General features: G+C 38.5%; 10 protein-coding genes and 1 long non-coding RNA gene across 16 annotated transcripts; 6 read left to right on the top strand and 5 right to left on the bottom strand.

Annotated features, from left to right (window-relative positions):
- Window positions 1-10,248: 10,248 nt before the first annotated feature.
- Window positions 10,249-16,153, bottom strand: nt5m (5',3'-nucleotidase, mitochondrial). The gene is made up of 5 exons (XM_086064745.1): window positions 15,424-16,153; window positions 14,978-15,078; window positions 14,446-14,506; window positions 14,245-14,359; window positions 10,249-11,760 (listed from the first exon to the last, which is right to left on the bottom strand). The coding sequence occupies exons 1-5, from the start codon at window positions 15,694-15,696 to the stop codon at window positions 11,621-11,623; spliced, it is 690 nt and encodes a 229-aa protein (XP_085920871.1). The 5' UTR covers window positions 15,697-16,153; the 3' UTR covers window positions 10,249-11,620.
- A 561-nt stretch (window positions 16,154-16,714) lies between these two features.
- Window positions 16,715-24,193, top strand: cops3 (COP9 signalosome subunit 3). The gene is made up of 12 exons (XM_086064744.1): window positions 16,715-16,912; window positions 17,987-18,116; window positions 18,475-18,587; window positions 19,129-19,178; window positions 19,686-19,778; window positions 19,943-20,122; window positions 20,513-20,653; window positions 20,788-20,961; window positions 22,256-22,342; window positions 22,463-22,576; window positions 22,644-22,724; window positions 23,448-24,193. Exons 1-12 carry the CDS (start codon window positions 16,858-16,860, stop codon window positions 23,499-23,501), a joined length of 1,272 nt encoding a protein of 423 aa, XP_085920870.1. The 5' UTR covers window positions 16,715-16,857; the 3' UTR covers window positions 23,502-24,193.
- Window positions 24,194-24,437: 244 nt separating this feature from the next.
- On the top strand, window positions 24,438-42,656 carry usp22 (ubiquitin specific peptidase 22). Its single transcript, XM_086065091.1, has 13 exons — window positions 24,438-24,924; window positions 28,166-28,298; window positions 32,058-32,171; window positions 33,084-33,185; window positions 35,421-35,587; window positions 35,675-35,822; window positions 36,462-36,564; window positions 37,841-37,999; window positions 39,070-39,196; window positions 39,260-39,351; window positions 39,500-39,562; window positions 40,041-40,190; window positions 40,765-42,656. The coding sequence occupies exons 1-13, from the start codon at window positions 24,805-24,807 to the stop codon at window positions 40,805-40,807; spliced, it is 1,521 nt and encodes a 506-aa protein (XP_085921217.1). The 5' UTR covers window positions 24,438-24,804; the 3' UTR covers window positions 40,808-42,656.
- Window positions 42,657-43,681: 1,025 nt separating this feature from the next.
- Window positions 43,682-45,542, bottom strand: tnfrsf13b (TNF receptor superfamily member 13B). The gene is made up of 4 exons (XM_086065054.1): window positions 45,428-45,542; window positions 45,180-45,296; window positions 44,197-44,454; window positions 43,682-44,123 (listed from the first exon to the last, which is right to left on the bottom strand). The coding sequence occupies exons 1-4, from the start codon at window positions 45,540-45,542 to the stop codon at window positions 43,882-43,884; spliced, it is 732 nt and encodes a 243-aa protein (XP_085921180.1). The 3' UTR covers window positions 43,682-43,881.
- A 7,432-nt stretch (window positions 45,543-52,974) lies between these two features.
- Window positions 52,975-66,848, bottom strand: LOC147157077 (somatostatin receptor type 2-like). Its single transcript, XM_086064017.1, has 4 exons — window positions 66,551-66,848; window positions 64,317-64,802; window positions 62,013-62,338; window positions 52,975-60,327 (listed from the first exon to the last, which is right to left on the bottom strand). The coding sequence occupies exons 2-4, from the start codon at window positions 64,705-64,707 to the stop codon at window positions 59,896-59,898; spliced, it is 1,149 nt and encodes a 382-aa protein (XP_085920143.1). The 5' UTR covers window positions 64,708-64,802; window positions 66,551-66,848; the 3' UTR covers window positions 52,975-59,895.
- Window positions 66,849-81,977: 15,129 nt separating this feature from the next.
- Window positions 81,978-84,239, bottom strand: LOC147157078 (somatostatin receptor type 5). Its single transcript, XM_086065053.1, has one exon. It carries the CDS (start codon window positions 83,977-83,979, stop codon window positions 82,981-82,983), a length of 999 nt encoding a protein of 332 aa, XP_085921179.1. The 5' UTR covers window positions 83,980-84,239; the 3' UTR covers window positions 81,978-82,980.
- A 6,411-nt stretch (window positions 84,240-90,650) lies between these two features.
- On the top strand, window positions 90,651-163,467 carry slc39a11 (solute carrier family 39, member 11). Of its 2 annotated transcripts, none has more exons than XM_086064562.1 (10): window positions 90,651-90,709; window positions 91,787-91,904; window positions 95,465-95,503; window positions 107,989-108,147; window positions 129,545-129,680; window positions 148,344-148,502; window positions 158,939-159,008; window positions 161,228-161,326; window positions 161,417-161,575; window positions 161,706-163,467. In XM_086064562.1, the coding sequence occupies exons 2-10, from the start codon at window positions 91,797-91,799 to the stop codon at window positions 161,782-161,784; spliced, it is 1,008 nt and encodes a 335-aa protein (XP_085920688.1). In that variant the 5' UTR covers window positions 90,651-90,709; window positions 91,787-91,796; the 3' UTR covers window positions 161,785-163,467. The 2 variants fall into 2 exon arrangements, with proteins under 2 accessions (XP_085920688.1, XP_085920689.1); XM_086064563.1 differs by having other exon boundaries at window positions 129,545-129,659.
- Window positions 163,468-164,432: 965 nt separating this feature from the next.
- On the bottom strand, window positions 164,433-166,292 carry LOC147157080 (ankyrin repeat and SOCS box protein 12-like). Of its 3 annotated transcripts, XM_086064566.1 has the most exons (4): window positions 166,244-166,259; window positions 166,098-166,162; window positions 164,883-165,647; window positions 164,433-164,709 (listed from the first exon to the last, which is right to left on the bottom strand). In XM_086064566.1, the coding sequence occupies exons 3-4, from the start codon at window positions 165,637-165,639 to the stop codon at window positions 164,558-164,560; spliced, it is 909 nt and encodes a 302-aa protein (XP_085920692.1). In that variant the 5' UTR covers window positions 165,640-165,647; window positions 166,098-166,162; window positions 166,244-166,259; the 3' UTR covers window positions 164,433-164,557. The 3 variants fall into 3 exon arrangements, with proteins under 3 accessions (XP_085920692.1, XP_085920690.1, XP_085920691.1); XM_086064564.1 differs by lacking the exon at window positions 166,098-166,162 and having other exon boundaries at window positions 166,245-166,292; XM_086064565.1 differs by having other exon boundaries at window positions 166,098-166,245.
- An 896-nt stretch (window positions 166,293-167,188) lies between these two features.
- On the top strand, window positions 167,189-193,571 carry pkd1b (polycystic kidney disease 1b). The gene is made up of 41 exons (XM_086065185.1): window positions 167,189-167,261; window positions 167,396-167,576; window positions 168,730-168,935; window positions 168,998-169,116; window positions 169,216-169,363; window positions 169,426-169,691; window positions 170,201-170,926; window positions 171,008-171,139; window positions 171,737-171,882; window positions 172,050-172,180; window positions 172,267-175,907; window positions 177,283-177,396; window positions 177,477-177,759; window positions 177,845-177,941; window positions 178,203-178,331; window positions 178,399-178,540; window positions 179,089-179,226; window positions 179,334-179,484; window positions 180,338-181,027; window positions 181,180-181,315; window positions 181,482-181,647; window positions 181,730-181,925; window positions 182,203-182,370; window positions 182,499-182,639; window positions 182,718-182,928; window positions 183,012-183,135; window positions 184,309-184,452; window positions 184,539-184,917; window positions 184,976-185,090; window positions 185,173-185,387; window positions 187,504-187,706; window positions 187,774-187,971; window positions 188,336-188,490; window positions 188,585-188,782; window positions 188,870-189,038; window positions 189,123-189,305; window positions 190,804-190,921; window positions 191,001-191,135; window positions 191,224-191,410; window positions 192,167-192,278; window positions 192,397-193,571. The coding sequence occupies exons 1-41, from the start codon at window positions 167,189-167,191 to the stop codon at window positions 193,282-193,284; spliced, it is 12,054 nt and encodes a 4,017-aa protein (XP_085921311.1). The 3' UTR covers window positions 193,285-193,571.
- Window positions 193,572-194,993: 1,422 nt separating this feature from the next.
- Window positions 194,994-228,796, top strand: spata20 (spermatogenesis associated 20). Of its 3 annotated transcripts, none has more exons than XM_086064576.1 (16): window positions 194,994-195,283; window positions 195,938-196,066; window positions 196,150-196,214; window positions 196,323-196,477; window positions 196,558-196,701; window positions 196,767-196,968; window positions 197,048-197,178; window positions 197,248-197,352; window positions 199,765-199,839; window positions 201,349-201,561; window positions 201,724-201,916; window positions 204,607-204,775; window positions 209,849-210,057; window positions 212,126-212,325; window positions 214,326-214,406; window positions 227,735-228,796. In XM_086064576.1, exons 1-16 carry the CDS (start codon window positions 195,099-195,101, stop codon window positions 227,927-227,929), a joined length of 2,451 nt encoding a protein of 816 aa, XP_085920702.1. In that variant the 5' UTR covers window positions 194,994-195,098; the 3' UTR covers window positions 227,930-228,796. The 3 variants fall into 3 exon arrangements, with proteins under 3 accessions (XP_085920702.1, XP_085920703.1, XP_085920704.1); XM_086064577.1 differs by having other exon boundaries at window positions 204,607-204,764; window positions 209,919-210,057; XM_086064578.1 differs by having other exon boundaries at window positions 204,607-204,764; window positions 209,931-210,057.
- A 4,241-nt stretch (window positions 228,797-233,037) lies between these two features.
- LOC147157083 (uncharacterized) lies at window positions 233,038-242,940 on the top strand. Its single transcript, XR_015091506.1, has 3 exons — window positions 233,038-233,219; window positions 235,583-235,662; window positions 242,353-242,940. It is a non-coding gene; the product is annotated as an uncharacterized LOC147157083 (long non-coding RNA).
- Window positions 242,941-243,793: the final 853 nt, after the last annotated feature.

Consider the following 243,793-nt stretch of genomic DNA (forward strand, 5'->3'; position numbering starts at 1 on the left):
TCCTAAGATCCGCCACGTTTTCTTGTAATTTAATACTAACGGGAGCCCATTGAAAAGAGATACAATGCTGCAATCTGCTGGCCATAGTTAGTGGCTGTTTTGTGATTTTTACACCCATTCACAAAAGGAGTGCTGCACAAGACGTCGCACTGCCCATTGAGAAAAAAAACAAACGTAGTTGACGTCAATTGACGCTATTGGCGGTATAAAGTGGGCATGTCCTTAACGTCAATTGACGTTTTTGGCAGTAAAAGAGTTCATTTTTGTTGAATTGGGTTTTTTGTATCCTGCTAGCTAATATATTTGCACCTTACTGTAAGGCGCAAATGCTAAGCATACACTCAACCACTGCTACCCATATAATAGAAAGAGGAAACTATAATGTGGTTGAAAGTCATTTTTTCTGCTATCTGAGTGGAGAAATATGAATGAATGGATCACATTTAGTGATCCCTAGTGCCATCTAATGCTAAAAAAATAGCATTAGAAGCACGCGGGAGCACACACACTACGGCAGCTCAGAGAGACCACATTTTGCAAGCCTACCACAAATTCTCATTTTGCGTGAGCAAACAAGCATTTCGGCGAGCGACGGCAACTTGGCAGCGTGCGACACCGAAAGACCCAGCGAGCCGGAATTAGCCGGAGCAGCTAACAAGAGTGTCTTGCGGGAGTTAGTCGGAGCCAAAGGCTGGAGTGGCTAACAAGAGCGGCAAGTGGGAGGAGCTAGTAAAAAAAAAGCTAGTGAAAGCTTGCGAGAGCAAAGCAGAAAGTGACAAGCGACGGGCCCGAATCACGGGAGGTAGTGACAACCATCTGCAGGCCCCAAGTAAGCTGCGGTCGACCCATTGGGTCCGACACTCGATGCAATGCCGCCCGGGCTAACTACATTTGCAAAATTATCCTTTGGGCATCCGTAGCAGGAAGATGGTAGCAAAATATGGCAGCTCTCGTAAGGTGAGCCTACAGCCATGTCATATAATTAGTGATTACTAGTCCTATGATTATATATATATTTTTAAATAATGTTTATGCGATTTTTTTTTTTGCATGCTATTGACATAAACATGTTTAGAATGAGGTTGTAGTTTACAGTGGTGAAGAACTGGACCGCATTATACCAAAGAACTGCGTCTTTGGTGTTTTTTTGTTGTTGTTTTATTCAATCTGTCTTTATAATACCAGCCTAGTCAGTAGTTGAAAGTGCACAGAGCCGTTTAAAATGTTCCCAATCTGAAGATAAGCACTTAAAATGAATATCTCATTTATAGGAAGTGGGGCATGATTTCTTAGCGGTTATTGCCAAACGTTGACATAAATGAATCCAATCAGCGTGTAATCACCATCAGTCAACAAAAAGATTGGTTGTGTGCAGTCCTCAAATCTCCTCAGGTTTCTCCTTATGTGATGGAAAGCTTGATTACATGATGTTTATTCTGAAGAGGGCCGCATTTACTATCATGTGATTCATGACTACAAAGGCTATCCAAAAACAAACACAACAAGAAATCCGGTGAGAATCCATTTTTTTACAGTATTTACTTCCAGAAGGCAGAGCATCTATGTACTGTATTTGTTAAAAGCAGAGCCACATAACCAATCATTATTTATTCACACTGTCAGTTGAGTTGCCTTTTCACACTGCACTTGGCCTCAGTTACCATTAAAGACGTCATTTTCCTTTTTGGCCCCAGGTGGCTCTTTTGTGATATCCAATATGGCCGCTATGTCTACTTGGCGACCGGCCACGGACTTACATACGAATGGACCGTCAATGCACCTTCTCGGGTGACACCAGAGGGCAGCCATCTTACGTTGCCACTCTTACTGACAACTTCAATGCGGTTTTCATTGAAAACACTTTTATCATCAGTGTGGGATTTACGCTATGACTATAAAACTGTATTACGTCTTCCTATTCTCTTTTGAACATGAAAACAGTGCTGAGTGATGACCATTTATTCTTCCGAAAGAAAACATGATTACATGTTTGAAAACATGATTGGAACAGTAAGACCACTCCATGCAGCAATCAACTTGAATTGTTAAATTGATTTGATCATTCTGTGTGAGCACCTGCAGCTAATCTTAGCATTTGAGTGTCCGCTTTACCATCCTTACGACATAATTAAAATCTCGGAGTGCTTTTTAGCGAGGCCTCCATCCCTCACGTCATCTTAACTCATTCACTGCTATTGACAGCTATAGACTTTAAAAATGTCATTTTAACTATTTCTATTAGTTTAAAAAAAAACTTTTTTTGTTAACAAGAATATGAAAACCTAGAATTGTTTTTGTACATTTAGAAGAGATATAAAATTTGTGATTAATCATCAGTTAACTGGTGAAGTCATGCGATTAATTACAATTACAAATTGTAATCGCCTGATGCCCCTAATTTTTAATAATATATTTTTTTAATTTTTTGTTTCTTTTTTTGGTTTAACTTTGAATAATCTTTTTTTTTCTTTTTTCTTTTTAGAGAAGATTATTAAAAATTAGGGGCGCCAGGCGATTACAATTTTTAATCGTAATTAATCGCATGACTTCACGAGTTAACTCACGATTAATCACAAATTTGATATCTGTTCTAATACAATTTTTTAAAAATCTAGGTTTTCATACTCTTGTTAACAAAAGTGGGGAAACAATTTTAACTAATAGAAATAGTTAAAATACATTTTTTACGTCTATAGCCGTCAATGGCAGTGAATGAGATAATTATCCTTAGGGATTTTGTTAAGAAAGAATACAAACATATCTCCTCTCGCTAGCTTTTAATTAGTTGTGTTGTTTGTTTATTGTATTTTTTTCCCTTCTTTTTATGCTGAAGCACATTTGAGATTTTACCTGCCATATGAAATGTGCTATACAAATACAATTGACTCCCTTAGATAATCACATCAAGTGTACCATAAAGAAGAAAATGACACATTCAACTCAGTGAAAGTGAAGTCCCATTCAAAATATTTCAAGAGGAGAACATGGAGCCTGGATAGCAGGTATGACAGATCCACATGTAGTATCGATTTGTAAAACAACAAAAGAGGAACTGAAATCAAATTTGGCCTTAGAAAGTTTTGACCCGACGGTGACGCAATAGCAACTGATGAGAATACAGCAGAGAATAACACGAGTGACGCTTTTCATTACAAAGACGTGAATATTAAAGTGATCAAAATGGTAAATTACATTAAATGTTGATTTAAATTCTTAACAATTACAGCATTGGGATGATTAATTTGTTGGATAACAATTCTCCAGAAGGATTTTAATGACTTTATCTAACCCAGGAAATGAAGAAATTGATAAAATTCACAGTTTTCAGTTGATGATGGACATTAATATTCAAAATCTTTGGTGATAAATATTATTCACTAGACAGTGGCAAGGGGAGCATATTTAAAACGGTTATATAACGATTAACCAGTGAGAGTGACGGCATTATTTTTAACCCGTTATTGTTGTTAAATGAAAAACAATGTAAAACTACAACATGACCGATGCTGATTCCGATATTTGGCAGAATTCTGGTAACCAATTAATCAACTAATTTAATTTATTTTATTGGGCAGATCATTTAACACTTACAACAATAAAGATATGAATTACAAAGAGAACCTGTAACTGTTTTACAATACTTAATCCAGTATACATTAATTTGAGTATTTCTTTAACTATACCTTTTTGCTAATTCTTTTCAGGGGTAATGTTTGAATGTCATTATTTTGTAATGTGTTAGTGTCTTAGAAAAATCAACTGATTTTCAAATTAGATCCTATCGACGGATTGAAACAGCTGGCCGATTAATCAGTCGAGCCCGAACAACAACCACAATAAGTTAGATGATAAATGAATCCTTATTATTACTTGTTTTGGAACAAACATTGTCAAGTACTAGGGACACATTTGAGCTCTGTCTGTTCTTATTTAGTTGTCAAAGATGCTTAAGAAGAAGGACAAACAGCACAACATGTCCAGAAATGCTGCACAGCGCAGCCTACGTTTGTAAACAAGCCAGAAACCCTGAGAAAAATAAAGGACATTGCAAGGACAATGGAAAAAGGAATCTTGGAGGGTATGTTACGTTATTATATATGAAGGTATGACTGTGTAGTGAGATCTACAAACTACATCCAACCCATATGTTGACATTTTTTTTACTAGCAACCAAATACAATCTAATGAGTTCCAATGTAAGAGTGGTTTTAAAAAAACATACTTGTACAGAAAAACTTCATATATATATATATATATATATATATATATATATATATATATATATATATATATTGCTCTCCCGATTGCCGCTGTCACAAAAGTATGTCATTTAGTTAGAGATGAAAGATACTGCAATTAAATTTATTTCCGACATAGGGCCATGGGGAATTTTTTTTTACTGACAGCCTTCTTTTCTTCAATTTCTTGAAGACTAACAGACTACAATCACTATTATTGGCAGTACAATGACATAGCGACTGATGTAAAAACTTCCAGTAGCCATTTTGGTTATGACTGAGAAAACGGCTAAACATCGGCTCCTAAATTAAACCCTTATGAGCTATTTTTGCCCTCATCAATCAGAATATTTGTCCAAAAAGATTTTTTTTAAAGACTTTTTAATTTTATTTGAAATTACATTTACGACCATCTTCAAAATATTCCCAATATCCCATGTTGTCCAAAGTTGTTTCATACCATAAATGACGTACAACCGCTCTTAAGAGTCTTGACTAAAACCACATCAATGGTTTGTTGGTTCAGTAGCTAACTTGTGCCATGTTACCACGCGAGTCATTTGGAAAAATATTTCTTCAGGAATGCCAGGAGCTTCGGAGGAATCAGAGTAGCTTGCCACTATGCTAACGGCTAACAACTGGCAATAGCGTACTTGTTGTATGTAAAGTAGTTGTTTAACTACAACTGTTCTTAAGAGCCAACTCTGAGTTTAGTTAATAAACTTAGTCAGCTAGTTAGGAAGATTTAGCAAAGTAGCCTATTACACAAACAACAGGCCTAACTAAGAAGATGACTAAAAGTGTGCGACATTGGCTAACAAAGGACTGTTAGCCATTGTCGCGCACTTTTACGCAATATCACCACAACTTGTGTTCGATGGAACGCAAGATAAGTGAGATGCGTATAACAACATTTATTAATCTATCCTGCATGAACCAACTGAGGCTAGTAAAGAGCATAAACGTAGATAAACAGAAGAATATTGATTGTTATGCCACGTTGACAAGACTGAATGATGATAATAGCCTATTGCTTAATTATTAGGCATGATCCTGAAAATGAAACAGTAGAAGGAAAGCCCGTTATGGAAGATATTCAGGGGAAAGCAAGCCAAGACTATTAAGTCTGTTTACATTATTGACATGCTGTTACAGACTTTTTAATAAGAGCAGAGAATCTTATCACAGCTTTAAGAGGTACTGGTGAAACAATGAGTGATGAACTAACCATTTTTTTTGCTTCCGCATTTTGTTTGTGAAGCCTTAAAAAAAAAAAAGATGCTATATAAATAAAACCCTACCTAACCTACTTATTAGAAGGGCAGGCAAAGTATGTCAGGATTTTGTGTCATACTCTTATCACTTAGAAGATGAGCGCTACACACTCTCAACTTGTGAAACTGAATACATTGCCTTAATATCAGCTGGATAAGAATGTTCTGTTTGTATTTAGCACAGCTACTTAAGGAGATGGACAAGTACCAATGGGCACAAAGTCAAGTGTACAAAAACAATCAAGGTACTGTAGCACTTGCTGATGTACACACATTGATATCAAGCAGCCTCTATACGTACGCTTCTGAGCAAGTATAGTCAATCATATTTAATACTAATTAATATATTTTTTATAATGTTGTTAATTGCAGTTGTTAAACTTAGTTATGTAAAAAAAAAAAAAGGTGACTAGATTTAATAAAGTTGTACTTAAAATAATATTTACTATTATTTACGCTCATAAAAGGAGAGGAATACTTAGAAACGTGATGCTGGTGGGGGGCAGCAATGCACACGCCGTGCTTAGTCTGACGGAAAATAAAGAAGAAGAAGACAAACGTGATGCTCCTCCGCCGCCATTCGTTCCTTAAAGTATGAAATGCATCTTGGGATATTTTCCTAGTCAAGCCTTCACCAAGCAACAACCTTGTTTTAAGATAGCAAAAAAGAACAAAGAAAGACCATTTTGATTAGTAGTGACTTCCTCCAGTGCTTTGTTTGACTTTTCCGTTTTTGTGTTTTTTACGTGATGAAGTACTTGAGACCCTTGCACTTCCTACTCACTTCCCTCTCACCACAAAAGCCTTCTATCTAAACATGTAAATTTTATCAGTTTAGAGTAAAATGAACTCATTTGTTTAATTCTACAGACAACTGACAAAACAACTTATAATTTAAAAAAAAAAATCATTCAGACCTTTATTTGCAGAACATTAAATAATTGCTTGTTAACTCATTCACTCCCATTGACGGCTATAACTATTTCTATTAGTTTAACATTTTTCCCCACTTTTGTTAACAAGAGTATGAAAACCTAAAAAAAAATGATTCTACATTTAGAACAGAGAAAACATTTGTGATTAATTGTGAGTTAACTAGTGAAGTCATGCGATTGATTACGATTAAAAAAATTAATCGCCTGACGCACCTAATTTTTAATAATCTTTTTTTTTGATTGCGTCAGGCGATAATTTTTTTTAAATTGTAATTAAACGTATGACTTCACTAGTTAACTCACGGTTAATCACCAACGTAATATCTGTTCTAAATGTACAATACACATTTTTTCTAGGTTTTCATACTTTTGTTAACAAAAGTCGAAAAAAAATTAAACTAATAGAAATAGTTCAAATGAATTTTTGACGCCTATAGTCGTCAATGGCAGTGAATGAGTTAATTACTATTGTATGGGAAGTACAAAAAAAAATCTCTTAACAATAATATGGTCTAGTCACTAGTCTAAAAACATCTTTCTGATTACTATTGCGTATGTGAAATATAAATAAAGAAGCAAAATCTACCTGTGTTTATCCATCTCAGGAGGCGGCCATTTTGGTACTTGCTGACAAGTGAAAATGACATCACAGGTGCTCAGGGCTCAGGTAACCACTAATCACGGCTAAGCTTGCAAACGTCACATGACCGGTGCGTCGTGATTGGTCGTTGAGCCGGGATTGGTTGTTACCTGAGCCCTAAGCAACTGTGATGTCATTGTCATTTTCAGTTGTCAGCAAGTGGTAAAATGGTCGCCTCCTGAAATGGATAAAAACGTGGATTTTGCTGCTTAATTCATATTCCACAAATGCAAAAGTCATCAGAATGCCGTGTTTAGACGAGTGAATCCGCATAGAACATACTTTATTATTGTCAAGAATATTTTTTGGGTTGACGTCCCCTTAAATGGAAAACCATTATAGTCATTACTAAACTCAACCTCAAACATACTGCAAATGCACACAGGCTGCATCCATTCAATATTAACAGACTTTTCAAATTACACTTGAGAGCCTCAAATGGAGGGGCACACCAGGTGTTATGTATATACACGGCCTATTGCTTTACCTGCAACGTACTCGGGTCCTCGAATGACCGCAGACTATCAGGCTGATTAAAACATCATCCGTTGTCATGTGGTGGTTTAATTAAGGACAGCTGCTGGTTGTCTTTAAGTGGTTACCAGCTGAGATGGTACAATCGAATGCAGAGATTCTCAAATAAGTGTGGTATGCATACCACTCCTGGTACATGGGTTTCCTCTAGTGGTATGCAAACGAAATACTACATAGGTTTTGTACTGTTGTATTTCAATTTTATGTACATTTTCCCCTGTTTTTGGTACATTTACATTTTAATGGAATCATATCAGTACAAACTGCATAATGTTAGAGTGGCTTACAATAATAGTAAATATATATATATATATTTTTTTATAAATGCTTAGGCCCACTACAGTTAGCTACAGCTATAAATTACTGTTCAGGGCGTCATATGAGACACTCATTGACCAAAAAATGTGACACGCGTGGGGAGCTTGGCTAAGAGTTAACTCAGCTCCCTTGTGTCAACAAAACGGCCATCAGGAAGGCGCTCAGTTGGAACGACGCGCTTCCGAGGTCTTCCTTCCAGAACTGACCTGGTTGGTCAGCTCTTTAAACAAAGAGCTCAAAAGACATGGAAGCCAATATACTTTAGTTTTAGAAAGAATAATGATGCTGTTAGGAATTTGTAGCTGCCATGTTTAACTATTCAAATTATTTATTTTTTTAAACTCATTCACTGCCATTGATGGCTATAAACATCACAAATTCATTTGGACTATTTCTATTAGTTTAACATTTTTTCCCCCCCACTTTTGTTAACAAGAGTATGAAAACCTTATTTTTTATTATTGTACATTTAGAACAGATATACAATTTGTGATTAATCGTGAGTTAACTAATTAATAAAAATAAAAAAAACTATATTATTATTAGTGCTATACTGTAAATGAGAAATAATTCATGTTGTAAAAACATTTAGAAAAAAAAAAAATCCACTGATTGCTTCATCTGCTGACTCGTCAAGAGCTGTGCTGTGTAGAGTTTGCATGCTTTAAAGATCATCTGGGATAGGCTTCAGCTCACCTTTGGTCCTAATGAATGAATGGAATGTATATTAAAGCATTATGAAGAGGATGTTTGCTACTACTTAAGTGAGAAATGCATTGTACATTTCTAGAATGTTGTTACCATGAAGCAAAGTTGTTATGGTTACGATGACTAACCCATTTCTGAAAAATGTTTTCTGAAATACATTAATATATAAGACTCAATGTACAAATCCAAACATGTATAATGACACCTTATGCCTTCCAATAAATGGAACTTCTGAGGTAAGCCACATTCTTACGTGATAATCAATCAATATAATTGCATAAAATAAGCTAAACGGAAATAATATCAGTGACATATTGTGGAAAAGAAATCAAGCCAAGGGAATACAAAGTAAAGCGATGTAACTGGCCTCATCAAAAATGATGGTCCCCTTAACTTAATATTTTGTTGCACACTCTTTTTGAGGAAATCGCCACATTTACGTAACGCTGTTGGCGGACGACCGCAGGTAAGGTCAAGTGCTCTCACTGCAAAGCACATTTTGCTCTAGAATGCCTTGATAGTCTTGAGATTTCATTGTGTGCTGCACGGATCGAAGACACCCTGTACCTGATCCTGACGCATTAAAGCAGCACTAGACCATGAGCAAACCTCCCATGGGTCACAGTAGCTCGTTTTTTTTGTTTTGCTTTTTACATTTCCTTTCTTAGTTACATACAATGGCTTTTAAAATTCTACACACCCCTGTTTAAACACCAGGTTTTAAGAATGAGACAAAAAGACTAGGATGACTTCTACACCCCCCCCAACATTAATGTCACCTGTAGCATGGTCAACTAAAACGAATGTAATTGTGTTTGCATAAATATGCACACCCTCAAATAAAACTTTGTTGCGGGCCCCTTTGGCTTTTACTACAGCAGTCAGGGTCAAATCCACAAAGAATGAACTGTGGACGCTGATAACACCTCTAATTGCATTTCATTTGCACCCGCATTTTGCTGCGTCTTAAAATCCTTTTTTTTTCTTTTTTTTAGATTACCAGAATATAATGTAATTGCACATCCACTACAGTAGATGGCAGTGGTTCTCTCATTAATTTCAGGCAAAATGATGCACAACAATTATTTTGTTAGACAAAAAAAAGTTATTCTTTGTGGTAAATTGATTATTTTTACGCACGATTAATGTCTGCCCCTTACTTGGAAAGCATGTACTGGCAAAATTCCAGTCGTAATGCAGCACACACGTCCACGTCAAAATTTTGCAGTAACAAATTTAGTAATAATGCATATATTTGTGGAGACTGGGGTCAAGTTGTATTTTACAATTTTAAAAATGTGCAGAATGTCACAAATTACTTCATGGTAAAGATTAGATAGCTCTTAATATGAAAAGAAAAAAGCACTGAGCTGTCACCGAAATGCAATTATGCCATCTAGTGGCAGAAAAATGACCTAGTCACAAAACAATATCACACACTTTTTTGCAGTACAGTACATCTTAATTTTAACTGAATTATTATGAAATGATTGTATCTAAAATATGACTTTTAGATAAGATGGCTAAACGATGCAGCCATATGTCAATTAGTTTAACATTTATGAAAACTTATAATTTTTTATTGTCTATTTTATTGTACATTTAGAACAAATATCAAATTTGTGATTAATCGTGAGTTAACTATCGAAGTCATGCGATTAATTAGGATTAACATTTTTAATCGCCTGCCACCCCTGCTTTATACATATCATAAAAACATTGACATTTCAACAGGGGTGTGTAGACTTTTGATTTCAACTATAAATCAAATTATTGACAAAAAATGTTTATCTTAAAGGATCGGATGTAACATAGCAATGAAAAGAGGAAGCACTGCCATTTATTATCAGCTGTTCAAGCAAACTAAACCCAGAGGTAGAAAACTGCAACACAGACATAAAATTAGGATTTATTGTAGACAATCTTTTATGTTAGTGGAGGTATTATACCACTCAATGGTAAATCGTTTTTTTTTTTTAACAGAACCTAATTTGGCTCTTGTAAATGATGTCATGTTACAGTACTGTGATTTTTTTTTTTTAAGTAAAACTCTCAAGAACAGGACATTTCAGAATGTACTGCAAATGTAAAGCATGCTAATTAAAAAAAATAAGAAAAAAAAACACTTCTTAATATTTAGTTGTCAAACTTTTAAAACTAATCAGTCCTATTTTACTTCCTCTTATTCTAAACTAACAGTAGGTTAACGCATGCATTACTGTATGCAAATCTAAAAAAATTATGCCTCCTTTCCTGTTCAGCTGTTCCTTGACTGTGAGGCAAAATAACAATCAACAAAATTCTAACTTGTTAATTAAATGCATAGATGTTTAAAATAAAAGTAAAGAAGCACCAAAAAGAAAGAAAATAATCAAATGAACAAGAAAAAAACAGGCATGTGTGTTTTTCTCTTGTTTGTGTATTGCACGTACTTATTGGCAGGCTGACTAGTGGTGTGTCGCGGAGTGTTTGTTGTATGTCCAGTGGTTCCTTGATGCACCTCTGCAAACATCTGTTAACTTTGAAAGCATTGTCTTACACAAACACATACATTTGAACATTTAGCTGCTAAAAGGAAGTTCAGTCAGGTCCATAAGGCAGGTGTAAAAAAAATAATAATTGAATATTGAGTAAAGCCTATTTATGTTCATAATTTTTTGAAAAAAAGTTTGATGTTATATTACTTCACCATACGCCAAGTGAAATATTGAATGACTGATTGAAATAAATGGACTTTCCTCGATATTCACATTTGTTTGCACCCACCTGTTTATCTCTCACAGTATATGTTTGACTGGATTAAAACATGCTTCAGTCTTATAGCGCCCACTTGTGGTCAACTAAGGTAGACCTGCTCGGTTCTTGGCTCAGTGTCCACTTTTGCCTCAGTGGGCCTTGGCACCCATAGATATAAGGCAACACTGCTGGTGATTTTCAGGCCCTTGAGCTTGTATTTAAAGACGTCACGTCACGTCACTGCCTTTTGCTGTCCAGGATGGCTCGCCAGTCGTCGGACCAGGACAGCAAGCGTCTCTGTGAGGGGTTGGCGGGAAGGTGCTTGTTGTGGCAAGCGGTGAACAAAACCTGCTCCCAGGTGGGTTTGGGCTCCACGCCTACACACGGGATGTGGTCAGTTATTAAATGACATAAGAACGCACAAGCTGTTTTTATATTATGCGATGTCTACACACTGGTTGCCTGACAAGACACCAAGATGATGAAGCAGCTGTCTTTAAAAGGTGCTGGTGAATCACTTGAAACACCCACATAGCATTACACAAGCAGCATTACGAAATCAGTCTTTTGTTTGGTTTTCTTTCCCTTATAGCGCACACCGGAATTCCTTTCATGTTTGAGATGTCTTACAGTGGGTATAAGAAGTGTACACACCCCTGCTCAAATGTCAAGTTTTTGTGATATAAAAAATGAGACCAAGATAAAGCCTATAACCAGGAGAAATCAATTAAATTATTGTTTTCATTATCTTTTTGAGATTTGAAGTAAAAATGGAAACAATTGCTCCATTTGGGGAGAAAAAAATACAATACAAATCCCAAATCAAGTCCCAATACATGATGCTACCCCGCTAACCTGCTTCGTGGTGCTCTTTTGGTGATTTGCAGTGTTGCGTTTAAGCCAAACATACTTTTTGGAATTATGGCCAAAATGTTTAAGCAGGAAATAAAAGAAATGTTATACTGTATATTAAAAAAAAAAGTGCGCATAAAATATTCTAATTACGTTATAATGCAACAAGTTACATTTTGTAGGCTGTTACAGTGTTTTGATAACATTTTTGACTTAACTTAATAAACTTATTTAAAAGTCAATATATTTTGAGGTTTTTTTTAATGGTCTGCAGAATTTTTAATTAGGGTACCTAATGAAGTGTCCGTTGAGTTTGTTGTTTTACGTCAAATGTGTTTATTAACCTGACATGTTTATGAAACAGACTGATTCATTGCATTGTGACCCCAGGGAATTCGGTTTTTTGCCATAATAAAGTGTAATTGCACATCCAATACAGTAGGTGGCAGTGGCGCTCTCAATGTCAGATAGGGCGCAAGGGGTATTACAGGGATGTCAAACATACGGCCCTCAGGTGGTCCAATCTGGCCCGTAAAGACAACACAAACTTCAGTTTTTTGCTAAAATGAACTGTGGTTGCCAATTTTGTCCACTGGAGGGCATACAGTCAACCACTTAAATGACATTCTGAAATATGCCTGTGACTCAGCATTTGATCCCCCCTAAAAATTACGCACATTATTTTTTGAAAGAAATGTCAGATTACTATGCGGAGGTGGACTAAATGTCTATCTCCTGGGGTTAGGGTGTGCCCAAAGCATTGCATAGCATTGACGCTAATGCTAACACAACAAAAGGCTAACTGGCTGGTCCTGCGATTCGTACATTTGCTAAAGTAGCAAATTTGCTAATGAACGTAGAATATTTAATTTCGAATCGCTACTGCTACGTGCTGACAAAAAATGAAATGCACATACCCTTCTTCACATACACATCGTGCACATTATGTCACATCTGCAGATGGCGCGGGAAATTCGAACCCGAATCCAGTTTGAAAACTATCGGCCAGGGGCTTGCTGGAGTACCCATTGTGAACAGCTAAAGTGTTAATCTACTAATTAGAAGATGTTTCCGTCATAAATGGTCAAATAAAAAGGCTATTGTAAAGATATTTTTGGGGAAAAAAAGGTTCCATATTGCAGCTTTAAGTTCACTATATATCACGGAATATTAATAAAAGCCAAATGTACCAGCAACTGTCATGCTAATATTATTAGCAACAATTACATATTGTGTAGTTTTACCAGTGGGTATAGTTATTTAAATGTTATAGTTATTTATTTGAAAAACAGAGCAAAACAATTCAAAGATTCAAGCTTTTGTTTGAGTATGTTGTTGGACATTTAATAAATACATATTGCTTCTTACATATTTATTTTTTCAATATTTAGCCTATTTAACTCATTCACTGCCATTGACGGCTATAGATGTCAAAAATGTATTTGAACTATTTCTATTAGTTTAACATTTTTTTCCACTTTTGTTAACAAGAGTATGAAAACCTAAAAAAAGTTGTTATTGTTCATTTAGAACAGATATGAAATGTGTGATTAATCGTGAGTTAACTATTGAAGTCATGCGATTAATTATAATTAAATATTTGAATCGCCTGACACGACGTTAAGATAATTAAAAAAAAAACTCATCGTAATTAATCGCATGACTTCACTAGTTAACTCACAATTAATCACACATTTTATATCTGTTCTAAATGTACAATAAAAAATACTTTTGTTAACAAAAGTAGAAAAAAAGTTAAACTAATAGAAATAGTTCAAATGAATTTTTGACGTCTATAGCCGTCCATGGCAGTGAATAAGTTAATTTGGTGTGCCTGGGACCTGTCAATCAGTGTTTTAATACTGCACATACGGTACATGGAAAACTCATTCATAACTGTGGCCAAAGTGCTTGTGAATATGGGGAACTGGGAATTCCCACTGCCCAAAATAAATAAATAATTGGTACTGTGTGGTTCTACATGATTGTAATCAAATTAAAAGTTGTACCTAAAATGTCAGGCTTGTCGTCGATAAGGATGTCGCCGCTGACCACCGTCTTGTCTCTGGTCAGGATGACCTGCTCCAGAAACTCGTGCCCCAGATGCTTTTCTACCCACGCATACTGGAAGAGAACACACACACGCAACTGAGGGAATGCCATGCCGTAACAGTTGCTTAAGGGAAAAATTGGTAAGCAAGAGAACGTACCTTTTCATAAGGGCAGTGCTTGAAATGCTTGATGGGGCTGGTGCAAATAAAGACATCTGTGCTGGGGAAGGGAAGGGTGAAAAAAATGACACAAAATAACAGTATTTTTATTTATCATTTCAATTTTTTTAGTATCGGTTAAGATGCTGACGCGCACATAGTAGAAGTAATGTTGCGTGCGGATACGCTAAGAACCACAGAAGGCTCATTTAGAAAATTCCGTTTCATAACTTCAATGACACAAAAAATGCAGACATACAGGAAACAAAACCACATTGAGAATTGTTTGGAATGCTGAGACTTAGTAAGCAAATAAATGACAATTGAATGTAAATTCAGATTCACTTTGTGTGTCAGTTATAAATGAATGTCAATATTTTTAGCTTGAAATACCACAAGATGGCAGCAGATACGCATAGAAAGTCACAATGCTCAAGCCCCTTGCACAGCCTTGTCAAGCTTTTCCCCACATGTTAAGGCATTTACATGATACTGGCTTAAAATCCTTCACACTTTGTTGTCGTTAACCTACTTGTCCATTTTGGTCATCTGCTTGACTGCCTCGACTCCACCAGGAAGGGGCTCCAGATCTCTGAAAAAGTCCTTGGACTCCCAGATGCTTATGGCTTTCTCCTGGAGATAAGGAACACGTGCTTGGTGTTTATTATCAGGAGATAAAAAAAAAACATTTGTGCACACAGCATGACTTAGATCATACATTCACGTGATTGTTATGCATAATTAGTACTGTGCAAAACACATGGCTATCTTTTTATATGGTCATACAATGTACAGTCGCTATATCATGCTATATCCAAAAAGTTTCCCTAATAAGCATAATTTGGTGAGTCTGATTGTCACCCAAATCCATCGTAAACATTCAATTAATGACATTTAATTTACAAGGCGTTTCAGATGATGAGGGTGTTTTGATTGAAAATCATTAAGCAAAGAACAGTTGCATGTCACTTTACTTACAGAAAGATCACTCCGGAGTCTCCCGTACTGTTTGGACACCCAAAAGCCTCTCCTGTCCTCCAGGGTGATATAGGGTTCGTCCGGGTACCTGGCCCGGTACTTCTTCAAGAACCCCCCTTCAAAATCGGCCAGGACGCCGTCCATGTCGACCAGTACCCGCAGTCTCTTAACAGAACCGGAGTTAAGCTTCATATTAACGCAGCTCCCTTTAAATTTGTTTAGGAGCGACGCTTTCCCTCTTCCCGGTAGACGGCTTGTGGTCGACAATAACATGATAGTGGACTTGGGCGGTACCAGTTAACTCTTGCAGTAGAGCTCGTGGGAAAAGTCCGCATGGAAAGACAGTTTTGTCATGCACGCTGCATGGATTGCATTCGTCTTCTGTTGACGTTTTTTGTCCGCATAATGTTTAATCGTCTCTGCGTTTTATCTGCACAGCTCGGATGCTATCTTGACGTTAGCTTTGAAGCGAAGTCCACAGCGGCGGACAGGTCAAACGTGACAGGCCTGTGCTAGGGTCTGATTGAATCGCTTGTTAACGTGTTGTCACTTGTCAAATGTCCCGCAGCTCCCCAAAACCTATCAAGTTGAAAGCCTGGGAGAAAATTGCTGTTTTGGAGTGCCCGAAGAAAGGAACACAGAATATTGTAACACTATGGTTTCATAGGTAAACAACACCGTATTTGTGCTGAACTAGGAACAAACTGTACTGACAAGAACAAAGATAATCTGTCGAAACAAGATAGTACTACGTCGACTTTGCGCTTTCCAATCAGCAAGCGTAACTAAGTGGCCCAATTATTATTATTATTATTATCATTATTATTATTATTATTAGGTGGTTGCTGTTGCTTTAGAAGTAGCGGAAATATCAGTTTAAAAAAAACCATGTACAGTATCTGAAATGCAGTAACAGCGACAACACGCACAATTGTGCATTATTTATAAAATGCCTGAGTCAAAACATTGTATTTCTCAGGATCGCGTATGTACGAAAACGTATTTTCTTCAAAATCAGCACAGTTGTTTGAATTCGTTTCCGCTCTCACTCTCTTATATGATCTTTGTACAAACCCGCAGATGTGACGTCAATTCATGTACAGTATTTCTTATTTCTTAGCCAACATTAATTTAGCCGAAATAGTGTATGTTCCCTCAGACAATACGTATAATTGAGTAAGTGAATATTTTACGGATTTAACGATGGTGTCACCGCTCCACAAAGTAGTATTTTGCGTGACTCGTATATTGGTGTCAGGCCCTTTAAAAAAATTCCCTTACTTCAAAAATCTCGTTGCAGTCCGTTAACTTCATAGGGTATCGCGAGAATACCCAGTGGCGGCTGTGTGGCCCCTGTCTCAGTACGGACGGAGTTGTTTCTGACGTTTGAATGAAAACCCGTGAAAATTACCTCCACATTGGACACATGATATAATGGCTTCAGCCTTGGAGCAGTTTGTGAACAATGTGCGGCAGCTTTCCGCTCAAGGTAGGCTTTGCTTAACTCGTTCGCATGGGAAGTACTAGCTAGTTAGCCTGTATATGCTACCCTATGCTTTGCCGATAGCCAGATTCACTTCTTTTTGCCTCATCATGTAAACACATTGCTAAAGAGTCTTTCGCTGCCAATAAGAATATGCGAAATATAACCACAGTATGTGTTAGTACACGTGATGAAAGTGGATGTGTGTGGACGCGGTAGATATTCAAACAAAATAGTAAAAATGATACTTTCTCGTTCTGATCTGGAAAATATTTTCTGGGCACTGGCTAACGGAAGTCCCACCCTTGTCTCCCGTGATTGGCTTACCAACGAAATCGACTAATTCGATTGGTTATGGTGCCCTGTCAATCACTGTGCTTTTGCGAAGGCCTTGACAGGACTGTTGACCGACTGGCTTCAAATTATATCTACAGTTAATCACAACTCAAGCTTTGTATCTCAAACAAATGGGCTTCTGGTTTGTTGTTTAGTGAGAACTTAAATGGTGTTGATTATTCAATGGCATTTACACAGGGTTTCCTACTTTTTCATCTAAAGAGATTCCTGATATTAGATTCTGGCGGTATGATATCCGTGAGCAAAAAATACTGCGGTATTAAAATTACAGCTCTAAATAGTTATTTTCTGAAATATTTGAGAAAAAAAAATACATTTCAATTGAACATACTATTTTATTTTTAAACAAACTATAAAATATTTGTTACATTATGAAATGTGTACCATGTTAAGTTTAAATGAATAATAAATAAGTAAATGTTAACATTCTTCTGTTTTAAATCATAGCAAGTCATATTGGTGAGCTACAGTATGTTATGTTAAACCTTTAGTCATAATCAAGAAAAGTTTATTTTTGAGCAACATTTGTTAATTAAAAAAAAAACATCACAATTGCTAGCATGAATTCAAGTGTTGGTACAGCAAGTTCACTCATGTAAGTCGCAATCACAATTGTGTATTCCTCGAGAAACTTATTTTCAAAATGCTGAATATTATATATAAATGTCCAGTGAATTTTCTCTGTTATTGTACTCTCTTTCACCATCATTTCTTCCTCTGTAGGCCAGATGACTCAGCTATGCGAGTTGATCAACAAGAGCGGGGAGTTGCTGGCCAAAAACCTGTCGCATCTGGACACAGTGCTGGGGGCTTTGGATATTCAGGAGCACTCCCTCGGTGTGCTGGCTGTGCTGTAAGTCCTCTCTGTGCAAGTCATGACTCATTTACACTCCCCAGAGAGGTCTGCTGCTGTTTTATTGCACCAGTACAGTATTATGCCCAAATACCGTGCCTCCACTTTGCATTTTGCCTTTGCGCCTTTTCTTTATTGTGTAGTTTTTGTACATGTTTTGTATTTGTACATTGTATTCTGAGTCAGGATTTATTACTGGACAACAATGTAACTGTTGTGAAAAATTATAGTTCACTGTATAACAAAACATTAGTGTAACACTGTTGTACGACTCTAAAACAAAATGATCATGAAGGCTCCGTGTGTGTGCGTGTGTGTGTGCGTGTGTTTTCTAATCTGTGACTGTACTGCGTTCCAGATTTGTAAAGTTCTCCATGCCAAACATCCCTGATTTTGAGACACTCTTTTCCCAAGTCCAGCTCTTCATCAGTACTTGCAATGGCGAGCACATTAGATATGCAACAGACACTTGTAAGTCCTATCGACCAAACTTTTTACATTATCTTAGCACAGTAACTATCTTAGCAACTTTGTATGTAATGTATTTGTATATTTATACTAGGGAAGTAGGGATAGATCGATTACCAGCCAGGCCGACTATTGGCAATGAAATTTGGCATTTCGGCACATATCAGCATCAGCCATTTAAAAAAATCTATTTAGCTTTTATTTATATGTTCAAATAATTTTCTAAGAGATGTTGCTGATCCTGGGAATTCGCTGCACTTTTTGTTGGAATTTGAAAACAAATCTATTGTCTAAGGTAAAAGGAAAAAAATACCAAGCTTTGCAAATCTGAAAAGATGTTTAATAAACATGCTTAATGGCATCCAAACAACGTTAAGGGCGTTTGTATTCCAGTTTTCCTTTTTAATGCAAACGAATATCGGTGCCAAATATCATCGGCCTCCTTGACCACTAATCAGAGAAAAACATATTTGTCTATCTGTAATTTATATGTTTATCTGCTATAATCTTGATGTTCATGACCACTCCTTTCGTGTCCTCATAGTTGCTGGTCTCTGCCACCAGTTGACAAATGCCCTTGTAGAGCGGAAACAGGTAAGGCTACAGATTTACATTAAGGTACAGCACAGGTTCATAACTGAATTCATAAAATTACGGCAAATGTAATTATTCAGCGATACCAATTAGAAATAAAAATGTCTTAAAGCCTTAACAATTCAACAAATATACGAAAAATAAATAAAGGACTGAAACCAATGAAGCTGACAGGTAAATTAATCATATATTTTTTTTTGCTACACTATTTGCTGTTTCATAATAGAGGACTTTTTACTTGTGCATATTAATATGTACAAGCACTGATGTACCAGGTCTTAGCATGTCTATTGTTATCTTTTGGCATAGGTTAGCAATGATGTCTCTGTAGCTTCTTTCATATGCATTTTATTTATCCTTGTGCTCTAACTTCAGTCATTGAGTCATTACATAAACAGAATCACCCTCCCCCCTACTAAATATTTTAACACATTTTAAAGTGTGGTCCTCATTTTCTCAGGGTTTGCATTTTTAAGTAGCATTTCTTTCCTTTTCCCTCTGTGGCAGCCATTGAGGGGCGTCGTCATCCTGAAACAGGCAATAGACAAAATGCAGATGAACACAAACCAACTTACCTCAGTTCATGCAGACCTGTGTCAGGTCAGTCACTGCGCCTTCTGTATCTGTCACACAACAGTGTCCACAATGACATCGTGTGGTTTAAATCACACGTTCCAAATTTTGTCATTGATTTAATTTCATTGTTATATTATGACTTTTCTATAACAAATTCCGTTTTCCCTGTATATGAATTTCCTCAACAGTTGTGCTTGTTAGCAAAGTGCTTCAAGCCAGCCCTGCCCTTCCTGGAGCTTGACATGATGGACATCTGTAAGGAGAACGGGGCTTACGACGCAAAGCACTTTTTATGTTACTACTACTATGGTGGCATGATCTACATGGGCCTGAAAAACTTCGATAGAGCACTGTATTTTTATGAACAGGTACGTCCTCTGCTGTATTTCATCCAAAGCGCTGTTCCAGATGTTTTTATTTTCATTTCTTTGTACGGGCATTTGTTTGAATAAACATTCTTACCTTACATGTTTGGTAAAAAAATGAAGCCATGTTGTAGAAGGTAACCACGACAAACAATGTGCCTTAACTTTTGATACCCAAGGTCAAACTGTCCCTCCAGTCATCATAAAACCTTTAACTTGAGTCATATTTGAGGAAGTGAACACTGAAGTCATACAAGTATAAAAAATAACTAATAAGATATATAAAGATAATAAAACACTCAGTCTTGACTTGGCAAAGGTGTAGTGCAGATGAATGAAATCCTCATCACCTGTCATTTATTTATTTATTTTTAATGTTTTTACACCTTCAAGGCAATAACCACTCCAGCCATGGCAGTGAGCCACATCATGTTGGAATCCTACAAGAAATACATCCTGGTCTCACTCATTCTCCACGGCAAAGTGCAGCAACTGCCTAAATACACCTCACAAATCGTGGGGAGGTTTATCAAGGTAAGAGTGGCCTATCAAGGTTGATGTAATAAAATCTCCATTTACGAGTAGTGTTTAGTATTCAAAGTAAGCGAGCATCCACATGGAGCTCATACACTTTAATTATTAACTTCTTTCATGTTGCTTTTCCTCAGCCCTTGAGCAACGCCTACCATGAACTAGCTCAGGTTTACACCACCAACAACCCCACTGAATTGCGCAGTGTAGTCAACAAACACAGCGAGACGTTCACGCGAGACAACAACACGGGCCTGGTCAAGCAGTGTCTCTCCTCCCTCTACAAAAAGAACATCCAGAGGCTAACAAAGGTGTGTGTGCGTGGCAGCCCTGATGTGGTGATGGGCAATAGACAGTATTTGATTCAATTAGTAAAATTGACCTTAGGACACCTGTCATTAAAAAAAAGTCTAACCTATAAGCGTAACAAGAGTTTCATATGGCTTAACAGAGGTGTAAAGCCCCCCTAAACAAAATTAAATGGAAAATAATAATTAAAAACAAGTCAACCTCTACTTCGCATAAATTCACTTATTTGGGGGGGCTTGAAAAGTGAGGGAAAACTATATTTTATTTGGTCATAATGGGGATTACAAATGGTTCTCTAACAAAAGAATGAGGTGGTTTCTTGTTCTGTCTATTTCCGGTTTATTTTATCCTACCATTCATTGGGTCAACAATTTTATAAAAGGTACACATTGGATCATTCAGAAAATCATCAGGGAACTCCTGGAGACAGTTGGCTGCACTGAGCGAAAAGGGGTTTAATAATTTTGCATGCCCTACTTTTCAGTTATTTGTGTAAAACAACAACAAAAACAAGTTTGAAATATACATTTCGTTCCACTTCACATTTGTGTCCCACTTGGCGCTGATTCTTCACCAAAATAAAAATAATCAAATTTTATGTCTTTATGTTCGAAGCCTGAAATCTGGCAAAAGGTCAAAAAGTTTGAAAGGAGATAAAATCTTCACATGACACTGCAGATAAAAAAGACGCAGCTCTAGTGCCTTGAAACATGTCAATGTAGGACTGTGCAATTAATTGAAATTCAATTATTTTACTCCACAATTACAAAATTTGCACAATTGTAAAAAATATAAATGCTATTTTTGAGTTGTTTAAATTTATACATTTGCACCTTTTTTATTTTATTTTAAAATAACTAATTTAATAAATTTTGTGTGGTCCAAAAATAACTTGATTATCGTGTTATAGTGTATTTTTTGTCTTTTTTTTTTGCATTTCAACATTCTTATTTTGTACCAAAAAAAAAGAAAGATCATCCTAATCGTGATGAATATTTTCTTCGCAGACACACCATGTTTACCCACCATGTTAGAGGTCTTCAATTGTCTCAGTAACATGGCTAAGGCTGCAACCTCTAGTTCCATATTTAACTGTCAAGAAGTCTGAAACCTGTCAGTATGATGCGATGATAGCAGGGGGTAATGCTGATAAAATGACTAAATAAATAAGGGTGTTTTCTCTGGACGTGATATTCGATTTTTTTGTGTGCAATGAAGTCATCCCAGTATGCGGTACTCGGATGAAAATGTTATGCGATGTTTTTCTGACATGGTCTTTTTGCCATCTCCCTGCAGACTTTCCTGACACTGTCTTTGCAAGACATGGCAAGTCGGGTGCAGCTTTCAGGGCCTCAGGAGGCGGAGAAATACGTCTTACACATGGTGAGGTGGTCCACAATAACAACACTAATATATGCAGAAGTATCACTTCCAACATTTGTATTTTATTCACCTTTGAATTATTTAGTCCTTGTTTTAATATCGTCGTGGGTTTCTGAGCAGATTGAAGATGGTGAGATCTACGCTAGCATTAACCAAAAGGACGGCATGGTGTGCTTCCATGACAACCCAGAAAAATACAATAATCCAGCAATGCTACACAAAATTGACCAAGAGGTGAGAAAGTGTAACCTTCAAAAATTATTGAAGCCCCTCATAAAACTCATTGTGCTTTATCTTTCAGATGTTGAAATGTATAGAATTGGATGAGAAACTAAAATCTATGGATCAAGAAATCACAGTAAACCCACAGTTTGTGCAGAAGGTAAGACCAAATTCACAATTTTGTTTTCTTTATACATTTACACTAGTATACATTGTGTGCCAACATTTAGCTTTTTTAATTTTAGTCATTTTTACATGCTAAAAACACACGTCATAGACAAATGAGCATTTAAAAGGAAAGTCAACCCAAACATTTTCTTTATGCTGCCCCACTAGTCTAAACACGGTATTGTGACTAATATTGCGTTTGTGGAGTAATATGAATTAAGCAGCAAAATCCACTCATTTTTATCTAAGGGGGGCTGCTATTTCACCACTTGCTACTGACTGAAAATGACATCACAGTGCCTAAGGTAACAACCAATCACGGCTCACCTGTTTTCTGAAGCTGTGCCGTGATTGGTCGTTACTTGAGCCATAAGCACCTGTGACATTTATTTTCAGTTGACAATAAATGGCTAAATGGCCGCCCCCTGTATTACTGTGTTTGCGTTAGACTGCTAGGAACGGAACTCTGTCGTAAACAGAGGACTAAATGATTTAGCCTGCAATAAAATGAGTTGATTTCTGCTAGTCTTTGTTATTTAACCCAAATGGGGCAAGATTACCGTACCATCCACCAGTTGTAGAATATTGACCCTTTCAAAAGAAAGTTCTGTTGATCTTTGAAGCATTTATATAATTTGAAGAATCATCACAATCTGTCTCTGTAAAATGAACTTTGCCAGACATTTCTGACATGTGACTTTTATTTTCATTTTAGAGTATGGGAACGCAGGAGGATGATGTTGGCAGCAAAACATCAAGTTACTCCTGAGGGGCCTCAGACTGCCAGAAAATGCTGCATCCCCCAATACATTCTTCCATGGATGCGTTGGATGTTTTTTTTTTTTTAAGAGGAAAAACAAATATTCTATTGCATAAGGACATTGGTTGAGAAGATCTAAACGTGTGGAATGGTGGTGAATTTGGTTGTTGTTTTTTCAGTTTGTGAAGGATCGCAAAATGATCTTTACAGGAATTGAAAAAGAAGGATTTTGCCAGTGTTTTATTTATCAATGTTGAGTTTGGAGTGACACTGCTATGTTATCACAGGACACAATAATAAAAACAGGACTTGTTTGTTCCAAGCATATTTGTGAATAAGCTCACCATTCTGCTGCATGATGATAACTTTGGCTGGCAAGGAATAAATCTAATTATAATCTACATTTGTTACGACTACAATGATAGTGTCCCTCTTGCATTTGTTTAGAATGTAGAGTCTACACACGCAAACATGTCTTTGAACAAACAGTGCAAAGATCATAGATATGGCAAAGAGTGCCAATTTGGCGCACTGTTTTTGTTTTCCTCTATTTTTTCATAGGTTGGATCCACTAGAGGTCGCTACAGCACTGTACAGAAAATCTTTTTGACAGCTTGTTATTACAAGAGGCCAAGTCAACGGATATAACCAAACAGTCATGTTGCAGTTGTGGATCTGTAATAAATTGTTCAAGAATTGGCTTCATGCTTCTGTTAAATGTGTACAGTAAAACGAATGTTCAATTTGACGCTGGAGAAATTGTTTATCATTACAACGAAGGTGATTTACGATCTAAACCAATGAGTTCCTTCACACAGGCGGATGTCGCCTCTGGGAAAATTGGACCAATTGAGGAGCAGTATCCGCTTCGAAGAGGCGGGACTTAACCGCTGGAACAGTTGGCATACGCCAATCCTGAGTAGTAGTCGCCCCTGATTGGTCCGCCGTTATGAACGGGGTAGGTCCACACTCACCGTGTAAGCTACTGTTGGAAATTCCTACGCTAACCAACTTTAGCCAGCTTGCTAACATGTAATTAAACGAATGTGGTTAAGCTGCATTCATGGCATCGCAATGGGTTCGAATTGACAGGTAATATGTTTGTTCCGAAACTGGAACACAGGAATTATCGGCAGTGTTCTGTACGTGTCGCCGTAACTACAACCAGAACATGTCCAGTTAGCTATAACGCGGCGATTGGTGGATAACGAACCTGGCAAGCTAGCCAGTCAGTCCGGGCTTTGGACTGGCGTGAGGCTTTTGAACAGGTTTCCTCGCCCAGTGGAGAGCCGAGCCTGATGCTGTGATTATCATGAGTCCCGCGGGCTGCCCCCATGTCAACTGCTTCAAAGTGGACAACTGGAAGCAGAACCTGAGGGCTATTTATCAGTGTTTCGTATGGAGCGGTTCGGCCGAGACCAGGAAACGCAAGGTAACAAGAAACTGGGAAACGTAGCGGGCTCACCTAACGGAAGAGATGTGTGATTGAGTGTGTGTATGCGTGAGAGAGAATGTGAAAGGTCGCGCGCGTGTGCGTCTGTGGGCAGTAACCCCTTCCAAGAAGAAGAAAAAAAAACACGTTCGGTACACCAATGGCAGAATGTCAACAGGACCTCCCTAAAACATTACAATCAAATGGTACTACGTGTCCGACAACATCCCTGCCTCAGCACTGCATCTTCAAGCCATCTGTTCTCCGCAACAGCATATACAGATGGGTCTTCCCTCGCTTTTATGGCCATTTATAGGTTTTAAATAAACCATAATGAATCACCCACCTCCTACAGTCTAAATCGTGACCACATCTACTGATTGCAGTCATCAATCATCCTTTTGTTGACCCATTTTTGCGCATGTGACTCACACATGTAGATTTGTGCACATTCAATTCTTGTATCCAATCTATGTGTCTGTTTGCATGCTTCCCACATCCAATGTGCTGGAGAGCAAACAGCATCCCTGGCTGCTTATCTGGATGGGATCAGAAAGAAAATAGGACAAAGGCATGCATACTAAATAAGCAGAGTAAATATTTTTCAAGGTCTCTTTCGTCTCATAATTGCCCATTTCTTTACTTGTGCCGCCACCCCACCCACGAAGCAGACTAGCTTGGCACTCCAAGTGTTGCTTGAGTCTCTTGAAGACAGGAGGGCCAGCAGACATAATTTACTGATTACTGAAACCCGCCAATTACCAATGCACATTCACTGAAACCTTCTTCATTGAAAAATAAAATATGTTATGTTAAGTATATGGTTTACTGGTGAACAAAATAAACAGGGCAGGGCGAACAGCCTTTTCATTGAATCTGGCTCTCTTCACCTTGAATTCTAGTCCCCATCTCCATGCATTTTAAGAAGAAGAGTTCCAACAGTTTTACTATATTGTGAGGTCTGTTGCCGCCACCCCACCCACGAAGCAGACTAGCTTGGCACTCCAAGTGTTGCTTGAGTCTCTTGAAGACAGGAGGGCCAGCAGACATAATTTACTGATTACTGAAACCCGCCAATTACCAATGCACATTCACTGAAACCTTCTTCATTGAAAAATAAAATATGTTATGTTAAGTATATGGTTTACTGGTGAACAAAATAAACAGGGCAGGGCGAACAGCCTTTTCATTGAATCTGGCTCTCTTCACCTTGAATTCTAGTCCCCATCTCCATGCATTTTAAGAAGAAGAGTTCCAACAGTTTTACTAGATTGTGAGGTCTGTTGCACTAGAATTGCTCAACTTGGTGTTGCAAATCATGCAGGTGTCCATCACTCAACTAAAACAACCACCGCTGTTTTCTTAAGATGGAACCCAAGGGCAGCACCGCAGGCACAATGAAAACAGCCTAGGCCCCAGAATTGAGCCCTGTGGAACACCATACGTTCTTGTGAATTCATATTGCACATATTCGTCTGACCATTTTCTCTTTTTGCTTAACATAGTTAGTATGAAGGGATTAAAATAGTGGAGAAATCAAATCACACGACGTACCATTCATTACAAGAGTCGCAAGTCGACTACTGACCGCACCAAATTCCCTGCAGCACAGATAGGCCAAGCAATGTAATGTGATCACCTGCAGCCAATGATGGCCAAGCGGGCGTAAAGTCACAAATCATTTGAAAATCTAGCATCCATGTATTTTCAAAGGCAATTTGTAAACAACAACAAAAGCTTCATTGTTCGTAACTTCTATAAAATGGGTGTTTTTAATCAGATTAATTTAAAAAGTAATCAACTATTGAATTATTAAAATAATCATTAGCAGATTTAATTAAATCGTTATCATTATACCAATGAAATCAATTAAAATAATTAAAACAAACTTTTAATTTTTGACAAAACCCGCAGTGAGTTACTGGTTATCACATCTAATTTCTAATATCGACTCCAGCCTTCCAGTGGGAAGTTTGCATGTTTTTTGCCCATACCTGCCTCGGCTTTCGACAGGTGCGCCATCTTCCTCCCACTTTCCAAAAAAATATGCTTGTTAAGTTAATTGAAGACTCCAAATTGAAGAGTGTAAATGATTGTTTGTCTATATGTGGCCTGTGATTGTCTGACGACCAGTCCAGGATGTACTCTACCTTTCTCTTGTGGCCCTCATGAAGACAAGCGCTTTATATTGTATTACAGCTTCCATCACTCAGTAGCTGACCACCAGTAAGACTAATGAATTTGACCTTAAATTCAACATTGAAACATGGACACACTGTTCTGTTTTTTCCCCCCTTGCCCTTGTCTTTCCGTCTCATCTGTATGCTTCGAACACTCTCCATCCACTGGCATGCCCATCACGTGTCGTCTACAACCTACCTGCAGCATTACATCAGTCCGCGCAATAATTAATTGTTCATACAGTATAGCAAAGTCCCGAATGACAATGATTACACGAATGGTACAAGGCTGCAGCTGCCACATTTTCTTCCATTCTGTTCATTCAGTCGTTGACTCATTTGTCTCACGTAAAACACACAGGAAAAGGTTACTGTACAAAAATGGGCTTGAAATGACACTTATTTAGATTTTTTTTTTTTAAAGGACCGTGTTTGTCTCAGCAAAGGCATACGGGCTACAAATGCGTAATATGTAGTTTGTCTATCAAACTCAGAATCACCAATACAGTACAAGCTCTTTTCCCCCAGAGTTTTAAACAGGTTTGTGAATAATGATGAAACTTAGCTTTATTCTAATGCTAATTGCTGCAAAATGGAAACAGATAGAAATATACTTTTTCTTTCTAATGAGAGAAGAGACTCTAATCTTTCTTTTGGTAGGTGTCCATAATATTCTGTGGGCCTTGCAAAATCAGTCAAAGTCCATCCAAATTCCCGGGAGCGAAGGGGGTTGCTTCAGTGAAAATGGCTGGAAGTGAATGAGTTAATTTGTTTCATTAATATATATATATTTTTTTAAACTATGTGAAACATTTTAAGTAGTTCAATGGAAGCATAATAGTCTTAATTGTGGCCAACAAAAGGGATGCTATCTGAAGGTGAGGAGAACTGCACTTTAGTCCTAAACAAGTCCGAATTTGTGTTTCCTTTACAATTACAGTAGACAAGCCAGCACATTAGTTTTAATCAAGCTGCCTCTTCAAGAGCATGTTTTTAAACAGCATTTAACTAATCACACTGCCTATCTGTTGTTTTTACCCCTGACTCCGCCCCCTTTTCAGGCCAAGTCATGCATCTGCCACATGTGCGGCGCTCACCTCAGCAGACTCCACTCCTGCCTTTACTGCGTCTTCTTCGCCTGCTTTGCCAAAAAACACATCCATGAGCATGCCAAGAGCAAACGACATAACCTAGGTATGGTGCACACACACTCAGATGTGGCAGCTGTGTTGACACAGTGTGAATCTCAGCACGGAATTAGCCTCTCAGTGTATGTGTCCATGTATGTGGTACATGTAGTGAACCCCCCCCCCCCCCCCCCCATTATGACGTGAACAACTCCATGTAACACGTATGTGCCTATTCACGGAAGCTACCACTTGATAATGCTGTTAGCTGATGCGAATACGTGCTTCCAACACTACAGCGCTGCTTAGCTTTTTGGCTTTGACATGTGGTTGAAGCCAATTTTGACTTCAAAAGATACATCAGAGGAGCTCAGTTCATCAGAGGATGTGTAATCCAGCGTCTCAGTGATAAGCCGCGGCCTCTACAAGTGAAAATGCAACCAACGCTGGTTATATGGGAGCTTCTGCGTGCTGCGCAGTTCACACTCACTTTAGCCACTCCCTAAATTTGCATGAGATGGGAATACCCTTGGAGTATTTTGACGAAAGCATGTCACAGGAAAATGTGTCTCATTACGCCTTCTTCATTTGCCCTTCAATTTAAAATTGAATTCCCGCCCTCCTCCTGTTTTCTTATTTGTCATCTAAGAAACTCGGGCCGCTACTTAGTGAACCTCCAGGCTTCCCTCTCTTGGTCATTGTTATATAATTGTTATGTTCCTCGGACAGGTTGCGACTGTGAAGACAAATTCTTTGTTTTTGTTTTTTTACATACTGTACTTGACCAATAAATCTGATTCAGATTCTCGTCTTGCTCTTACGTCATAACATGAATCTATTGTTGCACTTTGTTATTGTTCCAGAATGCAATTTCATTCTTTGGGCGTTAGATATGCCACTGCTGTAGATAAACATGCAGAGAAATGTAGAAGATGAAACAAATGGCGCTCTGGGCATATTTTTTAAGATGTAAAAATGTTATCACGTGCAGTAGCGCGCACAAAATGTCTGAATGTTGTATTCTCAGCTCTTTTGTTTTCACGACCAGCATAACGGAATTAGGCTTTTGCAGCTGTACGTTAAGAACATCATACTGCAGTGTTAGGGGAGTGGGGGTTGTCCGGGTGCCGCAGCAGAGACACCTCGGGTGTGCATGACAAAGCACACTTCGGCAGATGTTCTGAATCATTTGGTAGCTTCTTTTTCTTTTTGGCTCAGGAAAACACCCCTTCTGGTGTGTTTGTGTGTTCCCCACGCGTGTAATTGCGGAGGTGTAATTGTGTGCCTAATTAGGTTAGCTGCCGCAAAAAAAAGAAGAAGTATAACAGAGAAAATGGGAGGAGGGCAGATCTCCGTAGACTGTTGAGGAAGTAATTAAGTCGTCTTTAACAAACCCTGTGGAATTAGCCTTCGTTTAGCGAAGCTCCTCCACCTCCCCCTTCCTACTGCTAGCTTTCCTTCTTTTTTTTTTGGGGGGGGGGGTGCTTTTTTGACTCTTTTAATGTACTGCATGGCCACAATACATTATCAACTGTTTTGGTTGTCTTTCAAAACATTTTCCTGTTGAGATATTAAATTATACTTAGAACATTTTGTTCCAGGCAGCACATTGCCTAATAGTTAGCACCTCTGCCTCACTGTTCTCATGTTCTCCATGTTTTCCTGTTTTCTGCCGATTCTCAAGCTTCCACCCCACATCCCAAAGACCTGGCAGACAAGGCATTCAACTTGAATTGTTAGGTTAATTGAAGACTTTAAATTGTCCTTAGTTGTTGTGAATGCGAGTCTGCAGTTGTCTTTTGTGCCCTGTGATTGGCTGACGTTAGTCCAAGGTGTCCATTTTCTCGCCATAGTCCATGGAAATAGGCTTCAGCTCACCTGTGATTATAACAAAAATGGATGAATAATATGTCACCGTCATAAAACCTTTGTTTACTGCACAGGTAATGTTATGACCCATTCACTGCCATTGACGGCTATAGACGTCCATCCATTTTTTTGCTGGGCTGACAGTGAACAATAATTTAAGCCCGTATCCCACCGAGGGGTGAACATTTGCAACGCTAGCGAATGTTGATTTCACGTCAGAGTTCGTTCACGGTCGCAACATTTGCATTTTAGCATTATTAAGGGACAGTAAGTGTATGTGGGTCATTGACGGATAAGGATTTCACCAGGCCTAGCGCAGTTAATTTCTTATAAAAACAAATCAAGTATTATTATTTATTATTATTTACTACAATTATCTATAATTTAGGACATACAGTACACCTATCATTAAAAAGCTTTCTACAATAGTCTCACCAGATGATGGTTGGTCGCCTCACTTAATATTTAGTTATGATGCTAACAATTAGCCATTCAAACAAAACAAGCTAGCTAGCCACACACAAGTAAAATTCTAAAGAAAATATCAATTTTGTGGTAACAATTAATAATAACTATAATTAGTTAGATAAAAGTCCCAAATTGTCAGTTTCTTTTTGGTCGCACCCCATGATAATTCATAAAATGGGCGTCATCGGACAAACCCATGTGCAAATATAACATCAATGTGCATGCTTATAAACAAATGTACTTACTAGCACATTACTTTACCAAGTTCACACTTCATTCACAAGTTATTGGGGTGTCAATGTTGCATAATTAGTCCATGCATAATAAAAAAAAAATTGTACCAGCAAAATTGATCTCTCCCAGCTGACTTAGGGACGACAGGCGAGTTACAACCTGGACTAGTTGCCAGCCTATTGCAGAAAATTAGATTTAAAGTTTTGTATTCTTATACGTCGACAAAGGTTATTTGAATGTTGTGGCCATGCATATTAATTAACATTACAGAGTTATTATTTTGGGAGCTCCGCGTGAACAAAAGTCGATTTGACAGTGTTGTCATCTGTACATTAAACAGAATAATAATAACCGTTTTTGTACGAGGCCTTCCACCTATTCCCTCAGCTCCATGCATCAGAGCAGTGTTTCACATCAGCTGACTACTTTGGAGAGGTAGCGGCTGCGGAGGGGTTGGGGGAATCTGTCCTACTTTGCGCTAGGGTGGGAAACACTTTTTGCAAGATGGCTTTGATTTTCAGAATCATAAAGGGCTTTCATATATCTTCACATTTTGTACTACAAGCATTATCATGATCACTTTCCACTTCCTTTAAGTGCTATTCATCAACAATATGTGTACTACTGCGGTTGCAGAATGCAGTCGTGTAAAATGACATCATGCATCATACCGAGAGCTGTTTCTGTATCATATTTAGGTATGAAAGGGACAAAATATTAGAAACACTCTCAGTATGATTCAGCGATACCTGCAGAGAATTACAGCATCAGGCAAAGGAAGCTGAAGGCCAGGTTGTCATGGTGACGGCAAACAGGTAGCTGTCGGGCAATGATTGGAAGCACAGGTTCAATTCGGCATTAGAGGAGGAGGGGAAGGGGAGAGAGAGAGAGTAAAAGAGAGAGAGAGGGGACACCTCCTTTAGCACTCTCACCTTTTGACTCCTTTTTGCTCTCGCCACCTCCGCCACTACTGGATGGTGTTAACAGATAGCAGATATGTCAGCCGATAAGCCCATTGTACTTGGCATCGCAACGCCATAGCAACATTGCCTGAATAGGATAAGACAAGAGATGAATCATCTCGCAGCTCATACAGCTCACACTGACTCACAGCCCGCCATTACCCTCTGACAAACAAAATAGATAAACTGTGAGAGCAACCCAGCATTTCAATAAAAAAAAAAAAAACTCTCCCTTGTGCATTTTTTTCTTTTGGGCTTCTTTTTCTCACCCTCTCCTTGTCTTGACTTTGCAGCTATTGACTTGCTGTATGGGGGGATTTACTGCTTCATGTGCCAAGACTACATTTACGACAAAGACATGGAACAGATTGCCAAAGAGGAACAAAGGAAAGCCTGGAAAATGCAAGGTCTGAAAGCATTTTAACTCACATTTTAACCCAGATCTGAGGGAAAAGATCACTCACAGGAAATGCTCCCATTTTGCTCAGAATGGTTCATTAGCTTCTAAACTGTGTTGCAAATTGTCATGCATAGATTCAACATTATTAAGCAAGTCTAAAGAATTGCCAAAAATACCATTGAAGCTTTAGCTGTACTGCTATGTGTATTAAAGGGAGAAAAACCCATGGTGTGACAGAGTTTTTTTTGTTTTGTTAAAAAGGCAAAATAATAGTTGAAAGAAATGTTATTCACTGTATATCACATTGGCTGCTTGAAAAAATTAACATAACTAGTAGGGGTGGGAATCTCACGACTAGATTCTCTGCGATTCGATTCAGAATTGATTTTTGATTCAGAATTAATTTTTGATTCAGAATGATTTGATTGACAATGATTTCTGCCTGACTCGTTAATGCTAATTAGAACACTACTCGCAGTACTTTTAATGGCTAAAAAAATCTTAACAATACTCACCAGCATATGCTCTTCCTACGCTGCAAAAAAACTAAACAAAAACAAAAAACATATTTATTGTAATAACTTGATCGTGACATTTTCCTTCTCTTTAATGTGGCTACAACTTAACGATGTATCAGAACGCGTTGAACCACACTGCCCCTAAGAGGCCAAATCGTGTACAACATGAAGAGCGCTCCCAATACAGGCACACACAAACAAGGGCAAGACAGTATAAAATAATTTAAATAAATTTGACTTGGGGACATTTAAAATCGAGTCGTACTAAATAAGAATCGCAATTCTTATGAGAATCAAATTTTTTGACATGCATGCATGGCTAAAAAAAATTGGGGCACTGTGATTGATGTTGATGTATGACCTTGGAAATGAAGTTTTGTATGCTGCTGTGGTGGTTGCAGGCATAGGTGAGAAGTACTTGTCATGGGAGCCCACCAAGAGGGAGCTGGAGCTTCTCCGCCACAATCCCAAGAGGAGGAGAATCACTTCCAACTGTACTATTGGTTAGCGACCCTCTCAAAATGTACATGCAAAGTGCTTACGCTATGACCCACTTTCTCACTTGTTTTTATTTTTACCTCACAGATGAAATGCTAATTATGCCGCATTCAGCAAATCAGTTTTTGCACTAATGTTATCTTGCATGCGCAAAAAAAAAAAAAAATCCTTAAAATTCTAACTCAATTAGAGGAGACTGTCCCAATTAAAATTGGACCTTTTATTTTCATAAAGACAGACCATGGCCAGAATCACCTTAAAATCATAGAATGTACTTATCCATTCCAATAAGATTGTAACTAAGGAGCCAATTTTATGGTACTATACCTGGGCATTGCTGTGGGATGCCCAAACACCGGTAACATGATTTAAATTCAGATTTTTAAATACTGTAACTCAAATTATTCAGCATAATCTACACAAGTATATTCGTTATAAATTTATAATATCTTTTTCAAGCAAAATTTAAAAAAATGTTATCATTACAAGAAGGATAAATACTATCAATGTTCTGTTTTTTTTTTAATGAATACATTTTCAATTACTAGCAGTAGAAAATAAATACTGGAAATCCTCGTGTCTTAAACAAGACTGAATCGAACAGCAGGCAGCAGCCAGAAATAGTAGCCCGAGGCTAACAAGCGCCGAATCCACTGTGTCTCCGGCAAATTAGCAAATCCAACAAGCCCTGTAACCCCCCTTGAGCAAACGTCTTTGGATGAGGGTACCCGAGAGCTTCAGTCAAGAATTGAGAAGTAGGTACTATTGAGCAGTTAGACAGTTCTGTCAAGCTACTGCTGTTTAGTTTGTCTACTTTCCAGTTATAGGGCTCTTGTTTAGTTTGGCGTTCTAAGTAGGTGAGTATGAGTCAGCTGAGACTGTGCCATTACAAACCAAATGTATTCCTTTAAGACAAAAACGCTGTACATGCATGAACCACTGCAAACCAAAATGCCACTAAGCCAGATACACAAAAACTGATTTCTAACATCTTAACTCACTTTTGTGGAGCAGCTAATGACTAGTATCTTTTTTTCCCCACAATTAATTTTTATTTTTTTTGTGGTGCAGTGTATTTCTTGGGGAAAAGCCTCACTTAGTTTTTACTTCCTGGTAGGCTGCTATTTCAGCACTTCCAAATATGGGCACACAGTGTGTGTTAGGGCTCGTTCGAACGTGGCCATGACATTCGTCAATCAAGGTGCCAACTATGAGCATATCGCGCATTCTCAAATGACTCGGAGGAAATAACCCTTGAGTAGTGTTGGTCTACCAAATTCTCCAAATGGGAGGGAAAAAAATCCAAAACTAAATTATGGAGATGAACACAGGACATTTTAAAGGGGAAGTCAACACCTCTTTTTTGTTGTTGACAATAATATGTTCTAGCAGCCCCACTGGTCTAAATATGGTATTCTGGTTAATATTGTGTTAGTAGTAAGCAGCACAATCCAGCCGTTTTTATCCATCTCAGGGTGCGGCCATTTTGCCACTTGCTGTCGATTGAAGATGACATCACAGTTGCTCACGTCTCAGGTAACAACCAATCACAGCTCAGGTCCAGAAAACAGGTGAGCTGTGATTGGTCGTTGCCTGAACCTTGAGCAACATTGATGTCATCTTCAATTGACAGCATGTGGCAAAATGGCCGCCCCCGAGATGGATAAAAACGGCTGGATTTTGCTTCATAACTCATATTCCACAAATGTAATATTAATCAGAATCTCATGTTTAGAATTATTGCCAAAAATAATTTACGGTTGACTTCCAAGCCATTTTGCCTTTTATGTTATGCATCATTAGAGCAATGCAAGGCTTCAAATCTTCAGCGGCACTTGAGTTCACTCCATGCAAACATCAACCAGGAATTTCCGAAGGCGACTTCGCAAGTACAAGTTGTTCACTTTGAAAGGTCAGGCAGAAAAGTAAAAACCGTTGTTAACAAAATTTATGAAGTACTCGCATGAATATGCTTGGAACATTTTCACAGGCTAAAAGAGCATAAAATAAAGGGGAGTTTGTCAAAATATCCAAAAGAGCAAAGGGAGTGAGGGGAGTGGACGGGACGGGGGTAATTTATGTCCGCATGTGTACGATGTGGCTTTTAGCCTCTCACTGCTTGGCCACCCCTGCTCTAGATGATAATTGCAAATGACAGTGAATAATTACATTTCAATCATTTAAAGCACTTCATCTGTTTGTGGCAGTCCCTCATTCTGTATTCGCTCTTCTGTTCCCAGGTCTACGCGGTCTGATCAACCTCGGCAACACGTGTTTTATGAACTGCATCGTCCAGGCGCTAACACACACGCCGCTGCTGCGGGACTTCTTCCTGTCGGACCGACACAAATGTGAAATGCAGAGCAACTCCTGCTTGGTGTGTGAGATGTCGCAACTCTTCCAAGAGGTATGTTTTTAAATTGATCTCAGCTAAGAAATGATTTGGAGATTGGCATATCACTGATTCCTAATACTGTACATGGTATCTCACAAGTTCTACTCAGGCCATCGTTCACCGCACATCCCGTTTCGTCTGCTCCACCTGGTGTGGACTCACGCCCGTCACCTGGCTGGCTACGAGCAGCAGGACGCACACGAGTTCCTCATCGCTGCACTTGACGTCCTACACAGACACTGCAAAGGTCAGGCAAAGTTATTTTGTAAATCCTGTTCTCCCCCTACCCCAAACTCTCTGCCTCGGCTATATACGTATCATTTGTCTATAAAATTGCAATAGGTACGCCTCTGCAAGAGAGCTGAAGCTTCTTTGTGGACTCTTTGACAATGAGGGTGCCACTGCCCCCTACTGTAGTGGATGTGCAATTACATTTTTTTGGGGGGAGCTCAGTATTGTTCATTCGGCAATTGGCAGACTTACCGAGTCAACATGTCATCATTGCTTTCTTTTTTTCTTTTTTTTTATAAATATTTAAAAAAATATATATATATAAAATAATACTGCAGAAAATGCGAAATCATCAACTAGGATTCGCTCCCGCTGTCTGCAGCACTTCAAATCAAATCAAATGTTCTTATAAGCATAAAGGATGATAAACTTCAGGGGGGGAAAAATCACAATGACAGTTGTTACAAAGAAGCATATGGGGGGGGTAGCAGATGCAGGAAAAACATGAGAGAGAAAATAGAGGACAAGCTGGGAATGTAAAACCGATGGAGAATCTGTGTGACAGTTCTTAAGCCTCATATACCTTGCTGTGTGTGTTTGTGTGTGTCCAGTTTCTAAGCCGCCTGTCGGTTTGTGTTTGTGTGTGTTCATACAGATGACAACGGGAAAAAAGCCAACAACCCAAACCATTGTAACTGCATCATTGACCAAATCTTCACAGGAGGCCTGCAGTCTGATGTCACCTGCCAAGTCTGCCAGTAAGTGTGTAGCTCTTCCTCAATTTCATAATGCACATCATCGCAATACACAATCTACTGCAGCAGCAAGAGACGGGAAATGCTGTAAAATTTATCTGTAGCACCACCTGGTGTTAAGAAACAATACAGGCTCTTCATGCAGATAGTGTAGGTTTTTGCTTTCAGATGCCGATTGAAACATTATACATATACACTACAGTATTCTTCATTTCTACCAAGCGTTTGGTACGGTGGTTCAAATAAATCAATTAATAAATAAAACAAAATAAATGAAAAAATAAATAACATTTAAAACAAAACATCCATTATCCAATTATCTGTTAGGCTTACCCCCCCCCCCCCCCCAAATTATTATTTTTTTCACTAATGTTAAACTGCAACTATAAGCTTCACAAACCTGTACAGAAGTATTTAGTTTTATCAGCGTACTGGAGAAAATCATTCCCAATGTTGCCAAAATGTTTTCATCACTCATCTCCATTAATTGTACATCAAATCAAAGATGCCAACTTGGACTTCAAACGCGATCACTCGCTTATTGTCTTTAAAATGCATGGCGTAAAACACACTAAATAAGTCATCAAAAGACTTTTTAAAGCAGGCTGTGTAATAATTTATTATGATACTGAGCCACTAGGAAAAGCTTCATTTGCAGTGCACTGTTTGCTCTTTTATGGCATCAAAAAGTACCCACACTGTTTCAGAAGGAACTCTTTGAATTGATTTGAGTTTCAATAGTAGTATTCAGTACAGGATTTTAGTTCTAGGGTTGTGATGGGAAAATACATCTTCATGAAGCGTCATGAAGCGTCATGAAGCATTTGCAATATTTTTTTTTACTCCTTTAGATGGTGCTCTTGGTTTAAATATAAAGGCTGGTGCAATGGAAAGTGATTACGTTTCCACTGCATCATTAAACCAATATTGCCATCTAGAGGAGTCAAAAAATAGTGTTTGATGAAGCTTTCATGAAGCTTCATTTGTCCATCACTATTGCATGGTATGGTTTGCCATTTCGATGCATTTGAAATTATATGTAGGCAAAGTAAAAGTATGTATCTGCAAATCAAAATGTTGGCATATGCTTGTTATTTTTTAAATTAAAACAAGTAAAAGTTAGTTTTCCATAATCCGCATTGTGGAATATCTTCCCACACAGGTATTGTTTCACCTCTGTGCACCTCATAAGATCGAAAAATGTCATTCAGACAAAACAGCAATGCTTGAGAGTGTATATACTGTAGAAGACCTACATGTGTCTTTATCCTCCTTGCAGCGGTGTCTCAACAACCATCGACCCGTTCTGGGACATCAGCCTGGACCTGCCGGGCTCCTCTACTCCCTTCTGGCCGCTGAGCCCCGGCGGAGATGGCTCAACGCTAAACGGAGAGAGTCACGCCACTGGAGCCACTACACTGACAGACTGCCTACGAAGGTAGCCTGAGTTTGGTTTGGTTTTGTTTTTCTTTGATGGCATTTGCGCTCTCTGATACTGTAGTCATTTGTTTGTGTCAAACCATTTTTATTTTAGATTATTTTTCCACAGTAATCAGAAGTTGCTCGGGATTTTCTCCAGTGTTAATTTCGTCAACGAAAACAAAACAAAAATAATTTCGTCAACACAATTTTTTATCGGACTGAAACTAGACTAGACAAGACTCTCATTAATAAACAACTGGGACTAAATCAGTATGCATTTTCGTCGACTAATGACTCGAGGACTCCCTGTATTTGGAAAGTTTTAAGTGTCCCAAATATTTATACATTCATACACAACAATGTTTTTGTTTTTATGCTAGAGCATACAGAAGGCTTTGATGCAGCCTCTGAACTGCAGACAACGGGTGAAGCAATGGTAGTAATTGCAAAAGCGGCCAGCAGATAGCAGCAGAGTATAAGAGATCAACCAGTGCCATGTTACAAAAAGCTCTTTTCCCCACAGCTTTAAACAGATTTGTGAATAATGATGAAACTTAGCTATTATTATTATTATTCTAATGCTAATTACTGCAAAACGGAAACAGATACAAATGTACTTTTTTTTCCTAATGAAAGAAGATACTATAATCTTAGCACACAATATTCTTTGGGCCTTGCAAAATCAGTCAAAATCCAGTAAAACAGCAGGGAGCGAAGGTGGTTGCTTCAGTGAAAATGGCTGGTAGTGAATGAGTTAATACACAATTTGAATAATTTAAGACAAAGCACAGACTGATTACATTTTACATTGTTAAATTGCACATAATATTTTTCTATCATCTCTATAAATTGCAATAACATTTTAGATGGGAAAATACCAGTTTTGAAGGCTTTGAAGGACAAGTTACAAATATATGTGAAAAGTTGCTCTACTTATTGTATAATACTTTTTATTAATGCCGTATCAATGCTAGAACGGTCAGTGGACTTTTTAGTTCACATTCTTCAGAGAGTAGCATTTTCATCATCATCCAGTGAACACACACATACCAACAAGCCTTCCATTTCACCCTTTCCCCCGTTTAGGTTCACCAGACCAGAACACCTTGGCAGCAGCGCAAAGATCAAGTGCAGCGGTTGCCACAGTTACCAGGAGTCCACCAAACAGCTGACCATGAAGAAGTTGCCCATCGTGGCCTGCTTTCACCTCAAAGTAAGAGTTTTCAACATGGCCTTCAACTGCTTGGCTTCCTATTTATTTTGCGTGCGCTTGCAGCGGTTTGAGCATTCTGCCAAACTACGAAGGAAGATCACAACCTACGTCTCTTTCCCTTTGGAGCTGGACATGACTCCATTTATGGCCTCCAGGTGAGAACTGATCAATACGATTCACTTGAAAAGGTTATAATGACATGTTATGAACATCCAATTGTACATCTTCACAGATTACTGCCTCCTTATGCATTCAGATTCACTAAGAACACGCTGAATAATAATGTTGCGTTGTGCCTTTCAGTAAAGAGAGCAGGATGAACGGCCAGTACCAGCAGACCGTGGAGCCCTTCAACAACGACAACAAGTAGGCTCATCAGTGGTTCAGTCTTCAAATGTCCTAAATCTTAGCACCTTCATTAACATCTATTGTCACAAAAGCGTGGCTCATTAAGATCATGCCTGTCAGTAATCGGATTGAGACCCTATCGACCGGCCCTCTCATTAAATCCTTATCATGTGAATGCCAATGGTTGTTTTTATGTCCTGTATGTGCCCTGCCTGCCATCCGCTCACCAAAAATTAGCTGGGATAATAATGCAGTGGTACCATGATTTATGAGTTTCAATTATTCTGTGACATAGTGTAACAGTACATCAACACGATCTTCCCATTGAAATGAATTGAAATACCATTCATCTCTTCTATAAATATTTCATTTTATTTTTCCACTTTCGATAATGTGTTGTCGGAAATTTTCTGGTCACAGATTCCCCAAGTGCTTCTCAAGTATAGATTTTCAAGCTGCTGATGTGGCAATTCTCCCTTTTCCCTGTCTCAATCAGATATAGCCTTTTTGCTGTGGTTAACCACCAGGGAACACTAGAGAGCGGCCACTACACCACCTTTATCAGGCAGCACAAGGACCAGTGGTTCAAATGTGACGACGCCATCATCACCAAGGCCAGCATTGAGGCCGTGCTGGATAGTGAAGGGTGAGCCATCACCGAACATTCCATCAACACTTCCATCACATTTTATTTGAATACAGTCAACCGCTGCTTTTTTTCTGGTTTGGAAATTCATAAATTGGTCGAGTTGTCTCACATATTTTCTCACATAGGTGTAATACTGCATTTAAAACTTGGGACAGTACAAACCTAAAGAGGGTGAGGTAGAGGCCATCACCAATTTTCTCGAGTTCTTTAATAAGTGAAATGGCATGACTTGTTGTTTTTGTTTCCTTTTATATTTATTTATTGGTATTTAATTTTTTATATCTGTTTTTATTTTCACTTTTAGTCATTTATTTATTTTCAATTTTGGCAGTTTTGGTTATCCATACAGTGCAAATACTAAATGTATTCTAACTGCAAAAAATATTGTTCACATTAACGTCTGTAATATTAAAATGTCCTTTGTCTGTATGGTTGTAAACCGATGACCCCCCTACAAATTTTTACTATCTGTCCACAAATTGGCACCACAATCCACTTTTGGGTTCCAATCTACCGTTTGGGAGTCACTGTAATACATGTCATTAATTGTTTTGTTTTGTTTTTCCTCTAGGTACCTTTTATTTTACCATAAACAGTTCCTGGAGTACGAATAGCGCAGCCCTCATCACAACGCATACGAGCCCTGACGCACTACTGCAACTCTTAAAACATTTCCACTGGAACGCACACAACAACAATCCGCTAGTGTTAAATCTGCTAAGCCAGTCTGCACGTGGAGGTCGGAAGTGACTGGTAACCATCATCACATTAGCCTCCTCCCTGGCTTTCTTATTTTCAGACAGACGCAAGCGAAGAGAAGGTATTGTTTTTAAACCCCATATTTCTGCGGGGGATTTGTTGACTTGATCATGAATGCTGTTCTTTACCAACGTCCTTCTTAAGCAGGGGTGGGGAACCTGTTGGCTGTTGGCTCTGGGCTGCTATGCAATTGTAAAAACTCATAAGACCTCGGAGGAACAATTTATCTCAGAACTCGTAACAAAATATACAAGTGTTATAGTATAGCCCCAACCGACTTTAAAGGGACATATCATTTCTTCAATCAGAATAAATGAAGGGTTTAAAAAAAAATTACCACGCTAGTTCTAGCACTCCAGAGGCTCAACTATTTGTGCACAAGTCGGTTTTCCATAGAACGAGTATGTCCGCTTTAAAAGTTGAAAAAGCATCCCCACCCCAGTGCTAATTGCTTGTAAATGTCGAAACCGCTACAAGCTGCTTCTATCTGAAGACACGGCTCTTTTTTTTCCAATTACTTTTTAAACAAAGTAATTAATTTGAAATCACAAGCACATCATGTGTCACATAGTAGCCTATATGCACACACATACACACGCCGTCTCAAAATGACCAAATATTGTAAGTCTTTTTATGCATTTTTCACTGCACTGCAGAAGAAGAAAATCAAGAAGCAAACATCTCCTTACAAGTTGTATGATAAACATTATACAGTTGTTTATTTACAGTGTATGTCGCTTGTGAGTTTGTCGGTCAACGACATCGGAAGCTTCGGTTGCGCTCTCCCCCGAGTGTGCCGGATGTTTCCGCCTCTATTGCTGCTTCCAACTGTCGCAGGGGCGGACGTTACTCAGTAAATATTATATTTTTATAAATACTGTAATTCTAAAAGGATTTGTTTACAGTTTTTTGCATTCACTCTCATGTCGTCCGTCCGTGTTATATTGTGCTGTGTTGTTTTATATACGCAAAAAGAGCTAACTACACCCACCTGAAAATGCTGCTATGACAGCTTAGTGTTTAGTTAGATTAGCTGTTTTTTTTGTTTTGTTTTTTTTAGGGTTTTGTGTGAAGTTTTATTTTTAAGTACATAAGTCTCGGGCAGTTTAGAAGCATACTGTATATTCATGTTCAAGGTATGTGCTTGTGGTTAAATGCAAAAATAAGAACCAATATGGGATGTATCAGAATAGTACAGTATGTGCAAAGGATCACAAGCTGATTCTGCAGTGTATTATTGTTGGCTGCATGTTTGTGTGTGTGCGTGTGTTTGTCACAAGAAAAAGACAGTGTGGGGAAAATAACTGGTTGTAAAAAAAAAAAGAAAAAAAAAGTGGTCTCGTATGTGTGTGTTAGGGTTTGTATGCACGTGTGGTGCGCGTGCGTATGTTGTGTGTGTTTGTGTACTGAATCAGTACTTGAGTTCAGCATGCCGCCCAAGCTGAATATTTTTTTTCTTTTTTCTTTTTTTTTCACATGTTGAAGATGTATGTAAAGTATATAAATGTACAGTTTGTACGTAAGAGACAATGGTGAAACATTCATCTTTGATTTTTGTTCTTCTATAACGCTGGTTTCAGCCACAGGAGCCGAAAGATTGTCTTGACCTTTGAAGTCATTCCTCGAATACAAAATGACTGCAAAGACTGGACACACAGCGATGGCAAGACACTCAAATAAAGAACAACAAATATATATCTGTAATTTACTTTGTCTTTTTCATTTTGTATATTTGTCAAGTCCAATTATTTCCATCCATTTCGTCTCACACTCGTCCTCCTGACCGTCGTGGTGAGCTAGCAGGAGCCTCGGCTAGCTGACTTTGGGTAAGAGGCCACATTTAGCCAACTGCTCACATTCACAACAAGTTTATGGCTTTGATTGACCTGACGTGCAAGTTTGTGGAATGTGGGTGGGAAAGTCGGAGTAAATCCATACAAGCACAGGGAGGCCAGAGTCAAGATTAGGCAAACGTGGTGCTAACTGCTAGGCCATCGTGCTGCTATACACTGTTAGCGAAACATGCTATATTGTGTACTTTATTGATGAGATATTATGTTGTAAATTTGTATGTTTTTTTAAGCAATTTGAGGATCTCTTACTGCTTGGAACTCTTATTTCCATAACTATATAGCTTAACTTTTGAACACATCTTGTTATTCAGGCTGCTAGTCTAGTTAAAACTTAATTAAATGGAGCAAGTGTCAAAATGGCCGCCCCCTGAGATGGATAAAAACAGCTGGATTTTGCTTCATAACTCATATTCCACAAATGTAATATTAATCAGAATGTCATGTTAAGTCACATATATAACATTATTGTCAAGAAATTAAAGGTTGAACTCTAAATTTCTCCGCTGCTTCAAGACAATCACAAATCGATTCTTGCATTCGACAAAAGTCATTATTCATAATTGATTATTTACATAGTTGGAGGCCAACAATGATAGACACCAACATATTTAATGAAAAGCAGTATTGTCAGAAGTGATTTCTCTCCATTGGCTTTAGTCAGTTGAAGATATTGAGGTAGCATCTTTTGTAGATTTACATATTGTAATGAACATGACAGATAAATACTCTAATTGCCTTGCTGTTGTTTTGTCTTTTTTTTAATTTATTATTAGTCTCTCCTCTCTTTGTGGCAGGTACTGTACTAACAGCCTCGATGTCAAGTTTATTTACCTCCAGAAGGTTCGACTTGGATGCTGAATTTTTATTCCTTGGTACGTCATTAAAAAAAAGGGAACCCCCTCTTTTTTCTTTTAGTTTTTCAGCAAATAACGTAGGATTTTGAACCATCCCAAAATCATAATTTTTTTATTCTTAACAATATAACAATAAGCACAGCCGTATTGTAATTACATATTATGTCCCAGCGTGTTTCCATTGTTGCAGCTTGTAAATTCCCTGAAGTTATCTAGTCTCGGTCATCCCACCATTGACTCGTCATACTCTTCCAATGTAGAGGTGTGAGATGCATTCTGTGCCCAGAGGGGACATTGATTTAGCATCAGGGCATGGTGCAGTACAGCTTGTTGGTCGTAAGTCCCTGGTGCTCTGGAAGGCGCCTTATTGTTGCCGCCCACCGTTGCGGGATCAGGATAGCAGTGGACACACACGCAGGTCTCAGTGGGGCTGGACTTATCTGATGGCTCAGTAGCCATGAAATCTGTCCATATCGGATCATGTATAAATTATACACCCAAAAGGAATGTCATTGGTACCATCACCTCCACACTAACCTTTGGAGTTTGAACCCAGCTGGCCTCCTCGCTGAGCATCTCCCTGGCCCTGCCTGACGGTCGCTTGATTAGGGTTCGTTTGGGCTCTTCTTCTTCTCCTCAGGAAGACAACCAAAGCGAGTAGCAGGCTAGACAGCACCAGAAGCATACACAAGGCCAGGAGGGCGTAGAGGAAGAAGGTTGTCTGTTCAGAGAGCCCACTAGCGTAAAGGTGGTGCGAGGTAACTTGAACAAGGAGCTTTTTAGTGGTCACTGGAGCTGACAGAGAAGAAGATAAGAACTTAAAAGTTTTTTTAAAAGTTTTGGACAGCCTATAACTCAATTTTGTGCTGCCTCATGTTTAATTTAGATGCTATTCTTCTGTAGACCACTAGATGGCGACATACTTTAGTTTGACAAGCTGGAAATTGGACAGAGGAAGAACAAAAACAGAAAGTACTCGAAGGTAAGCCAAGTTTTTGCTGACCGTCACATCCTCTTTAATCCTGCATTTTATTACAGTTTTACATTTTATAAGGTAGATCTTTGGGCATGATTGCTGATGTATATTGTCTGATGATAAGTTTGTTGGTTGAAAAAATATGTATATATTTGTTTACCCTGAAGACTGAAGTTAAATACAGTGATTTCCATTGCTCTTGCTTGCTCTCTATGTTAGTTTAAATGCGTGTAAAGGTATTTTAAAAAATGCCGGAAATGCTGTTAAAAAGAAAAACATACACAGGGTGTATTTGAATAGGCTATTTCAATACAGTAGTTTTACTATAACTTAATGCGTAGGTGGTCTGGCGGAGTGTTGCTGTATATCAAATCAGTTTATATGAAATTTATATATTCCAGTCCCCCAAAAAATAGTAAATATAAAATGAAATTAAACCAAAATTCAAACACAAGCACACACACAAATGCACAATATGTCTCATTTAAAGTAGCCGTCACAAAATGACTTGCTTTGTGAAGTAAAAGATAAACTCAGTACTCACTGTTGCAGTGCTGGAAGCACTCTGCTGGATGTCTTCCACAAATATCAGCACACTTCACACATTTCCTCAGAAGCCCATCATAGTAGTGGCCAGGCAGTGTTTTACAATTCGCTAACACTAGCAGAAGCAATGCACAAAGTAAATAATTTTTTTTAAATGATACACTTGCTAGATTTGCTAATGGCATTTAAAAAAAAATCTAACTTCAATTTCCCTACTGGCCCTTACTGTGCATGTTATTTACTTACCACAGTATTTGGTGCACTTGGTGATGACGAGTGGTTGTTGACACATCACGTTGCATTGCAGACATTTTTTAATCAAACTGTCCCAGTATTGACCTGCTGGACACTTGGCATTCATTGGTGCTGATTCTTTAATAGTGACAAGCACATACAATTATACTCAACATACAGATTATTGAATATTTTCTAGAAAAGCAAAAATCAGTGAGCAGTTGATGCCCCCCCAAAAAGCGCTATTTGATTTAATTCTAAATGAATATCCATCAGAAATATGTCATAATATTCTCTTCGCTCTAGTAAGCAGAGTCAGCCAGCTGTGAAAGACCCAAGCCTGATTTGCGCTTGTGCATATTAGTCACAACCTGAGAGAAAAAACCCCACACACAACTGATTTTCTAAAACCCTGTTGAATAATAGACAATGTCGTTATTCCATGGTTATTCAAAAGCCTGATTGTTCAGGCAAAACTGTGTAACTGGTTGACAAGGATGAATGAATCCAAAGAGTTGTAGCTTTGGATGCTGTGCTGATGTTTAAATTGAATTTAGTAATATTGATTCATCGACTACAAAGTGGCAAGAATGTTATCAACAGTTATGTGCTGTATTATGTTCGTTGTACTATTCTGACATGCAGAACACAAAATAATGTTGCTAAGCAATCACATCATGTTGGTCTTACCTTGCGAGATGAATTTGCTTGCGAATCTTTTTTTGAAAATGCGGGTGAGACTACTAGTCTGTATCTTACCCTCAAAGCTCATTTGGGTATGGTCTCTCGGTGTAGGCTGGTACTTCCCCTCTGTACAGCACGTGGGAATTCAGTCGCAACAGTGGGGCTATAGAACGCCTGCTTCAGAGTCCAGAGGTTTCGGGTTCGAATCTCACTTCTGAGTCTCCTAGGTCTAGTTCCCCTCATGCATGTTTGGTACATTAAAGATGTGAATTTGGAAAATCCACAGTTAGTCAGTCAATCTGGGGGCCAGAACCATAATGCCGCCAAAAGGTGGCTTTCGTTTTCCGTTTTGAGATTCCTTTCCCCACTCACAATTTTTGACTATCGCTGAGAGCAAAAATAGGTGACATATAGAACAAAAAGACTGTTTTCCTGCGTGTGAGAGGGATTTTTTGGGGTGAATAAGGAAACTTTTTGAATGTGTGAGAGAGTTGTTTGGTGGTGTTTTAAAGGAGGTTTTTGGTGTGTGAGATTTAGTTGTTGTTGCATGTACGAGATGTTTTGGTGACTGTGAGAGATTTTTGGTGAATGTTTTTATGAATGGTTTTCTGTTGTGAGAAAGAAGATGAGTGTCAGGTAAAGGTGAGTGCGAGGCGTTAGCGTTGGGAGTGAGAGTTTTTTGTGACACATGGAAGTTTTTCGGTAGGGTGAGTGAGATATGTTTTTTTTGTGGGGCGTCAATGTGAGCGTTTTTTGGGGACGTGTGTGATTTTTTATTTTTTAGTGTGCTAAGAGTTTATTTGGTGTATGGGAGCTGGGACGTTTATTTTTTTTATGAGAAGTTTTCTAGTATGAGTGTGTATTGAGTGTGAATTTTTAGGTGTATGTGTGAGATTTTTGCATGAGTGAGAACTTATAGGCGTACTCTATAAGGTTTTTTGGTGAATGTAAGAGTTTGTGAGTGTGAGAGTTTTTGTTTTTATGTGAGAGTTTTTTGAGCTGGACTAGAGACTTTTTTTTGTGAGAGACTTTCATACTATCCATGAAACTGAGAGATTTATTTGTGCTTTTAAGTTTTGTGTGTGTGCTTGTGAGGGATTTTTTGTTGTGTGTAAATAAGAGTTGTATTGCGGATGTGAGGGTTTTTGGGTGTGAGAGGGAGTTTTTTAATGTGAGATTTTTTTTTTGCGTGATTGTGAAGAGTTTTGCTGCCTGTGGCAGTGAGATATTTGTACATGCACCTGAAAATTTTATTTTTATGAGAGATTTGCTGGTGTAAGTGAATGTTTTTTTCATGTACAACAGAGATTTCATGTGTAATGAGAGATTTGCAAGAGGTTTTTGGGTAATAGGTAAAAGTTATCGTTTGGCCTATATAGCCTTCATACCAGGAAGTTATTTCACTTTCTCACACTATTAGAACCCCAAACATTGCAAATGTGTTAACCCTAACAGTGGATCTAACGTGTTGATAACAACAATTGTGTTCAAATTTTGGGGGAAATTCTACAATTTGTTTCTTTGCCCCTTAGAGGACACTGAGCATGAGTCTAAGTTATTTTTTAATCACTTACTGTATATGGTGACGACAAGTTCACTGACTCATTATTGGTTTAGTCATCAAAATGGTTCTAAATAATGCAACACGTCCAGGAAGACAAAATGAAATGAATTCAAAATGAACTTGAAATGGTGACTAATATAGGGAGACGTGCAAATATGGGGTTCCTGTATCGACCGATTTTCACATACTGGAGCCCAGCTGTTGAGACCAGACCGGAAAGTGTGCGGTGACAAGTTGGTCAAAGTTTAGTTTTGGTTTTTACAGCAAACTGCTAACTGGAAACTGTGTGCGTTGTCATTGAATTAATTAATAAATATGAATGCATCCCCTTTGGCTTTGAGACAAAGACAATCATATTTGCCCGGCGTTAATGGATAAGTTGCTCCATTGTTCCATATATGGCAGCAAAACATCCTTTCAAAATGGAATTAGCGTTTGTCAAAAGGCTTTTTTTCTCCTTTTTTTTTTTTAATCTCCTCTAAAAAGGAAGAGTGGTCAGTATGGGAAAAAATGCACATACAAAAACCCCACAAGCAAATATATTTGCCAATGTATAAATATGCACAAATACATGACTGTTACCAGCAGATGGAGACATCTTGCAGTGTTTGAGAACTCATTGATATGTTTAGTTTTCAATAGTTCAGCAATTATGAATCTAAATCTCATTGTGGTAGCAGACTTGTTTACCTTTTAATTTTGAACGTCATATATTGTAACTAAAGGCATCTAGTGAGCACTTTAGCGGCGATGCAGATTAGCAGAAACTTCAGATTGATGTTTTGGTGTTTTTAAACTACCACAATGAAATGCAACCAACATGGCCAAGTAATGTCATAGGTGTTACCCCCGAATATCTATGCAGCAGGTGATACCACAAAGTAGGTTGTAAATAGAGCGTTTGCCGATGTGAGATGTCTCAGAAGTCCTGGCATCAAGCATGTACATGCGATATCAAAGCACGCAAAACCACACGCTGAGCATCTACTTTTGATCACACGGCAAACCCCCCCCCCCCCCCCCCCCCCCCCAGGACCATCTGATGGATCAAAAAGACTGTTGTGTGCTCCCTCATTCATATTTGGACAACAGCACTACAACGCCTTTGGAATAATCAAATTTGGTTCTGTTTTCCATCAAGCAGGCAAACGTAAACTTGTTTATTTGGTCTTCTTATCCTGCTTGCCGCAATCTGTTTGTTTCTCTTTATCTTATTTACATTAGTGTGCAGAGACACTGACATGAGGCAATATGTTAAGTCTGTGAGTGTGTCCATGACAACCGGGATGTAACGAGAACTACCTTTTCTCGTCTGAAGTGAGACAATGTGGGCAACATAATTAAGTGTTCATGGTCAGTGCAGTTTTTATTTTTATACTATGTGATGAGTATTACTGGCACGAAGGCAAATGTTGTACAACTTCTGTAAAGCTATGGTGACATTTGCTTCAAGTAAATGTATTAAGCGTAGAGTGGGCTACTTGAGAAGTAGTGACAGTCAGATAATTATTCATTTTTTTTGGCCAGGCAAAGCAATTCCGCGTAATTAAGAGCAAAGAAGAAGAGGCAGAGAAGGTGTTTCACGTTAGCTGTTAGCATTAAGCTAGCAACATTTTGTTAGACAAAATGAAAGGATTTAGTTGAACATTTTGTATTTTCAATATAGCGTGCAATGTTTAATTCTCTTATGTTATGTTTCAGTTTTATTGTAAACTCCAACTGGGAGCGACAAACAGCTTGAAGTGAGTGAGAACAAGGCAACATTTATACTATATGCAGCGCATTTCCCATGAAATGCCATGCACCGTGGGATTTTGACCATTTTCCCCCTTGGTGTTCTATCTATCTCCGCTTATTCATGTTCTATCACAGTATCCATGATTGGTTGTGAGAGAGAAGGGATAACTGAGTCCCAGAAGCTCAAAGGTTCACTTCTGTTTGCCACTGATGTCAGTACGTTGGCTCTCAGCCAATCACGTTCGGGACGGGGTCCCTCACATTTCACAAGTTCTGTCAATGCTTGATGAAATGTGGACGGTGGGCCGATTTGGAGCATTTTTGTGGACTTGAATACAGCTCTGATATGCCTGGCTGAGTGTTCCATTTTATTGTAAATGTTGAAGAATTTTGTCAAAGTGAAAACTGTGTAAATTTAGGATGTATATTTTGTTTGATTGCCTGTCATATGTTATTAATAAGAGTGTTGCCCAGTGGCAGCTTTTCATTGCCATAACAGCATGAGCTAAAAACTAGCATTAACATTAGCTAGCCTGTTAGCATGCTAGTACCTGTATACGTACACCCTCTGAATCACTTAGAAAATGGGCCTTGTTTCCTTACAAAACATTTGAATGTACTTTAAAGGGGGAGTCGTGTGCAGACCGTACAAGTACAAAAGAGGGCAAGAGCATAATGCAGAAACACCTGTGACACCGAGGGTGCAAGAACTGGAAGAGGCAGGTAAGAAAAGGGCATTGATTATTTTAGAGGCATTTTTTCAATATTTTTTTCTGGAGAAGGTAGGTCAGCTTTTGTCATATGTGAGGTATGCTCCCTCGTGACGTGGGTTCGATCCCCCATAATTTTAGGCTCATTCTCCACCAGGTTCACCTAAATTGGAAATCACATCCATAACATTCAGTCCGTAATAACGACTATACTTATAATCTCATGATCATCTCTTCTTTGCAATAATACACGTTGTATACATCTTGCTTGTGAGATGTGATGGTGATCATTTCACACTGACACACAAAAGCTTTCCCTTTTCCTAATTGCTCATATATATGAGAAGTTCACTTTCATCTTTGAGCATGTCATCTCATCTCCATCCACTCACCTGCAACAATGGAACAGCACAGCCACAAGCACGGTATTCATCACCGTGTAACATTCGCTCGCTTTCCCGGCAGCAGAAAGAGCTGTGAGTCATAGTCGTAGGGGCGACTCAGCACGAGAGAAAAAGAAAAGGGGTTCACTCGTGCATGTTAAGCATAAAACTGGCTCACCTTCATGTGTATGGCTGAGAATATTTTAAGTATGGATGCGTCATTCAAATCATTTGATATTATTGCTTCATCCATCTCACTTTCCTCATAGTGGCCAGTGGCATCAGGTATTTTTTTATTTGCACAAATAAATGTTCTACCATAATATTAAATGAAATAAATTGTGCATGGCTTATACTAAATACATGTGCATCTCTATGGTTTATTTATTTCAGAAGTTCAACTGAAAAAGTGATGCTTGTTAAATCTTTTTTGTGGCTCTCTGCCTGAAATTTGAATATTGTAACATTTACTGCATTTAAGGAATTAGCATTCAATTTGAAAAAAGTACCTAACATCATCTAATAATGCTAATATGCAGTATAATTAGGTGTTTTTAGATGTTTGTTTTTGAACATATTAAAAATGTCTTGGCCCCAAGAAATACGGTTTGCATCCTTGCAACTGTTTGCGAACTTGAACGAACCCTGATGAAAAACAAAACAAAACATTCACTACGTTTGCAAACATACGCAAGCCTTCGATGCTCAGTGAGATATGGGCTATAGCGAACGGGTTAGTGGTGACATTTGTGTAGCTAACTAGTTTGTTTGTTTAATCATCGTGACATGCAGTCACAAATGATACAGTGAAATAGTGTTCATTTTACCCGCCATTTTTATATTTAGTCTCAGTTTTAGTCCAATTTCAATCACACTTGTTTTTATCAGGCAACCTCATCCTGTTGTTATTTAGTCCATTTTTAGTCGACTATAAATCTAGCATTTTAAGTTTTTATTTTATTCCAAGAAAACATTTCAGATCTAAAACTATTTCACATAATATTTTCTCTCATCTTTTTGATGAAAAACAACTTCACACACAATTACAGTATATCAACAAGTGGCTACTATGGCTCCATGCTATGAGCTAGTAAGCATTAGTTAGCGATCAGTTTAACATTATTGTTGGAACGTTATAGCCGTTGGATTAATGTTACGTTATAGCTATAATTTACTTATTTTTCTTTAACCTTTAACCATGAATCCACCTCCTGTCTATGGAGGACCCAAAGTGCCCAAATTAAATAATTGAATACACCAATAATTAAATACATGTGTCATTAATTAATTAAATTACCTATGATTATATATATATATATATATATATATATATATATATATATATATATATATATATATATATATATATATATATATTATAATCATTAATTAATTAATAAATGACGCATTTAATTATTTTAGGACACATTTATTTAATTATTTAATGGTGTATTCATTTATTTAATTTTGGCACTTTTGGTCCTCCATACCTGACTGTACCATGTGTTCGAGCATTTTGCACTTGCTAGCTGCAGATTTGAAAGGTCGTGTGTCACTGTGTGTCACAAGACAGTGTCACAGTGACAGATTAGCAGAGACAAGATTTTACAAAATCATATAATTTTCATCTCGTTTTTGTTCATAAACTAAAATGTCCGCATCGATTTTTTTTTCATGCAGTTTTTATTATTATTATTATTATTATTATTATTTATTATTTATTATTATTTTCCTCTCGTCTTCATTTGTCGACGAAAACGCATGCTGTTTTAGTTCCAGTTATTGTTTATTAATGACAGTTTTAGTCTAGTCTAGTGTAGTTTTAGTTAATTAATACTACAGTGAAACACGGTGAGAAAACTTTCAGTTAACTTACTTGAAATCCATCCGCTCAGCCGACGCTGGCTGTTTTGAGTTCCACATAGATTCCTTCTTGTCAACCATTCCAAGTTGACTTGTGGAAGGGTTCTGTGATCATTTAAGTGGAGGCCGAAATTGATGAAAGGCAGGATTTTGCATCCTTACACACGGATTTATTTTCAGTTTCCCCTAATGACACCATATGTTCAGTGAAATACAGTCAGAAAGTCTTAAAATGTTTAAATAAGTGAACGTGTTAATCTTTCGTCATCTTAAGTAACAACAACAACAACAACAAAAACACTCCATTAATCAAACATAGAAGAAAACAGGTGTGTGTTGAGTAGATCAAATTAAAAGCACTGTTGCTACTTCTTTGCTGATGAGCAGAAATTTAAGGTCTTCTTCAGGGGAATCTTAAGCGTTTTTTTGCCCCTTAAGAGTAATTTATTTATTTATTCATAGCCTCTGACATGAATAAATGATGATAGAATGCACTTAAAAGAATCTTCACAATGAAAGGACATGTTCAAAAGACAACCACATTCATATTATTGCCAGCCTCATTCATATTATATCCAGCTCAGTTAGTCCTTAAGTAAATAAAATACACCATGAGAGTCGCAAGTGGCTTTTGTTTTAATCACAGAAAAGGACATTCAATTGTCCTATACGTACAATCAATAATTTTCTAATATTCTACGCCACAAATTCTTACATTAAATCACAAACATAAGCAATTTAATTTGGGGGGAAATGACATGTACGGCTACGTCATCATGTTAATAGTACAAAGGAAACACTGTGTTGCTTTGTATACACTGATGTTATACGTCATGATGAGTTACAAGGCACATTGAGTTAATAAATACACTGCATGGAAAATTACAGCGGAACCTTTAAAGTTGAACTTGATTTATTCTGTGATGCTCGTTGACTTATAATTTGTAAAAAAAAAAAAAAAAAAAAAAAAAAAAAAAAAATGCCACAAGAACTCATTGAAGGAGAAGTAATTGTACTAATTGTATGAAATAAAGTAAAACTACCTTTGCGGATTGTTCACTGATGATGATCGTAATGAATCACCATGAATACTTTTCCAACAAGTGGCTCCCCACCTTACTTAGTAAGAAGTCTTGTGGCATGATAGTGGTTTGATCATCATTTTTTTGTTATTTTTAGAATGATGTTGTTGAACTTCAAATTGCACAGCTTTTGCAGCGTTCAACCTTGGAGATTCCACTGTCTTGAATAGGTAGAATGAAAATTGACATCAAGCTACATAGATGTGTATGTGGCATCCAGAATTTGTGTAAGTGAGATGTGTGTGGTGAAACTTAGTGCTCTATTTTCGTGACTTGAGTAAACCATGTGTGGCGTGTGACATATCTTTGTAAAGGCGGGTTAGACCCAATGTTGGTAATTTGGCAGGGCAATATTCAGAGAAAAAAAACTCCCAAATTTGTGACTTTATAGTCGCAAACTTGCGAGAAAAAAACTCCCAAATTTATTCCAAATACACATAGCGCACTTATAGTCTAATGTGAGGATTCGCTGGTGATTAATGCGACACTGTTTATAAAATAAAATTGTAACTTTACTCGTCGTACACGGCAGCTAGAGCGACAACTTTTACCGATCCCCTATCAGGAGACTAACACTAACCAATCAGAAGCTAGCATACTTTACTAGGTAAATGCAAGTGAACGACAGAGAGCAGCAGATTCTGTACATCAACTTAGCTACCTGTACAAAAAAATAACAAAATGAATGAATGTGTAAATAATGATTCTGGAAACGGAAAGTACAAGTAAATACGTATACATTTTAACAAATGAACTTAAATGTTTGATCCTCAGGGTGCGAACCTTCGCAAAGCGAGGCGTCTTAGTCACTGGCCGTACCCAACGCTTCAGAATGCTTAACATCATATGGTTAATCTCTGCTAAAGCAATTACTATCTCCATTTGAAAACCCCACCGAAAAGTATTGCACAAACATCCGAGTAGTACGCTACTTGTTTTTTTTCTCGCAAATCTGCCACTTTATAAAGTCGCAATTTGGCCACTTTATAAACATGCAAATTTGAATAAAAATAGGTGGATGGAAACTAGTTATGGGCAAACTCTTGGTTTAAAGATGGAGTGGAAATGTAATAAATGTTCATTGTACTAACCGTTATATTTAAACCAAGAGCACCATCTAGAGAGAAAAAAATCGCAATTGCTTCATGAAGCTTCATGACGCTTCATGTTTCCATCACTAATGGAAACCCACCTACTTCTGTGAAGGTGGCACTGAGAAACCAATTGATTGTTTGTGTACCCACCCCCATAGCTATACCACCCAATGGAATGATATAAAGAAATATAATACAATGGCTTAGAGGGTCTGACACCCACTGTTTACATATTTATGACAAAAATACACTGTTTTGGACCAGTTTTCTACCCTGAGCCGGTATTAGATGTGGTCTAAGAAGGCGGGAGGTTTAGGTTTTGGCATCGAGTTGTCACTCCCTTGGGGGAATCTTGAAGACAATCGCTTGAAGGACACCGTTTTGCCAAATTGCCAAATTGCCAAATTTGCACTTATACGAAAATGCGGATCCACCAGCATTTGCGCCGCAACGCAGCTGCTCCGCCTATGCAATTAGAGCCCATAGGGTGAGATGTGCAACCCCTTTCCCATAAAAGATGAAGTCATATTTTTCACAAATACAATACAGACAATATTCAACAGTGCATCCTCTATGCACATCGTAGCCCTTCACAAATAAGCTTTATTAAAAAACAAAACAAAACACAAGAGAAGGTGAGAAGGGTCTTTGCTCCTCCCTCAGATTTTTACACTACAGTATACATTGATAGCCAGACATCTAGACAGATGCCCTTTCCACATATGGTGTTGAAGTGTGCAACAGTGAGCAACAGAGTTACATGACCTCATTCCAAGAGACATTTAGGTCTTCTTTACACATCAAAAAAAGCTCTCGTTGTCGACATGCAACATATCAATGCGCTACATTCACATTCGTTTTGGTTCAAAACGCCTTGTCAAAGTGAATTAAAGCATCACAACGGCCCATTTAGTACATTACATCCGAACAGCCAACGGCACGGAAAGTCTTGATGTGCTTCTTTTCAGTATGTTTTACTCAAATGCCTCAACACAACGTTTTATCAGTTATTATGTGCATGCAAAGCAAATGACGGGGTGGACGTACAGAGGGGATAATAAGTAACTACAAGAATTCCGTTTGTATACACAAAGGCATTCGACCGAAAAATTGTTTCACTCATACGCAGCCCTTTGGCCAATTAAAATCATGTCGTGGAGCATTTCAACATAAATGCCCCCCAGTCCTTTTATATTGTTGAACGCTACAGGGACAAGGGTGCAGGGAGATTAAATCTATGTGATGCATTGATGGGAGTCGGTCATTTCATCGTCATCTGCAGACATTATTGTGCAAACATGCAAGCCTGTGGTCCATTGTGTAAAACCACTTACTATTCAGACCAAGCTGATTGAGTCCAAATGTAACCCCCCCCCGGTGTGTGAACAACAGAAAAATGTGCTGAGTTCCAAGCATACCTGTGATATCAAACTCATTCATAATTCAGATTCCTTGTATTTATAGCTTTAGGGCCCCAAAACATGCATACAAAGAATACTTTTCAGGGGTGTGCTTTGAAATATTACCTGGCTGGCACAATAATCTGTCACATTTGTCATCATTGGGCGTAAGAAAACAGTTCAGTGTCTGTCTGGTACGGTGTATGAAATAAATTGAGCTTATCCACCCGTGTCTTTTTCACTGATTGACTGAAGCAGCAATTTGCGACAAAAGTCAATCTGACACGGCAGAATGACCCTGTTTTTCAGCAGACCCTGAGAAAACATCCTCATTGACATGAAAGAAGAGGTCACGCTACACACAGATTGAGTTAGCTAAGAGAGCAATCATATTTCATTGAGTGGCTTTTTTCCTCCAAAATGAACGATGATCGTTTGGGCAAAGGTTCCACAACATTCGCTGGAGGACTCAAAATAGTTTTACCAGTGTAAAATAAATTCTGCAGTGCTTGGTGAAAGTGAAAATCCGGCTGTGTTAAAATATTATAGCTATAGAAATGTCACCCTAAGGATATCTTTATAGTGGTGCTTGAAGAAAGATGATGATTAGGAGAGCATTTTAGAAGAGGTCAAGTGCTTATACAGTGATACAGATGAATAGGTTTTCTGTGGAATATCTAAAACTCACTGATTCATGGTTCTGTTAATCGAGTCGATTTGCGGAGGAAGTGAAACGTGTCCACTTCATCTGGCGATTTGCGTGGGTCTTAAACATAGGCGGCCAAAACGTGCCTAATTAAAATTAAACTGCACTAATAAACTAACCACCAGAGGGTGCTGGAACTGCGCAAATGGGAAACAACCTTTTAACAGATGTGCTTTTAAGGATAATGTAAAATTGCTTTGAAATCATTTAACATATTTTGGCATCTTAGTTTGGGATACGCATATGTATGGTTTTACACCAGTGGTGTCCAAACTATGGCATATGGGCTATTTGTGGCCCGCCGTCCATCTTTAAGCGACCCGCGGCATATACTAAAAATAGCATCAGCTGTTTACAATTAAATAATCACTATGGCGAATAACAATAATGAATTTTTGTAAGCAAAAATGGTTTCTTCCAATTTGTGCTCTGTGTCAAGGCTCAAATTGTGAAAATATTACAAGAATGATTCCCAAGCAACTGGTTTAAAAATGATCAGTTTACGATAGATTCCTCCTGTTTTGGTTCTGAATGTAGAGATGAGATTCGGTTGCTGTTCTGTTTCTTGTGGGTTGCAGGGTCTTGAGCACCCCAAAATCTTTTAAAATTCTAACCTGTTCAGGTTGCAGTTTAAAAAAAAAAAGCGCTCTAATATATATATTTAAAAAATGCAATTACTTGATTGACTAATTTGGTGTGCTTAGTAAATTAACAACAACAACAAAAATATATTAAAGTTTTCTGTATGTGTGCCTAGGAGGAAAAAGTTAGGACACCCTTGGTTCACACTATTAATAAAGGCAGTTATAAACATTTTGACGAAGAAAGTCAATTGCTAGTTTTTCACCATTTAAAGCAGGGCTTGCTCCCTATACACCATGAATAGTGGCCATTGTATTATCTTCAAACTCAACTATGTTTGTTGCAATATGAGCATTAGGTAGGAATCCCTGCAATGACGCATGTTAAAATAACTCCTTCAACAAAACACTCTAAACATTCCTCAATGAATACACTATATTTTGCCATAAAACACTGCAGTTCACAGCTTTTTAAAGGTGCTACCAAGGAATACCACTGGTATATCATTTACTGTACACGTTTTCCTTTGAGTTAGTTCTACATCTTAGATAAATATTTCATTGAGAGTAATTTAAATATTATAGAAATTGACAAAGGTAATTAAGAAAACATATTTTCTTCTAGAAAGAGCTGTTGTAGAAGGCTCTTTCAAAGGGCAGTCTTCAAAAAAAGAATGAATATCTAAGCAGAAATGCAAGTACAGGTTTAGGTTTTCAATCATTTGGACATTTGAGCCCTAGACCCTCTGCTAGAAATGTGATATTATTAACCCTACGTTTTTTTCTCGAGAACAGCAGTAATCTTCCTGGATCAATTTGACCCATGGCCTGTTTCGGGTCTGATATATCCCAATAACTATTTTATTTACATTACAAAGCAGTTTTTTTTTTACAATTTTTTTTTTTTTTTTTTTTAATGTTAAGGTTTTTCTTTAATGTATTCCTCTGACATTCAAATAATTGCAACATAATTGACTGGCTAATTGGGCACAACATTAAATTCAGTACTGTACATATATGGCCCAATGAAACTGTTTTAATTGAGCATACAGATTGAAAGTCAATTTGCCAGAAGTGGGCATTACTGACAGACTGTCAGTCCGTCACTGACGGACGCACGTTTTGCTGACTAATGACGAGAAACTTTAAATAAAACGGAACTGGGCTTTCGTCTGTCAGTGTAATTGTCACTAACCAGGTCAAGTACGGGCGGATTTCTCAGTCCGTCACTGTTGGATGCCCGTTTTGTTGACAACTGAAGAATGACGGACAGACGGAATGCCCATCTCGATGTGTCGGCTCTAAAATAGTGGTGACGAAGTGATGATAGAACCGTGGTTAAAATAAAATGACGGACTGATGATGACAGTTTGGTTCGGCTTGAAAAAAACAACTGACGATGACAGAAGGGTACCCGGAGCGCTGACGAATTTGATCAATTCTCCACCTCTGCACGTTGGTAATGGTACATCTAGTATGATGTTTATGAGATCCTGCAGTTAGGAAATTATATATACAATCTGCTCAGTTCACAATGCAAATTTGTTGGAGATAATTAGGGAATTTCACGAATAAAAGACGGGTTCTCAGGGATCCAAATACTAAAACGTCCATATACAGACAGTATCATGTTTTACTCATTGGCACATGCTCACTTCGATCTGAATTTCTAAAGGCAAAACCAATTGAGAGGCTCATAGTGGTGATCACCGTAAAGGGGACCCTTTACATTGTCATGGCAATATTTCAAAAGTGAGCGCTGCATGACAAATGTGAAAAGTGCACACTGACAGTAAGAAGCCGAGTTCAGTAAAATGTCAAGTACGTAGTGAAAGCTTCCACAGACATGCCACAACTGGAAAATATTTTACTGACCTTTTCGACTGGCCCACCCATGTTTGCACATGCGCCTGGCTGGCAAAAATCATGCTGGTATTTACAAGTACAAGCTGTTTTGAATCAAGGGAGGTTGCCAGTTTCTTTCACCATCCCACCATTGAAGAGTTTACGGATCAGTGTGACGTTCCTCGGCATGCTGCCAGCGTCCTTCATCATTGGGAAATTGCGGTGTTGTGAAGTGTTTGCCATTTGTTTCTCAGATAATCTTCTGAAGACCGGGCTGGTGTAACAGGTCATTACCATATACCATTACGTCGTATTTATTTTTTGAGCGTTTGAGTTCTATCTTTTGAGGGTTGCTAGGCCGTCTTCACTAAAATGTTTGGCTTCCTCAGCATGTCTTCCCCGTAATGAAAACAGTACCTAATGACATCGCGTTTCCAAACATCCCCTGCAAAAAGGGTGTCTCTTCCTCACACACCATTAAGCAGTAAAGTAGCCCTTCTTTCATCAATTCGCCAACACGAGCCCAACAGCGTCTTGTTTCCAAGTTAGTGATGGTCCAACTTGTGTTTGATGTCCGTCAAGAGGCTTGCTGTGTTATTCAGTGTTCAGGGTCAATGAGATCAGGTTGCCTCATCCACTCAAACAGTTGTAAGCTCGGGTCAATGTACCTTCTCTGGCCTCTGTTGTGAAATTGTTTAGATTTCACTTCATGTGTCAGAGTCCATAGAACGGTCGGCTATTACATCAATCCTCTGTATACTCGGAGTAGTAAACAATCATTATGAGCAGACCCTTAGTCTTTCAGGCTGTTGCTCTACTGTTCCCCTGCCCTCAAATGCTGGTCTGCAGCTCTCCATTGAGCAAGGCTGCGTTGTGCGCCTCCAAATTGGCGTTGATGATCAGCGCGTTATTGACCATCCTGCTCCTGTCCACCCTGCTGTCACTGCGATCGATTTCGTCCAGGCCCGTCACCTTCTTGAGACAAAGCACCTTCTGGAAACTTTTCTTGAAGTTGTCCGACAGGAAGGCATAGAGAATGGGGTTGGCGCAGCTGTTGGCGTAGCCCAGCACCACCACAAAATCAAAGGTGCTCTTGACGGCAGACGTCGGGTTGATGGAGCTGGTGACTGACGTGACGTTGAAGACGTAGAAGGGCAACCAGCAGAGGACGAACACGGCGACCACGATGGAGACCATCCGCGTCACCTTGCGTTCGGAACGTTTGCGCTTGGTTGAACCGACTCGCATGCTTGACGATTTCACCTGGGAAAGAGCAAACTGTCAGTTCCGCAAAGTCTTCATGTAGTTCATGCTACTGTATAAGAACCATAAAATAACTTTTATCCATTCATTCATTCATCCATTCGTCTGTCCATTTATCTGTAATCTATATTTCTCTATAGTGTTTGGGATGATTGGTTGCGGGTTTCACCCTGGACTGGTTAACAGCCAGTCGTAGGGCCAATCACAGGGCATAGATAAAAACCCTTTTACATTCACACCTATGGATAATCTAGTCTTCAATTAACAAGTATGTTTTTTAGGGCTGATTATAATCCTTCGAACATCTGCCAAAATCATTGGCCAAGTGACGGATTATTTGTACCATTATGTACTCTAACCCACTGGTTCTCAACCCCGGTACTCAAGTACCTCTATCCAGCATGTTTTCCATGCCTCCTTCAGCCAACACAGCTGAGGATTGTTATCAGTTGTCATACAGGGCTGGCTGATTGTTTGAAACACCTGTGCTGGCTGTGGGAGACATGGAAAACAGGCTGGATAGGGGTACTCCAGGACCGCGGTTGAGAACCACTGCTCTAACATTTACTGACACTATACCAATGGTAGGGAACCCTGGTCCTCGAGGGCCACTGTCCTGCCTGTTTTCCACGTGTCTCTCCACCAACACACCTGATTCATGAAGAAGATCGTTATCAGGCTTCTGCAGAGCTTGCTGATTAGCTGATCATTTGAGTCAGCTGTGTTGGCAGGACAGTGGCTCTCGAGCCGCTACTACTCCATGTGGAGCCGGTTGAGGTGGCTCGGGCATCTGGTTCGGATGCCTCTTGGACACCTCCCTGGAGAGGTGTTCCGGGCATATCCCACCGGCATGAGGCCCCTGGGCCGACTTAGGACACGCTGGAGAAACTATGTCTCTCGGCTGGCCTGGGGTCGAAGTGGCTGGGGATAGGGAAGTCTGGGTTTTCGTCCTAAAGCTGCTGCCCCCCACGACCCAACCCTGGATAAGCGGTAGTAAATGGATGGATGGATTGATGGGAGGGATGAATACCGATACCAGCCTTATTTAAGGTATCGGTACTCGTGACGGTGGCTGATACCAATATCAAGAACGAGCTTGCTCGCAAATAATGAAAATCCATGTATAAATGACAGCCACTGAAATGCTTTGGGGGATTTTTTATTGTAATTTTATGCATGATATATTTTTTTTAATTAATCGGCCAGTTAATCTGTACTCTGTATTTTTTCAGCCAAAAATCGGCATCGGCCTCAAAAAGTCCATATTGGTCGGGCCCTAATGTTTTTGTAATGAGGGAGGAAGCTGGACTTACCGGTGAAAATGCACACAAGCATGGGAGAGTATGTAAACTCCATGATTCGAACCACTGAACTGTGAGGCAGACAGGCTCAACTCGTGCACTGTTCTGACAGTATTAATACAGTTTGCAATATGAACCATAAAAATCAGATCATCTCACTGTTATGATGATGCTTATTCTTCGAGACTTCAATTCTCAATTTAGCTCATAGTCTGACGTAATGCGAATTTTCTACTGCAGACATGTTCAATGAGGCAGCTCAATTGCAGACAAAGTTCAATGACCGATAACAGCAGCTGGTTCAATATTTTCGATTCCCAACACAATTATATGTTTACAAGCAAAACTCATTTTGAGTACTTTGTAGAGTAAGCAAGTTCTTACCTTGACTATAATGAGCAGGTAACACAAACATATGACGGCCAGGGGCAGGAAGAATCCAATGAAGAAGGTGTAAAATATGAAGGCGGTGTAATAGACTTCCTGGGGCTCGGGCCAAACGATACCACATACTGGTACCTTGTCCAGGCCGCTGAAGATCATAGTGGGTAAGATGACTAACAGTGACACGCCCCATACTGTCAGGTTGATTAACTTGGCTACCCGGGGCTTCCGCCATTTTGTCGACTTAATTGGGTGAACCACGGCCAGGTATCGATCGATGCTCATCACCATGAGGCAAAATATGCTGGTGAACTGATTGAGGGAGTCTGGGGAAGAAACAGAAGCAGGAATCACTTGTGATTTGAATCAAACCGGGAGATAATTAACTGCAAATTAGGTTTGAAGGATAGGAGAATCTGATGCTATCTGCTGTCATGTAAATGTAATTTGCTCAGTGTCTTCAGAATCAGTGGTGCCGGCTGATGCAACCTAAACTATGCTAGCAATGGTTCCGTGTCTTTAACTAATCAGATTTCATGTTTTTCCTCAAAAGGCCAGTGTGCTGGCCCTCGATGATGTCAGCATTTTTCTGTCCTCTGATTGAATTTTCAGAGCAAAAATGGTCACAGCCAACTTGAACCGGCAAAACACGTATCAACCGGTATGTAGCGACATCCGCTGTCAAGCTAAAGGATAATCTGCGGTCAAAATTATAGTGTGATTAATGCGATTATTTTTTGTGATTAATCAATGAGTTAACGCTTTAACTTTGACAACACAAATTTTAATACAATTGTTGTTCAAGCTTTATTTTACATTAAATTTTGTGCAAAGTAGTCACTATAACGCAATTTAGTAATAATAAATGTGATAAATAAATGTATTTGTGGGCACTAGTGACGAGTTAAAAACACAGTGATCAAAATGGCCTGGAGTCCACAAATTGCTTCATATTGTAAATATCAATTGCAGGCAAAGCCTGGGCAATTCCATCCATCCATTTTCTTTACCGCTTATCCTCACAAGGGTCGCGGGGGTGCTGGAGCCTATCCCAGCCTGGTTCGGGCAGTAGGCGGGGTACACCCTGAACTGGTTGCCAGCCAATCGCAGGGCACACAGAGACAAACAACCAATCCACACTCACAATCACACCTATGGACAATTTGGAGTGTTCAATTAACCTGACATGCACGTCTTTGGAATGTGGGAGGAAACCGGAGCACCCGAAGGAAACCCACGCAAGCACGGGGAGAACATGCAAACTCCACCCAGGCCCAGGAAGGCCGAAGCCCGGACTCGATCTCACGTCCTGTGGACTGGGAGGTGGACGTGCTAACTAGTCAGCCACCGTGCCGCCGGCTGGGCAATTAATTGAATTAATTAGATTAATCGTCATTTTGAAATTTGAATCGTTGAAAATGGGCTAAATCGTGAAATCGAGTTTTGTCTTCTGGACTATTAAAATTTGTTGTTCTTATTTTCTGTTACATCCAGATGTTATTGTGAGTTGTAATTTTGCTAACTATGAATGTTAAGTTTATGTTAAAACTGATTTAAAATCTGTATACATTATTGTTGTCTGAACATTTTGCACAGGAATTATTTTTGAATAAATGAAACCTTTAAATAAACGTTTGTTGGGTTCATTACATTAAAATCGATTAAAATCGTAATTGTCCTGAATGACTGAAAATATCGAGATTTAATTTTTGGGCCATATCGCCCAGCTCTACGCTGGATTTCAAAAGAAAAATGTACTGTTCCTGACTGTCACCAATGACCAACATGAAACACTAATGCCACCTAGTGGCAGAAAAATTACCTCAAGTCTGTGACTCAATGTTTCATACTCCTTTTAACCGTAACTGTTATTGTAACTTTAAATTACTTACTATAAAATTAATGTGTCAATGAACTAAAAGATACAACCACATTTGTATTTGGTAGCCATATTTGTCCAGTTCTAGATTAACAAGAGTATGAAAAGCCTGAAAAAATATTTTTGTTGTACTTTTACAACAGATACCATGTCCGACTAATTTAAACTAAATCTATATGTATGTATGTGCAGTATATTTTTGCGCGCGTATAAGCAGTATGACGTGGGTCTTAATTAATTTTTACGTTGCATTAAACACAGCATTAAAAAAAACCATTAAATTAGATTTGATGATACCTACAAAAACCCCGCTAACCATTTCCTATCAAGTTTTTCAAGCGTTTGCCTCTTGCGGAGCCACAAAGTGCCTATTTGCTCAAACGAAGTACGGCTGCTCTATGAAGCGTGCTGGGCTCCCCACCTACCTACAGTCATGATCACCCTGCACAGCGCCTTGCCAAAGGGCCAGTGCACCAATGCCAACTGCAAAGCAATGAACGGCAGGCTCATCATGCACAGCACGTCCGCCACAGCCAGGTTGAGGATGTATATATTGGTCACCGTCTTCATTTTGGCGTAGCGGAGGATGACGTAGATGACCAGGGCATTGCCGCAGAGCCCCACCGCGCACACCATGAAGTAAATGAAGGTGATGACGACTGAGCTGGTCTTGTCCTGGTGGGGCTTGCTGGTCTCTAATGTCAGGTTCAGGTCCAGGTCGGACTCGTTCCCCTGGAGGTAGCTGTCGTACAGGAATGGCTCGGGGGTAGTCATGTTTGGCGGAGGTGAGAGGAAGGACCACTGATCCAGCGCCATAACTGCGGAGTCAAAGTTATTTAAATACGGCCGAGGGGTTTGCAGCGTGCGAGGAGCCTCGCGTAATCACATCGCCGACGAAGAGAGGAATACATCTAAAAGGAGATGACAAAGTGAGAGAAGAGTATTATGTGTGACAGTAATAATGCAAGAGCCATGGCAACAGTTACTGAATATAACTCCTGTCAGGTCTAATGTCAGATGTTCATGTACGGTGCACTCGGCTCCCTGCAAACGACCATTTTCTGCAATTTCCAACCACTTACATCCCAAATGAGTTATTTGCTTCACTGTTCGAGTTGTTAAACCAAACCATAAACCCACCGCCGGGAGTCAAATCATCCAGGGCAAGGGTTAAAGTGCGTGCAGATGTGTAGTTGTGTGCATACATGTATAAAAGGCAGGTTCGAAAGAGGGGACAACGAGGGCGTCGTGCTGCTACCGGAGATAAATGTTTATTCAATCGATCTTGGGGACAAACAGCTCTGACACTGTGGGAGAATCTGTCATTCTAGTTGAGCCAGAAGTCGCATGCATTAAAGGCATACCACCCTTGGTTAAACCAGGGGTGGCCAAATTATTTCCTCCAATGGCCAGAAATATTAATATCTCAGAACCAACACTGCACTTTTCTGTCAAGGAGGATACATTAAATAATAAGGTAAACAACCATTGCTGTTTTTGAAAAGATGAAATCCAGGGGCAGAAGATACAATGAAAATGGCAGTGGCCCCACATTTGAACCCTGTGACCATATGTGCCATTATACATGTGAATTCATATTGCGCATGTTTGTCCAACCACTTTTTTTTTTTTTTGCTTGACATAGTATGGAGGGATTACAATAATAAAGAAACCACACGAGGAATGGAGGACCAAAAATGCCCAAATAAAAAAAAAGTGAAAATAACGGATAGAAGAAATATACCAGTAATTAAAAAAATGTATACAAAAAAAATATATATAAATGGAAATAAAAGCAACAAAAAATTAGCGCTGTCAGTTTAACGTGTTAATTAGATTATTTGATTATGCTGCAAATTAACACGTTATGGAAATTAACGCTGCAGGCCGCTAACAATTTGACGGTAGGCCACAAATGGCCCCCGGGCCATAATTTGGACACCCTTGGGGTAAACCATTTATATCGTCATATGTGTACCACATTGGTTGCTTGGCTGCATTTTTTAGTTTTTTAAATCCCCCATACATAAATAATTCTCTATATTTCACATTTATGGACAGCTTAATGACATGACATACGGTTGATATTGAAAAATACTTTTTTGTTTGTTTAAAAATAATTAGATTTCAAGATGCAAAGATTCGTCTCAGACACATTTCAAAGGACATTCCTTTTAGCCCCTTTTTTATTCTGAAAGATTTCTTACCTTTTCAGAAAGCAACATTTCAAATGAAATCAAATTATGGTTGCAGTATGAGTTTTTTTTTTTGCATTCTATATTCTTGGAGTGCTTATGTATTTTCTACCTCCAAAGCAATCTTTGTGAGCCCCTACAGGGACTGATATTGTGCTGTCACTGGGACCTCAGACGGGAAACTCCATCTACATAATTAAATTAGCAGTCACACAATCCATAATGTTTTTACTTATATTTCATGTCTGTGCATGTCTTCGTCTACTATGACATCAGTGTTCAATGGGATTGCCATACATCTTATAGTCAGTGGTGCGCTATAGATATAGAAAGCTTATCGTATCAAAATATATCTAATGCAATACGAACTTTTCCATTTTTACATTCATTTTTCACAAACAGTTGTGTTTTTGTCTTTGGCATATAAATCTGTGATGTTTTATAGAATCATGGAAAAGACTTACTTTTAAATCGGAAATGTCCTCCTTGTATCAAGTCCATCGTGCCAACTGCCAAGACGTCCTTGCGGAGCGCGTCCATCTATCCTTCCATCCGTCTATCCACCTGCTCCTTCTGTTACGCGCGGCTCCAGTGGCTCTAGCAGCCACGATGCGCCCTCGTCATGGCCCTCAAGTCATTTTTTGTGTTTTATTTCATCGCCGACTGTTTTTTCCCCCGCAGAAGATTTATGCCGAAATAAACCTAAGTGAGGAAAGTGTTGGTGGACGACCCGAGCGACGAATGCGTCATGGTGACGGTGCGCGCAAGACTGCGACTGCGAGAGAGAGAGAGAGAGAGAGAGAGAGAGAGAGAGAGAAAGTGAGAGAGAGGGAGAGGGAGGGAGAGGACGAGAGACAGAGAGAGAGAGAGACAGAAAGATCAATTCCCCATAGGGAGATTTAATCTGATCCAGGGTCAAATTGTCATGAGAAAACCTTTATTAACTGTACATGCATGTGAAATGCTGGATTTCCATCAAATCCAATTTAATGCCTGGTGCCTTCATTTGCAAGTTTAATTTGTTACCAAGCTCCTAAATCAAAACATTTTCCCATTGATATGAATTGAAAGGCCTGTACCGTCATTTCCAGACTATTTTGTGCACATGACTATAAGCCGCAACCACAAAATTTAAAAGAGAAACAAAACTTGTGGAACAAGTGAAGTCCAATTGTAATTTGATAGAAAGGGATTTCTCATGTTGTGTAAAAGAGAAGTGGTCTTACCTTGATAAGAGTTTCGCCTGTCATCATTTTCACTGCTCATCAGGAATGATGACGACCCATGAGTGGATTAATCAGAGCAACTGAGCAAGAAACAAATAGACGGTCGTAAATAAAAACATGTTAGCTGATGTCATGTTTTGTTTCGACTTAAATTGCAAGGTCCAAAATAACACAGACTAAATTGTGTGCTCATTAATTAGACCGTACATGTTACACCTGTTAGCAAAGAGGGTACAGTATTTCACATTATTTATTATTATTATTTATTTATTTTAATACCATGGAGCATTTTGGGAGCACACAAGTTCAACAAAAAGTTTGAAGTGATGGAATTGGAAGTGTTAGCGGAAGAGAAAGAAACAGAAATCTACCACTCTGATAATTTTGGGGAAACTGCATATAAGCCATGTTTTGTCTGACTTCCATGTCCATGCCATTGGATGTATGTGTTTCTGTGACTTTCAAATCTGAGTTTAAAACCACTCTGTGGGAGGCCAGCTCCAATTTTCGCTTTTTGTCGAAGTGACCCAGACACACTAAAATGTCGAATTTTTTCATACTTGATATGGCATGACTCCTTGTGATTGTCTCCAAATCAGCCTTTATATAACTCAGAAGCTGCAGAATTGTTTTGCTGAATAGATGATATATCGGGATTTTTCTTGGTGACATTTCAAAAATTAGGCACTGTAATGTTTCATTTTGAGTTGACAGCAAAAGACAAAATGGCCGTCCCAAAGATGGATAAAAACGGGTGGATTTTGCGACTTAATTCAAATGACACAAACACAATATTTATCTGACTACCATGTTTAGATTAGTAGACTATTGTAAAAAAAATAATAATAATTTGAATAAAAATTTGACTTGACTTTCCCTAGATTTTTCAGGTATCTGTATTTTAGTACTGCATTTACTTTTCTGAAGACATTTTACTCCCTACATCGGAAAACAGAGCTCTATTCTCTACTCCGTTGTCATATTGCTTTTTCAACCTCTGTCCCGTAAATAGAGCGAGGCAAAGTCAACTGCGGTTGAGATTGTGATCTTGGTTTCCTATAAGGTAGGGGAAAAAACGTGACAGCGGGGACATGAGGGAAATGCCTTTGAGCAATTTGATGTGATGCACATTGGGGATGTGCCATTGCATCATTACCACATTACTGCATTTCCGTCAATATCCTCACCTTTGATCTTTTGATTTTGTAGCCAATAACTGTTTAGGCTGAGTAATAGCTTGTTGTCCCCAATGACCATGCACATATTTTGGTATTTGAGATCAAGCACAATGCAAACAAATGGGAGCGTATTCATAAACGGCCTTTTCCTCTTGTACCCCTTTTAAAACACAATGTAACACAAGAGGCAAGCTCAACTCAAGAATAAACACAATCAATCTGTTCAGATGACTCCTCTCAAAAATATATTTTTTTTATGTATTAGGGTGTCTTCTACAACTCGCGGTAAAGCTACATGAGAAAATTTCATCTCTCTCAAGTGCTGCTATTTTTAATGCCGGGCGACATTGTATCCAAAATTCATGCTTTATTTATAACCAATATGAATTTTATTTCATCTCACCCGGGACTTGGGGTAGCCATCCAATACAAAGAGGAGGAGATATTGAAAGGATCAGATAGTGAGAGCACAAATCCCTCCGTAAATCAGTAGCCAGTTTGCGAGGGCTATTAGTTCTGGGTCAAGTGAGGTCACCAGTCGACTAGCTGCTGAGAAGCAGCCAACAAGCTGGAACCACTCGCCTTTGATTTAAGTGCCTTCCACATCCTATTCATGTCAAATTTGACACAAGCTCTTGGGCACAAATTCAGTAGTGTTTGAAGCAGTATTTGTAGTAATGGTCATGATCTTAAAAAACAAACAAATCTGCATTCCAGAGTTGCAAAACATGCTATAAAAGTGTCACCTGCCTCATGCAGTCTTTCAGGGTGACGTGCAAAGCTTTCCATTATAAATGCTTTGATGATTTGTGACTTCTCACTGTTATTTGCCTTTCAGCTTTTATACTGACACGGTCAGTAGGGTAAAGTGGGGCGAACACAAGCCAATAAAAGGCCTCAATTGAGCATTTGCGTGTTAACAATTGTTTTCCCTCCAAGATCTGCTCAGGCAGACAATCCTAAAAATGAAACCGGTTCAGTATTTACAATCACAAATCCTTGTGTGTGTGACTCAACCAACCTAATATGTAGGCATGGGCTGATATTAGGTTCTGATGATATGATAATCGTGAGCGAAAATATCACTGCTTTCAAATGACTTTTTAATAAATATTAGGGTTAAAAAAAAAATCCAACAAAACATAGAATATTTGTTACAAAATAAACATTTGCTTGTATGTTAAGTCTTAAATAAGTAAATAAATAAATATATATGAACATTCTTGTTGTTTAATTATTTTTAGTAGGTCACATTGTCTCATCACTGGTGAGCTATTTTTAGAACAGACCTGTGGGCTACTCATGGTGTACTTGGGGCTAAGTATTACCTGCTGGTACCATTTTTGTGTGTGTTGGACAATTCACAATTTGCACATTAATCAACATAGCAAAAAGGCAACTGTGTTTGCGCAGTGTCGCTCACCCTTCCCCCAGACGGAAAAAAGGCCCTATGTCACTATAGGCTTATACCCCCCAGGAACGTTATAACTGTTGGATTGATGTTACATTATACTATAATTTACTTTTTTCTTTTTTTTTGTTAACTGCTAAACTGAATCCACCTCCTGTCTGTCCCATGTGTTTGTGCATGTTGCATTGGCTAGCTGCTGATTTGAAGGGGGGGGGGGGGGGGCACTATGTGTCACAGTGACAGTATAAGCATAGACAAGATGTTACAAAATTATATAATTTTCGTCTGCGATTGACTGGCAACGAGTTCAGGGTGTACCCCGCCTACTGCCCGAAGCCAGCTGGGATAGGCTCCAGCACCCCCCGCGACCCTTGTGAGGACAAGCGGTTAAAAAAATGGATGGATATATCATTTTCGTCTTATATAATTTTTCCGTTTTTATTAAGTGAAGTACATCTTCATTAGTTGACAAAAATGCATACTGATTTAGTCCTAATTATTGTTTATTAATGAGGCTTTTAGTCTAGTCTAGTCTAATTTTGAAAAATGTGTGTTGACAAAATTATTTTTGTTTAGTTTTCGTTGACGAAATTAACACTAATCCTACTAACATGGATGTTTTTTTTTTTAAATGTGGGAGGACTGGAATATCTGGAGTCAACCTTTCAAACAAAATGCCCGCTCTCCAAGATGGATACCACAGCATGCTATCGACATTCATAGCTCAGCCTGCTGACGGAGGCCATGAGAACAGAAGTTAGGTAAAAGGAAGAGCTGTCTTGATGATGCCTTTTAGAACTGACACGCTCAGCGGGGCGACTCGCGGGGTGAAACTTTCTTCTTGGCCCAAATTTGGCCCTCAACTTTTAGATACGTTTAGATCTGTGCCAGTAAGTCCATTTTCGGATCAGGATGAAAGGCTGACTTCATGAAAGCTTCTTCCACTTTCTTGCTGTTTTTGAAGATGACAGTACAACAGAACCGCAAAATGCTGACAGCACCATCGCCAAAATAAAAGATGACAGCTGTACTCAACCTTTTACGGTGAGAATACTGAATTGACTGAATGGCCTATTTTCTTCTTTTTTTCCCCCCATTTGGATATTCATTCCTTTGAACCAGAGCGGTTGCTCTTGTGCTGACTCAAATTGTCATCACCATGCAGACAAGTTGTTACCGAGGGGGGGGGGGGGGGGGGGACGACAGGCGTGCGTCGGCCCAAATGTGCCCGGCTTTCTGTTTCCAGTGTGACGAGTCGCGTCTGTTTCGCCTGCTCCGGGGCTTCGCCTCTTGTCTCTCCTCTCGAGCAGCCTCGCGCACATTTCACGGCACTTGGCGAACTAAGCACAACAGCTCGTAGTGTGACTGATGCGATGCTGCTGCAAGACTTTGACACGGTGATTGTTGTGAAATAATCGCCTGGGATATGATTTATCTGCAGGTTAGCACCTTTGCGCCAGGTGATGGCGCAGCATGCTACGGCAAACACGCGCACAGGCACAGAATTGATCCTTAAGGGGGAAGTCAACCCCCCAATTTTTTGGGACAATAATATGTTCTACTTGTCTAATACTGTATTCTGGTTAATATTGCGTTAGTGGAATATGAGTTAAGCAGAAAAATCCAATTTTTATCCATCTCAGCGGGCGGCCATATTACCACTTGCTGAAAATGACATCACAGTTGCTCAGGTCTCAGGTAACAACCAATCACAGCTCAGCTTCAGAAAACAGGCGAGCTGTGATTGGTTGTTGCGTGAGCCCTGAGCAACTGTGATGTCATCTTCAGTCGACAGCAAGTGGCAAAATGGCCGCCCCCTGAGATGGATAAAAATGGCTGGATTTTGCTTCATAACTCTTATTCCACAAATGAAATACTAATCAGAATGTCATGTTTAATGGAGGACCAAAACTGCCAAAATAAAATAAATAAATAAATGACTAAATAAATAAATACAAGTGAAAATAAAAACGGAAATAAAAAATATAATTCATATATTATATATATATTATATAATATAATATATTTTTATTTTTTATTTTTATTTTTTTATTTTAATTTTTTTAATTTTATTATTATTATTATTTTTTAATTATTTTAATTTTTTTATTTTAATATATATATATATTTTTTTTGATTCTTATTTGTTTATTAAGGTTAACTTCCACTTTAAAGGTTAAAAACATTTGGGAGGTTTCTAGGTTTTTATCTCACTGCATGAGATTTGATCAAAAACTGATTACCTCCGATGCTGCTCATGAAAATTCTGAAAATGAAAAAAAGAGGCTCGGCACATAAAGAGATGTTAGTACATAATCGTTTTATGGGCTGCCGTAGTCTGTCCAGATCTGATTTATTTTTAATGATGGCACATGTGATAACGCTAGGTTTGAAAGTCATTATGTTCTAGTGCTGTATACTGTTTAGTGACAAAAGAGACCATATATCCAATTTCCATCAAAAGCGCTTTCTGTCTTCTTCTAAATATTTAAAGCACATTGAAATATGCTTCAATTTTCTTACATAAACAACTTTTTTTGTCTCACCACAGAAAAAAACAACACAAAAATCGACCTGCAATCTAAGGACAAAGTTAAGTTATGTGTGTTCTTACAAGATTTTGATCTAATGCTGAAGTAAAGAGTGTAAAACATAACAACATTTGAACTTGTCTGACCCAGCAGTCACAGTTCAGCAACACGTCTTATCGCTCCTTTTTGTTTGCTTTCTTTTCCCCATTCAACATTCAAACTGTCACTTTGGTCAAATGAGTAACATGTATTGATTTTTTTTTATTTTATCACTTGAGTTATTTTACAACAAATTAAACAAACCCATTAAGTTATAGGTGATGTCAAATGACGATATATAGGCTGTTTTATTGCGAAGTCAAGACACCTTGAAGCGACCTTAAGCATCGGAACCAGCCTGAGGCAAATACCCATGATGGGATTGCAGTGATCTTGAGATGTTGACAGTGATATGAACGTGTCGTAAATAAAAACAGTTTAAATCATGTCAGCAGTGAAATATCCTGTCCCCTGGCATTTTTCAAAGCACGAAACCAAATATTCTATCTTGGTGCAAATTGACAAATAGTATGATGCCTACCACGGGAGTTCATCAGTAAATTTATGAAAACAAAGTCAGAATTTAAATGAGTACATGTTAAAATTTACACCTTAAAGGGGAAGTTTTATCCATCTCAGTTGACTGAAAATGGCATCAAAGTTGCCAAGGGCTCAGGCAACAACCAATCATGGCACTCATGTTTTCTGAAGCTGCACCGTGATTGGTTGTTGAGCAAATGGGATGTCATTTTAAGTCACCAGCAAGTGGCAAAATGGCTGCCCCCCTGAGATGGATAAAAACAGGCGTTTAGACTAGCGGAGCCCCATACAACATATTTATTTATGTATTTTACTTCCCCTCTAAAACCATCAATTTGATAGTGCTTATCAAGGGGACGTTTAAGTTTGTGTAGTTGTAACATAAACAAATACATTAAATTCTTCATACTGATGATGGTGGCAAAACATTTCGTTGACAAGTTTTCATCTTAACACAATTACACCTTTAGGCTGACATGACAGAAATAGATTTTATTCTCTAGAGGTACTTTAAACGTTATTATCTACTCAAACACTCCTTCGCACAATAATAAAATGCCAAATGTTATTCTGTGATTCTGCCTGCCCAGTGGCAACCATTATAATTCAACGCTAATGTCATTTTTTCCCCCCTTCAGATATAATTCATTTGCATAGCGCTCCAGGCGTGATCTCTTTATGATTTGTTTTACTCTTATGGTTCTCTGTTGGTCTAGTCGAATTTAGGTTTATATTTCCTGCTATCCCCTGTTGCACGCTTACTTGTCTTACTAATGAGTTATACCTGCATCATGTTAGCTGCGCCTTGTTTCTCCTCCAATCAGCTCTCATCTCGCATTCAAAATTGTGGGAACAGTGAGGCCATTTCTTTATTTGCACTGTAGAAACGATGATTATGAGATACATCGATATTTTATTCCCTGATGGTTTTGGAGCTAATGCAACAGTCGCCACAGGGTCTGAACAAAACATTTTATTGATCATCGGAGACTGAAAGGAGTTTTATTCTGAAAATCGAACTCATCGTACCTGAACAGATAAGTAAGCCCACAAGCTGGAAAAATAAGAGAGAAAAAAAACCAAACATATTTACAGTGCTTCTTTGGAAAGGCGTAATGAAAAGAATGAAAAGGAATTGGCCGCCCTCTTGTGGCTGTTTTACGATCAGGAACTCAAAATTAGAACAGAAAATTGCCATAAATTTATTGCAATTTTAATGGAAAATGGTATATTGGGATGCAAAGGTTTTTCTTTAAAATGATCTGTCATTGTTTTTATTTGGGGAAATTTGATATATCAAAATTGCTAGTTGTATCAGTACTTGGTATCGGTGTCAGTGACTGCTCAAGAGCCCCCCTTCCCCCCCCCCCCGTTTTATTTTAGAGCTCAGTATTGTTCATTCGGTAATCTTACATGACATTCAACAAGTCATCATCATTGCTCTCTCTTTTTTTATTATTAGTATTTATTTATTTTATTAAATTTTGTGTATGTGTGGGGGTGTGTGCGCATGTGTGTGTGTGTGTGAGTTTGTGCTCATTAATTCACCTGAAAACTGTTAAAAATCCCATACCCTACACCTTAACCGAATACTTCAGAATCCCACTAGAGTCGTGAAGTTGTCAGGAGACCAGAGGAAGGATCAAAGAAAAAAAGATGAAACAAGGTGAAATCCAGCACCGACTACTCATACTGGTATTGACCTAAAAATAATTTTTAAAAAAGTGATATAGAACATCCCTAATTGTTGAGTCATTTGTTTAATTTTAAGGTAATATCGAAGTTTATTTGCATGCCTGTAAATCGTTTTACTACTGTTGTACATATGTATTATGGACAAAATTATTTGTTGCTTTTTTCTTTTTAAAGAAGCCCCCCAAAAATGTATTACATTAAAAAATGAGGCGATGAAGCCTTCAAATATTTCCAGAACACGTACATGAAGTTCCTAACTAAACATAAGCTCGAAACGGAAAATCAACAATCCCAGCATACCTGTGACAAATGCAACATGTCAAGTACCGCTCCGTTGATCAATGAGCAGAATGCTTGGCTAGATTTCATTAAAAAAAAAAAAAAAGTCAAGAAAAATGGCCCCTGCGCTTTTGGCTGACAGAATAAAATATCTACATTGGAATCACAGGAGATTTGCAGCCTTTTACACATTATTTCATCACACTGACATCTGTGTAAAATCAAGTCTTTTTTTTTTGCCTTTGGGTGTTAAAGTAATCACTAGTTTATTCTCACGAGAGCAATAAATCACAGTAGGATTGTAGACTAGGGGCACATGAGCAAAATAAACGTTTCTCCTTTGTGGCTGTAGGGGAAAAAAGATGGCGTCTCTTACTCTTTTGGTTGTAAACCAATTGAGACCATTTTTTCAAATGATACATATAGTTCAAAATCCTTAGCGCTGAGACTGATTTTAATTACAGATGAGGAATTGTACTGAATAATTATGGCCAGAGGCATAAACTAATGTGGTAGCCAGGTAACTGCAATACGTTCGCTTTGTGTAGCAACTGTTCATTTTTAATTTCCACTTTCTCTTTCAAAGTTTAACCAAACTTTTAGGATTCACTTTGAACTGATAAGAGGCCAGTGCAACATCTGTCCTGGTTGTGTGTTTTACTTTTTCCTGAGCTTTTTGAGGCCGGGTGCTCTGATTTCCTTCTAGATTTGAAAAACAAAACAAAAACAAAAAAAACAGGCCTGTTAGGCTCATTGAATACTCTAAATTGTATGCGTATTCTTATTCAAATTATTCCAGTGGCACTGCTCACCATACATGTGATATGACAAGCAGATTAAATACAACTTAATTAACTTAATTAACTAAATAAAAAATATGCAAAATAAAATTAACTAAAAAACATTATTAAATTAACTTAATTAAAAATGCAATGAGTGGTACCTTGTCTTATCAGTCAAATTCCGAGTTCTATGACGAAGCAGGTGGCTCATTTTACTTTAGTCTTATATTAATATAAACATTAATTAATGTCAAGGGCCCCATTATTTGTCTTTCTATGAAAATGAAAATTCCGGGCATAAATGTGTTTATTCCCACAACGGCGCAAATACTAATTTCTAACATGTTCTTTTAATTATTATTTTTTTTAAAGTATATCAGTATATTGTTTAACACAGTAAAGTATCATAATGTCATGTTGTGGTTTTGTGGCGTCAGGTTTTTGTTAGATTTTGGGTGTTCATGTTCTTTTTTTGTATGTGTTCAGTGTTTTGTTTTGTGTTCCTTGTCTTTCCCCCCGTCTCGTTATGTGTAACCACGTCCACTTGCGTGTCTTCCCTTTCCTTGTGTGTCAACCTATCAGTGACCTCAGCCGCGTGTCTCCTCCCTAGGTGTGCATTGTTGATGTTACGTGTAGAAGGTCGTGTGTCTCGTCTTGTTAACTCTTTGACTGCCATAAACGTTATATAACGTTTAGTAAAAATCTACGGAGGGGCGCCGAGGACGTTAAAAGACGTTCACTATGTTTTTTGGGGTTTTTTTTGGAAACGGGTGGAGGAAAGCCTTGGGCAGCTGTGCTAAAAGTATCAAGCACATCTAGTTAGTATAATGACTCGTTTTGGCCCCTAGATGGCAGCGATGACTCTCTTTGCACAAGATTGGGTGGGCGTCAGTAGAAGACGTGAGGCGGAGCCAGAGTGTTGAGGGGACAATGGCTGATGAAGCAACAATGGCTGATGAAGCAACAATGGCGACCAGTGGCAAGCAGCTCACGCTTGAGCATTTTTTTCAAAGACGGAAAGCATCGATCAATACTAAAAAGCGCATTGATGTCGACGATGATGATGATGATGGTGACTCCGAGCTTGACGCCACAGTTGGAAGCATTGACGCGGCCATTATTCTCACGTCATAAAGCCTCACCGGCTAGCGCTGCTAACGCCGGAAAACGCGGAGCTGCACAAGCGGACACAAAGAGTTAATATAGCCAGGTCTTGTTAGCCTAGCCATCGTCAAATCACACCCAAGCCATGCCATCATTACTGCCAAGCCATAGCCACAGCCAAGACGCCATCTTAGCCACATCCACAGCCCTAGCCAAGTCACAGCCAGCCAAGTCCAGCCATTGAAGTCACTCCCAGTTAACGCAAGTCAGGTCCTGTCACATCGCGCCCGTTCCAGTCCAGTCACGTCAAGTCTTGGTTTTTCTGCCTCCTTGCATTTGGCTCCACATCTCTCACTCCTCCCCAAATTTGTGACCCATAAAAGGGGGATCAAAAACAAAATGGCAAAACGAAGCAAAAAAAAAAAGATCAAGCAACAGACATTTTGAAAGTGGCTTTTTCTTCCTGAATCTGGAAAATCCCCTAGCTACCAAGTCATCAGGGGCCATTCCATTGTTGAAAATTTGGAAAATGGTTTTCAAATCTCGGGCAGGATTGCGTTTTTACTGTAATTTGTCACTATGTATTGATTACAAGTAAATGTCAAATGGTAGGGTTCATATTACATGTTTGCAGCTATATTATGTATATATTAAATCCACATGTTAACATTTTCCAAACCTTGTTCAAACGTGCATCCCATGGCACCCAGAGTCTTGCTTGTAATAAACTCCCCTCCCAAACTCCAGAGTTCTCGGTTGCAATTACCATAAGCATGCATTAGGTAATTAGCCAATCGTAGGAATAACACACTCCTTGTTTTTCCCCAACATGTGCTGCCACATGGGCTTTTTCCTGACAGGCTGTAATAACGCATGATGCTTTTGGCACACAAATGAGCGTACGCTTAACACCTTAGTGCAGCCCACATCTTATCTGCATTCATATTGCTGATGGGAACACTAATAAGTCCGTCTGCTCAATTACTTGTTGATCTCAGTATACGCTAAAATGTAATGGGAACAGGTTCTTGGGGTATTTTCAGATTTGTGAGACTCTCACTGGTGAAACAAACCATCTGGCGTTTGGTTGACATCCGGAATATTTTTTCCATATACAGCTTGAACTCGACACAACCCCATAATAATAACAATACAGTAAACTGGAAAATCTCATCAGCTTGATTGCATTTGTTAATGATGTGGTTTGTTTATATGCAGCGTATATACAGTATATATTATATATATATATATATATATATATATATATATATATATATATATATATATATATATATATTTATATATATACGGCCAACATCTTCTCCAATTAGCGTCTAACAAAGTAGTCAGAAATAAATAGCCGCAAATGATGAATTGGATTCTTATTACTGGCATCATCCTTTATGCTCGTCCTTTTTACAACAATGCGACGCAGAGCCAGACTTTTTCAATTTTATGATCAGGCCATCTGTCAGCAGCGCATTGCACAATATGAATGTTAAATTTTAAAACATGACAAAGCGGATTTGTGGAAATATGTTGAAAGGATGGCGGGAAGAAATGAAGAGGAGGAGGAGGAGGAGGAAATTGAAACACTGACTTGAAGGAGGTCTCAAAACTAGAGGATTATGGAAATTAACTTTGACCTTTAATTCTGTGCCTCTAATTATGTTATATGCGCAACTGAAGACATTTCTACGGACTAATATGCACATCTTACTATATCACCCTCTCTCATGTGGCCTCATCAATATTCTTCATTGAGAACCCTCTCAGATACTTTCCATCTACTTCTTATTGCACAAAGAGGGTGGATCCATAGCTTTTAATTAGGACCCACATGCATGTCGACACATAAAAAAAAAAAAGTGAAGCCATATGGATCATGGATCAACACAATTAATTAGATGTGATTGAAGGAACTCAAACTAGCTTGATGTGCTTTTCTGTTAAGAGATTAAACTCCTTGCATCAGTTTTTTTTAAAGGACAAACTAATACAATACACTTTTTGAATTTGTGTGTTCTCTGCATGCTTCTAAGGGCTTTTACTGAGTACTTCAATATTCCTCCCATATTCCAAAATCATCCTGACAACTAAATTGTCATTCGATGTGAATGTGAGAGTGTTTTTGAATTAATAAAAAAAAAAATTTAAAAAGGAAAATGGCCACGCATACGTAATTCTTTTTTAATCATTTTACCATCTGCAGTTTTATACAAATTGAAATATCCCCACGCATCTGCACTGGCCCTCTTTGTAAGTCAAACATTAGAACTGTCATCTGGACAAAAGACAACAAACACTCTCAGAGATGTTAAATACAGACAATACGATAATTCAAGCGTTTCATCCCTAGCATCATTCACATACTTACTTTATTGTTGGTCATGGTGTTGATACTTGAAGAGCACTGGTCGACAATGTGCGTGTATGTGAATGAGGTTTGTATCAATTTGATCTGTTGTTAAATGTACAGGCAGATGTGAATCAAATGCATGTTTACTTTTGTCTTCTTTTTTTGACCTGTTCTGTGTCATGCCAGGACCGCTTTGCTGTCAAATAACAGGGTTTGATATACTCCCTCTGTTGCACTTTTTATTGGGATGGATATTTACTGGAAATGCAATCGGACAGAACGAGGTTAGAAAAGGGACAGGCAGAGAGAGAGTAGACATTCATTTGGTTATTCTATTTTGCACTTGAGGTTACGTTTTTCTTTTCTTTTGATGATAATAACGTCTTATTTCCACGTCACAATATCAGATGCAATTTAAAAAATGTATTTCTATGTTTCTCTCTGCCTCCTAAAAAAAAACAAGCTATAATGTGCATCAGGCTCAAATTAGGGCTGCTCTATGAACTCATGCAAAGCAACAAGGTATTATTGTTATGATATGTTCATATGTCTTGCTTGTTATGTTTTCTTTCCCCTTGTCCTCGTCAGCCCGGTCCCTTGTGAAAACCAATCAGCTCCCTTCAACCACCAGTGTCTTGTCCAGGTGTTTCTCATTTTGTGGTCAGTTTGCGTGTACTGTTTTTTTTTTAAAGACATTTTTAGACTCATTTATTTATTTTATTATTGTATTGATGTTGTTTTTTTAAATATATATTTTTTTAGATTATTCTATTTATTTATTTTATTATTCCTAAGTGCCTTGTTTGTTTGTTTTTTTTTTGTTTGTTTTTCTCGAGCCTTACTTCCCTCCCGTAATTGCATCCCATTACATCATTAACGGTATGACCTTTGTGTGAAGTGGCTACGCGATGAGATCTAATATCACGACTCCAGCCTGCTCAAGGAGTGTTGATATTTGCCGTGGTCTTTTTAGGCAAAAGGGAAAAAGAAGAAGAAGTGGATTTTAGAGGGATCAAATAAACTGTTGACCCCACCGTTACTTCAAAATTGTCTTGAGTTGGCAATATGATTAATAATAAAAAATTGAGGTTCGCTACTCTTGTAGACCTTTACCGCTTTCCTCAAATTGGATCGAGCCGAATCTTTGATACAATGAAAACTTTATTTTTTATTTAAACAGCAGTGTAGGATTCATTACAGGGATTTCATAAATACTTAAACCTTGACAACATGCAAGTGTTTTATTCATATTCTTAAAAAAAAAAAAAGTGTGCCATCACTTATGAATCCACAAGAGGTTATTGTCTTGGGAGGAAGCCTCTGAAAACAAGCTTTGCCATAATTTAAACTTTCAAAAAAAACGCCGCCGCACTTGACCTCCTCTTTTACTGGCAGTGAAATTCCTCTTGTCATCCACTCTCTGTGCTCTTTAAGACTTTGAGATGCGGGAGAAAGGTTTATTAGTGCTTTTAAAAGAACAAGCGGCGCTACACAAGTGGGGTCTCGACTCACAGAATTTCCGCTTCACAAGGTGTCTCGAGGGTATGAGCACAAGAGCAGACGGTGATGAAGACCCTTCGCTTGCTTGTTCAGTGTGTAATGGTGACTGTAGAGGTCCAAATATGCAGCTTTACTTTTCTCTTCGTCTCCATTAGTGATGGAAGAAGCGTTGCAACCAAATCGTGTCATTAAAGGTCTCAAGTATTTTCACCACCTTGCAGTTTATTTCTCAAATTAAACGTAATACTATTTGTGTGCCGTATGTGGAAGGTTCTCTTCCGGCTAATGTTGTGATTACATAATTGAACATGCAGGCACTTGATGGAGGTTTTGTCTTAGGCGAGTGAAGTGGCCATGAGTCAAATGCAAATGGCAGAGAAAATTTAATCTCTCTTGATTCTCGTTGGAATTGCTACTAAATTATTAATTATGAAAGCACTTTTAACGTTAACTGATTCATTCATTTTGTATTACTACTACGACATGAATTAACGCTACTATACATACTAATCTTCCTTGAGTTAAGAGTCAGATGTTTATCTACTGTGTGTAATGTATATGAATTGACAGACTGATTTACCTTGTGTGCCTCAGTGAATGAATGGTGACCCTTAAAAAGCTGTTCCCCCCGTATCCATGTAAAATACGGTCGCCTGATTTGATGACATTCTTTATTGTTGTTTGCTGCTAATATTGACAAAAAAAAAACGCTGAAGATGCTAACGCTGAGTCTGTGCTGAATGTTGGCAACAGGCGGCGTATAGTAGAAGGTCACCGTAATTGAGTAGGTTTTTTAGTGTCCTTAATTAGCGATTTAATTTGATTTCAGGACAATGTTGTTTGGTTGAAAAATGAGTCAGGTCAGTGGTCACGACACGCTGCCGAGAACAACTTCAAAATAAAAGCAACCAAGGCACTATTATCAGCGTATTACTGCATTTGCAAAGATTATATTATGGAGGTGGCCAGAAAAATTGCATGCATGAACAATTGTTATTATTATTATTATTATTATTATTTGTATTATTATTATTATTATTATTATTATTATTACTATTAACATTATTCATGGGATTTTACGTAATATCAAATTTATCTTGACGTTTCACATGTTCAGAAACAGTCTTTATTTACAGGAAGCAACTATAATTATAATAATAATATCAAATACCCGATGAGTCATTGTGAATATAAATCCCACATATTTATTCACATCTTAATAAAAGTCACATTTGATCTGTCAATAACAAGCATTGCATAACAATAGCGAACATTCTCACATCAGTTTTATTGTTCAAATAATACAGATTGTCACTCACGTTTAATATCATTCATATAATGACGTACATGCTTTTTCATGTTTTTCGTGTGCCTTAAGTTTTCTCTTTCTTTTCAAAACTTCTGGAAAAAAGGGCCGACACCAGTACGATGCCGATACATAGTACTGATACCACTAATACTGTTGATACATAAGACCCCCCTCCACCCTCCCTATGACAGATGATTCTAAAGAATGACCTATAAATCCCAATTTTGCATTTTTACTTAAAATTGCAATTTTATATTGTTCTAATTTCTATTTCCGGATTGTAAAATGGCCACAAGAGGGCAGCCAATACTGGTATCAGTCAATGTCGCGAGTACTGGTACCTTGAAATAAGGCCTGATATCGGTACTAGCCTATCCCTAAAATGTATAGCTGCATTTTCTCAAATATTAGGAAAAACAATGTGCAGTAATATAAACAAGCATATTTTTTTTTAAACAAAATGTCACAATGAACAAAATCCAAGACAAAATCGTAAGTGCTCCATTCTTGTCCTTGTGCTCCTTTTGCTTCGAGCAATTGTTTGTCTGTTTACACGCCAGCTGTTACCCCAAAAAATGCTGTATATCAGGAGATACAGCAGAATGAGCTGCCCCAAGTGGAAGGAATTATGAGAATAATTTTTATGAAGCAGATTATACAACGAGCTGGAGTCCAACAGCTCAAGGAGGGATTATACAGACAAAGTGTTATAAATTCCTCAAAGTCAAAATGGAATGTATTTTTCAACAATTTTTTGAAAGACTCAACTTTTTTGTTTATAGAGCTATTAAAAAAAAACAATTATAGCTGAAACAAAGTGCTGTACATAAATAAAAATCATACGAATAAAATCTCCATCCTACAGATTAATTTGCTGTGTGAGCCAACCCCTCTGATCCCCAAATCGACTGCCAACAATTAAAATAAATGATATCGTCTCTCTATGCTAGAATGGTGACATCCTGCACTCCTGTGACATTTAGGTCATACCGCTCGGTGTTGCATTGCATGCTGGGAGAAGACTTGGCGGCCAAACAAAGGAGGTTCCGGAAGTGCCTCCTGAAGGTGTCCGAGAAGCAGGCGTAGAGGATGGGATTGGCGCAGCTCCACGAATACGACAGCAAGATCAAGAACTCGAACACTCGTGCGAAAGTGAGGTTGCTTTCATACATGGAGCAGAAGTTGACGGTGTAAAATGGCAGCCAGCACATACCGAAAACGACCACCACGGCGACCACCATTTTAGTGACCTGCCGCTCCGGCCGGTGATTCTCGCGGTTGGCCAAGGTAGCCTGGAATCGTCGCGACTTCAAGGTGAGCAGCAAAGCTGCGTACGAAGCTGTCATGATGGTGAACGGCAACGCGAAACCCAAGATGAAGGTGTAAGACAGGACGCCCAGCCACCAAATTTCCGAAACGAGATCCGGTATACACAGACCTCCATCGGCGGAGAAGTGAAGCGCCATGGGGAGGATGGTGAGGATGGAGAAAAGCCACAAGAAGGCGGAAACAATCTTGGCGCAGCGCGGCGTCCTCCACGAGGCGAACCTCAGCGGGTCGGCCAGCGCCATGTAGCGGTCCACGCTCATCACCGTCAGGCAGAAGACGCTGGTGAACTGGTTGATGCCGTCCAGCACCATGACCGCTTTGCACACCGCGTCGCCAAACACCCAGCGACTCAGAAAGTTCTGGCTGGCGATGAACGGGAGCCCCACCATGAAGAGTCCGTCGGCCAGCGCCAGGTTGAAGATGTACACCGTGGTGGCTGACGACATTTTGTCCAGTTTGAGAACGGCGACGATGACAAGGGAGTTGCCAGCGAGTCCCACGACGCACACCACAAGGTACAGAATTGCCATGAGGACGCCGAAACCATCGAGACGCTCCTTGAAGTCCAAATGTTCATCCACGTAAGTCCAGTTGTCGATATCGACTTCCATTCTGCATGAAACGAAAACTCGGTTTAACTTGATCTCACCTCTCGGATTGAAGGTGGACGAAAAAAGATCAAATCATCCGCTCAATGCTTTTATGTTCTAAAGAGCTGTCTCCTTTGCTGGTCTACAGCACCCAAGGGCCTTCGACCCTTCAAACGAACAGGACGGATGCTTAACTGGCCGCGCGTTCTCCCTGGGAGCCCTTTTTATATATCTTCCCCCCACGGTGTGTGACGAGCGCTGCTGTGTGCTTGTGCGCGCCTGGAACTTGTCCACCCCCTTGTTCATCAGTCTCCAGAGGCTGTGATAAAGTCCAGCTTGGCTCAAGAAGCCCCTCCTGAGTCCTCCCACCCCCACCAGGTTCTCTGCTGTAATGCTCGTTTTCCAAAGTAAACCCATCTGGACCCTTGCTTTTATTTTCACAAAAAAAAAATTCCCCCTTTGCTTCTGTTTACTTCACACATACCCTCCCTTTCTATCTATTATGTCTCCATGCAGTCCACCCCTTAAGCTCATACTTGAGACCGGGGGGTCACACACACAAACAGATGCCATCACCAGCTCACGCAAGTAAATCTCCACACAGGAAAGAAGTGCCTCACGTCTGTTTTCTCAGGACTTTTGTTGTCGTGACATTTGACACGCGATGCTGTTTTCTCACGTTGTTATAAAACAGAAGGATGGCAAGTCAAGGCTGGCTAAGATTAAAGACCACGGATGAGCGATGACCTCCATCCTGTTGCCACTCGGACACGCATAGCTGGAATAACCCCAGAAATCCTCCCGAGTGTCCGCCCGTCTAAAATCCACAAAATAACCCAGCCGGCCAATGATTTCCCATGCTGTGAGTGTTTATCCAGAATGCGATGTGATTCCAAAGACACTTAACACTTCTCTAAACCGTCTCGGGGCTCATTCATCAGATGATTTATGGAGACATATTTCCAATCTGGCAACAAGTTGCGGCTAACTGCGGAAAAAAATGTCTTTGTAGTTGAAGCTGATTAGGCTGCGGCTTTGCTGCCAACACTTCACACAATGTGGGCCCACCTCTACATCCCCTATTAATCATCCCGCAAAACACCGTGGAGGTGCTTCATATTTCATGGGCAATATTTCACGTGTCATTCTGGCATTCATATCCTCGTGCTTTTAAGAGCAGGCTGCAGCACAGGAACACACCGGCAAACAGTGAGATTAAAGTCTGTTTTGTTCATCAAAAGCTAAATATTCCATATTCTCTTGGCTCTTCCAATGCTTGTGACATTTTGGGAATAGAATCATAATCAGATGAGCAAATCATGGTTTATTCATCAAATAATGATCACGCGGGGACGGTTCTATAGAGACATTGGTGGAAAATCGAACTTAATTAATTCAACATGCACATGTTTTTCTTTAATCTGTTTTAATTGTGACCTTGATAGCACAAGATCGAGGTTACAAACAGCTCATGTATGTAACGCAAAAACAATTGGAGTCAGTTATGCACAGATTTTTGCTCTTTGCTATATACGTATTATTCCCAGAATGCATTGTGTTCGCCGCAGTTAATCCATGTCATATGCGTTTGTGTTACCGGCGGCTGAATGTGTGTTGTATTCAGCACGTTTACGTTTGATTTGTCTATGTTTTTATTTTTTTCCAACAAACCATAACTTTAGGTTGTGTGTAAAATAATGACATCCAGGTCAATTCCGTGTACAAATCGCAATTCTTATCTGAGGATTCTTGTGAAATTACGAATTTAAATGTTAATTATTTCACTTTATAAGATCGTCTCGCGGGCCGGATAAAACGTTTTGTCGAGGGCATTACGTTTGACACCCCTTGATTAGAGACAGTAGTCAGGTTTGCATTCAATTGTTTCAAATTTTTTAAGCAAATTTACTGGAAATGCGCACAGCGGACATGCGACTTATGCCGTTTCTATCTGTTCTTCTTTTGTGAATATTGAGACGGGACTCCGCCGCTGTAGGTGGCGGTATACACCATGGAGATGTGATCTAGCAGTAATTTAATTGAAGAAGAAGAAGAACAGGAAGCGACTGCGCCATCCAATGCGTCGTATAAATTTGCTTTTGTAATTCTTGATAAGCTGTAGCTGTTTTCCATCTAAAATTGCATTAATTTTCGCTTCTCTAATTAATTCCAAAAATATTTAATATGTTTCGTCGTCCCCGCCAAACATACCTTTACTTTATCATCCGCCATTGCTTTGTGACTACAAACGTACGTGTGACGTAACAACCGGTCAAAACGTGCGACGTGTATCCGGTCTTGTCAGCGTTAATTTGCAAAACCTGTTTCCATAGCCAACATTCGTATTTTCTTTTTTTTTCAATACACTTCAAAATCCACCCCCATCCATGCGTAAAAACTTGCACATTTTGGGGCCTTTTTTTCGAATTTCTAGCATTTCCATTCTGTCTGAAGGGCCGCCCACTTGTGGGCATATTACGATCAGGAACTAGAAATGAGAAGAATAGAACATTTATTTCATACACTTTTGAGGAATAAAATGCTATGTTGGGTTATAATGGTCTTTCTTTAAAATGATTTGACATCATTTTTTGGGTACATGTTATGCATCAAAAGTACTAGTTGTATTGATACTTGGTATCGGTGACTACTCAAGAGTTGAGGACTCACACTGGTATTGGTCTGAAAAAAAAAGGTGGTATTTAACATCCCTAAGTGTAATTAAATAATATAAAATACATGAATAATAAGTCTTCTTCTAAATCCACTGAATGAAAGTGATCAACATGGAATGAGGGCTTTATGTAGTGTGAAAGGGAATTTTGGTAACATTAACACCCGAGACTCACTTTTCTGCAAGCCTTTTGTTTTGAGAACTGTTGTTGTTGCCCGACAAATGTTTTGTACGTCACGGCTGATGCTGATAGTGACGTTGCCACGCATCTTTGAGGGGAATCTGCGTCACTGTGTGGTCTGGCACAAAGACACAGCGATGTTGCGCTTCGCTGGCCTCTGTGTGAAAGAAGACAGGCGAATAAAAGCGGGGTGCTTGATTAAGCCTCCGACACGCCCAATCCCACCCTCTCAAAAGACTCCTGCTGGGATTCATCAACATCCTCCTCCTAAAACTCGAACTCGAACTTCATCTTTGGTGTCACTCATTGTTTGTTTTAATGTGCAAAAATCACTTACAGCCCGTGATTTAATGTTATGCTATTCGAAATCAAACAATATTGTAATAATGTTTTTTAACATGTGATGATGGAACGTTTTTAAAATACTATTTCTTCTGTAGCTGGATGTTGTTAGTAGATTTCAAGGTTGTGTTGTCAGAGCTCATATTGTTTTAAGACACTTCAAATTATCTGTATTTTTTTAATAGTCAGGTTAATGTATTTAATATTTGTGTTTACCATAAATAGCGTTGCTGAACGCATAAAACCGCAAATAAATATTGCAAGTATTTTTTTTGTTTTGTTCTTGCTGTTCTATGCAGAGACGTATGCTAGCTGCAATTCCAATATCAAGTGTGAAGCTAAAGTCTCTTTATAAATGTATTCCAAATGAAAGCCAACATGGAAGTTATTATGTAAGCATATTGCATTCACTTGGGAAAAAAAAAATCTGTTTTTCTGACAAATATTTTTTGTTGAGTTTAGTTTCTTGTGTATTTTATTTTTTATTTTTTTACTGTTGTACTGAACTTTTTCTTCTGGCATAAAAAAAAAAACTTCAGATAAACAAGAAAAAAAAATCTGGAAAAATAGGAGGAAAACTTAGCAAAAACAGGGGGAAAAATATATAGAGCAACAGCTTCTGTTTTTCAGAGTAATTATTATTTATTAATTTTTTACCTCTGAACTCCAGGTGACACTTTCCCGCATGCATTACTATTAGTTTTCTAAAATCATGCTGATGGATTGAGATGTTTGTATACTTTCATGCTGCCTAAAACAATAAACCTAGCTTACATTAGAATGATAGTATACAGTAAAAAAGCATAAAACATTACCAATACTGTGTGTGTTACTAATTACGGTACATGCCTTACCTTAACTGAGCCAGTAAGTCATATAGTTGAAGGTACGTCGGACGTATGCGGGAAAGTGGCCGCCATTAGCGAGTCTGCAAATTATTTTCCCCCTTTTTTTTTTCAGAATATTTTTTATGACAGAAACAAATCAGAAAAACAGAAAAAAATACACACACGAAATTAGTCAGAAAAACAGGATTTTTTTTTCTCAAGTGAATGCAATAATACAAATTATAATCCTAAAACAAGACTACCATTCAAAGCAGGATATAATTAACAACAACAGCAGAACTTAAAGATCTGCTTCAAAGATCAGGTCAGAAGATAGTCTGCTCTTTTCAAACTGAGTCTGGCTGCTAATTAAATGGCAAATAAATCACTCTGTTTGGCACGTAATTTTTTAAATCAGACTCCAATCTTCAGTGCCTCACCAACAATTAACCTCACTGCACCCATTCAAATGCATGCCTCAATACTGCTATCGAAGCATGCTAATTGTGACTTCAATCTGAAACACGAAAGAAGTTGAAGGCTTTATGCTAAATGTAATCTGCTCAAACAGTAGTGGCTAAAAGCTAAACTAAACTTGTTGCCTGCTGGAAGCACGTCTAAGTTTTGGCGCAGGTAGTGTAGTGCAATTTTGGTGAACAGGATTGAGGGAGAGGCAGGTAGATTCTGAGCTTTATGAATATGACAACAGCGTCCAACGGACCCTCGAAATTATTGCAGAAATTAATTTACTGAACACATTATTATTATTATCATCATCATCATCATCATCTTTATTAAATATTTTTAAGCCACACACTCAAACTATCACAGATGAAACCAGTGCCTACTCCACAGCAGTGGTATGTGATGAGCGGCCCATGGAGGTTTGTTTGCAGTTCCTAACGAACTTACATTGTGCGCGTTTCGACCTGCTGTATGGACTCCAGAAAATCAGTTCATCCTTCTTCTACCACGTCAAGAACTGCTCCTCTCATGCACCAATTTTAAAGATAATGAAAGGAACTGCGTCTATTGGTGACGAATCTAGTCAGCTATGTGTGCGCAAAAATACCTTAACATAGTCTTGCCTGCCCCTGCGTAGATTTGCACTGCACTTCGCTCCAGACTTGCACTGGGCATAAAATTAGAGGCTAACATCTGTAACACATCTAATTCCGTAAACTGTATATTTTGCAAACTCGGGGGACAAGTTAGAGGTCATCAAACTGAAGAGTAGATCTTGCTTTTGTTCAGGGATTTCCATCACAGCTGATGAAAATCATCAAACAAGGAAAAAGAAAATATTTGCGCGGTTTCTAAATCCTCAATATAATCCCTGATTTGTTTATTCGAGAAGAACATGTGCTCAGCAAGACAATTTGCTGATCACATTAACAAACAAAAAAGAAACTTCATGTTCCCTGTTGCTTTTTGCGTAACTTGAAGTTTGAGGAGGCCATCGAAAAAAAACATCTGGAATCTCCAATGTTATTATTTTGTGTATTTACTGATCTTAAAGTGGATAGTCTACTTTATGCATTGCATTTTTTTATATTGTGAATTGTCACAAGTGTAAAAAGAGGTATAGGGGCTTCTTCCTTTACAACATTACTTACATAAAACGTGCCAGGTTTATGAGAAGTGCACATGGAATTAGCAAATAAGTTTACGAATATACAAGATTGCAAGCTCAGTTACTGCTTTTTCATTTGATTGTTATATATTTATAGCCTAGGAGTGCTTTTTTACAGTCATCCTATTTTACATCCGTAACCACTGAATTTGTTGTAAATTGAGGACCCTACATAGTAAAATTAAAACCCAATAAATTGCGTATTTTGATTGACACGCAGTAACGTTCAATGGGGAGGATGTGTCAGTCAGGTGAGTTTCTTCACACAGCTGTCCTTGACATATCTTTTAACATTGATGTTGACATATTGCCATTTAAGCCATACTGTACGTCACAATGAGTTCCAGATAGTCACCATCATTTTGTTCCATTTTGACGCCACTGATGCCCTTTTGTTGTTCCAAGTCAATTGCTTAGATTAGATCCTTGCTGAGCTGAACTCTGACATATGCAGTCTTGCTCACCATGTAACAGTGATCAGACCAATTTTTGTGGTCCCTGGGATTTTGGTTAGCTTCCTTATCTTAAAAAACAATTCCCTCTTTCTTTGCTCATAAATAATTTTAATAATGAGGCACAGTTTACATAAAGTAGATATGCATTTCACAGAAGGTAAGGTATGTAGGTAGGTAGGAAGGTACATTTACTACTAATTAAAATATATGTTTTTGGGCATCTCAGATTTTTTACTTATTTATTTATTTAGATTTATTAAAATGCAACACTCTGACAAATTACATAATTAAATTGTGATTGTAAAAGTGATTCATTCTTCTTCTTCTTTTTCTTCTTCTTCTTCTTCTTATTTAATTGCTCTTGCCGAGCTGTGTGTTATGAAAATAATGTAAATAAGTGCGGCAAATAAATGTAATTTTTCAAAATCAAAAAAAATCTTCTTCTTATTATTATTATTATTATGTCATACTGTATAAGTTCTCTGAGTGTCGTGTTCCTTTAAAAGTTGGGCGTAATTTAAATTACGTCACATGCCTTTAGCGAATCAAATGCATTAGAGGGCGAGGCTACAGTGTCACAGACACGTGTACCGGGAAGTAGGAAGTAAATACAGGGGATTACAAATCGGAAACCAGCAGGTGAGATGTGTGACTTTTAAAGGCAAAAATAGCCGTAATGTACTTTTATAGCTATAGCTACATAAGTTTTGGAATAAGTATTTATTATAAGTAGTTTGAGGAAGCTGAGTTATGACCATGTGTACAACCAACATTACATTATTATACAGTAATGTTGCATATAAGTGGAATTATTAGCTTGAATCGATGTTCAATTTACATTTACCTGCAATAAATGCATTACTTATGAAACAAGCATTCTTTTATACGTGTGCATTTGCGAAATACTGCAATAATAACACACAGTGAATAGAACGTGTTGTAAAACTTGCAAGAGTAAAAAAATGAATGAAATGTTTCAACTGCTAGTTGTGTTCAGCTATACCTTGATTTTGAAGCAAATAGTAGCATACCTGTAGCAGGTGGAAATAGGTTTAATGTTTATCAGGCAGATATATATATATTTTTTGCCTTAACATTCAGGTAGCACACTAATATGACATTTACTTTGATATGTGGGCAAACTAACTCAATTGTCAAAAATATAATTGTGTTTAATTGATACAACCTAAAAAAAAAACCTCTTCTAGATTCGATGTTACTGTTGATTCGAATGATGTTCACAGTGTGATCATTGTTGTAATCAGCACTAGATGAGCACAATTTCGAACCCATTAAAAATAAATTCCTTTAAAAAGTCTGTGGAGTATCCACTTTAATCATTCAGATGTTATACACTCCAATATCTGAGTGAGAAGTGATTATTTAATTCATTTGCCCATAGAAATGTAAGTATTAAAAAAAGCAACAAGGATATTATAATCTAGAGCAAACATGGACCAACTGCTTTTAGTTGTGCTGTGCGCAGAAACAGACAGACTACGGTAGTAACCCGAAGCTTTAACGATATGTTGATTTAAGGTGAGTCCGGCTAACGTCTTCACAGTGCTGTGCATTCGATTTTTGTTTGCTGTCGGTAACAGTGACAGTGCAGACATTTGTGATCATTCTCTGTCATGCGTCATGTATAATATAAGCGTAGATGATCAGTTTCTCCTTTAACTGATCAGAGTGTGTTTTGTTTTGCTGTCTCTCCAGGTGCGGCACTATGATAGAAGGCTACTCCCCTGTGGCCCAAGCGCTGCTGGGGACTCTGTTTACTTGGGGTTTAACTGCTGCAGGGGCCGCTATGGTATTCATTTTTAACGGTCGACAGGTTTGTAGAGTATAACCTGTTTCTCCTTTATTTGATATGCACACCTTCTATTTATGTGAAACAATAAGCATGGGACGAGATTAGAACGCCACGAGATGTCTCGTCTGCACTGCAGGGGATCTATTTGGGATTCACTTCTTAGCGTACACTGTCAGCAAGACAATCGCAGAAACACTTGTTCATAACGGTAACGCGTGGTGAGGCTAACTTTACTACACCAATAATATATGGCCATCAATGCCTTGGTACACTCTTATTTTGAAGTTCACTTGACTCGTCGTCTTGTAACCAAGTTCAAACGGTAATTACGGATGCTTAGTTACCAACATTTAGCGGCAGTTCCAAGCGGTCTCTATGCTAATGCTAGCTCTGCTACGCAAGTACGAGGGCCGTTTGATTACTTTCGAAAGGCGTAAATGACTGCTTACTTTGATGCGGACAGCCTGACACCCTTGCCGTGCCGATCCCATTTGAACAATCCAGGCTTACTCAAATGTGCAGTCGGTCGGTCTCATACTGCCAACTCAAACTTTATTTATAAAGCACTTTAAAGCACCATCGCTGTGCATGGATTAAAAATCTGACATGCAGTAAAGACAGGTAAAACTAAAATAAATTAATAAATATAAGTCGGTAAGTAAATAAAATGATTAACTAGACACTAGTGTGAAGGCTGTAAAGCTGAATGAAAAGCAATAATTATCTGGAACGATATTGAATGATGTGAAGTATAATAATAAGTAACATGGAATGATATACATTGAGCTGGAAATAGCTGAGCATGTTGAAATGGTTTGAATCAATCAAGAAATGTTCAAGTAGTCGGCAGGTAAACGCTGAACAATTGAAAGTTGGAACGGTCTGAATTTGTGAATAAATGTAAAAATTGTAGTGGAAAAAGCAGAAACGGGTAAAGTGTTAAGAATCAAGTAGGGAATGGACTAAAAATCATCCCTAAAGTGAAATGAATGAGTTCAATTATTTGAATATCACTTTGAAATGATGTAAATGTATAATGTTAAATCTGCCATTAAGAATGAATGGGGAAAATTAGGGTACCAAATTGAGAATTGTGGGTATGGGGAGAATATTTGAAATAAGAAAAATGGAAGCAAGAATGGCGTAAATATTTGGAATATGTTAAAATTGGAATGACGAAAATCGGATGAATTATGTGGAAGTAGATAGATGCCAATAAATGGGATGAATAAAAAAAAAAGAAGGAATAACTTGTGAGGGCCACAGCCTTCACACAATAAATAACACAAGAAGTAAGTGAATAAGTAAAGAAGTAAATAAAATAAGTATCAATCAATCTAGAAAAAAATAAAATAAAAATAAGTATAAATAAATGAACACAAAATGCAGCAGACACCATAAAACAATGAAACAAACACGTTGAGTCAAAAACGAAATAAAAGAGGTTTATGATGGGTTTTATATATACTATACTCATAGACCAAAATCTATGGGGAGAATTCCAATAGAGCGAAAGTTTAAATTTAAGCTAAAAAGAAAGAGAGAAAAAAAAGTCAAAACAAAATGTTGATTATATAAAAATGAAAACCAGTTGGTCGCTCAATAAGTGAAAATGTCTTCATCTTCTTTTTGTCTTGTGTGCTTATAATATAATTGAAATTTTGTTCAAAAGCAAGCAAAAATATATACACAGTATATTTTTAATTTGATCTGAATACCAAAATATTTGCTAGAATTTTCAGTGGGATATGCGAATATTATAATATTCCATAGCTGCAGCACTAAAACAATTCAGTAAAATTAAAGTTCTCAGCTTCTTGTATGGCAGCATTTGAAAAATGAGTGATTCACTTGTTTATGCACTTTAGAGCTCGATTATAAACATTTCGCAATAAAACATTTTTTTTAACTGTACAATTTATACTGGCCATTAAAAAAATAATAATTATATTGCAAATTTAGCAAAAATCTCGCCTCGTCTCGTTCTCGTATACTCAATCTCGTGATATATGAGACATCTCGTCTCAGAAGATTTGTGCCTCGTCCCATGCCTATTAAACAAGTTACATGCAGACCAATTTTGAACATCTTAAATGATTTTTAGAATGTGAGAGACGCCACACGTTTGAGGTAAAAATTGGCAAGTGTTTGCATACTGCACTTATAGCGGATGGTCTGCTTGAGATAACAAACGCAACAGCAGCATCGTCACTGGTCGGCCATCTTAGGACAGGGGATTTACAAATGGATTGGCTTATTACGAACCTTATTAACAAGGCAATATTCAGGCTGAATTTTTGAATGGTTTTGGGGAAAAAAGGGGCATAGTTGTTTGTGTCATATCTAACAACAAAAGACGAGAATTTGGGAGAGTTGATCAATATACAGTTATTTCAAAGTTGATGTTCCATTGCACAGCAGCTCTGTCCCAAGATGGCCGCCATGTGACAACGTTACGTCACATTGGCGTACTGCATGCATTAACCATCTGTGTTTGTATATATTTGTGGTGATAGTATCACAGGCCAGTATGGTGCCACACGTCATTCAGACTGCCAAAAAATACCACAATGAAAAAAATAGTTGTTAAAAAACAACCGCCTTGCTATTAGCGTATCTGGGTACAATCCTGCAGTAACAAATGCTTCTTCTTGTCATTGCTAATTTGGTGAATGACTTGGGAGACGTCTTATCCAAACACTCAACATAACCAGTTGCTCCTCTATTTGTATCTGGCAAAAGCACAAGCTTTTACGTTACAATATACAGAGTCCGTCCAAAACCCAGTGTTGACCATATGAATAAGGATTTACAATTGTAAATGAAAGAAAGTTTGAATAATTACGATTGTATTCTGAGACAATCAGGAGAGGATTTATTTATTTATTTTTTAACATATATACAGTAGGTACTTTTACCCTACATGATATGACCTCATGCCCAAACAACAGTTTTTCTTCTTCATCCTATTTATCTATTTTGTTTATTTATTTTTGAAACAATAATTGAGCTCTTCACATGAGCCAAAAGTGTATCTACAGTTATTGATAGGGGGAAAAAAATAAGTCTTGTTTACGTTAATGCCCAGGACCCCTAAAGGTGTATCATGTGACTATATGGTGTAGGTCCCAAGTATAGAAAATTAATAGAAATTTCAATAATTTATTCTGATTCCCTGGCAATAAAGTGACCACAAGAATGTTCCATTACATTACTCAACTTTTAGACAAGGATATTTTAAATGTTAAACATGTATTATTTATTTTCTTCACTGTCGGGCAAAACCTCCAAAGTCCAAATTTAGTAATTTTTGGGGGGTAATTTTTCATATTTCCCCCCAAATTGATAGCATTGGTTATTCCCCGCGTGGGTCTAATATTGTTACAAATTACCGACCAATCTAAAGGTTTGCACTTTTTGATGATGCAGTGTTAACAACAACCGTTTTTCTGTTATTGTTTGCTAAGTGAGGATTCTGCACGATACCAGTGATATATTTAATTTATACAATGAGCATAACATTTTTTTTATTACCATGCAGACTGAACTTCAACTAAATCCCTCTTCTCTACCTTGTACAGAAGCACATCTTGGATGGAAGTTTAGGATTTGCAGCAGGGGTGAGTTTCTGTTCTGTTGGTCACACAGTTGAAGCAGGACTGATTATTTCACGTCTTTTTATGTATATTTGTGTTAAACCTCAGTGTCTGAATACAACAGTTGCATATAACAAGATTGAAGTTTTACCCTATTGGGAATATATAAAAATGGAAAGGAATAATATAAACCATTATATAATTGCCTCACAGCCATTTGATTCAGCCACAATGTAACTATCTGTAGCCATCTGGTCCCATTTCAAGGGAGCAGAGGAAATACTTTAAGCTTTGTGTTCGTCTTCTTCTTGGCTGATTGTATTTGACAGTAGTTCTTTGCATGCATAGTGAAACTGATGGTCACTTTTTGTGTTAAGCACAAAAATGCAATTGCTCCGAGCCGTCACAATCACAAGGACTCCCTCTGCAAACACCATATAACAGCTTTTATTTATTGCTATGGTTAACTCATTAGGATTTATTCATGCATTTATGTAATTGTAAAGTGGCCATTTAAATGGGTGATTAACTCATTCACTGCCATAGACGGTTATAGACGTCAAATATTCATTTGAACTATTTCTATTAGGTTAACATTTTTTTCCACTTTTGTTAACAAGAGTATGAAAACATAATTTTTTTTTATTGTACATTTAGAACAGATATAAAATTTGTGATTAATCGTGAGTTAACTCGTAAAATCATGCAATTAATTACAATTAAAAAATGTAATCTCTTGACGCTCCTAATCTTTAATAATCTCGTCAGACGATTAACATTTTTAATTGTAATTAATCGCATGACTTCACTAGTTAATTCACGATTAATCACACATTTTAAATCCGTTGTAAATGTCCAATAATTTTTTTCTAGGTTTTCATACTTTTGTTAACAAAAGTGGATTTTTTTTTTAACTAATAGAAATAGTTCAAATGAATTTTTGACAGCAATAGCCGTCAATGGCATTGAATGAGTTAAAAAGTAAAAAAGGCTTTTTAAATGCTTGTATACAAATAGACCATTGCAAGGCTTGCCCGCTCATCTAGGGTGATATCACTGGAGGGCTTGCCTACTACATTAAGTGTGAAATTAAGACAACCAAGTAAATGGTGTTGAAGGGCCGTCTCCATAAGATCAAATAAGTCACAGTTTTACCCATTTACCCCTTTGATCATGAAATATCATCGCTGAAGGTAATCACATGTTTGTTGTTCCTTCCCTAGCTTTTTGAGGACGAGTTTTTAGAAAACTTTAGTGTACATGTCATTACCATCCCTGTTTATCCCTGGAGCTGCAAAAAAGAAAATTTGCACACAGATGCCTGTCCTCTTTCTTATCCAAAATTGCAACTGCAAAACTCCGCGTATTTGGGAATATGCCATTGGCAACATAAATGAGGACACTCCCTTTGAAATAAAAGATGTTGATTAATTTCTTAGTAATCACAAGAACATTTTGTTATTCGGTGCTTCATTTTTCTAACAATAAATTAAATAGTAAGAAAAATAATAGATTTTTTGTGTGTGCATATATTTTTTAACACATTTGTTGGGGCGTACTAATGAATAATTTATTGGCCAGCATTGACACATTCTGATTATTTTAATGCCTTTATTACACAGTTTTTGGTTCTTATATTTTGTGTTTGAAAATCTCTCGACGTTTGGACAAGATATACTATATACTTGTCATGTACAATCTTATTATTTTAAAGGAATCAGTGTCCACAATACACAAATTGTGGTTAATTAACCGCAACCATATTAAGCATTAAAACAATTTGGTCAAAGAGTTTTTTTTTTTAAACAAAATGACCTGAATAAATTGTTTATTATTTGTTAAAAATAGCATGGTGTAAAATGAACATTAGGGTTAAAAATAGACTTCACCCTGACATGGCAACTACTGCCCTGTCATAACGGCCACCTTGTATGTTTAATTTACAACCGCGTTACCATCCCATTTTTACTCGCATCCAACTGTCACTTCTATGATAGTTACTTTCTTTGTCGCAATAATGAAGAAGGGTCGTAACTAGGGGTGTCAAAATGAATGTGTTAATTTTGAGTTAAAGTTCCTTTAATGCCACAAATTTATTTTTAACGCAGAATTAATGACCACCACTTACTTGGAAAGCCTGTACTGGGGGAATTCCAGTCACAATGCAGCAGAAACGTCCATGTCAAAATTTAGCAGGACATTTTTTTATAATAATGCATATATTTGTGGAGACTGGGGTCAATTTGTATTATACAATTTTAAAAATGTGCAGAAGTTACTTCATGTTAAAGATGAGATAGTTTCTAATATGAAAAGAAAAATGCACTAGTCTGAGCTGTCACCAATGTCTTACAAATGCAATTATGCCATCTAGTGACAGAACAATGACCTCAACACAAACCAATGTCACATTCTTTTTTACAGTACAGTACATATTTTTAATTTTAACTCAATTTTATGAATTATTATGAAATTACTGTATCAATGACTAGAGGTGCATACAGGTGTGTGTCTGTGGGAGTTGTGTGTTTTGTGTTGCACTTTGGTTTGGTCATTTGGTGTGAGTTTTTTTTTGTTGGTCCACACGCTTTATAAACATTGCATTTGCAGATTAGAGTAAAGGTGTCCAGCCTGGTACTGTGTTTTCTATTTTTATCAATTTACATGTGGGACAACCCACAAGCATGGACATGACATAAGTAGGAACATTTTCATGTTGATACTTAATTTTGATTTATTCTGATTCCAGTCTGAGGCTATCCATTGTCATGTTTTTTTTTCTATTTACACTGTCAAGACACATATCTGAACTGAGCCACCTGACAGCCTATAAGTAGGAGTTGTATGAATTGAACCTTCTATTGTAATTCCAAAATATTTATTCTGACTAATAAACGAATCAATGGTGCTACTTCTTGAGTCTTACAAACCAATTTTAATATCCTGTCTGTTGCCGGCACTTGATTTATTAATCTGTGTGTTCCACCAATCAGCTATCGAGACCAACTTTAATGGTGATTGATAGACTGAGGTTATTAATCAAATAGCCAAATGAGTTCCTCCATAGATAATGTATTTCATAACTGTTCATTTGTGAGGGATACCTACTAGTAAATAAATCTAATGCTTTCACTGCGATAGTGAATTACTCCTTCTAATACAAGTTAGATGGGATGTGCGGGCACTTAGGTTTGTGTTTAAACTTGCATTAAATCTTTTCAATAAGTTGGTATAATAGTATTGTGGGGAATTTAGATTGTAATTGCTTACTCCGGTTTTAATGCAATTATCCTGATTTTTGAATGCCGGCCATGATTACCGGTAGTTGGGTGATAATGACAATAATGTTCGGAGAGTAGCTCTTAGTCAAATCCTAATTAAAATTATATCCACTTTGCTTCTGATTACATCCTTGAATATGTGTAATACACATCCATATATGTCATATGAATACAGTTGTGATGCGGTTCCTTGCATTTTATTTTATTTTATGGTTTACATTTTCAGTAGCTTGTGGCAAAAAAAGAAGTCCAATGTTGGTTATTTTGCTTTCAGATTGGTCCCAGTGATATAACTCTGTATGGCCAAATAAGATGTCACACAAAATGTTATATTTACTGCGCCTTTAGTTTTAATTGAATTATATTTCATCGTATGATGTCATAACATCTATCCCATATGGAGTTGCATTCATCTTTGACATGTTTTATCAAAAAGTGTGTGTCAGTCAACTTCATCTTCCTCAGAACATAGTAAAGATTCAAATCTGCGATGCCTTGACTCTGTGATGGCAAATCATTGTGCGAAAGTAATGTTTTCCTGAACCACTCTTTCATGACTTGACCTCGATCAATCCTGCTATTGGCACTTTGAAATAGCTTGGTAACCTTGTAATGTTGTGAGCATGAACAGGGGCACTACTAATGTTAAACCCAATCTGTTGCAGGTCACTGGTTGACCTCTCTGGTTTGATCAACTGCACAGGCATTTTTAAAGTGTTGTTTATATCCATCTATTCATTTATATATATATTTATATATATATATTTATATATTACATGTTCAGTGTCACTGGTGAAGCCTATCAGCGTTCAGCCAGCCAGTCACAATGAATGACAAACAACCATTAACTAATTTGCTCCCAAAAACGTTCTATTTAAATATTACCATGCTCCCAAAGACGTATTTATATGTTGTTGTTTTTTAAAATGTTTTTTTTTGTTTAATATGCTAGAGCATACAGAAGGCTTTGATGCAGCCTCTGAACTAAAAAAAATGGTTGAAGCATTGGTAGTTATTACATAAACGGCCATCATGTGGCAGCAGAGTATAATAGATCAACCAGGGCCATGTTGCAAAAAGTTCTTTCTCCTTCTAAATAGTCACAGATTTGTGAATAATGATGAAACTTTCTGATGAAAGAAGATACTCTAATCTTTCTTTTGGTAAGTTCCATGTTTTTTTAACAATAGAACACAATATTCTGTGGGCCATCAGTCAAAATCCAGTAAAACAGCCGAAAGCGAAGGGTGTTGCTTCAATGAAAATGGCTAGGAGTGATCATCTTAGTAAAATGTAAAAAAAAAAATCATAAGAAGAAGAAAACTGAGGTTAAGCTACCTAAATAGGCTACATTAGACGGTTCCTAGACCTCATTCCATGGTGCAAATGTTTCCAAGGCTTAGATAGATAGTTAGAGTTACAGAGTTAGCGTTATAGACATTACGTTTACATGTAGTCATTATTCGGATGAAGCTCAAAATTCCAGTTTCTGAAACATCTGTGATAACTTGATTATATGCTTCATGTGGTCACTGTGCTCATTTGGTAAACCCGTTTGGAAAAGCGCGACGCACGGACAACGTCATTACGCAAATAGACGTCATTTTCATTTTTATCTTTCTATGTTCAATAAAAGTCATTATATTTATGTTACTCACCACGCTAAATAGAGTGGTCGGTTTTCTTCCTCGCTCCAAAATTGAGAAATCAATGTATTCAAGTGAGGCTCGCTTAGCGAGTGGGCACGACGCTGCACATAACTAGTAGTTCTTGTACTACAAAGACCAAGATTCCTTGTGAATACAAATATAAGTTAAAAAGGAGAAGAAGAAGAATAGAGCATTTGGCAAAAGGCAAACTAATGCCCCGTTCGATCGAGGTATTCCAAAAATGTTTATAAGAACAAGAATTCCGGTTACGAAAGGGCTAACCCAGAGATCTTATTCGGGTTTTCAAAAACACGAATATTGGCAATATTCGGGTTTTAAAAGGGTTATTATCTGCATGTTAACATACTCAGAGTTATTGCGAGAGAGAGTTACGAAGTTAGTTATAAAGTTAGAGTTATAGAGTTGGAGAGTTAGTCTCCCAAACGCTGTGGTAGGCTGAGATTTGAGTGCCAGCATTATGTTTGACACATTTTTCCGAAAAGTTATATCAAAACCTGAATTGTATATAATGTCGGGGCTATTTGACTTCTACTTAAAATATTTTAACATCAGGAGGTGAGTTCACGATGCTGCAGAACAGCTGCGTTTTTGTAAAAAAAAAAACCCAACAAAAAACAGTTGATGCCATACATTAGAGGAAACAGGGAAACCAATACACACGCGTAAAGTAAAAGTGTAAGACTAACTTAGTTTAATGAGCTCAGACAAAATAGCACAGGAGAACATGCTGGACTTTTAAGCATACAAAATAAAAACTGTTGTTAAAAACTCCTCATGGGACGCGTGAAACATTTTACCTCGGTGGTATTTCTAAATAAGCAGGGAACAAAATTGTCTTTTAAAGAAAACTTTGACTTAATGTAATTGCTACTTCAGAGTTGAGGTATCTTGGGATTAAAATAGCAACAACCAACCAATTTGTCATCATTTGGTTGAATCCATCAATTTAATAGCTACTTGTCATGGTGAAAGTGCTTCCATGGCTTTTATAGATTGTGAGTGTCGACAATGGACTATATGCACAAAGCAACCTTCCGGTGCGAGGAGACTTCAGCAGAGCGCACTGTTGATGTGATGTAAGCCTCTAAGCCTAAAACTTTAACCCACTGAAAAAGAGCAGGAGTCGCTTCTTTGCTTTAACACTATAAGTCTATCAGAATTTCAAAACTACTAATTAGATCACCCAGAGCCGTAATTTTAACGGCTTGAGCTCTGGTAATGATGTCATTGCTTACAATTATTATTACACGTAAATACAAGCCGTTTGAGTAGCTGCTAAAGCTATTTTGTTTATTACATTTTTTTATGTAAATGTAAATTATGCATTGTAGCTCCTCTCCTTAATAGGGAGTAAGACTAGATAAGTTATTGTGCATCCTACTCCTTTTGAACATGTAAATTATGACATTGATTAATTATTTTCTTTCTTCAAATTTTTATTTTAACTTCAACCTATATTTTGTAATTTGTTAATATGTTCAATAAACCAACCAGCCAACAACAACTCTCTGGGCCCGGTTGTTCAAAACTCGGTTATACCTTTAACCACTGGTTAAGTAGATTTATCCGACGGTTAACTTTAACGGCACTGTTATCTTGTTCAAAACTCTATCAACTTTAACCGGCTGTTAACTTGCTGTTAAATTTAACACACCTAAGGACCGCCGCTAACCTTTTAACAGTGTGGTTAACTCTTAACTGTGTTTGTGGCTTAATGCTGCCTTCATGATGCCCGTTGAGCGCAAGAAAAATAGTCTATTGGGGTCTTGACTTTGACATTGGTGATTATTCTGATAAAGAGTTACGCACACGCTACCACTTAGCAGTAATACAATGGCAAGTCTCATGCTAAGTCAAAAGAAAAAGAATAAAAATGTGTTTTTTAAGACGAGATCTAAAAATGGGAGGTTGCTTGTGATGTTTCTTGTTTGCTTTCACGTCAATAATCAAACATACAACACTGTGAATTGCGGCTAATTGTTTAATTTGAATTTATAAGTTAATTTTTTTTTAATTAATTTTAATTTAAAACAATTACAAATTTTTAATGAAAAATACACACATATTAGGTGTATGTAAATACAAAAAGACAAATAATTCAAAACTTTTCTATTAAAATTTTATCGGTCAAAAATACAAATATGTTAGGCAAAAAACAGACAAAAATATGAGAAACAAAATCAGACAAACATATGCTACAAAAATATTGGCAAAAATATTCACTGAAAATACACACAGTAGAAAAAAATCTATTATAATGAATAAAAAAATATATATATATATTTTACAAAAATTCCCAAGTTGCTTCAACCATTGATTGAATAACGTTTTCTTTGTCAGCAGAAAAGTTTCTGCTTATTTTTTTGCGCCGAGTGCCAGGGGTCGTTTGGATAGTATCCATTTCTTTCGCCGACCCGGAACTAAACAAAAAGAGGAAATCAGTCAGCGGTGCAAGAATAATGACTCATATAAATATTTTCATCTTTTTTAATACAATAAAATGGCAGCATAGGAATAATATACATACAGGCACATGAAAAGTCAAAACGCCAGAAAGGCAGAAACTTTAGATAATTTTGTAAACAGAGTAACAACACATCAAAGTTTAAACTTCAATACAGCTCTGGTTCTACTGTTAACAAACGGTGCCCTTGTGTAATCGACAACTACAGAGTTATCCCTGCGAATGTTAACAAGTTACAACAAACTCTCTCCTGTGGTCAGCATAAGAGAAAAACAACTAACAAACCTGCTTGATTTAATGCTTATCAAGCAATTGAGTCAGACAACAATTATATTTACGTTAGACGGATCAATGCTTGCCAACAGACTTGGCACAAATCCTCCTTCGGTCTCTTTTGTTCAAGGGTGCAAATCCAAGAGTGTGCACACAGTGGAAGCCGCCTGATCAAATAGGCCACTCTAAGCTCACGAGACACTCACAGAGTAAAAAAAAAATACATGCAGTGCTGTCAAAAACTCGATTTGAAATTATACTTCAATATAGATTCAATTCTGAATTACGATAGTAGGAATAAATGTATATGTCCATCATTTCCATGATTACACTGATGGTTAAATGTTCTGAATAAAGATGGAACGGTTGAAGGGTGGCATTCTATTTTTGCATGAGTTTAGAGGGAGACCTGAGAACAATGTAAATGTAGATTATGTTTACAGGAGATTGAGGAAGGAAAGGGAACATGAAGCAGAAGATTTAATGAATAAATCAGTCAGAAAAAAAATGGCAATGCTAATGCAGAGCTGTCAACACTCCCACATTGAGTGTGAGTCTCACTCATTTCTGTCTTATGTCACGCTCTCACGCTTCAATATCTCACGCTAGCACTAGTACAAGTACTACTGGAAGAAAAGAAAAAATCATACAATCACCACTTGCGGATTGACGGGTTGGGCACTGATAATTGAGAACCGAGTGGAACCGAGATATTCTCGCCACCAGAGCTGTGGCGCCGGCGCTCGGCTATCATGTGATCCTATCGGTTCTTTCCACACACTTCCTCAAGCAGGGAGTGGGCTTACGAGTTGCGGACACTCGGCGGAGAAAAACAAATGACACACACCAAAAAAACAACAACATTCTGTTCAGTGGAACAGGTGTCATATAATAATGTGCAAATTGAAGTAGGATGAAACACCTCCAGATTCTCGGAACAGAATTGATGCTACAAACACCCCCTCCGACGTTATGTCCTTGACGTTAAGACACAAACAGGAGTGATGCGTTTACCATAGAAAATAGCCGTTATTTGGTGGCACACCTGTATTGATGGATGCTCTTTTCTTGACCTAAGTGATATTCCATGACCCAAAATATTGTTTTGGGTGCTGTGGATTGTTCTATTTTACATATTTAAATCATATATTCTTACCCCATATTTGCGTGATCGTCTCAAATATTTTAGTTTGCGGTACACCTGAAATGACAAACTGGTTGCATGGTGGGAACAAAAAATCGTACTCATAAACTGCGTCATAAACAGGCTGTAAAAGGTGAATGGTTAAGTCGATACGACATGATAGACACTCTCTCACACACGTTCAGATTTCGGTTTGCACCAGTAGGCGTAACTCTTTTGCCATTACTGCGCTCTCTGTCTGTTGCTAATTAACATTTAGACATCTTACCACTGTAGCTCAATGGCAGGAAAAGTACCACTCCTCTTCAGATTGCTTTTCTGCTCTGTATTAAAATCTTGCCTCTCTATTTTGCCCATACAGTATTTAAAATATGTTTTACATATAGTACATATAGTGTTCAATAAGAGAATTTCTACATGTACAACATGAAAAGAGCACACATAACGTGTGCTCTTTTCATCTTATCAGGAGTAAACGGTTGTGTATCGCTGAGGAGGAAGACTATTCAAAAAATGGCTTCAATTTGCAAGGTAACATGGAGTTTTGGGTCACACAATGTCTGATGAGTCTACATTGACCCTGTTCTACATCAGCGAGAACACCAGGTTAAGAAGAGAGGCGGGTGAAGCGGTGCAGTGATGCATCATGCGTTTATGCTCGCTTCAGTTGGTCTGAATAGGTTCAGCAATGAACTGTGCGAATACCGTGAATTAGTTTTTCTAGATGACTGAATTATTTTATTTGACACTGGCATATTCTAAAATGACAATGCCAGGTGTCAGGATTAGTTAGGTCCAAAAACAATCAAAGGTAGAAGAAGAAGAAAAAAGGACAGAAGCTGTAAGTGCTCCCAAAATGTCAGATGAATCATTTATTCCGATGCAAGCTTTTTTGTTTTCATCAAGATGCTGATTCTGCTTTTTTAAAAACACAATATTTTAGTGGAAAAATCTGGAATACCTTCCATGTTATTGTTTGTTCCCAGATATTTTCACTTCGTAAACTCTCCATATTCACACTCACAAAGGCATCTTTTGATATTCTATTCATTTTTATTTTCAAGGATATTTTTCTACTGAGGAAAGAATTCTGAAATCATCAACTTTAGTTGAAAAGGTCTAATGCGTCACCTCCATACCAAGATGTTTTTTGTTTTTACAGCTCAGTTGGGTTGAAATGAATGTTTACAGGTTTGCTGCAGGTCATTACAATGCATTGAAAGTCATTAAATTATTTGTTCTAAAACTAAGGTTGTAAATAGCATTAAAAAACCATTAAGGACAATGTCCAGAGGCATTAAAAATTGAAATACAATTGATGTAAACACATTGTTGTTTTGCTTTATTTTACATACAACGTTGTGCAAAGGAGTTAATAATTATATAGTTATATAGTATATAGTTATAATTATAAAACAATTATGATAAAATATATTTATTTGTGGGGACCGGTGACTTGTTATAATTTATAATGAACAAAATGCTTCATGTTCGTAATACCAATTGCTCTAAATTTGAAAAGATAAAACGTACTGTTCCTGTCTCCATCGTCCAACATGAAACATGTTTTACACTCCTTTTAACTGTTTAGTATATCTTTTTAACTTCAAATAACTTTTAGAACTAATATAAAATTACTGTATCAATGGTTGGAAAGATACAAGCACACTTGTATTTGGTAACCATATTTGTCCACTTTTATGTTCATTAGAATGAAAAACTAAAAAAATATATTTTATTGTACATTTGGAGCAGATATAACGTCCGATTAATCATGTTAAACTATGGAAATCATGCAATTAAATATGATTAAAAAATTTAAGTTTTACACACACATCTCATTCAATGTGTTTGCTTTATTCTCATTACTATTTCCATTGCAGAGTCTCACTGAAGGCATCAAAACTAAGAATGAACATGTGGAGTTATGTACTTAAAAAAAGGTGAAATAACTGAAAACATGTTTTAAATGTCAGTTTCTTCGAAATAGCCACCCTTTCCTCCATTTACTGCTTTGCACACTCTTGGCATTCTCACCTCTGGGAACTCCTTCAATCCTGTTGGAAAACCATTTCAGATGACTACTCTTGAAGCTCATTGATGGAATGCCAAGAGTGTGCAAAAAAAATGAATAAATCATCAGAGCAATGAAGAAACTAGAATATAAAACATGTTTTCAATTACTTCACCTTTTTTTTTAAGTATATAACTGTGTATGTGGTAGTGTGCGTGCGCGCGCGCGCGTGCTGTGTGCACATGTGTGTATATACAGTACAATGTGGGCATTAAATTTGTTTTAAGTTGCTTAAACTCAGCTTTAAACAGCATTCAATTAGACTATCTGATACTAGTCAATAGGGGTGTTCAAAAAATTGATTTAGCAATATATTGCGATATTACCTTGCGCAATACTCAAATCGATTAGATATGCGGCAGAATCTATGTTTAAACATTTTTTTTTTTTTATGGAAATATTCAGCAAAACGTCTTACTTATAGGGTTCACCCGTTAAGCATGGAAGAATGTTAGATTAATGGAACATTAAGCCTTAATATTTTATTTCAATGCTGTTCAAACATGAAACTGATTACAACAGGTTGTTTGTTAAATACAGTGGATCACAGTACTTTGCTCCCGGCTGGTTTACTGGATTTTGACTGATTTTTCAAGGCCCACAGAATATTGTGTTATATTGCTATAAAAGCATGGAACCTACCAAAAGAAAGATTAGAGTCTCTTCTTTCATCAGAAAAAAAGTTTATATCTATATGTTTCCCTTTGCAGCAATTAGCATGGCTCTGGTTGATTTCTTATACTCTGCTGCCACCTGCTGGCTGTTTTTGTGGTAACTACCATTGCTTTAAGCTTTCTCTTCAGTTCAGAGGCTGCATCAAAGCCTTCTGTATGCTTCAGCATAAAAACAAGAACAAAGAAAGTATTAATACGTTTTTGGGACCATTGTAAGTCTATATTTAAATGATAACTTATTGATATGTTTTTTGGAGCAAATGAGTTCATCACAAACGAGTCTCAAATAGCCCCTGCAGAAACCCTAGTAACCCATACTGACTTTGAACAAAAAATAATTACCAAAATACAAAAACGATAAATGGTTTTGTCAATAAACATGGCAACTGCGGATGAAACAATATTGGAGGCAGCATAGCAGGCAGCGGTGGTCTTTGAGGCAATCTGTGTTAATGTTGTTTTTCAATATTTTTTGTATCCACTGTTGTTGAAAATCATTCACATCACATCCCAATACACTACCAACTGCTGTGCTTGGTCCTTATCTGTACGCTTGCAGGAAATAGACAGCAATACGATGAGATATGGAGTGTGGAAGGCTAGCGTTGATCTGTTTATAGTTAACACCCCGCTCCCCACTATACGCGGAGATAGGGACCAAGCCATACAGTGAATAACGAAATAAGCAAATAATTAAAGCTTTCTTATCTTTGCCATTCAAAAAAATGCCAATTACACCAAATGAGTGAGAGATACAAAACCCTCATTAACATTAATAGTACAAAATGAAAATAAATCTAACTTATCTGATCTTCCGAAGCATCAACAACCTTTTTATTCCTTCTTTGAGTATCAATCAATACATTGTAAAGATTAGTTGTCTAATTGATTCTCTTTCTCTTTTACTTTGCCTTTTTGTCCTCACTTAGGTGATGTTGGCTGCTTCCTATTGGTCATTGCTGGCGCCAGCGATCGACATGGCTGAGGATTCTGGGAAGTACGGCTCATTTGCTTTTCTGCCTGTGGCCATCGGCTTCACACTCGGGGCTGCTTTTGTTTACTACGCTGACGTGGCCTTGCCCTTCTTGGTAAGAATCTCATCTCATAACTGAGACATACATTCTGTCTAGGACAGAATAAAACAACAACTTGAATGATAATGTGCATACGTATTTGCAGTTTACGCAAAAGTAAAAACACCTTGTGTCAGTGCAAATGATGAGCATTTTTTAATCATGCTTTTGACTTGTCTATTGACACAGTTGTTAATTTATTGACGGTACACAGCGGGATTGTTTTCTGAATTTCGGGCTTGTGAGTTCCTCTTTTAGCAGATGTTGTCACGGCAGGCATGATAGCCAGCCGCGCACATGGAAAAATGCCTGCTGAGCTTCCCATTATCAATAGATAAAAACGTGCCCCGTGTTGTATACAAGCATCCTCGCTCAATATCTGTTTTGGTTTCATCAAGGTTATCTGGAAAGAAAAAAAGTTCAGTATTGAAGTATCTCCATCCACTGCAGAGAATGCAAAAGAGGCAATTTAGACCAACTTATGACCATGGGGAAAATTAACATTATCATTCTATCTATGAATTATTTTTAGGGTATACTAGGTGGCTGTGTTTTATAGTTCTGCACTGAAAATTATGTCTGCAGTAAAAATTCCTCTCCTTTTGGGGAGATAGTGATTTTAGGCTTCTTTTCTGGTGGTTTTTAGCAGTTTTAGTAATTCACAATTTTAGGTCAAAACTGCCCGAAACTTATGATGTCAATGCGAGAATGACGGCAGCCGTTAGCTATTTTTTCTTTGGATGCTGGGTGTGATGTTCTTGTGAAAGGTGAAGAATTAAGCCAAACAAAACAAAATTGGATGGACAACGTGAGAGGAGTGGGATTTGCAGCAGTCAATGCAATGGTTATGACTTTGAAGATCAAGTGTTTAGGTCGGAATTAAATGGTATACTTTCGCAATGGCTTCTTTACGGCTTTGGTTGAGGTAGTGCCTTTCTCATCCGTGTGGCTCATTAGTGCCTCCTTCCACGGAGATCATTATCTCAGTACGAGGGCTATAACTTTACCCCTGTCCTGCTGCGGACAACGTGGTTCCCACAAAGGCCCGTCCGTCACCACTGGATGTGGTGTAAAAAAAAAGCTTAATTTCACTTAATGTCTGAAAACTGCAAACCAGTGGTCAACAAAATCAATGTGAACATTTCTACTCATGCCCACTTCAGCCTAACGTAGTAGAAAAGCAATAAATTCAGTAAATATTTGTTTGAAAAAATACTTCCAGACGGCAAGTTACTACTACTACTACTACTACTACTAGCACTACTACTAGTACTAGTACTCTTCCCTCTGGACACTTCTGTGACCAAAAAGGCCTCACTGACTGCCTTTAAAAGCACACTTTTTAAACTCTCTATCTTGACAGTATAAGACCAGCCGTTCTGTAATGTCAGCATTCAATTTACAAGAACATTCGTCAACCTTTTCCTCTTGTTTGCCAAGTTGCCAACTTTTCATTCTTGTATTTTTGCCATTTGTATTCTGTGTTTGTGTGCATGTGGTTGTTTTGTGCATCAGTGCGTGTGTGTCTCTGGAAGGACGCACTGATCATTTTGCTGGTTGTTTGCCTGTGTCTTTGTCAAGGTAATTCAGTAAAAATATGGCCTTCTGCCTTTGCCATACTCTAAAATAAAATGATCTGTTAGTGTGTTTATGCACCTGGCTGCTTTTACAGCCAAAGATAAACAAGTAGCTTGGCTGAGATGTTATTTCATTAGTTAGCAGAGAAGGAGAACGATGAGGAGCAAGCAAAGGAATACAAATGAAAATGCATTTCGGTACGAAAGAGACCACACTAATGGGAACCAAGGAGAATCCACCTGCAGCCTTCAGATGACGAGAGTTTGAGATCAGTGTCCAGGGCTGCCATGTGTCACTGTAAGACTCTGATTGGATGACTGTCTCACTTAGCCTTCCCAACACAAAGAAGACAAGTTTCATGCTTTCCGGAATATGGAGGACAAGAGGTTGTTTTCATTTGTACAGTAGGTGCGACAAACTAAGCACCTGCAGCTGTAGACCCATTGGCTTGTGATATTTTTCAACTTTATCGATTTCTCCGCCTCCAGTGTTTTTGTGCACTCATTCACTAGGTCAATTTTATCGATGTGTCCGCCTTCAGTGGTTTTGTGCACTCATTCGCCGCTGTGGAACCAGCAAAGAACATTCAGACAGGTTGTTCTTACAGGAGCTTGGGAAATCCATGGTCTCCTCAGGAGATCAGAGAAAGAACAGCATGTACACCAGTTGCCGTGGTCATGTAGTCGTGTCGCCTCCTACCGTCGGCAGCTCTTGAGAAGACCGTTAACAGAGCTCCAGCTCTGTCGCAGCTTCTCGACCTCGCACACCAACTCTGCTCTTTCCCTGCCAGGGAGGTGGCGGCATGGCTCAAATGGTAGCGTGGTCGTTGCCCAACCTGAATGTTGTGGGTTTCATCCTCAGCCCTTGTGATCATGTCCTTGAGTAAGATACTGAATCCCCAGTTGTCATCAGTAAGTGAATGATGAGACTGTGCTAAAGGGCTTTGAATCCCTTGTAGGTAGAAACCGCTAAACAAGTGGAATCTCATTTGGTGACGTTCCACATCCCTAAAGCCAGCTGGGGGGATCAGACCGTCAAGGTCCCTGCCTTCGGCCGGCACCTAGCTCACACTGCACCTGACCCCTTTGGCCCCTCCCACAGGTGGTGATCCTATAGAAAGTGGGGCCCATGTTGCCTTTTAGGGCTGTGGGGCTTGGCCACCAGGCACTTGCCATTGAGCCTCACCTCCAGACCTGACTACAGAGGGGTCCCTTGTGAAGCGCCTTGTCGGTGAGGAAAAACATAGTCCAAAATGTCCTTTCACCATAAGGGTCCTCTACCTAGTATGGACCTTTTATTGCTATGGATGACCCTGCCAGGGGGCATAAAGCCTCAGACAACTTAGTTCCTAGGATCATTGGGATACACAAACCGCTCCACCACAATATGGCAAGAGAGGAGCTGAAAAGAGCATTTCATGCCATGGCCAAAATTATTATCAAAAAAAGTGAAATATTGTTAAGGAGGGCACAAGGGTTAGATCAGGCTTTACCAAAAAAATGGCTGTGAAATGTGAACTGGTCGAAGTAGCAGTGAACAGCTGTTGCCTTGAGCTTCTGTGGTCACGTTAGGACAGAAGCAATGACACAAATTGCATATGAAGGAGTGTCTGACACATCCCTGTCATGCACTCTTATAAAATATGACGCACAGTTGCACACACTCATACACGGAGCACACTTGAACAGTTTTACAAAAGGACACTGGTGGGTCGAAGTCAATGACATAACTTATTCTAAGTACAAAAATATTTTGTAGCTGTCTCTGGAATTCTTTCATTCGTACTTGATGAACAACTTACTTCAGATGCTCAACAGTCCCCAACCCCCCACACATTTTCAACGGGAGACCGGTCTGGACTGCTGGCAGGCCTGTGTAGTACTCAACGAAGCCACGCCAGCTCTGTTGTAGCACATGCATAAATTGGATACTACCTCCGAGGGGGGCAGCTTTTTTCATCTACTTAACTGAAAAACTGCTGTCCATAAGAGCATTTTGTCCCTTGCAGATTGTATTGAATGGTACATGCTTTTACCAAGAACTGTTCAATCCCTAAGCAATCATCTGGATGAATCTCATAGGATAAAACTATTATGCAATTCAAACATAATGTGGTTGACTTGAGGTTGTACTGTAACCGTAGTTCGTTGACGTATTCAGTCTCAGCAGTAAAGCAGTTTTGAAGTTTTGCTTTTGGTGATAGACTCTCAGGAACTCCTATTCACTTATTTTCCCCTTGTTACATCATGAGCTGCAGCCCTCTTCTCTTTTCATTGTTCTTCATATTCTTTGCTCATTGTTTTCTTACATCTGCTTTTTTTAAATCTGGTTCCATGGTGACTGTAAGGGAAATGTTGAACTGCGATAATAGCAAGCATGAAATCAACTCGGAACATTGGAACATCTTGAATACAAACGCAAATGGTGCCATCGGTGTTTGGACAGCTGCTGGTGGCCACTTTTACTGGTTCCTCAACAAACACCAAAGCCGAATGAAAAGAACCCCGGTAGGAGAAAAAGATAGATTGCAAGAAGGATTGTCGATAAGGTTACAAAAAGAGGTTTAGTAGTTAACAAGTCGGGGTGAAAAGGACAGAGCACATGATGGATTGATTGGTTGATGATGATTGCCCATATGTACTTCTCCTGTGTGAAATATACTCTAGGAATATATTTTATTTAGTATACTGTAATGTATTTGCTGTCATTCAAATTAAATCAACCCAGCGTAATTTTCTTGGACCACAGTTTTTTTGTATTTCACCTTACAAGAAGTTCTACCAACAAATGGAGGCTGATGTCATAGTACACAATATATCAACAGGTCTGGGGTTCCTGTCCTGGAGCATACAAGAGCCGTTTGGCCAACTGGACACAATGACCAATGAGCAGAGCACAGCAAACACATGGCATCTTCAGTGTTTGCTGTGTCTGGCGTTCTCTTATACTGGAGTGAGCAAATTGAATATTTTGTCATGGTTACTCAGGGTGAAAGTTGAGGCTCTGTAACTAAAGAACACTTTCCTATAAGATAGCATGAAGTTTATCCTGAACATATTATGTTGTCCACCTCTTCTGTCAAGCTTCTTGGACCAACCAAGTAAGGATTGTCTGAATCCAACATTATGCAACAGGCACTTGGTACCAGTGGGGCACATCCTTTGCACCACACTATGTGGGTATGATACAGTGAAGTTGAACTATACCCAAACCAGATTTTTAGAACAATTACTGAACTTGTCAGAAGATGAGAAAATATGTTGTTTAATATATCCAATCAATCTCATTATAATACACTATAATGCTTGCACTGCAAATAAATGTGACTCGAATATGTCTTTATACGTCTAAAAAATTGATGATTGTTCTGCGTGATTGGTTGCTGTCACATCACACAAATGTGAACTATTTTGAATTTTGTACTCAGTTGATGCAAAAATCATCAGACAGTACATTTCATGCTGCCATGCAGCTCTGAAGATGATCTCATGTTTGCAGACTAGCTGTCAGATTTTGCCGCAAAATGTCTGCGCCGCATCACTCGCTTCAACAGAAGACGAGAGCAAGACTTCTGAGTTAATTCTTTTAGCACATGGGAATCTGTCATTGTATCCCCTTTCTTCTTTTAATTTTTTTTCCCCCGGTTGAGCAGATACTATCTTTATAACCAATTGGCAGCTACATCCTGTAAACCTTTGGTTCGTCACTGTGTTACCGTGTAGCTGTCATAGCATACTATTATTTTCTCTGTAGACGCTTATTCATTTGTATTCTAATTGTCTCTTCCCAGAATTGATTTGCTTTCCTTCGCTTCGCTCCCACAACTGCTATCAATCTACTAGGGTTCTGTTTCCTTTCTTGTTCTTACAATACATTTGCCATCTTATTTTATCCTTGTATATCCTTGTGCTAAAATGGTGAGACAAACTGGAAATCAACCTTGTGATTTTGCAGCTCTCCACCCCGCAAGCAAATATCAAAGATCAGAAGTTGCCAGTACGTGGTTTGCAATACAGTATGTTGTGTGCATGTAGTGTGAGCAGTAGAAAAATAACATTGAACACAAAAACCCGTAACACAACTTACATTAACTGCATGTGGGATGATTTACAGACGTCACGCTAAAGGATTCAGCCAAATTGTTGATAACTGGGAAGCGGCAAGTAAACCAAAAAAGTATTAAACATTCAGTAGCCTGCTGATTAGTTGGCCAGGACTGCCACGTCCCCCCTCATTGATTTTAAATTAGGGTGACCTCAGAATGACTCCACTGGCCACCTTCTGCTATTATTTACATTATTTAATGATCGATATACATTCTATGTACCATATTTTGACCATATTTCAAGGTCTACTGTATGTCTATGTTTTTGCTGTAGTCACAATCACTGACATCAGGCTTGCATTGATAGGGCAGATCTGATCGGTCTATTTACACTGAAGTCAAATTGGTAAATAAGTATTCAATATTCACTATTCAGAATATTTGATTTTTAATAAGGATGGCTAAGTATTGATATCAGGTATCGGTATCGGGCTGACACCAAGCCTTATTTCAGGGTATCGGCACACGTGACATTTTTGTTTCACATTCAGGAACTAGAAATGAAAAATTACAAGGATAGAAAATTGCCATGAATTTCATGCAATTTGAAAGAACTGCTATGTTGGGTTATGTAGGTCTTTCTTTTAAATTATCTATGATTTTTTTTTGGGGGGGTGGGGGGAGGGGATTTTATGTATCAAAAAGTAGTAGTGGTATCAGTATTTTGTATCGTTTTCGTTGAGTACTTGTACTAGTATTAGTCTGAAAAAAGTGGTATCAAACATCCCTAGTTAATAATAATAATCCTATGTTATGTGTGCTGTTGTATTTCAGTGCTAGGAAAATCCTTTCTGTTTGCACATTATTGGTGTCACACTTAGTGGCATTAACAGCTGGAGCGGCAAATTAATACAATCAGTGCTTGGGACTTCCTGTACCGCAGCATGATTGCTTCGATTTAAAGACGCAGTGCTGAACCAGCAGAGCAGAGCTTCACTTTTATCATGTTTCCAACATAATTTCGGCTGGCAAAATTTCCATTTATGGCTCACTGTGCCAAATTGACTTTGCCTAGTTGTCATTTCTCGATATTAGGGAGGCATTTTATACATTTTAGATTACAATACATTTCAGTTGAACATTTTAGTTCACAATTGTAAAAATGAGAGGTGTCAGGTGATTAAAAATTTAAATTGTAATTAATTGCATGACTTCAATAGTTAACTCACGATTAATCGCAAATTTTATATCGTTCTAAATGTACAATAAAATATTTTTTCATAAGTTGTCATACTGTTGTTAACATAAAAGTGTTAAAAATTATACTAAGAAATATGGCTGCATAATTTCATAATAATTCATCAAATTGAGTTAAAATTAGAAAGATGTACTGTTCTGTAAAATTTTTTTGTGTGATATTGATTTGTGTTGAGGCCATTTTTCTGCCACTAGATGGCATAATTGCATTTGTAAGACATTGGTGACAGCTCAGCGCATTTTTCTTTTCATATCAAGAACTATCTAATCTTTAACATGAAGTAACTTGTGAAATGCTGCACATTTTTTAAATTGTAAAACACAACTTGACCACAGTCTCCAGTTCTCCACAAATATATGCACGACTAAATTTTGACCTGGACGTGTCTGCTGCGTTCCGATTGGAATTCTCCCAGTACACTGGGTAAAAAATAACCCAACTATGGGTCAAAAATTGACAGATTCTCTACTTGGGTCAATTTGACCCAACTTTGTCAATAAATGGGTCTTTTAGTGTAAAACAACTCATAAATATTGGTTGTATGCTTTACTTGGGTCAAAACATTTGGTCATTTTGTATAAAACAATTCAGAAAGTTGGGTCAAATTAAGCCATGAAGTAGATCGGTCCATTTTTGATCCATAATTGGGTTACTTTTGACCCAACGGTTTTTCAAGTGTACAGGCTTTCCAAGTAAGGGCCTGTTATTAATCGCGTTAAAAAAAATGTATGGCATTAAAAAGGAACTTTAAATTAACTCAAAATTAACACACTAATTTTGACACCCCTAGTAAAAATGATTAGTAATGATATTGAACTAAAAATGATAGTAAACTAATTTCAGATAATTTCCTTTAATAATTGTTGCTAATACAATATGTAATAATAACAATTTCTTTTGTGACTGCTCACTGAACATTCAGTGTGGCAGCCGCCATCCCCAATAACAGTCTCTTTGTCGAGATGTGTCACACCAGATCTGTGTATTTTGTGTGTGCGAAAAACACTTTTGAATGGCCTCTGGTCAGACCTGTCATCCCCGGTAATAATTTCTATTATTTTCTGTAGTTTTTGCTGATAAAAGTGATGCCATTTCTAAAAGGTGCTAAATAAAGCAGGCTCCCATTATTATTCAAACAACTAAGAGAATAATTATGACTTTTTACCCTAGTGAGGAGAAGCGGTTCAGAAAATGAATGGATGGGTAGTGCATCACTACTAAGTGCAGCACAACCTCCTAATTGTGAACAATGTTGTTGTATTTGTTCCTTTCCATCCTTTGTGTTGTATTCATTGTTGAATACAAAATAACATAATGATGGCGAACTGGTAAATTGCCCAGCCAGATGTGTGGACCTGTTTCGATAAATAAAAGAAATTAGTCCAGGAACAGAAGGCATTTGAAATGAGGCCGAGTCAATGTCATGAAAATTTGAGGTCGTTTGAGGATGACGCGAGTTGATGCAAGTCAAGGCTTTTTCTATCACCTGACAAATTCCCCCTTGACATATTTGAGGGGAAAACAATAAACTTTATTTTTGTCCTTGATATAAACTCTTGTTTTGTCTTCAGTTGTAAAAGCTCTTAATTAAGTAATACATTGCATTAGCGGGTTGCATAATTAATTGAAATAATCCATCCATCAGTCAAGGCTAACCTGACAAGCCAGATGGCTCGTTTTGCTTAAACAGTATGAGCGGAACAAATTACTTATTTTCAACTACAATGCTGGGAGCTGTTGTGAAGACACACTGTGCATCACACATCTTGACATGCCATAATGGTTTCTTCCCAACTCTATCTGCTAAAGAGGGGAAACGAAACTGGGTGAAAAGGGCACTCTGGAAACTTTTGCATGTAATTAACGCCACTGGTTTGTGTCAGTATTTAAATTGATTCTCGTGTTGATGTCTTGGACTAAAGTACGGTCATGTGTGGCGGAGAAGTCAACCCATTTTTTCCCAGACAAGAGTATGTCTATACCGCCCCAGTTGTCTAAATATGGCATTCTGGTTAATATTGGGTTTAGTGAAATATGAGTTCAGGAGCAAAATCCGTTTTTTTATTCATCTCAGGGGGCGGCCATTATGCCACTTGCTGAAAATGACATCACAGTTGCTCAGGTAACAACTAACCACAGCGCAGCCTCAGAAAACAGGTGAGCTATGATTAGTCGTTTCCTGAGCCCTGAGCAACTGTGATGTCATCTTCAGTCGACAGCAAGATAGATAAAAACGTCTGGATTTTGCTTCATAACTCATATTCAACAAATTTAATATAATTCAGAATGTCACGTTTAGACTAGTGAGGTCACATATAACATATTATTGTCAAGAAATGTTTAAGGTTGACTTCCACTTTAATTGTAATTTGTAAGTTGTCTTGATGAGATGTCGAACAGGACAACACCATCTTTACTGGCAGGCGTGCTCAGTTACTGTTGTCGTCAATTTTTCTTTCAGTATTTATATACAAATCCGAACCAAACTGTAAATGTCAGATAGCCTAAAGTAAAAAAATTAATAAAAAAAAGTGACAGTCAGTGACGGATTGATAGGTTCATCAGTACAGGTAGTCCTCAACTTACAAACACAATGGGTTCCGAGAGGCTGTTTTTAAATCGAATTGTTCATAAGTCGAGACCCATTACATTTTGTTTTGAAATTAAGTTTTGTTTTGTAATCAAATTTTGTTTTCTAATTAAATTTTATGAAATTTAAAACAATTATAAAATATTAAATACATTAAATTAAATGTAATCATATACTATACAGCAGTGGTCCTCAACCCTGGTCCTCTGGGACCGGTATCCAGCCTGTTTTCCATGTCTCCTACAGCCAACACAGGTGGGAATCGTTATCAGGCTTCTCCAGAGCTTGCTAATTAGCTGATGATATGAATCACCTGTGTTGGCTGCGGGAGACATGGAAAACAGGCTGGATACCGGTCCCTGAGGACCAGGGGGTTGAGGACCACTGCTATACAGTATTTACTGAACAGACATACAATATGCTTTCTATGCATAAATTAGATTTTTTTTTTTAAAAATTCGAATGAATTTTTCTATACAGTACGGCTAAGTAGGGGTGTGAATTGCCTAGTACCTGGCGATTCGATTCGTATCACGATTCAGAGGTCACGATTTGATTCGATACCGATAAATCCCAATACATGTACACTTTAAGATTTGTATACAAATTTATTTATTTATCTGAAAATTCAGGCTTATAACTGAGCCACTGCATTTAGCAAACAGGTTGCAGTCTGTTTGATGTTTGAACAGCACTGAAATAAAATATTAAGGCTTAATGTTCCATTAATAATTTTTTTCCCCATGCTTAACGTGTGAAGTAAGACGTTTTTTTGTTGAATATTCCCATGAACAATTGATGTTTGAAAATCGATTCGGCCGCATATCGATTCGAGAATTGCGCGCTGTAATATTGCGATATATTGCCGAATCGATTTTTTCCTAACACCCCTACAGTTAAGTATACAATAATAAAAATAAAATAAATACACTTACATATATGGTGGAGAAGAAAGAAGTGGTGGATGGAGGAGTTATTGAGTGGAAAATTCAAGTGAGACTGCCACATTATGACGTGCATTATTGGCCATTTTCTCACCACTGTCCAACTTTTTCATAGTGGCCACCTTCGTTTCCATGGAGATTGCCTGGCGTTTCTTGCCACGACCACTACCATCGCTTGCCTTGCTCTTTTTTGCTGCTACCACCACTATCATCTATCGTTATCCTCTGCTTGATCAGCTATCAAGTTTATGTCCATGGAAACGTGTGAATTATCCAAGGTACGGTACGCGTTGAAATGCTCACAGAGAAAAGTGCCAAAATGTGTATAATGGTGTACAGTCCATCAGTTTGCCCTCATTCGTCATTCATCAGCAAAACCGGCGTCTTTCAGTGACTGAAACAGAATGCCCACCTCTGTTCTTTAAAGGGACAATCAGTGATCCCTAGCGCCGTCTAGTGGTGAATTTATAATTCATTCATATATATTTTTTCTTTCTCACCTCCACTACGATTTCTTGCGGCAAGGAGCCGTTTTGTTTCAAATGTTTATTGAAGAATTGAACATCCATCCAATTTCCACATTTAAAGAAGACGCAGTTGTACTGCAGGGCGAGAGGGGCGCGGCAACCACACGGGGAGAGGCGGGGTTTTTACTGAAGCGGGCGTTTTACTTCGGTGTTAGAAAAATAGCCAGCAAAATACCCAATATAAAAAATGACATCGCCATGGTGTCAAAGGTAAGGTTTAATCATTGTATGCCTGTAGTTAACTGTGGAAGGGCATAAAATACCTTTAAATATAAACTCTGATGTATTGCCTTGAGCTGTTTGGGAAATTGACAGTAATAATAATAATAAAAATAAATATGTTTTCTGTAATTGAGTGGACATGTTGAGAGATAATTTCCTTTGTTATTTTTTATGTGACTTATCTCATTTACACATTTTCACAAGAATGTTATTACTCAAAAAGGCTGCCAGTTTGAAAAGGAATAAAAGCACGCTTTGGTGGAAATCCTTAAGCAGTGAAGCGTTTTTGAGTGCACTGATATGTAAAATAAGCTGCTACAAACAGTTAGGCCGCACGAAGGGCAATATACACCTGCAGGGTATGACACACATCAAAACATCATGGTTATGTAATTGTGTGCAACAGTAGCATGAGAACTGTGTCACTTTTGGTTGAAGCTGTGTTCCTGATTCCTAGCTGAGAAGCAGCAACTTTTTTGTATTTGTTTATCAGGGATGTCCTGTGATGTTTTACAGAATTTGGCATCTACATTTATACCAAATAATCGTACTTATATTTAGCTGTATTTATTATATGACTTGCTCAATTTGCGATTACCCGTGATTTTGGTCCTCCAAGGGAACAGCAAGTTAAGTCTTAATATCTGATTGGTTCGCGCGTAGCATAGCATGCTACATGTAGATGAACTGTTGGGACCTTTCTACATAATGTAGCCACGTCAATTAGAAAGGGTGTGCAGCATTTGCTGTTAATTGTTAATGGGAGTAATGCCTGTCGGTGGCTGACTGCGTGTGAATGTAGCCCTGGAGGCCACCGGGGTTTGCAGGTGGCAGAGTTCCTGCATAACCCTATGATTCATGCAGCCAGCAGTGTCTCTCCACCTCATTTATTCACAACCTGGACACAGAGCTCATGCTCCATACTGAATATCACTTTACAAAAGGCGGCGTGTGCACGGTCTGTGTTTTTCCGACCGTGCTGGCTGTCGTCGTTTTTTCTTGAATAATCATTGTTGTCTGAAATGTCACCGTGCAAACTCAGTGGCCCCTCAGACACACATCGGAAATTCTGCAGAGATTCGCTATCTCTGTGTACGCGCATAGATAACACATTCACATTTCCTGTCTGATAAGACCATTTTGATGTTGTCTAATGCCCCTGAAGTTGTACATTTCGGAATTCAACATTTCCTGGAAAATTTCTCTCAAGTCATACAAGCATATTTTGTTTACATTTTGTTAAACTTGATATCCATCAGGTTGGATTCTTTGAATATCATTAGATGGTGTACATACTGTTTGAACTGTGCGTTTCGAGACACATATTTTCTGTGTACAAGGGCTTTTAATAAAGACCTATACCTGTAAAGAGGGAAAATGGGAAAATGAAAAAGATGATTGCAGCAATGTCGATATTCTTTTCATCAGACACATTTCAAGGAAAAAGTTAACCACAGTAACCATGGGAACATCAGAGAATTGGCATAGACAATTTACTCTTTAATTGGTTTACACTGCTGGATGCGGTTTTATTGGGCAGGTTTATGAAAACAATGGGACAACATCGAAGAAAAGGCACTTTGTTGCACTGCAAAGTAGTCTATGTACAACTTGTATAATAGTTTAAGAGCAAAATAACGCAACATACAGGTAGAAACGAAAGTGAGGGCACACTTAGGTGAAAAATGTTCACTTAAGAACAAAAAAAAATCGTATTGAATCCGGAATAGCAAATGATAAAAATGGCCAAAATCCCATGACACACTACATTTCAAGCAAACTACAACACTGTGTAGTTTATCAACTGCATCCATTTTTTTTTTTTAGAGCGCTTGCTTCTTTTTCTATTTTTTTAAGCACATGCTGGGCATCAGCAGGCCAAAGTGTGGTAAGATTCAGCCCACTGCTAGTCGTTGGCCCAGCAGTATTTGGGGCATGAACATACAGTGCAAGAAAAAGATTTGGGAACATTTATTTTCTTCAGTCACGGGTAGGAAAAAAGCATAGTTTTTAATAGGGCGGGGTTTAAAAAACAAACAAATAATCAATATCAAATCATTATTTTCTATTTTGAGCCTGATATCGATTCATAAAACCATGAATCAATTATTTTAATATCTCTTTTTTTTATCCATAAAAAAATAGAATTTTAAAGGCCAATTTTTGGGGGGTATCTTGGATTGTTTTTATTTTGTAATTTATTGTTTACATGAATTTAAAAATGTTTTCTTATATTTATAAAAGATCTGACTTACTGCACTTTAAAAAAAATCTGAATTGTTTTAATTTATATTTACAATTATTGAATTTGAATTATAAACATATTTTCATCTCATCCTTGCTGATGTCCATGTTTGTGTAACACTTAATGATTATACCATGTTTTACTTTCATTATTAGAGGTGTCAGTTGATTAAAAATTGTAATCGTCATTAATCGCATTACTTCAATAATTAACTCACGATTAATCGCAAATTAATCACACATTTTATATCTAAATTTATAATAAAGTTTACAATATTTTTCTAATTTTTCATACTCCTGTTAACATAAAACTGGGAAGAAATATTAATCTAATAGAAATATGGTTGCATTTTTTAGTCATTGATACAGTAATTTCATAACAATTCATTAAAAAAAAATGGTACTGTACTGTAAAAGAACGAGTGTGACATTGATTTGTGTTGGTCATTTTTCTTTCACTACATGGCATAATTGTGTTTGTAAGACAATGGTAACAGCTCAGTGCATTTTTCTTTTCATATAAAGAGTTGACAGATTTTTAACATGAAGTAACTTGTGAAATTCTGCACATTTTAAAAACTGTAAAATACAACTTGACCCCAGTCCCCACAAATATATGCATTGTTATTTAATTTATTACTGCTGAATTGTGTTACGGTGACTCCTGTGCACAACGTGTAATGCTTTTATTTTGTTAAGTTCAATACGGATGCACATTGTAAAATGAAGTACCATTACTGGGAACAAAACATCAAAGATTGTTGTGTTCTTTTCATATTAATAGCTATCTAATTGTTAACATGAAGTAACTTGCGAACTTCTGCACATTTTTAAAATTGTAAAATGCAACTATATTTATTATTGTTTAATTTATTACTGCTAAATGGTGTTATAGTGACTCCTTTTCACGACGTGGACACTTTTATTTTGTTAAGTTGCCGGATGCGCATTGATTGTAAAGTGACGTCGCTTTACTGCAAGCCAGCCGCTCTGCTGCAAGCGACAGCAAGCCAAGAGTAGAGTTTGAGAGTGCGGCGGGCACCTCTTGCTGGAGCAACCTAGCTCGTTGCTAACGGCTAACCGAGTGCGTTTTTCCAAAGCGTAGAACCGGCGGTAGTGCTACACAGTCCAAATGGTTACTCCACGCTAACATTCAATGTGTGTTTTAGCTCCAGTGTAGTACGGTGCATTTCAATTGGGTAATTTTGATGTGGACGAATTCCCTTCAGTAGAGGCTTTCCAAGTAAGGGGCGGTCGTTAATCGAGCGATAAAAAAATGAGTGCCGTTAAAGGCACTTTAAGTTAACGCGAAATTAACGCGATAATTTTGACACCCCTTATTCATTGTAAACCAAATTATTTAACCAGTCACTGCCTCTGCAAAATTTTATTTTGAATTTTATGTTTGTGGAGTTTTTATCATGTCCTTGATATTTAAGAACTGATGTCCCTTAATTAATCAATATCGGATTGAATTGATGTGAATTGAATCAAATCTGAAAAAAATCTAATCTAACTGAATTCTTGTGAATCGGAATCCAATCGTTTTAGGAAATTATAATTGATACCCAGCTTTAGTTTTTAAACTAGATTATTCAATTGTGATTCAATTAGCCTACAGCATAACAGCTAAATGTTGCTTCACCATGTTTGCTTTGAACTCTGGATTTCACTAATTGACCCGCAAAGAACCACTGGGTTTGCATTCCATTAGCATTTTTTTTATGTATTAATTCATAAACATTAATTCATAAACCATTCAGTGATTTATAGACCAGTAGCAGAACATTAAAGTTCAAACACTCCTGTTCAAAAACCAAGTTAACAAAAGCACAGGCATGTTTATAAGACACCAGGAAACTAGAAAAAAAAAACGAAAACATAGTATGTCTTCTTTGTCTCCTTTAATGAGGACTATATTTAAACGGAGTTTGCTATCGACTCTGTATGAGATCATTTATGTGGTCCAGGAAGTCAAACATTACACGACTCCCTTGCCTCAGGTTAACACAATAACAATTCATCGCTTCATTAGTTTTGAGGTGTCTTGACAGTTTAGTTGTAAGACAAGCTGAAGATATTGAGGCGCCGCTGTCACATCTCAACAGGATTGTTTTCCATGCCCCTGGCGAGCAGCTAAATGTCACCACTCAAGGATGGAAAATTCAAAGCCATGTGCGTATTTTTGTTTAAAAAAAATATAATAAAGCAGTTGGCCGTGTTGGTGTGACACTAATCCACACACTGCAAGACAATTCCTATGGGCACAGTTTTTTTTTCTCCACTTGCCCGCAGACAGCCGCAGCCACATGCACAGCTTTGTTGAGTTGAAGCCCTCAAAACTGCTTTGATGGCTCGATATCAAGATCAAAGTTGTCCTCACGGCTGTTTCTCACTCAGGGAATACTTAGCCTTTGCCTCTATCATTGCCTTGCCTTTTACAAGGCTGTTTTGAGAAGCGACTGGTGCATGAAAATGATACGACAACTTTTAGGGCCCAATACACATGTATGACTGCTTTTATTATTTAGAGATAAAATGGTGGGAAACTGTATCTAATATTTCAATTACATTAATACAATTATTTTTTTAATTATCACACAGCATTGCATACAAAACGAAAACTGTGATGTCATTATCAGTTGCCAGTGAATTGCAAAATAGCCACCCCAAATGAATAATAATAATGATAACAATAATAATTATAATCAGAATACAGTTTTTAGACAAGTGGTGCAGCTTCGAATATATTATTGTAAAGAACATTTCGGGGTTGACTTCACCCTTAGGTAATGTTGGTTGATCATTTTCGTAGAATATGTACGGTTCAATATTGTTTGGCTGAAATAGGGTATGTCGACAAAGGGAGTGGAGGAAATGAAGTGAGTGCTTTGACAAAATGGGATCCATCTTGGCGGAGAGGCAGGGGAGCACCTGTCAGTGTCAACATGCGTCATGTCTTCCCCTGGCAATATAAACATCATTTTACTTTTTGTGGGGCTTGTCTCATAACAGCACAATAACGCAGCAGAATAAATAGACAGTTATTCTGTGAGCAAAAAGGAGCGTTCCACATTTTAATCAACAGGGACAATTGGTGTTAACTCTATCTGTTTCTAATGTCAAAATAAGCCTATCTCATACAGTGGAGAGTTGGCAGCTTTGTATATTTTTATTAGGAGTGTTAAAATTAGTGCGTTAATTTTGAGTTAATTTAAAGTTCCTTAAATGCTACATTTTTTGTTAACACGCGGTTATTGACCGCCCCTTACTTGCAGTCGAAACACAGCAGACACGTCCATGTCAAAAGTTTGCAGTATTAAATTTAATAATAATGCATATATTTGTGGAGACTGGGGTTAAGTTGTATTTTACAATTTTAAAAACGTGCAGAATTTCACGTTACTTCATGTTAAAGATTAGGTAGCTCTTAATATGAAAAGAAAAATGCAATTATGCCATCTAGTGGTGGAAAAATGACCAACACAAACTAATTTTTACAGTACAGTACATATCTTTAATTTTTACTCATTTTTATGAATTATTATGAAATTACTGTATCAATGACTAAAATATGTTTTATGTTAACAAGTGTATGAAAACTTGAGTACATTTTTTTTTGTACCTTTTATTGTACATTTAGAACAGATATAACATTTGCAATTAATTGTGAGTTAACTATTGAAGTCATGCGATTAATTACGATTTAAAAAAAAATGTAACGCCTGCACCTCTAATTTTTTATCATACACATTATTTTATAATCATTGTTCTGTGAAAAACACTTGTCCATTATTGTCTATTTTTGTCTTTTTTTTCCTTTTTAATTTTTTTAATTTTTTAGATTTATTGGATGAAACTAAATGCAAACATTCCAAAAATGTGCTTTTCACAGGACAGCGACAATATGCTAGTTACTTAGGGTTAGAGTTAGGGTTAGTTACTCCACATGTTTCAAACAATACTGGAGCACGATCTGGAGAAAAAATAACCTCATTCTTTGAACAAGGGTTTACGTATGTTTGGCAAGCAAAGTACCATGTCATTCTTTCTTTCTTTTTTTGTATTTTGACAGAAGAATGTCATAGACCTTTTATTAAGAGACAATGTATGCTCCAATGAGATATTGTACCTATCATCCAGAAAGATGGTAGGTGAATTCACATTAGATTTTAAAATGAGCACGCAGTCCTGTATTTTCTATAATCAAATTTAATAATATTTGTTGCTGCATTCAAGCGCACAACCTTTATAGTAAATCATTAATTCCTGCCCGTATCCCACTAATTAACCTTGCCAGACTCTTTCCTGGCGTGTGTTTGGCTCAATTAATTTGTTCTTCAAGACTACTTGGATTTCATACCGTGATGTCTTAAACTTTTCCTTCAAATCATACTCGTTTTGTAATTGTTCTTATACGGAATATTTTTTTGTTTTCAATTTGTCAGTGCATTTTTTTTTTTTGTCATGTATTTTTTATGTGGATTGTACGGTACACAATATCTGTTATCAGACAGCTTTGGTACTAGTTTGAATAACAGTTTCAAGGACTAATGGATTTGTTCCAGGAGCCTGTTTGTAACTTCAAACGGGAATTAATCGTTCACTTTCTTAAGATCCTACTCTCAACTCAGCTTTATTTACAAAGCACTTTAAAACGACCATCGCTGCATACAAACTGCTGTACATGGAATACAAATCAGTTATGCAATAAAGACGGAAGAGATCCGACTCTCAACTCAACTTTATTCATAAAGCACTTTAAAACAACTATCAAACTGTCAAACGCCATAAAATAAAGATGTTTTTTAAAAGTGGGTAGAGAGAGAGTTTGCCCAACGTTTAACGTTGTAATCCAGGCCTTGATTTCCTCCAGACAGAAAAAAAGGCTTTAATGGAAAAGTGTCCTTTTTGATCAGTGGGACATAGATCTGACTATCATCCGCATAGCAGTGAAAGGAAATACCATGTTTTCTTAAGATGGAACCCAGTGGTAGCAAAAACAGTACAATGAAAAGAGCAGGGGGCTCAAAATCGAGCCCTGTTGAAGACCAAATGACAGAGGGGAAGACCAGGGCTAACAAAAAAGTTATGTCAGCCAAATAGAATCTAAACCACTCCAGAGCACTACTACAAACGGAGATATAAATAAATACAATTATAATTAACATACTATAAATGCTTTTTTATAATAATAATTTTCTTTTTCTCATTTCTCCAATTTTTCTCTCATGCCGCTGCCTAGTGGTTGGGAATCATAGTTTAAATGCATGTGGAAATATAACCGTTACTTCTGTGTGTGCTATTTTGCTTGACTTTCTAAAACTTTATTGCTTTTTCATGTATTCGTCTGAAATGTGTCATATCTTATTATCAGTCACTATTTATGATCCTGCTTGAACATAATCATAATTATCACGATCCCCATGTTGATGTCAAGAGGATTTCCACCCTATTACACATATCTGTGTGTGTGTGTGTGTGGGTGTGTGCACGTGTGTGTTCTAAATGTCAGTGCATTCAAAATTGTACTTTGATCTTTGCCGGTCTAAAAGCTCATTAATTAAGCATCTTTTAATACCTGGCAGGGTATCATTTGCATTACCATTTGCCTTGCCCACACACACACACACGCACGCACGCACGCACACACACACACACACACACACACACTGTCATCAATGATGAGTCCATCTTAAATGATTGATACAAAATGACACATTGACTTTTAAATGTGGTTTAGTGCGTCTGTGTGTGGCTCTCAGTCAATGATAGGAATAAAGTACAGAACAAGAACTGATGTATGATGATTTTAAATGTTTCATTTGCAATTAGTTTTAGCTACTTGAACTCTTTGTTATTACAATTTAGTGAGTGGGGATGTGTGTTGCTTGTGTGTCGTGACTCGTTGGACAATACAGGTATGAAATAATCAAACAAATACTTGATGGGCATAAACAACTTAAATATACAAACAGTAGATGCAATTAAGATCCATAATAATAATAATTGCACAATTGTGTCATATAATAATTTTTAACATGCAGCCATTTTTAATGGCTGCATTCTTTACCAGCGAATAAATGGACTGCTTGGTAATTGGCTCTTTCTTTTTTTTTATGCAAATATTTCTATCCAGTGCATTGAATGCATTTCCACTATGCTGCTGATCACAGTGTCAAAGGTTTCTCTAATAACTGTAATGATAATTGTGCGCTCTCCCTTTTTATTAAGGCAGATGTAGGAAGGATGTCTGGCTCCATACTGTTGTTGGTTCAGTCAAAAATAGTATTAACTCATTCACTCCCAGTCATTTTCACTGAAGCAACCCCGTTTGCTCCCGGCTGTTTTACTGGATTTTGACTGATTTTGCAAGGCCCTGAGACTATTGTGTTCTATTGCTATAAAAGCATGGAACCTACCAAAAGCAAGATTAGAGTCTCTTCTTTCATCAGGAAAAAAGTACATTTGTATCTGTTTCCATTTTGCAGTAATTAGCATTAGAATATAGCTAAGTTTCATCATTATTCACAAATCTGTTTAAAACAGAAAGGAGCTTTTTTGCAATATGGCCCTGGCTGATCTCTTATACTCTGCTGCCACCTTCTGGCCCTTTTCTGTAATAACTACCATTGCTTTAAGCCACCTCTTCATGTCAGAAGCTGCAACAAAGCCTTCTGTTTGCTCTTGCATAATAAAAACATATAAATATGTTTTGGGGAGTGAAGGACAAAGTATTAAAAAACGTATTTACACGTTTTTGGTTAAGGGTGCCGAGTTAAAGGTGCCGTTTTCAAAGTACTCTACCAAATGATAAAATTGCAGTTTCAGGTATTCTTACCCATTTTGTTTTTATTATTTTAAACTATAAGAAGTTTTTGAGCTTCAAGTGAAAGTCTGGCAAAATGACGATGCATTCCCGTGTTTACATCTAGTACATGCACCAATGACATGTTTATTTTTCTGAGGTGCTCGGCGTGGCCTAGTAATCAATGAGATGTGGAGCAACTGGGCTCACTGCTCCAACTCAGCTATATATGCTGGCTTCCAATAACCTGCTCTCTATTGCTTGTTACCAACGCCAGACCTACATGCACCACTTATTTAATTTTCTTTGTTAGTACACTTATCAACACATAACATCACACCATGCACACTACTGATATTGTAGATAAGACACACGCCATTCTCTGTTTTTGTATTTTTCAGTCATAATAAATGACTTGGGTTATTTTTAATCAGATTAATCACATTTTAGAATTCTGATTAATCACAATTAATCGCCTAATAAAAAAGGCTTTTTTATCAAAAACATTTTTCCTGCCAAAATTAATAGTGCGCCTAATCTGCGTTAATTCATTATTAATGCGATTATTTTTTGGGATTCATTAATCAATTAACGCTTTAACTTTGACAGCACTAGTTATTTTGTAAAGTGGATTCCTCCCATTTGTGATTGCCTTTTAGCAGAGTTATGACAAAATGGGGGCCCGTATCGGCAAAATTGCCGTGTTTGAAAAAAATGGTTAAACTCACTCTGAATATTTTTAATTAGTTTAACAGGTCATCTTGTATGTCTTAATATATTTCAAATAACCCAAACTGTTTTAAGGACACAACGTTGGAATGAATGTCGCACGGCTGAAAGCACACATGCAATTCCCTGCACACTCATTACTTCATGCCCGAGCAAATTTACTCTCCTGTTTTTCTTCTTTTGTGTCACATTCATGACTTCAGCCTTCTCTTATGCTTCATTGCTACTTGCCCACACAATAATCAGAGAGCCACAAATGCAACTAGGACTTAAATATTTCAACATCATTAGTATGTTAGTATTATTTCTTTTATCATCCTTTTGATAAGTGAACAAACATGTTAGATCTTTTTGCTGGTTGATTCTTCTTGGAAAATGATCAAATATGTAGTTATGATGGCATTAACATGCAGTTTTATAATTCATCTTCATCTTATACCTGTATGTACATTTCCGTTTGTCCGCAGGGTGTATCAGCTGACCCCAACATTGCCTTGGCCCTTGCGTCGGAATCCAAGATAGTCAAAGGGAAAGAGGACGAGCAGTTTCATCCATTTTCTGAATCTCAAGCCATCAAGTTAGGTAGAGCTGGACTTCCTACAGGCAAGCCACCCTTCATATACCCACCCCCTAAAAAGAGCATCATCATCATCATCATTGAATAAGCATGTGATGCTGTTAACACATTTGTCACAGTCTTCTCTGATGGCTTCTTTCCTTTTAATATTCTTACTTTTCTGATCTTTGTGATCTCTGAGATCCTATCCTGAGACTGAGTTGGTGTCCTAACATTGTAGTCGTCAGTTATGGGTTTTGGCTTTCAACATCCATATAAAATGTCACATTATTATAATGCTTGTTATTAAGGCAAGGAAAGGCAAGGCAGCTTTATTTTGTATAGCGTATTTCATACATAAGTAACTCAATGTGCTTCACATGATTTAAAGTACAACATTGACAAGAAATAGCTATTTAAAAAATATAAATTAAAAACAGCTTACTAAAATGACTAAAAAAACATTCAGTGCAAAAAAACCCGAATACATCCAGCACATTATATTTTAGATTTGTCAAAAGACAGCATAGAATGTGCATGCTAAACAACAGTTAGCTTTATATAATGATCTAAATACATGTTGTCAGGTAAGAGCTTGTGTCTCTAGCACTCAGAAATCATAGCTGTGCAAAATACGGCATAATAATAATAATTATCGAGCCAGACAGTCTAAAAGGGGCGAAAGCTTTTTCTTGGATGGTGAAAAAAACAGCAGTTGTGTCTATTCAGAATAGATTTGAAGTGACATCACATATGCTTTCAGAGTGACAGCTAAAATGCTCTTTAGTTTAGTGGAGGGGGAACCTTAGAAAGGGAATGAAAGCAGGTAGTGTTTAGCCAAATGTAAATTGAAAAAGGTTGTGTGAAGTACAAGCACAATCCTTTCGACCAAAACACCCACTAACTGTGGCCAGCAGATGGCAGCATTGCATCTCTTTTCAATTGGCTCGCGGTAGTATGAAATTACAATGAAACATTGACAAATCTGATGAAATAGAACGTTTTCAAGGATGACGTGAATGATAAAAGCCTTTGTCACACTAAATCTAATTCACAGAGCATCACTAAACAAAAAATATTAGTGTCAAAGTCACTGTTGTGCAGAAAATGTATCTTGTCTCAAAAAGCTAATTTTCTCCTTATCTTTTCAATTTTCGCTTAATTGTCACTCAAATTGCCTATTTTCAAATGGTGATTTGATTACCAAAAAACGGAATAAGGTAGAAGGCTGGCACTGTCTGGGTTGTTTTTTGGATAACGTGTGGCAATAAAATTAGTGTATTGACTTTGGATTAACTTTCATATATTAACATATATGAAGTTTAATTAACTGAATTAATTCAACTTAATATATTTACTTTAGATTAACTTAATTCAATCGTGTGTTACCACTGGAAGCAGTTTTATTAAGTTGTTCATCAATTCTGTTTAATCTTAAATAGGTTCAACAGTTCTCTTTTTAGAGTGTTGATCTAGTCTTTCCTCTAGGAAAAACAAATTTCAGTAGAAGGGGGCAGGCCAACTTTGGTTTGTGAAAAATCGGTAGATTTTTTTTTCCCACGTCGTGCCCGTAGTGGCAGGCCCGACAAATTAACTTGTCAAGGGAGGGGGGGTCGGTGGTGTTTGCAGGACTCTACACTAACTTTTTTAAACAATTTTTTTCAGTTGGTCGCACTGCACAGGATTTGGTCGCACCATTTTTGGGAGGTGCAGCATGGCCATATTTGCTGATGTTCAATCGTCTTAATTTGCATACCGTAGGTTTATATGACGTAAAAATTGATAGTGACTCAAGATATATTTGCAACATATTTTACTGTAACAAGGACCGTCTGCAGCGGCTGACAAAACAAGTCAATTATTTTATATAACTTTAAAAGAAAACATTGAGGAGAAAAAATGCTTTTCTTTTATGTGAACATTATTTTGTTCAACACAGTCCAGCTCTTATACTGAGGTCTTCTAACCATCTTCCCATTGGGAAAACCGCACAATTGACATTGATGCTCAGATGACTGGTGAAAAAATACTGCTATACTATGACTCTGAATATTATTCTTCTTCAGTGTTTGCCTGCTGTTGAAAGGGGACTAATGTCACTCCAGTTTTTGGTGGCAAATGTTATAAGAATTATATATAAGAAAGGAAGGTTTATTCTTTATTTTTTATTCATTTACATATCAACCACTAAAATGGGGAATGGAAGCCTAGTTATTAGATTAGGTATTGTAAACATAAGTGACTAAGGCCCCGTCCAGCCGAAAGCAAAGCCGGCATCGTTCCTCAAACAAATCTCGTGCACACAGAAGCATCTCAAGACTTCCGTGTGTCTAAAAGAAGACGCTGAGAACATTTAACAGCTGTAATGTATATGCCAAGTCTGGAGTGGCGCTGTAGCGCAGCCGCAAGGAGTTAACGCAAAGCGTGGAAGAAAAATCGGCAAAGAAGACACTTTTTTTTTCTAACTTTATTGCAATCTACAGAACAAACATGGCTTTGCATGTATCAAAACAACATGAAAAAGATGAACACAGTAGAAGTGACAATGGCGGCTGATTCAAGTACAACACCGCTTGTTGAACGTGGGAATAAAGAAGCTAAATATTTTGCTGCAAAAGCATAAACAAGCTAAGGAGGCTGCGCAAAACGACTACGACACGGCTATCCGCCATTGTTGTTGACAGACTGACAGTTCGCGCGCAGTCACGCGAGAATTGGGACACACGTCATCAATCTGCTGACATTGCGTCATCATCGAGCTGCGACCATTACGTCATCACTGGAGGAGTATCCTGCATATGGTGTCCAGACGGACGCGTACGGGGCGCGTTTTGAAATCTTTCCACTCTGGAGCCCAATTTCAAAAGTGATCGGTTTCAAGCTCCGATACCGCGCCGTCATGTGGACGAACGGCTTGAACGGTAAGAAACTACAATGAAACTGGCTTTCGTGTGGACGGGGCCTAGATGTACCTTTGATTGTAATTAGGTAAAATAGCAAATTGATTTCACCCCCATCATTCCTCTGGATATAAGTCAGCTTTTAGAGATTGATAAAAAGCCCACATTGTTTACATATTTGCAATTTTTAACGTATTCTTTCTGTGTGAGTATGAAATGTCCGTATGCATTTGAATGCATCGCACGTCTCTCGAGACGTCAATGTTTGCATTCCAATAACGGCTAACTGCTAACGGAGCAGACTTGTATCATAAAATGACGGCATAATTAAATAGCGGTTTCTTGTTGTCCTTATTTAGCGATTGAATCTGATTTCGGGATGGCGTTGTGTCGTCGAGAGTTGCTCCACCACATGGGGGGGGGGGGGGTGGACAGCCACGAAATATTGTGGACCGTAACAACGAGTCAAGTTAGAAGACACGCCAACCCTACTGCATTGACGTCCATGTATTAGTTGGTAGACATTTATTTTGGTTGGCCTTCAGCAGGCAGCGCGTGGTGCCTATTTTGACTCACCCTTGCACTTGATCCAAATGAGTTATGGCTCAAAGATCCGTTACACTACTATTTAAAACGTGCACTTACACCCAGCGAACGGAACGGATGATTTTATTATGATATTTTTTTAACCAGCAAAAACTGTAAAGTTGACGCGTTTGTGGCTGTCTGGTCGCCTTTTTCACCATCCGTCCAGTGTAACACTGCGTGGCTGCTCTCCTCTCCAGCCCCCAACTGCTTCAATCTGAAATTTAAAGGAGATTTAGGAATGGCGGGGCGTCGCCGCTGAATGAATAGAACGGAATCGCTGCGAATGTATCATATCAAATTTTCAGTCATTTCAGTTGGTTTATATGTCAATTGACAGGAAATTCTAAATTCTATTGTTTGTTTATTGCTTCAAGGATTAATGTTGCCTTCAAATTTGAACAAGGTTGTGTATTTTTTTTTCTTCTGTGCCCTAGTTTTTGGATTTGCTTTTAATTGTCTTAGTTTAATTTACTCTGCCCTGTAAAGTGTCCTTGAGTGTCATAAAAGGCGCTGATAAATTAAATGTATTATTATTTTAATGTAAACCACTATTCCTCACTATTCTTTTACGCTCCCCTTCGCATCAGCTACATCTAAATCCCCAAATTGATTCTGACTGTTCCAACAGGCCTGTTGCAAATATCCACTTAACTTAACTCAAAGGCACCTCACCGAGTTGCCACCTGCGCTGCAAAATCAAGCCGACTGCCGGCCTGCCGCAGGTTATTGCAACAAGTGCTGATGACTCTCTTTGCCATAAACACAATTTAAATCAGAGCGGATCAAGCGTTTGAAAGTTCTGCAGCATTGTCGCCTCGCTTTGTATGCTGACAGCCACAGGGAGGAATGCTCATGAGACCCTCAGGGTTCACATTGTCAGCAATGATTCCCATCTGTGTGCTACATTCACACTGTTGGCGAGACGAGTAAATGTGAGACGGTAGATACAATTTTATTCTGCAGAATTATTGGTTCTTGTCCCGAGGTGGGTTCTCATTATGAATGACTTTTAATTAGTTATTGCTGTTTCCTATAATTATACTATAATGAGCTTAGTTCTGCTGGAAGGATGAAAAGAATGCATGCACATAGTTGTTGAAAACTGAATTGTTTGTGAATTTTAAATAGTCACATATTTAAAAACCAAATGAATAAATCATAACCATTATACATACCGGTAATCAAATATATATACACAAGCATTTTTAGTATAGTCCCAACATTTTTTCAAAGCCTCTGTATTTACATCCATGTCTTAATTGTTGGTTGCCTTAATGATTTACCCTACCGTCTTCAGAGTATTCTTCACTTCTATTTTTTCTGCTTTTGATTTCATATGTTCAATTCTCTCTTTACATTTTGGAAGTTTCTTTGTGTGTTTTCATTTCAGCAAGATGATTGGTGGCAAATCTGACCTTATTTCATGTTGACTTCTGACTCTATGTGTGTGTGTTGTTTTAGGGATGTAAAGGTTTTCTGTCTCAACTCTAAGCTTTTTTTCAGCCATCACAGAAGAATAACCAAATATCCGGTCATTTCGTTATTAAATGTGTGGTATATGAATGTGGTTTGTGTTGCCTACAATTGTTATCTATATGGCTTTTCATATCAATTCACTTTCTGCTCTTCTTTTTAGAGAAAGGACAGGGAAGTCCGGTCCTCGACAGCCCCTGTGCTGCCTGTTTTATAGATGTCTTCTTCCTCCGACACACTTGATTCATGTGATCGTCAGCAAGGTCTGTAGAAGCCTGTTAACGATCCTGATCATCGCCAGGTGTGTTGGTGGAGGAAAACATTTAAACTGGCAGCGAGGACCGAAGTTCCCTACCCATTTTAGAGGCTCTTAGTCCTAAAAAATATAAATCTGAATAACCTACTTAATTCACTTGGTATAATTAACCACAGGAGTCATTGTATGACTCAGGTTTATAAGTCAACAACACTTGTGCTTTTTTCTTTTCGTTAAAGTGACTGAACGCTTCTATGATGCCAACAACCGTGTTTCCATAATTTCCGGTGGGGAAAGTTACATTTTACAACTTAACAAATCAAACATCCCACTGTTGCTGCAGCCAACGTTTTCCTGTCAAGGCTTCTTAACCAATCAGACTTTATAGTTTGTCCCATTCTGGTATACTTTATGTTGGAACAAAGATGCAGCGCCAAGAATTTTAACCCTCCCATTTGGACAGAATATATGGTCCTGGTGTCTGCATATCAAGTGAAGTACTAAAGAACTAGGCACTCTACAGAATATGAATGACCGTGATTCATCTTCCACACTTGAATTACTTCCTTTTGTACAAGCCCTTGGGCAAAAACTGCTGTCAACCACTTGAGCCATCTTTTCGAAAAGAGTAGGAGATGATGCACCAGTTTTGATCAGAGCAAAGCTTGAATGCATTTTGCCATCCATATCATGCATAAGTCGATCATATTTTAAAGTATTTGAAGTTCAAAATGAGCTATACCCCATCTGTATTTGGGGTTCTTAACCTTGTTGGAGGTACTGAACCCCACCCATTTCCTATGTGCATTCAGTCACTTATTTCAAATTCAAGACAAAGGAAGAGGGTTTGTTTACTGATGAATAAAATGCTTGCCACCAATCCCAAATTATATCTGTCACTGTGAATCCATTTGATTTTGTCTGCAACTGATTTATTCAATCAAGGTAACATAATGACTCAGTTTTCAGTTAGTTTTAGATTCACGCTATAAAAAATCTACTCCCTGCAGTCATGGTTCACATCGGTTCATAACAATAACAATTGACTCCTATTAGGCCTGAAATGACAGCGAGGAGGGGGTTTGATCATGGTGAGCTGCTATAGAGGTAGACCAAAGGGGTAAACATTAAGCACTCCCAACAACTAAGCTCAGACTTTAACCTTTTGTATTATTTATATCACTGTGTTTGCTTCTGTTTCACACTTATCTCCATTCTGGAGCAAACACACATTTTATAAAATCTTTTCATGTACCGTACTTTTTCTTCAACTTTTGGAATGATTCATTCTCCAATGATGGAAGTTTAAAAATATGGAGCCATGGATCAATTGTATTGATGATTTATTGAGTCTTGATTAGGTTAATTGGTTGGCAGATTATGGCCCTTCAAACATCGGCCAAAAATAATCGTCAATTGGCCGATGTTTGCTGATTGGTTTACCTTTATGCAGTCTAACTGTTTAAAGCTGCTGTACACAAGCAATTCTAGTCTCATTATTTATTACGCATAAATCTATTCCATAACTTTGTATCCTGTCAGTAAATATATATAATTACATTTGCGCCACGCAATGCATTCTGGGAACCGGAAAAAAAACGTTATCTGGTTAACATTATATTTACAGTTGACCCCCACTATTTGCGGAGAATAGGGACTAGGCCGGCCCGCGAATAGCGAAAATCTGCGTATAATTGACGCCCATTAAAATGCAATAGAGTGGGGGGAATAATATTTTATGCATAATATATATTTTTGAATTAATTGGCTGATTAATCGGTCATCTGCATTTTCCTTTCTGACAAAAATCGGCCTTAAAAAGTCCAGATCGGTCAGGCCCTTGTCTTTAATTGGGGCTGAACAATTGATCAAATTCAAATTGTCATTGCAATGTGGTAAAATGCAATTTTCATATCCCAAATGTTGCAATTTTGGGGGGGTTGACTCCTACATTTTGTTGTTTTATACATATATATATCTTTTATATATATATATTTTTTTTTTTTTTGTTTTTTTTTTTTTGTATGTATGTATTTATTCATATGGGCAGGGGTGTCGAACCCATTTTTTGTCGCAGGCCACTTTGTAGTTACAGTCCATCCAGCATTCCAGCATCCCGGAAGTTGACATGTAGAATTTTGTGAAAAAGTGAACATTTAAAAGACTGAAAGTAGCCTATGTCTAACCTAAAAGGCCAAAACATTGGCAGTATGTATAAAACGGCTGATATTGTTTATTGTTACACAGATTAATTTTTTGCTTGTTTGTTAAAAAGAGATGGGAAGAGAACCCTGGAAAAGTAATTGCATATTAATTTGCAATCGCATTATTAAAGAGGGAAAAAAACGCCATTTCATTATTTTATAAATTGTTCGGTCTTAGTGTTGAAGTAAATAAGGTATACTGGTATAGTATAACTCTATAACTTGGTTTCATCTACCGAGGTCACAGTTGCCTGGCAACATTGGTCAATAAGCTCATGAAGTATTGGTCGTTTACTGGCACCATTATTTCCCCTAATACTTGTCATTTTGTCACTGTCTGTCTCTCACAAAAGCAGCTGGTGTGTCACTTGGGGCCCCGTTTGGTAGTCGCTAGGTGTTTAACAATTCATTTTACACTACAATACATCAAGTTGATGGCTCCGTTGTCACATATTGTACACTTTCAGCCTTCAGAATGGCTTACAGATGATAAAATTACATATCATGTCCATACTTATGTTAACTATTGACACACTTTAAATGTTAAGTTAATAAGTAACTATCTTATTGATCTGCAGACAATTTCAGTCTGTTTCTTAATTGGTAGAAAAAAAAGAAATGGATTTCTCAGGAGATCAGTTAGTGATAGAAATAGAATTTAGCAGAATTAGTAGCAAAAAACAAACACTTTTTTGGTGCATATCTTTCAAGTTACTAGGCAGCTTTATGTTGTTTTATGAATTTATTGAAAATGATGAGGTGGCATTAATGCTTTTAAATGATAGGATACAAAGGTGCCCTAATATAGTAGCCTTTTCAACACACATGCTGTCATGTTTTTTGGAGTGCATCACTTCCCTTTGAAATTGTTGTGTGGCTTTGATGGAGATGGACGAGACTGAAAGAGACTAATTGCGGTGTTCAATTGGGTCCTCTTTTACCCGAAATTGCTAATTACGCAAAAAGCTATAAAACACTCCAGCAGGTATTAATGCGAAGCAATTATTGTCAACAACAGAATTTTTCACTTTTTCCTCTTTCAGAGAAAGAAATATAATTGACAGATTTTCACATAATGAATCCAATGCTACAGTAGCAGCAGAGTGCCCTATTAGCCAAACACTTTATCCTTTAATGCCACTAGGTGTAGGCAGCATGGGCATGTTTGTCTTTTGCCTTGTGATCGATTGCCGATCATCCTAGGGGTCAGTCTAGTGTTAATTTCGTCAACCAAATCTAAAGAAAAATTATTTTGTCAACATACATTTTTCACCGGACTAAAACTAGACTAGATTAGACTAAAACCCCCATTAATAAACAAAAACTGGAACTAAATCGGTATGCATTTCCGTCGACGAATGAAAACTTCACTTGATATAAACTGCATGACTAAAATCTATGGACATTTTAGTTCATGCACATAAACGAGACGAAAACACATGGGACAGACAGGAGGTGGATTCATGCTGAAAGGTATAAAGAAAAAAGAAGTAAATTACAGTCATAATTTAACATTAATCCAACGGCTATACCGTTCCAACAATAATGTCAATCTGACCGCTAACTAATGCTGGCTAACTTACTAGCTCATAGCATGGAGCCATAGTAGCCACTTGTTGATCTACTGTAATTGTGTGTGAAGTTGTTTTTCATCAAAAAGATGAGAGAAAATTTTATGTGAAATAGTTTTAAATCCGAAATGTTGAGCATAATCTGCTGACGAAAAAAATACAGCAGTTAAATGATCGTCCTGACTAAAACTAGACTAAAACGTTGACAGTTTTTCTTGACTAAAACTAGGCGAATACAATTATTTTCTTAGACAAAAAAAAAGACTAAAATGCTAGATTTATAGTCATATAAAAAGGGGATGAGTTTAAAGTGAAATTAAAAATGGTGGATAAAATTAACACTAGTGCAGTCTGTTTTCACTATTGCCTCACAAAATTTATTAGACTTGGCTACAAATATCAAAATTTGGTGGACTGTAGCTCTTGAACCCCTACTCCGATTGACCTGAAATTTGAGATTCAGTGTTGTGCTATCACTAGCAAAAAGTACACCGAGTTTCATTAAAATCCAAATATTCTTGGTTTAATTTTCAAATTTTTGGGGTGATTTGACATGGAACGACACTGTCAGAATGATACATTCAAATATTGATAATTAATGTAATAGCATCATTCTTGCATGGCTCCCAATTTTCATCTTCATGGCTTTAAAAATGACTATTTACATTTAATAATTTTTTTTTGTAATTGTTGTTTTATCTGTTTGGATGTAGATGTGAAGATATGAATAGAGAACAGTACATTTAAAGAGATCAGTTGGGACAACAACAAAAAAAAAAGAGAGAGAGAGACCAGTGTGAACAAATGAGCCTTCAGTTACATCATGGACCAAACTTTACCCAGCTGAGGTTCCCATCCTTACATGAGAAGGGGGCTTCTTTGTCTTTCCAAAGCAACTCTCAATTTGTGGATATTTAATGCCTCTGAGCGAATAAGTAGTTGCCAATGGCTTTGCGGCTTTGCTCTTGGACAGTTGATCAGAAACTGTAAGGCTTTGGCTCATCTCCATTCCTTTTGTCTCTTCTCGTATTTCTCACCGTAGCGTTACTGGGGTGGACCCATTAGTTTCCCCCTATATTTTATTTTTTCAGCTCACCATGGCGTTTGGACAGTTGGACTCTTGCACCATTGTGGGAACAGTTTCTTGTTCCAACATGACAGCGCCTCAGTGAAAAGCGCAAGATCCAATTGGAGCTTGGTGTTGATGAACTTGACTGGCCTTCTCTAACTCATATCCACCTTGTCTACCTTCACTGGGAGAATATTGAGACGTTCTCATGCCAGCTGTGAGACATACAGACCGATTAATCGCTTATAATCGGCCGATTATTGGCCTTCAAACACGGGCCAAAACAATCGGCCAATTGGGCCGAATGGTCAATTATTTTCCCCTTAAAACCTTATAGAAGAAAACCGAAGTTTCCGATGCTGTGAAAGTACGCTGAATGCACCATTTTGTTTGCGTAGCATTAGCAACTAGCAAGTGTGTAGCATATGTTATTCTGGTTATTCTGTTGTCCCTAAGCGTCCTTTGACATCCCAGTTGGAGTTAACTGCAAAACTTTTTACATTACATCCACTGTATATTTAAATACAAAACAAGCTTCATTTTTAAAACATCGTTAGCCTAGCAAAGCAAAGAGAGGATCCCATTCAAAAGTTAGCATAGACTTTGGGAATGTTTTTCCTTTTAATAACAAATATACGCACACGAATGCTGTGGGAACACATACCCAAAGGTGACATAATACTACGCAAAGGCACAAATTCTTCCCAATGTGTGAAAAATGAATTATTTTAATGTAATTCAATCGCAACTTTCTTCTGTATTCACATTAAGTGTGTACGTCATGGATGCACAGCACCACACTGCCCCCAAGATGCCAAAACGCATAGGGACAGTCGGTATTTGTTCTTACAGTTTTTTCAGTTGCTATTATTTTTGTTTCTTCTATTCTTATTTCACTTCCTTATTGTTTTATTTTGTCATTGTCTTTTCAAGTTATATTTAAGGTTGATATTTCAAATATTGAAAGGCTTTCTTTTCTCAAAATTCAGGGATGCAAACATCCAAGGATTTTATTTTATTTTATTTTTTGTCTTACCACACATTTCCACATGACATGGCACGAAATACAATCCCCGAAGTCCCAGGTTAGCCCTCTAAGTCCCAAGACTTGTGAAGATAACACAAGATAAAAATGTATGAAATGTTAATGCTTTACAGCAGTTGTAAAGAAGTAAGAATGGTTTAATTATTGACACATACTTTTACAATTTTTTGATAAGGTCATACTATGGACTATGTCATTCAAAGCAGAGAACCTTAATAGCGAAAGTTTGTGCGTAAGTGACACCCATTGAAATTGAATTGGGGAGGGAGGGTAATTTTATGCATTATATATATTTTTTAATAATCGGCAAATTAATCTGTATTTTTTTCTGCCAAAAATCTGTATCGGCATTGGCTTAAAAAAAAATGCTTAGTGGTCAGGCCCTAGTCTCAAATAAAGCCTCCTCCCAGATAGCCCTAAAAACAAGAAAATATCATAGTAAGACCAACTAGCTTGTTTACCTAACTTTTGCTAGTCCAATCCCCCACTTTGGAATGATTTGGTTCGTTTTCACAAACTAAAAATTCCAAGCCTCCCACAATGCAACCCAATAATAACCCACGTGACATAGCGCTCTTCTCTTACTGACCATGTAAACAATAAGAAGTTGTTTGCTGCACCGGCAGGGAGTGATAAGCGAACAAAGCATGCTGCAACAGAACAGTGCGGCAGAAAATAGCGACGGTGACGGCGGTGAGAGCATTTCAATCAGACCTCTCATTATCCCGTTTCCTGCCAATACCATCGCTATTGTTGCACTACTGCCCACACACCATCGCAGAATACAAAGAGTAGCCAGTTGTGTAGCTGTATAGGGTAAAAACGTGCACACTCATATGGAGACTGCTGCGTCTATTCCCTTTTTAATTGTAATAATATGCGAGGTTCGCTGTATCTAACCGTGTCGCTTTGTGTCCGTCTTTGAGTGGCAGACTCTTTAGCAGCACCATCCACAGCATAGGAATGTCTGGTAGCTCCACAGCTGCTGATAATGTCACTGATCACTGCGGGATTAAACAGGATGAATGGGAGTTGCCAAAACAAATCTGGAGTTAATGCATCTTTTATTCTGATTTTGGTAGCTCTGCTGTCGTTTTTCTCCCTTTTTCTTTTGACATGAGTGATACTGGGCTTATTGGGTTGCAATCTATATGGCCTTTTTACAACAACCTCGGCAGGTTGTTGTAAAAAGGAAAACTAGATATATTTACTGAAATTGACAATAATAACTGTATTAACTAAAAAGTAGGGCTGGATGATTATTATTTGCCCTCATAGGGGGCAGTGTGGTGCCTTGCATCCATGGTGTACACACTAACAATGAGAACAGAAGAAAGTTACGATTGAATTCTATTAAAATTACTAGTTCTCACAAATTGGGAAGAATTTGTGCCTTTGAGTAGTTTTATCTTACCTGTGGGTGTCATGTTTCAGTATTGTAGGGGTTGGGGTTTTGTTTATTTCGGGTGTGTTTGTCTGTGATTGGTGTTTGTCATGTGTTCCTGAGTTCATCCGTCTCATTATGTCTGATCACGTCCACTTGTGTGTCTCTTCCCTTCCCATTGTGTGGGACCAAGCAGTGCCCTCAGCCTATTGTGTTCCCGATTAGTGTTGGTATATTCAGGCCCTGTCCACACGAAAGCCAGTTTCAATGTATCCTCACAAGTTTCTTACCGTTTAAGCCGTTCGTCCACATGACGGCGCGGTTTCGGAGCTTGAAACCGATCACTTTTTAAACCGGGCTCCAGAGTAGGAAGATTTCACACGGATACGCGTCCGTCTGGACACCATGTGCAGGATACTCCTCCAGTGATGACGTAATGGTCGCAGCTCGATGACGACGCAATGTCATCAGATTGATGACGTGTGCCCCAATTCTCGCGTGACTGCGCGCGAACCGTCAGTCTGTCAACAACAATGGCGGATAGCCGTGTCGTAGTTTTTGCGCTGCCTCCGTAGCTTGCTTATGCTTTTGCAGCAAAATATTTTTGTTTCTTAATTCGTTCAACAAGCGGTGTTGTACTTGAATCACCCGCCATTCTCACTTCTCCTGTGTACTTCTTTTTCATGTTGTTTCGATACATGCAAAGCCATGTTTGTTCTGTCGATTGCAATAAAGTTAGAAAAAAAAGTTTGTCTTCTTCGCTGATTTTTCTTCTACGCTTTCCGTTATCTCCCTGTGGCTGCGCTACAGCGCCACTCCAGACGTGGCATATACATTACAGCCGTTAAACGTCCTGAGCATTTTCTTTTGGACACATGAAAGTCTTGAGATGCTTCTGTGTGTACGAGATTTGTTTGAGGAACGAAGCCGGCTTTGCTTCCGTCTGGATGGGGCCTTAGTATGTTGTGCCGTTTGTGTAGCATTGTCTATGTCAACGTTACGTGTGGGAGTTTGTGATTCTCGTCGCGTCAAGCTCAGCCCTCGTCACTAGTGATGGCAAAACGAGGCTTTCTGAAGCTCTGAACCTTTTTTGAACCACTGTGTCATAAAATGGTTGACTACCCGAAGCTTTATTCAGTACCCTTGGGTGACCTCTAGTGTCAGTAGGGATAATTGTGCATTTAGGTTTATCATCCAAAATAAATATGTGACACGCTTCTTTTGAAAATAAATAAATAAAACAGTAAAATAATAATACAAATAAATAAAACAATGAAACCTAACCTCGCAATTTTTAATGTGGCAGTTACTCAAATGACTTGGCAATGCCATTGTGTTTTATGGATTTGTAATTTGTACCCCATCGCAGAAATTACACCCATGAAGCAACACTTAAAAAAATCAATAAAATGACTTTGATTGTGCCCTGCGATTGGCTGGCAACCAATTCAGGATGTACTCCGCCTACTGCCCGAAGCCAGCTGGGTTAGGCTCCAGCGACCCTTGTGAGGACAAGCGGTTAAGAAAATGGATGGACGGATGGATGGATGGATGGATTAATGGATGGACTTTGATTGTCATTCATATTTTCTTTGAGACTGTGCTTGGTGTATACTGAGTGGTTATAGTTGACATTGTGCACTGCTTAGTGCACCGAATGCTTCAGTAACTCAAGTTGTTTTTATTGAGGAACATTTTCTGCACAGAAGGGCCCAGTCGAGTTTTTTATTTTTTTTTAAAACATTTTTTAAACAACTTCCCCAGATGATGCATAATATGTCGCTGGCAAAAATGCGTATGTTAAAGTGCACTTGTATAAATTATTAGGTTTATACATTTCCTTTTGTTGAAATACATTACCTTATCATTTTATCAACATAAAACGAATAAGGGGTAGGACTAGATACGTTTTTAACTTCCTCCTACCCCCTTTTGAACATATAAACTCTTTTCTTCCTATTCTTGTTTTCTTTTTACTTCAATTTATATTTTAGACTTGTAATGTGTTTTTTTGTGTTTATATGTTCAATAAAACCCTAAACTGTCGATATCAACACAAGTCATAAATTTGCGCGAGCATGTAGCATTAAAAGCTCCGCTGAATCAGACAATGAACATGGAACGTGAGCGTATTTCACCTTATTTGGTGGCACGTAATAGAAATGCTCCCACACTTGAAAACGCTTCCTGGATGGCTCCATCAGTCAAAAAGTCAAAAATTCAGAATGTCAAACAAGCGACGGCTAATTGTAACGTACAATACGTGTAGAACACGGACATGATGCCACTACGGCAGAGGTGGGCATTGAGGGCCGGAGTCCTACAGGTTTTGCATGTTGCCTTTCTCCAACATAGCTGATATATGATCAGCTAATCAGCAAGCTCTGCGATCCTGTTGATTGGAATCAGCTTGTGTTGGAAGTGAGACACCTCCAAAACTTGCTGGACTCATTCCCTCGAGGACCGAGATTGCCCACCTCTGCGCTATGGTGTTTCAGCCAGTTTAAATGCAGTTTAAAGTCTCACGCCAAAGTTTCAAAGCTCCGCCTGTCAAACCAAAGCAGTCGGTTGACTCGGTCAGAATAAATCAATGAAGTGGAATCGAATGTCATCAGTGATGTCAACTGAAGCAAGCTCCGGCCCACTGCTTCACTACAAGCCGCCTATCGAGTTCAAAGCGTGCTTCGGAGCCTCAGTGTTAAAGGTAGCATCACTACTCGTCACAGTTAAGTCGATTTTTGTCTCAGTTAAGTGATCCACGTCTCATTCTAGTTGTCCTCACTGCTAAGTCTTCTTCATCCTCACTGCCAAGCCTTCTTCGTCTTCACCGCCCCAGTTAACCCAATCGTCCACGTGACAGTTAAGTCATCTTTGTCTCAGTCCAGTTGTCCACGTCACAGTTAAGACCAGTCTCCTTTTGTCCAGTCCAGTCATGGCGACCAGTCTCCTTTCGTCCAGTCCAGTTATGACAACCAATCTTCTCTCGCCCAGTCCAGTCATGGCAACCAGTCTCGTCTCGCCCAGTCCAGTTATGGCGACCAGTTTCCTCTCGCCCTGCCTCGCCTTGGCAACCTGTCTACTCTCGTCCAGTCTAGTCACGTCACGTCCAGTCCTCGTCCACTCACCTGTCACTACTTGTTTTAATAAAGTTCCTTACATAACTCTCCATTCTTTTCTCCCTGCTCTTTCTCCCCGCATTCGGGTCCACCCTCTCCCACGCACACCCTATCATGACAGTGGGTATGTGTTTCCACAGGATTTGTGCGTGAATATTCATTATTTGAAAAACTATCACTCCCGAAGTTGATGCTAATTTCCTGTTAGCATTTGATTGGGAACCTCCATTCACTTTAGCATTAGCGCTAGGCTAGCACAGTTTTTAAAATTAGGCATGTTTTGTGTTTAAATATACACTGTAATTACACTCAACAAAAATATAAATGCAACACTTGTTTTTGCTCCCATATTTGTATGAGATGAACTCAAAGATCTAAAACTTTTACCACATACACAATATCACAATTTCTCTCAAATATTGTTCACAAACCAGTCTAAATCTTTGATAGTGAGCACTTATTCTTTGCTGAGATAATCGAACCCACCTCATAGGTGTGTCATATCAAGATGCTGATTAGATACCATGATTAGTGCACAGGTGTGCTTTAGACTGCCCACAATAAAAATACAAATTATATAAAATATATGAAACATAAAATACTATACATAAAAAATGGGAGCAAAAACAAAAGTGTTACATCTATATTTTTGTTGAGTATAATTCTTGTCGTGTTTAGTTTTACTAACTTGCTCCAACTGGAGTGTCAATGCCATTGACGGCTATAGATTTCAAAGATCCATTTTAACTGGGCTGGCAATGAATGTCGATCATTGTTCTCCAACCTAAAAACAAATGTTTGCAAATGTCATATTTTAAGTTAAACAGCTTAAAAGACGGCTTAGGGATGGCTCCGGGCTTGCTACAAGCAACATGGTGCATTCAGGGTACTTTCACAATGTAGGTAATTTGTAAACGCACTGCGGCGTTCTGCACATTAACCATTTTTCTTTGATCATTACGTTTTACAGATCGAGAGAAGCCCAAATCAACGTCACAATAACATTTTGGTTAATCGTCCAGCACTACTAAAAAGTAAAGGCCCAATAATGGAGCGTTGTGGCACTCCCATTGTGCAATTTTTAAGAGCTGTTTGTTACACACTCTCCCACATTACTGTCCGATGTAAACCAATTAATTGTTTTTATGAACAATCCAAATGTTATTTACTAAGGATAATACTGTGATTTACAGTTTCATCAAATAGATTTGAATGGAAATGCTGCCATTTGTAAACCACTAACTTGGTTATGTTGCTAAGAACTTTATCATGATTGATTAATTTGATGTTGGTACTGTCACTCACTTTAATTTAACGTGAAATTGATCAGGATGAGAGGGTTCTTTGCTCTATTGCTAATGCCACGATTAGTATTGAACTAAACAAGACGGATATGGTAATTGCATACAGGCAACAACTTGTAAGACAGCGGGTGTTCCTGCTATAAGGTGGAGAGCTGCAGGTATAAGGCTAAAACGGTCTTTCTTTTGTTTGATAGAGAGGGGGAAAAAAGCCTATCAGCATTGGCAGACAGGATTGTTTGTTAAGAGCTAATGCACAGCCGTGGCTACAATAGAAAAGAGATTGGATACAAAATGACATATTGCTACTATAACAGGCAGGTGCTTGGCAGTATTTGCTAATAGAATGGCTTCTATTCCTTAGGGATGGCCGAATATTTTGATTGCATACTGAAATCAGGTTTCTTAGAGCTCTTGTGGCTAAATCTCGAAAGAAGTGAGTGCTGTCTGTCTGGCTGCATAACCAAAGCTGAAATATCAAGTGTTTTGTTAAAAGCAGTGACACGTGTCTGTGCATTTCCTTTCAGTTTAAACAGATTGCAAAAAGCTAAATAATGAAAGCACTTACTGGGCTTTTTTCTTTTAAGATTCAGATGGCAGTCTTGCCAATGCTTCGCCTCAGTGATGAGTCAGGGTTATGCTTTCTCTGAAGAGTTTATATTATTTTCATTTTTGTCTGGTTGATTAATGTTCATACCCATGTCACAATAAAGTTGAGTTGCCACTCAAAACCATGAACATATATTAGGGTTATGGATCATATTTTACCATAGATCAAGAAGTACCATAATCTGTATTGGTATACATTTTGTAGCTATCCAGCCACCAATTAGCTATACCACTTATCTTTTTTGGGTTCCCAACAGGGACCGTAGCCTATTCCAGCTGATGGGGTTTGCCCTGCATCATCAGGCCAGGTTTCCGGGGCAACCGAGAGGGAATTGATCACAGAGCCAGCTGCAAACTCTGCTATGTTAATGACTACACCACCAATAGCCCTAATAGCTAGTAGCTAATCTTAATTATCATGCATTATTGATATTGAGAAAATCATTTAATGAATAATTTAAGCTAAAAATGTTTCAGGCACAACGTACTGTACAAGCTTGGCAATTGGCCATATGCTGATACTTTGAAAGAGAGAGCTGATGTCAGAGTTGTAAACGTTGTGTGGAAGTGGAAGTCAACCTTAAACATTTCTTGACAACCTCACTAGTCTAAACATGACATTGTGATTAATATTACATTTGTGGAATATGAGTTATGATGCAAAATTCTGCCATTTTTATCCATTTTGCCACTTACTGTCGAACTGAAGATGACATCAACGTTGCTCAGGGCTCGGGCAATGACCAATCACAGCTCACCTGTTTTCTGAAGCTGAGCTGTGATTGGTTGTTAGCAACATTGATGTCATCTTCAGTCGACAAAATGGCCGCCTCCTAACATGGATGGATAACAATTGCTGTATTTTGCTGCTGAACTCATATTCCACTCACACAATATTAACCAGAATACCATATTTAGACTAGTGGGGCAGCATTCAAATCCAAAACGACTTTCCTCTTCAAGAGATTCTGCAGTGTTTGCCTCGTTCAAGGTGTGAGAAGAAGCCAGAGTTGTGGCCTATAACACCGAACTATTATACCAACAACTGCCCCCACCAAAACTGCAATATAACACGTTTATTTGGATAATTCAGAGGCTACTAACATAATTTTATGAGACATCGTGCATTGGTGTCTTCCCTGTCTTCAACTTAAGTTAAGTTGTTTTCTTTTTGCTTTTCCCCATTCGAAACAGAAGAGGGTCTTCAACTCCCGAGGAAGCGAGTATCTCATTGGGGTAGCTCAGATGACCAAGAAACAGAAAACACACATCTGGAAGTGAGCGGCCATACAGGAAGTAGCTGGAGACGCATCATCCTCCTAATTCTCGCCATCACTATTCACAACATTCCAGGTGAGAACGAGCTGTTAGGATCGGTTATTGAAGGCTGTTGAATAATTCATCAGACAATTTGGACAAAAACATCGATGTGAATATTTCCCTAAATGTCCTTTCTACATGCTGCATTACAAACCAAGAATTTTGGTTAAAACAAAATTTATCGCTATCCAGTCATTGATTTAATCACATAGAAACAAAGAATCACAAGCTGCCTTTTTACAAATATAACACATCATTGCTGATTGGCCGGTGCTTCCAATCTGCACGGCAACATTTATGTAATTATAAGATGTGGATGAAATCCAAATTAGGCACATGCAAATTGTGTAGGAGGAGAACCCATTGTGTGGTTGCTGTGTTTCCAGGGAGTATTCCAGGAAAAACATCATTTCATGTCTAAGGCCAATTCATGTACAATAAAAAAGACAATGGTATAGTTGTCACTGTACAATGTGGCCATAATAACATATGCGTATAAGCTGGGCTTCTCTACCAATTTCAAGCATATTTACATGAATACAAATAAACATGGTGGAAAATCACACAGTTGTCAAAATGACTTTAAATTGCGGTAGGTGTGTGCTGACTCCCATTTACCTTCAGTGTGAAGGAAATTGGCTGATTCTTACCAGTCACATCCCAGCTATGAGGGTGTGCACACTTGTGCAACCACCCTAGCGCAGTTGTTTATATTTTACTTTCTGTCTCAAATACTATTTATATAAATACTTTAAGTTGAAATTTAATGTATTTATTTGTGGGTATATGTATTTAATGATAATAAATTTATTATTATTGTTATTATTATTGTTATTATATTGTTATTATTATTATTAATTTAATGTATTTAATTATTGCTTGATTGATTGATTTATATTTAAATGTGATTTAAATGTATCCAAATACTATTTAAAAGAAATAAATGTAAGTTTAAATTAAATTAATGTATTTATTATTATTATTAATTTAATTTAAATTAAATGTATTTATTTGTGAGTATATGTATTTAATGATAATAAATGTATTATTATTATTAATTTAATTTATTTAATTATTGCTTGATTGATTGATTTAAAAAATTAAATTACATTTAAATTAGATGTATTTAATTATTTGTGAGTATATATATTTAATTATACTAAATGTAATTATTATTATTATTATTGTTATTATTAATTATTATTTTTTTTTTTTTTCTTTTCTTTTTAAAGAGCTCAGTATTGTTCATTCGGAAATGTCATCATCATTGCTCTTTTTTTTTTTCTTTTTTTTTTTAAATATATATATATATATATATATACACATATATACATACATATATACATATATACATACACACATACATACATTTTTATTTTTTTTTGTGTGTGTGGGTGAGTATGTGTGTGTGCGTGCGTGCGTGCGTGCGTGCGTGTGTTTGTTAGCTCACCAGAAAACCTATTAGAAAAAAAAAATCTCATACCGTTCACCTAAATCGAACACCAGGAGACCCGAGGGGACCGAAGAAAACCAAGGAAGGTGAAATCCGACCAGACACCCCCCACCAGAACTCCTCCCCAGCCCAAGAAACATCCAGACCCCAACAAATCCAAAAAACATAAAATCAGGGAGGCCTCAAGAGACCAACGGAGAGACCGAGAAAAGGAAGGAAGGACAGACGAAGCCGCGTGAGATCCGAGACACCAGCCTCCACCGATTCAATAACCTGAGGAGGAAACAGATTGTGTCTGAGTTTCGGTAGATGCTGGTGTGGTGGATCTGGCATGCATGAAAATCTCCACCAAAGAGGGGAGCCGTCGACCCCCGCCGGAACAGAGCAAGCGCAACACCTCAGGGCCCCCCAGGCCGCGGCAGCGCCAAAGGACGACCCCCGGGCCCCACCAGGGCCACCGGCCGGAGAGCAAACCCAGGAGCAGGAGCGCCCCCCGCCCCAACACGGCCCGCGCCCCCGGCCCAACGCAGCAGGACGGGGCACTGCAGGCCCACCAGGCACCCCACCGGCCCCCAACCCCCGCCCCCCCTCCACAACCCCCCGCCCCCCATCCACCCCCGCCACCCACCCCAACCCAGCCCCAGCCGCCCCCAATCCCCCAGACACCCCCCACCCCCAGCACCCCCCACCCCGCAACCCCCACCACCGCCCCCCCCCCCAACAAAGCCGCCCCCCCCCGACCCCACCCCGACCAACCGGCAGCCCCCCAACCCCCGACCCCCAGCCCCCGGGGACCACCCGCACCCAGGCACCGGCGCCGAAGAGGGGCCGGACAGCGGAGCGGAGAGGGCAGCCGCGCCCACCCCACCCCCCGCCGTGTGGAAGGACGGAACACCGGGGGCAGAAGGGGGAGATGGGGGCACCGGAGGGCGGCCGACACCCCCGAACCCCAGGCCCAGCGGGGGAAGGCCCCGGTCGTCACCCCAGCGTTCTTTGTGAAAATTAACCCCTGTTACTGAGTCCGCCAGCTCGCGGACTGGCGAACTCTACCCCTAAACCGTGAATGTGACCCCACCCAGTGTATATACAAGTGTGTGTGTGTGGTGCATTAAAATTAGGAGCAGGTGAACCGGAGCCGATGGAAATGATATTCCCACGCTCCGATCCACCCGCCACCCAAGCATGTTGCTGAGTGTATGTGGTGCATTAAAAAAAAAAATAGATAGGGCGGGGGGGGGGGGGGTGGCGGGTGGCGACACGGACAGGGGACCGCAGCACTGCTCTATACTGCGGCCCCCAACCGATGGCACCCCCACAAGCCCCCCCCCCACCCACAAGTTGTGTGGTGTATTAAAATTGGAGGGGAGTTGTAGGGTGAAGACGGTGTTTCCACCCTACCCCACCCCCCAAAGTGTGTTATGTGCCCTATATGTCTATAAAAGTGTATTGTGCAAACCTAGTGTAGTGAGTTAAGAGGTGTGACCAGCGGGGCCCCCCCCAACCGGGCGGGGGCAGGAGGCGCACCGGCCCACCAAGCCCCCACCCACCCCACCAGGACCCCGGCGGGCATATGGGACCCGTCCGGCGGGGCGATAGGGCTCGCCCCCCGGATACTGGGTCCCGCCCGAGGTGTCAGGACGCCCACCGGAGCGGGGCGGGCACGACACCAAACCCCAGCCACCCCCGCCGGCCCCCATAGCACCGAGACCCGGGCCATGGATGGAGCCCCCGGCCCAGGGGAGGGGAAGGAAGGCGTACCGGGGAAGGGGAAGGGAGGAGGGAAGGGGACGACAAGAAGGGCAGGGGGCAGCGGCAGGGACGCAAGGAGAGGGGGAGAGGAGGAGGAAGGGCGACGAGGGAGAGGGGACAGGGAGGCGGAGGACGGGCGGGGAGAGGCGAGGAGGGAGAGGCAGCAAGGGGGAGGAAGGGGGAGGGGAGAGGGAACCACCGGGCACCCCGGCGGCCCACAGGCCCCGAACCGCGTCGCCGCGGGCCCAAATTAATGTATTTATTATTATTATTAATTTAATTTAAATTAAATGTATTTATTTGTGAGTATATGTATTTAATGATAATAAATGTATTATTATTATTAATTTAATTTATTTAATTATTGCTTGATTGATTGATTTAAAAAATTAAATTACATTTAAATTAGATGTATTTAATTATTTGTGAGTATATATATTTAATTATACTAAATGTAATTATTATTATTATTATTGTTATTATTAATTTAATTTATTTAATTTTTGATTTATATTTCCATTTATCCAAATAGTATTTAAAAAAAGAAGAAGATTTTTTTAAGATTGTTTTTCTTGATCTCATTATTACGTTATATATTCACTGTACATGAAAAGAAAACTCTTGATTCAGCTTGTGCTTTTTCACCGCAATGTGGTCAATGCATTTAATGTTGGCCTCGCAATTGAAACTGAAAAGCTCAGCTAGGCACTTCGATTTGCTCTTTCTATTGAACCACAGGAGCATCCACTGCATGATAACGCACATTGATCGGCAAAGAGGTTGTCAAATCTACATGGGGCTGGTTCGACATAAATTTGAGTGACATTTGATGGTGGTCCGTGAATATGACTGCAGTGAATTGTCAGCTTTTCTCCCCCGTTCACAAGGGATGACGTACTACAAGCAGTTTGTCTGCGAAAATAAAAATGTCAGCTGAATCCTCTTGATTTATTCATGTATCAAAAATATTTAGTCCTTCAGGAAATCTTTTCCAGGATAAAACTATTATAATAGTCTTAAGGTCAACGCTTCAAATCACATTTTATCTTCCTTAACTGCTGTGCATGTAAAAAGACTAACGACTGTTAATTAACAGATTCATTGACTGGAACGCTTAACAAAATAAATTGCTATTAATTTATATATTGTCACCTCCCGTGCCCTCACCACCTATAGTAGTGGCTGAGGGTGTTAAATGCAGTTGAGCTGGACAAAAGCCAGTTGTGACGGTCACCTCTTGTCATAAGCTGTGGGTAGCGACCAAAAGAACAGAATCACAGATACGACCTACCAAAAGATGTAATTATTTTTTTTTAAGTCGCTTTTTTCTTGATGCAAATAAAGTTTTCAAATCCTGCTGAGTGGCTTCAAGTTGGCAGGAAGGAGGGTAACTCATTTGATGTGGCGGTACATATCTACTTGGTGGTCATATGATGACATCACCTTTTTTTTGTATGGTATTATATATTCAGAATATGCCCTTTTCCTGTCAGATTGTTTCACCCCTTTCCCTACATAGATTTGTTTAAAAAAAAACATCAGACGGAATGTAGGCGAGGTGTGGAAGTGTGGACTACGCGTTGACAAGTATCAGTAGGCGTTGAGGTTTGCTGTTTCGTAGCAGCAATAGTGAGCTCTAAATGTCCTTACAATCCATCAGAAAGATACATTTGATAGCTATCTTTAAAAAAAAAAAAAAACATTTAATTAATCATAACTAAATGAATGGATGCCTTTTTACTGGTACACATAACAATAGCTGTGAATAGTCTTGATTCTTAAAATCTCTACATTAACTTGGAGGAAACATCTGTTTAAATTAGGGGTGTCAAAATTAGTTATTAAATTAATTCATTTTGAGTCAATTAAAAGTTCATTTAACACCGCTTTTTTTTTTTTAAACGCCCGATTAATGACCGCCCTTTACATGGAACGCCTGTACTAGGGGAATTCCAACTTCCACATCAAAATTTAGCAGTAATAAATTTGAGAATAATGCATATATTTGTGGAGACTGAGGTCATGTTGTAGTTGTAAATTTAAAGTTACTTCATGTTAAAAATGAGATTGTTCTTAATATGAGAAGAAAAATGCACTGAGTTGTCACCAACGTCTTACAAATGCAATTATGCCATCTAGCGGCAGAAAAATTACAACACAGATCAATATCACACTCGCTTTTTACAGTACAATTCATATTTTTAATTTTAACTCAATGTTATGAATTATTATGAAATTACTGTAAAAATGATTTAATGATGCAGCTATATTTCTTCTATTAATTAATTGTCTTCCCATTTTATGTTAACATTATGAAAGCTTGGAAAAAAATATACCTTTTATTGTACATTTAGAACAAATATAATTTGCGATTAATCGTGAGTTCACTATTGAAGTCAGTTACAATAACATAAAATAAAAAATCACCTGACACCCTTAGTTTAAATATTAGGTTGGCTTTGAGATTTGAGTGGCTCGACTCTGCATTGCTTGTTGGATTAGTAGGTTTGAATTCCAGAAATGACCGTCAACCAGAATCTGCAACTCAATACCCATGGTTCAAAATGACTTAATGAGCAAAAAAAACAAAAACGGAATTGGTTGCATGTAATTTGTTATTCAGGAAAGAGACAGAGGTAGCTTTTATTGACGACACATTACGGCACGATTGACCGAAAATTAACGAGTAGGAGAAGATTTATGTCGTGGAATGAGATTTAGCTGAGCCAATTAGCTGTCAACAACAGGATAATCAGACACCCTCCTGGGATTGAACACTATCGGCAGCCACTCCATGGCTGGATGCATTCAGATACTTATGCAATCCGGTAGAGAGCTTATTTTCTGAGAAAATATGAACAAATCAGGAGGAATTCAGCCAACAAATACAGCAGAGTATGCCATGACATTTTTCTTGTCTCGAATACAATAATTGTTCGATATTTCTTAAAGGGTCATAAATTGTGACACAAATAAAATATTTCAAGCTGTTGCATTAACCCACAAGACCAACAAGGAAACATAAAAAGCTGAATTATTGAAATCTTTGTGCAGTTTAATGCCTGAGGATGAAAACTGCATTTTTTTTGTTTTACTTCTCATGGCCAGCTTGGAATGTCATCTGAACTGAATCGAATGAGAAAATGTCCACCTCAGTAGACTTGCGAATTATCCCAAAACCCCCCCAAATTTTTTTTTATCTATTTTATCTATTTTATTAGTGCATCAGTTCAGTTATCAACTGGTATAGTACTCGTAGTTATACTACTTCTAGTACTACTAGTTCTATGACTAGTACTAATAGTAGTAGTAGTGGTAGTACCACCACCACTACCACCACCTCCTTCTTCTTCTTCACATTTTTCGGCAGGCTGGATGCCCTGTGCCTCTACCAGGTCAGTCTTAGTACTACACCATGCATTTAAATCTCAGCACTAAATTTCACTTCAGATTATATATTTATATATATATATAATATGTTGATTAATGTGTGATTTTGACTATTCTATTGAACTCTATTGAAAATCATATCACACAATAACAAAAAAATGACTCTTAATGTGACAGAGTTGACACAATTCCTCTTAAATTTGCATTGTAGCTCATTTTAACCAAGATTCTGCTGCAAAATATAAACAATCCCTGTCAGTTCTCACAATGTTCACAAAATCCTGAAGTTCCAACCTGGACTGGAATTGGAGGATTGTAAACACAGGTTCGATTTTCACAAGGAATGCATACTTTTTTTTCTGACTAGTTTATTAAGTTTACCTGTAAAATTCAAAATGTCAACATCATGTGTTCCTAGAAGCTGAATGGCCTCCAATTTGCATAAATACTTTGCGCAAACCTGTTCTCCTTCTCTCAATTTAGCCATTTCTACTCAGGGATATCAGGTCATGTCTGACAACATGGTTTTAAGTGACGAAGCCAACTCTGCTACATTGGGCTAAATTCCTGTGTGGTTCTATGGTCATCATAATTAATTGCTATCACCTTAACATGCTTACTGCAGCTGACGTCTGACAATATAAGAATGTCTCGTGTTAGACTTAAGACGTGCACGTTTCACCTTCAAGGGGCATTTAACTTGAGTTTTTCTACTATATGAGGTAAAAAAGTCCAACCATGTTCAGTTAAGTGTCCCAAAAGTTAATGTATCGTCAAAGTTAGTGTGAAAGTGCAAATCGAGTTTCCGGGGGCCTGTGGCATTTCAGTGAAGAGTGCTTTCCCCCATAAGGGCACTTCATTACGTCTGCCTGGATGGACAGTGGGTAATAGATTGGAGCGGAGCCAATGTGTCGTTATCCTAGGTAATGACAGGAGTTAGATGATGATAAAGAGGCCCTTTGGGCTCTTGGATATCTGCAGCTGCACAGAGATGAGGATCCTGCTGTCTCCCCAAGTTGCCTGTGCACAGCATCTTTCATTTGTCTACATTTGCGTCTCCCAATTTTTTTGCGTACTGTATGGCATCTTTCACCTGTGGCTTTAGGCCGAATGGTGCTGCATTAATAATTCTAGCGTGGTTGCTTTGCTATAATACTCAAGCCTTTGAACTCACTGGATTTTTTTATTATTATATAGCACGCACTTCTTCGCCACTGTGCCTCTCTCACACATATTTTATAAAAACGTCATGGTTAATAAATAATAAAATATAGTCGGACTCCTCATTCCTAGCACTATAGTACTCACTAAACAAATAACTATGGTATACATTTTAGAACATGTAAGAATGGGGAAAACTGATATTGAACATAGTGAAAGAAATTGTGGGAGTATTCAAATTAACTTTGACTTCTGAGTGACATCATCGTTTTGAGAGGAAAGAGAGAGAGATTTGTCTTTTTAAATGCAAACATAGTGAGGTTTGTTGCACACACTGTTCAGTCAACAGTGTTATCTATGTAGCTTCAATAACACTATGTCCCAAAAAAAAACGGAGCGCAGTCACACGAGACTGTGATCCCAGGAGGCCCCCAAATTTAATTGTAATATTTATAAACAATTATTTATACAAGCAGGAATAACAACTATGTAAAGTATATAAGACTGCCTGTATATAAGACTGTTACTCTTTAAAGCAAGTAATTGGTGAAGTAACTTAAGTGACTTTTTCAATATAACTGTGGCAATACTACCACCTACAAATATTAACTTGTAATCTAATTAAGTTACTTTTTAAAGCAAGTAATCAGTAACGTAACTGTTACTTTTTAAAGCAAATAATCGGTGAAGTGACTTAAGTGACTTTTTCAAGATAACTGTCGCAACACTACCACCTACAAATATAACTTGTAATCTAATTAATTTGTTTTTTAAAGCAAGTAATTAGTACAGTAACGGTTACTTTTTAAAGCAAGTAATTGGTGAAGTGACTTTGTCAAGATAACTGTGGCAATACTACCACCTACAAATATTAACTTGTAATCTAATTAAGTTACTTTTTAAAGCAAGTAATCAGTAAAGTAACTGTTACTTTTTAAAGCAAGTAATCGGTAAAGTAACTGTTACTTTTTAAAGCAAGTAATCGGTGAAGTGACTTAAGTGACTTTTTCAAGATAACTGTCGCAACACTACCACCTACAAACATAGCATATTATATGATACAGTATGTTAAAAACTATTTTGATCAGCACCCAGATTTGTTAGCAACACCTATGTGGGATGGAGTAGCTCTACACCACTGACATCTAAAAAACATACTACTATAGTGGAGGGGAGACCGGGGGCTTGATGTCACACTTTTTTCTTCACACACCTTTCTTGGATTCAGTACATCATTAATAGATCAAATGTGTACCAGATGAAGGACTAAAGTCTGAGGTAAATTTTTGTATTATATATATATAATACGGGGTAATATGTTACAGTGGATTTTGCAAGTAATAAAACCAGGGGAAAAAATAACAAAACCTGACAAACCAGTTTCCTTACTCGTCAGTAGTGATGGGAAAATGAAGCTTCATGAAGCACTTGTGATATTTTTTGATTCCCCTAGATGGTGCTCTGGGTTTAAATATAAAGGCTTGTGCAAAGGAAATTGATTACATTTCCACGGCATCTTTCAACCAAGAGTGCCATCTAGAGGAGTCAAAAAATATCACAAGTCCTTCATGAAGCTTCATTTTCACATCACTACTCGTCAGACTTATTATCCCAAGGGAAATTCTGGCATTAACCAATTTGTCAGCGGTGCATTTTTCAGTGGCCCATTCTTTGCATATGTGACAACTAACCCCAAAATGACTGAGACACGTTGCCCCAAACTAACTAAATATTGGCTAATACTAGTACTATTTTAAAGTTTGCTTAGAACAGCGCAAAGACTGAGGCATGACAAGATGCCTGAATTTCTCCATATGCATTGCTGCTAGAATTTATATATGGCCGGCGCGTCTTTTAAAGAAAGAAAGTTAAAATAGTTTACTTTGGGTTGTGCAAAAATGATTACTTGGCATTCATCTCAGCTCACAATGTGCTAATTATTCTCTTCTCAGACAGGACACATCTCCTGACCATATATAGGAAGAAAACTAGCATTCCACTTTATAGTTGCGCCCTCTGGTGGAGAGGATAATTGCAATGTGACAACTTAGCCCTGTGACAATAAGCCCCGGTCTCCCTTATCTACTGTATATATGTAAAGTGGCGGCCATTTGTTTAGAAACTATGGTTTATATAATTCAACTCTTGCTAGTTGCCACTGTGGTAAATTGTGCATCATGATGTCACTTATCCCCCCACACACCCCCGGGAATTGGTCCCGCTAACTAAGAAGCTAAAAGGCAGCTTCTAAAAAACCTCTCATTTGCATTAATAATCCTCTTTTGGCTGACTTTCAAAGCACGTTTTTTTTATTCTATGATCACATAAAGCTTGTGACTTAACTGACTGCAGGTCACACTGCTATATTTCATGACCGGAATTATCATATATTATCGTTGTAATCGATCATCTGTTTGTGTCATGAATATGCGCCATTTTCTGTGCCGCAAGTGTGCCTGTCGGTTCAGATCTTTAAATGCTGCAAATAGTTCTCCTTCCACAGGGACAGCCAATTGGGGGAATTGGTATATTCAAATAAGTAAGCTCAAGAGCATGGATTTAGCCATCCATGCACACGGCGTAAATAAGTCCTGCCTCATTAGCATATTTTTTTCAATTTGTAAGTTGCCCTCACGCTGCCTGCCTTTAATTCCTCCTGCCATATTGATGGAAATTGCAGATACTGTATGTCATACTCAAGGTGTTCTTTCTGCAGAGGGCTTAGCTGTGGGAGTTGGATTCGGGGCCATTGGGAAGACTTCATCTGCAACGCTTGAGCGTGCCAGGTAAAGCCAGTTACAATGGAACCTCCGAACCTGAATTCACTTGAATTGTGCAAAGCTAGCATTAGTTAGCGTTAGCTACCGCTGACTCTCAGCGTGTAGTGGTAAAAGAAGATTCTGGATTACAAATGGATTTTTCGGGTATCTGTATTTATTTTTATGACAACTTTTTACTTTACCTCATTATATTTTAAAATGCATAAGTAGTTTTGGCTCCTTAATTTTTTATGGCAGATGATGACGTGACGTAAAAAAAAGATATACAGTTAATGGCGAGGGATGATGCCAACCCTGGATGAGATCTTGATTGATTGAGATCTTGAAGATTTATAAGGCGGAAAAAGAGCAGCAGCAACAGCTGCGATTAGATAATCACCATCCTTGACCTTTTATGAGGGATTTGGTTTTATGCTGTCTGCTCCAAAAATGATTGGTGGCAAATGTGTTGTCTTGTGCTAGCCTATAAACCTTACATTTGTTTATAGTCTGAGCTGAAAAAGAAAACATACAGTTCAGGTATATTTTTTTCTTTTGCTATCATTTGCTGATTTTGCATTTGTGCACGTGTGCTTTTGTATTGTCCATGCACAACCCGTTGTCAGTTCAGGCCTCATCGTCAAAATTTAGCTTGCAGCAAAGCTTTGTCTGAGGTGTTTTTTGTGCCAATTTTTTAAAACTGGTGCATACTTGCAGTTTTACTTTTTACTTGTGTACATACAGGCACGTCAGGGTCTGTACAAGAGGTAGACATGTTTTTGTTTTTAAGGCTGATACCGATTATTATTAGTCTAGGATGCTGATAATCGATATATGGAGACATATTCATTTTCAGTTAAAGTGAAAATATTGGAAACATTTTTATTATTATTATTATTAAAAAAAAATGCAAACCCCCAATTCTGTTGAAATGTCTTGCAGCATATATTTATTGAACAACTTTTTTTGTATTCTAATCATCAATTTGCTCCCAAAAATTTATAAATACGTTCTATTTTAAATATTACCATGCTCCCAAAGACGTATTTGTTTGTTTATATATATATATATATATATATATATATATATATATATATATATATATATATAAACAAATATATATATATATATATATATATATATATATATATAAACAAATATATATATATATATATATATATATATATATATATATATATATATATATATATATATATATATAAACAAATATATATATATATATATATATATATATATATATATATATATATAAACAAATATATATATATAAACAAATATATATATATATATATATATATTATTTTTTTCTTTTTTCTTTTAATGATAGAATGCTTTGATGCAGCCTCTGAACAGAAGAGAATGCGTGAAGCAATGGTAGTTATTACAAAAACGGCCAGCAGGTGACAGCAGAGTATAAGAGATCAACCAGGGCCATGTTGCAAAAAGCTCTTTCCCCAGTGTTTTGAACAGGTGTGTGAATAATGAGGAAACTTAGCTATATTCTAATGCTAATTGCTGCAAAACGGATACAGATAGAAATTTTCCTGATGAAAGAAGAGACTCTAATCTTTCTTTTGGATGGTTTTTATAGCAATAGAAGACAATATTCCGTGAGCCTTGCAAAATCTGTAAAAATCCAGTAAAACAGCCGGGTGCAAAGGGGGTTGCTTCAGTGAAAACGGCTGGGAGTTAATGAGTTAATGAACAAAAACTTCAGTGAGGTCATCTGCAAGTCTTTAAAAAGTTAAATGAAAACAAGTAAACAGCTCCTTATAGTTTTCTACAGTAAATAAAGTTGTGCCAAATTTCAAAATAACTGAAATGCTCAACTCTTATCTTTGTTTTGAAACAGAAGGGTGCAGAGAGTTCTCTTATAATGTAAAATCAATATGTCGATAAATGGGTTTTAGCCTGCCTTTTGGCCAAAGCCAGTTGGGAAAACTTCCAGCTATAGAAAAGGACTAACTGCTAGATGGATACGTACTTGTTTTTTGTTTTTTTTGTTGCTATAAATGTCTCATTGTGTGCTGGTGACATCTAGTGGACAGACGTGATACTGCAACAATTTCTGTGAATTCATTGTTGAGTTTCATTTCCATTATCATCATAACTACACTGATAAATCTCGAAATGTTCTCGTTCAGTCATCTAATAGTACATTTGACTATTTTGTCAACAACGCTGTATGCAAAAATATTATCTACAATTTTCTAATATCCCTGCAGGAATTTGGCTGTCGGTATCGGCATCCAGAATTTCCCAGAAGGCCTTGCAGTCAGCTTGCCACTTCGAGGCTCAGGCGTCTCAACGTGGAAAGCCTTCTGGTGAAAACACACCCATTCCTCATGAGTCATCACCACGCCTAAAATGAGCGTTTATTGATCCCTGACACCTGTCGCCGGTCTCCATCTCAGGTACGGCCAGCTCAGCGGGATGGTGGAGCCCATCGCCGGGATGCTGGGCGCCGTCGCCGTGGTGTTGGCCGAACCGCTGTTGCCATACGCGTTGGCGTTTGCCGCCGGGGCCATGGTTTACGTGGTGGTGGATGACATCATACCCGAGGCTCAAGTCAGGTGAGAGAGGAGGATGCTGGTTTCAGGAGAAAACCAGGATGAAATGGAATCATCCATATTTAAAAATGTGTTTCGTACAAGATGAAAGCGGTACAAAACATGTTCAACTTGACGCTTTTGTTATCTGTAGTGGGAACGGAAAACTGGCCTCCTGGACTTCTATCTTGGGCTTTATCGTAATGATGTCACTCGACGTGGGGCTGGGCTGAATCGCCGTGGCAACAAACAGCCTCCATAACCATCATTACCACAACATGCCTGACCTCGGTGTCAAAGAAGCGGACCAAGTCACACATTTTGTTGAAATGTCTATAATTAGCAGGCCCCTTTTCACACAATGCAGCTCGTTGCCATAGTGATAAAAAATATCACATCATCCTTGATGTCGTGTTTATATTATACGAAGGATTGGTTCCGTTTTCTTTTCAAAGCAAGCTAATTGACTTTACTGTGATTACATTGTTCAGTTCCAACAATGTTATGCAATGATGATGTACACACATGGACAAAATTGACAGATTATTATTATTTTTTTTAATCCGAGGAGGACACCGCTGTTGATATCATAAAAATGTAAGTCTGGGAGAATGTCTCGCAAAAGGATACTGACCTAAACCTAAGAATGCAAAACAGCAACACATTATCAGAAGTCAACAGACGTCTCATTGAAAGTTATTAAATACAAATTTAAAAAAAACGCTTGGTGACAGTGATTGCCTCCAAAAGTTATTTTTTTAATAAATAATTCTGCTGAAGCATATTCAAAAGCAGTCTGATTTTCAACGGCTAATTTTATTTAAATGATAACTTTAATGAGATTGAAGTTATTTCAGTGATCATTATGTTTTTTCTTTCATTAACAATGTAACAGTTTGTCCATGCGTGTACAGCATTGACGTTGTGATAATTCCCTTTATCACAACCGTATTTTAGGACAGTTAGATCCACAAGTGTTTGTTTTTTTAATAATAATTTTTGCCTTTATATACCATCACATTCGCTTTCAGACATTTATTTGCCTTTAAAGATCCTAAGTTGCTTTCTTAGCATTATTTTTTTTAAGCGGGAATTAAAGAATGCCCAATGGTTAGATAATTCACCCGATCTCAACCCAATAGAGCTTTTCTCTTACTGAAGACAAAAACACTCAGCAAGTGACGTATGCTCGCAAAATACCTCCAAAGCTTTTCATCTCAGTTTTATGGATGTACAGTAAGCATTTACAAGAAATTGGAGTAAGATGGTGATCATTTTTCTTTCTATATAGTAAATGCCATGTGTTTGTATATAAAGGCAACATCATAAACCCTCTGTCACTGGCCAAGTGGACCTAACTGTATTTTCAGTCATATTTTAAAAGTTGTGCTTTTTAACAGCTTGCAAATGCAATTTACTTCAAAGTCATCCAGTCTTAAAAGTTAAATAATTGTCAACTTTGGTTTTAGTTTAGACTTCCAGTTTTGTTTTGATTACCTCATGGTGGCAATACTTGAACTCTGATATGTTGGATTTTATTTTTAACGATTTGATCTTTTTCTGATATTTTGAAGGGAACAGGCCTGAAGGACTGAAAAGATGCAGCTGATTATTTCTTTTAAAAGCACACTGTAAATATGCCGTTTTATGGTATGCTGCAATATGCAAATTTAAATATGACTTGTTTGGACACCCTGGGCATTTTTTTTTTCTGATAAGGGAATTTACTGTTTTTGTTTATGCTCTTATTTATTATGATGCTGATGAAAACAATGAGTCCAATTGTCGTGCCTTTCTTTTTACGCTGTCTACTGCCATCTGCTGGCCAAAATAGCCAGTTCGGCCCCCCCAAAAAAAGAGTTGATGCTGATTTAGATGTGAATTGTTTATTTAAATAAACAGCTCTGTTGACGTAACCAGTCTCAAGATGTATTACATTTCATTTCCGAGAATCATGGATTGTGTCATATTATAGACAGGTTGTGATTATGATGAATAAGTCACTCTTCTACATTTGAGGAAACACATTTTGTGTATGTATTGAGTCGGTAATTCGAGCCCACGTACAATTATCCAACTTTTTTTTTTTTACATAAAATACTGCAGTCCAATAGTTTAAATTATTTCTGGGAAAAGCATTCTAATGAACATTTGTTTAGTGGTTTTGTATGCTGGCGAGTTAGCACACTAGAACAGCATGTAGCAGGTTAGCATACAATTTGACCACAACACGTAGAGTATTTGTCAATTTAGGTTGTATTGTTTTCCTCTTTTTTTTAATATATATTTATATATAAAAAAAGTTAAATAGTTTAAATAATTATTTCCCCTCCATTTTTGCCATTATAATGGACTTTTGTTGAGTGGTTTTGCTAAAACAGCAGTTAGCATATAATTTGAGCACAACACGTATTTATCAATTTACGTTATGTTGTTTTTTTTACAGAAATATGTGGTAGCTTAAATAATTATTTCTGTGTAATACTTTAACTTTTTTTTTTTTACTTGTCACTATGACGGATGTTTTAGTTTGTTTGTATGCTAACGGTTTTGGCAATTAGGTTAGCTTGCTAGAGATTTTTTTTGTATTGTCATCTATGTACTAAATTAATTGTTAGAAAAACAAAAAAGGGTCAAGATTACAAGAAAGAACATTCAGTAATTTCCACAGAGAAGGGACAGTGATACTTTGTTTTTGTAAACATTACGACTTCAGTTTTGAAAACACAACCTTTCATCATGAAAATATACAGCTTTAAAAAAAATATTTAAAAAAAATAGGCTATTCTTGTGAGACTTCATAGTGTAAATGTATTGTCGGTGTAGCTCTTAATACCAATACCTTGTATCTGAGATAGCTAACTAAAATAAAGCACAAAGCCACACATACATATGTTTAATATATTACATTCCAGATCACAAAGCATGAATAGAATGAGGTCAATTAAAAAAAGAACATTTAAATGAATTCACAAATCTTTTTTCTTTACATTATTTAACATATAGCTAGAGAATCATAACTGGGAGCGGCTTGTACTGCAAGAAGCTAATGAGACTTGTTGGCATGTCCAGCTGCTCGATACAGTGGATCTTGTTGATCTTTTTGAGGTATCTCCGCACCGCCAGTCGGCACAGTGAAGTCAAGGCCTTGGGATTTCCTGACGAGAAACAGAAGAGGAAACAACATATGAATTACTCGAAGTATCACTTACGTACTTTTAATGAACCATAGGCATACTGCAATACGGCAATTCCCACAGGAATTGCCATTAGTGTTTGAAAAGTAATTTTACAAACATTTTTAGTTTTCTAAATATGATATTTGAGACACCTCTCTCTTGCAGGAGTAGCTCCACGGCTTCGTTCTGCTTGGTGGACTTCTCGATGATGAGCGTGGGCAAGTAGACGTTTGCGCCGAAGTCAATAAGGAGCTGGATATACTCCACTCCGCAGCCGTGCCTCAGACACATCTCCAGGACGGTTTTAGGCTGCTTGATGGAGCTCAGCAGTCGAGCGTAATCGCAGTTGTAATCCGGATCGGCGCCGTAGAGAAGCAGCAGTTTGAAGCACTCTATGTGTCCGTACACGGCCGCCAGGTAGAGCGGACCGCTCGACACCCTGGCGCCCGAGGTCCACAGCAGGACTCTGGAGCGCGAGTTGGCCTCGGCGCCGTGTTTGAGCAGTTCCTGTAATATTTCGACGTCGCCCTCACGAGCAGCAGTCAGGACGGGAGAGCAGAGGTTGTAGGAGCTCCCGTTGGGGTCGGCGCCGGACCGGAGGAGCGCTATCACACAGCCCAGGTACTTGCCGCGTACTGCGGCGAAAAGCGGCGTCTGGGCTTTGACGTCCACGCAGTCCACCAGGGCGCCGTGGGTCAGCAGGACCTGCAGGCAGCTGAGGTGGCCCTTGGACACGGCGGCGTGCAGAGGGGTGCCCGCGACGCCCCAGCCGCCTCGGTAGTTGATGACCTTCTTGTAGATTTCCTGGCACAGCATCTCATCCAGGAGTCTTTCATTGTTTTGCAATGCTGCTTGTCGGAGCTGGGAGACCTCGCAACTACTTTCTTCTTCTGCGGTCCTGAACTGCATTCAACCTGCTGGGAAAGGCACACCAACGCAGATGATGTCAGATGGAACACAAAAAGGTACTTACCTAGCTACACCTTTTTGTCAGTAGTGTGCAATAATCCAAAATTCTGATGTGAGGGAGGTATTAATTTAACAATGATTTATATTGCAGTATGTAACGTTTTACATGTGAAACATGTCAATATAAGAAAATATGACTAAACAATGTCTACGTTAAATATTAAATTATTAAAACACATCAGGAAATTATACGATTAAATAACAATACTTACATGAACGCCATTCGGTCTATAGGCAAACAAAGTTAACGTAAGCAGCTAATTGAAACCTTAGTCAAACGTCATTTATTCATATCAATATCGACTTCGATCATTGCTGTTGCGTTTACGACCACGGAAACGATGACTAAGATAAAGCTAACGTTAGCAGCTAAATGTAAACATACAGTTAAAACCCACCCATCATCATGCTAATCCGCCTCGATTCCTTTCATTTTCTGCAAAAACACAACAACCGCAGCTGTCTTAAAACAAATACGTCTTATTGAGTGAAAACTCCTCATGTGGCCATTGAACAGGGGGGGAAACTGTTTTTAGAGGTTTTACCTGCGATGTGTCACCATAGGCCGTCTGCTTTTCCTGGTTTATTCTTCGTCGTAATTACTTTGACGTTCAAATTCAGTTAAGAATGCGCATTACTGCCCCCACTGTCTCCACGTAGCATAACATCATAGTGTGTGTTGATAAAATACATACAAAATGCATACAATATATTACTCTGTTTTATGAATAATTATTAGTTAATATTAACATATTATTAACCAATACTATAGGCTGATCAATATTTTCACCAGCGATTGACAGCTAGGAGGTGTTTGCATATGAAGGACAATCTGAAAATGTTGTGGTCGTGTTTTTATTTTTATTTTCTAAAGTTCATCCATTAGGACAAAAGCACAATTGTTTCTATGGCGATGGACTGAAATTTCCCAGCTCAGGTTTGCTTTATCACCCCCTTCAACTTTATGCCTTCTCTCTCTCCAGGCAACAGCAATGGCATCCTGTCTTTTAAAACCAGGGTCATTTCTTTTGCGTGCGCGTCACAGTTTCTTTGTTCGGTGATGAGGTTGAAATATAGCACACCAACTGTATTAAAAATATATATATATTTTTAATTCCAATGCAATTTATCTTAGTATATAATTAAAATATGTATTGTTTTTTTCTCATCTATGTCTGTCTATGAGGGTTTACAACTTGCTAATGAGCCGTGTGGGCCTCCTCTGTCCACTCCGCTTTTATAGTTGTTGCTGAGAGACAAAGTAAAAGTCACCCGGGCGCTCAAAGAGAAGGGCGGAGAGACCTTTTCGACAGACGCACCAAGACAACTCATCCTGGGATGGCTGTGGTGGGACGCAGGACATTACTGTGAGGGAGTAAAGAAACAACATCAGGTTTAAGATGACTTTTTTTCCCCTCTACAACTGCACTGAAGATGTAGAGAAAACCGAGCTGCTTTTTTGGGGGGTTAGTGCCTCATACTGAGTAAGATGAGACTAATACTGACTCCACAGGAGCAGCCTTGGAGCATTCTTTTCATTGTTTTGATCAGCACATCGGGAGGTGAGAAGTTTTGTTGCTTTTTTTTTTTTTAAGATCGGTTTTGGCAGCGTATCAATGACACTCTGATGATTGAATGTGATATTAGGAGGACGCTACAACAATAATTTATTTTGCATGTGCATGTGAAGGCGCAGAAGTCAGCTCTTGTCCAGAAGGCGGTCGCGTGCACCTGCCCAGCCTGCGATGCTTCTGGCTGTCCGAGAAGACATCCACGTGGTCTGAGGCTTTGGCTTCCTGTCAGCAGACACGCGGAGGACGAGTGGCAGCTGCTGATACTTTGGAGCTGCAAAACTTCCTCCATTACTCCTTCCCAGTGTGAGTCTACAAAGAACTAGAAAATTTGTAACACGCCAAAAAATGCATGATGACATGTAATGGATAAAGTATGTTGTCTCAAAATATATCAGGTTGAAATTGTGAGTTAATACTGATAATATTTTTCATTAACATATTTTTCTTTTAATCAAAACGTGGTTTTCCTAATTTGTGTGATTTATTCATGAAAACAAGTTGTTTTTTTTAAATACCTTGGCTTTGGCCATATCACATATGCATTTAAGGAATTAGCTCGAAAAATATGACTTACAGTTAGGGTGGCATAGCTCAGGTGGTAGAGTGGCAGTCTTCCAACCTTGTGTAACTTGAAAAAAAGAAGTATTTGTTTTGTTGACCAATTTAATATAACTGCTTTATTTTTTTTAATTAAAAAATATAATCCCCTCACAGAAAACAAACAAACAAACAACCTAATAAATTTTAGTTAAAATCTCTCCTTGCAAAATGTACTTTCTGAGTGAAAAAAATAAAGGTCAAAAATGTATTTGAACTTTTTCTATTATTTTAACATTTTTCCACTTTTGTTAACAAGAGTATGAAAACCTAGAAAAAAAAATATTGTACATTTAGAAAAGATATAAAATTTGTGATTAATTGTGAGTTAACTAGTTTTAATAATCTTTTCTTTTTTTAAGAAAAGATAAAAAATTAGGGGCGCCAGGCGATTAATTTTTTTAATCATAATTAATCGCATGACTTCACTAGTTAACTCACGATTAATCCAAAATTGTATATCTGTTCTAATACAATTTAAAACAAATTATAGTTTTTCTTACACTTGTTAACAAAAGTGGGGGGGAATGTTAAACTAATAGAAATAGTTCAAATGAATTTTTGACGTCTATAGCCGTCAATGGCAATGAATGAGTTGATAGTTTTTTTCTCGAGATAGGCAAATTCTCTCATCCGCACTAAATATACTTTGAGTAAAATTTACTCTGAATATGTTACTCTCTTCCAAGTGTAAATTTTACTCTATTTAGCGTGGGACCAAATAGACTCAGGTTAAGAGTAAAATTGACTCAACAGAATTTACTGTACTTAAAGTGAGTGAGTCGGCAGACTCTCCTTCTGGAGACACATCTATTTACATGCAAACAATTTAAAAGTTCTTCTCTAATATGCCCCATAGGAAAATCACTGAGTGGGTTTGGATTCATGGAGTAAGTGAAGATGGACCAGATGAGGCTGGGCTTGTGGAGTCAGCAAGTCCTCCATGGCGAGGTGGAGGCAACAAACAGGAAGTGTGCACTCAAATGGCTTTGGGGACACCTGGACAGTGGAGGACAACAACTTGTGTTACACAATACCATTTCTTCTGTCAAAATGACGTAAATGGTAAGTGTGTAATTGGAACACTATTTTAGAATCTTTCCATATTGTACTTCCATATGCTGCAGAGTCGTTACCAGGCCCGGACAGTTATGTGGTGGGAGTTGTTCTGATGACTGCCATCTACCAGCGGGTCCAGATAGATCCCTTAGCAAGTGTCCCTGATGTTGAGCAACTCGCGGTGGAGGTCAGTAAAATGTCCGGATGGAGTCTCTAAACTTGGGGTCAGAACAGGCACCAGATTAAGAACACGGCGTGAGAAGCCATGACTGTTTGTGGTCCACAGATGCAGTTGTTCCCTGGCTTGTGGTTCAGTCATGCGGGTCAAGTGACATCACTGGAACTGGTAGTCCAGCCCAGTCCGACCTCCTCACTGGCCCGCATTCAAATCCTTCGACCCTACTGCAATCCCAATTACCACCTAGTACCTCCAGGTACAAAACGCTTAATTCTTTCTGCATATATATCCTGTTAATATTCTCTTTTGCTCCTTTAGGTTGCAGTTCTCTTTTGAATCCCTTCAGCTGCTGCTCACTGGTTCCACTGTGCAACACGACAGGGGGGTGCAACACGGGCCAGTACTGGTGTCATATTCTCGAAGCCTGCCTTCCCAACAGTCGTCCATGTTCTACTTACACCTCCGCAGCAGCGGGAGGCGGGTTTGCCTTACCACCCAGATACGCAGCTATAGCACCTTTCTACCACTTGGTGGCGGACGTACCACTGAAAATAAGCCCTATGTCACAATTGCAAATGTTAAGTGTGAGTAGCCAAATGAGATCTATTGCTAGTCAACCTTAAACATTTTTCGACAATAATATGTTATATGTGACCTCACTAGTCTAAACATGACATTCTGATTAATATTACATTTGTGAAATATGAGTTATGCAGCAAAATTCAGCTGCTTTTATGCATCTCACTGGGCGGCCATTTTGCCACTTGCTGATGACATCACAGTTGCTCTGGGCTCTGGCAACGGCCAATCACATCTCACCTGTTTTCTGAAGCTGAGCTGTGATTGGTTGTTACCTGAGACCTGAGCAACTGTGATGTCATTTTCACTCGACAGCAAGTGGCAAAATGGCCGCCTGCTATTGATAGAACTGCTAGATTTTGCTTAATGCAAATACAATGCTGACCTCACTAATAGTGAAATGTGTGATTTTTGCTTCTTTCTTTTTACAAGCTAAAATAAATGTGTCCTTGGTTGTGACATTTTTTAGTAAGTAGTGACACATTCTTACGCATACTTATGTATATCACTGTAGGTTGTTCTTCGCGAAGGAGCCATCGTTGTGTACCCTGATGATATTGTCGCCATTCAACACACTCGCAACCCAGGCAACTTTTTGCTCTGCCTCGCCAGTGAAGCTCCCCTAAATTCCCCCTGGCGACAGAGTTACCTGTCTCTTCAGCGGACAAAGCGGGGGGGCTGGTGGGAGGGAGGCCTCACCGTCATGCCCCAAGATGAACACTGGCTGGATGGGGTGGTATGTGATTTGAGACTGCTTTATGTGGACTCTATTCATGGAGGGACTGAGCATGGAGGGATGTTGGAAACAACCACACCTTCCAAAATGAAGTCCCTGACTCCTAATGTGAGATCTACATTTGGCTTGAAGATGATCCACCCTCCACTGGATGAAAAGAACCAGATCCACCTTCAACTTAATCTTCCAACCCTCGTGGTTGTCATGGTGATATCAGGAGAGAGTGCGACGTCTTCATGGTCGGCTCCCGTGCTCCGTACTGGACTCCGCTTCAGCCGAATTTGCCCTGAAGATCTGCTCGAATGCAAGACATATTCTGAGGATGTGTGGTTCTCCTCTGTGACTGTAGTCTTACCTTCAGTGGAGGTCCAGATGCTGAATATCAGTGTGGTGGATGCTGTTAGGTCTCAGAGTTTGAATGTGATACTGTGTGGCTATGAGGCAGTTTCAGGACTCCGCGTGGAGCCACGCAAACACCAGAGGATGCTTGTGGACATTCCTCAGGTTCGATTTTCAATGTAATTGTACATTTTCAAGAATTGTTACATCCTTATTGTTTTGCATATTCTCGCATTGTACTCACAGTCGTTTACAGCCCAAGTGGAAAGCGGCTCATCTGTGACATTCTCGTGGGTGATTGACAACTTGGAGGCGTTTGCATATGAAGGAGAATCTTATAGTGTCGTGTTCAAGAAACCTGCTGAGTACAAACTAAAGGTATAAAAAAACGTTTTAACTCATTTGCTCCCAAAAACATATAAAAATGTTCCATTTAAAATATTGCCATGGTCCCAAAAATGTATATTTTTATGTTGTTGTTTATTTATGCTAGAGCATACAGAAGAAGCCTTTGACCTGAAGCGGTCGCTTAAGGCAATGGTAGTTATTACATAATAATTTATACTTAATGAAATTATATAGCGGCCAGCAGGTGGCAGCAGAGTATAAGAGATCAACCAAGGCCATGTTGCAAAAAAGCTCCTTTCCCCAGTGTTTTAAACAGATGTGTGAGCAATGATGACATTTAGCTATATTCTAATGCTAATTGCTGCACAACGGAAACAGATACAAATATACTTTTTTTTCTGATGAAAGAAGAGACTCTAATCTTTCTTTTAGTGGGTTCCATGTTTTTATAGCAAAATAACACAATATTCTGTGGGCGTTGCGAAATCAGTCAAAATCCAGTAGGAAGCAAAGGGGGTTGCTTCAGTGAAAATGTCTGGGAGTGAATGAGTTAAGGATTTAATTGTGCGGATTCAACATAATTGATTAAAATAACAGGTCACGGCATCCAACCCTGTGAGCTCCCAGAGCAAGCAGCTCCTCCTGACTGTGGATGAAATGAACCCATTAGGTGAGCCTGAGTTCATGTTTGTCAGGAGGGTCGTAGCTGTGGGTGATGCACACCTCTTTACCCTCAGGGTCAAAGTGGACATTGCCCTGCCAGCTACCTTCAGGTAAACTATGCTTCTTATATGTTAATAAATAAATCTAAATTGTGTCACCAAAAAGATAGGCTAGCAATTTATAACACCCCCTCTCATCTTTAAAAATGATTTTGCAGTTAATAATATCACTTGACGTGTGGGTTAATGTTTGTATTCAACTATTGATCATCATATAGATGGGATTTTGGCGATGGTCACAGTAGTGTTATTCACACTGTAACTGCGCCATGTGACACCATGGAGGCGCTTGGCGGAGAGACACAAGTGTTCGTGCAGCACTCTGTGAATATTACCTATACTACACCAGGTAAACACTCACGCATATTAAGCTATAGTTGTTCTCCATTGTTTGTGAGCAATACTATGACTATGAATTGATTTTCATTATTGCAGGTAACTTCAATCTTCAAGTAGAAGTTTCCAACCAATATGAAAAAGTAGACAAGTTTATCAAGATAAGCGTCCGTCATCTGTTAAATCGCCTCTTCTTTAACGCCACCACTTTGGTGGCCATTGTTAACGAGACTCATCTCCTGGAAGCTTTCACCGATCCTGCCGACGACAATGTCATCTACACTTGGAATTTTGGCGATAAATCCCAACCTGTCCAACGTACTTACAAAAAAGTTGAACACACCTTTACATCCACGGGAGATTACAACATCACATTGTGTGCCAACAACACTCTTTCCATGCTTAGCACTTGGCTCATGGTGGAAGTTATGGAGAGAATAACTGCACTAAGTGTTAGTTGCACCGGAGCCAGTGAGTTGGGCTCTGTTACCGATTGCAGAGCTACTGTCGCAACTGGTACGAGGCTTTTTTGGGACTTTGACTTTGGCGATGGATCTAAGCAGGGAAATCTGACAGATGGCTCAGTTTCACAAATCTATAAGGTTCAGGGGAACTACACAGTCAGGGTAAATGTCTCGAATTCTGTTAGCCGTGCTCACCAGTTCATCCGTGTGGTTGTGTATAGGTTAGCTGTTATAGGAGTGACGCCGACTGAGTGTGTCGTGACTGGTAGAAACGTGGAGTTTTCTGCTTTGGTGAATGGAAATGTATCCATGCTGGTTTTCCATTGGCTGTTTGGTGAGGGAACCCCTGTGACTGTGGCGCCAGGGCGAGCCACAGCTTTGCATACATTTCCCAGCCCGGGTCATTTCAATGTTAGCCTAACTGTGAAAAGCTCTATTAGCACCGTGTTATACATTAGCACTGTCTGTGTTCAAACAGCAATAACTGATATGTCAGTGCAGTCATCTCAAAATGTAGCAGCCACAGGAGATGAAGTGTGTTTCAGGGTGTTATTTATTCCAGAACATTCAACTAGTTGTCAATTTAAGTGGTCCAGCAGCTCTTCAAGTAAATCTGCTGTGTCAGAACGTAGTCAACAATGTTTTACCTTCACAGATGAAGGCCTTCAAGAAGTATTTGTAACAGCGAGTAACAAAGTCAGCAGCAAAACGGCCAACGCTAGCATCACCATTCAAAAACCTGTCAGCAATTTCTCTTTGTTCCAAGGAAGTCAGACTGTGACTGTCAATACATCAGCATCATTTTGGGTTGCTAGCTGCACCGGTAGCAACGTGTCTGTGCTTTGGGATTTTGGAGATGGTTCCCCGACAGAGCAGAAACAAAATGTGTCGCATGCGTTTACGGCAACGGGCGAATTCACAGTCACCGCCACTGCATTCAACGCAATAAGTCGTGAGTCTGCGACCCTCGAGGTGAATGTCTTGCATCCTGTTTTAGACTTGAGCCTCCAAACCAATCAGCTATACAGTGTGGTCGGAGAAGAAACTTTTATCACAACAGTTAGCAGCGATAAGAGTAGCACGACCTACTACTGGACAGTGGATGGTTTGGTTCCAACACAACAGGGAACTTCAAACTTTACATTTGTTTTTCCTAAAGCAGGACAGTATCAAGTAAGATGTATAGCCCAGAATCTGGTGAGCAGAAGGGAGGCTCTGATTTCAGTTGAAGTCTTTGAGAGAATAGAGGGTCTTCACATTGATTGTCCTAGACTGACAAATATGACATACTTACCGACCCATGAGGATCTGGCGTTTGTCGCTTCAGTCACAAAAGGCTCTAATGTCACATATAAGTGGCTTGCTACACAAAATAAAACGACAGCTGATGGGGAACGTTTTCAGCTTGTAGTTGAAAATCCTGGTAGGTTTACAATTCAATTAAATGCCTCTAACAAGGTGGGTAATACCACCAGTGTTGCTTCTGTAGTGGCTGTGGAACGTGTAACAAGTGCACACATAACGCGGACAGATATTGTGGCAGTTGGGAAGTTTGTAAACATTTCTGTATCAGTCCTTACTGGTTCTCACCTCAAGTACTTTTGGTACGTGGATACTGGTCTTGCACTCCTTGAGACAGATGCTCCTTTTCTTCTTCACAAGTTCACCAGTTCAGGAGATTACTTTGTTAAAGTTCTTGTTCAAAACGCTATCAGTCAATGTAATGACACTAAAATCTTTACAGTCCAAGAAGAAATAGAAGAAGCGAACTTTAGAATTGGCGGCAAGATGTTACCGTTTCATATAAGCACAAATAATTCGGTGTCATTCCAAGGGGTTGTCCACAAAGGTAGTGATCTGCACTGGGACTGGAAAGTTAGCGATGCCACAACCTCCCTTTTTTGGGAAACCAATCACAGCTTTACCTACACCTTTCTCCATGAAGGCATTTACAGAGTGTCCATGAATGTCTCCAATGCAATTAACTGTCAGGAAGTTACACACAGTGTGATCGTCCAGGATCGAATCGAAAGTCTCACTCTAAACATTACCAAGGATCCTCTCTGTGCTGAAGAGGAAGTTACTTTCATGCCAAGCATCAAGAGAGGAAGCAATGCAAGCTTTGTTTTAATGTTTGAAACTAAAGACTGGATTCATCGTCAGGACGTGGTTGAGGGATTGTTCACCGCATCAAACCTTCCAGCAGGTACACACGTTGTTAACCTGACAGCTTGGAATCTGGTGAGCAGTGCACAGATCTCAACCCAAGTTCAGGTCATGGGGAATATAAAACCTGTGCGACTCTTAACCCCTGCCCGTCATGCCGTAGAGGCTCTGAAGGAGGTTCGTTTTGAGGTGGATGATCAAAATGAGTTTTCAGTCAACTACACTTGGATATTTCACTTGGAAGATAATGAACCTTTGTGGCTCAAAGGGAAAGAAGTCGTCTTTACTCCACACATGAATGCTTCATTGTTGTTGACTGTGCTGGCAAGCAATGGTGTCTGCTCCAAGATGCTTAACAAGACTCTGACAGTTGAATGGCCTGTTAAGAAGGTCCAAATCGTTTGCCACTCACAACCAATATTTTCTGGACATGTTGTGGTATTTTCTGCTCAAATTAATGGAGGGAGCAACCTGAGATACATGTGGAAATTTGGAAACTCCATCAAAGAATGGCACACACATCTCAGTTCAGTCAGTCATACGTTTGGCAAGGCTGGCGTATACATTGTTATGGTCAACGTCTCCAACGGTGTCAGCCACATGTCTGGACTACTGCACGTAGATGTGGCGGAGTTGGAGTGCTCCAACCCTCAAGCTTCACTTATCCAGAGCCAGCCAACTATTTTCAGATCCAGAGTGAATTTCTTTGAAGCAAGTGTGGATGTTAACTGCTCTGCCTACAAGACAACATACCAGTGGGAGATGTTCAGAGTGTCTGATTGTACTAATGACAATATGGACCTCAATGGGAACAGAGTCTTTCTCAATGGTACAACATCACCTTTTCTCCGGCTCCCAAAGCATTCCCTCAATGTGGGAGAGTATTGCCTTTTATTCACCGTTTCCCTCCAAGGAACTCCTCTGCTAGTGCAACGAAAAACCAAAGTCACTGTAGTCGGTTCCCCGTTGGTGGCTATTATCAATGGAGGTTCACATAGACTGTGGTCAAGCAACCGGGATCTTGTGCTGGACGGAAGTAGGTCTCAAGATCCTAATGCAGACCAAGAAGGAGAGGTGGCACTGCAGTATCAGTGGAGCTTCACAATAGAGGTGCGTGCCCGCATATTTTCCATCATTTTAAGCGGGGAAAATAGATTTGAGTTGTCTTACTAATTTGCCTACCTATGTTTGAAGTCACAGGATTCAACGATTCCCATTGAGAGCAATAGCAGTATTGTGACAATAACCAGCAAACAGTTACACCCAGACACCATCTATACTTTTACCCTAATCATAAATAAAGCGGGAAGGACACCCGGATCCTTCATACAGACAGTGAGTATTGACTATAACAGTATTTGACAAACATTTTAATCCATGTAGCCCCTTTCAATGCTTAAAGAGTTGCACACCCTAAAAAGCAAAACCCCATGTGTGTATTCTTTTTTTCAAACGGACAGTAACTTGAGCTTTTAGCCATGTTAAAATGCTAATTACTCACCAAAAACATCACCAAAGTGATGTTTTCCTCCATTCGCTACGCTGAGAAATTCAAAGTCATTCTGCTCTCCAAGCACCAGCCCCTCCCAACCCGAGAAAACGCCGTCATCAGGTACGGACCCACCCCCGCACCGCCTATGCGGACTAAACCCATGCCCACTTTCTCTGAGACCTCCATGCCTACAGGATAGTGATAGAAGTACTTTATCATTAAACTTGCTGTCCAAATGAATTCAAAGCAATCCATTATCCTTTACATTTGCAATGCCAATTGGCTGTCTTAAATTCCCAGAAAGGTTTCGTGGCTGACACTTGGTTAAACTACAAGTCACATTTCTGCACTGTTGTACCTAACTGAATGAATGGTGTAGTGGCTAGTGCACTCACCCTGTAAGCAGAAGGTCCTGGGTTTGTGTCCCACTCAGGTATTTTTTTTTCCTTTTCCCCCTCCCCTCCTCCTCCACTACGATTTCTTGCAGCAAAGGAGCCATTTTGTTTCAAATGTTTATTGAAGAATTGAACATCCATCCAATTTCCACATTTAAAGAAGACACGGTTGTACTGCAAGGGCTGGCCGGTCTTGCGTTTAAAGTTTTGTGGGCGGTGCGTGCGGCAGCTGGTTTAGGACGAGAGGGGCGCGGCAAACACATGGGGAGAGGCGGGGTTAAATTGAACCGGGCATTTACTTATGCGTTAGAAAAATAGCCAGCAAAATACCAAATATTTCCCCAAAAATTACATCGCCATAGTGTCAAAGGTAAGATTTTATCATTATATGCCTATAGTTAACTGTGGAAGGGCTTAAATTACCAAAACCGTTTTTAGATGTTACATTAGTTTACAGTTATCTATGAATTTTCAAATGCATTGTTTTAGGAAAAAAAAAAAAAAAACACCTTATTATTTCTATATTTAGATGTCAAATTATCTTCATATGCATTCTTCTTTCAAAGTTGAACTCTACTAGCACTTACCGTCTGTTTAGGTAAGTGTGTGTGAAGCACCACAGCTTCCTGTGTTTGTGGAGTGTGTATCCTGTCCAGGCCACACCCCCATCATCCTGTCTGGACATTGTGGAGAGTGTGATGACCAAGCTCAAGTATGAGTTCATCAGTTGATAATGTGCTATTGTGTTTTCAAACCAATTAAATACGCCGTGGCTTGTTACTGTCGTTACAGTATAGTTGGAGCGCCGAGGATGAGTCAGGCGTCACGTTTGACCTCGACAAGGCCGCCGCCTCTACAGGAAGACATTCGTCCAGATTAGTGTTGCGTTCAGATGTTGTGTTTTCCGGGTACATGTATGCCTTCACTCTCAATGTGACTGTGCCCGGCAGCGGGAGGTGGGGCAGTGCAAGTCAGACAGTTGTACCCAACAAGCCCCCTAATGGAGGTCTTTGTGAATTGAACACAGAGTCACACATTCATCCGCTGGGGACTGTAGTCACCTTCAACTGCTCGGGTAATCTTGCACTACAAAACACAAAACTGTCAAGCCTGCAGTTTTTATTCAGTTTCCATCACATGTATGCTCTTTTTTACGGCAGGGTGGAGTGATGAAGAAAGCACACTCTCTGAGCTCATCTATACCTTCCAGGTTGCACCGTGCCATCCCTTAATGTGCCCTGTTCTCACTCTGTACAAGTAAATGGAACCATAGCATTGATAGAAAATTTCCCATCCATTTTATATATCGCTTATCACTTTTTTTCCAGGCTCATACTATGCTCCCATTTGAAGGATGACTCAAGCCTTCTTTCATTCTTTGTTTCTTTCTCTCTTTCTTTCTCAATTTCATTGCTTACAATGACAATAAATTTACATTCATTCATTCTAGCACCTATCCCATCTTGTCAAAATGTCTTGTCTGTACAGTATGCAAAGGCTTATTATTTCTTTCCCAAGGGGCACTCGATCAACTTTTGGAAGCTTGGTTCCAGTGGGGAGACCTGTGCAAGGACAAAACAAGTCACTTATCACAGTCACTGTGCTTATAGAAGACAATCATGGGTCAAGTGTCATCGCTCTAAACAGGTATTCTTCATGTTAATGTGTTCAATTCACATGCTCTTTGTATTTTCAAATTTCCCTTTACTTTCAGAACTCTGAATGTGGAGAGCCATTTAAATGCCAGTGAGTGGCTTCGAACAAAGAGCCAGAAAGACATATGGGCCTTAGTCCAACATGGCAACCCTCAGGAAATCATCCCATATTCTATTTCTCTCACGAGTCAGCTCAATCAGGTAATATCCAAGACTACCCAAGTAATATCCAGATTTCAGTCATGGATGGACAGAGAATGTAGCTCTTTTTAGTGACCATATGCCATAAATTCCTTTTGAACATATAAACGTTTCTTTCTTGCTATTCTTGTTTTTCTTTTTTTCTTTTCTTTTTTTTTTTTTTTACTTCAACTTATATTTTCAACTTGTAATGTGTTTTGTGTTTTCTGTATGTTTAAAACCAAACCAAAAGTGGGGCGTAGTTGCGTACTTCAGGTGGTATTTGAGATTTAAGTGTAATCAATCAATTAGTTAAACATAAAAAAACTACATAAATATATATATATATATATATATATATATATATATATATGATTCTGATGCCACTGAGCATTTTGAGTGGTTGAAAGTAAAAACAAATATTCATAAATGACATTAATGATAAAGTTATCACACCTCAAAAGCATGCCCATTTTTTGGCTCAAATACTTCCAGGGTAGTTTAAAAAAAACAGCTTTTTTTTTTACTCAATTGGTCTGGTATAATAATGTCATATTTACATACCACAGATGGCGTCTGAACCAAGTAGCAGTGAGCTCACAATCAAGAGGGAAATAAGAGAAAATGTCACCAAAGCTTTGGTGTCCCTCCCCATTTCTTCCATGATGGATGTTGATCCAATCAGCTCAGCTTTAGCACAGTCCACTGTAAGAATGTCCTGCTCAGTCTCCATTCCATCGTTTGTTCAAAAATCATTCACCAGCTACAGTACAATACTACACCAGAGTATGTAACCTCTCTCTTTATTCTCCAGGCTGTTCCTGCTGACTTAATATTGTGTGTCGACTGTCAGGGAATGGTTCTTGAAGCAGTTGAGAAGATGATTCATGTGATGGAGGAACACCAAAGACCTGGTGGTGGAGTTTCAGCATTTGAAACAGGGAAGAACATCCTTGGCATATTAGGTAGGGTCGCAAAGGCCGGAACATTTCGTGTACATTTTTTTAAATATTACTTTAGTTCATCAGATGTTGGAAAGTTTTCACGAGAATTTAACATTTTATGTTGTCATCTCATTCAAACCCAAAAATGTATAAATACGTTTTTTAATACTTTGTCCTTAACTCCCAACAACGTATTTATGCATTTTTTTAAAAATGTTTTTCTTTTAATGCAAGCGCATGCAGAAAGCCTTTATGCAGCTTTTGACATGAAGAGGTGGCTTAAAGCAATGGTAGTTAATATAAAAAACGGCCAGCAGTTGGCAGCAGAGTATAAGAGATCAGCCAGGGCCATGTTGCAGCAAGCTCTTTTTTTTAATGGTAATTACTGCAAAACAGAAACAGATATATTATTCTCTAATGAAAGAAGAGACTCTAATCTTTCTTTTGGAAGGTTCCGTGTTTTTATAGCAATAGAACAATATCATTATTCTGTGGGCCTTACAACAGTCAAGATCCGGGAGCAAAGGGAGTTGCTTTAGTGAAAATGGCTGGGAGTGAATGAGTTAAGCAGACATGCATTCAAATTTACGTGATTATAAAAGTTACATTTACTTATGAGTATGCCTTACTTGAATCAAATAATTAAATAATGTTAGACAATATGAACATATATTCCTCAACTCACTAAATCATAGTTCCTTGTCACCAAAATGCCACTAAATGGTGTGAAAAAAGTACTTTTATACTACGCATGGTTTTGTCCTGTTTTTGGCCCTGAATGGTGGAGGTTAAAAAAAAAAAAAAAATCACACAAATACTCACATTAACAATTTAGAGTCTTCATTTAACCTAACTAGCATGTTCTTGTTTACAGGTAACTCTCTGGCTTCGACCTCTTTATCAGCAATTTCCTCAATTTCTCAACACAACTCCTCCAGAACTCTGCAGGCCGCATCGGCCATCACCTTGTCGGCAATTAGCCATGCAGGGGCCTTAATGCGCTCCCTGATGCATTCACCCGATCCCGGCGAGGTGCCGCTTTCATTCGTTACACCTTACATCAGTACATCTGGTTTCTATGGCGACCCCGCCGACCTTCTCTGCACTAAGCAATCAAAGCAACCGCCCACAATCCCTTCCCAGTTATCAACTCCGCCATGTCCGTTTCAAATCCCAACCTCACTCACAACTCACCTAAAGAGTTGGCGCTCAGAGCTGGTGCAGGTGATTTTAGGAGTGGATGAGTCTCACTCTTTGCTGGCTGCATCCGACCCTCCAATCTCCACCTCTCTGGTTGCCATGGAGATCACCACCCCTCAGGGTGAGCCCGTGCCCATCAAGGATCTTGAACCTGACCAGGCCATTCGAGTCACAATGCACAGGAAGCTTCCTGTGGAGATGAGTGACGCAAGTGAGGATAGGAAAGTGGATGGATATGCTAATGCTACGTGTCCAACTGTTACGCTTCCACTTGAGGGACGTCTGAACTTTACAATAAAAACTGTGGGGGGCTTGGATGAAAATACTGGTTTATATATTTCCTTCAACTTCAGCCAGTTACCAGGTGATTATTTTGTATATATATATTTTTTAAACATTTATTAACATGCACTGAAGCTAGCTACAAATTGAGTATTTCATTCTACTCTACTGACTGTAGGTTGTGATTACATTATTTACTAGGGATGTTATGATGTGTTAATTATGCATCTTTAGGAGTTACTTCAGAGACCGTGGGCCATGTTAAGATAGAAATGACAAATGGATCTCAGGATACCTTCACAAAAGCATGGCTCATCAATCTTTCGGCTTTGAACACCTTCACAGAGAAAACTATATTTCTTTCTCCGCTGTGAGTACACTTTTATATTCACATCATGCATTATTTCAATTATTTCAATTCATTCAAACTGTTTTCTCCGTCCTAGTTTAAATCAGACAGCAAAGACTGCGTCTGTCAGCCTGACGTCATCCGAGATGGAGGGTGGTCCTGTTGCCGTGTCATTATGTGTGTTCAGCTCTCTGTGCCAGTACTATAGCCTCAAGGAGATGACTTGGCGTAGTGAGGGTCTCAAGCCACTGGAGGGCACCACACTCCAAACAGTGCACTGCCTGACGCACCACCTCACCATGTTTGGGGCCAGTTTGTTTCTTCATCCTGGGGCCGTTGTGCTCCTGCCGCCTGTATGTTTTGTTTAATTCACACACGAAGAGTCAGTGATTGAGTAAATCTAGCTCTTTGGAATTGTTCTCCATGTCTATCCAGGCAGGTGGTCCTAGTTTTAATGTGGTGGTGGGGATTGTGTGTGCTGCTCTGATCCTGATTCACTTGCTGGTGGGACTCATTGCCCATAAACTGGACCACCTGGACAGCCTGAGACTGAGCCAAGTGCCCCATTGTGGTCGAGCAGGACTGTACCACTACAGAGTGTTGGTCAAGACTGGTTGGAAGCATGGAGCAGGTCAGCAAAAGGATCTGGATTCTGCACAGCAAATTCTAATGCAAAACCTGAACCCATCAGTAGTGACGGGGAAAATGAAGCATCATGAAGCTTCATGAAACACTTGTGATATTTTTTTTACTCCTCTAGATGGTGCTCTTGGTTTAAATATAAAGGCTAGTGCAATGGAAACTGATTACATTTCCACTGCATCTTTAACCCAAGACTGCCATCTAGAGGAGTCAAAAAAATAATATATAAAGTGCTTCATGAAGTTTCGTCCATTACTACCCATCAGGCACCACAGCACATGTTGGCATCAGTCTGTATGGTGTAAACAAGAGCGGCTCTCGGCATCTGCAAAGGGATGGAGCTTTTCAACGTGGCAGCCTCGACCAGTTTCACTTAGAAACAGACGTCAGCTTGGGGGAAGTATGGAAAATTCGGATGTGGCATGACAATACAGGTACGTGATGAGATTAGAAATACAGTGGAACTTTTTTTTGTTCCTGAATGCTAGCCTGTTCTGATTTTAAAGCAATTCTGGACAGTTATGGTCCTTTTTGGGGGTTTTTACCTTAAAATTCAATGTAGGTTTGGACCCGTCCTGGTATGTTCAGCATGTGGTGGTCTGGGACCCTGTGACAGACCACATGTTCTTCTTCCTTGTGGATGACTGGCTCTCTGTGGAAAATCCAAAGAATGGTACAGTGGAGAAAGAAATCCTGGCCTCATGTAAGATTACTTAACTCTCACCTAGTATAAAAAATGACATCAAGTCAACTAAGAAAATATTAAACTAATTATTCACAGGTCCTGAAGAGCTTTTCCAATTTCAACGAATCCTGTCATCGCAGTTGATTTTTGGAATGGCAGAGCGCCACCTGTGGCTGTCGCTATGGGAACGCCCCATCCACAGTGTATTTACCAGAGCTCAAAGAGTTACCTGTAGTGCTCTCATTCTGCATTTCTACCTGGCATTGGGTGCTCTGTGGTATGGGGCCGTGGGCACCCAGGGACACGGGTAAGAACCGAAAGACCATCAGGGTGTTTAAATGGATGTGATGACGACATTAAAATAATTAGCATTTGATGTGTTTCCGTAAGTGGGCCAGTGTCAGCCAAACTGCTGGTCAGTATGGAAACTGTTGCTGTGGGGATGGTTGTTGCAGTTCTGCTGTTTCCTCTTCAGTGTTTGATCTGCTTTTTGTTCAGAAAAGCCCACAGTCAGGTAACGTAGCATTGTTAAGATCTTCTTATGCGACTTTAGTTTGTTTTATATGTTGATAAACTAACCTAAACCAACAAATAACCCAAAAAGTTGGGTCAGAAATAAGCAAAATCAGGTCAAAAAGGAATTTACCCAACTTTTTCGGTTATTTATTTAATACAAAAAATTGGGTTACATTATCAATAAAATAACTCAACTTTAATTATTATTTAATTTAATTTAATTTAATTTAATTATTTAACCTAAAAACTTGAGTCGATCCCTTTTTGACTCAATTTGGGTGATTTCTGACCCAACCTTTTGTGGGTTATTTAATCCAAAAACTATTTGGGTTATTTATCTAATCCCAAAAGTGAGTTCAAATAAGAAAACCAACCAATTTTTTGGGATTTATTTGTACAAAACAACCTATAACCTATTTTTGGGGGGCAAGGAAGCAAGAGTTGTAGGTTATTCATTCAATGTAACTTTTTGCCCCAGAAATTTGCATTAAATGAATAACCCATAGCATGCTCAGTACCTTTTTGACTAATTTGGGTTATTTGAACACAACTATTTGTAGAGTGTATTTTTGTATGCATCAACTGCAAAAACAACACCCCACCATCCACCAAACTAACCCAGTTATTTTTTGTTTTATTTTGTTACAAAACGATCCCATATTTTGGGGGGTTGTTTTGCACAAGAAAGTTACCCCAAGTAGTGGATCAGTAAAACATTTTTATTAATTTTTTCTCAAAATGGGTTATTTTTTACCCAACAGTTTTTAGAGTGTATACTCACACAAGCTTTAGGAGAACATGCAAATTCTACAAAAGAAAGCCTTAGTTGAGATTAGAGCCAAGAACCTCTGAACAGGGATGCAACTAGGTCACTGTGATGCCAAATTCAGAACGTGCAAAATCAACAAACAGCATTCACAAGTTGAAACAGTTTAAATTTTGCCGACCTTCAAACCCGAGCCTGGTTCTTCGGTTGAAAAAACTTTTTACGTAACTACAGCATATGGTTTTCTACTATTTATTCTTACCATGTAATATGGCATGTTTGATTGGCTGGCAATCGGAGCACTATACACCATTTCTTGCCCGAAGTCAGTGCACCGACAAGCACTATAGAAAATGGATAGAATTGCTGATTAAAGGTCACAATTAATGCATGTTTGTAACATAGGTAATGATGGACGTGTCAGTTCCTTCTTCACCAGTTTGTTATTCTGTGGAGATGGACGTCTACCTCGGCCAATCAGACCTATCAGGACCATCTTTCTTATCTCTGTCTGGACCCTCGAGCCGACTCCAAGATAGTCCCTCATCCGTGAGAACACACACACACACACACACACTTTTCCTGCTACTCAAGTTTTATTAATAATCGCAAATTCTTGGATGATTTTGTGTTAGTTATTGGAGAGCAAAGCTTTTGACTCCAGCATCCTGGACTTCTGGGCTGCTTCGGGTTTGGTGCCCCAGCCCCATGACATGTGTCAGGAAGGGACTCATGCGCCTTCCTGGGCTTCGTGCGACAGCCTGCTCAAAGAGTCTGAAGACCTCAACTCCTGCGAGGACTCGCTTGCGTTGTGCGCAACACGCCAACTAAGGAGGAAAAAAGCTCACATGCAGCTGCACCTGACCCAATGCTCCTCCTCTGACCCACCTGATGCCCGTCTCCATCCCCTCCAGAATGACACTATGGATTCTCACTCAACTGCACAGGATCAAGATACTACCAAGCCACCGCAGGCTCACAACCACAATATGAAAACCTTTTTGACCCTGTCAGGTAAGAACATATTTGTCCTAGTAGTCTACAAAACCTATATTTCATGAATGGTTTTCAGAGGAGAATCTTCTGACGTCAATAGAAGAAGGAACAGAGGACACTTTTCATTTCAGCAAAAACAACTCAGACAGCGGTCGGGACTCGCCTACAACGACCTCATCATTCTCAAACACGTAAGGCCTACATCTCACTGCTGACTGAAATTGAAGACACGATACAAGATCTCTTATTATTATTATTCTTGTCTTTTCTCAGTCAGAGCACTTCGTGTGGCAGTTGGTCGGATCACACCGATGATAAATATCTCCATGAGCCGGAGTTCCTTAAGTTCGAGACACATTCGGGTCCGACCCAATGCGAGACAAAACTCTACAGATGTCCATCTGTATTATCGGTGGACTCGGTGGCCAGCACCTTCCTGCCAAGTCCTTCTCCTGACTCGACAAGATGCTCCTCCACCACACGCATTGGTACAGAAATTTGGGTGGGAAAGAATGTTTTATTATTCAGACCATCCTTCAAGTTCAGACAGTTTTCTGCTTGCATTATGCTGGGGAACAATAATTTGAGAAAAAAATCTGTTGAGTTGGATTTTTATGTTGAATTAAATGACGCCATGTTTTTTTCTCCATAGTTTACCCTCCAGATAAGCAAAATTCCACTGATTAGCTGTAGAAAGACTGTAGTAAGAAGAGCTGATTATACAATTTATTTTGCAGTTTATGAGGCAAATTGTTTGTGTAATAGCAACTGAGGTCAGTACTTAGTTTTAATATCTATAAACAAAAAGCTAGCATAGTAAAAATTATGAGGATGAGTGCTGTTTTTTTTCTTAACCTTGTGCTATTTCCTTTTACACTGTTTTTTTGTTTTTGTTTTCAAAGCTTGTAACTATTCCATCTCAGTATTTTCGTTACATACATTAGTCTTGTCAAACAATTACATTTTGTAAAAATAATTAATCTCAAATTTTTCCAGAATTAATCGCAATTAATCAAAATTTTCTACTTTTTTTTCATAGCTTCTAACAGTTTTTTTTTACTTGAGTAAAATCTTGGAATTAATGTAAAATCATCAAATATAAAGTATATTTAGATTCTTCTGAACCTTGAATAGAATAGTTAAACTACCTAAAGTCCATGTGACTCCACCAAGTCAAGAGTTAACTGAGTGTTTTTTTTTTTACACTTTTAATGAATTTAAATTAATCTCCAACGTTAACGCTTTAATTTGGACAGCGCTAACATACAAACATATTTCTTCCTTTAAAAAAAGAAATAAAGAAAGAAAGAAAATGGTCCTATTGCTCAAAAACTTGATGAGATAAAGAAAAACAAATCAGTTTTGGATTCCACACCCAAAAATTAGTTAAAAACAGCTGTCACACCTAACTCAACAAAAATTGTCCTACAAAAATTTAGTAGCGTACTTGCTCTGACTTTCAGTTATGATTTTGTAGATGCCATAGTAATGAAATTGTGACCAGTAAAAGGGAGGACAAAAAAGTAATGTCTTATCATTCAGGCATCCTACAAGTGTAGACAAGTTTTTCTTACATAATACAAAATGGTACTTACATGTTTTAAATTGGTTAAATATTGTGCCAAGTAGAATGCAGAAAATGACCTTGCTTTAACATTGACAAATAACCCCATGGATTGATAAGACACATAGTTTTCTTAAATATAATACACACATATCGACAATCTGGCCAAATTTATGGATTTTCTTTCCCTTAACTCATTCATTACCAGCTATTTTCATTGAAGCAACCCCCTTCACTCCCGGCTGTTTTACTGGATTTTTACTGATTTTGCAAGGCTCACAGAATATTGTCTTCTATTGCTATAAAAACCTTCCAAAAGAAAGATTAGAGTCTCTTCTTTCATCAGGAAAATTTCTATCTGTTTCCGTTTTGCTGCAATTAGCATTAGAATATAGCTAAGTGTCATCAACATTCACAAATCTGTTTAAATATGTGTAGAAAATAACTTTTTGCAGCATGGCCCTGGTTGATCTCTTATACTCTGCTGTCAACTGCTGGCTGTTTTTTGACTACCATTGCTTGAAGTGTTTCTCTTCAGTTCAGAGGCTGCAGCAAAGCCTTCTGTATGCTCTAGCATACCCCCCAATAAAAAACATATAAATTCGTCTTTGGGACCATTGTAATATTTAAAATAGAATGTATTTATACGTTTTTGGGAGCAAATGAGTCAGCGTAGGGCCAATTCTCGGATATGTTTTGGAAGATTATCCTGCCCAATGATCCTCTGTTTTGGTGATTTCAATGTCATACTTGGGCCCTTCCCGCTTTTCTTCAAAAAATGGTTTGGCCGCCAAATGGAAATGTTGAATCCATTCAATATTTACAATCACAGGTCCTTAAGGGAGCCAAGGAATCAGTGATTGTGACGACAAACAAAATAATAGCCAACTAGGAAGCAACCAGAGTTGAGTGACACAAATACAAGAGCGACGGCAGTTAACCTAGTTTCTTCTATTTTTTCCTACTGCTTTCTAATTTCCATCAAACTGGATGCAAATTGGTAAAATGTTAAAAATCGGCATATATGTTCCTCACTTTAGGCATCGCCCGAGGACGGCCCATCCGTCTGTTTCCTTCCTGGGTGTTGCGTGTGATCTACCCTCTAGTGGCTGTGCTGATTGGAGCATGCCTCGCTCTTGTCATAATCTACGGCAGCCTCTTCTCCAGAAAAGTTGTTCTCATGTGGCTCATATCTGCGCTGTCCGCCTTCCTCACTTCTGCTCTCTTGCTGGAACCTCTCAAGGTCAGTGTCATCACCTGCAGGCTGGTCATGCTTTTAAAAACTTTAGCTGATATTCTACCTCTCTTAGGTTTGCATTCAGGCTTTGATCTACACTGTCGTATGGCGGCCTGTGGATCCGGAGGTGGAGGACCAACTAGCCCAGGAGACCACAGTGGTGAGAGCATTTGGAGAACATGGTGGGAAGGTTCGACCACCTTGCGGCTACGGACTGCTGCAGGCTAAAGAGGAGGCTCGGAAAGTGCGTGCACTGAGGTCACTTATGAGGGTGAGAAAACAAAAGAAAATATTATTATTATTTTATTTGTTTTGCAATTCATGTTTGTATTAACACTCCCAGCCATTTTCACTGAAGCAACCCCCTTCACTCCTGGATTTTATATTAGAATATTGCTAAGTTTCACCATTATTCACAAATCTCTTTAAATCAGTGGGGAAAAGAGCTTTTTGCAGCATGGCCCTGGTTGATCTCTTATACTCTGATGCCACCTGCTGGCCGTTTTTTGTTGTTGTAATAACTACTATTGCTTTAGGCGATAAATATAAATATGTTTTTGGTACCATGGCAATAGTTAAAATAAAACGTTTTCATAAGTTTTTTTAGCTAATTGTCTTTTTCATCTTTTTTGAAGCATTGTGTGTTCCAGCTACTATTTCTGTTACTGGTATTTATGGTGAACTACCAGGACAGTGTAGAAAGAAGGCAAGGAAGGCTGCTGCACTTTGCTGTTAGACGCCAACTTCACTCCGCTCCAATGGGTGTACCAAACCTAGCATCTATCAGAAAGTGAGCACAATGCATTATAGACCGATTCTGAACTGGGAAGTCAAAGCACAACTGTCAGGAATGGAGTGGTTGGTATCATTTCTGCCATTTACAGCTGCTTAGATGCCGAGCAGTGGTTGAACAGCACATTGGTGACACACCTGCACCAGAACCGCCTACTCCACCTTGTGGGGTTGCCACGGCTCATGTACGCACACACACTGGGCCGGGCGCAGGTCACTCTGGGAAACAGCAGCGTGGCGACACACCGAATCCTGGCTGAACTTCACTTGGGAGCCTTATGCATTAAGCAGTAAGTCGATTTACTGTCTAATTTTCAAAAATGTTTAGCATTTTATGCTAATTCCGCTTTTTATTTATTTATTTGTTATCTCTTTAGGCTCAAAACCCTCTCTTTGGATTTTACACAGTACCACAGAGAGTCTGGTTTATTTCTCTGTCTGTCCATCCAACTGGATTGCACACAAAGATTCACTTCCTCCCTCTCCATCTATCCGCTCCACATCCCATCTTCGCATGAAGGCTTAGACCTCCATCTGGTCCTAATGGTAAAACCAACCAAGGCATTATTATACCTCTCCCACAAATTAAAACTCATTTTAATATAAAACTGTTCTGGCTTCAATTGACAGGTTTTCCTTCTCACTTCTGCTCTCCTCATATCGATTGGGGAATTGGGGTCGATGGCTAGTGAGCGGGCTCGGTATCTGTGTCAAGGCAAACACTGGCTACAGCTCCTGTTGGCTGCACTGTCTTTAGCGACAAGCGGGCTTCACCTCTGTTTTCTCTCGCAGGCTACTTCCTGTGTTTCCCAGGTAAATGTACAATCAAACTATATGGTCAAAAATACTGAGACATAACTTCAAACATACCAATAAGTCTGCCAAAGAAGCTAACAGTTAGCTTAGCTTCTGCTTTGTCCTCCTTTGGCTACTTCTGTCTCTTCCTTCAAAGTGAGGACCACTAAATTATTAACTAAGTGATGACTGAAAAAAAATAAAAATGTTATTTATATATATATATATATATATATATATATATATATATATATATATATATATATTTGATCATTTACTGTAGATGTTATTGACAGATGTCCAAATTATTTTCAATTTGTTTTAGGTACAGCAAAACTTTCTTTACAATAATATGTTCTATGCACAGCTTTCTGATGAATATTGCATTTGTGGAATATGAATTAAGTGGCAAAATCCAGAGGGCGGCCATTTTACTACTTGTTGTCCACTGAAATTGACATCATATTTGCTCAGGGCTCAGGTAACGACCAATCACAGCTCACCTGTTTTCTGAAGCTGCACTGTGAATGGTTGAAAAACATGTGATTTTTGCTGCTTAGTTCATGTTCCACAAATGTATTAATTAGCATAGAACATATTATTGTAAAAAACATTTTTGTGTTGACTTATTGGGTACAAAAATGTGGACTTCTACTGCTTTTATTAAAAAAACAAAAAAACACTTTAAATAGATAAAATAGAGTAAATCCATTAAATCAAATCCAATATATCTGGAGGTTCTTTCTTTACTACAGAAGCATGATTAGGCTACTAAGGATATGCGAGCACCAATACCAGGTAAAGGTATCGGATCTATACTGGCCTTATTTCAAGGTATCTGGTACTCATGACGGCGGCCGATACCAGTATCAGTTGAAAGAATTTGTACAACAGCATAGTTTGATTGGGATTTTTTTCTGGCCACATGATTGTTTAATTAATTAATTAATTAATATTGTTTTTATTGTGCGTTTTAGAGTTAAGTACTCATAATGTTGTCGGAAAGATAAAGTGGTAGGCTATCAAACGTCCTTAATAAAGTCCAATTAGGGCTGTTCGATTAATAAGAAAATATTTATCACGATTTTTTGGGGTAATAATTGAAATCATGATTAGGATTAGGATTAATTATTTGGTACAAAACAAGAAAATGTGTAAACGTAAAAAAAATATTAGGAAAAATACAATTCTTTGAAACACTACAAATATGCAAGTTCCTTTTGGACAAAACAAAATGTAAAAAAAATGTTTAAGCAACTCAAACAGCTTAAAATTTGTTTTAGTAATCTTTTTTTATGATTATGCTGATTTTGTAATCATGGAGTGTAATAATTGAAATTGTAATTGCACAGCCCTAAGCCCTAAACCCAATACTACTTATACACAGTACTTGAATAATGAATCCTGTTTATAGCACCATACAATTGTTGTTGTTGTCGTTTTCTCCACTACACACATTTCACATATTACATTTTTGGTCCTCTAATGTGTATCTGATTCTCTCCTGTGATTTTAGCTGAGATCACAACCTGACAGCTTCATCAACTTCCACGGTCCTGCTCAACTGACTACGAAGTCATCTCAATGTGCGGCAGTCTTGCTCACTCTTCTGGTCCTCAAGGTAACTGGAAGCTGCATGTCCTCCATATTGGCCTCATCTGTGGTTTTTACGTTATATTGTGTTTGTTACACTCTCATCATTTTGTTTTCCAGCTCTTGGGAACATTAAGATTTGTGCGGAGGTGGGTTGTGATCATCAGAGTCTTGAACAGAGCTTGGAAGGAGTTGTGGACCTTAAGTTTCCTCTTAATGCTACTGCTTTTCTTCTGTACTCACCTCGGGAACACGGTAAAAAAAAAAAATGGAAACAAGAATTGATTACCAAAAATAACTAGACTTGACTCTCTGCTCTGGTTTCAGCTCTTCTCACGGTCAGTGGAAGGCTTTTTGTCCATGAATCAGGTTTTTGTGTCATTGATGTCCATTCTGCGTGGCCGACTTGGCCTCCAAAGATTATGCAGGGTCCACCCTGTCCTCGGCCCACTGTATGGACTACTGCTGACGGGGGCAGGATTCTGGCTTTTAGCTAAACTCTTTGGGGTCGTTCTTATTCGTGCATACAGGTACAAATCTTTTGTGTTTGTCTTTGCTTTATTAGCTTGTTTCATTAGTCATAACCTAAATACGATTGATATGCTTCCCACGTTACAAAACAAATCAAAAATACATTTTCATGACTGCTAGATCATTATTATTGTGGGAATGTCTTATGTTGTTTCTAACCTTTAATATTATTATTTCAGGCACTTTTTATTCTCCACACAACTCCCACATAATACATCCAATTTACACCGTTCGAATTTCAACTTGCTTCAAACTTTCACGCCTTCCTGGTTATATATGGTCTGATTCCACATTACTTACAGTTTTTGCACAATTCAGCGTTAAAAATATCAACTTTTCCCCATTCATTTTCAATGGCAGACTTAAATTTTACAACTTTCCACGCCCTCTTCCATACATATAACTGATCATCATTACCAGTTGGTAAAGCGCACTCTCCAGTAACCAGGAGGTCACGGGTTCGAATCCCACCGCCGACTGTACATTGCAAATATATCCATGGCCATTGTGCTAACTGATATACATGTATACCAACTGACTATCATATCAGGAAATGCATTATAATTTCCCTGAAATTATTCAATGCATGCGATACTTTTCAGCATCATAATGACCATGTTCAATATAAATACGCCATTGCATTCGGCTTTTCAGCATTCGCACGGAATTTCTGCCTAATTATTATCATTCCAAAATGCTCTTGTATTTACTAGATTTGTTGTTACTTTGATTTCATCTGTGTTTTGTTGTTTAAGGGCTGAGAAAGCAGACATTTATCGTCCAACAGCAGAACCTCAAGACTATGAGATGGTGGAGTTCTTCATCAAGAGACTCAAGCTCTGGATTGGGCTCACCAAGGCTAAGGAAGTAAGTATAGAAAATATAGGACGTAATATAGAAAATGGATGGATGTATCCGCCACCCCCAATATCAAGTAGCGACTTCATTTAACAAACTGATGCTGGCTGTTTGCTTTCTGTTGTAGTTCAGGCACAGGGTGAAGTTTGAAGGCATGGACGTTCCTCCTTCCAGAGCCTCCCAGGAATCCCGTCTTTCCACTCTCTTTTCCCCCCTTCCATCTTCTCACTCGCCATCCTCATCAACTTCCTTGTCGTCCCCACGCCCTTTGTCGTCGTCCCTCTCCGTCCTGTCTGAGGACTCTTCATTTTCTGAGCAAGGGTTTGACGTCCAGCACTTCCTGGACCACCTGCTGCCGTGTGTCAATGCTTTGCTCACTCAGTTTGATCGGGTCACCCGGGTAAATGAGGAGTTCAACCGCCTGGAGATTGAATTTGAAGACGCTTTGTCCAGGAGAAAGAAAATTAAGCTCAGTAACAAGGAGAACTGTGAGGACAGATTCCAAAAAGCAGTAAATCCACAAGAACAGGAGGGTGATGGGAGGACTAAAAGTGAAGTAAGACGCAGGAGGACAGGTCTGCTCTATGCCAATCCACAAAAATCAATTTCGGCCATGTTTCCGTTCACTCCTTCCATGATCCAACCACCAGCTGCAGCAGTCCACCCCTTACCACGTACACGGAGCTCGCACTCAGAATCGGAATCACTACATCTACAGAATCACATGTCTAGTGACACAAATGAAGCAGCAAAGCCAACGATAGCAAGCTCCAGTTTACATCCTGTAAGTTCACCTGGTTTTATAAGTTTTCCCAAGAGGAGAGCGTGGCATTCTGGGAGTTCGCACTCAGCCGATGCAGCTCAAAGGTTGTGGCTAAAACAAGGCGGAGTCGCCCCATGTGGCAGTTTTGCTCTCACCTTCATCAGACCAAATAGCGAAGAGGGCGTAAGGAGACGCATCAGTGATGGGGCGCCGAAAAAGAGGAAGGCTTGGATCTCTGAGGGACCTTCCTAAACATTTATACATTAAAATGACCCTAAATTTGGAATCTGGGTGTTGAAACAATGCTAATGCCTAATAGTGCATTTAATGTTTGGATACGTCCAACACGTAATAGTCCATGCAATGCATACAGTTTAATGTCAGGGGAAGAGAAATTTCCCAGCAGAATAAAGACGAGAGACAATAAGGTCTGAAATTGTTATTTTATAATTTTGTAGGACTTTTTTCCCTTCTAGTAGCTTGCTAAACACATGTAGAATTTGTTTGCAAACATTCAGTTTTAAGTGAGTACATTTAAATTGTATATATAATCCACGTTACATATGCACACTAAAAAAGATTGTGAAAAAAAAATGAATTACTGATTTAAAACAATAAATTAATATTTAAAAAAAAGTTTTGTACTGTAGGTCAAAAGTTTTTTTTAAACTTTATCTAAGAAAAAAAAGTTTGGGACATTCAGCGTTTTTTTTATTTGTTTCAAATTTTAAAATATTTAAGTAATTTATTTTTTTGACGTAAAAAAAAAAATACCTTTCTCTACGCAAAATGTTGATAAGAAAGCCTTTTTTGTTAAGCGATTAATCGTGATTAATCCAAATTCTAACGTGATTAATCTGATTAAAAAATTAATCTTTTGACAGCTCTTATATATATATATACACATACATACATACATACATACATATATATATATATATATATATATATAGCTTGTAACATTAAACTTTTAATATTTAATATATTTTATTAAATAAATAGTGTGATACCTTTTAACAATAGTGTATATTTTTGTATTATTATAATTTTAAAACTAGTCACATGATATCCTGTAACACCAGGGTCCTGTAGATATACTGTAAGAACAGGTTTAAATAAATAAATAAATAAATAAATACATACATTAAAACATGTTTACTCACTTTTTTTTTTTTTTACATTTTGTATACATTTTATTTGTACTTGGAAAAACTGTTATTATATTTATTTCAAATAAAATAAAATATTTTTAAACAAGACAAAAAGTGTGGTATTAAATAAATAGTGTGATACCTTTTAACAATAGTGTATATTTTTGTATTATTATAATTTTAAAACTAGTCACATGATATCCTGTAACACCAGGGTCCTGTAGATATACTGTAAGAACAGGTTTAAATAAATAAATAAATAAATACATACATTAAAACATGTTTACTCAACTTTTTTTTTTTTTTTACATTTTGTATACATTTTATTTGTACTTGGAAAAACTGTTATTATATTTATTTCAAATAAAATAAAATATTTTTAAACAAGACAAAAAGTGTGGTATTTGTATCATTAAACTTTGTTTGAATTTGCACAGTATTATGGTTGGATGTCTTGTGACATTAAAAAAATTATACCCTGTGTAACAAGAAATATAATAAAAATATAAAAATAGCATGGAGTCTTGTAACATTTAACATTGTGTTATTGTTTCATTTATAAACTGAAATTTCAAAACCAGTTCAAGACACAAGTGTACAATGTTGATATTTTTACAATAAAATTGAAAAAGTGGGTTGTAATTGTTTAATTTGTATTTATTTTTTAAAGTTAAAAACAAAATGTAGAACTTTACTGGATATTATTTATTTTTTAATATGTATAAAATTGTCAATTTGTCATCGTCATGGACGCTCATTCTCACGTATTGTGCTCGAGCAATATTGCGCGACATCGCGTGTCCGTTTACGGTAATACAACAACGCCTCCTCGTGGCTAGCTGTTACAAGTTTGGCCAGCTTTTATGTAAACAGTCAACGCTAGTTTGCCGCACATTAGCCACACTGTGGATTAGGATGCTCAGACTGATATGGCGTCGCTTGGCGTCCAAATTTAGCCGCGTGGAGCCCGCTTGTCTTGTCACTGCAGCCCTCAGGCACACGACCCCTTCTCAAAAGAACTCGGGGACGAGCACGTTCCTCCGACAGTGTTGTTTCCACCACCCACCAAACTTCAGGTCAACAACGTTCCACTTTCTCAGGTAAAAGAGGCACGGCTAATAAGCTAATGCTAACTGCACAAGTGCACATAGGATATATAATCATAGACATTATAACGTGCCGGAGATTCCTGACAGCGCGTGTACAAAGTACTTCGATTAACACTTTCAGCTATTATCTCAATGCCTTATATTTTGATTCGGAAGGATTGCATTGTCACGAAAAACGAATTTAAATCGAGTGCATTGTATAATTGTTTGGCCAAGACATGTCAAGTCATGGTGACAGGGCAGCTCTTGCAAAGTGAAATTTAGTTAGCCAAAACAATAACATCAACCTTAGCGATGGGATACATTTGTTTAAATGTGGCCGAATTTAGGGGAATTACCTGATGATTAGTAATCTCCGTTGAGACACACTTTTGGGTGCTTTAATTGTTGTCTGTGGAGCAGGATTTATAAATGACAATTCCCTCAATGGAGTTCCGGACTTCGGGGTGCGTAGCTACGGAAACTGAAAGGCGTATGTTTACAGAACCTTTTTTTTTAACGAAGTGGTTGGTTCGCCCCAAGCGCTATTATTTTTACTAGCATTTAGGCACACATTGTCTCACTTAACAGTAGGAAAGTTTACACTACAATTAAAAGTATATTCTCTTAACATATCTAACATTGTGGCAATGTTTTGGTACCTAGATCATCTCCCTTCACTAGCATGGCATCAGGGGGAGAAGGGCCACCATCTACGCTTCCCAAACACACCAACAGGTTAGCCAAGGAGAGGTCACCCTACCTGCTACAACATGCGCACAATCCCGTTGACTGGTAAGTGCTTCTTAGCAACACACAGGTCTGCATTTCTTAAATGTTTCTGCTATATATGGACTCTAATGTTAAGCTCATCTCAGGTATCCGTGGGGACAAGAAGCCTTCGACAAGGCACGGAATGACGACAAGCCCATTTTTTTATCAGGTATATATTTTTTTATACTTAAAATAAAAAGCTAATTAATTAAAAATACAACTTATTTTCCCCTTATGTATTTGAAATTGTAAACATTCGGAACCTTTTGACCATCAGTAGGCTACTCAACATGCCACTGGTGCCATGTCATGGAGAGGGAGTCTTTTGAGAACGAGGACATTGGCAAATTGCTCAGTGACAACTTTGTCTGCATTAAAGTCGACCGAGAGGAGAGACCAGATGTGGATAAAGTTTACATGACATTCGTGCAGGTACTTTGGCACACTGGTTCATTTTCTTATAAACATTTGCATATTATTTTGCATGTTTTGAGGAGTTTCAATGTCTCCAGGCAACAAGTGGAGGTGGTGGATGGCCAATGAGTGTATGGTTAACTCCTGACCTCCGACCTTTTATTGGTGGCACCTACTTTCCACCCACAGACCACGGGAGAAGACCTGGCTTTAAGACAGTCCTTAACCGAATCATGCAACAGGTACAGGAATAAGTTTATAATGTAAACACACGCTTCATTGTTGCCTGCTGTTCTCATTCCCTCAGTGGCAGAATAGCCGTCGTAACTTGGAGTCCAGCGGGGACAGGATCCTTGAGGTGCTGAAAAAAAACACGTCTGTGGCTGCCAACCCGGGCGAGAGTCCTCCTTTGGCTGCTGATGTGGCTCAACGCTGTTTCCAGCAGCTGGCACACTCTTATGAGGAGGAGTATGGAGGCTTCAGGGAGGCTCCCAAGTTCCCCACACCGGGTACGCAACACCACAGACGCTCCAGTTGTCACCTCTTTGTGTTTGACCTCTCAACTTCTTTTGTCTCGCCCTCTCCCAGTGAATCTGATGTTCCTCATGTCTTACTGGTCTGTGAATCGCTCCACCTCGGAAGGGCTCGAGGCTCTGCAGATGGCTTTGCATACACTCCGCATGATGTCGCTGGGTGGCGTCCACGACCATGTTGCCCAGGTTTATTCACGATCACAAAGCCCCTCTGCGTGAACGCAAAGCAGAATTCCTCCTCTCTTTTTTTCGCAGGGCTTTCATCGTTACTCCACAGATGCTCATTGGCACGTTCCACATTTTGAAAAGATGTTGTATGACCAGGCCCAGCTTGCCATCGCCTACATAACCGCCTTCCAGGTGTGTGTGTGTGTGTGTGTGTGACTGTGTATCCGCTTTGCTGTGTAAATGTAGTCTTTACTCGACTGTTTTAACCTGTTTTTTTTAGTCAATATGTCTCGAATAATTATGGTGTTTGTCAGTAGTGGGACTCGATTAAAAAATGTATTGGAGGCTTTTAATCACAATTCATCACATGGTAATCTAAAACCCGTGTCTGCGCAGGTAGCGAATGTTTTTTATTTTTTTTGCCAGGGTTCGTCTTAAGTTTGCAAGACATTCGCAAACAGTTTTTCATGACGCCGATACATTTTGAACATGTTCACAATTTCTTAGCAACCAGAAAAACCGAGATTAAGATTTTGAATTGCCGGATTCAAAATATGAATTGCAGTTGCGTGATGTGGCCACGTCGCAAATTATCGCGCAGATGGAAATACTTGACCATAATTACAATGTCATATTTACAATATTATCATATTTAGTTTCATATTTACAAAACCATATTTACAGTTTCACGTTTACAATGCATAACCATATTTACAATGTTATATTTACAACAAGACTTAACCATATTTATAATTTCATACCTACCAGTGGATGAAATAGCGAAACAATGTGTCTTATTTTTTTGTGGATTAAAAAAGTGATATAGTCCAACATATTGTATTGGGAACCTCAGAGCGTGATACATGCTGGCACGGTTCAAATCGCAGGGAGTCCATACATTACATCGCCCACTTTAGGTAAGCGGCCAACTGTCGTTTTTTTTGTGATGGTTGGAGTCTTGTCGAGTTCAGAAAAATTGCACAGTGTTCTAAGAGATTTAAGATCGTCTGTGAATGCTGCGAGATGCCCTCGGAAGAGCCGGATAAAGTGGTTGGAGAGAGGGAAGTCTGGGCGTGGCCTATTCCGAGTTACTGAGACAAACTAACCTTTCACATACTAGAACTGTGGTAGTGTCAGATTAAAATGTTTCTGTGATAAGCAAAGTATTTGTTACACAATTTGTACACATCTTTTAAAAAATATATATATTTTTTTAAATACCATCCACTTCCATTTTGTTGTTCGTCTCACTCACGTTTAGGCGCATCTATCAGTGCATCTTGTGCAACAGTGTTCGTGTGTGTGTGTGTGTATGTGTGTGTGCAAGGAATTAGGGCACTGAGAAAAGTATGGTGTCGCCTAGGGAGAAGAAATACACAAGTGCGTTATTTTTTTTTAATGCAACATTTTTTCTGTTCATCCATCCATTTTCTGTGATGCTTAGATTCTCCCCCACAGCTTTAGAAAGCTGAGTTACATTTCACAGGCCACTCCTCCCAGGCCTGATTACAGCCAGATTTGTTAAGTCAAGAAGTCACTTATTCACTGCCATTGACGGCTATAGACGTCAACAATTCATTTGAACTATTTCTATTAGTTTAAAACTTTTGTTAACAAGAGTATGAAAACTTGAATGTTTTTTTATTGTATATTCAGAACAGATATAAAATCGTGAGTTAACTAGTGAAGTCATGCGATTAATTACGATAACAAATTTTAATTGCCTGACGCTCCTAATTTTAATTATTTGTTTTAATTTTTTTAATCTTTTTTTTTTTAAAGAAAAGATTATTAAAAAATTAGGGGTGTCAGGTGATTACATTTTTAATTGTAATTAATCGCATGACGTCACTAGTTAACTCATGATTAATAACACATTTTATATCTGTTCTAAATGTGCAATAAAAACATTCTAGGTTTTCATACCTTTGTTAACAAAAGTGGAAACAAATATAATAATAGAAATTGTTAAAATTAATTTTTGACGTCTATAGTTGTCAATGGCAGTTAATGAGTTAAATAGTATGTGTCAGACAATGCGAAGTAACAACTAGATTTCAAACACTGAGAGATTGCTTTTTATATTTTCTTAGCCTTTCTTTGGGGAATATTTTTGAATTGTTTTGATAATCTGACACATTTAATCAAAAATGTTGAAGAGGGCAAATATATTTTCAAGGCATTGTACATCAAAGTGACTAACATTTTTATACATTTACAAAATAAATGTATATGTTTTTTTCCAGCACTTTATTATTTCAATATATTTACAAATTCCTAGAAATTCCGACATTGCACAATAATATTTATTTATTTATTCTGAACCATATTTACTTTTAATAGCCTTAGTTGGTTTGCCCTCATTTCCAGAGGAAGCAACTATTAAAAATAACAAGTTAATTAGGGCACACGTATGCTGGCTTGCTCAAATGTGAATAACCTCATACATGCCTGTAGTGTGTATATAATGAGGCTGTAGCTACCACTTCAGCATTCATACTGCATATAAATCACCTGACAGCAGCTTGAAGGTTACGTTAATGTCAAATCATGACTAAGCATCTGTGTGCTGTTTGCACCCCCGCCCCCCTTTCCCCCCTTTAGGTATCAGGTGAGCAGATTTTTGCGGATGTGGCTAAGGACATACTGCTTTACGTCTCCAGAGACTTGAGTGACAAGGTGAATCATGGATAGTTTTACCCAACTAACTAACTACAAATACTTAGTTATTCAGTACTTGAGTAAGTTTGTTCATTGAATACTTACTCAATTATGATAATTATCTAGAGCAGGGGGGTCAAATATGCGGTCAGAACCGGCTTGTCAGTGGGTCCCATCTGACCCTTTTTTTTTTTCTCCACTAAAGTTAACTGTTGCTGCAAATGTTGTCCACTGGAGGGCGAACTGACGACTACTTAAATGACATTCTGAAATTTGGCTGTTACTCAGGATTTTATGCAAAAAATGTGTCCTCATTTTGGTTAACACATTTCAGATTACTCTGCAATAAGAAAATAATTGGGAATATTTTCAGAATGTACTTGCAATTAATTGCAAAAAAAGGAGCATTTTGACCTGTTGTTATTTATACAGACTATTAGGCCGCCCACTTGAGATCAAATTTGGGTGAAAGTGGCCGATGAATTAAAATGAGTTTGACACCCCTGATCTAACACATCCATCAAATAACATGTTAGAAATAAGGATTTTTAACAGTACATTTATTTGTATTTATATATATTAGGTGTGTGAATTGCCTAGTGATTCGTATCACAATTCATAGGTCATGATTCAATTCAATACTGATTAATCCCGATACGAATCTATAAATTGACCATTGCGATTTTTTTTTAAAACTCAAATTTAGAAAATACTAATCAGTAAACTTGTACATGTACACTGTAAGAGTTGTATGATTTTTTTTTTATCTGAAAATTCAGGCTTATAACTGAGCCACTGCATTTAACAAACAGGTTGCAGTCTGTTTCATGTTTGAACAGCACTGAAATAAAATATTAAGGCCTAATGTTCCATTAATATAACATTCTTCCATGCTTAATGTGTGAATCCTAACCCTAAGCAAGACGTTTTGTTGAATATTTCCATAAAAAATTGATGGTTAAAAATCGATTCGGCCGCATATCGAATCGATTCGAGAATTGCACGCTGTAGTATCGCGATATATTGCCGAATCGATTTTTTCTAACAGCCCTAATATATATTGTTTGTTGCCTGCACGAGTGTTTAGTCAAAGTAGAGCAATGCAATTTGCTGACAGAGCTAACAAACGAGCTGTTAATTCCACAAGGAGTTGCATATGAAAGATGTGACCTTACAAATTTCCTCTTAAACCTTTCCTCGAAGGGTCAAACTTTTTTCCTCTTGATGAATGAGTTTACAACAAATAGGCCATGAAATGAACCCCACACCTGCTGCAATGATTAGATTCTGTAATATTAATGATGTCATTATATCGTAATGATGAAAAGTAGATTGCTTTTTGGTTGCTATTATTTAAGTGGGTGTTGGTATTTTTATTCATACATGGCAAACTATAGAACTATAGTGAACATGAATGGCACAAAATTTAGTTTTTTTTTTTTTTTTTTAAGTGATTGAGTGGGATATATTGATTTCAGATAAGCTTGTCGTTAAATAGCCGCCTCCCTGGCTGATTTCTTTCAACAGTCTGGGGGCTTTTACAGCGCAGAGGATGCAGACTCTGTCCCGGCTTCAGGGGGCTCCGAAAAGCGCGAAGGGGCTTTCTGTGTCTGGACAGCCTCGGAGGTTCGACAGCTGCTGGCTGATGTGGCAGTGGGTTCCAGTGGGTCCGCCACCTTAGCAGATGTTTTCATGCACTACTATGGCGTGAAAGAGCAAGGCAATGTTGCACCTGAACAGGTGGGAAAAATGATACAGTTTGGACATGTTTCAATCACTCTTTGCGCAAGCTTTGCATGTGTTGCAGGTAAACATGGCAGGGGACGTCAGGATTGATGCCAATTGGAATAAAGACGACAGCTGCAGTCCGTATGACTTCATATCTGTTCTGTATTCTGCCAGGACCCTCACAGGGAGCTGCAGGGACAGAATGTGCTGATCGTGCGCTATTCCGCTGAGTTAACAGCTGCGCGCTTTGGTATTAGCGTGGAGACGGTCAATGAGCTTTTGGCTTCCGCGCGAGCCAAATTGGCAGAAGTGAGGAAGGGGCGGCCACGCCCACATCTTGACACCAAGATGCTGGCCTCCTGGAATGGTAATGATATAACAGTTTGTGGATTTTTCATAGTAGTTCGTTTTTATTTCATTTTGACTTTTGTTTTGTTTTTTAAAGTTCAGTTAGATTTAATTGATTTTTGAGCAGTGTTGTTTAGTTTTTATTTTTTTCGAAAATGCTTTGTTTTCATTGAGTTTTAATTAGTTTAGGTTATTTATTTATTAATTTATTTATGTATTCATTTATTTATTTACAAACCCAATTCCCAAAAAGTGTGAATAAAAACTGAATGCAATTATGTGGAAGTGCCAAATTTTAATATTCTATTCAGAATAGAATATAGAGAGCAGATCAAAAGTTTAAACTGAACTTGGAATCGTGATTGGTCTGACCACAAAACAGGTTTCCACTTTGCCACACTCCCTTTTAAAGAACCTCTGGCCCAGAGAAACGCCTGCGCTTCTTGGTCTTAGAAATGGCTTCTTCTTTGTACTGTAGAGTTTCATATTGCAACGGCGGCTGGCACATTGGATTGTGTTCACCCACAATGTTTTCTGGAAGTATTGCTGAGCCCTTTCTGTGATTTCCCTTACAGTAAGCATTCCTGTTTGCGGCGCAGTGCCGTTTAATGGCCCGAAGATCATGGGCATCCAGTATGATTTTTCGGCCTTGACCCTTACACACCGAGATTGTTCCAGATTCTCTGAATCTTTGGATGATGTTATGCACTGTAGATGAAGATTACTTCAACCTTTTTGCAATTTTTCGCTGGTAAACACCTTTCTGATATTTCTCCACTATCTTTCTGCCTAACATTGGAGGAATTGGCGATTCTCTACCCATCTTCGCTTCTGAGAGACACTGCCACTCCGAGAAGCTCTTTTTATATTCTAATCAAGTTGCCAATGGACCTCATTAGTGGTAACTGGTCTTCCAGCTGTTTTTTTTATAAGTGCAATTAACTTTTCCAGCCTCTTATTGCTACCTGTCACAACCTTTTTGAGATTTGTTGGCACCATGAAATTTACAATCAACATATTTTTCCCTTAAAATCATAAATGTTCTCAGTTTAAACTTTTGACCTGTCATCTATGTTCTATTCTGAACAAAATATTGAAATCTGGCACTTCCACATAATTGCATTTAGTTTTTATTCACTATTTGTAAAGTGTCCCAACTTTTGGGAATTGAGTTTGTACAAAGAAACCTAATATTATACTTTTAGGACACTATGAACCTTGCTACATGCAATTTGACTTTTAATTTTAATTTGCTACTTATTCACCACAGGGAAACACATTTGTTTATTTAATGTGGGAGTGGAAAATGGTGGACAAAATGTCAGCCAGTAAGCAAGATGTCAGTGAACACAAATTAAACACAAAGTAATAATTGGCTAAATTATCTGTAGACTACATCTAACTGGATTCCAATTTCCAGTTTCAGCAATTCCAAAAACCATAAATGTGAGCATTGCATTAATCAAACAATATTTTTGATGCTGCATTTCTGATTAAACTGAACACAATTCTACGTGACCTCTTTATGAATTCAAAGAGCAAATAACATTCTGAAGGAATTTGTGCGTGTGTGTGCGCAAGTATTTGGCACTTCCACATAATTGCATTCAGTTTTTATTCACAATTTGTATAGTGTCCCAACTTTTTGGGAATTGGGTTTGTATTTATTATTTGGAGTATTTGTTGATGACAAGATAAAAAATAAATTAAAAAAGAAGGTCACTAAGGGGCGATTTATAGCTCAATGTGTTGAGCGCCCGAACCTTGCGACCCTGGTTCGATTTCCGGGCTGTGCGGTCCTTTCCTGCAGGTCACCTTCCCCCCCCCATTTCTTGTCAATTCTTCAGCTGTCCTATCAATAAAAAGTAAAAAAAGGCTAAAAGAAAAAAAAAGAGGTCACTAAGTAGTTTATAATAAAGTAAAGTAAATGACAATTTTCAAACAACTATTTAAAGTTTAAAATTAACACTCGCATTGACAGAGAAATATTCAATTTGAGTGTTTACACTGCACTCGCATTGGCTCATATTCTGTTTTGTCCACATTTGAAGAGGCCTGAATCTGACCTTTGCATGTCCGACATATGTCATTTGAGAACAAAACATCTGGATTTTGGTTTAATTTATTTGTGGGTTATAGTGTGTCTGTGACTGTGTCAAACAGGAGTGATGTAGCTGACGCATTGTTGTAAAAGCTTACCAAATCAGCGTTAACTATTCCAAACCTTACAATACAGAATTAAAAATCCACGGACTTCTTGGTGGAGAGACCGAGTTGCATAAAAGACTCATTTATATTTGGGGGGGAAAAAGGTTTCCTCATTTGCCTCGCACTCAGTATCTATCACAGGACAGATTGTATTAGTGAGCTAATGAGGCCCTGTATTCCTCTGAACTTTCCAATTAGACAGAATACTTCCCCCATCTTCTCTAATGACGAAAACCTCCCCATTAGTCACCTGTCCTCGACTGCAGCACTTTGAAGACCAGACTGTGCCCCCCCCCGCCCCCCCAGGCTTTGATACAAAAACATGAAGTAAATGAGTGCGTAAGTGAAAGAGCGCAACGATAAGACTTCAAAGAGTGGGGAAAATACCTATGCTAGTGTTGAGTGGTTATAAGAGGATGTGGTATTTTTAGCAGCCATATTATATAGCAAAGTACCATGTTCATCATCATCATCATCATCATCATCATTGCATACCAACAGGTCTGATGCTGTCAGCCTACGCCCGTGTCGGAGCCGTCCTTGGGAACGAGGCCCTGCTGGAGAGGGCGGTGCAGGCTGGCCACTTCCTTAAGGAACACCTGTGGGATACGGAGAGGCAGACCATTCTGCGATCTTGTTACCGTGGAGACCAGATGGAGGTGCAGCAGATGTAAGAGTGTGTGTATATCAAAGGTGTCAAAAGGGGTGTGGGGGGTGGTTACAGCACCAAAGCATACCAGAAGATGGTAGAAGAGTGTAGGACAATAACATGTCTCAGTGGAGGAAAGACAGCATGTTGGAATACAAAGGTAGCAGAGAAAACACTGTATTGAAATTGTATTGCTACTTTTAAATTGATCTAATTATTTAGAATAATAATATGACAGCTCTGGTTCACGTCATATTACTCAACTCACATCAACATGCATTTTTTTCATGCCCCTAAGTACAAGTGATGCTTTCTGCAAAATTCTAGAATATAAGCAAGTGTACATTATTTTACAGTGGAGTACAAAAGTAGGTATACAATAATATCATATCCACAAAACTAGAAAATTCCTGCAGAACGGGAGAGAATGGGACTGCTGACTCTTGCAAGGTGGAAAGCCTCGTCGGGGACGTCTGCAGACAAGAATGTGGGGTGTAGTCCACCTAATGTTTTCTCCAACATGGTCGCCCCCTTGGAGTGGTCTACAGACAAGAATCTGGGGTGTACCTAATTTTTTGTGCAACATGGCCGCCCCATTGGGCATGCCTACAAACTAGAATCTGGGTGTACATAATGTTTTGTCCCAAGATGGCCGCCTTATTGGGTGGCCTACAGACAAGAATCCAGGGTGTACCTCAAGTTTTGTCCAACATGACTGTCACATTGGGGGCGGGCCTAATGTTTTGTACAACATGGCCGCCCCATTGGTGATGCCTACAGAAAAGAATCCGGGGTGTACCTAATGTTTTGTCCAACATGGACACTACATCGAGAGTGCATACGGAAAATAATCCGTGGTGTACCTAATGTTTTGTCCAAGATGTCCGCCTTATTGGGGGGCCTACAGACAAGAATCCAGGGTGTACCTAATGTTTTGTCCAACATAGCTGCCCCATTGGGGTGGGGCTAATGTTTTGTCCAACATGGCTGTCCCATTGGGCAGGCCTACAGACTAGAATCTGGGGTGTATCTAATGTTTTGTCCAACATGGCTGCTTTATTAGGGGGCTTGCAGACAAGAATCCAAGGTGTACCTAATGTTTTGTACAACATGGTTACCTCATTTGGAGGCTGGGGCTAATGTTTTGTCCAACAAGGCGGTCCCATTGGGCTTCAGACTAGAATCCGGGGTGTACCTAATCTTTTGTCCAAGATGGCCGTCCAATTGTGGGTGAGGGGGTGGGGGCTACACACAAGAAACCCAGGTGTACCTTATGTTTTGTCCAACATGGCCGCCTTATTGGGGTGCCTACAGACAAGAATCTCACAGTTTAAATGTTAAAACCTAGTATATGTGTAGATCGCCTCACTGCCTAACTCATCCTATATTTTTACTTGTATCACGAAAGAAAATAGGCCATGCATATATAGACACAAGAACCAATACTATTGGGAGAAATTGGATCAGTAATGGGAAGTCCAAAAACATGACACAATAATCTCATTATAGTCAACTCTGCATTTGCATGAACCGGTCCGTAATTAAATTACCTCTCGACAGTCTGATCACACGGCGAGATTGAAACAAGGTTGGCCAAATTTTAAACTGATTATGTAAGCCTGTTGCACGAGTAAGCTTGAAGACGTTTTCAGGTCGGAACCTTTTGGACTGAGAACCTAAGCGAATACAATGCATTGAGTTTTGAAAGCAAGCAACAGAAACCTGTGTGCTTGTGTATTCACTTTAAACTCACTCACGCACAGCACCGCTGCAGGTGTCCTGGTTCTGTTGGCCAGCGCTGTGCCCTAGTTAATGTCAATGAGTGAGTGTATAAAGCCTCCGCATCAGCAGAAAACAAATATGCCAAGAGTCCCACAACGGCCAAGATAAAACGCATTCATTTTTAAACACACATGAAGAGCCGCACACTTGCGCTTGAACAACCTGGCCTTGATCCGCAGCTCCTGTCTCATTCATAATTGTTATGTTCGCTTGTGTTTCAGCATGGAGAATGCTTATCATGGCGATTTTTCTCACACTCGATGCAGCTTTTATGTATGTCATATGAGGCACGTATGGAGTGGGGAATAATTTAGCAGGAGCAATAATTGCTGTCTTGGCCAATTGGGTTAATAGTCTGTGGGTGTTGATGAGCTAATGCTATAGGTTTTGTAAGGACTTCTCCTTTCCTGGCTCTGGATGTTTTATATTTTTATTGCCTTCACCAACAAGATGAGGAGTTATTACTGATTACTCTATTTGGATTAATCACTAAATAGAAAATGTCAATGAATAACATGTATTGTTGCAAACCTACAACATAAAAAATACTGTATAACTAAGACCACATCCTCTAATTGTGGCAATGCTCAAGCACTTATGTTGTTTCTAACCTTTATTACTTATTATAATAATAATTATTATAGCATTTTATTCTCCTCACTTTTTCACAGAGAAACAACTCCCACATCGATTTACACCGTTCAAATTTCAACTTGCTTAAAAAATTCTGACAGACATGGAACTTTGAAAATGTCAGCAACATTTTTTTTTCTTTTTTTAAATAAAAAGTGGCCCAGTGTCAGCATCATCTTTTATAAAGTAAAATGTCAATTTAAATAAATATGTAAATGAAAAGTTACCTGTATTTCACTGAGCGACAAATGCATGCTAATGTAGCTAATTTTAGGTTTTCGTCAGGGTTCGTAAAATATTTCACAAGGTCTTTGCAGACAGTGAAAACTTGTCATGTTCAAAATTTCTTTGCGACAAATAAAAACTGTCTGAACATCTTACAAGTCCTGATGAAAATGTACAATTTGCACGCATTCGCCGCTCAGTGAGAAACCAGCCTTATCGGCCTTCAGATTCGCAAAAAGGCCGATTCCGATATTTGTCAAAATGGCAAATATCGGCCGATAATCGGTCTATCCCTAGGAAAAATGCTCAAACTTGGCGTGATTATTGGAATGTGTGTTCCCCACTTAAGTGTTTGCTCATGTACAGAGAGGATAACGAACCAAAACAATACAGTCGGTCATCAATGACCTCTCTGACTGTTCCTGTCCCTTTGCTTTCCAAATTTTGCTTCGCGGCTCGCCTCTGTTAAAACATTTCAAGTAGAAGGGGGCGAATAAAAAGGTCCTTGAACATTTCCAACAGGCTTTAATCTCTTAAGAGTTTTTCTCTTGAGGGCCGCCGTCCTTTTAACTGGTCACCTCAACCAACTGACATGTCCTTGTGTGAAGGAGACTTTATTATCGGAGACAAACTTCCATTGTGATGTGGTTGCTGGGGAAATACTTTTATGTCGCTGTGATAATGGGGGTCATTTTCAGGATACGGTCATTTCTTCTTTGGTGTAGTGGCTTCATAATGTCTCTGCTTCTGATAAACATCCATCACACTTGCAGAACTACTCGCTGAACTCTCACCGTGTCGCTTCCTTGGCTTGAAGGCTGATATTTACAGTATTGCAAAAGACAGGGACCAATTTATTTGTTTTTCTAATGAATATGAATAGCATTGCTAATTACAGATGAATTGTTTTAGTATATTTTGTGACCTTTCTATACCCCATAGGCTGCTTCAAAATTGACCTCTGAAGGCACCGGCTTAGCCTATTCTTTCCCCCCTAATATTTGCCAAAATGTTCAAATGCATCTTTCAAACGTAGCCTTGTTCTTACGCAACACCAGTGCCTTCACTTTCCCCTTTGGCCCTTCCGATATGACACAGGCTGTCTGAGAGAATAACAGCTTTCCTCACCTCGACAAGACCACTAAAAGTTTCTCCATGCCCTTCAAAGTCCTGTTTTCAACCACTTGACCACTCTTCTCGCGGTCTCAATAAATCTGTCCACCAGCCTTTCCTAACACAACGCTATCTGACCCCTTGTCACCGTCCGTCCACTTGCACTCACCCACGCAGGGTGTCACTTTGGGAACCTGAGGGGGAATGCAATTAGTGTGGGGAGTCAGGACCCTGTTGAAGGTACTTTAAGAGATGCACTCTATGGGTTTAGGGAGGGAAATGAGAAAAGTGAATTGTATGGATAGAAAAGAGATGTTTGAGGTAGGGCTGCTCGATTATTAAGAAAATATTAATTAATTACTAGTATTTACTCATTTGCTCCCAACAACGTATAAATATGTTCTATTTTAAAATATTACCATGCTTCCAAAATGTATTTATAAATATTTTTTAATGCTAGAGCATACAGAAAGCTTTAATGCCACCTCTGAACTGAAGAGAATGCTTGAAGCAATGGTAGTTATTACAAAAACGGCCAGCAGGTGGCAGCAGAGTATACGAGCTCAACCAGGGCCATGTTGCAAAAAAGCACTTTACCCACTGTTTTAAACAAATTTGTGGATAATGATGAAATGTAACTATATTCTAATGCTAATTGCTACAAAACAGAAACTTATAGAAATATATTTTTTTCCTGATGAAAGAAGAGACTCTAATCTTTCTTTTGGTAGGTTCCATGTTTTTATAGCAATAGAACACAATATTTTGTGGGCCTTGCAAAATCAGTCAAAATCCAGTAAGACAGCCGGGAGCAAAGGGGGTTGCTTCAGTGAAAATGGCTGGGAGTGAATGAGGTAATTATTTTGGTAATGAAATCATGATTATTTTTTGGTACAAAAAAAAAAGTAAACAAAAAAAAAATACTAAGACAAATAAAGTTCTTTGAAACACAATTATGCAACTTACTTTTGGATGAAACACAACATTTATTAAATTAGTTATTTTAAAATTAAAAAAAGGTGCAAATGTATTAATTTAAACAACTCAACTGAAAATTAGTATTAATAATCTTTCTTTTTTTTTTAAACGATTATGCTGATTTTGTAATTGCGGAGTGCAATTAAAATTGTAATTGAATTTCAGCCCTATTTTGAGGAATTTGATTGGCTGAAAAATTACAATTTGGATTGGCACCTGATTGTACACCTTTAAGGCTGAATTTTGAAGTGCTTACAAAATCCACATTTAGAACCTTGAAATTCCTTGATTGATGATCTATAGGCAACTTTTCATATGGCAGCATTTCTGACAATCATTCTTTTAATGTGCTTTTTTTTACGGATCGTCGCCTATTTCTGGCTTCCTGGACGATTACGCATTCATCATTTGCGGCTTGCTGGATCTCTATGAGGCCACCCTGCAGACTGAGTGGCTGCAGTGGGCCGAAGAGCTGCAGCTCAGACAGGATGCGCTGTTCTGGGACTCAGCGGGTGGAGGCTACTTTTGCTGTGATCCCAGTGACAGCACTGTTCTACTGAAACTCAAAGAAGGTGAGAGAGATTCACAGTAAAGTAATTGGCACCTTCACCATATCAGTAGTAATGAGATATTCAGACACTCCGGTTAGATACATGATTAAAAGTAAGTAAAATATTGCCCAGAATTTACTATGGTTTTAAAGCATTTGACATACATGGCAATTTATCAGTAATTTTGAAATTATCAGGTTTTTTTAACATAAAAAAAACCCATCAAACAATACATTTGTATTTTTCAAACCAAATAAATAAATAAATTGTGTATGGACAAATAAACATAAACATAAACATACTGTTGATGGTTCCCTCTATGTGTTGCCCTTAATTATTTTGCTGGTTCCATGCACTTAATGGCCGCTCCCCAATTTCACAAGTTTTAATGATGCTGTCAGAGATTCATTCTCATGTAATGGCCAATCTATTTTTCATACTGCTTAAGAGCTGAGGCTACTGAAGACTATCCCTAATTGCATCACAAGTCAATCATATAGGGCTGACTAGGAGAGATGTGCACTGCACACCTACATCCAACAAATGTGGGAGGAAAAACCACACGGAATTGTGATTACAGAACGTTTAGGCTGAATTTACGCTGCCGTGCCAAATTTTATCCGTTTACACAAATACGGTATTTCAAATGACACATATACAATATATGCTTGCATTCACTGAACATATTAAACAACCATGGGGGTGCTTTTAAAAATATACTTAAGATGATAATAATAATAATAATGAATAAAATGACTTTATCTCTACTAAATATGACGGCATCCACCACTCGTCCGCAGAGCTCAGAATCTCTGCCTGTGCCTCAATTTGACCAAAATAAGAATAACACCACCTGCGCCACAAATTAGACCTGCTTTTACCTGGTCTAAAGTCTGGTCTACTTTTGGTCACCAAATTGTCAGGTGTGGCGGTGGGACGAGTATTAGAAAACAGCATGGCCTACCGCGGCGTGCCAAATGTCCCACGTGATGAATGGAGTATCATTTTGTACTGAAAGATGGTGAAAAGCTTGTAGTCTTAAAGGTTGTGAACTGCTGACAGATCAGTGATGAGATTGCGTGTGAGAGAGCTTGCATGCGCATCAGCGTTCTCATGCCTGTCACACCTGCTTGTGTGTGTATTGATTGAAGTCGACGTTTGAGACCTTTCATGTGAAAGGATCGACTGTGACGTTATGGTGGCGGCACTGGAATGGGTTGAAGTCCATTAGTGACGCTACATCAGCACACACGTCCGTCCCAATAGCGGAGTCTGCCTCTGCAAGACGGATTACCCCTCTGCGACACATTTACACCACTGCCTTTCTCAGCTTCTTGTGTTTGTCTTCTACATTGAACTGTTGAGAGAGGCTTTCCATTTTAAATAGCTCGGTTTAAACAAAAACAAAAAAAGTTTGTTTTTTGTCATGCCTTCTAAAAGACAGCATATGTTTACTTGAAAGAATGCATTGTTATTTACACATATGCGTTGTTTTGTGACATAGGTTTTGTTGAGATGCAGACATTTTGTGAGGTCATAGGTTATGAGAAGAAGCCCCATTAGGCACCAATAAAAGATAAGAACCAATCTCTTAACGGGCATATGCCAGGTCCTTAGATTAGGCCTTTTCGAGGGGTGGCCCTGTTAGAACTGGGACTGGCTCCTATATATAGCTTTACAAGTTTCAATGATCATTTTGCGACTTTATACTGTATTATTTAAGAAAATATTACTCATGTTGATTTATTTTTTTATTATTTGACAGTACAACATCTAACTGAATAGTTAACATTTTACATTTTCCGGGCTTTATATGTTGTATAAATGTTGTTCAAGCCATTCCTTATGAAAGGGTTTAACCTGATAGCTCACTGGTAACACTCTGTGCTGCCCAGCCAGAGGGTGCAGGTTCGATCCCAGCTTGCCCCATTTATTAAAAACTAAATTTTTTATAATGTATAGCATCTTTGAGTAAACTTTGAGTAACATTTAAGTATCTCGAGGCCAGGCAGAGTGTCATCTTTTTTGGGAAATGAAAATATTCTCACCCTAGTTTATATTTCTGATCATTTCCTTTTGTGTCTTTTAGATCAAGATGGAGCCGAGCCCAGTGCTAACTCGGTGTCAGCGTCCAATCTGTTGCGTCTGTCGCAGTACACTGGAAGGCAGGAATGGCTCCAGCGGTGCCAGCAGCTACTGGCAGCATTCTCCGACCGTCTTACCAATATCCCCATCGCTCTACCCGATATGGTCCGGGCCCTTATGGCACAGCACCACATGCTTAAGCAGGTTAGCCTCTCAAAAACACTAATGAGAAAAATAATTATTGTTTGTCCATTCAGTTTCCTTCCACCAAGATTCTCTTGTAGACCTCTGAGGATGCAGGAGCTGTAACTTGGGGATCCGCAAAATAATTTGTAATAAATTGATGATTTTCAAGAAGTGCTTACCCACATCTGGGAACTGGCACATAAGTAGTACAATAGATGATGTGTGTGATTTGTGATATAGAGAGCATACAAAAAAAGTTTACCACCTGTTCTCACTCTCTTGCTCGGACTAGTCTTTCATTTAAGAGACCAAGTGTACTTGCTTCAAGCTGTTTATTTGATGCTCCCTGATGATAGTAAAACTGAAAAATAAGAACAATAAATAATTAATTGATAATTAATCATTATATAATAAAACACTCAAATGTTCAGCCAAACCATATGAATGTGAAACAACATAGATGGGTTACTGAAAATTACCACAAATGTTACAATAATAAGCGAAGTGCACATTACGTGAAAATCAAGTAAAAAAAAAAAAACTAATAAACATAGCCATCATTTAAATGACGGAGATTAGAGTGCTGAACGTGTTTGCGTAACGGTACACCCTAAAGCTTGCAAGCATTGTTTAAACGGCTTTCAGCCTTAACTGAAAAAACGACAGGTGCGCTTGCTGCCAATTCTGACTGTCCTAATGGAGTTTATAGGCCAAAAAAAAAACACCATTGCGAAGCTCGAGAAGATGGAAGTGTACGCTTGTAAATCTCCGTTCACTCTTCCCAATTTCCAGACAGAAAAGAAAGATCCAAACGAACGTAAATGAGGCTAAAATGGGAACATTTCTTGAACACATTTAATTTTGTCAATATCCTGAAACCGAACAGACGGTAGAATTACAAAGATTGCTAGCGGACGTACGTGTAATGAAACAAATGGAGTACCGGTCATTTAAGAACCTGCTTTTAGCCCCAAATGACCCCCTTAGTGAAGAAAGATCCTACCTGTCTCTTGATTGCGTCCTGGTGTTGTGTCCTCTGTCCAATTCCAAGTAAAGTGCACACATTCGGCCAAATATTAAGCACTTAACCCATTAAGGCCTAAAGCGCCTGGCAAAACATGCCTCTAAAACCTGGGTGACTTTTGAGTCACCCCCAAAAACCTGAAGTTGACCAAGAATTGGTCAAAACAGAACTAAAAGACTTAACCGCTCTCCCGGCTTTAACAGTAGAAGCGTGGTCACGCACTCCCGGCCTTAATGGGTTAAATAAGCTTAACTGTAATATCTCGGCGGAGGGCAGTCAGTAACGACACGCTATGCATGTTTAAAATAGATTAAATAAAAAAACATCAACTTTCCAACGGTCCAAATCAGCGCTTCACCCATTAGACCCCATTAGTTTTCAATGAAAAGTTGGTAGCAGCCGGCCTACCCATAATGCATCGTGCTGCCGAGATGCGCACTTCGCTTTTTATAAACCTGAAAACATTAGCTCCTGACTGAGCATCAACATATACAACAATACTCAGTCGTATATTTTCTTTGCTTTGAGGGAACATCAACTTTTACTGGAGCTTAGTTGGGGACCATCTCTGCCTGTTCTAGCTTTCTTACGCTTCACAATTCACCAAAAATGGTGATGCTTTTCTATTTGATCATCTGTTCACCTTGCATCTTCTGTTAGGAGAAACAATTAAATCAGATTTTCCCTGACAAACTTTCTCCAAACAAACTTGAAGAGACTCTGGGGGGAACAAAAAAAAACTGTAGCAAGTCTAGTTAACTTTCTCTCTCACATATGTGACCTACGGAGGATGAGTGAGGGCTTCGGGGCAAGAGTAACGAGCTTAACGTGTGAGACAGTCTGAGTGACAACACCTGCCTTCCTCGTTACTGCTACAAATACGACACTGACCTCCGTCACCTCATCCCCCTCTAACCTCCTCTCAGGTACCACCTTTCCCCTCTTATTTCACTCTAATCATGCTGTCTCTTTTTTTTTTTGCCTTTCTGTTTAGATTGTGATCTGTGGCCAAAGAGATTCCCCAGATACAAAAGGTCTTTTAGAAGTGGTCAACTCGCTCTTCCTGCCACACAGGGTAAGTGTTGTAGCTGTACTGTAATTATGTGATATAGCATAATAGCAATTTAAATTACCCAGATGTATTGGTGGTTTACGCAAATAAAAATACCGTAAAATGGTCCCTTGAAATGATGAGTCTTACAATTATCAAGAAATATTCCGGTAAGAATTAACCCAGCAAGATCACAATGTAATTAAATCACACATTATGTAGTTAGATCTAGAGAGTTTTTATGGGCTTTTTTTTTTTTTTTTTTTTGGACTATCTCCTTATTTCCCCTTTCTTCTCTCAGCTAATTGTTGTTTGGTTATTTTTAAATAAACCATTTTTTTCAGTGTGATTAACAAAGGCAAACGCAAGCAGAAAAGTAAGTTTCTCCAAAATAAACGTACATACAAAACTATAGGAAACATGCAGCTACAGCAAATCCCACAAAAGCAAATTAAAAGTTGGTATAACTTAACCATAGTCGTAATTAAATCAGCAAATTAAAAATATTTTATTATAAGACACTCACACTCAACAGGACTCTGAATGTAATAGAAGTGAGTTGTGTGTTATCAGACGTTAGCTTGCGGTTGCGTCAGGTCACTCCAGATCCCTGTGAGGAGAGAAAAGACCGAGAGTGAGCCAGATAGAGCCCTTATCAGCATGGATCAGTTATTAAGGGACATGCACTGGTTGGACTATCACACCCGGGCCAGAGCCAGTCACATGCTGAGTGAGCCTTGTTACTGTCAACTTTATCAGGCTGGATTGTCTCCTAGAACACAACTGTAGAGTACTTCCTCCAGAATGTGGGGGTCAATATATTTTATTGGATGTGTAGTCACTAGGGATATTCGATAAAACCTTTTTTTCACACCGTTACCAGTATGAGTACTCAACTTTTGAATAGTCACAGATACCGATACCAAGTACTGATACCACTAGTATTTAAATATAAATAAATAATAATAATTGATAGATAATTTTAAAGAAAGACCTATATATTCCAGTATATGTTTTCCTTGAAGTTGAATGATATTAATGGCATTTTCTGTTCTTCTAATTTCAAATTTCTAGTTCCTGATCGTTAAATGGCCATTTGCGAGTACTGATACCTTGAAATATCATCAGATACTGGACAAATACCGATACCTGGGATCAGAACGTGCCAACTTTAAAACCTGTAAAAACCTCAGTGGAAGGCAATCTTAAACATTTCTTGACAATAATATGTTATATGTGACCTCACTAGTCTAAACATGACATTGTGATTAATATTACATTTGTGGAATATGAGTTATGAAGCAAAATCCAGTAATTTTTATCCATATCAGGGGGCGGCCATTTTGACACTTGCTGTCCACTGAAGATGACATCAATGTTGCTCAGGCAACGTCCAATCACAGCTCACCTGTTTTCTGAAGATGAGCTGTGATATGTTGAGCAACATTGATGTCATCTTCAGTCGACAGCAAGTGGCAAAATGGCCGCCCCCTGAAATGGATCAAAACAGCAGGATTGTGCTGCTTAACTCATATTCCACTAACGCAATATTAACCAGAATACCATATTTAGATCAGTGGGGCTGCATACAATATATTGTCCAAAAAACGTTTGGTGGTTGACTTCCCCTTTAATGAGGCGCAAAATCCAAACATGACCAGCGACTTCGAAACTGCTTATTTCGAGCGTTGTAAACGCTGATTGAACTGCATTTTTCCATTGCAAACTGCTTGTACAATATTTGCAGGCAAAAAACATTGTATCAGCAAGCATGTATGATACTATATATGTACGTCCAGATGTTGGGCGAGCTGCTGCCCATTAGTTGCTGCGCACACACACACACCCACACCCACGCACAAACAGATGATGAGATTCCGTCCTCAGTGGATTAGCACAACACACACTTAAAGATAAAGTGCACTTACAGGGATATCCCTGTACAGCAGCTGATGCAAATTAAATCATATATGCCAACAACATGTCCAATCTCGGACAAGTTTCTTATGAGGTCATTTAGAGGCTGACAGTATAAATGCAAAGGGATATTTTGACCTCTAACATTCTACTGAAACCTTTTGGCTGGTGGAAAATGGAAACCATTTTGAAAAGATAATGGATATAAATATAATAAGTAATAGGGACAAGAGGAGGGGCATGACTAGGGTGGGAACATATATGAAAGGGGATAACTGGATGAGATAAAGACTTGAAAGAGTGAGGGCATTCTGTTTTACGTTACATTAGGAAGCTTTGAGCCGAGGAACATGCCTAATTTAAATTCAATTACTCCTTGCTTGTGTGCTGAATGAGCTGTACCAAGCCCTGAGCACTTGTGCGCACACACACGCACAAATTTCTTCAGAATGTTATTTGCTCTTTGAATTGTGTTCAGTTTAATCAGAAATGCAGCATCAAAAATATTGTTTGATTAATGCGACGCTCACATTTATGGTTTTTGGAATTGCTGAACCTGGAAATTGCAATCCAGTTAGATGTAGTCTACAGATAATTTAGCCAATTATTACTTAAGTCATTTGTGTTCACTGACATCTTGCTTATTGGCTGACATTTTGTCCACCATTCTCCACTCCCACATTAAATAAACAAATGTGTTTCCCTGTGGTGAATAAGTAGCAAATTCAAATTAAAAGTCAAATTGCATGTAGCAAGGTTCATAGTGTCCTAAAATTATAATATTAGGTTTCTTTGTACAAACCCAATTCCCCAAAAGTTGGGACACTATACAAATTGTGAATAAAAACTGAATGCAATTATGTGGAAGTACCGGATTTCAATATTTTGTTCAGAATAGAACTTAGATGACAGGTCAAAAGTTTAAACTGAGAAAATTTATCATTTTAAGGCAAAAATATGTTGATTGTAAATGTCATGGTGCCAACAAATCTCAAAAAAGTTGGGACAGGTAGCAATAAGAGGCTGGAGAAGTCAATTGCAACAGCTGAAAAACCAGTTACCACTAATGAGGTCCATTGGCAACTTGATTGGAGTATAAAAAGAGCTTCTCGGAGTGGCAGTGTCTCTCAGAAGCGAAGATGGGTAGAGAATCGCCAATTCCTCCAATGTTGCGCAGAAAGATAGTGGAGAAATATCAGAAAGGTGTTTACCAGCAAAAAAAGTGCAAAAAGTTTGAAGTAATCTTCATCTACAGTGCATAACATCATCCAAAGATTCAGAGAATCTGGAACAATCTCTGTGTAAGGGTCAAAAGCGAAAAATCATAATGGATGCCCATGATCTTCGGGCCCTTAAATGGCACCGCACCGCAAACAGGAATGCCTTATTGTTAGGGAAATCACAGAAAGGGCTCAGCAATACTTCCAGAAAACATTGTGGGTGAACACAATCCACCGTGCCAGCCGCCGTTGCTAGATGAAACTCTACAGTACAAAGAAGAAGCAGTTTCTAAAGCAGAGCAAGAAGTGCAGGCGTTTCTCTGGGTTAGGGGTTCTTTAAAGAGGACAAGGACAACCCAAGTTGTTATCAGCACTCAGTTTATAAGCTTGTATCTGTGATGGTATTGGGTTGCATGAGTGCGTGTGGCATGGGCAGCTTCCACATCTATAAAGGCATCGTCAATGCAGAAAGGTATATTCACATATGCTCCCATCCAGGCATCATCACTTTCAGAGGAGATCTTCCATTTCTCAACACGATAATGCCAGACCACATGCAGCACCAATTACAACATCATGGCTGCATAGGAAAAGGATCCGGATATTGAAATGGCCAGCCTGCAGTCCACTTCTTTCACTTCTAGAGCACATTTGGCGCATCATAAAGGGGAAGGTGCAACCAAGAAAGCCCAAGACAGTTGAACAGTTAGAGAGACGCGTGTTAGAGACAAGAATGGGACAGCATTCCTATTTCTAAACTTGAGAAACTTGTCTCCTCGATCCCCAGACGTTTGCAAACTGTTGTAAGAAGAAGGGGGGATGCTTCACAGTGGTGAAAATGGCCTTGTCCCAACTTTTGGGACATTTGTTGACACCATGGAATTTAAAATCAACATCATTTTCCCTTAAAATTATAAATGTTCTCAGTTTAAACTTTTGAACTGTTCTCTATGTTCTATTCTGAATAAAATATTACAATTTGGCACTTCCACATAATTAATTGCATTCAGTTTTTATTCACAATGTGTATAGTGTCCCAACTTTTTGAGAATTTGGTTTGTATATGAACAAAAGATTTAAATTTCCTTAACATGATTCAGCAAACTGCTGCTGTCTTTATTAGAGGGCTACATCTGTATGTAAAGCAATAAGTATAATCAGTAAAAGAGCAAGTAAAAATGCATTGTGACTGCTGAACACAATAATAGAATAAGCCTTTGATGATCACATTTGGTCTAAGTGAACGGTTTAGGTCCGTGGTTCTTAACCTTGTTGGAGGTACCGAACCCCCCCCCCCCCCCCAGTTTTCTATGCACATTCAATGAAACTTATTTATTGAAAAATAAGAGGTAGTAATAATAAAAATAATAATAAATTTCATTTGAAGCGGTTTCAGGACACTCAAGGTCACTGTACAAAACGTTAAAAAGCACAAAACCAAATAAAATCAATAAAACAAGGTAAAAATAGATAAATGATGTAAGTGAGAAATGTAATGTAAAAGGTATAGTTACAGATGGGTGGAATAAAACATCTTAAACAAGAAGGTTTTAAGTTTAGTTTTGAAGAGTGGGAGGGAGTCGGTGGCACGAAGGTCAGGAGGGAGGGAGTTCCAGAGCTTGGGAGCAGAGTAGCTGCTGAAGGCTCTGCATCCTGTAGTGGCGAGGTGAACACGGGGAACATGTAGTGTTCCTTTAGTTTTGCTAATAGCTCTAGTCGGTGCTGGATTTCTCTTTTCTTTTCTTTTTCTTCTTTGATCCTTCCTCGGATCTCCTAACAACTTCAGTCAAAATTCAGTAAAACAGCCGGGAGTGAATGAATTAAGAACCACTGGTCAAAGTGAACGATTTAAGTCGACTATAGATGTTGCCATGATATTTTAGTACTGAGATTATACCAGAAAGCAACTGTTACTTCCCTTTAAAAAAAGAAAAAAATCACTGCTTCTCTATCTTGATGCTCATTCACATTTTCTATTCACAATACCCTGAGGAAGGATGAATAGCTCGGCAAAAAAGCATGCAATAGCAATGGCCTTTAAGAGGAAAGATGGTCCTTACAGAGAGCACCTTTTAAACGCTGGAGGGAAACGTCAGGCTATCCCTAACAAGTCCATAGAGACTGAGAAAGGGTTGGAAGGGTGATAAAGAAGGCAGCAAGAGGAAAGAACATGTAATGATGAGTAGAGGTAACAAACCTCGCCAGAGGCAAACTTGTACTCCAAAGAAACCGAGCAGAAGCGGATTACAGCAATGTGCTCGCTCTCTGAGCGCCTTTATGACTTCTTAGCGCCCTCACAAGCACTTTCTGTCTTAATGCTGCTCCTGTCTCCATCCATCACAGTCACCTCAAGACTGGATGTGTGTGTTTATTTGTTTCCAAACATGATCTGTGCTTGGAATAGATTGGCACGCTCTGTGGTAATAACCTGCTAAGACCAATAACAAGTAAAACAGCTGGACACACGGTGATTGGCAGCTGTGAGAAAGGACCCAGATGGAGAGAAGCGGACCTTTCAGCTAAAACACTGAAATGCCTTCACGCTAATTTTTCTCTGCGGATATTCGCCGTAAACTCCTGACATTTATCCTACTTTTCACTTCCGAGAATTGCTCATCTGAAATATTGCATTTTCCTCTATGTCCTCCGATGTCGTAATTCCTCGTCTCTGTGTCACCATAAACCTACGGGGGGAGGTGTGTTCACGACTGATTTAGCTATGTTGTTTGAGATGTAATCCTCGCCGTGGTTGTATCATGTCTGCGTGTCTGCCGCGCTCGACACTCCACATTGCGTTTATCCCCATCGCCGCTCGGTAGATAAGACCCACGCTCGACAGATAAGACGGCCTCATGCACATACATTTACACCCACACATTTACAGATGTCCATGTTTCCATCATTCTATTTCTATACGCTGGGAGTGTTTTTTAACAAAATACTGTCATCTCAGATGCACTTGATTTCGTGTCATAAATTCAAACGGAGTGTCATTGTGAAGAAGGCTTTTCCAAAGGCATTATAGAAAAGAACAAAGGAAGCCACTCTTAGGTAGACAGTGGCTGTGTCCGAATGTGCACCCTACGCCCTACTTAGGGGTCACGCCATTTTGTAGTGGCGTCTGAATGTCCAGGGAACGAAAATGTAGGGCACTCAAAATTACCCACAATGCACTCTGAAAAGTAGTGAACATTGATGTTCACTCAACCGGGTTGATATAGACCACAATGCATTGCGAGTATGAAAAAAACATGGCGCGAGCGACGGTGCGGGAATCAAATCCCATGCATTAATAATTAATATATACTACGAAAATTATTAATTTGTTTTAGTTAAAAATATTTACAACAAAGCAAATGAAGTACAGTTTTAAAACATTTTCATTCACAATAAATAGTAAGTGATTTATTCGCCGGTGCCTCGTAAGAGATACGATGGTCACGTGATATGCAACGAGGAGAAGGTAGTGAGCTGGCTGTCCGAATCACTAAACCGAATAAGGGCACTACATAATAAGCCACTATATAGTGAAGGGCTCTGAAGTGAATGAGGGGTTAGGGGACAATGGTGGACATTTGGACACAGCCCTTGTTTGATTATATTGAGGGGGGGTGGGGGGGGGGGTTCATGTAACCAATTATATGGACAGTACAAGGTCCTCTTAGGTGGGTGTGACAATCAGTGGTACTTAACTCAACAGAATTTGGTTCAGTTTCCACTAAGGGTGTCAAAATTATCAGAATTTTTTTAACGTTCGATTAACGACCGCCCCTTAATTGGAAAGCCTCTACTAAGGGAATTCCAGTCGTGATGCTGCAGAAACTTCCACGTCAAAATTACCCAATTGAAATGCGCTGTACTGCACTGGGGCTACAATAAACAATGTTTAACCCATTAAGGCCTAAAGCACCTGGCAAAACATGTCTCTAAAACCTATGGGTGACTTCAGAGTCACTCCCGAAAACCTGAAGCTCAAATTAATTTCCAGGACATGCTATGAGGTCCACGTCACCCTCTTGTGCATATTTTGATGAATTTAATCGGCTAAGAGACCAAGAATTGCTCAAAACAAAACAAAATGACTTATCCGCTCTCCCAAATTTAAAGGGAGAAGAGCGCTGGAGCGCTCCCGGCTTTAAAGGTAGAAGTGTGGCCACGCGCTCCCGGCCTTATTGGGTTAAGGGACAGAATGTTCGAGTGGAGGAGCCATTTGGACTGTGTAGCACTTCCGCCGCTTCCCTGCTTTGAAGAACGCACTCTGTACCGCCGGTGTTAGCGATTAGCACAGAGCTAGGCTACTACAGCTCTCCAAGAGGTGTCCACCCTCAGCCCACAAGAGCCGAATGGATGCCGTCTTGTCACTTGGAGTGACTCCAAGCCACTTGATCTTTAGATGTGAGGCGTATTTTATTCAGCAACTCCAGAAAATGGCTCGTATGTGTAACACATTGATAACGTCTTCTGGTTCATTTACAAAATTTAACAAAATAAAATCATTCAACGTCGTTCAAAGGAGTCACTATAACACAATTTAGCAGTAATAAATTAAATAATAATGCATTAATGTTGCACGTGATACCGGTGCCAGTACCGTCCGTACCTTGATGTTTTGGCATAAAAAAACGACTCAGTATAAATTAATTTTTTTAGCACCGGTACTTAAAAAAAATAAATACCAGACAGCCCGCCAACTCCTTTTTTTAAAGACGGGTACACATGCACGCATGGCCACCTGTCTACCAATATGCGGAAAACGCCTTAAGCGGCACGACTCTTTCAGCTTGCGTGTGAGAGAGCTCAGGAAGATGGCTTCACGCACTGAACACTGAAGCGCTCGATGGCCGTTCACTCCTTGTGGAGAAGTATGACGCGCAAATGTCATATGGAACTTTTTTCTTACATGACCGACAGCCACGGCAAGCCAACCGACATGACGTTTTGTAACAAGAGCAAATGTTTTTCGCAGTGAAAGCAGAAAAAAAAGCAACGTTCACTCCTGGCCCTGCAGTGGACTCGCGGTGCGTTCAATGAACAGGCACACAGTAGGAAATCACATGACTGACAGAGCGACAGGTTGTGGCGTGTTTTTTTCCACACGTCCCTTAAAAAATAAGTGTTTGTAGTATTTGATCACGCTTTCGACTAATTGGGAGCGAAATGGAGAAGAGCAGAGACATGCACGCACACTCTAGCAACGTTACATTGAGTCATGGGAGTGCCACTGTATTACAAATATTTAAAACGGATGACATCAAATGTAGTCAAATACAGTAATGGCGTGCAATGTGAAAGTGCATACAGTATTTACATAAACTAACATGTATACATCCTAATATTTTGAATTACTGGTAATAAAAAATCAAAATAATTTTGCTGCTTTTGCTGATGTTTTAGATTTTTGTCGAGGTACCGTTTCAGTACCGGTATCGAGGTATTTTATACAGGTATGTTTGTGGTGACTGGCGTCAAGTTGTATTTGACCATTTTAAAAATGTGCACAAGTTTGCAAGTTAATTCATGTTAAAAATTAGAGAGCTCTTGAAATGAAAAGAACACACCGATCTTGTCTGGTTCGTAGGCAGTGAAGTTGAGTCATTTCACAATGCGCATTGAACTTAACAAAATAAAAGCATTCCATGTTGTACAAAGGAGTTATTGTAACACAATTTAGCAGTGATGAATTAAATAACAATGCATATATTTGTGGGGACTGGGGTCAAGTTTGTTTGTTTTTTAACAATTTTAATAATGTGCAGAATTTCACAAGTTACTTCATTTTAAAAATGAGTCAGCTCTTAATATGAAAAGAAAAATTCACCATTGTCTTACAAACGCCACTATGCCATGAAGTGACAGAAAAATGACCAACACAGATCAAAGTCACTCTCGTTTGTATGTTTGTTTGTTTTTTACATTACAGTACATATTGATACAGTAATTTCATAACAATTCATAAAAAAAATTAGATTTGCGATTAACAGTGAGTTAATTATGGAAGTCCTGCGATTAATTATTAATTAATTAATTATTGATTTAAAAATGTTATTGATTGACACCTCTAGTTTCCACTCAGCGAATGTGTACATCTGAGTGTGAATGTATTTTCTATCTCTGTATGTGCTCTGTGATTGACTGGCAATTTCGCCAAAGATCAAATGGGTTAGGCTCCAGCTGTAATTACCCGACCTGATTCAAAGCCACACAGCGAAATTTTGTCAGAAAGTAAAGGGCATTTGTTGGTATTGCTTCTCAGGTTGGGTCGTGGGGTTTTTATGAACCTGTATTTGTCCCTTGTGATGCTATTGTTGTTATTTGTTATGCGGTTGATATTGACCTGGATTTATCACTCTTAGGTCCTGCATTTAGGTTCAATATTTGTCACTCTTGTTTTGTCATATTTTGCCGTTATGCTGTCATAATAGAATGTAACATGGTCTTAGCTGGAGTTAATTAGTGTCACTTTTGTCTGCACATTGAAGTTTCTTCAGCAACAGTTTTCATGGGTCCACTCAGTGAGGTAATTTCATTAGTCAGATATGATGAGAAAATCTGCAGCATGAGTAAAAATCCATAAATAAACTGTGTGACATTTAAAGCCACTGAGTTCAAAGTGTGGGATAAAAGTAGTGGCTTATAGTCCAGAAAGTCCGGATAACTCAGGCATGAGCTGATTACTGGTTGGACGGTTTAACGTGGTTTTAGAAAGTCTTCAGTAACACACAATCCTTATTTATTTTAAGGATTTAATTTCAGTTTTTGCCATTTAAATGTTGATAAAACTGTTCAATTCAGTATTTAAAGAAATGGGTCTTGACATCCTTAATGAAACAGGAAGTTGACACAAACAGATATTTTGCTCGTTTTATTAGCAGGTCAGACTAAAGTTGGCTTAAGTTGTTGAAGTGTCTGTCGATGATGTCTTTGTAAAACCTTCCCCCGTCAATATTCGTTTACAACACTCGCACATCAGCTTGGAACAAATTTCTACTTGACATGACTTTTATGACTCTACTAAAGGAGCATTTGCTTTCATCATGAACGTAGCACGAGCTGGTGAAATATGTCGCAGGCGTCAGCGACTGATTGAGGGACTCGGTCATTAATTCCGCTCAGACAGCGAGGTGTCTCACAACTCACTGCAGACCGTCAGTGATTTAGCGGAGACACAGGACACAACCTGCCTCTGGAACACGTCCGCACACCCTCAAAGCGGATTGCTTTTTCTTTTGGCATTCAGGGGATAAACGTGATGTTTTTTCGGTGATGTGCTGTGTTGTTTACCTCAGCAGTCAGATGCAATAAAAACGGTAGGGCTAAGGTATCGATTCTAATTTTCATAATCAGTCGATTTTTATTCACAAGTTCGATTCAATTTAGATTGTTTTCCGATTCGATTCACTTCAATCAGATATTAATTATGGAACATTGTTTTTTCTTAAATATCAAGGACATGATAAAAACTCCACAAACATTAAAGGAGGCAGTAACTGTTCGAAAGATTTAGTTTATTAATGAATGTAACACGTTATAATTACTTACATGTTACACATTGACATCAGCAAAGATGAGGTGAAAATATTTTCCTTATTCTAATTCAATAGTTGTAAATATACATTTAAAAAAAGTACAATTTATTCTATATCGATTATTAGATTTTTTTTTCAACCCAGCCCTAAAAAACAGCAGAGGCCCCAGAATTGAACCCTGTGGAACACCATACGTTCTGCAATACGTGAATTCATATTACACATATTCATCCGACCACTTTCTTTTTTTGCTAAACATATTTTGTTTGAAGAGATTCCAATAATAAAGAAATCACGACGTACCATCACAACAACCACAAGTCGACTACGGATTTGGACAGTTATCAAAACGGTTAATTGATTATCAAAAAGAATCGATTAATTTAAAAATCAATCAGTTGATAAATTATTGCACCTCTACAAAAAATGCTGTTCATTTTTGTCAGATGTGATGGTGGTCTAATATATTAGATAATAGGGGTGTTAAAAAAAAATTGATTTGGTGATATATAGCGATATTACAGTGCACAATTCTCGTATTGATTCAATATGCGGCTGAATTGGTTTAAATGTCAATTTTTAATGGAAATATTCAACGAAATGTCTTACTTAAGGTAAGGGCTGGGCGACATGGCCAAAAAATAAAATCTCTTTTTTTTTTTTATAAACCCAACACATTTATTTAAGTTTAATTTTTTCAAAACTAACTGATATGTACTGATTCAAAATCATTTTAAACATAAACTTAGCATTCATGGTAGGGTGGTAGCTATTGTAAACATGTCTTGTAAACCGACCAGCTAGCATTCTGCCACTTATGCAAAATTACAAATCACAAAAACATTTGGATGTAACAGAACATAAAAACAACAGCTTTTAATAATCCAGAAGACAACTCAATTTCACGATTTAGCAAATTTTCAACGATTAGATTTTTTAAATGCCGATTTATTGAATTAATTTGATTCATTGCCCAGCCCTGCTTAGGGTTAGGGTTCACACATTAAGCCTTAATAAAAAATGTTTTTTTTATTTTTTTTTATTGCAATGCTGTTCAAACATGGAACAGATTGCAACCTGTTTGTTAAATACAGTGGCTCACAGTTTATAAGCCTGAAGTTTCAGATAAATAAATACATTTTCATACAAATCTTACAGTGTACATATATAAGTTTACTGATCAGCATTTTCTAAATTTGAGTTTAAAAAAAATACAACAAGTATACTAATGACCAAGGGGAGCATAAATAGCTACTGCAGTCAATAATGTGTACTGCCTACTTCTCATTGTTGTGCTTTTTATGACTTACCGTTACAGTTTAAAAAACAAAACAACAACAAAACAGACGTGCATGTGACTAGAGCTGCTAGTAAAGTGGATATCAAGGGATGACTGATGATGTATGCAGCGCATGTGGTCCTGCAAGCACCAACTCCCACCATCACCAGCTTTTCCAAGCTGTCCAAGTGTGAATGCGTGTGTCTGTCCTGGGGCTGCAGTCCAGATGCCTGCTTGTTATGATGACTGGGCTGCTTCCTTCATACGTGTGTGTGTGCGTGTGCGTGTGCAGGAGAGACAGTCAAAACACGGGACAGTGAGAGATGGATTGAGGAAGTAAATCTCCTCGTGCTCCGCTGCACATGGCCACCATCATCACTCGTCCCCAGGAATGACTTCACTTCATGTGCCTGATTTTAAGTTGAGGGCGGAACCCAAGGTGAAATAATGCCTTGAAGAAGGCTGTTCTTTTGATGTGTATTAGCCCGGCTGACCTTTAAGTTGCAGGATGTGTAGCTCCATGTGGTCTTGGCCCGGCATGGCGACAACATAATGCTGACATGCAATAAAAAAAAAAAAAGAGTCAGGACAAAGAGGCAAAGGTTGCACTTGGCATGGAACTCCTCATCCTGTCTCCTTAGCAACAGTCACACCGTCATGAACACATTCCATCACACTTTTTCCCCCCCACACAGTCTTCCCCTGTGTGTCTAAATGTCGGAGAAATGTTTACAGCCGTCGTCAATAGCACCCAGTGTGAATCTATAATTTCCTGTGCCTCCTGTTCCTCATGCTCGCCACCATCCGTAAACAGAATGAAATAGTGCAGCATAAATATTTAATTTTTTAATGGCGGCTGAATGTAATTCACCTTCCTGCTTGAACTGGTAATAGAAATACTTCTACACTGCTGTGACAGCTTTCAAACACAGGCAGTTGAACTTACGGATTGATTCCTGGCCTTAGAGGTGCCGCTGCCTTCGGGCGACGCGGTGGCCTTTGCAACAATTTAGACTGTCACTTAGGAGCAACTCAAAACTCAAAAATGAAGCACTTGCGATATTTTTTTATTCCTCTAGATGGTGATTTTGGTTTAAATGTGCTTGTGCAAATTGGAATTAATTACATTTCCACTGCATCTTTAAACCAAGAGGGCCATCTATGGGAGTCCAAACATTTCTCAAGTGGTTCATGAAGCTTCGTTTGCCCATCACTGCTGTCAATATTTTATTTTATTTTGTAATACTGAATTCCAAGTTGTAGGCTTCCATTCTATATAAAACATTTGCACTTATATGTTCAGATAATGGATGGATGGAAGTTTATATGATTTGAGATCACTCAAAATCCTCTTTCTTTAAAGACCATTTTGTCTTCTTTTTTTCTCTCCTCTGCACTCCCATTTGGCAGGTCCTGATGCTTCTAGACGGCAATGCGGACGCTTTCCTCTGCCAGCGTCTGCCTGCTCTCTCCTCCTTGTCTCAGCAGGGCGGAGAGGCCACCGCCCACGTGTGCCAGAACTTCACCTGCTCACTGCCCGTCACCGAACCCGCGGAACTGCGCCGGCTCCTGCTGGTCGAACATGTGAAGATTAAAGCTGAATGAGCACTTGAAGCACTTAAAGACTTTACCGAATGAGCTTTGAACACTCGACTGACAGTATTTGCAAAACAATTCATTTAATGATTTCATGTATCTGCTACGGTCTCAACTGTGAGCAGCCACATAGAGCCGATTATACTGTAAGGAAAGCTTATTCTAAATATGAAGCGCTTGTAGCCTTTTGTGACTGCTCAGAAGGAAGTCGCGTACTTTTAATAGAACTTCACCTCGCGTTGAACCTACTTTTTTTTGCAACGGAATGTCTTTTATTCTGCAAGCCTTGTGTTCTCGCTTGCATGCCACATGGATCTGGCAGCACTTGCCTCCTTGTCGGAAATGTGTGTGTATGTATGTGACTTAATGTGTTATCACATCAGCATAAGCGAGCTGCATTGTCGTGAGACCCCCCACTCTTAAACGTGCTTTCTCTCTCATTTAATTGACAGCGATCTTGAACTCACCATGTCGACAAAGCGAGCTTTACGGTAAGGATTTGTGAGATATTCATGGAGGAAAGTCTTTGGGTGAAGTTGAAGATAAGTTATAATGGCAGGCGTGGAAAGTCATATTGCGGCCACCCGTCTGGCTGTCATTCTTGTGTGATGACTGACAGACAGGTAAACAACTTTATTAGAGCCTGAGCATCAGCCGGTGGAATTGCTGTGTTAATTCTTCTTCTTCGTTCCAACAAAGAAATTGCCTTTTGGGGCATGTCAACATGCATCTGTATCCTGGTGGGCAAATTTAAGCATTTAGGGGTCCCAAATACAGCAGTTTATCCCCAAAATTCTGTATTATTCTGCTGATTGAATGGCTGTTTTTCCAAACAAGTACGAGCACTATATGAGCAACTTAAAGGATTTTTCTGCAGTTTGTCACTTTTTTTTTTTACTCATAACTGCCACCTCTGGCCCAAAGCATAACTGCAGCACCTGTGTCAGGCTCGTTTATGGTGCGCGTGCAAGTACGATCTAAAAGCTAAAACAGCCACAGTTGACTAACGAAGACATGACTTCAAATGAGGTAAGAAAAACTCCGCCCCTCCCCTTTCCAAAGAAACTGTGGCGGGTGAGGGTCTGCACACTCTACTATGAAGGGAAGATAAAAGCATGCAAGATGTAGAAAAAGCTTTAATATGACGTTTTTAAACTGCACAATGCGCCTTTAAGTCTTTTTTTTTAATAGAAGTCAACCTCTTCAAAATTCTTTATAATAATAATAATAATTGCATTATATTTATAGGCACCTTTCTAGGCACTCAAGGACACCATACAATTTAATTAAAAGTGATTTAATTAAAAGCACTGTTTAAATAATAATATCAATAATAATAATATATTCTAAGTTTCCCCACTAGTCTAAACACAGTGTTCTGCGTTTGTAGAATATGACAGCAAAATCCATCCATTTTTCATCCAAGGGGCAGCCATTTTGCAACTTGATGTCAACTGAAAATTACATCACAGTCGCTCAGATAACAGCCAATCACGGCTCACCTGATGTCTGAAGCTGAGGCGTGATAGGTCGTTTCCTGCAACTTTGATGTCATTTCCAGTCGACAATAAGTGACAAAATGACCGTCCCCTGAGATGGATAAATACAGGTGGATTTTGCTGCTTAATTCACATTCCATGAACGCAATAGTAAGCAGAGTACTGTGTTTATACTAATTAGGAAACGGGCATCTAACATGTGTTTTAGGGCATCATCGGTGATTCTCACCAAAAGTTAAAGTAGCACTAAGGAACTTTTCAACCTGAATAAAATATTTTCATAACTCTTCTGATGAAAGATCGACTTAAAACTAGCTGAATAGTACTTTTGCAAGGGCGTCTGAATCATTTTTACTGGCACTAAGCAACTTTGAGGAGGATGGTAGACACACAAAAAAATACAAATGTGCTGACTGCTTTATGGCATACGTCACTTCCCCCCTTCCTCATTCGTTACAAAGATTTGAATGTCGGCGCATGATTACGGCTTTTCTGGCAGGAGCTGCAAAACAACTGAAAAGTTTTGTCTGAGGAGATGAAAAATAAAAAGGGAAGCTACCAAGATTAAAGGACAGCCAAGGATCAATATTGGCCCGGCTTTCACTCGCTGGCGTGAGTTCAAAAACCACACAATGCGCTTGTCCTCATGGGAAATGTGGTCTTCCTTCAGGCATAACAATACCACTTTTGTCCATATAGCGCCGCCATAATCAATGTAAACTTAAAGTTCCTTAGTGTTCAAGATTTTACACACCGCAGTTAAAATGCATTTTTCACAAGCCATTTTTAAAAATGTATTTTATAGTATATTCTTGATTGCTGACAACAGTGAGCTATAAGATACCAGCTCACCAAATGAAATTAATTTTCATTCAAAATGTCTTCATGATATAAATTGTTATGGACTTCACTGTCCACCTACTATATTTAATAAATTATCTGACTTGTGTATTCCTTTCTACCTTGTGCAAATCAATCTCAAATGAGAAAAGTCCAGCTGCGGGAAAGTGATTGTGTCCCAGTTGTCTGCCGTATTCCCCTTTTGTACTATTTATACTCCTTACACAGAGAAATCCCCTCTCGTTCTGTGGAATGCCGGCAGGCTGAAAGAAGGTAATGTAAACTCTGTGTGACTTAGCGTTGTAGGGAGAAGGGCCACATGGGAATGCTCAGTGTATGTGTGTTTCTATGCGAGTGTATGAAAGGAGACAGATGGGCTGCTGATGGTGAGGCGAGGGAGTTTGGCTCCCAGGTTCCTGCTCTGGGCTGTCGAAGCGAAGGAGACAAACAAGATGTTTCATCCTGTCACAGTAGGAACGTCGTATCACTCTGCCCGCCTGAGGAAAGTTGCCACCTTAGCCACTTGCGTTTCCTCCTCATCCTCATCAAAACACACAATCTCACCTGTGAAGCATGGTGGCGGTGATGTCATGGGGTTGTCTTGGGCTAACTTGCATGGCTGCTTCTGGAACGGACTCACTAGCCTTTATTGATGTAACTCATGATGGTAGCAGCAGAAGGAATTCTGAAGTCTACAAAACCATTTTATCTGGCAACTTAAAGAGAAATACATCCAGACTAATTGGAAGAAACGTCATCATTCAATAAGATAATGACCCAAAACACACTGCCAACCAGAGGTAGGAGTAAGTCATTGTTTTGGCAAGTCACAAGTATGACTCAAGTCCCGAGTCAAGACTGACATCGTAGATTATATTATTGTGGGCAAGTAGGAGTCAGGGAGTGAACCCAGAGTGGTTGCAACAGATTACCATGTTTGTAATCTGTTACCAGTGAGTTTACAGTCTCACCAACTACGCAGCTAGCAACGATAATTAGCTGATAAACAACTGACATTAGCTTACTTACCGTTCTTTGTGCAACTTCAGATGTTGAACGAAGCTAGAAGTTGTTGCCGCTCCGTCAGTGATCTAATCTTGGGCACACTGCAATTAATTTTTTTGTTGACCACCTCATAGTTTTTGTACCCAAACAACTAGTGGTGCAACGCATCACAAAAGTCACAGATTGGATCACGGATGGGATTGTTTTTCGGATCAGCAAAAAAATCTAATTAAATCAGAGAAATAGAACTTTGTCTTCATTTATTTTATAAAATGCTCATGTATAAAATAACAAGGTATCGTGCACTTGTAATGCACTTGAAGTTGTGTTCCTAAAATCCAAATGGCCATATTGGACATTTTAAAATTAAATGTTTGTTTAAAAAAATTTAAAATAATAATTATGAATGAAGACAACTTTCCATATATCTTAAAAAAAAATTATAATAATAATGCAAAATACCTCTAAGTGCAATTTAAGACACATTCGCTTTGTTTTTAACATGGACAGTGGATTACAAAATAGCATAGGTCCACAATATTGAAAATAAAATCAAGAAAAGCAAGCAAGCCAAGCAACAGCTGTCAAACTAGTGTGTTGCCAGGCACCTGACGCTAATGCTAACAGCTAGCTCTCCGCCGGAGACTTGTACTGTATCATACAATGACGGCGTAATTAACTTGTGGTTTCTTCGCGTCCTAGATTAGCTACTAAATATATTTTCAGGGTGGCATTATGATAATGGTGGTAGAAAATATGTCATTTCAATAAAAACGTTGATAATGCAAGCTGAAATGTCAAAGGGAAGTCAAGCTAGCGTTCACGCCACCATGCAGGCAGACTTCAAAGTAAAGTCCACCAAGGCTGTTGCATTGGTGTCAATGTATTATTTGGTCAGCTTTATTTTGAAGTTAGCCTTAGCGTAGGCGGTGTATGTTTGCGGCTTCCCCTTTTTGTTTTGGTGGAAGAAGCAAGTATTTTCTAATTAAAGGGCTCAAGTCAAGTCGATTGCAAGTCTTTTAACATTTTGCCAAGTCTAAAGTCTGAAAGAAGCTGCAGTAAAGGCCTGGAAAAGCATTTTAAACTAGAGAATGCACCAGACTGGTGAAGTCGAGGGGTTGCATGCTTGATGCACTTATTGCAAATAAAGGGTTAACACATCTAAATGTACCATGAAACTGAATGATGGAATTCTGTATTTAAGCTAGAAATACCTCTATAAACTTGACTTTAAAGTGACACCTGACCTGATAACTACCTGTAGACAGTATTCACAAACATGTTTCATTGAATGTAAATTGATTCCTCTTGTTCTGGGTCTGGCTCCAGTTTATGTTGAATGTTCGTACTCTTACCTTAAAGAACGAAAAAACAAATACCCTCTTTAATACTTCTTCAGCTTATTCTTTGGCTCAGTGCTAGAGTGGTCATCTCCCATCCGTGAGGTTGTGGGTTCAATCATCACTGTCTGTTTCATCCTACAAATCCTTTGAAACAAAAATTCCATTATTCTCAACCAGTATTTCTGGTGTAGAAAAACACAACTTCCAACAAGTACTATTCCAGAAAGTTCCGGCAGAAACTATATGACTAACAGTTAAAAGGTACGAATTTATGAAGTGTGTGGGGGGCGGGGAATCAGTTTTAAATTTGTGCTGGTGCATCCTACTCCATCTTTGTAGTGGCAGGATGTGCAGCCTGTTACTTTTTATTTATTTATTTTAAACAGCTGAATAAGTGATAATAGCTTGCTTTTATCTTTTTGTTGCCAGGTCATCCTACTATGTTGTGCGAGACAATTTGGATGAAAAAAGAAAAAAAGTTTTGTCTAAGGCTGCACTCGTGTGCCTGTTTCCAGATTTGGCTGCTGTGCCTCGTGCCTGTCTGTGTGATAATGAGGCCACAGGGGGGCTGACAACAGTGACACACTAACTTGAAGAAAGGAGAAGCGTTCAGTGAGTTCAAAAAGATTCCGATGCATCTTACATGCTCAAGAAAAAATTTCTGTCAGGAAAGGGCTGATTTCGGAAAGTTGCTGCACTGTGTTTCAAACTTTGAATGAGATGATGAGAACAATTGTAAAATTCACGTGTTATGAGAATGAATCAGAAGAGTATTATTTTGAAATCTAAACATTTTGGATGAGATTATTTAATATAATTATTTTTAATAGAAACTCATATTAGCTGTACACAAGCTTATCATATGTTATGAGTGGGTGGATGCTCAAAAAGGAGCCAGCATTTAACACAAAAAAAAAGTGATTATCCTAGGTCTCCCTAAATTATGCCATCTGATGATTTTAATTTCATTTACTGCCAATGACGGCTATAAACGTAAAAAAAATAATTTAAACTATTTCTATTAGTTTAACACTTGTTTCCACTTTTGTTAACAAGAATATGAAAACCTAGAATTTTTGTATTGTACATTTAGAACAGATATAAAATGTGTAATTAATCGTGAGTTAACTAGTGAAGTCATGCGATTAATTACAATAAAAAAAAAAAATAACCGCCTCTTGCCCCTAATTTTTAACAGTCTTTTTTAAAAATGAATTTATGGCAGTGAATGAGTTAATATTCATCCAATGCTGATCCAGATTGCACAAACTTTTGATCGTGTTAGTTAGAGGCATTCGGATTTTCATAACATGCCCGAGAATCTACCCCACAATAACCAAGATAGTCTTGACCTCATCATCTTCCAATGTCTCAACATCACTGCATCCCATATTATGGATGTACAGTAATGTTCTCTGATCACAGTTGTATTTTCTTTGAAGTGTCTGTTTCCGTATGATAAGCACTCTTATCTTACTTAAAAAGCACATCATTAATCAGTTCAAAGCTTTCAAAGAACTGTTAATGAGTTGTCGTTATCCAAAGTGCGTATAGATGCAAAAACGTCAAAATTAAAATACAGAATATCTTTGAATAAATTGCACCGGTTAAAATAAATCATGTGTGGTCATCTGAGAGTTCAAGAGAAAGTGAAAAGGAAAAATTAAGATTCACAATGATATCTAGTGTACATTTAAAAATAAAAGAACAAAGTAATTAAACCGCATTGGCTGCTGTTGGAATTACACAGGGGGTGTATTTAAAAAGAAAGGTAAACAAACGGATAGAAAATGAAGTCAAGGTCCATTTCTCGGCTACCTCAGTGCCCCGTTTCTCCCCTTCAGCGTTGCCAGGTCTGGATAAACATGACAGACGTAGCAAGACAACAGAATTGGATCATGGCTCAAGCTGTATCGGCTACAAGAGCATCACAAAAGCAGTCATGAGCAGCCGAGTGCATCCAGTGAGACGCCTCCGGGCCAGTTGGGCGACCAGTCAGCGTGAGGGCAGGTGGAGATGGAGTTGTCGACACTGTCTAGAAATAAATAAATGAACGAAATGGGTCAGAGGAGACGTTGGATTATTAACTCATTCACTGCCATTGACGGCTATAGACGTCAAAAATTCATTTGAACTATTTCTATTAGTTTTTTCCACTTTTGTTAACAAGAATATGAAAACCAAAAAATATATATATTGTATATTTAGAACAGATATAAAATTTGTGATTAATCGTGAGTTAAATAGTGAAGTCATGCGATTAATTACGAACAATTTTAATCGCCTACCGCCCCTAATTTTTAATAATCTTTTGTTCTTTTAAAAAAAGTTTTAATCATCTTTTTTTTCTTTTTCTTTTTTTTAAAGAAAAGATGATTAAAAATTAGGGGCGTCAAGCGGTTACGTTTTTAAATCATAATTAATCGCATGACTTCACTAGTCACAATAAACATCTTTTCTAGGTTTTCATACTCTTGTTAACAAAAGTGGAAAAAAAATGTAAACTAATAGAAATAGTTCAAATGAATTTTTGACGTCTATAGCCATCAATGGCAGTGAATGAGTTAATCAGTCTTTCCTTTTTATTTTGACTTGTTTTAGTTTCCTATTAGTGAACATTCAATAAGATAGCAGGTTATATAATGCAAAGTCAGACATGAACAATGGCCCGAAGCTCACTTATATAATTATGAATTTCATTAAGTCTTCACTAGTTCATCCACAGGTATGCCTACATATACAGTATAATTTTGTATTTTAAGTATTGTTTTAAATTAGCCGCTTGGACAGAAATGTATGGTCAAAAGAAATGAAAACAATAGACTGCAACTATTATAATTTGGGTTGCGAATGTAGCTAAGTGCTGAGGAGGCCTTGCTGGTCCTTACGACTTGTTTATCCCCCCTTTAAAGAATTTCACGGTATCTGGTTAGTTGCAGCTCAATTCACATGCCCTCACTATACATTGTGTGCAGGAAGCAGAGGAGTATTCATATGTATGATAAGAAGATGAGATGAAATAAGGAGAAAAGGGCAGACAACAGGGAGCCATCAGGTCAGTAATTCAAAGTCAGGAAACATATGAGATGGGTTTCCATAGAAAACGTTATATTGATTTTTGTATTATCTTATGCGTAATTTTACTGCCTTAGAATATTGCTGTGTTGTGTGGAATGAAAAGACGAACTTTTCATCTTGCTACCTTGCACCAGAATGTACAGTAGCTTGGTGGACATAAATCAGGGATTCTGCGGTTCATTTAAAAACATTAAAAGTCATTAAATGGAATGACATTAAAACACATTAAGTATGATTTCCAGAGAGAATAAAAAAATTAAATGCCATTGTAAATGTAAAAACATTGTTGTTCATGCTTTATTTTACACACAAACTTGTGCAAAGGTGTCACTATAACACAATTTATCAGTGATAAATGTGATCAAATATATATTTGTGGGGACGAGTGACTAGTTGACAAGTTGCTTCATGTTCCAAATACAATTTGCTCTGACTGAATTTGAAAGGAAAAATATACTATTCCTTTCACCAATGTCCAACATCAAACACTAATGCCACCTAGTAGCAGAAAACTAAATCAACACAAATGTATGAATCAATGTTTCACACTCTTTTAAACATCAAATAACTTGAAATAATGAATTCCTATTACCGTATCAGTAAATACTTTGTGTTTGGTATTTGGTAACCATAGTTGTCCACTTTTTTGTTAATTAACAAGAGTACATTTAGAACTGATATAACGTGCGATGAATTTATGCTTAATCGCGGGTTAACTATTGAAATCATGTGATTCAATTATGAGTAACCCTGACAAATTATTGAGGGTTAAGCTTAGTGAGTAAAAGTTTGTATTTTACGGAATGATGTGTTTACATCGGGAACATAATCCTAATATATTGCATGGAATTGACCTTATATTATCTCGTTGCTTCAAAAATGCAGTATATCTACTATATAAACTACATATAGTTCAATCCACAAAAGTACTGCATGTGGGAAATATCTGAGAACAAATCAGCATTTTATCATTTTGCCAGAGTGAACCCTCCACCCCTATCTCTTCTCTTCTGTCTATAGATTTATCATGTGTTGCCAGGCCCCATTTTGTGTAGCGGTAAAGTAAGTAGAGCGATAGAGGCTGAGGGGGACCGCGCAAACTAGTTCATCATGGTAGCCTAGTTAGGCCAAAGCACAGAGAAAGGTATGCTCATTAAATCCCTTCTGACCAACCTCACCATTTCTCCACTTTCTTACCAACTTGTAGTTTTGCAAGACATGCAAAACTTGCATATCGCCACCTGAGACGACAATGTACGGCATTTTAAAATGTATTTTCTCGTACAAAAGTCACCTTCTGAACGGCAAACTACGAGCAGTATGATGTGATTATTGTAGTGCAAAGTTAGCCATCCTCATAATTGCCGCTGAGTCTAACGTTAAAAGTTCAAATTTAGTACTGACAAGAGCATTTCAATATATTAGAAAATCATCATAAATGTAATTTATTCAAACCTGTAATAAGATGAGTTTCACTTTTTGAATCGAACTACTGAAATAAATGAACTTCCATATTCTAATTTATTCAGCTGCACCTTAAATTTATGCGTTCTGCCAAGTTATCCATATTCAATATTACTGTGCTTGCTTACATTTCAAAAAATCCTTTATATAATACTAAACATTAGAAAAAGATACAGTACGTGTGACTTGGACTCTTTCATACATTGCCTTAACATACAATCAATGACATGTTTTAATGACATCACACAAAGTACATGCGACCCATGTCAGTTCTGAACCTTTGGTTCGCTTATTCAGTATACGTTTTTTTTCTGCTTACACTGTCATGAAGCATATCTGAACTGGGCCATATGAGAAAGAAAAAACTTGGAATTGGGTCACTTAAGCTATTCACTTGTATAAGAAATCCAGCCCTACTTTTACGCCAATAACTTTACATTTTTAATTGGAGTTTAAAGGTTGAATGACGGATGTTATGACATGATGGGATTTGATCAGACACTTGTATCAACATCATTTTTTCATAGTATTCCGTCTTTAAAACATTGGAGTTATAATAGTAATAGTAATTAGTAATAGATGACTAATTGAAACAATTAACCGTTTTGCGCTACTCCACTGTCCAGCCCCTCTCTGGCACCGATTCCTGGGTACGGGGGTCGGGGTGGGGAGTGTCTGGGGGTTTGGGCGCTAGGTTGTGGTGCTGAACTGACTGCTACACTATGCCACTATGTTGCCTTTGCACTCTTAATTCTGCTGACATGCTCATACCCATCTTTATTTATTCATATTTGATGATTGAGAAAAATGTGGACAAAGAAGAGTAGATGAGGCAATTGTGGTGGACTGGGAATTAAGGCAATAAACCATCAACTCTAATCTTAGTATCGTAATTTGCAATCATTGGGCACTTAACCTGATGATTAACATAGTTTAGCTGCTAGATCAAAATTTGTATCCCAAATTGGAATAAATCCCTTGGAAAATTGGTTAATTATGTAAGAAAAAAACACACAAAGTCCACCTACATCTCTTTCCTCCCCCACATTTCAAGATGCGGGTTTTGCATAATCCTAATCATCAATCCGTTTTTTTTGTTTTGTTTTTGTGGCTGTGGGCGTGGGTCACCCCCAAATCATGAAAAATTCCAATTTGTAGCCGATGTCTTATCGTCTTTACTGTAGTCTACCACTAAGCTAATGCATTAGCAGAGTTATAATATCAGTAAATAAATATGTACATTAAAAACACAATACGCCATAAGTATAAAACTATCACTTGAAATGGTAAGTAGTGGTAACTGAACGCGTCTTTATTTGCTGCGTGACGATGTATTCTCACAAGTCACGACGCTGTGCGAACTAGCTTATTGCATGCTAACCTGGCCTGGAAAAATGTCAGGATGACGGTGAATACTTTCTGTAATATTAGTTACTTCAGTTTTCAGTTACATCAGCAGAAAAGGAATTTACCTTGTGGATGACCTAAATCTCTAATTATGTCGCTTTGTCTGTTTATTTATTTCCTTTTTTTTCTTGAGAGAGCTCAGTATTGTTCATTCGGTAATTTTACCGATTTGACATGCCATCATCATTGCTCTCTCTCTTTTTTTATTTTTTTTATTTTGTATTTGCGTGTGTATGTGTGTGTACTCATTAGTTCACCTAAAACCTATTAAAAATCCCATACCGTTCACCTAAACCAAATACTTCAGAATCCAGCTAGAGTCGTGAGGTTGTCAGGAGACCCGAGAAAAGGATCAAAGAAAAGAAAGTGAAATCCAGCACCGACCAGAAATTACCTACTACCCACCGGGTTACCAACCAGTCTTTCACCAACCCCAGAAACATTTACATTTCAACAAATTAGGGAGACCTCAAGACACCAAAGGAGAGACTGAGGAAAGGAAGAAAGGAAGGATAGATGAAGCAGAGGGAGATCCACAGACATCAGCTTTCACCGATTCAACGACCAGAGGAAGAAGCAGATTGTGTTTGAATTTCGATAAATGCTGGTGTGGTGGATCTGGCATGCATATAAACCTTCACCAAAGAGGGGATCCGTCGACCTCATCCAGCACAGAGCAACCACAACCCCCTAGGGCCCCCCAGTCCACTGCAGCGCCAAGGGACAACCCCCGGGGCCCGCAGGGGCCACCGGCCGGAGAGCAAACCCAGGAGCCAGGAGCGCCCCCCACCCCAACACGGCCCGCGCCCCCAACCCAAGGCAACAGGACGGGGCACAACCCCCCCACCCTCCGACACCCATTAAAATTGGAGGGGAGTTGCAGGGCGAAGACGGTGTCTCCACCCTACCCCCCAAAATGTGTGTTATGTGCCCTATGTGTCTATTAACAAAGTGTATTGTGTAAAACTAGTGCAGTGAGTTAAGAGGAGCTACCAGCGGGGCCCTTCCTAACCAGGCGGGGGCAGGAGGCGCAACCACACACCAAACACCCACACACCCCACCCAACCCCCCAACGGGACCCCGGCGGGCATATGGGACCAGCCCAGCGGGGCGATAGGGCTCGCCCCCGGATACTGGCGCACGCCTGAGGTGCCAGAAGACCCACCGGAGCGGGGCAGGCACAACACCCCCACCAGCCCGCCCGGCCCCCGGAGCCCCGAGACCCGGGCCATGGATGGAGCCCCCAGCCCAGGGGAGGGGGAGGAAGGCGGACAGGGGAGGGGGACAGGACGGGGGAAGGAGACGACATGAAAGGCAAGGGGCGGCGGCAGGGCAGCAGAGAGAGGGGGAGAGGAGGAGGAAGGGTGATGAGGGAGAAGGGACAGGGAGGCGGAGGACGGGCGGGGAAAGGCGAGGTGGGAGAGGCAGCAAGGGAGAGCACCGCAACGCAGCACCCTCCAAGAGACCCAGAGAACGGCCAAGACGCAGCCGCCACCCAGCAGCCAACAGAGGGGCAGAGCCGCCCACGCTCAGCCAGGGAGGACAACACCTGTAGAGTTAACCCACTGGCATGCAGTAATTCCGAATATTAACCCTTAGTGCCCATTGGAAGGGAATCTTGAGGAATTGGTGACTGTAAGGTGTCATTTGATGTAGTCTGCTCGATTGTGCTGGCAGCAACTGGGTTCCTGACTATAAAAACACAACCATTAGTTACAAATTGCCAAATACAGAAACAGCAATGTAAGTTATCGCGATGTGGTTTCTCTCGCTTCTATATATGTACTATATATGTCTGTTTATTTATTTAACTAGCTAGCTAGCTGTCTAACTACTGTATAGTTAGCTATCTTAGGGTCTAATTAGCTAGCTAGCTGCATAGCTATTAAATAGTTCTAAAAGTCGTAAAGAGGTGACATTTTGTCCAAACACAGATGATCGTCTCCAGATTTAGGATTTTTTTTAGGAAGCCTTTCGACATTTCCATATTTCTAAGTGATAAATGTTGAATATCAGGAGTGTCGTAAACCGAGGACTGCTTGCATACCAAACAATTTCTTGCTTATGTTTTGGCTGTCAACAGTCATGCAGTGGTAACAAGAGATCGCCTTTTTGATTCGGGCTGTCATTGTTTGGCCCAGATAGTTTTCAATTGGACAATTAGATCATTTTGTTTTTCATACAAGAATATGATGGAAGAGCCAGGTGTTTCTAACTAGCAGACTCTGTAATATGACTGACCATCTTGCAGATCTCATCAATTATTTTAGGGCCAAACATTATTAGTCGGCTACAGTTAAGGTAAACTATTATTCCATGTGTGGTCAATTATGTAATACGGTCTATTAACCCACACGAAAATCCCACCAGGTCACATCTGCAAACTTCTTCACAAGCTCCTGGCGTCTTGAGACAAAGACTGATAAAGTGAATTCCTTTTTGATGAGACATCTAAACTCTATAAACAGTGGTGTGACCACAAAGAACATGGATAAAAGCTGCAGATCATTTTTCTTCTGGATGCTTTGCAGCCAGGAGGGAACACTTTGTTATTATTATTAGGCGTGTCAAAATTTGTGTGTTAATTTTTAGTTAATTTAATGTTCTTTTAACGCCACAAATTTTTAGAACGTGCGATTAATTACCGCCCCATACTTAAAAAGCCTGTATTTGGGGAATTACAGTCGCAACGCAGTAGACACGTCCTCGTCAAAATTTTGCAGAAATAAATTTAATAATATTGCATATATTTGTGGAGACTGGGGTCAAGTTGTATTTTACTATTTTAAAAATGTGCACAATTTCACAAGTTACTTCAATTAATTTGCTTCACATTAAAGATTAGATAGCTCTTAATATGAAAAGAAAACAGCGCTGAGCTGTCGCCAACATCTTACAAATGCAATTATGCCATCTAGTGGCAGAAAAATAACCTCAACATAAATCAATATCACACTCGTTTTTACAGTAAAGTAAATCTTTTTTATTTTGACTCAATTATATGAATTAGGAAATTACTGTATCCATGACTAAAAGATGCAGCCATATTTCTGTTAAACATTTTTTTCCCACTTTAATTTTCACAAGAGTATGAAAACTAAAAAAATAAATAAATAAAAAATATATTGTACATTTAGAACAGATATAAAATGTGCGACTAATCGTGAGTTAACTACTGAAGTAATGCAATTAATTACAATTTAAAAAAAAATCTCCTGATTATTATTATTATTATTATTATTATTATTATTGTTATCATTATTATTATTACAAAACATGTCACAGACATGTTATTAACTCCTAGGAAGTTTTTTTTTGTTGTGTTTTTTTTTAAACTGGGAGATGTGTGAGCCTCCCAACTCACACATCTCCCTTTAGTGTGTTAAAAAAAAAAAGAAGTAAAAATTGTACCATGCCACATAGCAAGTGTCATATTTGAATGTGCATCTAATTTTTTTAATTTGTGGTAGAATAATAGACGTGTTTTAAAATGCATTGTGGACATTGAATAGATTATTCTTGATTTTTTTTTAAGGGAATAATAGGCTCATTAAGCAAATAATATGGAGTTAATAATTTTGCTGCTCACGGAAGTAATGATTTATGCCTTAAGCTGAGTTCTCACGTTAGGTCATACAAAATGGCGGATTGAATCCAAAATGTCATGAGACTTTAAAGAGATACGTAAGTCTCCCAAACAATGCAAATTCAGAATTATCCAACCTCTATATATCCAAAGTAACCATTTTCATTCATATCACTGAAATGAGTCATATTTTTTCTTTGTGCTCCCAGAAATAATACAAAGCTCCTCGCTGAGCAATTGAAGAGGGGATCCTTCAATTCCAGCTTCTCCGGTTGCCACAATCTATGATGCAAATGAGGCGGCCTCATTGATGTTGAACTGCTGTGAAGCTGACCAGACAGGAATGTCATCTGGACGCAGATCAGAGGGAAGGCACCAGCGGAACAGATGCTGAACATTTCCATAATCCGCTAAAAATTCAGTCTCGTATGTAAGGCACGGATCACACATGTTTTCATCACTTGATTCTTTTTAAACAGCCATATTGGAAATATTCATCAGTGTGGTCAAAAGAATGATGCATGAGACATCCCTGGTGTCATATTCAATTTTCACTTTGTCCAAGCGTTAACAAGAATGACATTATGTGCGGGGACGTCATAGGAAGATAACCACACTGGTTGTCAGGCACAATTGGCAGGTAGCAGCTGTAGATCCCTCTTGAGGTCAGAGGTCAGGAGTAGAAACAGACATATACGCACAAATCTTATTACCACTGCCCTAGTTATAAATGACCTCCCCCCCAAAAAAGGGATTCCTTTTGAAGTTTTGGACAGGAGTGACAGTTGACATTGATGGAAAGGAAATATACACTATCATAAGAAACAAGCATCGACATGACCGCTGAAAAATGTTATCCCTTTTCCGTGTCCTCTTCTGGTAGTTTAAGATAGCACACGAGGCAACATAGCTGGGCCACATTCAGCCGAGTTTCACCCCTGGGGGAGCTTCTCATCCTGAGTTGACTTAGAAGGGTCCCCTATGGGAGCTGTGGAACCAAAACCCGAAGAGTTGGGAGGACGCTCAGAGAAAGAAAGATGAAAGAAGGAAATGAGCAAATTAAGGGGAAAATGCTGCAGGCCTTTTTATTTATCAAGCTCACTCTTTCTATGTTCTACACTGATGTAGTCGCTGTTAGCATGTGCTAAAAATAAACTTTTAATTGGGTTTAAACAGAGAAAGGATGTGAATCCAATCTAAATGTTGTTTGTTTTTAATGTATTTTCCCCGCTTAATTTGGATTTGTATTCAGGTTATGTAAATTATTTTAATTTCCCTCAGCTTTTATTCTTTCTCACCTCCACCTGCTATTCATCCATCCATTTTGTAATATAGTGTTTACAGTTGGACTGTTCAAACAAACGATTACTGGCTGTGAAAAAAAAAAATAGACATAAGAAATAAATTGATTGTTATAAACGAGATTAATATGTATGCAAGTTCTATATTTGTTGTAGTTCAGTTTTCCTGTTGAAGTCCAGACTATACTATGGTAACAATTTTTTGTTTATTATGCCCCCCACTGGCCAGGTATGGTATTACAAGTGCCCACTCCTTGCAGGGGTTAAAAGACGATTCAGCATGCGAACGTCACATTACCAAACCCGGAAAACAGGTGAGCCATGATTGGTCGTTTCTTGAGCCCTGAGC

The sequence above is a fragment of the Leptonotus elevatus genome, chromosome 20 (genome assembly GCF_054856555.1).
Source record: "Leptonotus elevatus isolate MCC_2025b chromosome 20, RoL_Lele_1.0, whole genome shotgun sequence".
Classification (NCBI taxonomy): Eukaryota; Metazoa; Chordata; class Actinopteri; order Syngnathiformes; family Syngnathidae; genus Leptonotus; species Leptonotus elevatus.

Bases quoted from the DNA above. Each gene is read 5' to 3' on its own strand.
- LOC147157077 (XM_086064017.1), bottom strand. From the start codon at position 64,707: ATGGCGCTGGATCAGTGGTCCTTCCTCTCACCTCCGCCAAACATGACT. The intron at 62,339-64,316 runs GTAGGTGGGGAG...TTTCTTCCCCAG, and splicing joins CAGGGTGATCATGACTGTAG to ACTCCCTCAATCAGTTCACC. The intron at 60,328-62,012 runs GTAAGAACTTGC...GCTCTTTCCCAG, and splicing joins ACCTGCTCATTATAGTCAAG to GTGAAATCGTCAAGCATGCG.
- usp22 (XM_086065091.1), top strand. From the start codon at position 24,805: ATGAGTCCCGCGGGCTGCCCCCATGTCAACTGCTTCAAAGTGGACAAC. The intron at 38,000-39,069 runs GTAGCCTGAGTT...TCCCCCGTTTAG, and splicing joins CTGACAGACTGCCTACGAAG to GTTCACCAGACCAGAACACC. The intron at 40,191-40,764 runs GTGAGCCATCAC...TTTTTCCTCTAG, and splicing joins GCCGTGCTGGATAGTGAAGG to GTACCTTTTATTTTACCATA.
- LOC147157078 (XM_086065053.1), bottom strand. From the start codon at position 83,979: ATGGAAGTCGATATCGACAACTGGACTTACGTGGATGAACATTTGGAC.
- cops3 (XM_086064744.1), top strand. From the start codon at position 16,858: ATGGCTTCAGCCTTGGAGCAGTTTGTGAACAATGTGCGGCAGCTTTCC. The intron at 18,117-18,474 runs GTAAGTCCTCTC...ACTGCGTTCCAG, and splicing joins CTCGGTGTGCTGGCTGTGCT to ATTTGTAAAGTTCTCCATGC. The intron at 20,962-22,255 runs GTGTGTGTGCGT...ATCTCCCTGCAG, and splicing joins ACATCCAGAGGCTAACAAAG to ACTTTCCTGACACTGTCTTT.
- LOC147157080 (XM_086064564.1), bottom strand. From the start codon at position 165,639: ATGCAGTTCAGGACCGCAGAAGAAGAAAGTAGTTGCGAGGTCTCCCAG. The intron at 164,710-164,882 runs GTGTCTCAAATA...GTTTCTCGTCAG, and splicing joins GCTACTCCTGCAAGAGAGAG to GAAATCCCAAGGCCTTGACT.
- pkd1b (XM_086065185.1), top strand. From the start codon at position 167,189: ATGAGACTAATACTGACTCCACAGGAGCAGCCTTGGAGCATTCTTTTC. The intron at 167,262-167,395 runs GTGAGAAGTTTT...GTGAAGGCGCAG, and splicing joins TTTGATCAGCACATCGGGAG to AAGTCAGCTCTTGTCCAGAA. The intron at 188,491-188,584 runs GTGAGCACAATG...TGCCATTTACAG, and splicing joins AACCTAGCATCTATCAGAAA to CTGCTTAGATGCCGAGCAGT.
- slc39a11 (XM_086064562.1), top strand. From the start codon at position 91,797: ATGATAGAAGGCTACTCCCCTGTGGCCCAAGCGCTGCTGGGGACTCTG. The intron at 129,681-148,343 runs GCAAGCCACCCT...CATTCGAAACAG, and splicing joins TAGAGCTGGACTTCCTACAG to AAGAGGGTCTTCAACTCCCG. The intron at 148,503-158,938 runs GTGAGAACGAGC...TTCTTTCTGCAG, and splicing joins CACTATTCACAACATTCCAG to AGGGCTTAGCTGTGGGAGTT.
- nt5m (XM_086064745.1), bottom strand. From the start codon at position 15,696: ATGTTATTGTCGACCACAAGCCGTCTACCGGGAAGAGGGAAAGCGTCG. The intron at 15,079-15,423 runs GTAAGTAAAGTG...CCTTATCTCCAG, and splicing joins GACTCCGGAGTGATCTTTCT to GAGAAAGCCATAAGCATCTG. The intron at 11,761-14,244 runs GTACAACTTTTA...TCCCGTGTGTAG, and splicing joins CGACAAGCCTGACATTTTAG to GCGTGGAGCCCAAACCCACC.
- tnfrsf13b (XM_086065054.1), bottom strand. From the start codon at position 45,542: ATGAATGCCAAGTGTCCAGCAGGTCAATACTGGGACAGTTTGATTAAA. The intron at 44,455-45,179 runs GTGAGTACTGAG...CTTCTCTGTCAG, and splicing joins GTGCTTCCAGCACTGCAACA to CTCCAGTGACCACTAAAAAG. The intron at 44,124-44,196 runs GTTAGTGTGGAG...CGATATGGACAG, and splicing joins GCTGGGTTCAAACTCCAAAG to ATTTCATGGCTACTGAGCCA.
- spata20 (XM_086064576.1), top strand. From the start codon at position 195,099: ATGCTCAGACTGATATGGCGTCGCTTGGCGTCCAAATTTAGCCGCGTG. The intron at 196,478-196,557 runs GTACTTTGGCAC...CAATGTCTCCAG, and splicing joins TTTACATGACATTCGTGCAG to GCAACAAGTGGAGGTGGTGG. The intron at 204,776-209,848 runs GTAAGAGTGTGT...TTTTTTTTACGG, and splicing joins CAGATGGAGGTGCAGCAGAT to ATCGTCGCCTATTTCTGGCT.